Here is a 287,036-nt window from a genome sequence, read left to right on the forward strand (position 1 = left end):
CGAACCGCTTACAGCCGATCGATGTCCCATGCACTTCAAAATCGTTAACTCTCTTTTTTTTATCTCAACAATTTGTATCCTGACTTCAACATCCATATTCTTCGTATTCTTCTTTACACATTCTCTTTGGCACTAACAAAGAGAATTGGTTTAACAATCAAAGCTTCGTAGGTTGGAAATCATTTCCTATATTCTAGTGACCTAAATTAATGTTTCAGCAGTATTGTTGTAAGGATAAATTAGATGCCCGTCACTCTTAGGGTTTAAGAGTACAGCTCACACTAAAGAAAAAAAAAACAAGGGTTATTTGTTAGGATTATAACTATTGATACTACTATTATTACCAATATAATTATTGTTATATTTACTATGATTTTTATGCAAAGTAAAATTAGAATGAAATAGAGTGCTTGGTAAAGAAGATTATAAGTCCAGCCTCAACACTGTATCTACAAATGGGTGTTGATGGTAAGAAATTACCACAAGAAAGGAAAACCTGTCTTCAAGTTTAAGTATTCCTTTTAAAATGAAGTTAGCTAGTAAGCATTCTTATTTCATTTACGATAAAATACAAACAGATACTAACATAATATGCAATACAATAACATAGATCCAAAAATTAGGGTAAATCAACGAGGATAAAAACTGAAATGGGCTTTCGGTACCCGCTGGGACATTGAAAAACTACAGCACGCAAGAAAAAGAGCTTCACTGGACCATTGATTGAAAATTAGACCATTTGCCTTTATTTGTAAGTTATTTGTTGAATTAACAGTGGCAACATTACTCATTACAAGAAAGACGAAGACCTGCCTCCCACTGCATTCCATTTTTTTGTTTTGTTTTGTTTCATCTTAGAATTAAATGTGTGGGCGTAGTCAGACTTGATATCATCACCGTTATAATATTGTATTTGTGAGGTAGCACCAGCTATAGAGGAAGAGTAAAATCAGATCTGGCCCATGTATCTCTTGATCTCCTTCTTACCCAGAGCAGTGCATAAGCCTTTGTCGATTGAATACGTCGAGCGGGATTTACTATGTTCTAATGCATCACAGAATGTGCCTATGTCCACCTTATTGTGCTTAAAAAAGTAGTGCACTTAGTCACGCATGCTGATTTATAGTTAGGGTATGACGTAGATATTTGAAAAGTGTAAGACTGTTAAGCATATTTAAATGTGTAAATCTTTTATCAAGATTTTATTAGCTGTTAGGCCTCCTCTGAAGCTGTGTTGCAGACTATAACAGACTACTATAAAGTGGGGTCTTTCAAGACATATATCTCGAGTGTATTGCCAAGGTTTGTAAACATACAACATTTCAGTTATAGAACACCAAGGGACTTAGAGATGTAGCAAGAGAGAAAAACACTCGCCTCCTATCGCTGTGGCCCAGGTTTGATTCCTAAACCTAGCGGGTAACATTGTTTTTCATCTTTTGGGTTCTTTTCATTACTCCGAAGGTTTTCCTCCGAGTGCCCAAGTTTTCCTTCTACCGTCAAAACCAACACTTCGAAATGCAATTATACATGAAAATAATGAAGAAGTAGAACCTTCTAAAGAATGTCCGTGGTTAGATACAATTTATAACCATAAAAACCCTTAGACTTTTTCTCTGAAGTAATGGCAAATTGGAATTTAGTGCAAAACAATAGCAAATGTTACCATGCGGTGATTTTACAAATCATCACCTCTCATAAGGAAGAGGTGGTTGTGAGATTGTCTTCTCTAAGTCTTTTGAATCGTTGCGCAAAGTTTGTTAAACCTCACTTCGGCTGTAACTCGATATCTATCTATCTAATTATTTTTTCTATATTCCTCGTTTTACTTACTTACTCGAATAGATCGTTGGCAACCTAAGGAGTCTGCTTGATAATAGGGACCTTTAGAAAATCACGACGACGACAGCAACGAGGACGTGGCAAACAAAAATTTAATGGACAGAACATTAAATAAGCACGTGCGTTTTAAATTTTTGTACATTTCCTAGCCGTCGTCTGCAATCCAACAACGTAAAATCGCCAAAATTTGCGTCGTCTGCGAAGGGAAACCGCGACGGCAAATTAGTTTAATTTCCCTATGGAACTCAATGCTGCTTATATACGTTGGGCTGAAGTTGAGGTGTAGCGCCATTAGAGACAGTAAACATATCCAGCCATTTTCGAAACTCTAACTAAAATAGATATTCATGTTGCAATCGACGTCTTCCTTGGCGTTGCCGTCCTGACGGCTAAATGTTCCTTTATGGCCAGAATTGTGAGCCGGTAGACTAAAAGTAATTTCATAAAACGGCGCTTGCGTTCGTCTTATCGAGTCCGAGTTTAGCCATTGTGGTAGAAATCTCGACCTGCTGACAGCCATTCGTATCATATCTTGACGTGCGTGCAGCTAAATTTTGCTGCACAGTTCCCGCCGAGTTTAGACTATCGTTTAGCCGTAAGTTTCAAAACTTTCAAGATTGTTAGACTGCTACATCTCAATTAAGATGAACTTTGGGCAGCTTAAAATGAAAATTAAAACGGATATGTTTTAAAAACACGACAGTCTTGCCCCTGGCTACGCCGCGAGCAACCCTTTTCTCGTACTTTCCAATGTTCTAATTCCTTTTTTTATTATTTCTAGTTTTAATAATTTACAAACTGAAATAGATACTTGGCTATCTTGGAAGTATGCTGGATATTTGCCAGAATTCAGAGCCGGTATACTCAAAATGATAACATGAAACGGCGCTTGCGTTCGTCCCGTCTAATCCGTGTCTAGCCGTTATGGTAGAAATCTCGACCTGCCCAGAGGCATGCGCATTACATCTTGACGTGTGGCGCTAAATTTTGTTGCAAAGTTCCCTTCCAGTTTAGACCATCGTTTGGCCGAGAGTTTCAAAACTTTCAAGAAGTTAGAACTGCTCCATCCCATTTAAGATGGATTTTGTGCAACTTAAAATGAAAATTAAAGTAAATATGTTTAAAAGTCTTGCCCCTGGCTACGCCTCGAGCAACCCTTGTCTCGGGCTCTTCAAACTTCCCGTATGCCTCCTTGATAGACGCATACTTATCATTCACCAATTCATAAATTTGTCAAACTTTAAACCGATGTCTCTAATTGTCTGAGACATCACATTCATAACTTTAGACAAAGCTAGAAAATGATTATTCCTCAAAGCCTGAAAAGTTTTAGCGATTTCAAAATAAAATCTTCTTCGTTTTATGATTTTACACCATGACTATAAGTTCGTATTCAGATGTTTTTCACTTGACCATTGTCCTGGATGCTACTGCCCTACGTCATTATCCTTAACAATGCCTAATAGCCCAACACATTCTTGAGTCCTCTTACAAAAGAAACAAAATCAAAGTGTTTAAAAAAATGACCATGAACTCCTACTTATGACAGACAACCTCAGACATCTTAAAAAACAACTTCTATAAATAGTTATTTCTTGATAAACTTACTCAACAGTATTCAATATCGGAATGAAATTGACCATAAAATCGACCTTAGGGTTAAACGCCAGCTCAGACGAGAAAGAAAACTGCCACCCGGTGTTTTTATTGCTCATTTATCAACTGAAGGTCAGTTGAAAAAAAAAAAATGTTATAATTAGGCGTTACGATGAAACGAGTCTTTAAAAACCATCGCGGATGCTGCACCATTCCGCTGTGATATGTTGTGATACGAAGAGCTTTTAAAATGTCCGTCAAGTGGATTTTCATCACTTCGAGAGAAAAAATTGTTTGCTTTGTCGTCCATTCGAAAAATACTGAAGGGAAGTCCATCAACAGCATCAAAGGTTGCTAATTGTGGCAGTCAGTTGACAAAGGAATAAGGCTTTTTTTCCAGTATAAAACAAATAAAGATTGCAAAATGGAAAGAATACTTACACTTCATAATTAAAACAAATCTTATTGGCTGATTATTAATCTTCATGATGGCAAAAAGCTGATTTCCCTAAGGTCCGAAACAAAAAAATAATATACTGGCGCCCTAACAATTTATTGAGTGGCGACACCAGACAAAAGACATATTTTTGTATATGCTAGATAACACTTGTTGATGTCCTTAAAAAGATCATTGCTTATTCATCCTGTGAAATGTTAGGTTTCATAGTTCAGTTATCGTCAATACCAAGGTACCTTTGTAAATATTGACACGACATTTGGAGATTTTAACTAGAAGAGCCCTTGTCTGGTTTACCAATATCCTGAATGACAAATTTCATATTTGTCTCGAGGTTTGATACATACTTTGATATTTTTAATGAGCCCAGGCCAGGAATATCGATGGCTGGCAAGCTAAATTTAAGCACGAAGTTTGATGAGTCTTCCCATCAAGTTTTTTTTATTGGCTTCCGTTTTATGACTGTTTGTTAAGATGTTCATATCATTTTCCATCTCTCAGAAAAGGGGAACGTTTACTACACCCCTGCCTATGTGAAATTTCTCAGGGTAAGTCCACTTATAAGAATTCTGACAAACTTAACAATCACGTTGAATGAGTTGTAAAGGACGCCCTGATAATAAACTGAGGGAAACAGTGTCTGAAATATTGCCCGGGGCCGGAGACACGGTTAGTCGGCAATGTAAACTACAGATTACAAAGTGTACGTTGAATTCAAACACCAACGCGAGTGGGACTTTGATGAATACAGAAAAAATGTGTTTTCTCAGTCTTCATGATAGCAACGAAGCGAAAATCTCGGATGCCTTCCGATTGTGAGATAGAAGCTGGGTCCAAAATTTTGTTGTGTGCCACGACCTTTCGACGTTCCATTTTTGTCATTATCAAACAAGTCAATAAGCTAGAGATCAGGTATGAATTTGGAAGAAAAAAAAAGACAAGAAAAAAGGAAAGAAAATTGCAAGAGACATGAATACAACGGTGAAAAAACATATTAATGAAATAGAGAGCAGCGGGCAGAGTCACGCATCATAAATTCCATGGGTTTTTTGATAGATTACTCTCTTAATGATAGAATTCTCTCTCAAGTTATTTCAAAACGCAGTTGTTGAGTTTTTTTCACGTTATTCTTGCGGTATAAAATCCTTTGATATACAATCATTTCATATACCAAGAGAACGAGAAAAAATATCGACTTAACATCTTCTAGAATGATAGGTATGTAATCGTGACGCATCTGTATTCCCCTGGAGCGTTCAAAGTCAAGAGGAAACGATTTATTGGCCGACCAAACAGAAGTAAAGGTGCATAAGTTTACAAAAGTTTTTAATCAGAGGTTCGAGGGATAATTTGTTTGATGAAAGCATACGGTTGCGCGCCAAGGAGCCGATACAAGATTACAAGAACGAAAGTTTAAGCTGTAATACTTACTGAGGAAGGATTAGGTAGTAGGATTGAGATAAAAAAAAAACGGGGGGGAAAGGAGATGAATAGGGTGGAACGTTATAGAGTTGGAAAATGGGCAGGACTTGCTTCAGGAAGATTGACCCCTAAGGCATCTGTGTTTGCTGCAGATTCTACAGGCTCTGTGGGTGGTACAATCAAAGGAGGCGGAGCTGATACTCGAAAATAGAATCTTAAAGATATTTTTTTTCTCTTTTTCATAACTAGAACTGCAAAGTCACAGTTAGAATAAGACGATCTTTCGAGTTCGCGATCACTCTTGTAAAATTAAGTGGTGAGTCGGATTTGAAAACGTTTGTAGGCAACATGAAGTCATATTTTCGTGTTCATTTTTTCTCCTTGGTTCTAGAAAACTAATTAAAATTTTTCATGTTAAAATCTTTTAAGATTTGTGTTTTCTATGCCACCAAAAGGGAAGACCGGAAACTCGTTCAAATCAAATTCGTTAAACAAATCGATCCACAGAACTACTCAGGGAATCTGTATTTAAGGCCCGCCAATACTAGCTTTTAGTGTCGAAATCTAAGAAAACTGACCACTCAAATTCCAATCTTAGAGGAGGGAATTTTTAACATTTGTCACATTCTTCAACAATGTGTACTTTGCTTATTTCATTCCTTATTTTTTCAGGTTCTAATCCAGATCTCAAGCAGCGCACACCACCGCGATTTTCCTTTAGACTGCCTTAAATTCAAGCTAACCCAGAGGATCTTCATACTTAGTACAGAGGATTCACCCACTCACTGTAAGATGTAGTTTGTTTCTTTTTCACTTTGTCTGTAGCAGGCGTATTTTACCGTGTTCTTGCTAAAGGTCAGTTATAGGCCTGCTAGAATTTTGTCAGGATGTATTTCTTGACACAGGAGATCATTATCTAATGAGGTGTGAACGAATCTTGGGTAGACATCAACTCTGTCCAATATTTGTCGTTAAGTTAAGCCGAAACATGGTCTAAGTGCACGTCGTTACTATAGTGGCAACTATCACTTCTATACTGCATTATTTTGATCGCATGCAAGTGTTGGCGAGGAGTGCAAGTTCCTGTTGCCGCTTTTGAGCTGCTTCCCTGCTTTTATGCGCTGTAAGGACCTCATAATTTCATCCCTATCAGTTGAAATGGGACATTGTCTGAAATCTTTTAACCCCCATCTTTCTCTTTTTTAAAGTGTTTTAATCTGCTCTCATGAGAAGGCTAAAAACCGGCCTGGAAATTTTTTATTTGGATATTTTAACGCTTTCTGCATAGCAAAAACTTTGATATCTCGCCAGTTTTTCATACCTAATGGAGAGCCGGAAAAAACCTGGTGCTTTTGTGTCATGAGTGTCGCTATGGAGCAGGGCACTTGTTTACCAAACAAAGATTGATATCGCTGGTGGCAACCACAAATCAGTTTATTGCGCAACGTTTTAGTGTCACCCTCACAATTCTCAACTTCTTCATACATGCTAATTATAGAGAAATTTCAAAACTGGAATGGTGTTAAGTAGTTTAATACCGATTAGAGAGAGCAATAGCATGTAATCGCAAATGACAAATTCACAGTCTAGCGACTATTAAGCCTCGAGCAACTCTTGTGCGTTTTTTTTGTGCTCCCAATTTTTCGGCGCGCATCCTTTAATCGATGTATAAACACTAAGCGTGAACTAAATGTTAATTTTAGCCGATCACATGCGGCAAAAGCGAAGCGACAGTGCCATGAGATATTGTAGTCTTTTTTCTTAAGCAAAACTGGGACCAACTTTATAAGGATCGCGATACCGCTCAAAAATTATTCGTAACTCTTATCAACAAGAAGCCAGATTTTTCTTGCTAATCGAACCAGCTGGGTTCAGGGAGTCATCGTGAAAAGGCTTGCAATTAAGAATCGGTTTATTGCAGGATTTTGTAAAAAAAAAAAGAGAAACTAATGTAACTATAAATTACAAACTCTAAGAGCTCTCTCTCTTAAATATTTAACAAAAGTGCTCGACAATCAGCCCATATTTTTTGATCAAATGGCCCTCTGTCATGTATTCTTGGAATGCCAAAATCCAAAAGCATATGTTGCTACCAGCTGAAACTTTGAAAAATACAATAAAATGACAAGTTCTGCATCAATGTATCTTTGACTGTAAAATCATTTAACAGTTTCTCTCCATTCACAGGTCGTCTGGTAGAGTCCCAATTTCAGCGCTAACTTGATGGCTACCAACAGCAGTAAGGACATTACCTATAGTGAAACGAGCAACGTGGACGCGATACCTGTTCCTGCCTGTCATTGCATTCCCTGGCTAGTTGTATTTGGCATTCTAAGTCTGGCCATAGTCAGCCTTAATCTCATCACCATTATTATTTTTGTGAAGCTGCCCCAGCTGCAGCGCCGAAGCATATACTTCATCATCCATCTTGCAACAGTCGATCTCTTGGTCGGAGTGGTTGTAGGGCCTCTGCTCATTCTCAATAATGGAAATGGGTTCTGTCAACTATGGAAGTTAAGGTCTAACCCCAATTGGTTACTTAAATTAAGAATAATTGCAAGCCATGCATTTTATCAAGTCTCTCTCCTTAACCTCGCTGTAATTGCATTAGAACGACTACATGCAGCGGCTCGTCCTTTGAAACATCGTTTCATCAAGAAACGGGTTTATGGAGTGATTATCGCTCTCATTTGGTTGCTGCCTTTAGCCGTGAACGTGTTAGAAATAGAATTAGTCACTTTTTCTGACAACCGCGTCCCTCCATTTTTGATTCGCTGTTTATACTCTTCAATCCTTCTCTCTCTTATGTGCGTATGTTATATTTCAATTTATATCAAGGTTCGTTGTAGTCGTCATCCTCAACACCATGGTGCAGTCGGCCTGAGGGAGAGAAAATTGACGAGTACATTATTTCTCGTCACCCTCGGATCATTGTTAACTTACTTACCAAAGGTGATCTTCTGGGGTGTGTTTAATTTTCCGGAGCTATCTAATAGTCTTCCCAAACAGATAACTTTTAACATCTATATGGCAGTACTGACAATTGTGACATTCAACTCGCTAATAAATCCTATAATTTACGCCATACGGATGCCAGAATTTAGAGCAGCTATAAATCAAATGATATTTCGTAAGTCTACAAACCGCTTAAGCCCAGTCGATTTTCCCCTTTGAGAACTTTGATTTTTTTAATCTCAGGAGTACTGCACATTAAGTACTCTTATCATTTATCATGTTATCATTACTATCAGTTATTATTGACTGTTTTACCAAAGCCCAGTTAACTTGCAAAAATAAAATGCTTGAAGAGAAAAAGTTAAGGTTATACAATCTTCCCTTTTAAGTGTTAGAACAGATCGGTTCTCAGATGAGTGTTATGATGCTATTAGGAGGTTGAAAAGGAATCCCGGCTGTCTGTTAGGTAGAAGTACTAAGTAAGTAAATAAATAAGTAAATAGGTTAGTAATTAAGAAATTGAGTAATTATGTATGCATGCATGCTTGTATGCATGTATGCAAGTAAGTAAATAAGTAAGTAAGTAAGTAGGTAAGTAAGTAAATAAGTAAGTAAGTTAGTTATCTAGTAGGTAAGTAAGGAAATAAGTGAGTAAGTAAGTAAATAAGTAAGTGAGTAAGTTAGTAAGGTTAGTAAGTAAGTAAGCAAGTTGCAAATCTTTCCTTGATCTCGTTAAGATACAATCAGATACTAACAAATACACATCACAAACTCCGCTGGTATTAACGCATAGACCAGTTTTTTAATTGAACGTCGAAAAACTAAAAGCAAAATAATTACAAATACCACTCAGAGCGACGGGTAGCATCGTTATTAACCAATGAGAACTCTAAGTTAAGACAGGCAACCTTCTTGAAGCGCGGGAAAATGCGAGCGACTAAGTTTTGATTAGTTTTAGCTTTGCATTTGATTGGTTGAGATGGTGGCGCGAGTATTCTGGACCAATCACAGAGCAAAGTAAAGAAATACCAAACAACCAGGATCACTTTTAATACTCAATTAAAAACTGTTCTTATAAGTTTTAAGATTATTTGATTTTTGTTTCCATAAATGCCTCGTCTTTAATTATTAGAAAAGTAATTTTCTCTCTTGAATTAGTTCAGAGATCCTGCTTTCCTGATATTTTCAGGCAAACTATTATATTACTATTCAACTTTTTCGAAAATAATTATTTGGTGGCGATGGGATAGTTAGCACATTTATAGAAGGTAGTGTCCAACGGCGTAATGAATTTAGACCTGAATTACTCAGGAACAAGCTCCTGAGGGACTCATAAATAACTGGGCCGTTTCGAGAGAATACAAAGAGTTTAAATTCTCTCGGCCGTTTTAGTATGTATCTATGTAGATAAGTATGTATACTTAATTGACCACTCCCCAGTGGGCTTTCAAGACCAATACGTATGATTGAATAAATATACGAATGAATGAATGGTTAAATAAACTGTTTGATAATCCCAACTGGCAGGGGGCAGACCAATTGGCTATCTACAAAGCGCAGCCAATGAGCAAGGTGGACTTGACCACCACATTACAAGTCTAGCGCCCTGACCAGACTGCTAACATTCAGCCACCCTGCCTCCAAAAGTATGAGACTCTAAATACTAAGATTTTTTGTCCAATTTCGACTTTGAATAGTTATGTATCAGGGTCATAGTCAGAAAAAGGAAGGGCTTGTGCTACCCTACTTTGTAGCTTTTTAAGTTTTATAGATAGCAAGTAGAGCAACAGCAATTATTCGTTATGTTTTTCTGTTCTGAACTGATGTATCAGTTAGAGGTGATACCAATAGTGTTTGTGGTAATTTTCCACTCCTTTGAGTAAGCACCGAAAACAAAAAGGTCTCGTCTTAGTTCAGTGAGACAGCATAAAATCATTATATTTCAGTTTTCTGAATTTCATATAGATCACAAAACGTTGTGAGTAGTAATTAAGACCAATCATTATTAATTTCCATAGTGACAGTATAATTGATTCAGAAAGTAATAATAAAAAAAATAATTAAACTTCTCTGATGATATAAAAACATCTGTTGAAGTGTGGTCTCCGGAATACATATCATGAGGTAAACAAAAAGTAGGTGATATTTGAAGAGGGGATTATGGAATCACTGCTTAAGACAGGGAATGTCGACATTGTACACTTCTTCTGCGCTATTTGACTCCCTACTTGACACCCTCCAACTGTTGTAATCATTTTAGGTAGAATCTGATTGGCTACTCTTGTCGCGTGAAGCGCTTTTTTTCCCCTTGTTATTCTGACCGCTAACTCTTACGCTGCTACTCCGTTTTAACCTGTATTGCGCCCCTGATTTGGCAAAATCTGAGTAGACTGCTCTTTTTTTGAAAACTTGATTAATCACGAAGTACAGTTAAGTGAAAGCCTGGTGCCAACACGAATTTCGTCAATTTCTGTAAATGGATTATATTTGGCCGTTTGCTTCAGTCATTTCAGTCCAATGCAATCTGAGCTCTGTCTCTAAAAAAACGGTTGGGCAATTTTTTCCCAAATAATGTAACCGCATTGGCGAAGTGTTTGAAAATCTGGTTTGGATTTGACTTGCGTAATGTGTTGGGTTCGCCAAATAAACGTTTTTCAGTCATTTACTTAATTAACTCTTACTTCCGTTAACATGAATTAACTTTTCTTTCTATTGGCCCAAATTTTCCCCGACGCGGGAGGTTGTGCTTCTCTACGGCTGCTAGGAGAAGAATAATACTTGCCCTATAACATCCGAGCTAATCCATCGTGGCGCGAAAAGGACTAGTTACCTGGGTCAGATATGTTAACAATTGACATCGGCTGTTCAGCACCTTTTGAGAGCCTTGCAACTGCCAGAACCTGAAGGCTCTTGCGAGGACTGAAATTATTTCCTGGGTTCTAAATCATTTTAGAGAAGCAAAGAGCCGCATTCTAATTTCGCTCAAAAAAACCTCATTAATTTTCACGTCCCATCAATAACGAATAAAATCGCAATGTTTATTCAATATATGGTCTTGCATATGTTCAAAAAGATTCCATTGGTTTGGCTTCTTGAGTATTACGCTCCCTTTATGAAAACCAGAACTGAAAAAAAGTTTTATTATACAGTATTAAGTAAAAAAATGAAAGAAAAGGAAAAAAAATTGATTTTATTCTCAAAATTACAGGGTTTGTAATTTTAAAAGTTTCTATCGCATTTGAGCGGAAATTAAAATTAATGAAATTGAAAGCAATTCACGCTATGCTTTTAATAGAAATGTCAAAGAGCATCCGCATCATTCATCCAAATGAGGAGTGGTAATCAAATGCTGGATAACATTGAAGACAAGCAAATTACTTTTGCCATAACTGCTCATACCAAAAAATGGTGTTCGTGGTAACATTCGGAACTCCAGCAGCGTTGAAAATGATTATTTACTAAGCTATTCTTCCAAGGCTCGGAATCAAACTGGTGCATCTGAAAAAAGTCATCTTTCATTCTAATTGTGCATATGTTAATATTGTTTGCCACGATTATAACTCATATTTTTTTAATTCATACTAAGTGCATTAGAATGGTGAAGATTCTTGTAAACAGCCAAAGCCATCAACGACCCTGACTTATGAGAACGCGAGCCAGAAAGTTGAGATGATCAATTCCGAATTACATTGCAACCGGTGGATCGTTGTGCTCAGTGCTGAATCCTTGGCGATAGTCGTTCTCAACATTATCACCATTATTGTATTTGTGAAGCAGCGCCAGCTACAGAGGAAGAGTACATACTTGATCATCCATCTTGCTATAGTCGATCTCTTGGCTGGAGGTATCAGTGAGCCTCTGAGCGTTGAAAAGATTGGAAGCTCTTGTAGTCTGAGGGAGTGCGACACAACAAATAATACTTGGCTGGTCAAAATGAAGAGAGCCTTAGAGTTTATCTTTCCTTCCTCCTCACTGCTCAATCTCGCTGTTATTTCATTGGAACGGGCACATGCAACATTCTTCCCGTTCAGACATCGTTTTATCAGTCCATGGGTATATGGAGTGGTAACTTCCTTAATTTGGTTTACACCTGTAGCAGTGGAAGGAGGACGCATATTTTTCAAACTATATTTAAACAGAGATCTGCCTGATTTAATTATTTATTATTTTTCTTTTGTTTTTAGTCTTCTTTTTGCTATCTGTGTTTCTTATTTTGCCATTTTTCTCAAAGTCCGATGCAGTCGTCATCCTCAACACCATGGTGCAGCCGGTCTGAGGGAAAGAAAACTGACTAGTACATTGTTTCTTGTCACCCTAGGATCTTGGGTAACGTTTCTGCCAAGTGCGATTTGGTTCAGTTTCGACATATTCAAATACCCCTCCTCTATCAACCTTTCCCCTAAAGGAACTTTTCAAGTCGAAATGGTAGCCCTTATGTTATTCTTTGCCAATTCGCTGCTAAATCCTTTAATCTACGCCATACGGATGCCAGAATTAAGGTCGGGTATTTTGCGAATAATATTTCGCAGGCCTCCACAGCGCTTGAATCAAGTGGATCTTTCACTACAAAATATTTAGTTTTCTTTCTGATTTAAAGGTCACTGGTGATTCGTCTCACAGGAAATCAACTTGACTTCGGGGCTTTGGCTTTGTTTGGAGAATTAACAGAAGAAGGTCGCTAATAATATTTCCCTGAGAATTAGACCATCCTTTCCGATTGTCACAGATACTGTCTGAACTCAGTCTGTTTTGGAGGTGACAGAAAGGTTGGTAAATATAGCGTTTTTTAGGACCACGTGTTTGCAGTGATAGCGACAAGCGACTGAAGTGTTTGAAAAACAGGCAGGGACCAAGGAAGGCGTCTATGGCCTCTTTTAGATCCGTAGTTTAACCTTTATGTTAATAAACACGTTTTTGTAGCCTCTTAGATTTCGAGTTTTCTCAGTTGTTCAATCAATTGATAATAAATGCCTCTGCATGGTGAGAAAACTTGGCGCGTGACAGAACATTCTTCAATGCTTCGCGGTGGTTTCCCAATTCACCTTGTTGAGCAAAAAAAACACGAAAAAGTTGAAAGTCAAAATAAAAATCATAATTTTTTGTTGGACAGGAGAGCACTCTTTATGTACCATTTGGACACAAAATTAAAATAAAACAAATACATAAAGACGGACGCACTTAGAAAATCTAGAAAGTTTATTAAGAAAGTGTACTGTTGAAAATTTTTTTTCTGCTACGCTACAAATTATCTTGATCCAAGCAGACATTATCAAATGAATTATTCGGATTATCACACAAGCAGCATGGTTCTCAAAAGCAGCATTAAAAAAAAACTCATGATATCAAAACCTAGCAAGGAAAAGCTTAAAATATAGCTCTTTTATTGCGGCTTAGTAAGCGGTAAAAAAAAAAGAATGTATCTGGTCAGAAATGCGTCTACATTTTCCCTCGCTGAAGAATAAGTAAAAAAAATAATATCAAGCTATCTGCCAATATTTGAACTCATCACAGTGATAAAAATATTTTCTAGGAAGCAGTGATTTAAGAAATAGTAATCAATAGATCTTATATGTATGTACTGACTAAATGTTCCAAGACTTTTTGCAAAAGGTTTCTAACTAAGACAGCAATGTTCTTCTAGTCTCGTTTTCAGCATTTTTGACGTTTGCGTTCTTTGTTCAATATTTGTTTAGGTCTTCTTCAAGGTAAGGATCTTGATACAATGGGTTTGCCATGGACGTTGCTCCTTCCTTATCCGACTAGAAAGGAACGAGAGAGACACATTAGTAGTTTTCAAGGGGGAGAGGGGGGGGGAGGGGGAGGGGGAGGGGGAGGGCAACCTTTATAGTTCCGAGTCGGAAAAAGATGCTTTCTTAACCTTTTTAATCTTTGAAATTCTTAGCTTAGATGAAGGAACTCCTCTTTTCTGGGAACAAGCTGTAGCCAAGGGTGAAAAAAAAATCGCGTCCTATTACCAGTGAACCTGTCACCATCAGTAAAAGGACATCTCTATTCAGAAGACACTTTCTCCACTCAAAGAGGGTGTCTGCTGAAAGGAGGTTCCACTGTAGATCGAAACAGATCGAACTGTAAACGTCTCACTCGAAGGCTAAATCGTAACGATAATTGTTGGGTGTGGGGATAAGCTTTTTCTATCCTTCTGAACTATTCCTGTACGTGTTTTTACTTTTAGATCAAATGATAATTAAATAGGGAAACCCGGTACTTTGAAAACATAGATGTCATTTTTCAGTACCGTCAGTCCATACTTGAGGAGTGGAAGACATGTTTAACTAAAATACTCACCGCAATCCCAAACGCGTCATCTGAGGCAAACATGTTTGTATCCACGTCACTCATGTGAAACTGATATAAAGATCGCAAAAGAAGACCGATAAGAAAACTTTTCAGTTGCACACATTGCAAATAATCGCCGTGATTTACGAACTTAGTGAATCTTCCCTCTGAAGTAAAAACAAACCCTGTAACCCTCTCCTTCCCACATCATGCTGCTGCCAGCTCAAAAAGTTTCAAGGAAGCCTACAGGGTAAATCAGACACCTCCACCCTGGTGAAAATAAATGTGACCAAGAAGGCACCGAGGTGACACCACTTGCCTGCCACCCTAGTGGCTCAGTTTCGATTCCTAGACTTTGTGTCGAATGTGGGTTGCATTTTCTTTATTTCGTTTTGCCTTTTTTTGAGTTACACAGTTTTCCTCCCTCAAAAAAACGAAAAAGAAAAAAAAATCCAGATTTCAATAAGACATTACATCAGCGCATAGGGAGCCAGCCAGTGGATTTTCCGATACCTTAAACGTGCGTGGACTTATCCTCTTTAAAAGTCTCCATTAAGTAAAACATTCTGTCACAAGAGTCACTTACGTCTTCCAGGGGTTGTCCTTCATTGAAAGAATCATACACAGGGTTTCCAACACCCTCAGCCATTTCGATTTCTCCTTTCTCTTTCTTGCCTTTCCTGTGAGAGACAGCCATTATAAATACGTCAAATTGGCAAAAGTTTAGGAGTTAAGAGCCAACTGCCTTATATCTATCAAAGCCTAGTCCACGGAATGGCCAGGAGTTTTATCACTTCCCCGAGATGGAATTTCATTTCAGTTCATCGCAGGGTACCCTTTGTACAAATCTTTCTTCAAGTTTTCTTGACATGCGTACTCATTTAGCAACAGTAGGGCGATCAAGACTGACTTGAAGCAGTACAACGAGGGGAAAAAGGAGTTACTCTTGAAATGACATACCTTATTTGTGAGCCTTCCTTATTAGAGGGGTCATAAAACACCGAGAACAAGGTAAGTCTCTTCCTGTTAATCAAAGGAAAAATTGGTCGAAATTAATTGAAAACAAACAATTTGAACCAGAGATAACTGTAGCAACTTACAAAAAACCTCAGTTGTGAAAGGAGAAAGTGAGCTGTCTCAACTCAAGTAGCTACACAAGTAAACAAACAAAGACGGAAAAAAAAAAAACAGCGACACTTTCTACGCTTTATTCTCGTTTTCCGTTTCCTGAGACAAAGTCTGAAAGAAGGCATGAAACACGAAAAAGACAATAACAAAAAGATTAATACTTACTTTTTACTCTTCATTATATAGTAGGCCACAACGAGGACGATAAGGATTAACACAATTCCAGCAGCGACACCGACGCCAATGTAAACTAAAAGACAGAGACGGTCTCAAGATCAATTTTTTTGGTCAGGTTATTGGAGCCTATCCCAACACATGAGAAGACTTATTTAAAGAGAGGATTGACACTGTGGCTGTTAAAAACATCAGCGAAGTTTCTAAACAACCATACCTCTCTGTGTAAGAAACTATAATTCAAATCACTCCAGTTTATACATAGGTAACCCCACATAAGAATTAACGTTGTTCTTACTAGATAACAATTTACTTACTTGACGATTTATTGCCCTTTTGTTTATCTGTCCTTGTTCCAGTCTTGGGCGGTGCTAAAAGTAATGAGGAAAATTTAGTGACTTGCATACAAAATAATTAATTTATATTCAATTCAAATACAACGCTACAATGTATATAAGCTTATATAAGCTTACACATGACACCTACACAAAGGGTCTCAAAGGGTTTAACTGTTTGCCGTAAACGGCCAAAAAAATTAGCCATTTGGGGTATAAATTAACAAATTTTAATCATTCGTCGTAAAAAAAAGTTAACATTCTAGAAAAGAATTAGCCGTTAGCCGTAAAGCCATCGCCCCACTGAGACCCTCTACAAACGGTTTTGCATAGGAATGTGAAGAATTGAAGAAAGTTTTATAAAGCTCGTATAGAGCGAACTAAACCGTTTGCTTCTCTAAGTTCTCATCGCCGTCACTTGCTTACCTTTACAGTTGAATTTGATCTGATCTTCAGGGTAGTTACAAGTCTGGTTGCGAGAACAAATGACTGCTTTCTCAACGCATTTTCCAAGGCAAGGCTGAAGTGAAGGTATCTGATTTGTACAGTTGTTTGGAATCTGATTCTCACATTTTCGTCCGTTCCTATCAAATGGACATCTGTAGCACGAGAAGAAACATGGGTTAGCGAGTAAAAAATAACACGTTAAGTTTATCGTATTCAATTAAAGCTAATTAATCATAACGACCAAGTGCTAAATTGCTGTAAATGAAAGTAAGGACCTTCTGTAGGGACAAAAAAAGTTGGCCACGCCAAGGAGGAAGCTTATGTAAGCCATGAAGTAGACACAGTTAACGGGCCTTCTGCTACACAAGATATATATAGCTTGTATGTATATTTGTACTATAAAGTCACACAAAATTAGTTTAGGAAATTCATCGGTGGGGGAGGAGGAATGCACACTTTCCACTTCTGAATATCGTAAAGCTCAAGAACATAATTGACTGATGACCATTCCTTGACAAACCAAAACAAAAGACTTGCTGCACACTTGACCATGCAATACGGGTCCGCATACTTACACACAGGCCATAAACCCTTTATCGTCCGCCTTACATTCTGCTCCTTCAGGGCAGAAAGACTTCTGGTCTTCACAGCCTTTAAAAGGAACAGAAAAAATTGTTAGTTTTGATGGCGAAATGCCGCAGTTTCTTTTTTTTTTATTGCTACAATAACCTGGAAAATAGAAGTAATTTAGTACACCAAATTCACATCGAAACGAATCTGCTTGCTATCCTTTAATATATTCAAGGTTTCATACGGTAGATCAAAAGATTTCTGAACTACTAAACGGGTTTGTTTCTTTCGGCGAGCCGCTCATTTTAGTCGAGGAGGGGTCGGGTCGGTTTTTCAAAGGACACGATTGCACGATGGCTTTCCTGTTTCAAATAATAAAAAAATTACCATCAAACTACCGCTTTAATGTGCTATGGACACCTACTTCCACATAAGTTGCGGATCTCTGATTTATTTTTCGGACACGATATGCTCTGGTCACAGATCTGATCTATCTTCACACATTTGCCATTTGTTCCACAATTCACCAAGCCATTTTTTTGATTGCAAGTGTCACATCGTTGGCCGACATAGTCAGAAGTGGTGCACCTGAAATAAAATTTACAAATTTAGCATCTCATTATAACATAGTGGATATATATCAAGCGCTTATCGCTGAGGCTGAGTTTGCTTAAACCCACAAAACCAATCCTGCCGGAGCTTAAAACGATTTCATTTTCATGAAGCGACCATCAGTCTGGCTACTCTCCTCACCCCCACCCCCTTAACGAGATTTTTCTAGTTTTACTTTCTGCTAACTATTTTCCATTTACTTTGATGGGAGGAGAGGGGCATGGTGAGAGGTTAGTGTCTTTCCTAAGAAAGCAACACAGTGATCCGTGTGGTGTTTCTACTCACACTAAGCGACACATAACACCAAAGGACAGCGTCTCTCAAATAACTTCCCAAGAAATGCTGAATAAGATGCAAACTCTCGGCAAGCTTTCCGAAAAAAGGAAGATGGCATGACGCTATTCATTTTCCGATGAGGCTGATTCATCACTTACTGAAAATACCGTTAAACGTTGATCATGACTACGTTAATGTAAACAAAAAAACACAAGCCTTACTCGCAAGTCGGATTTCCATCTACCATCTTGCAATTTCCATTTACACAGTAATGTGATGTGCAAGCTGAAAAAAAAAATTATATATATATATATATATATATATATATATATATATATATATATATATATATATATAAGCACTGCGTGTAAAAATAAGATTCCATTTGTATCTGTCTTTTGAAAGCATCGGAGACAACTACAGAAGAACCCCCTCCGCCCCTCCCCCCCCCCCAAAGAAAAAAAATCAGTAAAATAAAATAAAAAGGAAATAAAACCAAGTAAAACAGAAAACCGAAATAAACCCCGTTCCACATGTGATCCCAAGTTTTACGCTGTATTAAGCCTCACCTTGGCAAAGCTTGACAAACTCAACGGGACTAAGGCCACACTGAACGCTTTTAGAACATATTTTTTCCTTGGTCGTGCAGAACCACTTGCCAATTTTGCACTGGATTTGATCTTTAGGACACTCACAACTGGTACAGTTCTGACATCTTGCACCGTTGTAATTGGCATCGCATCTTTCACAAAGAAGAAACACTAATTACTTTCGAAATAAATTAAGTTGAGTAACTGAGCACTATCAATTGGCTCACAATGCAACCACATGTGATAAAGATGGCCACGGTTCGGATGGCAACTCCAGCTTTAGATTGAATCAAAGCGACCAATGGGGCCCGAAGCTAACATTAAAACCACTGTGCTTCATCTGGCCATACCCTCGGTCATCGAATAACACAAACAAAACCAAACGAACGAACAAACAAGAAAAGGGATTGTTGGGCGAAAACTGGCGGGAGTGACTGGAAGAAAAACACAGTTTATTTAACTCTATCCGAATTGCTGTCATACCATACTACGTAATGAAGATACTTACACACAATCCGGACGCCCAAAGTTGTCTAGTTGACACTGTCCATTGATACAATAGCTTTCGGTACATGCTGGAAACAAAGCAATTGAACGTTGTAAGTTTTAATTAACTATATAAAAACCCTTGTAAAATATCCTAAAATTCCGGGTTTAATTCGTAATCTGCAGACCTTGACATCAAAGAGCAGTCCTGTCTATAACACGCAATCTCTTCTTAAAAACAATAAATCAACGCAACATCAGACAAAACTTTTACGAAGAAGTTACTGAGGAAAATGATCTTATTTCCCTAAACTCCTTTTAACGAAATACATCACGAAAATTGTTGCACATAAAAGAGATAAATACCGAAATGTTTAAGGGGAGTAAATAATTAAAATGGAAAAAAAAAGTAAATAAAGAAAAGAAAAAAAACAGATAACAAAAGTTAGAAGGATTACAAAATAATAATCTTTAACAATTAAAATCACTTTGAGCGAGCAAACTTACCACAATGTGATTCATCACTTCCATCCGTACAATCAGACTTGCCGTTACATTGCAGAGTCTTGTTTAGGCATTTTCCATCAGCTAGGCAATAAATCTGGAAATGACCACAATTACGGTTGGCTGCAAAAACAAGTAAAGCAGACTTTAGAAATCGTCATAAAAACGTAACTAAATTCTACCAAAGAATTACGCCATCATTCCTTCAATTATTACTAATTATTGACCGAAGTGGAGGTAAACACACAATACTTTCGCCGAAACTGAAGCGAATAACTGTTTTAGTATATACCGTACGGAAACCAAAAATTAGTTCATTTCTGTCAATATACAGAAAAAAGTCGGAATTCAAAATCTTGACGTGTGATTTTGTCTCTACGTTTCGGAAGTGAATAGTACTTTCTGATCACTTCCAAACAGGCGAATCAGCGCGCGCGGAAGGCATTATTCACCTGTGTGGTATATGCCAAAATATTTCCTAGTTCAAAAGAAGGTCAAAGTGAGCAAGAGAAAAACAAACAATTTAACAAACCAAAAAACAACCACAGAAATTAAAACTTGACAAAATATTACCACAGTTAGCTTCTGCTCCCTCGTCTGAGTGGTCTTTACAATCTGGGTATTGGTCACAAACGAAGGCCGACTTGATACATTCTCCACTCTTACATCGGAATTCGTCACGCTTACACTGACCTGGTGGCGCTGAAAATAATGGAATAAAAGCGGTGAGACTTTGCCAAACGGTATTTGTAAATAACAGTTGACGGTCTTGTTGTGAGATTTCAGGTTTGCTAGATATTAAGCCAGATTTAAAATGGAAATTGTGGTTCAAGTAACTATGGTCAGAAAGAGTTTCTCTTGGAAGCCCATTTTTTTCCTATCTACATGAATTTGAAAAGGGTATTGCAAATATCGCAAATATTTACGTCAAACAGCCTCACAATTTCTGTCACAGTTCCACTTCAAGCAATTGAAAAGGACTAAAAGTAGCAGAGTACGCGCATGCCCTGCTTATCGTCATGACTATACTGATAAGGTAGCGTTTTAAATGTGCAGGAGAAGTCAACGAAAGCGATTGTATGTAAAGAAATCATTGATATCCTTTTTAAGATTTATTTAAGAAAGTAGTCAAAGACGCTCAGTGGGTCCCATCAACGTAAGAGGCCCTACTTCAAGAAAGGGGCACAAGGTAGAAGTACCCCAAAACGTTCTTTAACGTACTTGTAGAGTATAGTCAGTGAAAAACAAAGAGAATGACAAGTGAGACAGTAGCAGGCTACATGGCTTGTTGTCAATTAATTTGAAGAAATCCTGCATAACCGCGTTTTTAGAATAAATCATGCAAAACATCTTTGGATTCATAACTGAATCACACTCACTATGTGTGCAGGATGAAAAGGTGATGTCATCAATCGCTATGTCACTAGCCGTGGTTGGACCACGCTCTGCCTCAAAACTGACGGTGAAAGCTGTCTTGTTCTTAATCAGTTCCGTGAAGTTGTGCACACCTCTATACCAGCCGTCACCCTGGTTTCCAGCCTTTTTCCAAACCTAAAAGGAGATATCATAGGAAGATAATGTTTATAATGGTCAGTAAAATAACCTGCTTGTTTGTACACCATTATCAACAACAAAAACAACAACAACAACATCGTTAGAAAAGGAGCTGCCCTGTTTAACTTTATTTTCGCCGTAAGGCAAAAAGCAGTTAAAACGGGCAATGATGCAAGTGATGAACCCTCTACACACTAACATTAGTATGTATAATCTCCACACTGTTCTCTAAAGAAAATTGTGAATTACCTCGGTACGTTGTCCATCTTTGGGTTCAACAAACACACGCAACACACCCATGCCAGTGCCGTACATGTGGTAGAAGAAACTCATCCGGCAGTAAGACTCTGATACACTTGTGAAGGTGTAAGAGACCCTGGCTGTGTCTTTGGGCTGCGCTTGAGATGAATCCATGTAAAGATAGTACCCTACACGGAGCAACAAATAGAAACTTAGATGGGCCCCATGACAAATCAATCAAACCTAGGATTCCGTGCCTCGATGCTCTATCACTGAGCCACAGAGACAAACAAAAATAAGCGAGCTCTTCATTGAAGCCATAGAAGTACACTAAGCTTGCCATAGCTGAATAATAACTCAAATGGGCTAAACAAACACCGTCATATAGGGAGAGTAAACAAAAACTAAATTGCTTGCCAAGCATCCACTTTTTTCATTTTCCACGGGGATTGTAAGAGGGGGATGGGGAGGGGGGGGAAGGGAGGTGAGGTGGTGGGGCGGCTGGGAGAGGCCCGAAGACGACTAACGGCAATGGCTATGAATCAGAATCATCCTCTTGTTATTTATGATCCACCACCAAGGATTCTCCTCTTCATGCCCCTCTCGTTCTTCCCGCATATCAACCACTCCCATAGTAAAAGATTACCGCTCTCGCCAGCTTTCCTCAGCTCAGCGAATTCAAGATGGCGATCATAGGTTTAACGAAAGACAATTAAGCGATATGCTTTAACTTAAGGTTGCTAATTAAAAGCATTCTGGAATCTGTAATCTTACCAGTCGCATCCTGTTTAGTGTGATCATAGCGTGGACCGGTGTTTCTGTTTTGTGTCTCTCCCTGGTTTCGTGTAAAACTTGCAGGGGCAGTTGAATCAACAATCCAATCACACATGCCTCTTTCGAAGTCACATGAACCTTTAGTTGGTGCATTCGTCGGGGGGTAGGTAGGAGTGGTACTGTCGTCTTTGCAGCACATGATGCCGCCTGCATTACTTACTGACATGAACGAACAACCCTCTAGATTGCCAGCAGCGGGCGTGTACATCGTCTGGCGTTTGAAAACACCTTATGAAGGAAATGAAAACAAGATTTTTAAGTCAAGCATTAGTTTGAAATGGACTGACATCCCGTCTTTGATGGTTTTTCACACTACCAAAAGCTCTATAAGCTCCGACAATAAAGCTTGACCTACCTGAGTCACAGGAGTCTGGACCTTTGCAACCAAAGCCGCAGCAAAGCGGTTCTGAGCACGAGTCGTGGTATTGACCACAACCATAATCTAATCCAGTTTTTACTCGCTTGCAGCCGTCGCCTCCTCCACTGTTGGTCTTACAGTGGTTAATACCGGCGCTGAAATGACCATAACCAGCTCTCTGGCAATCCACACCGTTCGTCTACACAATGAAGGGATCAGATTTTAGTAAAAACAAACTTCTGCAAACTTCTGGTTCAAATATAGTAGGAATTTCCTAGCTCTTTCATCGACTGCTCTTTGAAACTAAAACAAATGACTTAATCAAGGGCATATAACTACACTAGTTGTTCGCTTTTGAAACAAACAATTACAAAAGGATTGCCCTTGTGATCGCATCTTGATACTAGCCAGGACAAGTTAAGAACAGGTTCTATATCAAACGCATGCCCTGTGGAGTTACAATCACTAGTTAGAGAACGTCCATGAAGTGGCTCATATTCCCACAGGATTCTCACCTGTACCTTTAAATTTGCGCTGAGAAATTTTCATGCGGTTTCATAGTTGTGATTATCCTGTATTTTAACATGCATTGACGCTGTCATTTGACAGAAAAATCATTTGTAGCTTTTCTGTTTAGAAAGGAGCAACTTAAGTCTTACTCGGTTGACAATTTCGAAAACGTCTCCAAAAGTTCCACAGACATGCCAACCATGTTCGCACAAGTCAGCAGGTTGGCCACACCAACGACCCCAACGCCCGATGTCATCTCCGCACGTGGCACCAACATAGGAAGGCTTGGCTCGGAGGTTTCTACGTCCCCACCAATAACCTTTGCAGCCGGCCACAGTCGGATGCTGAAAGAAACCTTCTCGTCCACCGTCAGAACAACCCGTTTTCAGGGCTTTGTCACCGTATCTCAAGGCCTGGTCGTCTGTGAAGGAACATTGACCCTGCAAAGAATTTCAGGTACTACTTTAAAGAAGGAGTTTGTAAGACAGTGATTCGGTGACGATTTCTCCATTCACTTCAGTATAGGCAGGAGTAAGTTTAATACTTTTTTTAAGTATTTAAGGTCTCCGAGCGCTTAACTGGCGAAGCTTTGCGCCAGTCTAGGTATTTTTTTCAAGTCGCCCACCGATAAAAATCACCCAAAGATTTCCAAAACAATGCGTCATGGAGAGCAGAAATAATGAAAGAATAATAATAATAATAATAATAATAATAATAATAATAATAATAATAATAACAACAACAGCATTAATAAATGAAAAATAATAAAACTAACAATGATAACTATAATAGGAATAATAATAATAATTATTTCTATTATAGTTATAATAATCATAATTAAAATAATAGCTATAATAATAATAACAATAACAACAACAACAACAATTATAATAACAATAATAATAATAATAATAATAATAATAACAACAACAGCATTAATAAATGAAAAATAATAAAACTAACAATGATAACTATAATAGAAATAATAATAATAATTATTTTTATTATAGTTATAATAATCATAATTAAAATAATAGCTATAATAATAATAACAATAACAACAACAACAACAATTATAATAACAATAATAATAATAATAATAATAATAATAATGTGCCATGCGTCTGTACTCTGAGAAATAAGCAACGTCCAATCCCAGGGTGGGTAGTAGTAGGTTTATTGTATAAATCTATGAGGAGCACCTTACCACGGTTACTATTAATAATAATTGCTATCATTATAATAATAATAATAATACAGCGTGATTGTACCTGAAATTTAATGTCGTCTATGGCAATGTCTCCTTGGTAACTATCTCCTCGTGTGGCAGTGATGTGAATTCGGAAGGCGTAATCACTCTTCACCGTTGCTTCAGCTTTGATCCAATTGTCAGCCTGGTGGCCAGTCATGTTCAATATCACCTTCATTTCATCTCCACTGTTCACGAAGATTGTAAGTGAGCCTGTGTCAGGGCCGGACATGTGGTAGTAAAACGTCATCTTGCAGTTTGAGGTAGGCATCATGTAAGGACCCTCCAAGATGGCAACAGCGCCCTTGACATACCAACTGGCCTCAATATGCATGTAATAACCTACAAGTAGACAAAACGCGTCACTGATTCAGAGAAATGTTCTTCTTTGCCTTTCATCCTTACAATACATAACAGTGAGGGTCCACAGTGCTTCATTATAAGAGCAGTTTAGAGTCAAGGACAAAAGTAAACAATTGACTCCCTACCGCTTGATGTTCCTGTGGTGTGATCAACCGCTGGACCGGTGTTCTTACTGGAAGTTTTGCCCTCTCTAAGATACCACGGCATATCGTTGACGGCTGTGTTGTTCCAGTGGCAAGTACCGTGCTCAAAATTACAGTCACCGGATAGCGGACCTATATGAAAATATATAAAATAATATTATTATCTGAACACCAATGAAATACCAAGTGAGCTTTAGCGGGAAAACATGATATCTTCACTCACAACGATAACATCTTATCTTCACACGCGAGAAGATTCTTGTTGCTAAGGTTACATCTAAAAATCGCGCCTTTCGATGTGATTTAGTATTTCATTGATGTTTGTATAATAAATAGAATAGTACACGGTCGCGGGGCGATATGAACTTTCTCTTCACGTGTGAGCAAAGCGAACGCGTGAAATATTTTTCAACACTCAAAGAGAAGTTTCGTATCTCCGCGCGACCTTGTAATATCCTCTTTGTAACCTCCTATAGGTTTGGATCACATGTGGCTTCAGCCTGATATGCGAGCTTGGCCTTTACGTAATACGCCATGTTATTTTTACATATTTTAAAGATGGGATTGGAAAGAGGGATGAGTCTATTTTTTCCCCCCAACCTTTTCTCCTTTCTGTATAGGACAAAACGCCGCAATCTTGAGACAGACGAAACACTGGTTGTCCATCTGCCCTTCAATGTTTTAATTTCTTCAGAATGAAATAGGAGGCTTCGTGAAATACTTACCAAGCGTTGGACGGGTGAACGGGTTATCATTACACTTTGGAAAGGTTTCTGTGCATGGTGTTGTCTCATCATTAAACTTGCAGTTGTGGAACTCTATGTCATCTATTGCTATGTCTCCATTGTAGTCCCATCCTCTGACCCCACTGATCACAATTCTAACTGTCTTATTGGCCGTCTCCGGATTGTAGATACTCACCATGCCATGTTGCCACTTGTTACCACGGTTACCCCAATCATACCACAAGTTGACCTGTTTGTGATCTATGGGAAGAAATGTTTTCAATTATTCTGTCATTCAAGAGATTCAAACCACCATTTAACGTTGTAGAGCATCTTTTAAAATGATAATCAAAACCTCAAATTAACCCTTCAACTCTCATAAGTGATTTAACAATAGGAAAACAATATCAAGCAGATAAGTAAAGTGATACGAATAGAGAAAATGTAAACTAGGGGATTAGAAGTCGACTCAATACCAAATTCTCCGAACTATCGTCAAAAGAATTGTATGAAGGACAGTGAGGAGAATTGCTAATGAAACCTGGGTGTATAAGAATTAATTACAAGAGACAAGTGAAAGACAAGCATCACTCTTTCCCATTCCTTTTGCGGCTCCCCAGCTCAAAACTCCTACTACGCAGGCCTTTAGTTTGTCCGAGCGTTTCCACTTTCACGAAGCGATACTCCTACCTTGTTTTAACGGGATGAAAGGAGTTTTAAAGTCTGACCTAACAAATAAGAGTGCTCCATATCAACTACAAAATCCCAGCCACATAGAGTTTGTCACTTACCAATCAAATTTTTAGGATCGGAAAACGCATAGGCGACAATCCACAGCGAGCCCACCCCAGAGCCATACATATGATACCAGAAAGACATGTAACACTTTCGGTCAACAACAAGCAGCCTGCTTTCCAAATCGGCATGGTACCAGCCCGATGACGAGACACTGGAGGCATCAATGTAAAGATAGCGCCCTAAAATGCTTTTTTTGGTGTGGTCGTAGGAAGGACCTGTATTCTGGCTAGCAGTTTCCCCACGTCCAACAATCCAATCCATCTGGTCGTGGCCATCATTCTCATTAACCCAACAGCTGACGCATTTCTCAAAATCGTCATCCATGATGGACGGTTTGGGTTTTGGTGTTGGAGCTGGAGTCGGCCCAAGATTTCCGCACTTGACGAACTGGATATTATCCACGGCGATGTCTGATTGATAGCCGTCGCCCCGTATAGCTTCAAAGACAACTGAAAATTGCACTTTACTCGGAATATTGGCATAATCGCAACGCCATTTGTTGCCCTGGTCACCACTCTTCGACCAGATTTTCTTTTGGGTCATGTCAGGTTTGGCATCATTAGTAAAGCGCTGGTAAACATTTAGGGTTCCCATGTCTTTTCCATTCATATTGTAACAGAAGAAAACTTGGCACGTTGCAGATGGTAACAAATTTGGACCCAAAAGCTCTCCAAAGTGGCCCAAATAGTAGCCTGTGGCTTCAGCGTAAACGTAGTAACCTGTGATAACACACAACACAAATCAGCGACACATTTGTCCATTCGCTTTTAATTTAGTTTTCCTTCAGGAAATAAACACATTACACCTTGGTTTATTCGTTCCGCTTTTAGCAGCTTCAAAGCACGTTCTTGGCAAAGGCAAACAACGTTTTACTTGCAGAAACGAACACACTGAAATCACAATAATCATTCAAGGAGAATAAATGACTAAAAAAGGTTTGGACAAAGCACTTAATTTTCGCAAAAACAAAGATGCCTTCGTTACAGAAAGCAACAACAATTATGGATTTGCACTTGACTGAGCCAAGTTACATATGTGGTATGAATTTTGTTACCTGCGCCACTTTTATCAGCACTGGGGCCAGTGTTCCAGCTAGGTGTCTGGCCTTGGTTTCGCAGCCATCTCATATCAGCAAACTTTGCAGACTCCCACAAACAGTAGTCTTTATCGAAGTTGCAGTCTGCGGGATGAGATGATCCAGGTGGAGGGGTTGGTTGCGGTGAAGGTGGTGGACACTTGAGTTCATCTTCGCCATCAGTACAGTCCTGCTCTCCGTCACACTTCCAGTTAATATTGATGCACAGGTCGTCTGCACTGCAGTAAAACTGGTTACTGGTGCATTGTGCAGCACCTGTTGGTGCAGGCGGAATGCCTCCCTGAATAAAAAAATAGCACAAAACAGACTCAACGGGTGTATCTGCGCTTAAAAGATCAGTCAAGTTAAGCTCAGCTGTCGAAGAGAGATGTTTATTCATTTTTCATTCAAGAAGAATCAAACCGCAGACTTCTATGACTGAGCTATATAAAGCTTACTCTTGAGCTTAGTTAACGAATCTGAGCATGTTAAGGAGCCTTCAGAATATATCCACGACTGAGATTTTCTAGAGGACTTATTTTTACCATAAAATTGCTTGGCGAATTTGGTCTTAAACCTGACAAATCTGGTAACTCCCATTAGTGATAAACATGTAATCTCTCCCTACAATACCCAAACATTCTCTAGCAAACAGGTAGTGAGATTACTCAAACCTATCACGTAGAACTCATTTTCTTGATCTAGTACTAAGTTCTCGTATCTTATTAAAAAGATAATGTGTTGCAGCTATAGGGGAGAATTGATAATCAGACCTTGGGAGTTACGAGATCAAACAAAGCGAAAGCCAACGCAATATCTTGAAACTGCTGACTGCATGTATAACTAATGAATTATTTGAGAGAAAACAAGCAAACAAACAAACAAACAAACAAATAAATTGATATTAGAAGCTCTCCATTAAACATTTCTTTGAAGGAAGAAGCTCTTCCATAATTTAATACCTTAAAAACGTCTTTAACTACAACCCTATTCCCCTTTTACAGTTGTACGTTTTTTACGCAGTAGAAGAATACATACCTTGTAGCAGCCGGCAGAAAAGCTTATATCATCCAATGCAATATCAGTCTTGTCATCTCCGCCAACGATACCTTCAAAACCAACCCTAAACGACGAGTAGGAGTCTAGTTTGACCTCTGCACGCACCCAGTTTTGATTGGTAGGATCACCTAAGGAGCAAAAAAACGACCACGGTTTATGGTTTGTGTAAACTTGTGTACAAATTACAGGCCTTTTGTCAAACTTTTCAGCGATTGCAATAATGAAACATACTCGTTGCAGTTTGGAAAGTAATCTGGTACCTATCCAGGTCTTGAAACTAAGTTTGTTATTTTCCATACTACCCTTTTTTCAAGAATTGAAAACTGTACGGACTCTGAACAAGTTTCTCAATAAATCATTTTTTTATAAAGGGAGGATCGGGGAAGGCGCCGGCGGTGGGCCACAGGTTTAGATAAACAAAAACAGATACAATGGCATTCTAATTGGAAGACTAATTACCACGAAGCTAGCCTATAAGTCTCGTTTTCATCTTAATTTCAAGTTCATTACACACATCTCACCTCTCGTTTTCCAGACTTCCCTCCAGTTCGATAACCCATTAGTAAGCAAGTGGACCTTCAGATATCCCATGTTCTGTGATCCATACATGTTGTAGTAAAATCGTAGAGTACAAACTCCGCGGCCGGCCGGGAACAAATTACCATGTGCAAGTTTCGCTCTGTCTAAAAGCTGCCTTGGACTTGACGAGTCTATGTGCATGAACCAACCACTCCCAGTGGTGTGGTCTCCTTTTGGACCTTGGAGACAAGAACAAGAAAGATTATGACACATCTGGTTGGAGCTAGGATAATTTCCATCCTAATACTTCAAATTTCGACTATCGTTAAAATATGTTAAACGGAATTTAGACGAGAGAATTATTTTACTGTTTTAGTGCTTTGAGCTCTTTTAGCTCTCACGCAACTCCAAGTACAGGGATAATTTAGTTGGATCTGCAAAATATGGCGCTGTTTCAAACTAAAAAGCCATTAGGTTACAACGTCAAATTAGCCAAGTATCAACACACAAAGAAGCAGACATGCTAGGCCAAGATATCTCGCCAAGTAATCATAGGTTGAATTGAACCGACAGGAAGAATAGCTTATTACCAAGCCGTTGCACACAACACAATTTGTCACACGCGCATTAGAGCAATAGAGGAACTTATTTCCCTCGCGTTTCTTCTCACTATGTTCTACCCGAACGCGTGCTACGCATGCTAATGACAAAAGACCACATAAAGCTAGTGCCACGACGTTTTTATAACACTGGGGATGAACTAGCGTACGCCCAGACGAATTAAATTGAAGTGCTAACGCATTACGAAAGAAATCAAATATCACACCTGTTCCAGTCGTTCCGATCTGACTTTGACGAAGCCAATTAAAGTCGTCACTCCAGTAGTTGAACCAGTTACACCAGTTGATTTCAAAGTCGCAACTGGCTTTTCGACTGGAACACTGACTTTCATCAGTACCATCCTTACAATTTTTGACATGATCGCAAACTCTTTGTTCTGTTACACAATGACCACTGTCTTTGCATTTCACCTTTGATGAAGTAAACATGAGAAATTTACGACGTAAGTTACCTCAGGGAATTTCAGAGGCATGTTACACGACTGAAAAGATGCAATGTTGCCGTTGGCTAAAAAGGAACACTTTAGAGGCGGGTAGGGGGGCAAGGAATAAGGAGATTGGGCGTTCTCAACGGTGCCTGTTTATCTTATATCAATTTTCCCTATAGCTCAGCTTCAACATCCTGTTGTCTTTATCGGTTCATGTAAACCGAACACAATTTGTATCATCAAACAGAAACGCAGCGAAGCAGAGAGGGAAAAATAAGGAGAAAAAAAAAAACAGCTGGGTGATAAAAATGAAGTAGCTGTGTAAAAATTCATGTTAAGTCGATATCGACGCCTCTACAAGCGAACCTACCTGGTGTCCCTGTATCAAAAAGGATACGTGAAACGGTATAACTTGCAATTAATTATAAAAATTCAGCCCAAGGAAATCATAGCGAAATATTAATCCCTTAATTATTTTGATAACTAAAGACATCTTTTCAAATAAAATAACACAACCAAAGTAAACATACTTCATTCTGAGTGCAGTTCCTTGTGACATCAGAGAAGCAATTGCTGAAAGAGATGTCGTCGATGGCAATATCACCTTGCCAGCTTGATCCACGGGTGGCTTGAATAATGATCACAAAGTTCCTGTATGCACCAATATCTATGTCCGCTTTTTTCCAAGCATTTCCCTGTGGAGATCATAAAAAGTTTATTTACCACATGGTACCAAATTTATAAACATATTTCCGCAGTTAGGGCGTTAAGGCTCACTTTTGATATACAATGAGGTACCGGTACCGTGCGAAATGTATGAGGGCTCTTAGGACTCCGTGTTTGGAACCAGTTTTTTCTCTCTTTCCTGTAAGGAAATTCAATATTCTACACGAATATTGAATTTGAAACGGCCAGATTCGAAGGAACCCAGATTGGTCTAGGCGAACCGATAGCATCAGAGCACTGAAGCTTATTTGCACATCTCTTGCCCTGTTAAAGGACAAATTGCTCATAAACCCGCTTTTCGACAATTGTTACAAGCTGTATAGAGAGGAAACTCAAGTATAAAACTGACTCAAGCTAGAGTCTCTTAAATGTCTGCTTAGTACTGCTTTCACCTTATAGGCCATTAAAAAGAAAACTTTTCATGATATAAATTTAAAAAAAAAATGATTTACCTGATTTCCACTCAATGTATACTTGTAATCATACGTTCCATCGGATTTCTTGACCTTGACCTCAAACACTCCAATGCCTGATCCATACATGTGATACCATATTGTCATCTTACAGTTGGGACTTGAAGCAAAATACCTGAACGATGTCAACTCTGCTTTGTCACCGAGATTCGCGCGTGATGTTTCAATATACATGTAGTAGCCCTGAAAAGATAAAAATTGTTAGATGTCATTATCCACCTGCTACTTTAAAAAAATGACAAACAAATAAACAAACAAACCAGCCGCTAGAATTACTTGTAAAACATTCTGGGTTGAGCGCAATAGCTGGCGGTCAGGATAACAAGGAAACACCAGTTGCTTTGTTACCACGCTCACCGACTATCGCGCTGTTATACCATCGAATGTCATTCAATTGTCAATGTTCTTGACGAAAAGCTTCCCGTGAAGCTTCCGTCGCGTATTGCGAGAAAAACGTCAAGAATAATAGACACAATGGCCACCATAAGGAGCAATAAAATCAAATATTCGATCTCAGAAAATTTCATTCTATCGAAAAACTATTCACTTGGATTGTATTTTGTCCGCGAACAGATATTGGAGCAAATATCACGCCAAATGGAGCCCATTATGTGTTAACATTCCTTTTCCCTTCGCACCGAGAAACAAACATTGATCTGCTTGCCACCGAAAAATAATGATATTTTGCTCAACCACGTTCAATAATCATCTACCACAGCAGAGAATCCAAAATATTTTAACTCTTGTCGTTAATGTACCTGGGCCGTTCCCAGAGTGTGGTCATTGGTAGGGCCCGTTCCAACACTCGGTGTCTGTCCATTCTTCCGCCTCCAGTTAAAGTTGTCAGTACCGGTAGATTGTCTCCAGCCCCTCCAGCAATCATCCTCAAATGTGCAATCCGAGCCGCAGGGGATTTCATCGGAGTTGTCTCCACAGTCATTTTTGAAGTTACATATCTGAGCCTTGTCCACACATTTGAGGTTCTTACAGACATACTGCTGGGCACCGCAAGAGGTCCCAGTGGGCCGCGAGTGGAAACCAAATGGAGTCGGTGTTGGCTGACCTGAAGAAAAAAAGAAAAGAAAATGATTAATGAAAACTATATGAAAAGCCTTGGATCACTCTAACATTCGATGAAATAACCATGTATCGTGGGAGCCGATAACGACATCGGAAAATCTAGTTGGACAGCATGCAGTGCTCGGAAAGGAAACCTAGAAGCGACACTTATTCTTGAACCATGTGGGCACCTAGTTAAACTCATAATCAAATCAAACATAGCAGTTCGGCAAACTACCATGTAATGAAACTTACTTGCAATGATCAATAAGACGACAAATGGTTAACAAAGATGTAAATCGTCCAAACTATTAGATCTTACTTTCTGTGCGAAAACTCCATAATTTTTTGTTTTTTTTTGTCGCATCCTCCTTTCTACCTGATAACCTTTATTTCTTTTTACCGTAATTAAAACAAACAAACGACAGTATGCGAAAACGCAAAGTTGCCATTCTAGTGACGCATTACATCCCTGTCTAAGAATCGGGTTTCACAAAGGTACCTTTATAGTAACCAAAAGTAATCTTTCAGTTTTTTAGGCAACCAAAAAGCACTGAATAAAAAGGCTACAAGTAAAATAAACCGACCATACCTGGCATGGTGCAATCCTTGCATATCTGACAACCAGGCGTGAGGGAAACGTCATCAATCGCAATATCACCCTGGTATCCATTGCCTCTCACTCCTTCTATGACGAACTGGTAATCATTCTGACTGTAAGGTGCTTGAACCAATCCGCGGTACCAGAAGTCACCCTGTGGTCCTGTAATGTTCAATATAGGATTGGAAAGACCTCCTACGTAGTAGCTTGTGCGTGTTCTTACGAGAAGGCTGCCAATATGACTACCCTTCATATGGTAGTAGAATCGGAGGTAACAGTTGGATGAAGTACTCCTTAAGATGGGTGAGTTCAAACGGGCATTGTCTCCGGGTCTGCGAGGCCATGAAGTCTCGATGTACATGTACCGACCTGAAATGGATACCAAGCAAAATGATTCATAATTGAGATTCTGTACATTTTTTCACAGTTGTGTATGACTACAAGGAAGTTTCCTTCTTCTTATACTGAGGAACGTTTTTTCTAAGAGTCTCTTAGTTAGTCTGCAAATTATCGGAAAGTTCTAAACCGATCAGAAACACATTGAAAACTAATCGCGGCTTTAAAACTCTCCTTTTCTCTAGCTTTAAGCAGTCTGGCAGTTTAAGAGCTCAGAGTTTTCTGAGTTATTCACTGGTGTCTTGATTGAAAGTTATTATTTTATCTTCAGCTTCACGACACTGAATTATTTTTTTTCCCGTAAACAACTTCGTGCTATCAATAAAAACACAAGTTATAACTCTTGCTACAGAAAAAGCCTCTAAAGCAAACGTCTTTCAGTCCTGTCACACACCTTTATCCCTGTCACGCAACCCACTTTATCTCTAAAGAACTGTTGATAGGTCTGTTGAAGAGCGAGCAGCGAAACGAGACCAAACAAGGGGCGCATCGAGGTAGCTCCGACATTCGCTCTGATGAAGGGCTAACGTTCGAAACTTCAACTTAAGAAACCCCTTTCAGAGGCCAATTTTAAATATAAACTCGTTTGTTAATATATATATATATATATATAATATTTTATTTTCAGCTCCAACACATACCTTTGTTTGTCTGAGTTGTATGGTCAGATGAAGGGCCGGTACCGTAGGAGAATGTACCATCAGTGGATGTAGTCCAGTCAAATTTGTCATCAGAACTCTGTGAGTACAGACATAGACCATGTTCAAAATCACATTGTCCAGACTTGTAAGCAGAACAGGTGGCCTCATCTGATACATCCCCAGCCATACAGTCAGCACTGAAGTCACAAAGTGATGTCTTCGGGATGCAGCCTCCTTGTGCACACCTAAAAAGGGAACACAAAGAGATGGCATTAACTTTCTTTTGAATTTTCAATATCCGCTTGCAACGTTATGTTGGATGTTTCGATTAAAACCTGTCTTTCATCACAATTAAGCAAAATTCTGCTTAAGAAACGGAAAACTAATTCCTACGCTGTCTTTTGATCTTAAAAATACCCATATCTAATTGCTCCTTTTCCATCTGATAATTCAAAAAAGGAAAATCTGGTCTCGCACAAGATAAATTTATAATATGTCCATTTGTTCCCTGTTAACTACGTGATATGGTCGTAAAAATGATACCAGGATTTAAGGGATAGGCTGGGATAGGGCAGGGAAGCTTGGCTACTTCACACATAATCTCACAACTATTCAAATACTCTTAATTTTGAGTGATTTAGGAAGCAGGCGAGTGCAAATAATCATGTCATTTAAAAAGCTACGGAGCATTTTACACTCACTGGAATTCATCCACGGTACACTTCTTTGTGGTGTCCAGCGGTTGGCATTTCATGAATTCTATATCATCCAAAGCGATATCTCCCTGGTAACCGAAGCCCCGCTTTGCTTCAAAGATGACCTAAAAGCCACAAAAGGTCAAAAATTAAAGCTAGTCCCATGGAAGAGTTATTTTGTGGTTAAAGTAGAAAGTGAGAAGTTGCACGAGAGGGAATAAATTAAATATAAGTCATGTTTCTTAAAAGAATCAACCAATATTGTCTAAACAGGGCGAGCTTCTTTCGAGTGTCCACAATTATCTGAGATTACGGTGGTTTTGCGCTACTTTAATTTCTGATTGGTCTAAACGCTCGCGCCACTCAACCAATCAGATTCAATGCTGAAACCAACCGCAACTTGATCAATCGCATTTTTTTTTCTCCACGTCAAGCAGTTTGCTTGTTTATATTTTGAATTTTCATGGACTCTTTGAGAGACTTTCCTTCCCTCTAAGTGATTACTTTGGTTTTTGCACTCGAACCCTTTCATACCTAAGAGTGACTAGCATCTAATATCTCCTTACAATATCACCCCCCCCCCTGAATTATAAATTTAAGTCACAAGAATAAAGCAAATGATCACCAACAAAAAGCTCTTGACGGTTAAAAAAATTCTCCTTTTCAACACCTTAGGAATACTATAGAGATCAGTAAGGAGAAAATGCATACTCATGTTAGGGTGTAAAGGGTTAAAGCATTAAGGCCTTTAACAAATATGAAAGAAAATGTTATTGAAAAGGAGAGATCTTGGGGTTTTCACAGAAACCTTAACAAAACAAGAGCCTCTCTTACGAGAATATGGAATCATATGGGGATGTAAAAGAAACATCAGGAAGAAGCGCTTTAAATACATTACGCATCCACCAGATACCTTCAATAGTTGTCTTGATCCGATCACCAAGCGGCTTTGTAGCCAAGAGTTGCCCTGGTCACCAGACTTGGTCCAGATAACAGGTTGTGTTCCATCTAAGAAGGACAGCTTGACTGACAGAGTTCCTACCGATCGTCCATACATGTGGTACCAGAACGACAGAACACATTGCGGTCCAGTTTGACCGATCCGGGTTGTGGAGAGTAGTGCCCTATCACCATTAGAACCTCCAGAGCTCTCTGCGTAAATATACCATCCTGCTGTAGTACCTGTCAGAAACAAAAAAAATACATCTTTAACATCTTTTCAAGAAGGAAAAACATCCTTCCCTATTTCATTAGCGAGCTTAAAGTTTACCATCTTTCTTATTCTATTAACATACATAGAGTTTTGACAATGCTGTTCCTAACGTATGCACGAAGAGTGTCACATGTGAATCTTGTAATGGCCTAGTTCACCGTGTAGTCTGTGTCTAAGTGGCTGAGTATCTGAGCGAGGAATCCTAAGGTCTGAGGTTTGAGACCTCGTGGGAATTCATAAGATGTTCTTTCTTCCACATTCGTGACAAACCATTCTCTTGAACGTGTCCCTTATTCGACCACAAAATATCTATCCTTTAAGTTTGTCCTCGAACGAGACGCGCCAATAACACTGACCTTCGCAGAATGCAGGACGCTTGTCGCATATAAAACGAGTATTGCAGCTCAAACGGTACAGTATCGGCCCCGAAATAACTTCGATAATCAGTGTAAAAGATGTCAGTCAAATTATATGCGAATGTCCGAAACTTAAGTACCCAGTAAAAGAACACACCAGCATCAGCTTGATCACAGGAAGCCTAGCCGATACTAACGATATCAAGACTTGAAAAGCTTCTTACCTGTCGTGTGGTCTATTGTGGGTCCCGTAAGGGCCGTGCCTGTAGCACCCTGCTGAGCTAGCCAGGTGTAGGCCACATCACGCCGTTTCCGTGTAGGGTTATCCACATACCAATTACATAAGTCCCCACTGTCAAAAGTACAGCGAGTCTTTGCACAGTTGCCTTCGTCTGATCCATCCTGACAGTCGTTTTGGAAGTCGCAGACCTGAGGAGCAAGCGTTGCCATAAATTCGAAACTTATCAGTGAAGATCGAACAAAACTACCGTAAGTCCAAAATAAGGGAAAAAAATTACTTTCTGTTCGCTTCCCCTTTGCTCAAAAGAGGAGCGAAGGAGTAGGTGATAGGGATAGGAGTGTTAAAGATTGCAGCTTTGAAACCTTTAAAACTCTGTCTAAATATTAACAATAATTTATCACGCAAGTAATCAACACAATCCCCCCCTCCCCCCCCCTCCCTTCCTACTCCTATAAGAAAAGCCTAAAATAGCGTCAAGTAGAGGCACAATGTTTAACAACAATTACCTGCGTGCTTCGGATGCAAGCAGCAGGCCCCTGTTTCGCGCAATTGAACTCTGCGCTGCTACACTGATGTGACTGAGTGGGTCCTCCTGAAGGAGTTGGTGTAGGCGATGGGGCATCGGGAAGATCTCCACCAAATGGCTTGCAGTCAGTTGTGAAGGAAACATCATCCAAACCAATGTCACCAGTGTAGCTATCGCCTCGCATACCCTCAAATATCACCTGAAAAAAATAAATGCAGTCTTGTTAAACAGGCACAGTGGATTGAGAGGTTCGTTTTACTCATGGTTCATGACGACGTAAAGTTTTAGTATAGAGCTGACCCAGAATTAGATTTAATCGGATTTTGAGCCACCCAGATCTGACGAGAGGGCTACACTATGCCTACATCACAAAAGCCCTTTCCCCACCGCCCAAACTTCCAGTAAAGAGGTCACTGGGAGAAATACACGTCGACACTTTTGTTTGTAGGCAAGCAATACAAATGATATGTAACAAAATCTAAATTTTAATTGCGCGTGATTTCCCGCTAACAATCACCCACCGCATCTACCGCAAGTGACTGCCTTTGAGGTTAGCTCACCCGTCGGCTATTGCATCATTCACGGGGACTATTCATGCTTCACACGGCTTAAACCGAGCGTCATCATAACCCATAACCCGTAAAAAATTAGAAAAAAGGGTCAAAAGCAAAAACTACCAACATGGGAAATTCAAATCTCAAAGCAATATTGAGAGAAGAACTGAAAAGGAGTAAAAATTTTAATTTTTTTTTCCCTCCAAAGATCTATAAATAAATTCTCCTAAGTGTCTACCATATATTATCTAATGATTTCAGCTCTGAGAATTTTGTGTGGGAACGATCGATATCGCACAGTTAATTTTATCCTTTCTTCTCGTCATTTTACTACTAAAAAAGCTTTTGAAGAAAAATTCATTTTGGTCACTCCTGGAAGTGGAGAGATAAATATGGATGAGTGGAGTAAAGCCATACTTGAAAGTTCTTGTCTGAAGCCAGGGTCACGACAGCTCTGTTCCACACAGCTCCTTGTGAACCAACTTTGCTCCACACGTTCTGCATATTGGTTCCATTTCGAGTAGTCCTGATGTACAAGGAAAACTTCTCAGCCGAGTCCCCGTACATATGGTAGAAGAAGCGGAGCTTGCAGGGATTTGAGCCGGGAATGAGTGCTTGGAAGTTTCGGCTTACCATCCAGGCCTTGTCGCCATACTTTCGAGGCCAAGAAGTTTCGATGTACATGTAATAGCCAGTCTGTGTGGTGTGATCTGAAGGTGGGCCAGTATTCCAAGAAGCTGTGGCACCTGTCACATCAAAATAATGTGGTTGTTAGTCGCAGTCGAAGACAACGACTACTTCGTTATGCAATCAAAATACTGCCCGCTTTACTAAAATATGTGGATGATCATGATTACTTGATGCTTTGTGGTGAGTTTAAGGTAAATTTCAAATGCAAAATTTTCTTATTCCACATCTTCCTGAAAAGACCAAAACAATATCCTCCGCGAAATATCAAGAAGAAGCACGAGTGAAACATCAAGAGATCCAAAAGCAACTGCTGCGAATGTCCTGCGTAAGTTCGCGCATAAAAAGGCCCTGTACGAGTTATTTTGTTTGACCCCATCTTAATAAGACCATTACTACATTAATCATCAGCTATTCACCTCGTCTTCGTAACCAATCAAAGTCGTCCTCAGTACTTTGGGTCCAGTCGCAAGGTCCCTGACTGAAGTCGCACCGTGTTGTGTAAGTACCTGACAAAAGTAGACTGAGGTTAGGGCCAGATATACTGAAGAAAATATGAGAATCAACGGAAAAAAGATGACGGGCTAACTGGCAATGTTAAGTTTCTTGCAAAGTAATCTATTGAAAGAAAAAAATAGTATAAAGAAAATTCCAACCGCTACGAACTAAGAAGGCACTTCTGGTCAGCGGTTAATTTCTCAAGTGTAGGCTCATGTGCAATACTGCAATTAGAAAGCAGTGGTAGATGTTCTAAACAAGGGCATCGTGAACAACATGACATTACCACAAGCTTTTTCGTCTGAATTGTCACCACAGTCGTCATTGTAATCACAGACATAGTCCTGCTTGACACAGGATTTCCGTGTACAGGCGAATTCGGAACAGCTGCTGGTCACCGGAGGAAGTGCACAGTCAACAAACTGGATGTCATCAAGAGCGATGTCTCCCGAGTAACTTCTGCCTCGGGTCGCTAAAAATAGCCAAAATGAAAATATGACGCTTATGAGATACAACTAGGAATGGGAAAATTAACCACACGTTGGATTGCTAGTAAATTTCAAGGGCGACATGACTGATTCTTAAATCGAAAAAAAATGCGTGGTAATAAAGTTGCTGCAGTTTAAGAAGGATAGGAGGTTCCTGTTTGTAGTTTTTTAGCCTTTTCAATAATCGTTTAAAAACCTCTTTGGTGCTTGTCCTCACTTCATCAAAAAAGATTATAGATACGAGCATTGCCTTGGCTAAAATGCGTTTGTTTCGTTGAAAGAAACACAATACCTTTAAAATTACAAGAAAAAATAAATCGGTGTACTTTAAACGTTTTCGACAGTCACTAGCCTCCTGCATGTAAGACGATCATATGACGAGCGTAAAGGTTAATTTAGTATTGTGGGAAGCAAAATGCTGTTTTCCCTACACACACACGCCGTTCCCCTTAAGAGAAAATTACTTGACAAGTGGAGAAACGCTCAACTGGAACACAAAAACCCTCTGTCTCCACTTCCCGTTTTTTTTAAAGAAAGGTTACGTCTCCCACCTTCAAAGAGAATTTGGAAAGCCTGCATCTGCTTTCCAATTCCCACAGTTCCCTGCAGCCATTGGTTGCCTTTGTTACCAAACTTCCTCCACCAAAGAGTTAATTTGTTGCTGATATTGAGGTAAACATTCAAAGAGCCAATGGACGAACCATACATGTGGTACCAGAATGTCATCTTACAGTTAGAGTGAGCCTAGTAAGGAAAACAAACAAGAACTTTAGGATGATTCTACTCCTGAGCCGCTCTTTAACATAAATCTTCAGTATGATATACTATAGAAAGTAAACGCACGATCAAATTGTAACATGTGCTGGAAATTTCGATACAATATCTGGTTAACATATGATGAGGAAAGACAATTTGATCAGCTCATGGTGGTATCTCTGAAGACACACTTCTTCTAAACTTGGCTTAATAACAAGGAAATGTGCGTAGGCTAGATGGGAAAGCTGCAAATTAGATCTTGAGAGTTGAAAGTGGTTAAAATATTCTCTTGTCGCCAGAACACGAAATTACAAGTTACCACTAGCCGACATTCATTGGTCTTCGTTTTGAGACCCAATATCATACCTTCTTGAAAACAGGACTGAGCATTCTTGCACGGTCACGAACGGTACCATACGAAGTCTCGATGTACATGTAATATCCTTGATTTGTTCCCGTCGTGTGGTCAACGGAAGGACCGGTACCAAAGCTTGGAGTTCGGCCTTGCTTGCGCTTCCAGTCAAAGTTGTCTTTATCTGTGTTTACCCAGCCACACTGGTTGCTTTCAAAAGTACATTTGGTCGCTGCAATAACCAACAATATTATTTTTTACAAACCATTCATTACATAACCAGAGAACAAGGTAAGAAATGATAGATCCCAAGTTTATGTCATTTAAAACCACAGTGCACGTCCACAGAAAATGACTTTAAAATAAGAAATGACTCTGATTAATATTAATTATATAACTTAATAATAGTTTGAATTATTCGAAAAAAGAGTATTACGAGTCCATCTGAGAATCTAAGACAGCAGGGAAATTAGAGGCAGCATTTCTTCAAGATAACTGTAAACATCAACCACGCTTTGAATCTGGATGTACAAAGTTTATTTGTCGTCAATCTAATAGCAGACTTCATATGAAAACGGACGAGTCACTATTGTTGTACATAAGGACAAATACCCTCGGTATTATGGATTAGAATTGAGCCGATCCCGGTGACTTTTCAAAATGAACGGTAAATCACCAGCTAACATTGTATTTCATCGAAGTGTGATTAATGATTGCCAAGAGTGCAAATCCAAATGTGCTGTAGCTCTGAGGAAACTTCATCGCATGTTTTTACTATAGCTAAAAATTAGGGAAGAAGGGGAAATATTATATCACTTACGGCAATTTCTTTCATCCGAGCCATCAGCACAATCCTTGTTAAAGTCGCAGACCTGACCAAGCTGAAGACATTTGCCATCACTGACGCAGGCGAACTGATTACTCTGACAGTTGTTAGGATATGCTGTGGTGACTGGACTCACAGTTGAACCAACAGCAGGCAGTGACCCGCCGTACAACTGACAGCTAGGCTTCATGGCAATGCTAAGATCATCAATGGCTATGTCTCCCCTGTAGCCATTCCCTCTCACAGCTTAATACAACAAATCAATATAATGGTCAATTAGAGGGCTCTTCTACATGAAACACAGCAGAACTAATCCACATCTAATCTTCATGGTTTAATACCCCCTAACATAAAACAGAACAAAATGAAACAATCAAAATCACTCAACTGCACCAACCTTCAATGACAATTTGATATGGTTGATTGCCGTTACTCATTTTCAGCTCAGTTCTTATCCAGTTATCTCCTACATTGCCAGACAAATTACCAACTCTTTGGAGTGGTCCATCAGACGTATTGCGCATGTAGACTACAAGATCGTTGACGTGCACACCATACATGTGATACCACATGCGCAGAGTACACTGCCCTTTCAAATTGGGGCTGCCAAGTTTGGCGCGGTCTCCAAATTTCTTTCCTGATGTCTCGATGTACATGTAATAACCTGAAAGAAAATTTCAAACTTATTATTTAGAAGGTAAACAACTTTTAAATTTTCTTTGAACATTTTCCAGTTAGTTTTTCCTTTACACACAGGTCAACTAAGTTTGATGACGTTTCTTCCACTTTAATTTCTCTGTAAGCAATGCATGGAGTTAGGGCTGATGGAATCAGTTTTGACCAAGATCAGTTTACACTCTAACCTGCCAAAGTTCCAAAAGTATGATCTCGCGCGGGACCAGTAGAGAGAGATGGAGTTGGTCCTTTCCTCCTACTCCAGTCGAATTCATCATCAGATTGTTGTATCCAAGAACAAGTATCCTTTTCGAAGTCGCAGCGTGCCAAGTAGTTACTGCACGAAGTTTCATCGGAATTGTCCCCGCAATCGTCGGAGAAGTCACAGAGGAGATTCTTCTTAACACAAGCACCGTTTGTGCACCTTTGGTAAACAGTGAAAGGCGATGAAATGTACAAACACATTCTCTATATCAAGAATCATGTAGCATTAAAACCTTCGTAAACTTTCAATCTGCGGATTTTTAATTAATCGTTATCTGTTTTTGCATAAACGTCAAGAAAATATTTTTTTTTCCTGGCAATGAGGCAAAAATCATTTTGACCCTAAAAGCTGTATAGTTGTTAAGAAAAACAAAAATTTAGCTACTCTCGACAAAACTGTCATCATTTTGTGAGGTCTCTATGATTTAACATTTCTGAAAAAGTGCTGGAACACTTTTCGTCTATGAGATGCAAACAAATCATTCTATCTCATCACTATACCTCACCTCTGAGTATCTGAAGGAAGAGAACCTTTACATTGAGTGGGCTTTTTACAGCTTAGCAACGAAATGGAATCAATAGCAATGTCCCCATCCCAAGAAACTCCACGCATTGCCTCGAATTCAATTGTGAATGGGGTCTTACGACGTCCGATAGATACGACCGTTTGAAACCACTGGTTCCCTTGGTTGCCTATCGGGAAATAATACACGAAGTTTTGAGTGCTCCGAAAAATGATAAAATTCATAAGTAGGAAAATGATAGTTGCAAACGGATCCCGCCATACTATTATTTATTCGATCTATTGACTCCGAGAAGTGGTTAGAATACAACTTTTATCGCAATCATATGCACTACGGAAACCAGGGGATGAGAAGAAACATAAGTTGCCTTTAAAGGAGTGTTGAAAATTTCAAACCATAGTAACGGCAACAGCCAATCAAAACAAACATTTACATCATCATAAGCCAATGAGAATTTGGAGTAAAAAACCAGGCAAACTTCTTAGAGCGCGGGAAACACGGGTTACCACTGGCAATTTGAGTGGCTAGAATAACCCTTTAACCCCTACAAGTGACTAGCATCTAATTTCTCCGCACCATATTACCCCTGAATCAAACATTGAGGTCAGGCGAATAGGCTGATCACTGACTAAAGAAGCTCTTGATTGTTACACAAATTCTCCATGTCGGCATATTAGGAAATAATTAGAGAACATTTGGAGAATATGCATTCTGATTTTAGGGTGTGAAGGGATAAGCAATCGCTAAATACGTCAGTACAAGGGTGGAGAGGGCTATAACTGTTATAAACAAGTTGTTTAGAGTACAAACCAATGAGCATCATCATTCTTGTCCTGGAGGTGCCATCGTTGAGGAATACAGCCAGGCTACCGACAGTGCTTCCATACATGTGGTACGAGAATTTCAGTTTACAGTTACTGTAGGCCTGCTGGTACTGGGGACTAACAAGTACAGCCTTCGATCCAACTATACCCGTTGATGTTTCAATGTATAAGTAGTAACCTGTTAATAAATAGAGGGGAAAAAAAGGAAACTATATATATATATATATGTATTTATTTATATATACATAAAATAAAATCCCCTGATGAGTGAGCAATCGCGAAACAGGCTTGTAAGAATGAAAGTATAGTCTCTCTGTTTATTTCCCCTACCGCAACATATATCGCGCTCTACTTTTACGTATCGAGCAATGTAAAACGGAAAAATCAATACATAGACTTCCTATATATATATATATATATTTTTTTTGTTTTTTTTTGTTTTGATTTTTGTTTTTCGTGAGGAGCAAAGATCATGTACCATGTGTCATTGGCCTAAGAATCATAAGAATTATTGAACTGACCAGAAGGATTCTTGTCGGCGTCAGTACATGGACCAGTACTGATACTTGCAGTACAACCTCGATGTCGCGTCCAATCAAAGTTGTCCAAATTGGAGTTACTCCAGTTGCACATATCCTTTGTAAAATCACAAGGAGAGCCACAGATCTGATCTTTGGCACATTTGAAGACTGGCGCCGAGGTTGGAGTAGGTGACGGTGTTGGTAAACCTAAAACGTCCAAATACGTTAATGGTCTAAGTCAGGTTAACCCTTTAACCTTCAAGAGTGACTAGCATCTAATTTCTCCAAACAATATCACTCCCTGAATCAAACAATAACGTCACGAGAATACCGACAATGATCACCATTTGAAGAAGCTGTTGATTGTTAAACAAATTCTCCCTGTCAGAAACAAAGGAAATGTATACAGACGGGTATGGAGAATATAGATACTGCATTTTTTCCCTTTTTTTTTTTCCATCACGGTCTCGTTTTAGATTAATTCATCAAGGGCGTGAAGTTGAAAATGCTAGAAGTCTCCATAATAATACTGGGTTTACAAACACGATACCTCAGAGAATTGCAGGACGAGAAAATAGTCACCTGGGATTGAGCCACCAACAACGCACTGAGGTGTGAATGTTATGTCGTCTATGGCGATGTCTCCTCTATAGGATGTGCCAACCACAGCTTCAAATATAACCTGTTGAAAACCGTAAGAAGGTTAAGTGTCTGCCGAATTAATTAAATAGAAACACTAAGCAAATGGGACGATTCGATCGCAAGCAGGAATATTGAAAAAAGTGATGATGTTACATCAAGTTTAATAAAAATAAAAATAAAGAAAATTAGAGAAAAAGTTGAGACTACCCCACATCGCCAAAGTTCATGTAACTTTCCGTAACATGGAAGAATTAGAAGCACAGGAACTTTTAATGGATGGAACGTCAGCCTATCATATATTACAAAGGCATTTCAGAAAGTTTGGTGTTACTTATGTCGACTCCTGACTGTACAGAATCAAAGTGACGCGTGTTGGTGAAGGAAAACATTATAGAGACTTCTGACGTGCCTGGCAACCTCAAACCCAGCTCTTCAACATTGACCCAAACAACGCAGCTCAGTATCTGCAATATTTACTAAACATTCTTCACCTGGAAGTTTTGGTTCACATTTATGGTAGCATTTCCTCTTATCCACTGGTCACCTTGGTCTCCACTTAGTGTCCAGACTCTATTCATTGCACCGGTGGTACTCGTTCTTGTATAAATGTTAAGTGTTCCGATATGGCTGCCATACATATGGTAGAAGAACCTTACTAAGCATGCGCTTGATGTTGGCTTAAATACAGCGCTCCCGATCATGGCATTGTCACCCTTCTTGCGCGGCGAGGATGCTTCAATGTACATGTAATAGCCTGCCAAAACATAGGATATATTATGTGTTACTTTTGTGAACATGACAAACACCTTATGAAGTTAAAGATTTGTACAAAGTGTCTCTGTCCTACTAGCATTTTCGTCTTTGCCTAAGTTCCCTGGTGTTCTTTAATGCTGTCTATTTTGTTTTGTTACCATAGCACATGACCCGCATCAACACCATTTTTTTTACGTAAAGCTTCTCAGAAGTCTTTTTATAGGAACCGACCCTGGCCTCAGACAGTTACGATCTTCTAGTTAGTTCCAAAGATAACACCGCTAGAGTCAAGACAACTGCGAAATTTCTTTTCACTATAGGGGACACATTTTGCATGTCACAACGTCATTTTTTTTATGCGGCCCATGTGAGGTACATTTTCAGGTACACGCTACCGTGCAGGTAGCAACTATGCGAATTATGCTTATAGTTACTTCGGAGACTAAACATTTTCTTGCACCGTTTCCGTTGTGACATGACATACCAAGAGGAGACTTTGTAGTATGATCATAAGTTGGCCCAGTTCCGTACGAGCCTGTTCGACCCGACTGCCTCCTCCAGTTAAACGTATCGTTTGCAAGCTGCATGTAGTCACAGAGGCCTCCTTCAAAGTTACATCTGTTTTACAAAAAAAATAGTGAATCAGAAAAACACTTTTATATGGGCTGTAACTGTCAAAATTAGCCTTCCATGAGACTCCTACAGCTCAGAGTAAAGCATTCGAAATACTAATCGGAAGGCCGCAGGTCCGAACACTTTTCCTCCGAGTAGGTCTTTGTCATTCACCGAATAACAACAATTATCACTTAAATAACCAGGCTTGAAAGTTACAATTTTTAGTTGCATAATCATCGCGCAAAAGCATCACATATCGACATCCATATCCTAGCAGTATGCAAAAAGTCCGTGACCATGGATCTCGTAAAGGGAGGTCATTTTAAGATCTTAAAGCTCACAACTCTAATTGACGATAATATATGTCTTCAATGACTTGTCCAGAGTTCTACGTTGCCCTCTCCCCTATAAATCTCAGGTTAAAAACAACAACATCACTTTACCTGTTGTAGTTCACACAGGTCGAATTTTTCTCCTCAGAGCTATCGCAACAGTCCGGTTCAAAATCGCACTTGACTGACTGATCAATGCAGTGTCCACTATCGCACCGGAATGCATTGCTGCCTCTACAGCTGCTGGGTGGAAGGGGCTGAGCGCAGTTCTCAAAACTGATATCATCCAGGGCTATATCACCAAGACTGCCGCCTGAGTAGTGTTTGGCCATAAAAACCATCTGCAAAGGGAAGTGGAAAAGTTTGTTAAAAGTAGCCAGTTGTTCCATGAAAAGATACCGTTTTACACCGGCTCAAGAGACCGAACTTACAACTCAACACGCCGCGAAAATTTTATCCTTATAAGATACGTATCCACATAGAAAGGAAGCCAACCCTCTCCACCCAGGAGAACTCCATACTCGTGGGTGGTGGTGAGAGGCAATATATGATTAACTTGTGCAAGAGCACAGCACCACGATCTGGCAAGACGAGACACTAAGACTCACCTGGAAGTCATTTGCACATCTTGGAACATCCACGCTACCCTGCTTCCATTGATTGTTCTGGTTGCCATAGATACTAAACAGCCGTTGATCACGTGAATTCCTACGATAATAGACCTGCAGATATCCGATGTTTGGACCAAACATATGATACCAGAACTTGAACTTACAAGTTTTACCAGCCTGTCTAAAGAACGGACTGACCAAATGTGCATCAGCACGGAAGCCTGTGCGGTTGGTGACTTCGGTGTAGATATAGTAGCCTGAAGCACAATTTACAGCAAGTAAACCATATGAAAGCTAAATACTGAGACGGAAAATTGCGACATAAGGAAGGAATCACACCCGTCGGTTGCACTTCGCCTTACTTAAAAAATTTGCTCCGCTCTATTCAATTAATAAACCTGACCTGCTGATGTGTTGAGAGTGTGATCCGCCGAGGGTCCCGTGAGTTTAGAGGGCGTTGGACCCTTGTTACGAATCCAGTCATAATGATCTCCAGCCTGAGCGTTCGTCCATTTACAGAAGTCTTTCTGGAAGTCACATTTCGTTGGGCAGCTGACTTCATCTGACTTATCACGACAGTCTGCGCGGAAATTACAGACTTTTCTGCTACTTATGCATTGTCCATTCGAGCATCTGAAGGAAAATTGACATTTTGGGGATTGTTTAGCAGTGAAAATGACTAGAAAAAGTAGTTTAACAACAATGTCCGACTGTGTAAGAATTTGGATGGCTAAGGCACCCATCTCGCTTTGACGCGGGGCAGCAGTTTAATTAGAAGCCAAAAAGAAAAAAAGAAAAACAAGCAACATCACCTTCAGAGCATGACTCTCAAACTTCACTTCATTTTTCTCATTTTTCTCATTTTTCTCATTTTTCATTCATTTTTCTTCATTTTTCAAAGCTTCAGTCCTCCACATACCTGAATTGCCCAACGTCACAGCCGGTAGGTGGTGTTCCAGTGGGAGGGTCTGGTGAAATTGTCGCGGTGGTATCTGGGCGACAGTTTGGCGTGAATGAGATGTCATCCAGAGCGATGTCCCCTTGATAACCTGGACCGCTTGTTCCTTCAATCACCACTTGGAAATTCACTGCACTTACTAAAAGGATCTCGGCTCGCCTCCAGATGTCACCTTGTTCACCTACAAGGGAACGAACGGGAGTTAAGAAGTTTTGAGCTAATTAAAGAGCAAACCTACACTCTATAAACCCTCAATCACTAGTGTGTTTATGGCCTTCATTGTGCTATGTAACAAATCGATGTTTCCCAGGGCTCCGGCTCGGGAGTTACTGAGGTTCTCGGGAAACCAAATGAACTGTTTCTCGAAAAAACAGTCGTTGAATATTTAATACTAACGCAGAGGCGATCGTAATGCAAAGTTCTAGGCTCAGTCTCGCATGTGACACTTGCGTTTGAAAAGCATGTGAAAAATGATATTCCCTCCACATAGTAGTTTCCCATGCTTTTTAACTTGCTCTTGAAGCCTACAAGTGAAAAATTTAGATTCAAGCATGCGATTTGCGACTACAAAGTCGAGCCCCCGACAGAGAACCAAGAAAAAAATCCTAACCAGCGTCTCTTTACCTGTCAAGTTCCAGATTCCCTTCAACGGTCCTGTCACCGATGTTCTAAAATTGATGTTAAGGGAATCCACGTCTTGTCCAAACATGTGGTACCAGAAGCGCAGGTAACAACTGTCATTCGGCCCAGAGGGCCTGAACACCACACTGCTTAATCGAGCTGTCTCATTAGCTTTCCTTGGGGATGATGTCTCTATGTACACATAGAAACCCTTTGTCGTGCCTAAATGATATTCGCAGAAATAGGTTAAAAAAAAATCAAATCGACGTTAACCCTTTGCAGCTAAGAGCGCGTTTGCGACAAGGACCTCCAGTAAGTGGCACGCGTCATAGCGGTTTCATTGCTTTTTCAACTTGGTTATATTGGACTTCTCTTCCTCCACCCACCCCTACCAAACTTAAATACAGTTTTGAGTTTTCTTTGACTTACGGTGTTGTTAAAAAGCTGAAATCTATTAGAAAGAAGATGGATCACGCACGCTTAGTACAGCTAAGTTGCCATACCTGTGGTATGATCTCTGCCAGGGCCTGTCAGCCATGACGTCGTTCCACCACTTTGTCTCGTCCAGTCAAAGATGTCGTCAGTGTCTTGGGTCCAGCTACAGAGGTCTCTTTCAAAGTTGCATCTTTCCTTGTATGTTGCGCAAGTTGAGGGTAGTTCATCGCTCTCATCACCACAATCATCAGAGAAATCACAGATCTTTTAAAATCAAAAATTGGTCTTAGTAACTCCACTTTCACTTTATGGGCAGTTGACATGCACGAGATAGTTTTTAAAGGTGGCCAAAGATACTGATTTTGTCACCCACAGAAACACTGATCATACTACGGGTTTCAATTTCAGTAACTGGATTTCTTTGCCTCCATGGTGAATATTTCGACTAAAGAGCAAATTCAATGTTAACTGGCCTTGTTAATAATGACGGAAACAAAGAATTCGATATCTTAACCGGTTTCTTCATCTAACATCGCGGGATCAAAATCTTTCAACTCCACTCTATTCAGGATTTTTCATTACACCCACGTAGGTGTGAGTCCCATCCAACACACCTCAATCTTCCGACGGAATAGGCCAGTACAAAATGACAAGAACTTCACTTTTATACTTTGTCAATTGTTCATATTATTGCTATTGTCTATGCTGCCACAAGAAGATAGTCAAAATCTGTCTCTAAATAGTCAAGAGTTAGACTATTTAAAATACTGTTCTCAATAAAATCCAAACACGTTTACACCGCCTAACACCTTGAAAAGATTGAAGTACAACACCTGATTAGGCTTGACACATGATCCTCTGGTACAGCGGTATTCTCCAGAAATGCAAGCTCTAATAGGTGCCAAGGCACAGCCTGGGAATGTGATGTCATCAACAGCCATGTCAGCCGCCTGTATAAACTTGGATGCTGTAAACTGGAGGCTGAAATCTACGATACAAGTATAAAAATAAAATTGTTATGACAAAAGGCACAGCTGCGAAGTTTTTCTTCTATTTTTTCCATAGGATATTAATTTCTCACTCAGTTCCCACTATCCCCACCCTCCCTCCTCCTCCCCCCCCCCCCCCATCACTCGCTGTGGGGGGGCGCCTGGTACGCCATTTTGTCAACCCTAGATCACTGGGCCTCGAGAATGGAAAAAAAACAGAGCAGACCTCGTTTTCGAGACGCTACTTCGTGGGACAAAAAGGTCAAAACAAGCTAGAGCCCTTCCACTTATGATATATTTTCAAAGTAATAACATCTGTCGCTTATCTTCACAACATTGGTTGCACAGAAGACAAGAAAGATGTTATGTCGAATGAAATTGGCTTTCATATTTGAACAATTGCTTAGGTAACTTTGACAAGAACCCTGCCTATGGTGCGAGGGTGAAACGCTAATGACCTTTATCCAAATGACCCAATCCAACTTCTGCCATTTGCCACTTGTCACCCTTGCTACTGGATACTTCAAAGATGTTAGAGGTGGATCCCTTGTAGCTAAGCTTTAAGTACAGCGATCCAGTCCAGGCACTGCCGCTCTTGAGGTACATGTGATAGTAAAACCTCACTATACAACCTGCTCCTGTCTTGGTCATGTTAGGACTTTGAAGAATAGCATTATCGAAGAATGACCCCGCACCGGAGTGGACATAGGCGTAGTAACCTAAAATGCGAACAAATTGTGAGATTGGCAGGCCAAATTAATGCCTTTGCAACTCTCCAGTAGCATTATGCTAGAAGATTGTCACAAGATCCTTACTACGATGAGTCTCCATGACTCTAAAGAACCAATCGATACCCATAGATCGAGATCCTGTTCGAATTATCCATGTTTCTTCGTTTCTCCTTCCGAGTAAACGTTTTCATTTTTGTCTTGACACAAGCGTGGGACAAAGAAAAAATTCTGAGCCCCACAAAGGTCAAAGCCTCTGACCTTCAGCGCTCTACCTTCCAGTTAGAAAGAAATCTAAGGTAAGATAAGCGACATGCGTCCTGTATACTGTTATGCCTTAGAAGAGAGGAGGGAAAAATGAAATAACAGGCATGCCTGAGAGACTTATTACTAGCTTAGATGGGTTCAAGAAGTAACTGTAGTTAACTGTAAAAGGTAACTCACACGAAGCATTTCCGCAGGTGTGGTCAATGCTGGGTCCTGTGCCCGTTGCCACGGTTGAACCTTTGTTTCTGCTCCACTGGTACACCCCCAAACTGGTATCTTTCCAATTACACAAGCCAGATTCAAAATCACAAGGACCTTCAAAAAAGCAACAGATCATTAGCACACGTATTTAGGACAAATTTCAAATACAACCACTATGGAAGGTTAAGTCACGAAAAATGAGGAACAGTTTTGAAAGCGCTGATTGAACTTAATACATACCACAGTTAACTTCATCTGAGCCATCTCCGCAGTCATCCCTATAGTCACACACATATCCCCAGTCGATACAAGGTCCATTGGAACACTTGAATCTAAAGCCTGGGCATACTGGGGCAGTTGGGGCTGCTGTGGTTGGCGGAGGCGCTGTTGGAATTGGTCCATTATAGGAGCGACAGAACTGAGTCATTGACAGGTCATCAATGGAAATGTCACCTTGATAGCCTGTACCGCGGACACTTTCAATAACAACCTGGAAGCAACAAGCATGTTTTTAATGCTTGCACTTAAGTGCTCCGTGGGCATTTTAGTTACCTTCCTCCCAAAAAATGAAATTAATTCAGTGCAAAACAAACAAATGTATAGGAAACGCTATTACAGCTAGTAATGAAATAGCCAAGACAATACTTATACCAATGGAAAATGGCAAAGGCTATTAGACTGTGGCAGTGACAGCGGCAAAATTAAATGAACTTACAAAAGTGTGCGGGAAAAGAAACGACATTTGACCCAAATTTCAAGTGTTCCATTGAACGTTTAAAGCACTTAATAAGCAGTAACAAATTTTCCACTTTGACTCAAACAAAGCTGGGTCAACGTGTATTAGAGATAGCCTGCTTTTCGTGTTTAACCCAAAATAACGTGCAGAAAATACAGCCTACCGTCTATAAAGAATCTTGCATAAATTTTTTTCAGCTTTTAATGCTAATATCAGTCAACAAAGAATCAATTTTCATACTTGGAATGGGACAGTACTCGGGAGGGAAACCTCGGCGCGATCCCAGAAGTTGCCCACATTGCCTGATCTCGTGTACACAAGAGTCTCTGCACAACCGTTACACGGCCGGGTGTAGATATTCAGGGAACCAATGGCGGGTCCGAACATGTGGAAATAGAACCTCAACTTGCAAGAGGTGTCACCTTGGGGCAAAGCGCTTATAAAACCACTTGCCAAACGAGCTTTGTCGCCTTTTTTACGTGGCCAAGAAGCTTCCGAGTAAAGGTAAGATCCTGGACAACAAAAAAAAGTGAAAGGAAGCGGCGTTAATTCTAATTCTTATCGAGGACAATGCTTGGACATCATTTGTCGTTGATAATCTACATAAAGCTAAATTGGGATGACTTAAAAGCCATACATTTGAGAGGAAATGAAGGGAGAAATTGGCCCACTAAACTCAAAAGTAAACTCGCGTATATCAAATTTGTGTGCAAGGCATTTTGAAGATTGAAGATGTAGTTACAATTTGCATCTATTACGAAGGAGGTTTAAGACCTTAGGGTATCACATTTCAACGCTTGAAATGAACAAAATTTAGTCAATAACTTAGACAGACACTTTCTAAAAGACCCTAATCAGCTTTGGACGCGTGGCAAATGGTGGAGGAATCTTCTAATTTGGTAAACGGGTCAACAGGAACCTTTATAACTTTGCTCAAGACTAAATCAATCTCACGACTTAACAAAACAAATTGCATTGGGAGAAACACAAGTTTTTCTTTCAGCAGCTTTCTCCATTAACAATATTTGAGAGCAGCTCCTCCCCATCTTCTATCTTAACATTGTGATGAAGCCACATTACCGGCTGAGCTGCCAAGAGTGTGGTCGAACATAGGTCCCGTTCCGTAAGAACCTGTAGACCCTTGGTTTCTCGTCCAGTCAAAGTCATCATCAGACAGTTGATTCCACCGGCATAAAGATCGCTCAAAGGTACACCTATGGAGAAAAAAAAAAGCACAATTTAGTTCTGCAACTACTTTCAAAATCTCCTTGAAAGTTTAAGAAAGCTAAGCTTAAATGTTAATTGTTTATGGCGAGAAATTCAGTGCAATCTCCATTCTAAAAGGAAAGTTGCTTCTGCCGTCTAATGTCGCTACCAACCCTTCAGACGCTCTTTGCCTATCGACCAGAATTTCATTTAGGAGGACAGTATAAAAAGAACGGGGGAAAAAATTCAGTACATTCCTTAATTTGCGGCACTTTTCGACGTATAGTAGGCTAAGAAAAACTTCAGGTGTTTCTTTGGCCAAATTTAGACGCAATTTAGAAGCATCTATTTTTCCAACAATGACAAAATTACGAGGGAAAAAGTTGATAAATGCAAAACGAATTTTCATATTCAGCAATCTACAATTTTCTAAGTTTAGTCGAAGTTTTGATTTAGAGACTCGAGGGTCTGTTCGCATCTATTAAGCAAAATCATTGTACCATCTGTTTACCAAATCACCGAAAGTTTAGCTTCGAATTGACAAGTGACCTCGACACCATACCTATAGTTGTAACTGTAACAGTTGACTTCATCTGAGTTATCACCACAGTCGTCAGTATAATCACAGAGACGCCCTGGATCAATGCAGGAACCTCTGGCACATCGATGTTGACCTCTCTTACAATTGCTAACAACAGGAGGCAGGGTACAATTCTCGAAGCTAACATCATCTATAGCTATATCCCCAAAAACATTGTAGCTCCTCTCTGCCTCAAAAATGACCTTGAACGGTCCTGAGTGACGGCCAACGTACAGTTTTCCTTGGATCCACTTGTTACCTTGGGACCGAACAGAATCTTAGTTAGCCAACATTTGCACAATTGTCGCAAAAGTTACGATTAACCTCTCTTCTTTACAAGAACTTAAACAAGATGCAATTATAACAGAAATTTATGTCGGAGGTCTTATGACAGTTTTTACTCAAACAACAAATCTTTCGATGCGACACATTGCGGGTTCCCCTTTCGGATGGTAAGGTTCACTACCTTCCCATGACACTTTGTTTCCACATCAACAAAATAATGTATGAAGGATGTTATTTCTTCTTTTGTTCACCATTTCAAAACAAAATAAACTGGATTAAAAGAAATGTTGTCTTCATGAGATTATTTTGTAAAGTAATAGTCAACAACCAAAATTCAGAAGTCTAGCATCCATTTCCTGGCCTGTGACATGAAATCACTTGCTTATTTGTTAAATTGTAAGAAAGTACAATCATCACTTCAAAGAGTCTTTCTTTTCAACAGTACAATTTTGCGGCAGCATGCTACACAAATGAATCAGAGCAAAACGTGTTTTACATTCCATACCTTTGTTACCCCATTCTTCAAACAATCTCGTGTAGATCTGTCCAACTTTAATATAACCATACAGTGTACCGATTCCATTGCCATACATGTGGTACCAAAAGCTAACCACGCAAGTTGATGCAGACTGTTGCAACCAAGTGCTTTCAAAACGCGCCAGATCCCACGAATTACCGTGCGAAGCCTCTACATACATATAGTGACCGAGTGCAGTGCCTTGGGGAAGTGGAGGGAGAGAAAAAAATTCTTTAATGACAGCTCGAAACTTATCATTTTTCTTCAGTTATCTCTTCGCACAAACACACACACAGAATTTTTTACCCTCTTGATGGCTGCAGCAGGCAGGATGCTTTTCACGTATGAACCTATCATAAGGTGTTCGGCTCACTACCGAATTTTGGGCAGAGCATGGGACCACAAAATACATAATAAGGTCTCAGGATCGAGTCTTCGTTAAAAGCTTACATTTCTCCCTTGTCTAGCATTCTGTTCGCCTCATATTCAACGGTTGGGAAGCGACCATTTTCGCGCCGTTTTCGGGGTTATAACTAATAGTTTTTAACTCTTTCATAATTTCTCCTTACAACATCAATATCAATCCAGCAGATAAGTTATGAGAAAAAGAAAAAATATCAATTAGGGAAATACTAGTTGATCCAATACCAGATTGTCCCAACAACTATCAAAAGAATTTTATGCGAGACAAAGGCGATTAATAAAATCTTGGGGGTGAAAGAGTTAATTTTGGTATGAAAAATAGGATGATTTAGACCATTGCATTTTCTCTTCCAGTCAGAGACTAAGAAACCCAAATCATTTCCACAACAATCCGTCATTCATGTTGCATACGCTCGCATTATATTAGCAAGGAAGCAAATATTTTCACCACAGGTTTAGCGGTTTGAATTTTTGTCAAACATTAATGGAAGGCTATCAATTTTGTTTGGAACTTTGTACGGTGACAGCACCATCCATCAAAAGAACAGAGCAACACAATCCAGCGATCAAGTTCCCTCTGCTTTACGTCCATATAAAAGTACACGTTTCGTTACGCAAGAGATTTTGGACTACCTATCGTGTGATCCACACTTGGTCCAGTGTTTTTGGATGGTGTGCCGCCCTGATCTCTTTTCCAGTCGAATGCGCCTTTACTGGTGTCATTCCAGCCACATTGTCCTAATTTTTAAAACAAGAGCTAGTGAATTGAGGGACAACAGAAGCAATAGTACACAAATTCACACTTCAACGCTTTTATAAACCTCACGAGCTTTTGAAAAACTCATTGAGAGCCGCATTGCAAGTCACTGTTTTTCTTCTTAGTTCTCGAACAGCCTTATTACCCTTACAGTTTAAATTTTCGTTGAGATACATACAATATTTAAAACGCAAACAACTACAAGTGTACTCGTATGCGATGACTAAAATACTATCTAGCACAAGAGAATAATAATACGCTGCGGTATGCAGAGCATCTATATATCATTATCATGTTGCTTTGAGTTTTATTTGTGAGTTTTGTTTGGAAAGGATAGAGGCTTACAACAAAAAATGAAGGGAAAGGGCTTTATTACAACAATGACACTTAAGACAGTGGAAGGAGCCAATAAATCAAACATTTCTTGCCTGTTTCAAATGTACAGTCCCCACAGTTCTGCTCGTCAGTATTATCACCCACTCCACAGTCATTGATAAAGTCGCACACATTGGTTGAACTGACGCATTTGCCAGACTTGCACTTCACAGCGCATGCGTTGGGTGTGGGAGTAGGAGTTGGACCTTAAAACACAAGAGGAAAACAACCTTTTTCAATTTCCTTTTCAGTATAAACAAAAAGCAAACCTCTTTTGTATCATACTTCAACCATTGAAAGCTCCCTTAGTTAATTTGTTTGAATACATTTTCAAGCCAAACTTACTTCTTTATTTCAATGCCTACAACAGAAAGAAAGAAAAAATGTCCGGTGCGCTAGTCCACGACCTGAGCACAACGTGCATAACCAGACATATCTTAAAACGAATAGAACCATTCTTATTCCCCAGCCCAACTTAGATGGTTGTTTTATAAATCGAATATCGCAACAGAATATTGATATAATATCACTGTGCAATGAGGCACTTAGATAAAGCAACAATCTATGACAAATGAGCGTTCCTTTCTGTTCTAACAAGAGGGCGTTGTGTAATGCCAATAGTTCATCGTCATCATTTATCAGCCACTTCAGAGGTAATATTTTTATAAATTCAACAGTATGGTATGGAGAGGAAACCTCCAAGAAAGCACTAGGTTGATAGGCTTGTAGACTTATACTTACTTGGACAGTACCCCTTTGTCACGTCAATATCATCAATGGCAATATCAGCGTCGTAGGAGGCACCAACTGAAGCTTCAAATATAACCTGCAAAAGAGCAAGAAACAGAGGGTCACCTCATCGTGGATTCAAAAGTACGATTTAACTGAACAAAACATTTTACCAAATATTACAGCACTTCACAAATTACACAAAAACAAACAAACAAACACATAAAAACTTCTTAATCAAGGTCAACTTAAAAGTAACGTTAGAATTCCTGATACAGGGCCATTACCCTAACCAGACAAGTTAATACAGCGAACTCTGATTTAAAAAAAGATTGCTAAGAATTCCTTTCAAATTATCGTTACGTTAAAGTAATTAAAATAGGGGATTGCAATTTAGAAAATGAGTCGTCATCCTTTAGCATGGACCCCTCAGACAAAGTGTTCCCAAACCAATTTTCAGAGAAATTAATGTCTCAGCATACCTCAAAGTCATCGGCACTGTTAAGCTGTAATTGTTGAAACAACCAACTATCCCCGTGGTTGTACTGATCAGCCCATTTAGTGTTGTAGTAGGGCTTACTGGGGTTAAATGGATACATTTTCAGCTTCACTTTAAGAGCCCCGACACTGTTACCATACATGTGGTACCAGAACTTCAAGCACCAGTTATGGCCGTCCGCGATTTTAAATCGATCTGAGACGAGCCTGGCGGTCTCTCCTTTCACTCGTGGTGAAGACGTTTCGATGTACATGTAGTGACCTAAATAGAATAAGAGAGATGTGAAATTTTGAGCTCGGTAAATAAATAAAAATGATGTTTTTCGTCTTGTTACGAGCGTGGGGCAAAGAAAAAATTCTGAGTCCCTATGAGAAATCGAACCTCAGACCTTCGGATTCCATTCAGAAGGATTCCAAAGCATCTGGGCGCGGAATCCGTAGGTTTGCGGTTCGATTCCTCGTGGGGACTCAGAATATTTTTTTTATTTGCCCCACGCTCGTGACAAGACGAAAAACATCTTTCTCTATGTAGCGACCTGTTTGTACGGACCAAATTAAAATGTAATTCGTATATCGAACTTTTTCTTTCATGAGGCTCTTCCTTTCTACCAAGCTAAGAATACTTTGCAGGGTTTTTTATGCCATGTAACAAGTGTTGCGCGACATCTGACTATTCGCGTAGTGGACCTTATGGGACGAATGAGAAACGCAAGAAGATAGAAGACCTGATAGATAGGGAAAATTTCAAAAAGGAAAAAAAATGATACGCTAGTACGCCTTATTAGTAAGATTGGACTTCAGCATTGTCATTTGCTTATTTTCTTAATCATAAATGACAACCCAGCTGCATGACTGGTTTAAAACAACAACATCAACAACAACAACAACAACAACAAAGAACATCAAAAAGCACACAAAAAAACAATAAACAAGGCTTAAAGATTTCTTATACCAGTCTCAAACTTATTGCATCAAAAGAGGGCTTACAACTTATCGTCTTTTATACACTTTATCGCCCATATTTGTAAAACAACTAAATTACCATTAACAGAATTAGTTGTGTGATCAACAGATGGTCCAGTTCCAATGCTTCGAGTGTGGCCGGAGTTTCTCTCCCAATCAAAAACGTCATCCACCAAGTCATTCTGATACGCGCATAAACCTTTTTCGAAATCACACGAACCGGGTGGTGGGCAGGGGCCACTTTTGACATTGGTGTCGTCAATAGCAATGTCTCCTCGATAACCACGCCCTCTGATGCCTTCGAACACAGCCTAAGAAAACAAATAAACCATGAATGACTTGACTGAAACACTTTCCGTTTAATGCTAATTTTAAGAGCGAACTTAAGAACCTCATTACGGAGTAATTTCTATTCATCAAAAATAGTGCCATGAGTGAATAAAGAAAGTCTATAGAGTCAATGACAGAGGCAAACTAGCGCTTTCTTAAGAGTGGATCAAATACAGTATAACCCTCAAAAACCCTAGGGCTGATATGCATCGCATTTCTCCTTATTATATCACTCGTAAATCAAATGTTAGAGCCATGAGAGTACAAGAAACAATCAAGCTCTCTATTGTTACACAAACATTCAATGTCCTCCCCAGTACCTTGGGAAGTGTATAAGAATGTTGTGGAGAATATGCATACTGATCTCGGAAGGTTAAGGAATACATATATGATATGTGCACCTTGAAAAAATGAGCCAACAATTTCAAGTGTTAACTCCTTCTCCTTATTAAGACCTCTGCACTGCAAACTTAACTAGAGTCCTTCAAACTTAGTTGCTTACCTTCCACTGAGTGTTTGGACTTTGTACTGTTATCATTCCTCTTAGCCATCTATTCCCATGATTGCCAGATGCCGTCCAAACTCTAGTCCCAAGGGAGTTGCCACGTTTGATGTACACATTAAGTCTACCAATTCCACTTCCATACATATGGTACCAGAATACCAAACACTTTCCATTACCATCTGTTACGCTATAAGTAGGAGATTCCAGGCGGGCGTAGTCTCCAGGTTTGCGAGGTGATGACGTCTCGATGTACATGTAGCTACCTGGAGTAAATATAAACATGACAGCTTTTAACTGTTTAAAAAGTCAATTTTTTATTTAATATTCTCCGACCGAAACAGTATCTAAAATATGGTAAGATGGTAACTGCTCGTATTAAATGAAACATAAATATGCTAATAATTCATATGTTCAAAGACTGTGAAACATGTTTTTTCAATTAGTCATGGAAATCTCATGTATCTCCTCTAAATGGCCACCAATTGCGAGCACTAAGCTGTATATTTGACTCACCGAATGCAGTGCCGAAAGTATGATCAAATGATGGCCCGGTTCTGACTGAGGTCGTGTTACCACTTCCTTTCGTCCAATCAAAGATGTCTCCTTGGTCTTGGGTGAAGCCACAGATCTTAGGATCCTCAAAGTCACATAAGGCTGAAACAAGAAAAAGATAGATGAATGAGAATAGCACGATGGAAGGAACAAGTCGTGCGTATCCACCTGAAAATTTCTATACCTCCAACGTTGTAACTACTGTGCCTTAGAAGATACTTCTCCTAATTTCAAGCAATTTATAATCTCCAAAAACTAGAAGAAAACCGTAGATACAGAACAAAACACCAATTTCCAACAAAAATTCAAATCAAATTTTCATAAATATCTCTTTAATTAACGACCTCTTGACACAATACCCTTCATTTCCCTGAGCAGGGTGTCAATGTAATAGAAAAGGGGACTCTTACTTTGTGTAGAAGACACAGTACACGTCACAAAAGAATTTCATCGCAACTGGGAATAAAAAAGCAGTGAAAACAATAGTGTGACGTATACTGTGTCTTCTACACCAAGAAATAGCCGAAAAGGGGAAAGAATCGGTAAACTATTCCAAAGAATTGCTATCTCAATGACGTTGTATCAAAATTTTTGTTGTAGATTTTGGATATCAAGACAATGTTTTGGCGCCACTGCAACGCCGTCAACATGTTATCACATCTTGCAAGAGAAACGAAATATATCTTTATCACGCAAGTCAGATAATAGATACATAAATGAAATCAGTTTTGTTACAGAATTTGCTTTGTGCGCGTACACAACTTAGAGAACCGTTTGTGATTCATGCATTAAGTACTCTAAATAGAGAAAAAAAATAACAATCTAAGAATTTTAGCTTACGCAGGAGAGGGCAAGAACCATCCAAAACACGAAGATCATCCAAAGCTATATCGCCTTGGTAGCTTTCACCACGTTTCCCTTCAAAAGCAAACTGAAAATAAAAATCCATTCCGTTAGTATCAGTTATGTGTTCCTAGAACGACTATACATCTTAGGTTTTTGTGGTTGCAAGGGAAACCGTAAAAACAGTGATGGACGCAATTTCCAAACTGTTGCTCGCCTGCGAGGACCATGGCGATATTTGATTTTCAATACGCAGGTGAGATGAAATTTACTTCATTACAAATTGAATCAGATTCCCCCGAGGAAAAGAAGAACCCTCTACAATGTCCCCCACTCCCGACGTGTGGCTTCGTAGCTCAGTAAGTAGCAGCGCCCAACCAGTATTTGGAAGACACAGGTTCGAATCCCGTCGAAACTCGAATTATCTTCAAGCTTCTTTTCTGCAATTGCCATTTCCTAACTCTTGAATCTGCCTTACGGACAAACATCCCCAATTAAACCTCACCTGGAATGGTGTACTGCTCTTCACAGCTACTTGGCCAAGTTTCCAACTGTTCCCCTGGGTGCCATTTTTGGTCCACACTGGTTGAGAAGGAATTTGTTGTCCTCGTTTTATATATAAGTTCAATGTATCTACATGCTGCCCATGCATGTGATACCAAAACTGTAAGCAAACCATGTTGTTAAGTTTGCCGATTGTTGCAGGAACCATTGCACTCTCGAGAATAGCTGTGTCGTTCTGCCTTTGCCACGATGTTTCTATATACACATAGTAACCTGCAAAGAGAAAGCAAAGTACTCATGAATCAGCTAAGAAGATACTCGATTTCGAATTATAAAGAGAATGAAATCAAGTGAAAATACTTACTGTATAATTTTTAAACCAGAACACTACCAGTTTTCCTCTGTGAGTCTAAAGAAATTTTAGCGAAAGAATAGCCAATTTTATACCCACGTGTGGTTTTCTTGACCCGAACTGATGCAATTCACTACGAAACCATTCACAAACGATGAGATCAAACAAAAATTTACCCGTTTTTTTCCTGTGGCAGAACTGCACTGATCCGAGATCGGTTCACTCGGAATATTACGTAACTCCTTTCCTCAAAGCAAGAGGGCTCAAGCATCAATTTGTCCAAAATAAACTGACTCTGAGTACTGACCTTTTTTACTTCCGGTTGTGTGATCCGCTGTTGGACCGGTTCCAATAGAAGGTGAACCACCGGACTGTCTCCACCAGTTGAAGTCGTCCTCCTTAGAGTTGTTCCAGTTGCAGAAGTCTTGCTCGAAATTGCAGTCCCATTTGGATGGTGGCAGCGTTGTGGGTGGGGCTGGGGTGGTGGGGAAAGGTGTTGGCCTGCTGGGTCCGTGGAAGCACCAGGGAACGTTCGGAACAGAGCTATCCCAGCAGCAACCGCGAGACTGGCACTGAGTTGACGAGATTCCAGCGTAGCCACAGTCTTGCCTGGACAAATTTAAATTGAATTCAATAAATGTTTGAACCTTGTCCTGGCTAGCAACTGGGAGAAACATTTACGAGCGACTGCGCTTCAGCACCAGAGAGGTCATGCACGACAATTACGTTGAATTTACTGAGAATACAAGATGTTTTGCTATATTTCTTCCACGTTAATTTGGGGATAATAAAGAGAATTGAAAACCAGAATCCAATCACGCCGCTTGCCGTTAACAAGCGGCCCCATTTTTTGAATTACGCCAAAGCCGTGAATGATAATGCTTTTGAACCATTTCGTAAGCATATTTTGCCACAGTTGCTACACATAATTACATTCAAAATCGTCTTTATCATAGGGGATAGGTATCGCTACTTTTGCACAATATACCGTACCTCGTCGCCGGCTTGACACTCTTGCATGCACTGGGATGATAAAAGCAGTACGGAACGTTCGGAACAGAATCGTCCCAACAACATCTTCGCAGACCCACACAGGTTGCCTTGGTGATACCAACATAGCCACAGTCTACTCGCTGCTGAGAATTGACAGAAGAACACAGTCCTATACAGTAGCCATTGTTGAACAAAATGTCGTCTATGGCGATGTCGCTTTGGTAGTCTTTTCCCCTTACACCTTCAAAAATTATCTGATAGCTTGTCCTGCTGGTTACTGTCACCTCTGCTTTGCGCCAGACATTGCCCTGCAGAGCAGAAAAAATTGGTAATAAAAGAAAGACTAATTAATGAAGGATGAGTGTAATGTAGGCAAGGTTACAGAGAGCATGTTGGTGAAAATGTGTATACCTGTGAGCCGTTGAGGTTCCAAACCAAACTCTCTGGCTTGCCAACTTGTTTCATGTAGATATTAAGGTTGGCAACGGTTGCACCATACATGTGGAACCACCATGACATGCACTTTCCAGTAGTGGAAGCGAACATTTTACTTCTCAATCTGGCTATTTCACCTGACTTTCGAGGACTTGATGTTTCAATAAAAGCGTAAGTTCCTTTAAAGAACCAAAAACAAATACGTCAAATAGCCCAAATATAAAAACGATTAAATAAAAATTCCTGAAGAAAATCTTAACGAATTTTCGAGTGCAGTGCATCAAAGGCATCAAAAATTATATTAGTAATTATACGTCTTGGGCATTGTTACGGTGGTGAAACAGCAGTAAGTTGTTCAACATACGAAACCCACGACTCCTTTAACAAAGCCACTTTAAACCTACCGACGGCGGATCCAGTCGTGTGATCACTCGACGGTCCCGTTTGCCAACTCGGTGTGCTGCCACTTCCCAGAGTCCAATCAAAATCATCCAGACCCGAAGACCTATTACCATTAGGTACATTGAGCCATGCACAGAAACTCTTTTTCTCAAAGTCACAACTTCCTGTGTTCAAAAAACAAATCATTCAAATACAAAAAAAAAAGTTCAGTACCGTCAGGTGTAATAAGGAAACACGCTTTGCGTTAAAAAAAAAAAAATTGTTTGTGAATTTAGCATGGTCATTCAATATCTCAGTTTAAAGAAATTATTAATCAACCAGTATAATTTCCTAACTATTTAATATATATTTCAAAGCTATGCAGCAACTCAAAACATACATATCCAAAAAGGAAAGCGAACAGAAGGTATGAATAAATAAAAGAGGGTGGCTATCGAAGGTTGGAAGGTTCTTGGTTAAAACGACTGAAATGTTCGTTAGTTATGAGGTATGAATCAATAAAAGAGGGTGGCTTTCAAAACTTGAAAGGTTCTTGGTTAAAATGACTGAAATGTACGCTAGTTATGAAGCTCGAGAATCAATGTTCTGCGCTGTGAATTTGTAATTTCGCCAGTACTGCTTGTCTATTTGAAGTTAATGACTCACATTCAAGAGAACAAACCAAGACGGTAAATGACATACTGTAACATTGTGCCTTTAAGGCCCAGAGGTTTATTTTTCACGAAACTTTCAGTGTAATTGAAATCAAGCTCTTTTTGGCTTGTTTCCAGTCAAGACTTGCCCTCAGAGAACTTTGAAGGTCATCGAAAGGAGAACATCATTTGCATAGGAGACAAGGCAAAGCCATATTTTGAAATACGAATTAAAAAATTAATTCATAAAACCCTAAGTAAACACTGGATAATTAAATACGAAGAACAACCTTGTGGTGGACAGGGGCTGTCATCAATGCTTAAGTCATCAATTGCAATATCGCCCTTATAACTCTGTCCTCTGATTCCTTCAAACAAAATCTTGGAAGAAAACAGTAAAACTTATCAACATTATACTTGTCGTAAATGAAGTTTTCTTCCACCATCATGGTTTGAAAATAAATAAATGTCATTGCTACATATGCGTGATCGTCTATTTTTGAAATGAATTCATAATTCTCTAAAGAATCTTGCGAAAGGGTGGATGGTTTACTGTATCGAGGGGCACTTTAACTCAGCTTCATCATAAAATATGAGTGCAACATTGAATTCGAAATACAAAGATAATTTATTGAACGTCAAGGTTTTCGAACTAAGACTACGCAAGTTTTAGTGATTTTTCGTTTTTGTTTAACAGAGGACGTCTGGAATATGAATAAAACTTTAGAACGCACGTGCTGAGCTACTATGCTCATTAAATGTTTTGTGTCGCCATGTCCTCGTCGCCGCCACCGTTGCCGTCTCTGTCGCGGTTTGCTAAGGGTCCTTTTCCATGTTAGCCTAAGCATAAACCTTATCGCAGGCGAGGTTAAAAACTAGATATACTTCATAAAATTATGACATGGGGTACCTGGAAATCTCCACTGATCTTAACAGGTGCTCTGGCATGCAGCCAGAAATTACCCTGGTCACCAGTCTCATTCCAAACCTTTGAACCCATCGACGGGGAGCCAAATGTTTTGACATACACATTCAGTTGGCCAATATGAGGCCCAGCCATATGGTACCAGAAATTCAAGCATTTGCCATTCTGTGCTCCTGTGTACTTGGGACTGATGAGCCATGCGACGTCGCCTTGTTGGCGAGGGGAGGATGTCTCGATATACATGTAGTAACCTGGAGAGTGAACATTTTAAAAGGTTAACAAAACTGCTTGTAATTCACTTCCTACCGATCGTTTCTTAATCTGGACTGGAATTAATCTGATAAATACCAGAATAAACACAAGAACGATCCAAACCCACCATTGCTCGTTCCAGTGGTATGATCGGACGAAGGTCCTGTCCCCAAGGACGGTGTCCCCCCACTGTCACGCTGCCAATTAAAAACATCGCCCACTGTATTTTTCCACAAGCACATGTCAGTTTCAAAGTCACAAGCCTTTGGAGGTGGACAAGGCCCATCTGCAACATCCAAATCATCGAGGGCGATGTCTCCCATGTAACTACTACCACGAACCCCTTCGAAAATGACATAGAACGGCTGGTTGCTTATCAGGTTCACTTGGGCATATCTCCACTTGTTACCTTGTGTTCCTCTTCGAGTCCAAATTCTACACAATAAAACGACATTTAGCTGTCAGTTGAAGGCTCCCAGGAAGTCAAAGAAGAAATTATTATCTGATTTAACTGCAGTCTTTTCCAACTTTTCGCATCCTCGTTCTACGCAATATAATGACATTAAGTTGTCAGTTGAGAGCAAGCATTTACATCGGCTCCTAGCAAACTGAACAAAGAGTTTTTCTGGTTTTGCCCCTATAATATTTCCCATAACATAATGAGATAAATGACACAAGCAGATGATAGCTTATCATCCATATTGCAATAATTCATAGAGCAAACTTAAATTGAGTGTCCAAAGCACACTGCAGTTGCTTTATTTTTGGTTTACTCCACTAGCTCCAGAAACTCGTCTCATCCCCTCGACCTATCGGACGCAAACCAAGCTTTAGGGTTTTCATGCGCATCAATTTCCCTGTCATTAATCAGAATACTCGTTGGCTACGGATAAGATTTTCCGTTTCCCTGATTGGCCATGTTGATTGCTTGAACTCTGGTTTGGCAACAACAAAAAAACCAAAAGGCACTGAGTTCTTCCACGACAAGCTCACCTGACTTGTGAAGAGCTATCTTTACGGTAGACATTAAGGGTGTCCACGTGTTGACCCCACATATGGAACCAAAACTTCAGGCATCGTCCTGAGGTGACCGTGGTTGGCTGTATCAAGCCACTTTGGAGCTGTGCCTTGTCGTTCTGACGACGCGGAGAGGATGTCTCGATGTAAACATAGTAACCTAGCAAATGTTAAAAAAAAATCGTATGGCTCTCTGATCCCATTTCTGACAAAGCAATTGGGTTATATTAATATAAACTCAGCAAAAATTGATTTACCAAATGCACTTATTTGAGGGAGTATGGTGCTTCGACTATGAATTTGTACTTGCCTAGGGGAGGTGTTAAAATGCGTGGAGATTCTACTGTATTTTAGCACATCTCACGAATATTACATAAGTAGCCAGGCTCGTGGAGTTTTAGATAGCTGTAGACTAAGCATACGATATCCAAGGAAATCTTAATCGTTTAACTCAATTTTTGCCGTTGGAGCAATTTTTAACTGAGTATCGAAAGTAATTAGAAATTGCGTTTGTTTTGCTTCGCTGTATCATTGGTCCATAATACTCCATCAATCAGAAGCAATTGGAGCTCTCAATGGCTCCTTCTCATATTTTTTTCCATCACGCTAGGTTTCATTGGTGTAACATACGGAAAACACTTAAAATGTGTTCTCGAAAACTAATTCAGGATACCTTGAGAAGTTCCTTTCGTGTGATCAACAGTCGGTCCTGTGCTCCACGAAGCCGTTGATCCCCTGCTCCTTGTCCAATCGAAATCATCTCCATTCAGGTTTTTCCAGGAGCAGAACCCTCCTTCAAAAGTACAGTTGTTGATGATGGGAGGGGGTTTGGTGGGTGGTGGAGTGGGGGGCACCGCCAAGGAAGGCACAACAGAGCATTTTGATGAAGAGAATGTGATGTCATCGATTGCGATGTCACCACTGACGCTACTTCCTCTCACAGCCTCAAAGACCACCTGTAAGAAAATGTGGAAAAAATTGAACTTTATCGTGACAATAAAATTCACCATACGGACCGACCCTTAGCCGGTAAATAACATATTTATTGTTTTTAAACTTGACGAAATTCTTTCCGAAAGAACCCGAATGACTTATGGCCGTAAATACCGCAAGATCTTCCATAAACTGAACAATTTTTGAGTGAGTAAATGGTAGTTAAAATAGAGGTGATGCAAATTTAAGAGAGATGCCTCAGCGAAACATTTTCATTTCCGTAACGATAAAGGTGATTTAAAAGGCTTCCAAACAAACTTTGAAACATTATTTTTACAAGTATCTGTCACAATCTGACACCTGTCAATTAGAGAGCGCGCAAGAAAAAAAATCGTAGGAACATTTGAAAACCAACAGAACTAGTTTGGCAAGGACTGTCACGACAATGTTTTCTTAAAAATCAGTTAATGATCTAACGGAAAGTATTATTTACTCTCATCGACCATTCATTCATTTACGAAGATTTACCTCTGTTCATTAAGTAAACGGCGAGGAAAGTAATTGTGAGTAAACTCAATTTTTTATTTTGAAGTTGTGAGAGTTTGCTCGTTTGTTTGCTGTAATGGCGTGTTTAACTCTGATCTTTCCTTCACAAAAACTAAATTCGAACAGCACACTCCAACGAGACACAAGGGAATTTAATGCAGCCTTTTCTCAATTCCTTCAATTTCTGTTGTGCAATTTAAGGTACAAATGTCCAAATTGAACAGAATTGGAAAGACTCACCAGGAGCGTATATTTGTTGTAGAACTTAAATTAAAACTTCGCTCGCTCTTTCACTATGAACAAATTGCTCGAGAAAATTCAGATATTAAATGAATGAAAGTTCCATCGTTCAGTTTAACTGTAACCAAATACCTCACGTTTCAACTTTCTGGGTACTTTTTGTGAACGATTAAAATTAATTGCAGACGGTTTTTAGGCCGCTTGTCAACCAACGTAATGACACTATTGTTTATACAAATTCATTCTGAAACCAATATTTTTCTGTCAACCAAAGTGATTTGATAGAGAGAAAAAGGAGGATTCATAAGTTATTTATCGGCTTGAGGTAGTGACCGACGTGTTTGCTTAAAAATACTGCCCAGCCGGAAAACGAGGTATATTTATGAAAAATGACAACGAAAGTTGGGATGTACTCGGCGACTCACCAAAGCGTTACCGTGGCCCGTGGGCAGAGATAGGAAAATACTGACCGGGTAAAGAACCAATCAGATTGCAAGATTCGTTACCGTGCCCTCTAAAAAAACAATAAAAAATGTTCTTTGCATTGATTATTATTTTAAATCGAACATTTCCAACATATAACATTCCAGCAAAAATTACAAATTCTCGCCAGAAAATTATAATCAGCCTCAGTCATACATGAATTTTTCTACTGATTTGGTTATTCTGACCTGACTCCCGTCAAACTGCAGCCTTGATGGAGTCACAGCAGTCACTTCATTCAGTCACCTGTAGCAGTCACTGAATACTACACGTGCTTTCTTTTTTTTTTTAACGAATATTACCTGGTAAGGAGAACCACTTGTAATAGGGGCCTGTCCACTGTACCACTGGTCACCAAAGTTTCCACTGAGCTCCCAAATGACACTTTCTGATTTGTTTCCTGGACCAGTTTTCTCCAGAATTCTAAGCGTGCCAATTGAAGCACCATACATATGATACCAGAACTTCACACATCTTCCATGGATTGTGACTGGTGAGAAGTCCTCACTGACAAGACGAGCCTTGTCGCCTTGCCTACGAGGTGATGATGTTTCTATGTACATGTAATGACCTGCAAAACAAGAGACTCGTTCAGCCTCACAAGAGTCGAGTGGTCTATACTGTCAAAGGCTAATCCTGGTTTCTATAGTATCAAGCGACTACCATGTACGAGTATTGCGACTAACTGGATGTGATGCTAGTCCATCGCAGATTACCCTATACATCAGGTTTCCCAACAGTTAGCCAGAATATATTTACATTCCTGAATGGAGAGGATTACTGCGAGGATCATGTGCCTCGCCTAAGCACAGAACAGAACGGCCTCGTTGCAGACTGAATAAAGCTCTGAGGTCGTGGGGAGATTGGGACCAAAAAGCCATTGCATCTCCAAGCAAATAACAAGGCCAACTATAAGTAACAATATATCTTCCTTCTTATATACCGTAGTTAGGCAATTAAGCGCCACCCTGAGTTAACGCCGACAAGAGAGCAAAAAATCGATGGGCACCGCCGTCGAACAAGTGCCACTCATAAAAATGAGACATTTAATCCAGAAAATACAGTACACTTCAACTGCAGCAGTCTCACAACACAGAATACTTCACCTAAACCAGTCCCCAGAGTATGATCCACCTTTGGGCCCGTCCTCCAGCTTGGAGTTGCTCCTGCATTTCTTAGCCAGTCAAACTGATCTTCAGTCGGGGTGTTAGTATAGGTGCACATTCCACTTTCAAAATCACAGTCACCTTAAAAAGGCAAATAGTCATGTGTTTTAAATTCAGTTATTGGCTCACCCATTTCTAAATCAAACACTCTTTCCATCGTTTTAGATGTTACTGATTTACCTGGTAATGGACAAGGGCTCTTGATTAACTTCATATCGTCAACAGCAATATCCCCCTGGTAGCTCTTGCCTGCTACACCCTCTACTACAATCTGCCACAAGGGTTCAAAAGATAATGAAGAAATTTTAGGAGAGATGATTTGTTCTTTCGGTATTCAGAAACTCTTTAAATACTTGATAAAATTTTTACCCCTGCTTATTATAAATTAGCTATTAGTATCGTTAATTGTTGTAAGTATGCTAGCGTTTTATCACAAATATTGCAATCCGATTGGCTTTGCTACTTTAATTTATTTTGTGACAGAAATTGAGCAGGAAACAGTTATGCGGGACCTATTTGAATCATTATTCAACAACAGTACATTATTTACTCTCGATTTCTATGCCTGATTCGCTTTTAGCGCCGAGTTCAGAGATCTGACACTCACTTCTCCCATTTGATGTCCATAAATTTCTCTGTTTCCAAATTCTAATAATTTGATGTTATATACAAACAATAATCATTGTTTGAATAATAGTTAATGATTCATAATTGTTTCTGCAAAAAAAGCACCTACCTGAAAATTAGAGCTTGAAGTGACTGCAACCTGAGCAATCTTCCAGATATTTCCACGATCACCCGACCTAAGCCACACTGGCACGCCAGGTTTACCCGATGGTGACTTCACGTACACATTAAGTGTGCCAATGTCTTGGCCATACATGTGGTACCAGAATTGGAAGCACTGGCCTCCCTTGACAGCAGGGTAAGTGGGGCTAATAAGCCTTGCTTTGTCACCCTGTTTCCTTGGAGAAGATGTCTCGATGTACATGTAATACCCTATAGAAAAAAACAGAAAAAAAAAGAAACATATCAAGGTGATAACATGAAACCACGATTACATGCGAGGTGGGTTCATCCTAAGGACTAGACAAAATGTTCCCTGAATAGAAGTTTCTAAAAGAAACTTCCCAAACATATACAAAAGGTTGTACGAAAGAGTAATGTCTCTTTCAAGAACGTGATGACCATTTCAACATTTGATTTCGAGCCTGTTGTGAAGTTGTTACGTGTGTTTTGGGAACGCATGGAAGGGTACTTACCATAGAAATGGCGTGCGGCTGAAACATTCAACCAAGCCCTTGCTACTATCTGCTTTGTTCTGAATTTTTTTTTATATGTGACCAAAAAAAACCCAATTATGTGAGAAATTATTACCACTATTACTCTCAATAATCGCTGATGGGCCTGTAACTGTGAGAGAATAGGGGTACTTACTAGAATAGGAGAGGTTATAACTTTTGGAGAGTCAAAATCAAAGGGGTGCTTGTCATAAAAACTTACAAAAAAATCATTATTCAGCATTTCTTACCCTGGTTGGTTCCATAGGTGTGGTCAAATGCTGGCCCGGTCTGGTAACTAGCAGTGGAACCACTTGCACGGGTCCATTGAAAGTCATCAGTGGTATCTTGCGTCCAGCCGCAAGTAAGTGATGATGATCCCACAAAGGCCTCAAAGGTACACTCACCTGAAAGTCAAACACACATGAGCTAATTAAGCAACCGTGGAGGATCAATACATGTTGTCATAACTATGAATTGAAAAGCTATAATGGAATCCAACTTTCCTAACCCCTTTTGAAAACGAAATTGGTTCAAGTTATCGAAAGGTTTGAAAAATAGTTTGGGATGGAGGTAAAATGTCTTTTTCTTTATAACGAAGGGTAACTAGCTTTGGTTCAAGAAGGGTAACTAGCTTTGGTTCAAATCATGTGGAGTTTTAAGAACAAAAAAAGAAACCTTTTTAACTCATGGGCGTAGTGGCTTTTCCGTGCACTGCTGTACATTAGACTGAATAACTTTGTTGTGCCAGGAAATAACATAAAAAAAGGCAGATTGTAACTTGGCAAAACCTAAGTCCGTTCTGTTAGTGAAAGTAAACCTTAGCTGAAACTGTTGGTTAACATATCAACCTAAACAAGGGAATCGCGGAAATTAGCACAGTCCCAAAAATATATCGCAGCTCCTTATAGACAAAAAACACATGATCAGTCCTTACTTGCTGCTGGACAATTGTTGTTTTGGAAAGAAATGTCATCCAACGAGATGTCCCCTAGGTAACTAGAGCCACGTACTCCCTCAAAAGTAACCTGTATTGAGATTTAAGTACAAAATATTAGGAATCAGAATTCAACTCTAAATTAGCTGATATGGAAAATACCGTACTTGAAATGCTCTGCAAAGTTTTTTTTTTTCGACGGGTTTTGTTCCCAACTATAGTTCGTTTCTGACTTTTCATGAACATTGGCTTATAGATAAGGAAATCTTGAGGATAATCTAATTTACATGGTGAATATATTATACTGCAATGTATGAGTCATACCTGGTAGGAAGGTTGAGTTGTGTTGAATTGCACAAGTCCTTGTTTCCATTCATCAGCCTGAGAGCCAACTTTTTGCCACGTGAGAGTTTTTGGATTGTTTCCATCCTAAAAATGAACCACTAGTTACTAAATCTGAAGAATTTAAACCATCAGTTGAGAATACAACAATTTGTTGCAATAGGCTAGCATTGCAATGCTTTGCTCTTTTCATGCTCTTAATTTCTTGCGCAGACCATAAATGGTAAAAAAGGTATCACCTAAATCAACTTTGGTACAGCAGCCTATGTTGGTTTGGCTTGTCCTCTTGATCTGTCTTCCCTCGAAGCCCTTATCATAGCTTACACTAAAAAGTTACTCTTATGCCAAGAGAGGAGTCTAATAACACGAAAATACCACCGTGAATAGCTTGAAATATGAGGACACAGGTAGAACTAAGGATTTTCATTTCAAGTCTCGTATTAGCAAAACTCCGTAATCTCTTGAAAACAAAGGAAAAATTGTTTTAAAATTTAAAACAGTACGAGCATATGAACACTACCTTCACGTAGACGTTAAGAGAAGCAATGTGAGGCCCAAACATATGGTACCAGAACAGCACACAGGCAGTTGGTCCTGACGTCGGAATAATTGGACTAACCAATCCAGCCGTGTCGTTTGGTTGGCGAGGAGATGAAGTCTCGATGTACATATAGTAGCCTTGTCCTAGAAAGCGTTACAAGGTAGCAAAATATTTGAGACGAACTATTTTACACGAAGTAATCGAAGCGAAATAACACGGAAATGTTTTGTTAGACTTTCATGCATCAAGAAACTGAGTAATTCTCAACTCTTCCATGATGTGCAAAAAGAAATCTATTCAATAATTTGAAATGGACCAGATCGCTCACCTGTATTTCCTAAAGTGTGATCATATTTGGGTCCAGTACCAGAAGATGCTGTGGAGCCCTGGTGACGGGTCCAGTTAAATTTTCCATTGGAGTCAAAAGTCCAAGAGCATATCCCAACTTCGAAATTGCAGTCATTTCCTCCATTTCCTACAAAGACAAAAACAGTATGGTATATTAGGCTTGACACCTCATTTCACTTTCTAGAATGTATCAACCTACATCTCTTATATTTCTTAACTGTTGTACGAGAGTGAAGTAACCAGTGAATATATATGTTCGCCTAAACATCCTACAAGAAGGAAAGTTTCAATCAAAGCACATGAATGTAGCCCTTTTCAATTATATGTGATAACAGTAATGGCCACAACCACAATGGCCATGAAAAATTACGAGGATCCAGTAAGAACAAGAACAAATGCCAAAGATAGCATGCAAACAGGCCATCTTATTCGCACAGCAGGATGCGCGTTTCCCCACCCGCGAGAAGATATGAGACGACTGGAGGAGTCTGGCACTAATAATGAGGTACGACGCACGCTAGTGCTGAAGCGCTAAAGTGGAGGGCCTGTACTCAAGCTTAAAAAATGCGACGAAGTTACTATTCGATTATTTTGCATCTTACGGTGTAAAAGGATGGTACATACTTTCTTGACCAATCACAGGGTAAAGAAAAAGCAAGAGTAATGCAATGATTTCCTTTAATACAGTGCATTATCTCTTCAAGGGTATGGATGGACCTACCTATTGTGGTTGGGGTAATAGACGGAGATGTGGTGACAGGAGGAGCTGCAGTTGTCATGTTAACAGGCAGTGCATCATAAGGCTGCAACCTGCAGTTGGCCGCGCCAACCGTGAAGCTTACGTCATCCAGTGCTATGTCACCGGTATAACTATTTCCACGGATACCTTCAAACAGAACCTACATGAAAGAAATATAGACCATTCATGTTTTAAAATATCAAGGCTGGTTCTATGTTCTGCATCCTGTAAAAGTCAGGGTGTTCATCAAGTAGATCTCTCCATAATAATTTTCATGTCCAGCACTCTTTTTAATTCAGACGTGAAAATTGTTCTCCTGTCACTTTGCGGTATAATCCGCGAGGTACAATTTTGTAACGGAAGCTCGAAGGGAAAGATTGTGGCAAGTGGCAGATCTGGAATATTCCCAAATTAAGTATACATGCACTCTGACATCTCACCTGATACTTGACGCTGCTTCTTATGGGCGTTTGTCCAAGCAACCAGTTATCGCCCTTATTTCCTATTCTCTGCCACAGCAGAGACATTGTTGAGAAATTGCCGGTGTATATGTAGACATTCAAGGTACCAATTGAGGCTCCTTTCATGTGATGCCAAAACTGTAGACATCTACCACTACTGGAGGTCGGGTCAAAAGGTTCACTGAGGAGATATGCCTTGTCACCAGGCACTCTCGGGGATGAGGTCTCAATAAACATATACTGGCCTAGAATTGGAAAAACATTGAAAATTGCACAACAATTCATTTTTTTAGAATCAAATTTGAAACAGCTTGCAGAAAAAAACATATTTACTACCAACGACAGGCTGGTCCTTCGGCATTAGTTTTTAAGGTAGAAAAAAAGGGTGAACCATGCCAATTACAAAAAAACAAATAAAATGAAAAACCTACCAGAGCCTGTTGTATGGTCTTTGGAAGGTCCTGTCAGAAAGCTTGGTGTTCTTCCACCTCCTACAATCCAGTCAAATGTATCCCCAGTTCGGGCGTTAGTCCAAGTGCACATACCATCGTCAAACGAGCAATCTCCAGGTGATGGACAGCTGCCATTCATTATTTTGACATCATCAATGGCTATATCTCCAGTATAGCTTGCTCCCTTTACTCCTTCAAAAACAATCTTTTGAAAAATAAGTTTACTGTGAGTTAAAGAGTGGTTTAAGTGGAAGACAAAGACACGCAATATGAAGTCAAAATGTTGCGATCTTCATAAGTGACCAGGTAGTGAGACGAATGATAATACTTCATTATTACTGTATTTCACCAAAATGGATTAAAATAACCGTTCTTACAAAACCCCATACCTGATATCCAATGCGACTCTTGATGTTTACTTGTGCTACATTCCAGATATTACTGTCATTGCCTGTTTTGCTCCATACTTTAGACTTGAATATAGAGAAGGTCTCGACATATACATTCAATGTTCCAATGGTGCGGCCATACATGTGATACCAGAACTGAAGGCATGAACCCTGTGTGGCTGGATATCTTGGGCTTCGCAGGTGAGCTGTGTCACCCGCATTTAGGTTTAAGGGAGAAACCTCAGTGTACATGTAATGGCCTGAAAAGCAACAATACAACCATCAGAAACTTGATTTTACTTCTCCTCTCTTCTTGTATTCTGTATTATTATTTAAATGGCTCTAACTTCAACTCAGACATTTTCAATATAACCATTTGCCAAAAAAATAACTAAATGTTATACCATTTCAAAGCCTATAAAAAAGTTTGCAAGTTTGTGTCTTAAGCACAGGTCGCAAAACTGACTAATTTTAAAGCAAAGTTAAAGTCCAATAGTTTTCTTCTCGCCAGTCCTGGCTTGGAGTACAGTTAGTCTATAGTGATTCTTAAAATCATAAACAAAAAATTTTAGATGTATACTTCTGGTTCTGACAAGGTTGTGGAAGTAAATCTTACCATACACAGTCCCATAGGTGTGATCTGCCACTGGCCCAGTGCCAATACTAGTAGTTGGACCATTGCTTCGGAGCCAGTTAAATTTGTCCGTGGTGTCATAGCTGTTTTGATACCCGCAGATGTCAGCTGCTTCAAAACTACACATTCCTAAATAAGAAATATGATAAAGTTTAGTAACATGTTGACTGATGTATGGCACTTGTAGGTCAAGTTATCATTTAAAGCAAGAAAATAAGGAAATATCATCACGGGCAAATCTGCTATATATTCAAAAGTTTTAAGTTGGAGTACATTCTGTCACGTAAAGTATTTAAACATAAATAAACGCTAGCAAAAATATTTAATGAATTTTAAACTAGTCTATGACAAAGTAAATGACTAAGTGCTTGAGCAATCAGACCGAGCAAATCTCAAAGAGGTTTTCTCGTTTACCTGATGAGGGACAGCTGCCATCTTTCAGTGAAATATCATCAAGCGCAATATCTCCACGGTAACTTACTCCTCGAACTGCTTCGAAAACAATCTACAAGATGCAAAAATTTTAAGGGTAAGAGTAAAGGAGAAGACAGCATCAGCAACTACTACGCTCATAAGTCATACAAATAACAACATATTCTGCAAACCCATCTGTAGTCATTCACAAGGAGAGCAATGCAGATGTAATATACGCCATTCATCTTGATCAATTATGCAAAAGTTTAACCTAATTTGTGTAAGTCTACCAAAAACTGATGTCTATCTATACCACTCAAATAGAAATTCATTCGTAATGAAAAATTTTTGCACAAAATTGTTGCTCTCTTGAAACAAGAAAGGATGCCCAAATTGTTGAAGAAGATTGTGAATGGCACTACGCATAACTAAAACTTACTTGTACATCTTTGGTGTGTTCTACTGTGTACTCTCCCTGTATCCATTGATTTCCTTGATCTCCTTGCCTTACCCACTTGGGTTTCCCCAGGGTAGAACCAACCTTCTGGTACAGTCGTAACGTGTCCACATGAGGTCCATACATATGATACCAGAAGGACACACAGTGAATTGATTTTTGGGACCCATCTGCTTTAATTGTTGGACTAAGGATGCGAGCAGTATCATTAACTTGCCTCGGAAAAGATGTTTCAATGTAGACGTACCAGCCCTGACCTGTAGACATTCCAAAACAGTGTCAGCCTCAGATACCTCAAGTTAACACCTTAAATTACTTTCCTAAAAGAAAACGAATAAAACGATAATGATAATGATAATGATAAGGAATTTATATAGCGCTAAAACTGTAAACAATATTCAGAAGCGCTTTACATAAGTTAAAGTTCTCTACTAATTAAAATTAAAATGTTCAAAGGCAATAAACAAACTAAAAGCTTTCCTCAATAGAAATGTATTAAGTTGCTTTTTAAAAATGGCGAGGCTACTACTTGTTCTTTTAGTTAGTGGCAGCGAGTTCCATAAAACAGATGCAGCATGTGCAAAGGCCCGATCCCCAAGTGAAGAGCAGTTGGCTTTTGGAACGAACAGAAGAGATTGAGCAGACGAGCGAAAAGCATAGTTAGTAGCTGGTTTCAGGGACAAAAGATCTTTAATGTAGGGAGGACTTTGGTTGCGCAATGACTTGTAAACAAAGAGGAGCAATTTAAACTGAACTCTGAACGTTACTAGGAGCCAATGAAGGTCGATAAGTGCAGGTGTGATATGTGATGTAAAAGAGACCAAAAGGCTCACCAAAGGACAGCTGCTAAAAGCAAAACGAAAACTGCTCACAGTATTCATTAGATCTGTACAACAGTTCCAAAAAATTGTCAATTAACGTGAGCCATGGGGGTTTGTTATGACATTCAGAGTCTCTAAACAGTAATTTAATCCTTACGTGTGCCTGTTGTATGGTCGATGCTGGGCCCTGTCAGAACACTGCCTGTTGAACCCCTATGTCTTGTCCAATCAAAGCGATCTGTGATAGACTGGCTCCAAGAGCATATTCCATTTTCAAAGTTACAATCAAATGGAACTGCACTGACCGGACTTGTTATACATTTACCAACAGTTGTAGTAAATGTTATGTCATCGATCGCTATGTCACCTTGATAATCAACTCCACGAATGCCTTCAAAGATGATCTACAAGAATTATCATTGACGTCAGCATCTTTTTCAAGACAAGAGCTACATTTAAGGGTGATTTAACCCTTTACACCCTAACATCAGTATGCATATTCTCCATATTGATCTCTCATTTCTAAGTAGGATATGTTTTGCAATCAAGAGCCTCTTTAGTTGGTGATCATTTCCTTTACTCTCATGATCTGAATGTGAAATAAGGGGTGATATTGTAAACAAACTAGATGTTAGTCACTCTTAGGGGTCATAGAGTTAATGCGCAATCAAATACAAACACTGCTGACAAAATTCACATTCTAATAGACAGCTACTACCATCCACGCAGACACATTTGCTGTGTGACCAGGAAGACAGAATGTTCCTTGGCCCTAAAAGGATAAGCTTCAAAATGCAGAGATGGAAAAAAGGATGCAAAGCATAACAATGTAATTTTCTGCCAAAACCATGTACATTTTGCGAATGGGTTCAAAAGATCTGAGATCTGGGATTCTCTATGTCAGTTGTTTACCATAACGCAAAAAATGCCATGACTAGTTAAAGAGAAAGCCTCAAATTATGAGTTACCTGATAATGGCGACCACCACTTAGAATTTGCAGTCGAGCAGCTTTCCACGCAGTCCCTTGATCACCAGAGAGTGACCATAACTTTGTCTCTGACTGCCCATACACTCTCATGTACACATTCAAGGTGCCAATATGGCTTCCATTCATATGATACCAAAACTGCATGCATCTGCCATTGCTAGGAGTTGCAGGGAAAACTTCACTTTCCAGCCTTGCACGATCTCCACGTCTTCTGGGGAGTGAGGTCTCTATGAACAGGTAGTTTCCTTTCACAAGAAAGTAAAATAATATGTTAATATTTGCAGGGTTCAAATAAACTCTTTGTCCACTATTCCATTATAAATCTTTTTTTGACGAGAACATTAAGTACAAATGCAATTATAGCAATTGAACAGGTTGGAAGTCTACAAATATTGTAGTAAATTCTACTGACAGTTTAAGTGAGTTTTAATTATCATTTGCCCAAGGTTTGTGGAGTAAAATTTGCATCAGCGAGAATCAATTTTAACCTTAAGCAACAACTAACCATTTGTTGGGTTACTTAGAAACAACATGACGAGAACTAACCAAAAGGGAACAAAGATAAGTATGAGGAGATTATTAAAGTTTACTTGTGCAAAACTTTGTAAATCAGGCTCAATTCCATGAGATATCAAAAACCGTGCACCCACAGACCTGCATTAAAGGTTGTTAACACTCACTTTGCAAGGAAAGATAAACAGCAAAGATGCAAAAGCAGAAAAAAGATAAGAGACACTGACCTTTTGCTGAGCCCGTTGTGTGATCAATCTTTGGTCCTGTAAATTGACTTGGTGTTCCACCACTTCCTCGCGTCCAATCAAATTCATCCTCTAAGACATTTGGTGAGTTAACCCATGTGCACATACCTTTCTCGAAGTCACAGTCACCTTTGTGAAAAATTGCAATTTAACAAGGAAAAGTCAATCAAATGGGTTTCCAAATGTATCGAACTTTCATCAAAAAAGTTATTATCATACAGATATGGTGCTACAGGTAACCTTGAGTAACTGGACAAAAACAGTACAAGTTTCGCATTCTGTGTGTGTCTTTAGAGAGAAAACTAGTCACACTCTCTCACTCAGCCAAAAGAACACCAAACTAAAACCATGCAAATTAGTTATGGTCCCTTGCATCTTCCTAGTATACAAGCAGTTTGCATTTTCAATTTTGAGTAGTCATCAGTTTCGCATAATGTTTTCTCTTGTTCTTCTTATTTGACTTTGGTCAACACTTCTACACAAGAATTGAACTCATAGCCCTCTCCATCATTCTTTCACTTACAAGGTCATACTTTTTATTCAAATTACTATAAAAACAGTATCAGTCACAAGTCAAATTTCTGAATCACTTTCAAAACTATCCACCCACCAGGTAAGGGACAGGCACCATCAATGATCTCCACATCATCAATAGCAATGTCACCAGTATAGCTTGTGCCTGTGATGCCTTCAAATATTACCTAAATATACAATGATACATGTTATCTTAGTGCTATAGCTGGTAGCAAACAGAGAGAATACCACACTCATGTTTTCTTCCCTTTCCTCATTTCAAAAGAGCAAGTAAGCCAAAACTGCCAAGGACCCACAAACTTGTATCTCTCATCCAAACAGCTTTTAACACTTTCCTCAGTTTTTCCATAATTATATTCATGAGGAATGTAGGCTTAACTACTTACGTTGGACAATACTGGGTGAAGGTAAAATAACACATTTGTCTTTGGGAAAACATAATATACTTAGTGCAAATGCTAAATATTCAATTTTAAGAAACAGTCGATACATGTTACATTTAGTGCAAACAAATTATTCCTCTAAACATCTTAAAGATTTAAGGTGGATAAGAACAGCATATGGGACAAACAACATTCAAAAGTCTTTTCCTACCTCCTACTACAACAAGTTGAAGCACTTACACTAAAGTCAACAGCACTGTTGAGTGTGACTTGGGCAACTCTCCAGATGTCACCTTGGTTTGAAGACAGGCTCCAGATTGGAGAAGAGCGAGTTTTGTTTTGTAGTAGAAGAACATTTAGGGTTCCAATGGTTGAGCCATACATGTGGTACCAGAACTGGAGACATCTTCCATTGGTTGATTTAAATTGTGGACTCACAAGCCAAGCCTTATGCCCCTTTGAGCGAGGTGAAGAGGTCTCGATGTACAAATAGTAACCTGTGAATGTTTTAAGTAAAGAACTTACAGTTGAAGTGTTTCAAGTCCATGATTTCTGGTTCCCTTGGTAATGCAAATGCAAGTGTATAGCAACCTGATTATGTGTTCAGTAGTGAAAATCACACTTGTGGAATTGTAAGAAGAATATCAATGCTACTCAGGACTCCACTACTTATGATCTAAAGAAAACTGGACTATTGGAGTCATTCGCTCTCAGAGGAATTAGGAACTGGCATTTTAACCACTTGGTTTATCTCCCTCTCCTCATAAATGCCATGGTGTAGATTTGAATTAGTTATAAAGCATTCAAATCATACATGGAATCAGTAATAAGATTGTTAAAGCACTCTTAGTCCCCAGTCACCCACCATTAGCTGTTCCTGTGGTGTGGTCAAATGATGGACCCGTTCCTAAACTGGCTGTGAGGCCATTGGCTCGTGTCCAGTCAAAGTTGTCACCATGAATATTCTTCCATCCACAGAGCTTTTGATCTTCAAAGGAACACTGAGTCTGCGGTGGACACTGTCCATCTTGCATGGATATGTCATCTAGAGCAATGTCACCTGCCCAGCTGGAACCTCTGCGACCCTCAAAAACAACCTTAAGGGAGAAATATCAAAACAACGGCATGTCTTTTTTAGATAACTCAGCTTGAGCCACAAACATAATAAAAGCTTAGCTTATGGGACATAAAGTTCTCTGCACTCTACATTCCCTCACTAAATGCTGTATGAAACAAATTCTTGCAAGTATACCATGGAGATGTTCAAAAGTAACATCATTTTTGCTTACCTTAAATTTAGATGACACAGTCAAAGAAAGAGTAGCATGTTTCCATTTGTTTCCCTGAGTGCCACTTCTTGTCCACACAGGTGACCCGAGTTGCTGGTTTACTTTTGTATACACATTAAGAGTGTCAACATGAGGGCCATACATGTGATACCAGAACTGCAAGCACTTTTGTTGTGTGGCAGGGACCATTGCACTCTCAAAGCGTGCTGTGTCATTGGGCTTTCGTGGAGATGAAGTCTCAATGTACATGTAAAATCCAGTAGCACCTCCTGTGGTGTGATCTGTAGATGGTCCAGTGAACCGAGATAGTGTACTCCCTTGATGCCTTGTCCAATTGAAAGTGTCATCCAATGCTTGAGTCCATGTGCACGTATTGTTCTCAAATGTACAGTCATAGATGGAAGGTGCTGTCAAGAAAAACATTAATTTTTTACCAAGAATTGTAGCTGACTCTCAACCAGCTTAATATAAGCATAACATGATGCCTACAGAAAAGACATTTACCGAAACAAACAGTTCTCCATTTTGCCCCTTCACTCAATTCTGCTCTTTAAAAAAATCTCAATTTATATGTGCATTTGTAGGTAGCTAAATATCCTGAGGAATTACACTTCTCTGGGATTTCAGGTTGTTTTGCAAAGGCTGTAATCATTATTCTTCCAAAGGAAATAAAATCATTGTTTACCTGATGTTGGGGCTGTGATAGGTGGTGAGGTGGTCACTGCTGGGGTTGTCCAGGGGTTTAATGGCCTTGCACCAGGAGGCAGGACAACACACCAGCCAACTGTAAACTGGACATCATCGATAGCAATGTCACCTTGATGACCTTGGCCCCTGACACCTTCAAAGATAACCTGGAAACCAAAGAAAGAACACAAGTATTCTATATTTTCTTTGTCAACAGAGAGTAACTAAAGCCCACATACAGAAGACATTTTAACTAGTTAGTACTGGTATTTGTTAATTCATCCCAATTAAAACTCTGCAAAGAAAAAGTGTTTAGTTATAAAATAAGTTTTTCCAGCATTTTACTACGTGAGGAAATCTGTATTAAACCCAATTTCTCTTTGAAGCAAGGAACTCTTAAGTTCTTGTTATAATATTAGTAAATGATCAGGCTAACAGGTGATGAAAATTGGCAAACATACTGTGATCAGCTATAGGGTGTTTTCTTGACTTGTTGCTAAATTCCTTTAACTAGTTTCCTAGGAAGTCAAGCTTTTAAGAAGCTAAATGAATAGCCAGATCTCTTGAATGTCCTTAGAGAAAGACTGAGAAATCAGCTTCAAAAAGAACAACTTGCTCATTCAAGATCACAATCATTTCCTCATAAATTTCTATGATTAAACCTAAAAATTCATTAACCTTCTAGGCCTGAAAAGTGACTTTATAAAAACTCTTTCTAGAATGCAAAAAAACTTAAGTTCAGACCTGATAGACACTTTTACTGCTGACAGGAGCTTGAGCAAATTGCCACTTGTCACCTTTATTACCGGTAAGAGTCCATATCTGACCAGATGAACCATTGCTGCTGATCCAGATATTAAGTGATCCAATAGAAGCCCCATACATATGATACCAGAACTTCAAGCAACGTCCTGATGCACCTGTTGGTTGGAATTCTTCAGACTCCATCCTGGCCTTGTGATTAAGCAGACGTGGACTTGATGTTTCGATATACATATAGTACCCTACCAGGATGAAATAAACAAGCTGCATCAGCATTTCTGTTTGTAGGATGCAGCTAAAATAAACAAGCCACATCAACATTTCTGTTCATAGTATGCAGCTAAAATAAACAAGCTGCATCAGCATTTCTCTTCATAGTATGCAGCTAAACTTAACAAGCTGCATCAGCATTTCTGTTCGTAGGATGCAGCTATAAAATGGCACCTACCTGTTCATTTCATATTCAGGATAAACAGGCAACATTAACTGCCCCTGTTGTCTAGCAACAAAAAGCTAAAACAGCCAAAGCTCATAAACCCTTCCACAATTCTTCCTTCAGCAAAGATCACAAAATAATGATGAACTTAACCATTGAAAAACATACACAAAATGCAATGTTTTAAGCTCTTTCAAGGCAACCATGTGCTTTTCAATACAAAAATAAAGCAAACAAAACATTTTCACAATGACAAGTCCACAATTTAAAGTCAATTTCCATATGGGCATAGCCTTTTCCTTTTTCTTACAGATGCCAAAATGCAATATACCAAACAGAGCTTCTTTCTCTCTTTCTGCACATGAAATGCTGTAACTTCCAGAGGAGAGAGGGTTTTTCTAACCAATGCAGCATCAGAAATGTTATGTGCCAAGCCAGCACTCACACCCTAACAATCCTTCAAGGACATCTGTAATCGTCTTTCTTCACCTCCTTACCCAAAAATGTTTACTTATTGCTACATGTATGATCTTACTTTTCAGCTATTTACTCACCTCCTTTTGTCTTTGTTGTGTGATCAGTAGAAGGACCAGTGCCCAAGGTACTTGTATCACCATTATACCGCACCCAATCAAAATCATCCTTTTGTGCCACATTAACCCAGGTACACATGCCAGTCTCAAAATTACAATCACCAGGGGGTGGGCAAGCATTGTCCAGTAAAACTACATCATCAATGGCAATGTCACCCTGATAACTGCTTCCTGCTACTCCTTCAAATACTATTTGGTAATCACTTACAGATGATACAGTTACCTGAAAAGAAAAACAAATTCATGACAGTGGACTTTTTTCCCCTTTACAAACTAGAGTTTCTCAGATTCCATAATTAACAATAATTATCAAAAAATGAGACCCTTTGCAGCACAGATAATAGAAGGAACAAAAAAAACTCTTCAGCCCCCAAATATAGAAAAGGAAAGCTGATGATATTTGCATAAAGATATCCTCCAGAAACTATTAACACACTTTTGTATTGGTTTTAACAGAATTGAAAATTGTAAAAAAATAAAATGAATTGAATTATGATAGTTTTACCTGCGCAACCCTCCAGCGGTTTCCATGGTCACCTGATCTGGACCACTGTAGAAAGTAGGTGGGTTTACCTTGAACCAAACGTCTAATACGGACATTTAATGTTCCAATGCTACGTCCATACATATGGTACCAAAACTGCAAGCATTTTCCGTTTGTCGCACCATATCTGGGGCTTAACAGCTGTGCCTTGTCCCCTGCTTTTCTTGGAGAGGAGGTTTCAATAAACATGTAGAATCCCTTTGCTGTCCCCAAAGTGTGGTCAAAAGTTGGACCTGTTCCAGAGCTGGATGTGGAACCACTCTGCCTTGTCCAGTCAAAGTTATCAACACTACAATCATATGCACCAAAAAGGAATAATGAAGAAAATGGGATTCTTTTGTTAGAAGGTAAGATATATCATTTTTACCATGGTACTTCTTTACCGGCACAGATCTTTTTAGCCTACTTTATAACAGCTTTTACAGCAACTACACCCCAGTACTTTTGACTTAATATTTCAATGTGTACAAAACACCTCAACAACACAGAAAAGGGATTGCAATGATAGGGCCACTAGTAATTAACAAACTCACTACAGTCTGACAAAAGTACCTCTTTTCATCTGACCATCCACATAAGCCAGTTTCTTCAAATGCACATTCTTTCAGAGGTGGACAGAAACCATCTTTGACAGCAATATCATCCAATGAAATGTCACCCAAGTAATTCTTTCCTCGCACTGCTTCAAAAACAACCTGTTAAGGCCAATCAAGATTTCTCAATGACAAGACCATCATTTCAAAAGTGATTTCCCAGCAGCTTTGTTTATCAGCACAACAAATAAATGCAATTTGCACTGTTTGAGTGTTCATTAAGAACTGAATGTTATAGAATTCTCAGCCAACTACTTGGAATTTTCTGGCTTAATTTTAATGAAGGGGGCTATTCTTTGTTGACAAATGGGAAATATCATTTTTTTACTTTAGCCTTAAAAGAGCAAGAGAACCATTATCTCCGAAACCCTTCAGTGTAACTAGGATCCAATTTCTCCTTACAGTATCACCACTGGATCTAACATTTAGTCCTGAGAATGAAAGCAATGATTATGCACCAACTTAAAAACTGCTCATTTCCTACTTAAATTGCATTCTCATTGTCAGTACCACAGGGAATGTATAGAGAACAGTGTAATACAAATATGCCTGGTGATGTAATAATGTAAATGTTTATACAACTGTTTTGCTGGAAGGAAGATTTAACAAATTCATGGTGTAACCCTTTTGCTTATGATAGGATCATATCACTTGTTAGAACAACTTGGATATAAAAAGAAAACATAGAATACCATTCACTAACCTGGTAGTTTAGAGGCTGCCTGACAAAGACTTGGCCATATTTCCATGCATTTGCTTGATTTCCTTTCTTTTGCCAAATCGCTGTGCCAAGAGATCCTCCAACCTTCGTGTACACATTCAGGGAGTTAATGTCAGCACCATACATGTGATACCAGAAAGAGATGCATGTTCCAGGTCTTGTGTTACTTTGAAGTGTGGGACTGATCAGTCGAGCTGTGTCATTCAGTTGCCTGGGATATGAGGCTTCAGCATAGGCATAGGTGCCATTTCCTGAAAATACACAACAAATAAGCATATTTATACACTATACTAGTAGTCACATATAGCTGACCAATTTACAAAAACAAATCATTGCATCATATAGAGTAAAATTATAATTCACTGGCCACAAATTAGGCATGGATCTTATTGTACCAATTTACTGCATTGGACTCCATCTTTAAATGAGCCAGAGCATCAAAATTTAGTTCATTTCTAAGTAATAGAAGAGATGATGTAACTCCACAAACTACAAGAGCTTACCCAGTATTACCAGCATGAGCTCACTAGGGGTATTTCTTCACCCTTGGAGTGGCATACTAGTGCTATGGATAAATAACTCCAGACATTTTGTTGAGTTTTTGCTAACAGGTCAACTGAAACCATTTACAATCCTGAGTTAGGAACTGGTACAGCATGATTCAGCAACTTAAGCACTTTAGCCACTGTGTATCCCACATGAAGAGTATCAATTCCTGCCTAGACTGTACCTGTTTTAAGAGTGTGATCAGTGGTTGGCCCAGTGTCTGTTGATGATGTTCGTCCACGATGCCTGGTCCAGTTGAAACTGTCAGTTGAATCTTGTGTCCAAAGACAAAAGCCACCTTCAAAGTCACAGTCAAATTTCCCCTTGGGTGGAATTGTTGTAGGCCCAGTTGTAGCTGGCAGAGTTGGTGGAGGTGTCGGTTTAGCATTGTGTGGCAAAACAGTACAGGCTCCAACTGTAAATGCGATGTCATCAATTGCTATATCCCCTCGATAGTCACTTCCTCTGATGGCCTCAAATACAACCTGTAAGAAAAGAAAATTTGCACTAACAATGTGAACCTATCACTGGTGCATGACTCAAACTTCACACACCTTATCAAGGTAGTATGAGAGAGTCCACATATGAGCCAAAAAGTTTCTTAGCTGTAAGATAAGGTACTGCAGTTTAGGCTGATCTGCCTAAAGCCGCTCATCTCTACAAAGGACATCTTTGTATTGTTTCCCATACATTAAGCAAGCAGATCACTTCCTTACTCATGCTCTCCAGCATAATCAGTCAGAAAGCAGCCAAGGTTTCAACAACGATGACAATATTTCAAAGTCTTTTATTGCAAATTGAAATATTCTGGATGAAAAATTTTGTTCTTCTGGGAAAGAATATGCTACTCTTAAAAGAAACATCAGCTCAAGATAAGAGACAGTCCTGAATCCTAGAAACAGGAAGAACACTATTTTCATTTCCAATCAGAAACCATGGTGGACGTTAATCAAGGAAGTGCCTGAATACAAGCCATTCCAAATTCCTACCTGATATCCACTTTGCGCACTCACAACAGGGGCCTGCCCAAATTTCCATTGATCTAATTGGTTGCCGGAAAGTGTCCACACAATATCCTCAGACCGATTGCCTGCACCAGTCTTGACTAAAACATTTAGGGTACCTACTGAAGGACCATACATGTGATACCAAAACTTAATGCAAGAGCCACCTGTTGGTTGGAAGCGTTCACTGTACAGTCTGGCCTTATCTCCTGGTCTGGTTGGTGCAGATGCCTCCATAAACATGTACTTTCCAATACCATGTCCTGCAAAACAATCATAAATCTTCAATATTTATCCTGTTCAGAATAAAAATTAGAGGAGGAATCATAAAATGTACTGTTTATGCTGATACAACCTGGCTAGAAGACAGCCTTTTCAGTTGCAAATGTGTGTACATGTTTCTTCCCTGCTGTAAACAACTACACCATCTTAGTCATCAGACAATGTGCACTAAAATTGCGTACATCAAACATACTGTAATTCAAAATTGAGTGAAACATTAAATCCTTATGATGGGAAGTTTTACAAAGATACCATACTGCAATCACATTGGAACCTACTAGGGGAACAAAAATATTTTGAGATTCCAAGGAGTTTGAGATGACCTGAGAGAGAGAGAGAGATATCTCAAACAAACTTACCTAAAAATGTACTTCAAGGAAAAGGGCTTAAAGTTAAAGTGCATTAATAATAATAATAATAATTAATGGAACAAACCTGTCGTATGATCAACAGCAGGCCCAGTAAAGGCTGATGGTGTGCTGCCACTACCAACTAACCAATCAAAGTTGTCCTCTCTCTTGTCATTTGTCCATGTACACCAGTCATCTTTCTCAAAGTCACAATACCCTGCCTGATTACAAGGTCCATCCATGAGCTTAAAGTCATCAATTGCTATGTCTCCAGTGTAGCTTGTGCCACGTACACCCTCAAATAACACCTGCGAAACAGATTTAAATCACACAATTGACAATAATGTTTACTAGAATTAAATAGTGGAAGAGAGCACTTGTTCCAGTCTCCAGAACCCCTAAAAGGATACTCTTCTGGGAAGCAATCAAAAAGTTTAGATAGGGTGTCTAAAAGTTGTGCTTGCAATCCTACCAAAATATTACCATCCTCGTTATGCCAAAACATAGGATATTAGATGGTTGAATGTCTGTATCTACAAGTATAACTTTTGAACTATATACTTTCCAAAAGCACTATAATGTAGTTGAGATACAATTGAACCAAGTCTCCTAACTATTTCAAACAACTCAAATACATTGTGTCAAAATAAATTTTTTACATAATTTTTTCATATTGAATTTTACCAGAGTTTATGAAAATTACAGCATTTGAAATTTATCCAGCTACATTTCCCACATTTAGCACAATGTTGTAGTTAACATAGCTATCACAAGTGAGTCTTCAAGAAAACCAGTCAAACTTACATTAACATAGTTAGGGATTGTGATGGATACTTGAGCAATATACCACAAGTTCCCTTGATCTCTCTGTCGTGACCAAGCAGGAATAGATGGAACTGTTTTTGATGTCATGAGGTAAACATTAAGTTGACCAATACTGCTCCCATACATATGGTACCAGAACTGAAAACACTTTCCACTCTGTGGGTTAATCTTTGGACCTATCAACCAGGCTTTGGAGTTAGGGGCAACAAATGATGTCTCAATGAAAAGGTAATGTCCTGTAAATACAAAGCAACAAATACATTAAAATTTAGTTTTATTATTTGCACCTAGTACACAGAGAAGCTTTTCTCTCACTTAAAATTACAGGCATTCAGTGATGGTAGATTGATAAAAAGATGCAAGTTATTGTTATTGAAAATTTCCTACAACAACAAAAGGCCTTATTATATACATTTCAACCCACATAATATGAAAGACAATTACATATTAATAAGACATTAGCCTTGATTTAGGTGCTTAGTTCACCCCTTTCTGCCATACATGTACATCAATGCCAGTTCCTTTAGAAGGTTTATAAGTTATTCTATTGATATTTAAAGATATTTCCTTGTTACCTCTGCCATCCCTAAGGGTGTGATCACTTGCTGGTCCTGTGTTGATTGATGATGTGCTGCCTTGACCAAGACGCCAGTTGATATTAGCCCCAGGATATTGCTTCCAACCACACAATTTCAGCTGGGATACTGGACTTTCAAAGTCACAGTCCATAGTTGGAGTACACTGGCCATTGCTGAGCTGAATGTCATCCAGAGCAATATCACTTTGGTAACTTGAACCACGCACACCTTCAAACACAATTTTGTAAGGATTGTTATTTGTTAGCTCTACCTGACCATTCAACCATTTGTTGCCATGGGAGCCAGATTTGGACCAGACAGGGGAGTTAAGCTGGCCACCAGCATAGCGGTAGATGTTAAGTTGCCCTATGTGAGGTCCATACATATGATACCAAAAGGAAAGACACTTGGGCTGCGAAGGGTTAGTATTGACATAAGGAGAATGAATTCTTGCAGTGTCACTAGGCTTCCTTGGGAATGATCCCTCTATGTAAACATACCATCCACGTGCTGAAAAGATAAACAAAATGCATGGTTACAGTCTCATATCTTAATTATTTCTTTCTCATCTTATTTAGAATCATTGGCTTTCAAGAGCCCTAGAGATGATATGAATGCTGTTCATATTATCTCTTGATTGCTGTTGCATTTTTGTAAATATTAAACAAAGACAATTATTACACTTAAATTTCAAAACTAATTCAATCTGATTCTTCCTAATTCTTTGCTTAGGGTTAGTTGGAAGAAGAAGGATGAAGAGAGCTAGATCAAGAAAGAAAGCAATGCAAAGTGTTTGGTTATAGACTTTGTGCTTCTGGAAGATAGCTTCTGATCTGCATATAAATAAATTATCATGGGCTCCCACACTGAGATTCTTAACTCATACGTCTCTGAAATCACCTTTTTTCATCCAACTCTCCTATTACAACTCAGTTAAAACACTTTCTGGTAATGGCAGACTGATTGCAACTAAAAACCTTTGCAATAAAGTGAAATTTATTTTTGAAGATAAGGTGCAATATGTGCTCAAAACAAGGGAAACTTCTCTTTTTTCAAGTATATAGTATTTTCTGATAGTGAATCAGATAATCTCTGTTTTGACTTACTTGGTTGCCACCTGAACTGCTGATCCTTATTATCACAAGTTGTATTGAGGAGAAGTTTGCCATCATTTACTGCCTTACCACCATATGGAGTCCAACATTTGCTTGTTGGTAGATGCTGTATTGAACCTTTGGAGGTGAATTTCCACTTTTCACTGCACTTGTCATCTAACACAACATCATCAGCATTGACACCAGATCCCCCTCTTCGTCGCAGACACATATTGTACTTGGTATATTTAATATAACCATCAGATGTTAGCTGAAACTCCAAGCGACTCTCTCCACATCCGTCATAAGTCACTATAACAGTGCCTGGGGTTGGTTTACGAAACCCACCCAAGTAGACATGTATACACTTTGCAGATAACTTGTGTTGAAGAGACCCTGGTCCATTGGGTCCTACTACTCCTTGTTGTTTGGTGTGATCTGCCGTTGGGCCAGTCCCTCCAGAATATGTGCCACCTTGATGTCGTGTCCAGTTAAAGATGTCTGTTATGTGCTCTTGGGTGTAGTTACAAAAGCCACTTTCAAAGTCGCAGTTGTACAATGAAGGCGCAATGGTGGGTGGCAGGGTGAACTGGGTGGTAGCTGTGGGCATTGAAGTTGTTACAGGGTTAGGATCTGCATTAGCTGGGAATGTGGTACAATCTCCACTTGTTATGAGAATATCATCAATGGCAATATCTCCACGGTAACCAGTACCACGTATTCCTTCGAAGATGATCCAGAAGTCAGAGCTTGGAACCTTGCTGAGGGACACTTTTCCATTTAACCACTTATTACCCTGCTGACCTTGCAAAGTCCACAGAATGTTTTCAGACTTGCTTCCAGATGTTGTCTTTTGCACCACATTAAGGGTTCCAATATCAAGACCATACATGTGGTACCAAAACTGAAGGCATGTTCCTTTGGCAGGAACAGCACTTAATGTCTCGCTGAAAAATCTTGCCTTGTCGCCAGTTTTTCTTGGTGATGAAGCTTCAATAAACATGTAGGTTCCGTTGGCAGAGTTAGTGGTGTGGTCATTAGATGGCCCCGTGGTAGATGACAGTGTATTACCTTTGCCTTGTAACCAATCAAAGTCATCTCCCTTACGGGTGTTTCTCCAGGTGCATGTTCCCTTCTCAAAGTCACAATTTCCTACAAATGGAAAAAAAATGTTCACATCACTTCCATATGATTTAAATATGAATTCTCTGCTCGTCCTTATTCAACTGGAAGAAGTTTTGGTGTTCAATCTTTCTTTCTTCTTGTCACCCTTGAAATGGAATCATATTGAAGGGAGAAACCCCTGTTTGGTCAACTTTGAGAGGGAAGAGGATAAGACAATAGATGTAGGACAAAAGTGGTCAACAATATAACAGAAAGTGATGGATGGTTCCAAAAAAATGTACATCCTTTAGGAACTTGGAAACTATGGATTGAGGAATGATTGTTGTAAACTTCTAAACATGATTGTTATAAAATTCTCAAGTAGTGTATTAAGACTGACAATGCACACTGAGACCCTCCAATTTGTCATTTATGAGTCAGATTTTGACTGTTTGCTAACTGTACAGGAAAAAGCCTGACACAAAAGCCCATGTTTGGCTTTGAACCTAGGAATTTAAAGAGTGCAGTACCAAGCCTGTACTCACCAGGTGTTGGGCACTTGCCCGCAAATATTTCAACATCATCAATGGCAATATCTCCTGTGCTGCCAGCCACCTGACCTTCAAATGAAAGCCAAAATGGTTTTACAGGACTCCACACACTAACTTGTGCAACAAGCCACTCATCACCTTGATCCCCAGAGCGTCTCCAGATGCGAATACCCACTAAAGAACCTGTTTTCTTATACACTGCCAGAGTCCCTACCGTTGATCCATACATGTGATACCAGAACTTCAGACATTTGGCACTAACTTTGGGCATCTGAGGAGTCAGTAATCTGGCCTTTTTCCCACTTTGAGCAATTGAACTGTCGATATACATGTAAAACCCTAGATGTATTCAGACAAAATTTTAAGCTTGTGAGTATAATTATACAGAAAGCCCAACATGGGCAAATGGTGACAGGCTGGGTGTGAGATCTTGATCGAAGTTTAAAGGGGGTAAGTTTCTAAAGAATCTGTGGTGCTGCATCAGTTGGGGAGCATAACAAGATAATTGTGGCTTTATCAACTGAGATGATGATGTAAATTGGCTACCATAAAGATTGAGTCTCAAAGCTGATGTTTTAAGTGTTAGACCTTAGTCATCCACTCTGCTCAAATTGTCAGCTTTGAAACTCTCTGCAGTGGCTAATTTACATTATTAACTCAGTTGACAAAACCAAAATTATCCAATTTTCTATCACCAGTTGTTTATTAAGTATCTTGTGTTTTTTAAATAATATTGCTGTAGAGGAGAGTAAAGTTGAAGTTCCTTACAAAAATATACAACTGTTATTAACATTTTTTCTTGTAATTGTGAATAGCCTTCCAGTCTCAAAATTATTAGTGTCAGTTTTCAATAGCAGAGATAGGACTACTGGTAACATTTTCTCTGCTAGACCATAGAATACCTTCTGATGCTCAATAGCATTATTTGCAAATAATATTGATAGGCAATGAAGAGAAAGCATCTTCACCCTTTCCCTTAGAAAAGCTAAGTGTCACCACAGACATACCTGAAGCTGATCCTAATGTGTGATCAGCAGCAGGCCCAGTGTTGGGGGTAACTGTTGCTCCACTGCCACGAGCCCAATCAAAATCATCCGTTGTATCCTGTTGGTAACCACACATGTGACTTTCTTCAAATGTGCAGGTCGCTGCAATGTCCAAATAAAACAATTCGAACAGTCAATCGAAATTTAGCCAGACATGAAAACAAAACTTTTCTTACATAAAATTTCACTGACTTCCATTATACTACAATTCCCCACACGTTGACGAGTTAATTCACAGCCAATTTGCGACTTCTCATTCTTTAACTTCCAAGCTCTGATTGTTAATTCTCTCCTTAGCTGCTACATGTTTCCTTGCTATTTAGTTACAAGAATTTGGTGTAAGATTAAGATAACACCTTCTATCAAATAAGTTTGAGTATTCTTATAGGGAGAAGTTACATGTTAATCATCTCTGGAATTTAAGGGTAAAAGTAAATGGCGGTGGACAGAAGGAAAAGGTTCAATCATAATTTTTCCTACTGTTTACCTTTTTACACCCTAGCATCAGTATCTATACTCTTCATATTCTTCTCTAAACATTTCCTTTGGTACTAACAAGGACAATTGCTTAAACAAGCGAGACTTCTTAAGTTGGTGATCATTTCCTCTAGTCTCATTATCTTTGACTTCAAGGGGAAATTAGATGCTTGACACCCTTAGAGTTTTAAGGTTTTAATTCGGTTTTAGGGCTGTTTCATTATTGAGCTTATTAAGAAGCAATAAACCTCAAACAACAAATAGTATAAATGTGGCAGTCAGTTATGCTGTATTTTTGAGCCTACTCTGAGCACTTATTTTGTCCTTGGTCAAAAGGTAAATATATATTAGGGCTGTTTCATCATTGAGCTTATTAAGTAGCAATAAACCTCAAACAGCAAATAGTATAAATGTGGCAGTCAGTTATGCTGTATTTTTGAGCCTGCTCTGAGCACTTATTTTGTCATGGGCAAAGTAAATATTAGTCTCTCTATTCAAAGTTCCTTCGTTTGCCTTTCCAACCCCTTTCCAACCCCTTCAGTTTCTCACAAATATGACAGCATGAAGATTCCTAGGCAATTCTGTGCAAGGCTCATGGCTAGGTTGTGAGATATCCTGTGCAGCCATACATTGAATAGTTTAGTGTCTTAGGACATTGGAAAACCAGAAGCCCATGAACATCTCAGGCATTTTTTAAGGATGAACCAGGTGTTAATTAATTTTACATGTTGTCCAATACATACTTGAGTCATGGTTGCAAGGTCCATCTGTCATAGAAATATCATCCAAAGCAATGTCTCCTTGGTAACTTTTGCCAACTGAAGCAGACATTACAATCTGTAAAGAAATGCAGGGTTGCAGAAAATAGCTAAAGGTTTTTTCTTTTTCCTTTCTGCTTACTTATCACCCACAGTTAGTGTTTCACACCACTTTTATGTTTTTTTGTGTCGTTCACTAAAACTGTTATCTACAATACCATTATTTTGTTCCATTCCACTCCAATACATAGGCTCCTTTCATTACTAGAAATAACAGACCTCACAAAATGCCCCAAAGAATTGCACAGTTTTAAAATGAATATTTCACATCAAGTTTACCTTAAAATGATCTCTACTGGTCACAGTTGCTCGGCCTTGAATCCATTTGTCTCCCCGTGTTCCTGTCTTAGACCACAACATTGAATCATGGGCACCTGTCCTGACATAAACACTAAGGGTATTGATGTCTGCTCCATACATGTGATACCAAAATGACAAGCACTTTCCTTTGCTAGCAGTAGTTCCTGGAATAGAACTACTAATAAGCCTTGCTGTATCATTCATCTTTCTTGGCCAAGATGTTTCAATGTACACATACCAGCCATTACCTGCAAACCAGTTCACCAAAAGAATGTCAACATAACTAAGGAAAGACACAATAAGCAATCGTTATCTCTCACCAACAAGTAGACATCAGGGCAGATGTCTTGCCAATGTCAAAGTAAATTCTAAGTAACAAGTACCTGGTGGAAGTGAAACATTTCATTATTTTATTGTTTAAAAGTAGCATCACTGTTATCACATTACTAACCATTTCCTTTTGTATGGTCAGCAGAGGGGCCTGTTGATGATGATGCAGTAGAGCCCGCTCTCCTTGTCCAGTCAAACTGGTCTGTTTTGTCTTGTGTCCAGGTACAAATGTCTGATTCAAAGTCACAGTTTATGCCACCACTTGCTGCAGAGAACATTTTATACACATAAGTAAGGAACTTCAGAAAAAACTGATAATATGATTTGAGTTCAATATGCTATATGAGTTTGGTCACTAAATAGCCTACCAGGCTATTTAGCAGACAGGGACATAGTTTCAACTCTACATCCAAAAAACAAACACATATTGTGTGGGAAGGAAAGAAATGCTTCTACATTGACAACCTAAGATAATAAAAAGTTCATTGTTTACATCAAGTTCACAGCTGTGAGCAAAAAGAGTTTCTTGAAGCTCTTGTAGTCAGATCAGCATAATGCAAAATTGTTGTATATTTGAACATGATACTGCAAAGAGATTCCTACAACCTCCAAGACCCAACCTTAGGCAAATTGCCATTAACTTCCAAAGGTTGCCAAGCTTACAAGCATTACAAGACTCTTCCATTTGCATTATTTGATTTTGAGTTTTATTGCATGATAGAATGTTCCTCCACAAAAAAGGCACTTAAGAAAGTACACAAGAAGGTAACTTACGAATAGGCGTTGTTGTGGCTGATGAAGTTGTTGGAGCTGCAGTGGTAACATAGTTCGGAGCAGCCGCTGTCGGACTCAGTTGACAATTGATTCCTGGAAGGAACCTAAAGTCATCAATGGCTATATCTCCTTGATAACTAGTTCCCCTGATACCTTCAGCAATGATCTGTTGTGTGTATCAAAAAAAATTAAAGCTCATCAGTACTGGCAGGGATGTGCTAATCTATCAAAGCCTGAATGTCACAAGAAAGTGGCTCTTGTACATGTCTTTGGGTAACTTGCTAAACTTAACCTTCATGAAAGCTTCCAATTCTAAAAACTACTAGGAACTGATAAATGCTTTACTCTTCTTATTACATTATCTGATTCTTTCTCAATCAAACTAGAGAATTTAGTGAACAAATAAGAAAACTCCCTCTGGCTGATTTGCTGGTTTATTCACATCACCCACCAGTTGATACTAGTACAAAATTGAGAGCTACAGCTGTATTCACCCCAGATTTCAAACAAAAGAGCCCCTTCAGGTCTCTTATAATTAAACCAAGGGAGCTTTGACTGGCAAACAACATGCACTATAACCCTTAGCAGTAACAAATACATGTACAGCCACTTATTACAAGCAATAACACATTCTTATTAGACAAGTGAAACTCAGTAAAGCCCTAACCATTGTTCTGTTTGTTTATAGAAAATTTACCAAATCTTCTGTATTCCTTGTTTTAAATTGTGTTTTTGTCAGTCTATTCGAAAGTTGTTATCATACATTAGCAAATCAAACCTCAGAAGGAAAAAAATAAAATAAGGGAAAAAGAGACTCTTCTAGACAAAAACATTTACATGACTGACATGTTGGTTGAAACTGCCTTCTAGCAGAATCTTTTGCTTCCCAAGGCTGGTAATTATAACATTATTGCAGGCTGCTAGTAAAAGGGGGCTGACAATGTTTGGCTACCTTATATTTAGCTTGATTTCCAACTGGCACTTGTCCATTAAACCATTGTCTTCCTTTATTTCCTGAGAGGGTCCAGATGAGTGTTTCAGTATTACCAACTACTTGGTAAAGATTGAGGGAGCCAATGCTTGAACCATACATGTGATACCAGAAAGTAAAGCAGTTCTTGGAGGCCGTTCCATTAAATTGTGTGCTGACTAATCTTGCTTTGTCACCTTGTTTTCTAGGACTTGATGTCTCAATGAAGGCGTAGGCACCTAATGACAAGAAAGAAGAAAAAGCAAAGAAGAAAAAGAATTGTTTCCTTGCACAATTTTACTTTTTTTCTCACCAGATAGGTGGGAATAAATAGAAAAAGTTTAAAGGACTATGACACATTTGTATCTACTTTCTACAGTAACTATAGCCTTGTACCTTGAGAAGAACCCAGGCGATCTGTATCAGGACCTGTAAAGAAACTTGGTGTTTGTCCTGATCCCCTGATCCAATTAAAATCATCACCAGCCATGTTACTCCAAGTACAGAAGTCATTCTGGAAATTGCAGTCCCCTACAGTGAAGATCAAAGTAACTCAGGACTTTATTCTATGCTATGTATGGAGCCAAGGTTGATTGTATGAAGTTGTAGCATGTTTTAATGTTACAACCCTTGTTTTATGACATATGAAGAACTAATTTAAAGTTTTGCCTTTGTTTTTTGCCTCTTGTCTATGACTGGTAATTAAGGGAGTTAACCTTCTGTCAGAAAAATTGCAGGTTTCTGTACTGAGCAATTCCTAATCATAGACCAATCCATCTTTTAAGTATGCCATAAGCCATGATACAGGAAAAAAGAGGTACACTAACCAGGATTTGGACAGTGGCCTGAAGACATGGAAATATCATCAATAGCAATGTCACTTTTGTCACCACTTCCTCTTACTCCTTCAAAAACAACCTGTAATACCAAAAAAAAATTATCAACATGCTTAAAATTGTCTTATCTGCCACTGAAAGGGTTAAGAGGCAAGTTTTTTAACAGTGAAAAAAATGTAAGCAATCAATTAGTCAAATGAATGCGAAACCAATATTTAATAAGAAAAGAACTTCTGTCAGTAAGTCAAAAGTAAGGTTAATGACAAACTCAACTTAGTTGCAATTTTCCCACAGTTTTTGGGAGTGGAGAAGTAAATCACATATTTAACATAGCAAGTAGCAAATATCATAAGTTTTTCATAATTACATCTAGTTTGTGGTTTTGTGGTTTGCTCTTAGTAAAAAAAAATTATCTCAAATGTAATTCATCAGAATGAAACAATAATTGTTGTCAGTGCTAATCATGACAGCTTGTTCCCAAAGTATTTCAGGCATCCACAATTATTTGCAGATGATTGGAGTAAAAAGAAAAAGTACCTTTAGAGGCAAGTACCATTAACCCTTTCACTCCCAGAAGTGATGGACATAAATTTAAACCTCTCCCTACAATATCCATACTTTCTTCAGCAAACAGGTAATGAGAATATTCAAACTTATCCGGTAGAAGCTGCTATCTTGATCTAGCACCAAGTTCTCATAACTAATTTACAAGGGAATGTGTAGCAGCTACAGGGGAGAATAAACCATCAGATCTTGGGAGTTGAAAGGTTAATGATAACAATACATTTTAATTCATGGAAACAGCTGGTGACCTGACAACACTACAATCTGTGGTTCTAAAGTTTCAAACACTGTTGAGAGCTAAGATAACCAAACTTACAGTAAATTGGGCTGTACTGTTGAGTGTGACACGTCCTTTTAGCCAAGTCCTCTGAACACCCTGGTCACCTGAGACAGTCCAAATTGCATTTCCAAGACTATTTCCAACTTTCTGATAGACATTGAGTGTACCAAGGCTTGAACCATACATCATGTACCAAAACTGAAAGCAACTTTCTGTGACTGTAGCCTTCTTGTATGTTCTCATTATCCTGGCCTTATCACCATTGCTCTGTCCTGAAGCTTTAAGTAACATATAATAACCTGCAGAGAGACAAAAGGAAAGTTACCAAGTAAGCATTTTACACTTACCACGTTGACAGCATTAGAAAACATGCTGCCATATTGTTTGCAACCAAGCCCAGGCTGAATCACACTTTTAAGGCTATTGGGCAACATACTCGTACAGAAGCCATCTCCACCCTGGAACAGAATCTGAAAATTGCAACCAGCTGCTCAACAATGTGACTGAGTCACTTCACTGTTGGTAACTAAATTCTAAAAGTTGTGTCCAGCAGGTAATTTATTTGAAGTCTCATCAACCTTCTTAATGTGAACCAACACACAAGGAATGACACAACACCAATAAACAATAGTAAATGACAGGAAAACCCTCACCAAGGTGATTGAGCAATCAACTGATTCTCCCATGCAGGTTTGAAAAATCTAGTTATCATAAGGTTTCACTGAACAGAATATTTTGGGAACTTACCAAGAATAAGCCTAAGTAGGTGATAATCAAAATTACCAAGAAATCATCAATATCAACAGCAGTTTATCTTATTAGCAATCAATTAAATCATAAAAAAATAAAACCTTACCCAATCTAGATCCATATGAGTGGTCAACAGTTGGTCCTGTTCCTGGAGTGGGTGTGGAACCCTTAGTTCGTATCCAGTCAAAGTTATCTGTGTTGTCCTGTGTAAAGCTACAGCTATCATCTTGAAAGTTACATGGGTCACCTAGGAATAAAAAAAGAAACAAAAGTAGTGATCTACATCTCTACCTGCACTTTTGCTACCACTTGCACATGGTACATAAGGCCTGAATGCTTTAACATGAACAAAAATTGACTTCACTTAATATTTAATGACTGCATGCCTCTTAAAACAGTGAATAATCTCTCTCTCTCTCTTGCAGGACCTCCTCAACTTCTACCTCAGGGATCTGGTTCAAGCACTGTAGTGCCCCAAGCTCACTTCTCTAACTCTTGTTTTTTGGCCACCAAAACTTATGAAATAACCCCCAAAAAAATGTTATATTAATTGAATGCAAAAACAGCATGATACCACCACATCCCTGGTATTTGAATGGACCAACATGTTGGCATCCCAACTACCATGAACCATTCAGAGAGGCACATTAGACCACTAGGCTTAATTCTTGAGAAAGCAAGTTGGAAGACACAATATTATCAGGAAACAGACAGTACATCAAACAGTGTCCCATAACAGCCCTGTAAGCTATTATCTTATCTGAAGGAGTGAAAAGACTCATAGCCATGTTCTATACTTCTAAGAACAAGCATCTAAGATTTTCTACAAGTCGTTTTTTTTTCCAGGAAGTGTACACATTTTGTCTACAAATAACACTCACCAGAGTAATCACATGATCCAGTTGCCAACTGAATGTCATCCAAAGCAATGTCCCCTTTATCATTCCCTTCTGCTGTTCCTTCAAAAACCAGCTAGAAAAGGCAAGAAAAAACATTGATCAAATTACACTCAGCCACATGAAAATAAAGACAATATTATTATGTTCTATCTTTTTTTATAAATATGACCAGAAAATTGCCATACCCTTATTATCTGGCTAAAAACAAGATTCACAATATATGACCAGCAAAACTTTAATTTCTAACTAAATTAACTTTCTATAGTTTGTACAAAATTATACGATAAAGACTTATTGATACCTAATTCATTAGCCTATAAATGAAATCAAAGATGTTTGTTTTAAAAACTGTTGGCAAGTTATTGTGCACATCTATCCTTGCCTTAAAACTTCCTATCCTTGCCTTTTAAAATTCCTGGAAAAAGGAATTCCTTTTTTTTTTCCATGCTCAAGCATGAAAAAAAGGTCAATGTTATGAAAGCCAATGTTATGAAAGCCAATAGGAAAAAACTTACAGAATAAGACTGGCTCATTACAACATCAACTTTGGCCAGCTTCCACTTGTTTCCTTGTGTACCATTCTTTGACCAGATAGGAAATCCCAAAGATGTTGTGTTAGCATACACATTAAGTGATGCTATGTGAGGCCCATACATGTGATACCAAAACTTCAAGCACTTAGTGGTTTTTTGGGACACAGAAACCAATGGGCTTGAGATGCGGGCAATATCTCCATTCTGCTTTCCATTCACCTCAACATACATATATCGACCTGCAAGAAACATACAAGAAGGCAAATGTAATTAGTCAATTAACCTTTCAAGGCTGCTAATATGTTTGGTGAAAAGTGAATATTTGGCTGAGAAGCAAAGCCTCAGGGGCAAATGTGAAATTTTTAGGACAATCTCTCAGCCGAGGATGTTATCAGCCAACATACAAGCGAGCCAGGAGGGGGTTTATTCATTTTATAACCCTCCCAATAATTTTCATGCTATGCCTTGACAGCAGAATTTTATTGATTTTTTTCTGGAACAGTATTTGATATCAGCTTTTCAATGTCACTAACACTGAACTCTACAAAACAAGTTCATTTTGGTTTTCTTCCATGTTAAGTAATAAAGATGAAAATGAGAAGCTCTTGAGCTGGCTTCTTGAGTTGGCTTCTTCCCCTGGCTTTGACTTGTTTGTTTTTTCAATGGAAATAGTGGGAGGTTATTGTAAGATAACTGTACCATGATCTTGTGCCGTGTGATAAGTGAGTTATAATACAAAATGCCCCCCCCCCCCCCCCTCAGGTCAAGAATTCAGACCTCTCTCCTGGCATCCAATGCACTAACTGTTTGCCACTGTCTCTCATACAACCCAGCCACAATTAAATGATGCACATTTCACCTGTAAACAAGAACACAGATGTTGTATTGGTGTTCTGAGTACCAAGACCTTGTGATCCACAGTTAAGAGAAGGTCCATGTTTATTGTATCGCAGATCAGCCTCTTCATCCGCGTAGCAACGGTAATAAGAACCATAATTCCTGATACCAATGCCTTGAAGGTTTTTTTTTTTATTTTTTTTAAATCTCTTTGCTTTAGTAATGCACTGTTGGATAACATTTGTTCCCCTGACTGTACCAGGTAAGGTTACTCTAAAGATATGGTTTCCATTGTATGTTAGATAGCAGCCCAATGAATAAACACCTGAAAGAAGAAATGGAAAAATTAAAACCTGTCATATCAAATTCTTGTTAAATTCCTTTCTAGGGAATTTAGCCTGACACCCTTTCGAAATATTTCTCTTTCTAATTACTAAGCTGTCTCACATAAAGGTGAGGTACAGACACCTTTCTGAAACAGACATTTAGCATCAGTCTTGAACATCTTTTTCTAAGAGAGTTTCAAGTCATGGTCACTCACCATCCGGGACACAATTTCCCCATTTACCATCTTTGCTATAATCACTTGTGGTAGCACACCAAAGGAGAGAGTGAGCTACGGCTGTACATTGGCTATAATTTCTGGTAAGATATCTGAATGGAAACACACAATCTGCACCATTGGAGTTACCACCAATAGTTTTTACTGAAAAAATAGAGAAAGAAACATTATTTAGACATGTATATAATTATTAATAAATACATATATATCTATATTGGAAGTCTGTGTTTTGATTTTTCTGTTGTACAATGCTTGATACCTAGAAGTAGAGCACAATAAATATTGAGATAGGGAAAAAGTTTTAAGTAGTTTGAAAGTATTACTTCATTAACTCCCCAGATCTGTATCCATACTCCCCCTTTTCCCATTTGTTCCTTGGGCAATTCTGCCTCCAACAAGATACAAAATGCCCCACCCCCCTCAGGTCTAGAACACAGACCTCTCTCCTGGCATCCAGTGCACTAACTGTTTTGCCACTGTCTCTCATACAACCCAGCCCCAGTCTCCAACAAGACTATTGGAAGTTCTAGATTCTTGCATTTGCTCATTTTTTGAGCTTTATGTAGCATTGAAGTTGTTCTCATCAAATATTTTCAAACACTTTGGCCTTTTCTCAGGAGAATTTTAGGCATGCAAGTAATAAAATGACATTTGAGAAATTGTTATTTGAAGTTAAGCTACACCTCCTTACAAGCTGATACATCTTTCCACTACCCACCTGCTGTTAAAACCATTCTTACTGTCACTATAAACACAACCATTAACATAGGAAAATAAGGTTTAAAAGAAATCAGTTTATAGGTTTATTACCAACTAACAAAGTACAGTTGTGCTGAAACTGACTCAGTACTCACCTTTATTGGATTTTGGTGTATGATCTTTGGCAGGTCCTGTGCTTTTGGTATCTGTAGCACCATGATACCACCTCCAATCAAAGTTATCAGTCTTATCCTGTTTATAATTGCAAACACTGGACTCAAAGTCACAATTTTGTGCAGAGGTTCCTTTAAGGAAGAAGAAAAAAGGAAACCATTTTTAAAGGTGTTCTGAATGAGCAAAGAACTTTATTTGCATGTCTGATAATGGTGATCAAAATCAATAAACTAGACATTAGGCACAATTTTTGCACAATGATTAAAGGCTAGCTGACATATAGGTTTCTTTCTTTGCATAGGTTGGCATGATAGGTAGGCTGGTCCTCACTCAAGAGTAATCACATTGTCATCTCTCTTTCCTAACCTGAAACATCTCCACTGTTCCAACTTTTTTTGTAATTGATCTTTTCATTATTTTGTGTTTACAAACAAATAACCTAGCATTTGGATAATACACAAGCCATAATGCCTGGCTTTGTTTCACCAGATAGCAATATTTGGTTGCTAGTAGTTGATTTGAAGAGATGTTACAAAAACCTAGCAAAGGAGTTTTGCCCTAATGCTTCTTTGGAAGAAAATTCATAATATGAGCTGAGAAACTCATTTTGAGACAAGGAAGCAAGTTCACTCCAGAAATATTTTCGGAGTTTACAAGACTAATGAGCTTTTCCTGAATTTTTCTTAAGTTATTTCAAGTCAAATCATGACCTACAGATAAATTAATTCAAAATGTTTTGAACATGCATATTCTTGGAAACAATGTCAACACTTGCGGTTACATATAAATTAAGCACGTTTATTATATTGGTGCCAGCGCTCGTGGGCAAGATGAAGCAAAACTAATGTTCGCATTAGCTACGCAAGTAAGAAAATGCTTGGAGCGGACTTACAAAGTCCACAACTTTTGGTCAATGTCGGCGATGCAGTCGCAAAAAGCGGCAGAAGACAGTTAAGATAAAGAAAAAATAAACGACTCTCTGAGGGTTTATTGTGCTGCAAACACAGTAGGCTTTGTTTCCTAGCTCTGGAAATCGACCAGTCATTCTTGATTCGTATTAGAGCGAATTTGTTTGCTGTATAGTAAATCCTTTATTGACAAAGCTTGTTCGGTCAAGATGGCTAGATAGCAGCCTCATTCTTTTTCTACGGTTTTTGGACCTTGACTTCGTCTCAGTCCATAAAAACGCCAAAAAAATTCCGCCAGTATCAAGCCATCTTGACCTCACGCTTGATCAGTAACGCATATGTATTTCAGGCATTAACCCGCGTCTTGTTTCACCAATTCTTGAGGAAAGCATTCTTTATGTGTAAGCAGCACGTTAATGAAGAGGGACTTGGCTCGTTAGGAAAATGTAGCTCATTCACAAATAAACAACGAGTGCGTTCTGGAGATAACAAAAACCGCACGCACACCAGCGTTATACAGCCAATGAATTCTTGTCACGGTAACTGACTATTACTTTCAGTTCGATTTGTATCTTTCCAATTGGACGAAAAGCCACACACAAAAAAAACATGCAGGTAATCCAACCTAAGAACTCTGCGTTGTCCTAAAGCGATTTTAAACACTTATCTAGAGCCTGAACCCGATCAAAGTAACCAGAAATTACTGAACAGGAACGATTGGGTTAACTCCTAATCAAAATTTTCATCCGCTTTAGATCAGCAATGAAGCTAAATGAAAATAACAAAGCTAGTTCCACTTGACTGTGTCACACAAGACCTTCTAACTATTAAGCTTACCGTCCTACTGAAGATATTGAAATGCGAAATTACTCCCTGAATACATTTTGGATCAAAGTGAAACTCGATTTGCGATCTGTACAGCTGTTTAACAAAACTCCCTACCCTCCCCCAGTAGAGCACATTCTCAAGCTGACTTCTATAGTTTGGGCGTGTTAGAGTTTGTTTTTCAAACACAACTCAGAAACTAGGAAAAAACTAAAAGAAACTTAATAATCCCTTCCTCTTAGTGAGATAAAAGCATATACAGATAACCTTTCGAACAATTCCAATTACTTATTTTGTTAGGGACCCTTTATGTATACCATTCGTAAGTTACTCGCTCGCAAAGAAAGCCTTTTGGAGCCGCTATTAAAGAAACAGTTTACATAAACGAGATACATTTATTTAAAAATAATCTCGTCGCAATTAATTTCATCCAAATAAGCAGTATTGTTTGTTTTCCGTTTGCCGACATTGTGTCAGACTCTGTGGGCTGTTTGACCTTAGGGGAAGAGTAGCAATGTGCTCGCGTAATTTGATTACCAACTTGTGTCTTTGTCGAAGTCTTAATTGAAAAAGAAGGAAAATTTTCGCTATGTTCACCTATAAACAAAACGGGTAAAGGTGGTAGGATTATAGGCCGATAAATTTGAGCATGACAAATTCAAAGGAACATCCGACAGTATACTTGAAAACTGTGTAAGCTCGTACCATGCACGGAAAAGTTTTCAACTATCTTTGAACCGAAGAAAGCTTGTCGCGTTTCAAGATTAACTGGTTAAGCGAACGATCTGTTTTTTCCTGTCTTAACTTGTCTCTATAATACTTTCGAATTCTTGGCAATATTTTCGGCGTTATTTAAATAGATACTGATTTCAGTTAAATTGGTATTGATGTTGAAGTAGCTTGATAACGCAATAGTTTAAATGAAATTATTCCGATGATAAATTTTTAAAAAGCGCCGCGCCGACCGTTGTTCCAGTTCCTTATCGAACCATGGACATTTTACATACGTAGCTAATCGATTTTCCTATGTGTAAAATCAATTCCTCAAAATGTCCTTCCTAACTCAAAGAAAAAATAGATTTACTGTAGTTACTCACCTGATACGCACAACACAATGACCACGAGCAGAGTAGCTCGTTGCATTTTTGGAGAGCTCTAGGATGTTCGCCGATAATCCTCAACTTCCTCAAAGAATTGCGGCTTTTTCTAACAAATCAAAACGCTCAAGATTCCAGACCTACGAAAAGAATGTTCACAGTTAGCCAACATTTCCGTGGTAATGAAAGATGTGACAATATTAGCTTTATTATTCTTGAAAATATATTGAACGGAGCAAAAATAGACAACATGTGAACAACATTGGAAAACATTACATTTGTGTATGGCACATGAAGTACCGAGCTCTGAGGGGGGCATTGGATTTCACAAGTGAGTCCTGAGTTCAGTATTTCCATCAAAAAATTCCGACGTAAATATTCAGCGAGATCTGAGATAGAGAAGTTAACTAATGACTGTGTGTTTCTACAAAATATTGGAGCAAGCTTGTCTGTATTGTAATCTTGATCATTTGAAAAGGGTTTATGGGTATTACATAAGCACCTATATAGGGCCACGCGATAAGAAACCAGTATTATTTTAAATATTGCTGAGCAGAATAAAGTGAACTTAGCCAAAAATAAGCAGCTTTTTTATTTTGATGACATACACAAAGTAATATCGATATTGTTGAGCTAAGGCAATAGTGGTTCTGAGAGAAAAAGTTTAGTGGAGCGCTGCGCTGTAATACGGAGCGAGGAGCAGACCTTTATACGGTACCAGGGGCAAGCTGGCGCGAAAAAAACAGATCAGCGACACGCTTTCTTTTCGAAGTCTGACACTTAAAACGGCACCCTTTCCGAGGTATATACATATTTCTACAGTTCACTCGGCAGTTTGAATCTATTTTATGCTCGTTAGAAGGAATTATCGAAGAGCGCAGTAACTAGGTCGCATTCTCACACTTCCTCGAGATCTAATGTTGTGTTACGGATTAGCGCTGGAGCCCCAATAATATCTGCATAAACTGAACAACAGAGCAAACATATGAAACATGACAGCGACCAGTAGCCTAGCCATTCCGTAATTGAACGTGTGCGCAGAGATATACGAAAATTTTGTAAAGTTAGCACGATTGGAACGTTATTTGACGCTACCGCAACCTTCCCACCAACAGTATTATAAATTCGACCATCATCAATCGTGTCACCCAAGCGAATCACAAAGCGCGCAGTTGTTAAGCAAAGACGAATGAAAAAATGACACCTGAAAGTCCTACCTTCGTGATGTCCACAAGTCTTATTTGACTGTGCTACATGAACCACATGAAGGATTTCTTGTGTCAGCAGCAGGAGATGAGGGATATTTCAATCCCTTCCTTAGAGCAACGAGAGGCTGGTACGGAAGTCCTTAGAAACATCTCCAGACATTTAAGTGACCGCAGATTACAATAGACGCCAATCATTCAATTAGTGAAATATTGAGCCAATCATATTAAATGAGAGGAGGTGCTGAAATTTTCTGTGTAAAGGAAGATGTGTTTTCATGTCACCTACTTCGCAGTTTACAGAGCCAGAATCTTTACGATCCACTCATTTCCTCATAAACAGGTTGAACTATTATTCTGCTTCTTATGGGAGGTTACGAAACTTTTTTGTTTTTGTATATCTTGATTATTCAAAACAGACCGAATTCGATGCAGTTATGTATACACAAATATCAAATAGCCTAATTTAATTCCATGGCTTGTAAGAGGCTTGATTTCCCAGAACAAGATAAGTTAAACTGAATCGTAATTAACAAGAGGAATGAGCGCGATTCGTTAGCATACTATTGATCGAATCTGTTAAGGTTAAAAGCTCAATGTAAATACGATCCACAACTGTTTGAAAGCTTTGATAACATTAATTCACGTGGGGGCGGCGTGGGGTTAAAGAAATGTGAGAACGAGAAAATTGGGAACTCAGATGACGGCAGCAAAAATGTAGAGAAGGAGCGAGGGGTGGGGAATGCCGTACACATCGAAGACACGTTGTCCCTCCTTAGGACTATTAAAACCCTTTGCATGGGCCAGAAGCAATAAGCATATCAAATATTTGGCGGTGCTTGCTGCCAATGCGATTTTTTTCTTCATTTTCCCGGCCTTAGTTCTTAGTCAGTGCAAAGGCAAATCCTGACTGTAAAAAGGAATGTTGATTTAAGTTCTTGTTTGGGTTCTCTTTCAAATAAAGTATTTTTGTTATAAACTAATTTCTTTCAACTCTACGACTGAATTGGAAATGAGAAACATTTTTTTAGAGCCAAGAAAATCACCTATAAACAGTCAGAAAAAGTTACGGGCGCCCCCGAGAAGTTTTAGAAACGCATTTCTACTCTTACTTTCGGTGTCGACCATGAACTCGTTTCATTTTCTAACGAGCAAGCAGCGAAATAAGGCCGCGACCTGTCTCAACATGTTAACTTTTGCGGTCTTTGTTGCTGAGAGTTGAATTGAATTATGAAGTCTACTCACGTAGCTGAATCAATAAGGAAGGTCAGGGAAACTAGATAGCTCTAATTGGAACGACAAACTAAGCATTACGTGGAGAACATTCCATATTTCCGTAGCAACGCGAGAGACCCTTGGAATTCTGAAGACGCAGGCACTTTTTGAGGAGATGTCGTCATGTTTCTTCAGTGTGCGATCTCGAAGATTGTTCTGCATTTTTTTGTCAGTTTTTTTGAAGTGTGACTGTCTGCGATTGGTGAGAGGTCGCGGTTATACGGTCCTGCACATTAAATCACAATAACTGTCCACTAGATTTCACATTCTTAAATAAAAATATTTCTCAGCGACATGTAGAAAGAGAAAAGAGAGAATGAACATGTTGGTTGTGGAATCATTCTTCATTGTCACTGTTATTGTCAACGTCCTCATCGGTTGTCATTGCAACTGTCAATCGTCAATGTCATTAACGTTGTCATCGTCATTGTCACTACTGTTGTAATTGTATCTGAGAATCGTTTTATTGTTAATTCGCCATAAGTACGGAAAATTTCTCGTAAAATGGTCCAACTTTACACTAGGCCAGAATCAGTAATCATAAAAGCTGCGTTGTATGGTCAGCTGAACTTCTTCTCTGCTTTTCGAGCTATAACGTGACGAAGCACAAAGAATGAGGAAGTCATAAACTGAAAACCGATAACCCGATTTCGGGTTCATTAATTCGATGATCGGAGATCACGAAATATCAGCAAGATGATAGCCTCCGCTTCAGCCGTTAATATTGGCCTCGTCACGTGAAGCGCTACTTTCTTTGCTCTAGTCCCTCCCCAAACCAATGACAACTGACCGCAAGATGACGCAATTTGATTATTCCATTGCACTTGTGCTGAGAGATTATCAACTGTTGACATTCTCTAGCACCTGTATTAAGTAGAGCCATATTAAGCTGTCACCCTGTATAAAGCGGTCAGCTGTCAAAGTCAAGAATTTGTTTCAACTAAATCACTGTAATTTTCACCTCTATAAAGCGGTCGAGGTCAACGTGACCACTCAAATGAAACTAAGTATAATCTTCCAAGTAGTTTTTTATCTATGTTTTTCTCCCAAAATCAAAGGAACTTACATTTTGAGCGAGATTCTGTACAAGACCTGGTCAATTATGGTATAAAGTGGCGTTGTTTATCGTTTTCTCTTTAATAATACCCCCAATCTGTGGAACCTGTATTAAGTGGTCAACCTGTATGAAGCGGTAACCCGGCCATTCCCCGAGCGCATAGAGACGATGGGACATATGTCCCACCGAGAATTGAGCTATCACTAATTCAAGGTCTAAAACGGCCCTTTTTGACCATTTTGGCTTTACAGAGACATAACGATCTCAGTTTTTCGACTGCAATCTCGGTTACCGGGCTAAGAATTTCCCCAAGACCTGCACCTCAGCTTGCTTTCCAAAACAATCATGAAAATTAGGACGCTGCGACTTGTACGTCGATCTCCGTAAAGAGCTGGAATCTTCCACAAATCAAGCTAAAACTTTTTTATGTGACAAGAAGACAACAATTCTTCCCGTTTATTTAGGTAAAAGGGCCATATAACTCTCGTGACCTCACACTACTACAACGTGATATCCCTCGAAATGCGTTTACGTTTTAATGTCGAAACAGCTTTTAAAAAGCTTTTCAAATCCGTGGTTGTACGTGTGCCCGGCATCAGCTTCCTATGTCACGCAAGGAAGTGGCTAGATGAAGATGGTACATTTTCTCACGCGCTCACGAGAAAGGCCAACTAAGCCTTCCAAAACTTCTGCGCATGTGAAATTTATGGATAATGGTATTTCCTAAAGCTCATACGTCGCCAAGCATGTCGTTTACAGTAAATAAGCGTTAAGCGCTATTGACCAGTCGTGATAGCTGGATCTGGTCAATTTTAACGTCTGAGACGAATTCCTTAACAACAATACATTCATCGAAGCCACACGCAACCCGCAATTAGTAATGGCTGTTTATATACAAAAAAGGAAATATAGGAGGAAAATTGACCTGTTCCTGTATTGCTGAGAGGGGTTCATACATCCAGGAGATAATGATAGGATGACGGAAGTACTTCAGCTATTAAACCCCAAGAGCAGGGTCTGCTCCTACGTAGGTTGGATTTTGGGTAATGATATTGTCGCGCAAATGTTGTTATTTTACAAAGGTTGAAAAGAAAAAAGATGAAAATGAATAAAATCATATCGTGATCTCATTTCTGCGACAAGAGCAGTGACAAGGGAACCTGAGATGTTCTTCGTTTCTTTCCCAGACACATGACAAAAACGAGAAAAACATTTGTGATTTGAAAATCAACTTCTCAAAACTTAGCATCCTTTTTATTCAATTGACACGCTCGACGTTTTCAACATTGCAGATCATAAAAGCATCGGAGCGCGAAAGCCACAGATCTAAATATCAATTCCTCCTTGGAGACTAGAATTTTACCTTTGTCCAGTGCCCATGACAAAATCGAGAATATTTCTTATTCCTAAACCGAGCTCAAAAATTACCATTTTTCTTATTCTAGCTTAGCAAGAGATTATAATCTATTGATTTTACCTTGCAATGGACCTTCGTGAAGATCAACCAAGACAAAGTCTGAAATATAAATAGTTTCCGAGCAAAAGAACCAGAGATACGGGTAGTTTCTCCCTTCATATCCAAAATATACATTTTTTAGTGTACCGGTCGAGTCCAAATTTAACACATGAATCAGGAAGCCGGCATGAAAAGTTTTGTAATCAAGAACTCGATCGATATTAAGCCAAAGACCGCAGTTGGAAATGCGATCATCATGCATCGCACAGACAAATCGAATCAGTCGACAGATGAAGGTTGGCTCGTCGTTGGAGAGATTACGGTCTTAGAGACTTTTATGGCACAGAAGAAGATTTAGGGAACGCTTACCGCGGATTTGGTGCGACTTCCGCAATTAAAGAAGCCGAAGAGAACCGTTAAGTGTTGACTCCTGAACCATGTGGAACGTTTGATGGGCATGTCATTTCATTTAGCTTAGGAGCAGAATGTGCGATCTTTCAGACATGATTTCCTATCGGACCGAAAACCGAAAGTCAATACTTGTGTATTTGACATGCTTTCAACGACTCACAAAACGGCTTAGGTTTACATAAACACTTGAGAAGAGCTAATACAAGAACTCGAAAATGTAAATAGAATCGGAAAGATAGAAAGTTTATTTTGAATCAAGTATCCTCTCAGCTGACTACAAAAGATATCCAAGGCTGCGACTCGATTTCACTCTGGAGCGTAAACCAAAAGTCAATACTTGTGTATTTAACATGCTCTCAGCGACTTAGAAAACGACTTAGGCCTTTCGTTAATACTTGACAAGAGCTGCTTTAATTAAGAACTTGCAAATGTAAATAGAACTAGTAAGATAACAGGTTTATTTCGAATCAAGAATCTTCACAAATGACCACAAAAGACATCTAAGGTTGCGGTGATTTTGGCAAAATATGTCACAACTATTCGTGTTTGGCTCGAAATTATGCTTGTGCCTCGAGGCTTGCCCCACTTAGGGAGCAGGATGTGGTTGGCAACTTTATCAATCTTCCTATCGTAGAAAATGCCTTCTCAAAGCGGAGAGTGCCGTATGAATACTCGAAATAACGGAAACCCATGTGTTTTTCCCGTCCATTTTTTTAACTTTTGCTTTAGATTTAACAAAACGTCAACGTACTTTTCAAGCGACTAAGTTTCTTTGATGATGGTGTTCATGAGCGACCCGGAGATGCAGAAAATACAGATACTATTAACAGATCGCTGTATTAGTTTTATTATTCATCTCAAGAGATGAGATTATATCCTCTTGTTTCTATCTGACATCGAAGAATGGGCTAGCTACGATAATGTGAAAGCAGAGAAGTCAAGTCGAACATCACTGAGTTTTGTTCTTGAAAAGTTGGCTTCTTTCTACCAATCATATCCTTTAGCGGTAACACAAAAGAAATTCTATGATGTGCATCCGGTTTGACCAAATGTATCAAGTGCATTTGATATTCAAGTGTATCATTACATAATGACTTTGAGGTCCGATGTAACATCGACTGTGATAGAGCAAATGAATATCGGTATGAAAAAATAATGCCGTTTGCATTAAATTGCAAGAGACACAGTAATGTTCGAAATTCAGGAGAAACAAAACAATCAAAACTGATCTAGACTAAAAGAACCTCTTAGACTATATACCCTTGAGGTCACAAAGAAAGCTAGCGTCAGATTCACCGTAGTGTCATTGTACTAATAACAACCTATACATTCAACCTAATACGTGGCCTGACTCACAAATAAGTTCTCTGTAGGTTAACAGTCAGCGCAAAGTCTGACATTCATATCTCCTCGAAGGGAACCTTTTTCTTTGTCCGACGCCACAGACAAATAAAAACATCTTCCTTTTACATACCTGTCTGTAGTTACACCATCTGTTTATAATGCTGTCACTTGTTTACTCTCCTACTCAGTACCTTGTGCTTGCTCTAAAAAGCGTGAAAAATTACCAGTTCCTCATTGACATTGTGCCAAACGCTCATGGAAAATGAAATTACGTATGGGCGGTACATAAAAGGTGGAAATATAATCTGAGCTTTCTTGATCAGTTTCATTTCGCCATTTTGTATCATTTGTTATATTTGGTTATTCATTCTTGGCATCGTGTGATAAATTACCCTTGTCTAGATTTCTGTACCGAGAAAATGAAAAAAAAGAACCTTTTACTGATTAACTTCTCGATCCCCGGAAGAGGTAAGTATTCTTAGCACGCCTATGGTCGGTCATGTTTCAGACATAGACAATTACGCTCATGCACAATCGTGTTACAAGAATGGTTTTCTGAGTAGGACAACGTTGATGATCAGAAGCCAAGTTTGTCAAATTTGTATCACACCCACTCTGAGCAGTGTGTCGAAAAACTGTATGCTGGCGATCATTTTCACGTGTCGTGATCAGAGTCAAAGGAGCTATGTAATTTGATATTATGACTTTAAAATTAAAGGGACATCTGTTTAAGATATAAAAACTCAGGTTCCCACCGAAAAGAGAGTTGGGTCAAAATTGAATTGTTTCTAAGCATGATGTTATGGCAAGAAATGGTCTACTGTTCCGGCTTAACTTTTTACACTTATCGTCGTTTAAAGGTCACTTTGTTATTTGTAAGCTTAGGGACTCAGCTGTCGTAGCTAAGCGGAAAGCTCCTGACTGATCGGAAAATTATCGGCAGATGACAATTTACTTTCTTGGGGGGGGGGGGTTGGGAGAGAGGACAGCATAAATTTACGCTGGCAAGTCCAATGCCTTAGGAAGAATTGATTGCTGGGCAATGCGTCAGACCAATTGTAGGTCGACAATTGAAGTCATGCAGCCGTAACTTCGTCGCTCATTTTTGTTTCTATATTATTGTACTAGTGTTAAACGTAATTTATAATAAAGTTCGGATATAACGCGCGCTGTCATTGGTTGAAAGAGCGTGCTCTATGAGAGCATAGAGCATAGAACTGAGCTAAAGCTGTCACGCCATCTGCAAATTGTACTAATTTACGTTATTAAAACGTGAGCAGATACGAAAATCCTCAAAGGAAAAACAAAATAGACATTCGAGGTTTTAAAGATTTTCACGCTCAGTTAGATTGCAAGCTTACGTACGGAAATAAAAATCAAACACAGCTAACACTCATATAGTATATAAAGTTCAGTGTTCAAAAACAAAACAGAACAAAACAGAAATGATGAAAAATATAACCAAACTGGCATAACTGTTAAAATTCATTCTAATCATGACGGTGTCTGAGCGAATATGATCATGCTGAAGTCCATCGCGGCTCGCTCATCATGGCGATCTCCGGTCATCACAGCAAGCCTCAGAAACTACATCGGCCGCCCTTCGAGTGAAAAAATAAGAGCTTGCTCTGATATCCTTTCCGATGCGTTGAGTGGAAAGTCACATCTGTCACTGCAGCCGAGTTTTGCGGCGCTGTCATCCCGAGCGATCTTCATGTTCCGGTGAATTCGGCTGTCGTTCATTCAAAAAACACTCGCCCTGAACAGTTTGTTTTCTACCTTGTCATGTGAAAAAACTCGCGTGTTTTTATGAGCCATAATTCGGCTGAAGTTCACTGAACATTTCACTTCAAGATTCTGTATTAGAGACTTAAAAACTTCAGGCAAAAGTGTTAAATTCGACCTGCCGAACTATTTAGTTTGTAAACTATCGCTTAAGGTGAACTTTGATGGTTTTTTAACTTTGATGGTTTGACACTTTTGACAGCTCTAGTCTTGTACAGCCAATCAGATTATTTGAACCATTCTAACAGGGATTCTGATTGGCTTATTGTAGCGTGCTTTATGAGAGTGTAGAGCATGCTGACGACACTGTTGTTCGCTTTGGAAATAAAGTTTGTTTTGAAAATTGAAAGTAATGCTCGGGGAATTTAATGGATTCTTTATTATAAAACAAATAGAGAAGCCTTGGCTGTGCTCTGTTCTGTTATAAAGCACTTAGGAAGCGGCTAGAGCACTCAAGAAGTGGGGAGAAACACTCGACTACGTCGCGTGTTTCTCCCTACACTTCTTTCGTGCTCTAGCCGCATCCTGCGAGCTTTATAACAGAACAGAGCACAGCCAAGGCTTCTCTATTTGTTAATTAAGACTAGCCTATGAAGAGAGGAGTTGAAAAGAGAAATTTGCAGTTCATGACGATTCTGTTTACTGTCTGCGATCTGAGCTTTAATCCAAAAGATTTTGCCAATTATTAGCAGTTTTAGCATTTACCGCTCATCTTATCAGGCTTAATAAAAGCTCTAACTTAGGCAGAAGCGATAAAAACAACTTACTTGAAAAGGGAAATAACGACTCGCAGGCAGTATGGCTTAATGGCAGATAAACTTCCTTACAATGCTCGAATTGCTGTCCTCAATTTCGCTGGTCTTAGCCTGTCACAGTTCAGCGAATTTAGTTCCTTTTTATAGCAGTCAAAATTTGTTTTACCAAACGGAAAAAAGTGAAACATCTGTAACTAACCTCAACTCCGCTGAAAAATTTCCCCCAAACATCAAACTTTGTTCGCGCACGTTAGTACACTATCGCTGTGGAAGATTAATATATTCTAACCAAAGATCGCGTCTTCCTCGTCGAAACTGAGGAACTTTTCGGCCGTGGAGTAACCGAAAGTTTCAGCCTTTCCTTTCTATCTTCTAAAACTCTGAATTTTTCTTTATCTTTTCTGCGCGGGGAAGGCCTTGCTGTCCTTCTGCCGATTCTAAAGGCCATCTGAAGGGCCAATAAATTTATATTGATCCATTGTCAAATTTAAAAAAAAAACGCTCTGAAGTTTGCAATAAACACAGCTGTGGAAAGTTATTTCTAGCAGCTGCGAGGAAGAGCCGGGACATTCGAACTCATCGAATATTTCTTTTTCTAGGGTTTTCTTCTGGAAAAAAACTGTGAAAAAAACTCGGAATCTTAGGTTTTCTTATCAAATGCGGTTTCCCATTTTTGGAGATTTGGTTTTCCATGTTCAGACTAAGAACTTGGTTTCGTCCTCATTTCTACGATTACTTTTGATATTTTCGATCGAATTTCATTCTCGGTTTTTGGTTTTGAGATAGATTTTAACCAGTTTTTCGAGTTTTGATGGGCTTCTTTTGACCATCCATTTCTCTCATCGGAAAGGACACCAGTAAGGACGTAGCAAAACAAAAGAACAAACAGGAAGAACGAAAGCTCAGAATATGCGTTTTTAAGACTGAGTATATTTCTTAGACATCCCCTGCAAAACATCAACGTGAAATCACCAAAATTTGCGTCCTCTACAAACTGAAACTGCGACGGCAAATAAGTTTAATTTCCATTTGAAACTAAACGCTGAGTGACGCCGAAAGAGACGCCAACTACATGCAACTGTCTGCAAAATTCTAACTAAAAATAGAAATTCATTTTTTAATCGACGCTTTCCTCAGTGTTATCGTCCTGACTGCTTAAAATCGATGATGATTTTTCCAAATCGGTAAATATTAATTGACAGCTCAGAGCTGACTTACATTGTCGACATTCATCGATTTATGTTACTAAACTGGATTCTCTCGTTTTTATCGACTGCCCACCGTGGGAGAGTAACTAAGGAACCCTCCACTAATCTATCGCTCTGTAAACGACGTCGTTCCCTTCCCTTAACCCCGCACAACCCTAAGTAATTTCTGACGCTCTTTGCACTTCGAAAAAAAGAGAAATTTCACCGAGTTTTCCAAGCAATTAATGTGTTCGCGATACCTCGAGTCACTACGACAGCGCCCATTTTAAAAACTTGTACTGGAGCGCGCGAGAACTGGAGCGAGGTCTGAAGCGAGGTCTGGAGCGAGTTTAAGAGATAATTCAAGTCATTCGCACAGTGAGAACTCCTTCAATATTTCTTAATTTTTGCAAGTGTTACACCCAATGAAAGCCGGGAGGTGTAGAGTGCATTTATCCTAAAGTTCTTAACCGTTGTGATATTACAATATAAGTTGGTTTTATCAACCGAGTTCATAATGTAAATTTGTCACCGTAAGGATTTTCTAAAACCGACGTTTCGAGCACTAGCCTTCTGTCGCCCTGACGAAGGGCTAAAACTCGTAACATTAGCTTAAGAAACTCTCTACGAGGTGAACTCAATTGATAAAGCCAAATTAATCTTCCTTTTAATCGTTTTCAATCAACCGTGTGGAGGGACAAGACAAGATATTCTTTCTGCATACGAAACACAGATCTCGCGGAAATAACATTAAGTCACTTTATGCTGATGAAAATGGGGACTAAGCAGTAGTAGTCTAGTCGCTTTTGCCTCGAAGACTTTCCTGACAGCCCCAACTTCAACCATTTACTTTTTCGTTTTAATTCTGAGCCCGATCTTTAATCAATCTCGGAGACTGGCTGCTCATTGAGCCGTGTCTTCGATCCTTTCAAGCCTTTGGGGTGAGAGGGGAAGGGTTACTTCCCGATGAACATCTCTAATAGCCGAAGAATGTTTTCAAAAAGGACACAAGCACTTGTCTCTAGAGTTGTTATTTTTTATTTCACCGCTTGTCACAGGCGCAAATTTACAGACGTCGTCCACGGCGACCACCCTTTCTCCTTGTACTGTCTGAAGGTATTGGAGTAACATCCTCTGTTAAACATAAACATATATACTTAAGTTTTGGACAACACGAGCCTTTTTAGAATTAGAAAAGGGGATTAAAAGGAAAATGCAGTGGGAGGTTTATGTTAACAGCAGATTTTGGTAGCAAAGGGAAAAATACCTATATAAACTCTGGCAGGTTTGAGGTTTTATTACAACCCTGCTTTGGACCTCCACTCTAACATGTTATTTTTTTTTGCTGGAGAAAGGCATACACGGAAGTGTATAAGCGGAGTTTTTTTTAAAGAAGTTTGCAAAAGGGCACAGCTGAAACCACTTGGGCATATAGTAGTATGCACCAACTACAACAAAAAAAAAACCTCTTTTTTTTCTTAAATGGGTATATCACCACAGTTCAAATAGACAATTGGGTCACATCTACACATACTTGCCATTGTGTTTAGGCCAAATTTTCTAGTGTCACCACTCATGAATCAGGCATAAAAAGACAAATCTAGTCAACCCACTAGTAAGGAAATTATGGAGAACAGCAGTAAAAGTGCTTTGTATCTTACCAATACGTCCGATCTTCATTCCGGAACGAGCAAGAGCTCGCAGAGCAGACTGGGCACCGGGGCCAGGAGTCTTTGTTCTGAAATAGAACCAAGAGTCATGCATACATCATGGTTATTTATTATTTACTTATTGAGATTTACACAATGAAAAGGGGCAAAATAAATTTTTGTACAAAAGCTGGTCAAAGTAAAGCTTTCATTTAAGTGTGAGGAAAACAATATGTTTAATCAGGAGCCACATTTCATGTTTTTCATGTATGAAACATATCAAGGTGATTCTAATTCCATTTAGACTGGCATCATTTAATTTTTCAGCTGTTCAGAATATTATCAATAATCCGCTATCTGGGCTAAGATGACAAAGAATACTCTGTGGAACATAATGCAGAATACAAAGCAAGCAGAAGGAGGAAAAAAAGGCAGAAAAGGATAAAACAAAGCAGCGAGCTTTGAAACTGTTCAAATAATTTTTGCAACAGGAGAAAACTGAAAATTTAGCATATATCTCAAGAAGTTCATTTGCTTGGATCAACAAAAAGACAGAGAAGATTATGAACCCTCAAGTTGAAGATGCTTTGTTTCAAGCATAGTGAAGTATTTTGTTATTTTTCACTTCCTGTCAGTAGTGTTGCATTGTTTCTGATGAAAAGGCAATTTTTATGGTTAACATCTTTCAATTTATGAGATTTTGCCTTGAATCTGCCAAACAATAAATTGTCATTAAACAAGAATTGAATCTCTGTATGTATATAATAAATACGATACACCATGGAAAGTCTGTCTGTATGGTATTTATGTACTTATCAGTTTGTATCAGAAATCTCACTTGTTAGCTGCACTCATTCATTCAATTTCCAATACTACCAACTTGTGTGTAAATACCATATAGATAGAGTTTCCATGAAACATTCTATACATGACTTTCTTAGTTTCAAAATCCCTGAGGCATTATTTTCTTGTCCCAATGGGGACTGTTAAGAGATTTAGGTAAAGGCTAATATCAAAAGGCAAATATCAAAACTGCAAGTACCATACTGCAAAATAATAGCTTGATATAACCTGGGAAACACACAAACCTGTTGCCTCCAGTTGCCCTAAGCTTAATGTGCAGAGCAGTAATACCAATCTCTTTGCACCTAGCAGCCACATCTTGCGCAGCCAACATTGCAGCATAAGGGGAAGCCTGAAACAGATGATATACATTGAGTAAATAAATCAGCCCAGGGGACTCAATTACTTTGACTGCCATGTAAGCAACATAAAAAAAGTGTTTAGTTACATGGAATAACAGAAATGAAAATCCTAAATCTAGGACTCAAAAATTTCTGTCAGCAGTTAGTTACCCTATGGCACTATATTTAAGCATAACTATGTCACTGTTTAAATAGAATTGCTCCATTGAAAAGGGTAACTATTAATTGAAAAGGGTAACTATTAATTGAAAAGGGTAACTATTAATTGAAAAAGAAATACAATAATAACAACAATCAGGAGAAAAGACTCTCCTTAACAAGAATCTTCACACAAAAAAAAAAAATTAAAAAAATACAGCACAAAAACACTACACTTATCAGATTCTGAACAGCTGTATCATTGCAACATTTTTCAAGTGGTCTGAGTCCCAGATTTTAGATACTCACTTGTACAGAAGTACTCTTTAAGTACTCTTTTTGGCACAGATATATCGACACATGGAACAGTTTACTGTCATCAGTAGTTGAACTTGACTCAATGAATGCTTTTAAGAAAGCTCTTAAATCAACATTACTTAACAAGGCCCATAATTACAAAATTAAATTATTCTATGTATTGTACATCATTTAATTATAATTTTAAACAAAATTTTTATCTTAGATATCAAGGCTGTGCTCTAGTGGCACCCGGTCACCTCAGGTGACTAACATTTGGTCTTGGGCATTAACATTTTGGCTTGTGTGAAAACCTGAAACGAAACCAGCAAACGTATAGAAACGGAATGGAACGAAACAAAAAGAAACTCCATCGTGCTCCCCGTTAGCCCGAAAAGCAAAAGTGCTGAAAGCGCAGTGCAATCAATAGCCTGTGTGATCTGTACATTTAGGTTAAATATTAAGTTAGGTCATGGGTCTTGTTTTGCTTCGGTGGTTTCTCTTCCGGTTTATTAATATAGTACATAGCCCAGGTTTCTTGTCCATTGAACGACGCAATAAAGTGAGCCTCTGATTGTAACTAATTTGATGACATTTGCAGAACTAAAAAAATTTTGGCAGGACAACAACAAGAATTGTTCATGCTCAAAGTTGTCGCATGTGTTATGTAATATTGTTTCACATGATTTAGCACGAAAAATTCTTTTTTCATTGCCTGTGAGAAACTGCACAATTTTTGCACAAGCATGTGTTGAAGATCTTATTTTTCTATTGAAGTGGTTAATGCTTATAATTAATTTTTGTGTTTCAACAGTTTTAATAGTGGAGTGCGGGATTAATAAAACGAAACTGTCCTTTATACAAATTTGTGTTTATTTAATTAGCTTTGTCTGTGGCATGCAAGATGTTTATCAGCATCATATTTGGTGACTTACTCGCAATTGTAATCATTCGATCAAAATTTGACAAAAATAAAACTTTAATATAAGAACCCTTTTGTTTCGAAACCTATTTTAGTGGTCTTCAAAGAAATTTCCTTATCGGTTCACAAGTTCACCAAAATAGAGCACGTGACTGCTAAATATAGTAACTCGCTTTGCTGCCTGTGCCCAGTGAAGTGAATATTAAACGAGAGAGATTAAAGATGAAACTGTTTGGCAATTCTGCAGATTCCCTGGAACTGTAAGAAGTATACAACGCTACTCTTTCAAAATGTCATGGATTATTAATTAATCAATTAATTATTAATTAATTAATCAATTTGGGTGACCAACCTGGAAGGCTGGGCAACCTACTTGTCATGGTTAGGCGCCCGAAGGGCACCCTTAAATTTTACCTAGAGCACAGCCTTGGATATGTCTTCTTTATTTAGATTTTATATTTATATAGATATATGCCTGTTTGTAAAATGTTTCAGTATGTATATGTATATTGCATAGTATTAAATTTTTATCTCTGAGGTATAGTTTACAATGAGGATTAAGTTCCTTCCTTCTATAACCCTTTTTTTTAATAATAATGTTATTATTTAAATAAAGTTGTTATATATATCAGGGTTCTCAGTTGAACCCGTAACCCGTAACACCTGTCACGGGTGTCACAGGTAAGTGTTACGGCTGTCAAAGTGCTTCAACCAGTAGATCAATTCGTCTATCAAATGCAAATAAAAGAACGGCTTTTTGAGTAAATTGCTGGGTAAACTATTGACTGTTAGTTGCTTTCGCAATGTACCTTTCTTCGGTTTTTAGTTGTCAAAGTGAATAGCCTTTTTGCAGACCATAGAATAACCGAACAATCGCTTCACGTCTCCGCAACGTTGAATAGGGCCGCCATATTGAATTTGTAAATTTGAACCCAGGCCTCTCGCAGATGTCGTCTTTCCACGTGCAAAAACATGGCCGGTTCATTCATTAACAAATATTTGCGCTATCTTATACTCTTTCTCATTTAGATATATAGCAGTTACTGGGTCAGTGTGGCCTTGAGAATTAGTTTTTGTAAGTGGGTGCCCCCATTTGGAGAGGACTGGTCACCTAATAATTATTTTTGTATAAAATGAATTCCATTAACTCAGAAAGCAAAGCATTGTTATTGCAGGTTAATATTTCATTGAATATTGCAGTGTAGTTTTCAGTTTGATAAGAGATAATTTCAACTTTCCGTAGTTCAAAGCCACTGAACAGATTACAAAATGTACTTAAACTTGTTTGGAGAAAATGAGAAAATATGCCCCCAAAATGAAGGAAAAAGCATTTCTGAGCATCTTAAATAAAAAATTTCCCGGGGGAGCATGCCCCCAGACCCCCCTAGCAGCTTGGGCCCTATGGGCCCAAGTTACACGCCCAAAGGACGTGTGTATTAGGGTTACGCCTGTAACTACCAAAGCAACGGCTGTACAAAATTCTACTGAGAACCCTGTATATATACAGAACATCTAACAAAATGTAACATGAATGAAGCAAGCTCAGAGCATGTTTCTTATCACTGGACATCAGCGTATATTAAAGACATCATTGCCTGCATTCAACTCACTAAGGTCATCTTGTCCAAAGTGTAAGATCTAACCTTCACTTTCAGGAGGCAAGAATACAATGCAATACTTACCTCATCACGATCAGCCTTAACTTTCATTCCTCCTGTTACTCTAACAACTGTTTCTCTGATAAAAAACAATAACTATTTTTAACATCTACAATTTGCAAACTTAATAGAGTAAGGAGGTATATCATGATTTATTCAAAAGTATTGCCTGTGGGAAAAAAAAAACACCCTCATATAAGCTCATTTGCCGAGTCATGGAAATTAAACTTGAATGATGCTTCAGGTTTTATATTCCTCCCTAGCTAAAAGCTCAATGCTTGACCCTTTTTCTCCCAAAAGTGATTAACAAGTTATTTCTCCATATAATATCTATACATCATCCAGCAAACAGGTGATGAGAATATTCAAACTTAGTGGGTAGAAGTTGTTGTCTTGATCCAACATCACTAGTAACTAATTCACAAGGAAATATATAGCAGCTGGATGGGAGAATTAACAATCAGATCTTGGGAGTTAACCCTTTCACTCCCAAGATCTTATTAGTAATTCTCCTTACTATCTGCCATACAATTCTTATGACGTTGGTTCAGAGAATTTGGTATTGGATCAACTAGTAATCCCATGATTGACATTTTTCTCTATTCTCATCACCTACCTGCTAGATATTGTATTGATATTGTAAGGAGAAATTCTGTCTTGGTCACTTGTAGGAGTGAAAGGGTTACAGGTTAAACTAAGAAGGCCTCAAGTGAAGTCGTATTGAATTAATTTGACTGTAGCTTTATTATTCTGTTAGCTCTACTGAAATGCAAGCTTAGAGCCTTCTAATTATATCTGGTAATCACCGTACTTCATAAACATCACCACCTGCCTCTCAGGTTGAATGTGTAAAACGAAGTGCGTCGATAAAACTATTTTTATAAGTTATTACTTGCATTTCAGATATCACCGATGTTCCTTCAACAATTCAAATGGAAGAGAAAAAATAAAAACAACGATAAAATGGCAAAAAAGTCCCACAACAGGATGGAAATAAGAAACTTAATCAAACGGAAAAGACGACTCACTTTCCAGACAGATCAGTAATGTGCACGAAAGTATCGTTGAACGAAGCGAAGATGTGTGCAACAGCGAAGACATCTTCACCTTCACTGGCCTGAAATTCAAACGTTCAAAAAATTTAAGACAACAGAAATGGCTCAAAAAATTTATCCCAAACAAAATTCCAAGTGTTCTGGAACACAACATGTACCTGAGGACCAAGAGAGATGTTCTGTTCTCCACCTTGTTGTTTTTGACCCTTTCTTGGAGCCATACTATGGAAATCAAAAGAAAAATAACAGCATAGTGCTGTTCATGAATAATGAAGATATCATTTTATTATGTAATAGACACCGATGATTCAAAGTTTCGGGCGAGATTGAGAAGATTGTGACACAAATCTCCTAACACAAACCTGTGTTGATCACAGAGAAATAGAAGAGGACGAGACCATGATGCGTTGCACTGAAGCAAACATACTGCGCATACTCTTTGAAGGGAATCCGCTGCATTGTGACAAACGAGGGAGTTTGCAAAAATTCATAAGAGATTCACAGGTAGTATTGAGTTTTTACTTTCACTTTTAGTTTACTATGCCTGATAATCGAGCAAGGTACGTAGCTACAGTTATACAAGCATTTATTCTTGGTGCTGTAACGTATTATGGTGTTAAATGGTTAATGGACGCCATGGATCCCACGAAAAAAAACCGCTTAGCTGCGCAAAAGCAGGTAATGATTGTTCACTTAAATGCCGGTAAATATCAGTGTTGTTATCGATTTTTCAAAGGTTTATTCAAGGAACCCGGCGGTAGATATACTTTTGTTTTGAAGTGATGAAATGTGTGCTCGAATTAGTGTAAAATTTGTCTTTCATTTATTGATGGCAAGATTTCATGTCGATTGTATTATATTGGGAATAATTTCTAGCGAATTCATGCACGTGGGTTAGATTTCTAGCTTCTGGGAAACAGCGATCAGTTAAGTTTAGAAAATAAGTTTACAACCACGTGTACTTTAAGGCCGGTCCTGATGAGCTCAGGCTTGTAATCTGCGGTGTGCACTATCACAAAGCACCATTTCCGCTCGCAGCAGAATGCTAACTCACATGACTCAACTCTCATAGACTTCATAGCCTTGGGTGGCTTGGTTAAGGTAATAAAATTGAGTTCTGACCAGTTTTCATGCCACCTTTTTCATTGAGCCCTCTGCTTATCTTATCAGTAACCATCGTTTCAGGATCTCTGTCACAGGAATGAGACAACATACCAGAGTTTGATTCACCTACTGGTGTAAGATCCCTCTACCTGACTCACTTGAGTCTATGTGTACTTATTAGCTCTCATCAATTGCCATCTTCCAGAGTTATTTATCTTGACTTTTACTCTTAATGAGAATTTATATCATTATTGGCAGAATAATCATTTCAAGTCACCTCTTGTTGTGGCATAAAATATACTTCTGAAAGATTGAAGTGGATAACATGTGCAAAAGTTTTTTCTACTTTTTATGTGATATCTTGGAATAAAAAATTACAAAAAAATTATCCTCTCTCTATATAAGACAGTTGTTCATCACCAAGGTATACAGTCCATATTAGAATGTATCTCATATTGATGTGACATTTTGTATGGAAAGACCCTTTTCATGTGAAAAATGCAAATATGCTGCACTAAGACAAAGTACATGTACATTGTAGCTATATTTTGTAAATTTTCTCTAGACTTAAAAACTATTTTCTTTCAGGCTCAAAAGCTCTTAAAGAAAATTGGTATTGAAGGGGTAAAGGTAATGTTAATCAATATCAACCTTGTACATGTATGACAAACTTTCACCTATTTTACTACAAAATGGTAACATTGTCTGACAGGTTTGTTTCACCTTTTGTCACACATTGTCTGTTTAGATACATTTTTTGGAACTTTTATAAAAAATGAACTTATTCTACAATTTTGAATTATATATTTTTGAGAGTTGTTATTATTATTTTTAATTGATGGTTTATATTTTCATGTCACGTTAAGTTGGTGTAAGTGATACTCTTGAAATCAGTGATAGACTTGTTACTGTGACAAAAAAATGTCCTTAGTTTTATAACCAGAGGTGATAACATCATTATTGCATTTCCTATTTGCTATAGTTAAGTGAATATGAACTCACAGTAGCAGCAGATATTGTGGATCCTTTAATTCTACCAATCACGTGGAAGGACATTGGAGGTCTTCAAGAAACAATTGAAGAAATCAAGGTAAGAACAATGGTTTGGTGTTAGTGATTGGATGACCCTTTTCAGCATATTATTATTCTTGTACATGTTATCTTACTGGTTTAACCCTTTCATTTCTATTATTGGAAAGACAATGTCTTTCCTTGTCTTGCAATTCTTTTCTCTTAACTTTAGTCTAAGGATTTGGAGTGGAATTAAACAATGCTATATATTTAAGTTCACATGGCAACCAAGTGGACAATCAGAAATGGTTTGATACTACTTTGGTTTAAAGATTTAATGAATGTAACCAAGAAGTTACAATTCCTAGACCCAATGTTTCGACACTCCTGTCTAGCATCCTCATCAGGGGTGATTTAAATGCTGCAACAAGAGGTCCTTTTATACGCTCACTAATTAGCTGCCCCTTTTTCTGACAAGGTGTAAATAGGCATTGGGAAGTAAGCCACCATCATCACAATTTAAAGGAGCATGAGCAGAGTTGATATGCCAGGCTTCCAAACAAAGGCACTAGTGGTAATGCTGATTAGTGGTGATAATTTTAGACTTATTGCACCCAATTGTATGGTTGGTTAGACATGTGTGCTGCGATAAAGCTGAATTTTCTTTTTTGCAAAAGAAGACCGCTTTTTGATGCTCTTTCAAATGTGTACCAAACTGATGTTTGGTCTGTCCCATATACTCGTTATCATAGTCATTGCATGGAATAGAATATATAGTGTTGGTTCATTTTTCTTTTGTGACAGGATCCTTAGGTTTGGCAAAAATATGCCCCAAAGTCTGAAAAGTTTTTTGAGCAACTTTAAGGAGTGTTGAAACATTGGGTCTTGTTACATTCTGTCATTGTTATTCTTTCTTATCCTCACCTTCCTGACTAAAAATGTCTTTAATATATTCTAGGAAGTATATGCTTAGTAACTACAGAAGTGAAAAGTTTAAGCAACATTGTAACCATTCTAATCAGTGATGTATTGTCAAATGACTTTTGCTATTGTCTTGTCTGAAATGGTTTCTTTTTGTTTTATTGCTTTCACTGCTTTCTTACAATCTTAATTAACTAATAACAATTTATTGTGTACACTCAAAAAAAGGTTTTTTCAATCCTTCACCTGTTGTGTTATGTATCAATTTTATTTTCATACAGGAATCAGTTATTTTCCCAATACAACAAAAGGATATTTTCAAAAATTCTTCTCTTCTTAGTGCTCCTAAAGGTATGGAAAAGGCGCTGTGTTAGTATATAAAGTGTCTATGGAAAGTGATCTATTATTAGTTGTAAAATGAAAGCAATGATTTTCATGTAATTGTGTTTGCTAAGAAAAGTTTTTTCACCTTGTACTATTCAAGGTAGGAAACTGTTTTGTAGACATTACATTTATGGGAAACTCAAACTAAAGGGTGCTTTCTTCTCTCTTTGTGTAGGTGTTTTATTACATGGTCCTCCAGGATGTGGAAAAACAATGATAGCCAAGGCAACTGCAAAAGAAGCAGGTAAGACACTAAACTTTATTTCTAATTAATATATTGTGATTTAATTAAAAATGTCTGAATAACCTTGATTACAGAGTAACGTACTTGTCCATGCAGATGAGGTATTTTGAAAATGTTTTTTATCAATTAAAAGTGAATTGTTTTGTTTCAATTTAGGTTGTCGATTTATCAACCTTCAAGTGTCCTCTTTGACTGACAAATGGTATGGAGAATCACAGAAACTTGCTGCCGCTGTCTTTTCACTGGTAAGGCAATTAGGTGTTTTTCCAATAGGACCAGTCAAAAGAACAAGCTTAGTCTTGGAGAAAATTCTTGCCTCCAGTTCTTTCCTCTGTAAAAAGTGCCATCTTGGCTCACTGACCAAGCTGAAATTTACAATGCAGTAGAAGACAAAAATTTACCCTCTGATAATACTTGAGCCCAGTTGCTAGCTAAGTGAAGAGACGAGACCTCAAAGGGGTAATATTAACTTGCATAGGTTGTTGTTCAAATATTTTATTCTTGCTTTTAAGGTTTTCAAACCAGAAAAATATTATCATAAATTTCTCAACAAAAACCCCCAAAAAATTAACCTGTGATGTTCATCCCCACTGAAAAGTATACATTTAAGCAACAGCTGACCCTTTTTTGTGTATGACTTGAAGAAATTGTGTGGCATTTTTCAGTGTTCTCTCTTATTTTAAGCATGACTGGTAAGATAAATTTCAAACTGGTAGTCAAAAGGGCAATCTTTTTATCTGTTGAATTTTCAAGAATTTCGAGAAATTTTAGGTGATAATTACTGGTGGTTAGAGACTCTACCAGTCAGTAAATTTTACTGGTTACCGCCTAAAAAGGAGAACACTATTTTTATGGTCATCACATGATTATAAGGAAAATGTTTTGATTAATACGCTCCTTGGCTTTATTTGCAGGCTGTCAAACTACAACCTTGTATTATATTTATTGATGAGATAGGTATGATGTAAGAGATTTATATTAAAGAAAAGCTATGGAAGAGTACAGTCATAAGTTTCTCTTTGTATCACTAATGAAACTGAACTTCAGATTCTCTTAAGTAATAAACCCTTTCAGTCCCAAGATCTCACTAGTAATCCTCTTCACTGTCTGCTATATATTTCTTCAAATATCAGCTCTGAAAAATTAGTGTTTGATTAATGAATAAACCCCTTTGGGGAGCCAAAGAGTGGCTGCTTGGAGCAATTTCTGTTCTCTTCTTGGTGCATGGAAATTTGATTATTGCTTCTAATTTGGCCATAATTTGATTTTTTTTTTAACAGACTCTTTTCTTAGGATGCGTGACAAGAGTGATCATGAGGCCACAGCAATGATGAAGGCACAGTTTATGAGCCTGTGGGATGGTAATCTTGAGCTCACCATGTTATTCCCAATCTAATTAGAATTGTTTCTCTAAACTTTCTTTCTTCTCTACTCTCTTATCTAGCTCAAATGATTTTATTTTATGGGTTGTGGTTGTTTAAGCTGAAAATAAATTTTAGGTTAGAGTGAGTTCATCCCAGTTTGCTTAGTATTTTGTTTGTTTAGGGATTATTTGTACAAATCTCTTACAAAGGAAATACCAATGGGATTAAAGTAAGATAAATTTGACCTGAAATCAATTTTATATTACAATATAGTTGATAATAATCATGATGATATGAGTGGTTTGACGATGAAGCATTTGTAAGGTGTAAAGTAAACATTCTGATTGTGCATGTTGGCCATAATGTTTTTACTACCTGCTGCTGCTCTTAATCAGGTTATGAAGATCAGATGTAGTCACATGTGGTTAAGTATTTGTTAACACATTTTATCCCTGGTCTGAATAATTTTTGATGTATGAGGAGGTTTGATTTTAATCAAATTTGGGTGTTTTACAGGACTGATGACTGATTCAACCTCTCAAGTTATCGTCATGGGTGCAACTAACAGACCTCAAGATGTTGACAAAGCCATTTTGAGAAGGATGCCGTGTTCTTTTCGTGTTGGATTGCCAGTAAGTAGGATTAAGCTGGAGTTTTACATATGTTTCATTTTGTCTGAGTACATTTATGCATTGCTGTTCAAATTTTCATTATAAATTTATTTAAGGAGCAAATCTGTCAGTCATTCACTGTTACTGTACTTTCATAAGCAGAATTTGAATATTGTCTTTAAGTTAAAAACTTTTACTTATGACACCTGTTCTCAGGATGCAGAACAGAGGAAAGATATATTAAAGATTATTCTCAAGAAAGAAAAGGTAATCTTATCTGCTGGACTTGTATATTAAGTGCTGGTAACATCTTGTGAACAATTTGATTGGACATACTTGTAGCTTAGATCAACAGGTTTAGATCAATATCTTCCATCACTTTCTCTTCCCAAAGTTCTTCTGGGTCACTAAAGTTTTTGGTGAAGCATTTGTTGGGCTGGATGTAGCTATTGGAAGATAGAGGAATATGAAAGGAGAAAAGCTGAGTCATGGGAATTTTCTTATGCCATGTGTACAATCATGAACTTTTATTCCTATCTTATGACATATATGAAGAACTTTCTTTAGTTACATTATTCATTGTTAATTTTTCAGCTTAAGGATGATGTGGATTATGACGAATTAGCCTTACTAACGGAAGGATACTCTGGGAGTGGCTTGAAAGAAATATGTAAGTTCTACAGTTAGTATTAGAGAGGAAATTGATTGGTTTGCTTGATTCATGAGAGGTAGATATGGCCTTAGTCTGCAAGAATGAGGAGATGTTTTTAGAAACTGGAAATTTAGATAGATGTAATATTCTTCAGCTTGAGGGAGAATGGTAGGTCCTAAACATGACTGAGGGTGCGGCATTAGAGGTGGGGAGAAGAAATAAGATAGCAGTGTCGGAAGCAAAGAAGCTCTTATATGCACTATGTATATGGCTAAGACATATGGTCTCACTCAGATCTTGTCAACTGGCTCCTCTTGTAATGCTCCTAAATTAAACAATACACCTTACCTTTTCTCTGTCACCCCTGCCCTCCTCCCCAACCCCATTATAGACTTGCCCACTGGGGGATAGTCAAGTGTTTGTAGGGTTGATTTGCACTACTTTATGGTTATTTACAAAAATGACTGTCAGAAGAACTAGGTACTCCCTTTGGTCTTTTGGTGTGTTAAGATAAGTGTGTGAGCATAGAGGTGATGTTTTAGATTTATGAAAATTTTTAATAACATTTAACAAAAGCAATGGTGTGCTTTTTCTGTGTTTACATAGCCTCACTTACACACTTAGGGTTTTAGGAAAATTCTCAAAGATTATACAAGCCTGAGGCTTAGATCAAGGTTTGTGGAACTGTTTCTAATTTTTCCACCAAATCTCCCTCTTGTGTTTGAATGAGGCTATGGAAACACAGAAATAGTCCTCTATTCACTAAATATTGACAAATGAGTTAAAAATTCATTAAATTGTATTTTTTTTTTTTAGGCCGAGTTGCCGCTATGTCTTGTGTAAGAGATTATGTGAAACAAAAGAACGACCCCCAATCGTCGTAAGTCATGTGTTTTGTTTGTACATTGTATTTTCATTTTTTTTTTGCTCAGTTTTTTTTAAATGGAAAATGTCGGTATTAAAAATGGAAAGAAAATCATGAGTACCAACCTTGTCTGTGTTACCAATTGCCGACACACAAAGGCAAATAGGATTAAAAACAGGTGATTATGATATAACCACCTGTTTTTAAAATATTATTTTCTATCTCTAGAATGTTCTAATTGTGGAAGGTACAGATTGAATGATTTTTCAGTTCTAGGTACCTTTCTACTTTGGTTTACACTCAGATTTAAAATAACCCGTGATCATTCTGTTGTTGTAGTTATAATTTTTTTGTTACTATTTTTACCGCAGGGACAGCGTACAGAATGAAAATGGCCAACCACATCTTCGGCCAATCAAAATGGGTGATCTTTTAGTTGCCATTGAAAAATGCAAACCAAGTGCAACTCTGCAGAGCTGACCACAGCTTCCTTCCTCATTTAGCTGTTAGAAAAAAAATGGCCACATTGAACAAAAAGCCGGTCGTGGGGCACAGAAAAGAGGACTGTGCAAGTCTTAGCAGAGAAAATAATATTTTGTTGAGGAATATTGTCAATTCCGAATTTGGAAAGGATGCGACAAGTATCTTGAACTTACGCTGTCTATACAGCATAGATCTCTTTTTTTTTTCTTTTTTTTTTTTGCTCAACCAAAGCCAGGCATCCTGAGGAGTTTGTAAAGTTTGAGTTGAAGAATTTTGTCAATTCCTTATGCGAAAAGTGTATAAAATCTATTCTGAACTTTCGCTGTCTGTGTAACAAAGATCTCGGATTTTTTTTATAACAAAAGTCGGTTCAGGGGTTCCAACGAATTTTGCAAGTTGCAGTTGTAGAATTTTTATGCGGAAAGCATCCACAAACTATTCTGACCTTTCGCTGTCCACCTGCAAACTTATCGTTGTTGTTGGTGTTTTTCTATTTGTTTGTTGTTTTTTTTAAATGAGAACTATAAGCTCCGTCCTGTTCGTCCGTGATTAATTTTGTTCGGGCATTTCCTAGGAGACCTGAGTTTCGAATCCCCTTCAATTCTTTAAAGTGCAAACGTTAGGTTAAGTTTACCACATGTAAAGCGCAGGAACTAACTGAAAGGCCTGTAAGAACTCTGTGTGGGCGAAGGAACATTGCTCATGTGCATTGTTACGCGTGCCTTTCACGTACTTTCGAAATTTTTGTGAAATAAATGTGTTGAATCGCACGAAGATTAGATTTGTCCATTAAATGCGCTTAGATGATAATTTTCACTGAAGTAATTATAATCTAATTTTTAAACTATAGAAATACGAAATCTGCTGTTATCTAAACATTTCTACAATAAAAGACGAGGCATTGGGCTTATTTAGTTCCCTGTATTGGATGTTAAGTCAAAGCAATTTGATAACATTCAGGTGTCCAGTTGGCAACCGGGAGACACGGGAATCAGAATGATCGTAGAAGTGCAGGTGAAAAAGAAGGTTACGGAGAAACTTTTCTCGTTTCCGCTTAGCGATGGGCTGCAATTATCATCGTAAAGTTTCAAATAAATACCGTACAAGAAACTGATGACGAGAAATTTATTTTTGAGGCACAGACAAAATTAACTTGCCACTGCAAAAGTCTGAACATCACAGCAATACGGTGAAACGTGCGTGAGCAGACTTGATGTTTGTGGGCTCCCTAAGAAAAAGTGAGAGAACCCTGAGAGCGAGGTTCTTCCTCAGATCCCCGTGGGTACCCGGGGATGGGCAACAGATCTGGAAAGCACCAAGCCAGAAAGAGGATTGCTAGCTGAAATATGTCTCCTTGTTGATGGTGACTTCGGAATTAGAACCCGGTCTGCGGAGCGGGCTTTTTTAAGGCTTTCTACAAACTGACGTCGTCGATCGATCTATGGCGCTTTCCATGTCATGTAGATTCAGTGTACACTAAAATTTGAGATATTTAGTTTAGAGTATGCGCCAAAAATCAAAACATTTAGTTGAGAACAGCGAAGGCGCAAACTGTACACAAGTCAGGAGCAAGCATAGACGCGACGATGTATGATTACGTTTTCCTAATTCTTAAGTCATGTTCAAACTTGCCCCGTTTCCCACTATTCTTTGTCACCGTGCTTCCCGCGAAAAATACCCCGTGATAGATCACGTGCTATCGTGAACCAATCACTTACCAATAATTGAATTTCCCGCACTTTTTTTCATTCAAGACCTTGGCGCGTAATTCATAATTCGTCTTCGATCGTCGTGTGTTCAGGTAAGGTACATGTTATGTACTCATTTGTGTTCTCCGATAAAGAAAACTTATCAATAATGCTAACGATTACCCATGGAAAAGCTTGTTTAAGTATTCGCGATTTTTCACCGGATCATGATTGCTATAGGGTGATTTAAGTTTGCTTGATATGCGTATCGACGCTAGAGTCTGCGATAACTGCTTAAGCGGCCATGTTGTTGTCGAACTAAGAAATCGTCTTAATTTTCGATTTCATTCGCGATCATTCAATTATTTACAGCATGTGAAGATTTGGAGGATAGAGGAAACGGAATAAGTCAAAGACGATAGGTTAAGTTTGGAATTCGAACCACATTGTGTCAAACAGCGTGCATTTGCTTCTTCGAGTTTGTAGGCGATATTTTCACAAACATTCACCCAGTAGCTTTCCAAGGCAAGCTTTCGTTTGATTACAATTAAGATCAATTTAAGACATCCTCTCCAAGGTTTTGCTAACGCATCTAAAATATTTACTTCAAATCGAGCGCGGGAATAATGGCTACCTTTCCCGCCATTTTAATGGGTAGAATTCGAACCCTCGATGGGTTAAAGAATGTTAAGCATAGAACTTTCGTTTGATGGCAGAAATATCGTGAGGAGTCATCGTCGTAGCAATTTAAACTTATTTATTTATTTTTATTGTAGAGGATTTGATTTTTTTCATGGCTCAAGCATAATTAAGCTTCGAATTTGCTAAATTTTGGATCAAGTGAATGATACAACACACTTAATGCAACTTGATAGCAATGTAGATTTGCAAATAGGGTGGAAGATTTATGTGTTAAGTAAAATCGTTTAACTGGCAATCTTCAACTTGATGTATTAAAATATAACTGCCAGGGCTCATCACTGATCATAAACGTAGATAAATAATTACAGCATGCAAAATTTAAAGCTCTGTCATCACTTAAAGTTTCTATAATAACTGGATTTCCAGGGTTAGTTTACAAGATGAGGGAAACAAGAATTTGTCAGATAGTCAGTCTAATCATGCATTCTATTGTTTCAGACTTCAATCATTCTTCTACACATTCACTTCTGTCATCGTCTGTCTGCAAAATGTTTGAGGCTAAACTTAGTCAAGGAAACGTCTTCAAAAAGGTTCTTGAAGCCATCAAAGATTTGGTTCCAAATGCAAATTGGGAATGTTCAAGTAGTGGCATTAATGTTCAAGCCATGGACAGTAGTCACGTCAGTTTAGTTTCAATATCATTAGAAGCTGATGGATTTGAGCCATATAGGTGTGATAGAAATGTCATTCTTGGAATGGAAACTGCTAATCTTTCCAAAATACTGAAGTGTGCTAGTAATGATGACAGCATCACAATTAAAGCTGAAGAAGGAGGTGACATGGTGACATTTCAGTTTGATAGCCAAAGTAAGTACTATTTAAAAATTTCAATGCACTGAGCTCAATTTTATCCAAATGTGGCAATCAAAAATTTTTAAGTGGTCTTCAGAAGTAAAATATTTGTTAAATCTCCCTACCTCCCTTCCTGTAGGAAAGAAAGACACCCTTTGATTAGCAAACTTGCTCATCAAAGCTGGCAATAGTTACAAGGGTAGAAATGGAAGATGTTTACATAACAAATCAAGGCTTAACTTTTCCAGATAACTTTCACTGACCAGGAGTATTTCTCAAGAGTATAGTACCAAATGAGGTTCTTTGAGACCATCAGCAAACTGTGATTTAACACATCCTCTTCTTACTTTGTGTTTATTTCTTTTAGATGGTGAACGGCAATGCGAATATAAAATGAGACTTATGGATATTGACAGTGAGCATTTAGGAATACCAGTACGTAAGCTATGATATATCTTATTACTGGTTAGGTAAAGTGAAAAACTGTGACAAGATCTTGCAAAGGTGGATAGAGAAGCTTTCTTAAGTCTGAGATTGCTGTTTTTAACAATACTGATTAATCTGAAGTCTGTAAATAACTTATTTATCTATTTACTCTCTCTCTTGCTCTGGGATCAAATTGATAAATGTTGACCTTTTCCACTCTTGTACATCTTGCCTAGTGAAAGCAGCAAACTACAACAAGATGTATGTTTTAAAGAGGAATATTTATGCAACTTAACCTTGGGATACTGGAGGGGCTTCCTCAAATTCCATAATTCCTTTGATCAAAACTAATTGAGAAAACTTATGAACATGTTTGGATAACAGTAGCTGCATTTTAGCTTTTAACAGGATGGCAAAGGCATCATGCCTATTTTTGAACACCAAGTGGAAAGGGATAGTTGGCACCTGGTGCCTGTGTAAATGGACTGTTTGTGACATTTGTATTGATTGTCATTGAGACTACTTGGTTTAAGAAAACTTGTCATGCAGTATGTGACATTTGATAACTTTTTGTTTAGGACCAGGAATATGATGCTGTTGTGACAATGCCATCATCTGAATTCCAAAGAATATGTCGAGACCTGACACAGATTGGTGATTCAGTGACAATAAACTGTACTAAAGAAGGAGTTAGGTTCTCAGCCAAAGGGGACCTTGGTGAAGGAAAAGTTACCCTCTCACAAAACTCAACCGTTGATGTTGAAGAGGATCAGGTTGGTTACCACTTCATTCAGTGATGTGCTTCGTAATTAAAAATGTAAGAATTGGTACAGAGACAGTTATGAATTATGCTAATTTCATGCCAGCTCACTTGGTATAAGTAACTTAATGAGTTTATTTTCTATAAATACTATACTTTTTGTTGTTCCAGGTTAAAATTCAGCTCAATGAACCAGTGGAACTTACTTTTGCTCTCAGATATTTAAACTTTTTCACCAAGGTAAGAAAAGATTTTCTTGACAGAATGCATCCATGATGGTATGGCTTTTTCCAAGACTTAAGTACATTTAGCATGAAAGAAGACAAGTTCAACCAGCCAGAAAAAACTAAGATTATACATAAAAATTCTTGGTAACAAAAACTTGAGATATTTGTGGAGAATTGTGAAAGGCTATATAGGAGATCCGATGAAGCATTTAAGACATCTAATGGTGCCATTTTAAACTATGGCCAGTGATATTTGGTTTTGTTCTTGGGCAAGTCAGTCTGCTCTCACAGTTTCTCTCAACAGTTGGGAGTATTGGATAGATAACAGATTACTTGAATAAGCTGTAGTTGTCAAGCAAATCATTCTAATACATGTATGCAGGCTTAAGGGCTTTGTAATTTTATTTTGGAAGTATAAATAATGCTTCTCATCAAATATTTTTCAAAATAATATGACATGAAGATGAATGTGCCAAAACGGAATTGTTACTTTCTATGGCAGTACCAACTTTGTCCTCAACAGTTTTTCATTCTTCTTGTTCAGGCTACTCCATTATCCAGCACAGTTAAAATGTCACTGAAAGAGGATGTGCCCCTAGTCCTTGACTACAAAGTAGGAGAGTTAGGCAACCTCAAGTAAGTTTGCAAAGGAAGAATATTTCATTTGATTTAGCAAAAAGAAAGTATTATGAAGAGGCAAAGTAATACACTCCTTTCTTCATTGCTGTTAGCTTTGTCAAAATTTCACTTTTTTACTATTTTGGTAGTTGGTCCTGTTTTTTAACCAGTTTATTGTCTTCCTTTACCTGCTCAAAAGCTAATTATAATGAGATGAAATGATTTGAGGAAGAATCATTTGTTACAGGGTGGTTATTGCATGTTGTTGTCACCTTTGTTATTCCTCTTTGACCAATGTCATCTGTGTTTGCAGATATTACCTTGCTCCAAAGATTGACGAAGAAGAACCAGCAGCTACTGATGACTAAAGCAGCTCACAAGCATGCAGCCCAAATGATGGGAATCTTATATTTTTTGTGTTGGAAATTATTTTACAAGTGCTGAACTGTACATAGGGACCACTAATGAAGGAAGCTTTGGTAGTGGGCTTCAGTATGGAAGAAATTCACCAGTTGTCATTGGTTGTTGAAAACCTTTTCAAGGTGTTTCAAACTAAGTATAGTGGTAAATTGAAATATAATAAACTTGTTATTCAGCTCAAATTCTTGCTTTTGTTCTTCCTTGTTGATGCTGTTAAGTACTGTCATGATAACACACTATATCATGTCACATATCGTTTCCTTTGTTCTTATGGCCTTAGTGTTTTATTGAGGGTGATACTGTAAGGAGAAAGTAGATACTGGTCATTCCTGGGGGCTAATAAGTTAACCCGTTCTATCCTAACATCAGGAAGCAAATTCTCCATACTATTTCCTTTCAATTTCCTAGGAGGGTGGGTAAGGATAATTTGTTTAATAACAAGCAAAAGCTTCTTTAGCTGGTGATCATCTCCTTTATTCTCATGACCTTTATGTGTTATTCAGGGATGATATTGTAAAGAGAAATTAGATACTGGTCACTCTAAGGGGGTTAAAGGGTGAAGACAGCTGAACATGAATAACTTACCTTATATGGGTCATTCAAAACATGGAATGTCAGACTTCTGCTATATCGGTTACCATGCCTTGAAAGTCAAGAATTTTACATGTTCGTTTTCACTTTCATGAACTAAATTCTTGGAACTTAGTTCTTGGAAAAAATCTCAGGAGGTCATTGAGGTTCATTATCTCAGAAGAGTATGAACCTTGTTTACTCCTAACCTTGAGAATAGAAACTGACAGTGATGATATTGGGGGCATCATGAATTTTGAAAATGAAACAAGCTTCAGGTTGGCGAAAGATGTTTGTAAATCTCTGTGGGAAATGGTTGGATTGAATTTCTAGACATGAGAATAACTGGAGAAATAACCTCAAGTCCTACTTTACAAAATCACCATCATATTTCAAATCAATTTGCACAAATCACCTTTAATAATGTCATTAATAAGAACACTAGATATTCTTAAAATATCGCACATCAGGGTTTTATATTACACTAAATGAACATCATTTCATAGGTAAAGATTGTTATTAAAATAGATTGTACAAATCAGCGGCTAAATTAAATCTTACTGTTGTTCAAAAGAAGCTACATAATTTTGCTGCAATATTTCAACTTTGTTCAAGACACATGTTAATTAAGACTTCCCAACCTCCGCCATCCACAACTTCTTAGATATTTATCTATCTCATCTCTTACTTATTTTTTGTTTTTTCTCACCAGATGACACTTTTTTGAGGCACAAAAGGGCAACATAGCTAAATGTAGAGCCTTTAAAAAAAATAGCTGTTTTTCATATCACAGTAATGTTCAGAATATTTAAAACACAGGATAGAACCATCAAAATTACAGTGATAGTTTCTATTGATCTAGACATGTTTAAGTTTTATCAATTTTATTATCTTTAGATACAGTATGCATATAACATCTTTCCAAAATCAACAATTAATCCCTCCACACATAATTTAAAACAAAGTTAAAAAGCTAAAATATATATATATTAATATTATGAACAGGTGTATTAATGTTACTTTCCTCCTTTATCTATGAATGGGGATGTTTTCTTTTCATCATGTAACAGACTTCAACATTTAACTGGATCAATGGACCCTGAAGCCTGGTTTCAAAAGCTGGTGTTAGTAACTAGTGGAGAACCAAGAGCAAGCATAACAGCTTAGAGCTAGCTCACATTTAACCCTTTGACTCTTGGGATCTCATCTGGAGTTGTCCTTACTATCTGTCATACAATGCATGTGATGTTACTTCAGAGAATTTGGTATCAGATCAACTAATAATCTAATTGATTATTTTTTTTCTTCATTCCCATCATTTGTATGCTTGATATTGTATTCTTATTGTAGGGAGAAATGCTGTCTTGGTCACTCATGGGATCGAAAGAGTTAAGCTAAGATACAAGTTTAAGGATAAGTAAATGAGCAAGCACAATTTCTTTTCCTTGCTTATATCTGTGCTTCCAATGAATTGAGTTGTGTTACATCAAAACAGCTGAGCACAACATAATGAAACTCTGTTTGTATGGTAATTCACAAGACAGTACATTATAGCATCTGATGAACCAAAGTGCTTGTTCTGTGCCAGTCAACCTGTATGAGCTTCACAGACAGGAACTCATATCTCACCTTATTTCTTCTTTTCATTTTACACAACATAATTCAAATGCTTGTACTTACATTCAAAACATAATTGTGAAAAGCAAAAGCCTTAAAATACAATCAGTAATATATCTATTATACAAGGATATCTGTTATACAAGGATACCCATAGCCTATATAATTGACATGTACAGTTATCATAATCCTGATGCTTAAGTTAACATTATTACCCAGTGATTTACAAGATAAATATGGGATGGTTGTGGCAGCACTGTTGAATCCACTATAGAATGCCTCTTCTAAGCAAGCTAGACTTAAGCTCTTTATAGATGTTCAGTTGGTGTTCTGGCTTCAGAGATAAGACTTGTTGCAACACTTTGTGTGGTTGAGGTGCCCTGTATACAGAAAATCACATAGTTGCTTGAGCAATGTCAAGATAATGTTAAGTTTGTAAAGTTCCCTTTCAAAGCTTACACTGTCACAAGTCACTACTTGGCCATCAAGGTCCAGTTGTTCAAAGGTTGATTAGCCCTAACCCAAGGTGGAGTCTCAGTCCAGGTTTCTTTATCACTTTAAGCAAAAGCCTTTACAGAATAATTTTCTCTACAATTTTTGAAACATCCAATAATCAAATTCTAGACAAAAAGAATTAAACTGAATTATCTTTTAAAGCTTTCAGATCTGAGATCAGATTTCATACTAACACTGGATTATCTTAACCCAGCTTTGAACAACCCAGCCCCAAGTTAAGAAAAGTGATTGTGTTGTTGTGCAATCTGACATCAGTATGCCTTTCATAAATCTGGCAAAGTAAGAGAATCAACAAAACTTAATCAGCCTAAGTGTGAACACCACATTCTCTTAACTCATTTATAAGGAAACCTATTGCTGCTGGTGGAAAGAATTTCAACCAAAGAATACTTCAAGTGACCAAGCAGTTTATCCACCATACCTTATAAATGTGGAATGGTAAACATAAACAAAAGTTGCCATGAGGAACTGACAGTCAAAGCGATCTACTAGACCTCCGTGTCCAGGAATGGTATCACCAAAGTCCTGAAGGACAAAACAAAATTAAAACAAAACAAACCAAAAAAAAACACACACACACACCATATCTTACAAATGTAGCTTTCATCACTTCAGACATTTCTTTATGGGACAGTGTAACTGAAAATCAAATTGTCTCCACAAGCACTTTTTGAAAGTTGATCTGAAATTTATATCCCTAGCTGCTTCTTCAACAGATGACTGAAGTAATCAGTGTAATCCTGCCAAATGACATGCAGTGTTCACTGGCTCCCTGCTAAAATTCACAAACACAATCTTGGACAATAAGATGGATAACTGACATGTAACCAAACCACCAACAGGAGAGTGCTTTCTTAGTTCTTTCTGGTGAGTCACAGGATCATAGATTTTAACAATTCAAAGCAGTGCATGATGGGTGGCAGCATAAATGAAAATCAAATCACATGTAACTGAATGCAAATTTGCATTCCAATACTTGTAGACATTATCAATACAAAAGAAGGTGGACTCTCTGTATACCTTGACTTTAAAGGCCCTCTTGAATCCACTCGCAAAGAAACCACCAAATGGTGCAATCAATGAACTGAAGAGTGACAGAACAATGGAGTGGAACTGCATTGGATATAGCCACACTTCATCTTGTGTCAAACCACCCTGAAACCAATACGTGGTATTTAAAACATAACTGTAACAATGAGCTGAGTATATGATGGGCTATGCAGAGGATAGAATTATGTCATTCTAATATGAGTCCACCTCCAACTCAAGCAACCGAGTTGCATCCAAACAGCAGCATCAGAAATTAAATTTTTCCAGCACATTTGAAGACAACTTTTGAACATCAAGGTTACTCTTTGGAATCATACATACAGTACATGGTACATGTAAGTGGTAACATTCCTGTACATAAAATTCTTAATGGCAAAGATAAGAATGAGACAGTTCCTGCCACATACATGTACTTCTCCTTAAATAAGCTGTTCAGCTGACCTCACTTTGGAGAACACCAAGGAGTAAAATGTTTCACTGAACAGAGAAACTGAGAACAATCTGTTTCTGAGGTTATCAAGAATTAAAACTTACAAATCCTAGAAGATATTTGACAGGAGCAGGAATGGTAAAGGCAGTCAATTTGTAAAGTGATGAAGGTTGACAAGTTGTCTTGAAGTCTGTTATTGAGCCACTGAACTGAAAGAAAGCAAAGCTTGCTTGTTTGAGACAAAGAAAATGAAAAGACTTCAGACAACAGTTACTTCTAAGATTTAGGGCTCAACATCATCTTTGCAAATCAAAGGATACCTCCCATAATTCCAAATTGGCTGGCTAAGCCACTTCATTTGCAAATAGGATTGAAGTGATTGCACTCAATGATAGAACTATATGCTGTCACAGCAGTCAATTCCTAAACCTTTTAACTCCCAAGATCTGATTGTTAATTCTCCCCTCCTGGCAATTACTAGCAAACAAGTTAGGCAAATTTGGTATGAGATCAAGATAAGAACTTCAACCTGATAAGTTTGGGTATTCTCATTTGCCCTTTGCTGGATAATGTATGGGTATTATGGGGAGAAGTTTCATGTTCATCACTTCTGGGAGTTAAAGGGTTAAATACCTACGTTTATTATTCTGAATGAAAAATTTGAAAAACCTGGCTTACAAAAGATTATTTAAATTTAAAATTGATTGGTTTGGTCACAAAGAATGAAAGTTTTTAAACTTGTTTACCAACTTTACCAATGCAGTTATCATAAAGTTAAAGATTCATAAATCTGGACCTTTATTTTCTTAACTTACCACCACAGGGCAGATGAAATACTGATACTGACACATGAAATAAGAGATCTAAGGAGAAAATAAAACAAATGACATCCAACACTGTTTCACAATCACAGAAAATGAAGTGAAAACATTATACAGGAGCAGAGAGGGGAAAGTAAACATATTGGTAATGACACTGGTTTGCTCTTCTAGAACATTGCAATCTCAATGGCAGAGTGTCAACCAATCTACTTTGTCATGGATTGCCCTTAAACTAGCATGCAGCAAAATTACTTACAAGCCATCCATATATCACTGTTGTCACTCCTCCACCGATGAAACCTTCCCATGTTTTCTTGGGTGAAAGCTGAAAGGAAATGCGTAGTTTAAAGTTAATCACTAATGAATCACTTGAAAATGTATGATGGAGTACAGGATGTATGTACTCAGTGAAATTTAGTGCTGGGTATAGAGTGACATAAAGAGAATGTGAATCCCTAAAGATAATTGCACTCATCAAACAGCTTGCTTCCACAGCATACATATGACCAGCTCCTTACAAGAAATCATTTTTGCCAGATTAAGGCAAGAAGAAGGCCTGGTTTGTGGGGGCATACCTACACTTTGGTGATAAAAAATACTGCCATGGTGGTGTTAAGAAACCAGTCACAAGAACTATGCAAGTATATGGGCTTCTGTGCTCAAATTTTAAACCACATTGAACTAGTATATAATTATATACCAGTAAACTATAAGTAGTATATTATTGGTAATTGTACTACACAAAAGACTGGAAGAAACAACATACCTTGATAAGAGGAGTTCGGCCAAAAAAGAATCCTATTTTAATGATCGCACACATAAAAAGAAGCAATGTTACCATTATTAGGTGCACAACAAACGTTAGGGATGCTCTGGCACTTAAAACAATTTAGTGACACCCTAATTGCCAGCTGAGTGAGAATGATTCTGTTTTCAGCAACAAGGTGTCACCAAAATTATATTAAGTTCAGTGAGATTATATAAAGAAAGGAAAGTGTGAAACTAAATTAGAATAAAATGAGATGGAGTAAAACAAAAGAATGTACATAAATAAATGAACAGTTTTGCTGGAAAGGAGTCTTTTGGAATGTTCAGAGTTGGTCTCTTTCTCTTGAAACATCATGTTTTAATCTCACTACTTTTTATTATGAAAGGTTTTCCTAAATCTTTCATTATCAGATTCTGTTTTCCAGAGTCTAAAAATTTAAAGCTAATCAAATTTCGAAGTGCAAACTTGACTTAATGAAACAAAGAAACATGGCAAGGCATTCCTAAAGGATGTACAAACAGAAGGGAAAGGTAGGCAAAAGATGTTAAGCACAACCAGCAACTTACCAAAAATATATGCAAAGATGTCATTGCAAATCACCATGCTGACAGGTAAAAAGAACCTGCAAACACAGCAGAGAGAAAAATAGTAATTAACATTACCATGCCTGAGATCTGAAAGCTAATTTTCCAATTACTCATTACTAGTGCCAGTACCACACATTTTTTCTAGTCCTAATAATTTTGTGTGATGATATCTCCCAGGTGATACATTCTTTACCCTTTCATTTAACCCTTTAACTCCCAGATCAAATTTGTAATTCTCTTTACTGCCAACCATACAATTTCTATTAAGTTAGCTCAGAGAAGTTAGTACTGGATTAACTAATTATCCCTAAATTGATATTTTTCTTTATTCTCATCACTTACCTGGTTGATATTGTATTGATATTGTAAGGAGAAATTCTGTCTTGGTCACTCATGGGAGTTAAAGGGTTAACTTCCAACATGGGATTTTTAATTCTCCTCTATAGCTGCTACAAATTTCCTTGTACTTCAGATATGAGAACTTGGTGTTAGATCAAGATATTGACTTCTAATTGATAAGTTTGAGTATTCTCATAACCTTTTTGCTGGGAACATAAGGATATTATAGGGAGAAGTTACATATTCATCACTTCTGGGAGTTAAAGGGTTATAAGCAATATACATCATCCCAAGCCAATAATTTACTCACCAAATGAGTCCTTCGAACAAGGTCTGCATAATGAGGTGTGATTGGGTGACAACAATCAGCAAAGTCACATGGGTCCAGCCAAACTAAAAGCAAAGAGGACAATTCACTATTTGCATTAGAACTCAATGCATCTTTCAATCAGACTAACAGATTACACAAAAATGTTCTGTCTTCGTTGATAGAAAAAGCACTGTCTTTCTTTTGTTTCTGTTTCACCAAAACAGTTCAACATTATTCAGAATACTTCTTGTACACTCAACAATGTTTGCATGCAGTGCTTGTTTCAATCTATCTTTGGAAATCTAAGTGAAAAGGCTCTGCTGGTTTTTTTTACATATACTCTCTCAAAAAAAAAAACACACAACAAAGCCTACATGATTTTTCTTCTTGAAACTTTGGATAGAAATACTACATGTACATGTAATTTCATAGAAATCACAAAAAATAATTACAAACATAATTACCAGTGAAAATTGCACTTTGTAGTGTTCCTTTTTTAAATTTAACACAAATAAAATGAAACCTGCAAGGAAACAACACTTGATTAATAATTTTTTGGCATATTTAATGTATCAGTGACTTTATATTATTTTATGCACGAGTGTTAGATTTGAAGCACATTTGCAATCTTGACAGCACCTGAGAAATAAAGGCTGACAGTGCAAAGCAATTTATTATACCTCTCAGTTAGTACAAGCACTATGATTTGTCAATTTATCACGAAGTATTTTATTGTACAGCCTCCTAATATCAATAGTTTGTTTGAACTGAAATATTTCTCCTCTATCTGAATCCAGAGATATAATTATGGAGCCTTATGTTTTTCTCTAGGATTTATGGCACTTTCAAACCCAAGCGGAAAAACCTGGTCCATAACTTACAACTTATGGATCTCAAAATCCATTAGTAAGAGCTATGTCTGCCAGTATAGTACACAAAACTACTCTGTAACCTTATAATCATTATTGTTCAACTGCTTTACTGTGCCGTTTGACAGGAGTTCCACCAAAAGAATCAATATCTTTTGGCTCATACCTGTACATAGAGAATAATACACATGTCTGCATGGACATGGAATTTCTCTTTGAGCATTCAACTTAATATACCCAGGTGTGCTTGCAGCCAAAAAATGAGATATTGAGTTGAACATGAGGATAGAAATTCTTTATGTACAAGTATTCATAGATTATTTTGTTTATTATATAAACACCACTAGCCCCTTATGACAAGAAAGTTCAACAAATGACTTTGAATTGAGAATAGTGGATGCTTTGCCACTCATTTAGCAACCTGGCAGAGTGGTGCAAAGGGCCAGTAATGTGTCAGAAGCTGATGGGCAATAAACACACCAAAAAATATCGTTATTTTTCAAATGCATGGTTACAGCTTTTTTAGGTTTGGAATTCCTTGTTAAACACCACAGTTTACACAGAATAATGTGATAGTGTGCTATTACTTCTTTAATACTCACCAATTAAGTAAAGTGAATACGAAATCAACCTGTGATAAGTTATGTACGTTTTCACCACTTCCTGCAAAAAAAAAAAAAAAAATTCAAAAATGACCAAACAAAACAGAAAATGAGAAAAAGAAAAAGAAAAAGAAACAATAGAAAATGGTTGATGATTCATTGAGGTAAATATAACTTTTACAGGCTAAAATAAACCTAAAAATAAGTAACACTTATGGTGTACCACTTACCTCTGATGCATCATCCACTTGTGGGTCTGGATTACCATTAAAATAATCTGTTATGCTCTCGCCATAAAAGAAAAAGTTTGCACATCCAAGAAAATACCTGTAAAAAAAAATGAAAAACATGACAAAATTACTTTCAGCTCCTGAAAATTTCCATCTGGAATGGATAATGAGAGGATCAGTAGGATCAATCTGTCACTGTATACTAGTTCCTACAACACAATCTGTAAACTGCAAATCATCCTACCAACTTAGGGATCTGAACCATGGAAGGTTGTATTTTTCATATTTCTTGTGTCCAATAGAGATGATCTCATGGTAACACTTGATTTGAATACACTGGATCTGCAAAATGAAAGGAGCAGTAGAATAGTTGTCTTCTTTAAGAGAATAGTTGTCCACTTCAGGGGTTAAGTGTCATACAACTATTTGCCCCTGATGGCCAGAACTCATCTAGCTTTCATTGACAGAAAGTGTAAGGGAACATTGCTTCTCTCCCCTTCCCTACAGGGTATACTAAACAGTGGCATGTTACCACCCCCCAGCATTTTGTTATTATTTTGAGTGTCTCAAAACTTGACTCAAATGTCTTGAAACTCGAAGCCTCACTCCCTTAAGTTTTCGAGAATTGAGGACTGAGCTTTGAGGGGGTGTCAAATTACTTTTCAGTGGTACTGTTTCCATTACAGTTTGCTGCTACCTGATAAAACCCCTTGGAGGAGAGAAGCATCCTAAGTGTATTTTAAAGCATCTTGCCCAAGAACACACGACAGTAACCATGATTGGTGTAAAATGTGATCTGGTAACAGTTCTCCAAAGGACAAACAATGTTGGCCAACAGGTAAGTCACTATCCAGACAATAAAAGGTAACAAATTGCACTGCGCTGTCTGATGAATGGAGTGAATACCATTATCCACTCTTGGAAAACCAGGGACCTGGAGTGCAACATGCCAACCAATACACCACAGAATCTCCTGACATGATTGTATAAACTAAAAACCATATCCACATGATGCCTTTTCATCGTGCACATTGCAGATATCCACCCTTTCTCTCACACTTTTCTTTTTGTTTACAATGTATGTGAAAACAGAGTTCTTAAAACTTACCAACAGGATTAAAGCAAAAGGACCTAAGTAAACTATAACAGAGAAACCTCCAATCATCACCAAAGAGAACATTCCTCTGATCCACCAGTTCCTCCATCTGGAAGACAAGAAAACAATGTTAACTGCTCTTTAAGACAAAACAAAGCACCACTGTATACTTACATGTAGATAAAAAAATCTAACTGATGTTTTTCCCTTGTGGCTAACAAATCTTCTTTGGAAAGTAGGTTAGAGATTTAGATGCTATAAGCAACGTACTGAAAATTACTTCAGTTGAACAAAGCAACATGAAAATTATGTGGCTCGTGAATTCTGCCCTTATTCCCCCTCCCTTCCAAGCATTGAATGTTTTAAGGGGGAGTCCTAGTGCTGAACCTATTTTTTGGTCACAAAGGGGTATTTTCAAGGACTTTCCCTCAACTTTATCCCAAGTTTAAGAGGTCACTTTGATCTCTGGCTATGTTATCTGGTATTCAGTCTGTTTCCAACTACATAAACATTATGAAGTTTTAACTCAAGCAAAGTCACTGATGCTTGTTTTTTCCAGCTTTGACAGTTCATCTGGGTTGCCTTCTCCACAGCAGAAAGAGTTTAAGACCGAAAAAGCCAGCAAAACCTTGTAAAATAACTAGCCAAGCTTGCTGACTGCCAGTTCTTACACTAACTGCAACAAACATTTGTCTGTAAGATGTGTTCTGTATATTTCTTGATAAGCAAAACATAAATTACAGTGACATATCTATAGAGAGCACCTTACACTGCTAGTTCTTACACTCACTATAACAAACATTTGTCTGTAAGATGTGTTGTGTATACTTCTTGATAAACAATACGTAAACTACAAAGACACATACGGAGAGAGCACCTTGCAATGCTAGTTCTTACACTCACTGCAGACAAACATTCATCTGTAAGATTTGTCCTATATACTTCTCAATAATCAATACATACACTAGGAAGACATACATAGAGAGCAGCTCACCGTGGATTCAAGCTTGCTAACATGCTTGGTTGTTCTACAGGAGCTGAGTCTGAGTAAGTTTCTCTTTTATCTTCTGAGGGCGGTATTTCCTATCAAAACAAAACATAACTAAATCTTTAATTTGTCATAAAGGGAATTTTAGATCTGGTAACAGTTATGTGCAAATAGCTGCACTCCAAGCGACTCTGTATAATTTCTCCAGATAAAATTGTGGTGAAAGCCACAAATTTCACGACATTACTTTGTTACTTACTGCACTAATTTTGCATGAAAATCTTTTAAGACCTAGTTTATCATATATTACTTATCCCTTTCCATTAAGTCTCACAGAGTGCGAAGCCTTAAGACAATAAGCACAACTCATATTTGACTGTGATAGTTGGACAGCCACTTTACCAATGACAAAGCCAGTTTGCAAAGTGAAAATTTTTCCTGTGCCTCATCCATTTTCTCCTGTTTGTCATTTTCTTTTAAGAATGAATAAATAATTTTGTGTAATCACTTCATATTTTTAGTGCACCAAATGGTGAACATTAATCAAGTTGAGGCTTAGGACAGTGTGCTTACATAAGTAGAATTCTAGAAAAATACAATTATTGACCTGTTTCTCTTGATTTCTGTTTTCCTCTTTCTGCAAATAACAAAAGAAAGAGGGAAAGTTCCTTACATGTTGAATTCTAGGTCTACTGATGTTATACATGTATACATAAATTGCTATCTTGCCATTATATCATTCTCACAAGAGAAGAATTATAGAGGCTTTCTTAGTGATATAGTTCTAATATTTGTTTGTGTGAAAATGATCCTTATCTAGTTGGAATATTCTTGCCTCTGCCTTATTTTCATAGACATACCTCCAGAGGTTTCCTCCAGGAATAAAGAAGCTCAGAAAAATCGTAAGAGAATTAATTCTACATTATCTGACTGTTATTTAAATTTTCTCATAAAAGCAAAATTCATCAAAGTGAAAGTTCAAATTTTGTGTAACTCACAAAATAATTTTCAATAATTCAGGATCTTAAGTCAGAAAAAAGTCTACTGTTTATAAAAGATACTGAATGTAAAAGTCTTTGGATAGAAAACAACAGATATTTTGCATTGTTAAACAAGCTTTTCAAAACCTAACAGCTATTTCAAAGTTTTGTTTCTCATTTATGTATACCTGCATCAGAAATCACCAACAAACACTGCCATTTCTACTGTCACTGCTATCCTTTTCAGACACAAAAACTCTCCTTAACCAACTGTTTGAATATTTGCATACCATATGGTCTCTAATAAAAAAAAAATTTTCTTCTTTCTATCTCTTCCTGTGTGCACATCCTCAAGCTACATTTTTTATTTCTATTATTGTGCATATCATGGATAAAAATATATTTTGCTTGATATGATGATACAATGATAGAAAGAAAACTGAGAAGTAGAGAGGCTGATTTCATTTCCTTCACCAAAAAAAATTTTTTTTAAAGGTTGCAGGCAATTATATACTTGACTTAGTACACTTTTGCCTTGCAGTTGATTTAATTTTGCTGTATTTGTAAATCAATGAGAGCACCTGTGAAATAAGAACAGGCACATCATTTTCGTTTTTGATGCTTTTATTAACAAGAAACTATCGTCAACCACGCTCCTCTTCACGATGTAAGTAAACATCGAATATTAGCTGTCAAAAAATGAAAACTTAATATGAGATTCGGTTGAAACAAAAGACAATTCTAAGAAAACGTAAGTAAACAAAGGCGCCCGACCAATAGAAACGTTGGTTGTTTGAAAAATATGACCAATCTGCATATCATAAGATTCGCGATTATGATCAAAGTGCAGTTTTGCAGTGCCGTAAGAACGGAATCAACAATATTTTATAGAGACACTAAGAATATCCTTGCGATATGACAATGCTTTATGTAATTGACAGTTTGGCATAATAAGATTTGTAACACGGTAGCCTCGCGTGATCCGAAAAATACTGGTCGACCATTGAACGTAGCAAAACATTGTGGAGAATGCTTGAGAATCAACAACGTCTTTTGCAGTAAATTTGCATTTCTGCGGGAATGAAAAAAGCAGCAACACCGCAAGATTTTGCAAAAAAAAGCGGTGGTAGTAATTAAACACCAATGCTCGAATAAAAGTTAAAATGCTGACCACAGCACGATTTGTGCCGAATGAGAAAAAGTTTAGTATATGATTGCTGGAAACATAACATCGATCGCCTGATCTGGTGAATCTTGCAGCCCACGCAGTAATACAAAGAAGAAACTCGACCAAATAATGCTATTAAGAAAAGGTTAGGTAGAGGTAGTTTGACAGCCTCACAATCAGCTAGCAAAAAACATTGCAGAATCCAAGACACCAATCTTGACAACAACTTTACCTTCAGACCATCAAAGAGATCTTCGCTCGATCCATTCGCAGTTAAGCCTTCTTTTCCACGTCTTCTTGTCGCACCTACTTCTGTGGACATTTCCCAAGGAGATTATCTCCTGTGTGAGGTCGATTTTCACCACAAGCGCTGGAAGTTGAGCTCCATCAAAGGTGAACTTTATAGCGGCTAGGTTTTGATCAGTTGTCTTTCAATGGCGAGGTGCATGGCTCGCTAAGATCTCTGGGAGCTAGGGCTTGCCGCTGAAGGAGCCAAACTGGTGGCGAAACCGCCTCGATCTGAGGGTACTTTGTTTATAAGTAAACAATGATAAAGGTGCAACTGTAAATTAAAAGTGTTCATTTCATTTGAAAATTGAAGCTGCCTCATAGATTTGAATTAATTCAGCCAGAATTTTTTTTTCATTTGTTGTTTTTTTTTTTTTATCACAGGCTTGAATTGATTGTAATCGGCGTAAGTAATAATTCTCAGCCATTATCTACATCTATATCTATCCTATTCCCAGGTCTTCCTCTACATTTTTCTAATATCAACAGCGCTTTTGAAAAAGGCATGGAAACCCTTTTTTTTTCAAAGAAAACTTGGCATCTCCAACAGAAAGGACAATATGTCTTTGTTATTCTTTGACTGTTGCAGAAGCTTAGCATTTAGAGATGCGATTCAGAAATTTTGCCCATTTCCGGTTTTTTTTTTTTTGGTGGCCTGAAGGTCGAGTCTCTTTGCTCTGAAAAAAATATTGTGCATGTCTTTCAATTCATGCGGTCAAAATATTATGTCATACGGGCTGATGAAGAAGGGTTTTGCTCCAGATTCTGGGATGCAAGATAGCGACCTGTGAGAAAGTCCGCATTGCAGGGAGATATTGTGGAGACCGTCAATAGGCCGGTCATGGCTGTGCACGGCAACTTCTGAGCAACTTCTGGCGTTTCGAATTTTTGTATTTCTTAGCAATTTTTGCGCACAATATTGCTTTAGAGCACAAATTTAGCACGGAAAGTCAACGATTTATTCAAATTTCTCAAATTTTTATCAACCTTTTGAACACATAGCCTGTCACCCTCGACGAGCTTTGCTTAAGAAAAAAATTCTCACCAGGGAAGTGTAAAATGATCCATAGGCTTGTCAAAGTAAAGCGAGAGGACTCAATTAGCAAGTGAAAGAGATGTGTTCGCCTTCAAACGTGAAATTAATTTAAATTGACAGTTAAAATGTAAACTGGCGCGAGGATCCGCGCGGCTTGCGCTTTATGAGTGCTACGTAAATTTAGGACCCTTTCGCACATTTTTCTCTTTGGAAATAACCACGCAATCATAGCATGAATGGCAATTTCCACAAATGCGGTATCCACAAAAAGAGGTTATCGTTTTTTCTATAAGGTAAGGTTTTAACTGTGTATTACTTCGCGATAAAGAAATTCTACTCGCTGGCCTGACCAATTTGGCGTTAAGGTAAGGTTGTGTGCCTGATGATTTCTGTCTAGAGCGATACAATAACGCACGATAAATCTCGCCCATATTTGCGAGCAGTTTTCTTAACTGATGCCAGTAGTTATACTGAAAAAACGAAAAATAAAACATTTAATCAACAGTTCATATAAAAATATTAAGAAATTCGGGTCGCAACTGTTTGAATTTTTGTTAATTTTTTAGCATTTACCTGCATTTTACGGGCACAATCGGGACAGGCCTAACCGTCAAACGTCTTCGCATGTGCGGAAGTTGTTGTGGCTAGGGTCGTCACTCGGATCGTGGCCTGGTGAATGGACTGCTTTCTGGCTGCCAGAACTAACTTGTTTTACAGGAATAATAGAAAACCATGCAAGCCAGGAAGTCACGGTGTTTCAAAAGCATCTAACCTTTTTGATAGAGCTCAAACGAAATGGTAAATTGACAGGTTACAGGTAGTCGGATGGGATTTATGTTCGAGAAGACTCAAGTTTTCCTTTTACTTACTTTTGTTACTTTCAAAGATTCCTATGGACGTTTCCATTTTTTTCACACAGTCTTAATTATAACCTGCACATGAACCTATTTTCGAAAAAATGTTGTTTCAAAAATCGAAACGCCAGTACACTTCATATGTAAAAGTCATAGCCGAAAATAAAATGGCAAATATATAACATCTGTCTTTATCAGTTTGACAGCCGCACTCAAACTTGAAAAATCTCAAAAATATTTGTATAGGATGCTTTACACATTTTTCTTATTTCCGATTAACTTTCGGCCTTTTCAGACGGTCAGTCAAGTTTATTGTTATTTTTTGGCAGCACAGTACTCTATATGACACGAATACCAAAATCACCGGCAGGTGTATAACTTATGATATACACACGACTTCAAACTGATTAAATGGTTCACAGTCGATTGTCCACTTAGCAATATTTAGTTTATAACAACTGTATTGGACTGACAGCTCATATCGCAGGAAACAGGGGAGAAAAGGTTTGTTTTACTACGTAGAATTGGACACGATTTCAAAATAAATATAAATTATCGACGATTATAGCTTATAATGATCCCTCGTATGTAAAATGTTATTCTGCTCTCAGATAAGTTTCCTCGTCATCATAATATTAACCGAATCTTGATAACTCAAACCCTCGATATTTCGAACCTCGCGCTAACTCGAACCAAATTCGATTTTCCCCAGATTTCCGCCATACAATGACAGTAATTTTTTTCCTTCGTGCCCCGAACCCTCGATGCTTAGTGCTAATGAAAAATATTTTTCCTTGTAAGTTCCACAAGTTTCAGAGATTCCGCGCGTCCACAGTCAATAATTTCATAGACTGATCTTGGCCCAATTGGACTATTTTTAAGGAGTCTGTGATTGCCCTACTCAACCTAGGTTAACATATATTCGCTGTGCATTAAGGCAGTTCGGGTAAACAAAATATTCAGTTGTTTACGGTGCCTTAACTATTCTTTTAAAATCTTAAGTGACTAAATGTTGCCGGCCAAAGCTTCAGAGAATTTTACCAGTTTTTCCCAATCACTGCCCATTGTCCAATGTCCAACATCAACACATGCTCTTAAAATGAAAGTCAAACAATGTTACTATGTTTTATTGTTTGCCTGATATTGCCTATCCGCTCTCAATGAGCTGATCCCTTAAAATTTATTTCCTTTACGTCACCAACACGCATACTTTAGGTCTACCTGCGCACGAAAGCAATGAACTGTGAGAGGATAATTTTACGGAAAGAACCGAAAATCTCCGGGATTAAAATTAGAAGTTTATCGGAGTTGCTTGAGGTCTAGTTCATCCCCGGAGCCACCAACAAAAGTAAGTCACGCTTCCAGAATGAATAACTGTCAAATTTTAGGTTTTATTTCGGCTTATATACGATAAAATCGCATGATCATTTGCTAGCCATGACACATCCTAGCTCTCGTTCTTATATATGCTTCAATAGACGGGTTTGGCTTTTGTGTTTAGATATGTCTTGCCTCCCAAATCAGATTTTTCAGATAGTTAAATTGGGTCTATTCGGGCATCTTTTCGTGAACTCAGCTATGTGTGACAAATCGCACAGTTGTTACTACCAAACTGAACTATATTGGGTGGCAACGGGGATGTAAACAAGTTAGCTGACCTAGCGAACTCTAACCTGTGATCAGGCGTTCTTTCCTTCTAGCATATCTATTTCGCTTCCCAAAAATATAGAACGCCTGGTCGCCTGTTTGGCGAATCCCAGCTCACAGCACTCTTTATTAACGTGACTTGGAAAACGGCTCTGTTTAGAAAATCTTTAGATTGGAATTTACCTTGAGGACGGATTTTACACAAAATTAGTTATCGAGAATTGTGACAACTAAAATGAAACCACTGTTTTTCATAATCGCAGCGTAGAAGCAACAGACATGCCGACCATTACATCATGATATGATTCTGATCATGTATATCCTTGTCAGTAGTTTGTTACGAAAGCAAATCTCCACTTTTTTTCATTTGTATTTAGCTGTTTCTTTCTTTCACGCTCAGGTGATTTGATAAACGCGCTACAAGTCGATACAAGTATTTTAGGCAACACAATGGCTTCATTCATCAGCGACGGTACTCAAAATAAAGCCAGCGATGAGGTGTGGATGCGGGCTCCGGCGTCACAATGTATCCCTTGGCTTGTTGTAATCAGCGTCGAGTCTTTGGTCATAACCGTCCTTAATATCATCACCATTATTGTATTTGTGAAGCAGCGCCGGCTACAGCGGCGGAGTACATACTTGATCATCCATCTGGCAGTAGTCGATCTCTTAGTTGGTGTTTCGGGACCTGCTTGGATTGCCAGATTGGGAGGTACCTGGTGTGATCTGTGGGGTGACAACAGTCCGACTGATGAAGAATCATGGATGAGAATACAAAAAGTTTTCGAGTCGATATTCTTGTTAGTGTCTCTTTGTAATCTCTCCGTTATTTCTCTAGAACGAGTTAACGCCACATTTTTTCCATTCAGGCATCGCTTTGTAAAAAACTGGGTTTATGGAGTGGTAATAGCAGTAACTTGGATTGTACCCTTAGCACTAAGAGCAACACAAATAGCAAGCCGTAATTTCAGTCTTAATTTCGATTTTATCGTCATACTTTCATACTTTGCAGTTCAACTATTTGTGATTTGTCTTTCCTATCTTTCTATCTATATCAAAGTTCGTTTCAATCGTCATCCTCAACAGCATGGTGCAGCCGGTCTGAGGGAAAGAAAATTGACGAGTACATTTTTTCTTATCACTCTTGGATCATTGTTCACTATTCTGCCCACTGTAATAAGATTAAGTATCATTGTGTTTGATTTCCAGTTCTTCACGAGCCTTTCAAGGCGATCAACTATGAACTTTCTCCTCATAACCGTTACTTTCTTGTTTACGAACTCGCTAATAAATCCCATAATTTATGCCATAAGGATGCCGGAATTGAGGGAGGGAATTTTACGTATAATATTCCGCAGGAGTTCAAAGCGCTCAAGTAAAGACAAGGATGTTTTGCCTCAGCAAAATCTGTAGTTATTTACCTGCCTTGTAAATACAACACAATTTAGAATTGTTAAATAAAAAGTCTTTCCATTTCTTAAAAACAGCCTGATGATGTTGTTTTAAGTGTAGATGTAAAATTCATCTTAAAATTTCAATTTGGAGGGGAGAGAGTGGGGACGTCCATCTGAGTTAAAAAGAGGAGGTATTGTTTACGTCAATTTCTTTCATGACGAGAGTAGTATATGTACGTGGTTAATTGTACGTTTTTTGTCAGTAGAGTTTAATAACAACATGCAGTTTTGTCATGAAGGTAAAAGTAACAAATATTGCAGAAGTATTTCTAATATTGTGCGCAATTTTGCAAACTTTTAGATGATCTTTTCAATCGATAAAGAAGCCACAGGTGTGCTGTCGTGTTGCAAGACGCAAAATGGTTGGATGACGGAAGAATTTTAAGGGAGAACATGAAACACAGTATTTCTCCCTAGCTCTTCGGTGCTTTACCGCCTCCTAGTACTATAGAATAGGACAGAACACAATTTGTGTTATGATAGAATTCAGTAATTTTCCCATTCATCCGGCTCGTATCTCCAAAACAAATTTTATCAAAACAGGGAGGGAAAATTGGTTCAGCGCGAATCTTTAATTTCGTGAAGATTCCTTAATTAAGCTTATCACAATCACTGTTATAATGGTTTAATTAATTTGATAGGCCAACATTACAAAAACTGTCAATCACAAACGAGCAGTCCGAAAAAGTTTCCGGTTCTAGTAAAGAACGATTACTTCGAAATTCGAAAGGAATCTTCTGGTTGATAGCAAAGTTGCCATTCGGGAGCCATTGATCAAACAAAATTTGTTTCTTTTTCAGTACGTCTCTAAGAACTCCCTTCAATCGAGTAAAACATGCAATATTTCATCCCATCGAACTCTTGACCTCTTATAGCCTCCCGCACCAAGGGCTTGTTAGCGTCCGCTGGTAGAAACGCGTGACGAAGCTTGGGTGGGAGGCTAAACCTTCGACGAAAGTATCATTATTGATGTCATCTAGCTTATCATTTCATATTTGTTTCAAGGCCAAGTAAAAGATCACAGGCAGCCGCTGAGAACTCAAAGTAGAAACTAGCAAATTGTCTGAGGCGCGCGAATTTGCGAATGACTAAGTCGTTATTGGTTGAAGTTTGGCGCCTGCTTGGTCAAGAGGTTTGCGCGAGTTTTTTGACTGATCACAGAGCGCAGCAAGGTAAAACAGAAGGAAAACAGGACCAGTTACGCGGCGTCTGGAGCTAAAATAAAAAAAAAAAACTTTTTTCGTTTATTCGCTATACATCCCTAGACTTTGATTTTAAGTGTTTTGGACTATCTGAAAGAAAACAGAGCGCAGTCAAAATGTTTCAAGACCGATAAACAATAAAGACGAAATGACATCATTAATTCTGTAATTTTTAAATCAAGTTGTTTACGGCTTTATTTCATCTCAAAGCCCTTATATGGTCAATTGTTTTGCGCGGCGTTTCGGACCGGAAACATTCCTCTTCTATTCTTAGACATAGCTTCAATACACTGAAGTGCTGTCGCATGACTTCCCTGATGTCAACAAGTGTCACTTTCAATTCACAATATCAGTACACAATCCTCACGTGGACTTTGCTAAAGTTTACGGAATAAGAGAGATTCTTCTGTAACCCATCATTCTGTTCTTAACACAAATTTCAAATGTATATTACGCCAGCTTGTTTAAATTAACGTGCCACAATCTTTCAAATTTTTATTTTATTTACTTAGTATGCTTGGGTCTCAAATTGCCTTTTTTGGGAATGATGCCGAAAATAACATAACGTTGTTGCCTTGCAAATTTTCGGACGTCATCAAGATCAAGTTGCTGCCACCTCTTCCTGCAATTATTCTTCATAGGGATAAAAGCACTTTGAAATCCAAACAGGAAGCTGTGTTGAAAGGTCTCGGCTGGAACTGATATGAAGGAAGAGAGTAAGTGATACGGAAAAAATCACTGAAAAGGTCAAAGGTAAAAAAGATGTAGTCTGCGCTTAAGCAAATTGGCCAATCGAACACGAGCTTGTTCCGGTTTTCATAGTATGAGGCGACTATACTCCCGCTAGATAGGATGCCAGTCTGGACCTCTCTTTTAAAATTTCAGCGCGCTAACGGGTAGCCTGGGTAGAGGCAGATAGTAGGGAAAAACATAACATGTTTTGATGTGGCAAATTATCACAAACATCGAACCAAGATTAATTAAATGTAAAGAGCAAAGTTTCTGCATACTTGATTTCTTTATTGGTGTTATATGAGTTATTGAGCCGTTTCTACTCTCCTCCAATCAGTATTTACAGCGACGATTGCAGATTTGGGCTAAGTTGTTCAGAGAGCGGGGAAATCACTATCCAGCTGATAAGAGTTAATAAATGATTTTTGCGCTATCCACCTGACAAAGAATTATTCAGCGGATAGCGTTATCCAGCCTTTGAACAGGTGGGGCCAGAGGTGGGGGGTGGGGGGGAGGGGGTTTTTGAAGCAGCTAAGACGGTAGAGTACCTGCTTGATCATCAATCTAGCGATAGTCGATCTCCTTAGCTGGGGTCACGGGGATTTTTCGGAAACTCTTAGTGTGATCTGTGGGAGCTCAATAAGCCGACGAATATTATATTATGAATTAGAATACAACAGGGAGTCAGGGAGTCAGGTCAGGTACATCTTTTGCCTGCTACTGGTACCCTGTAACCCAGTACTACCTGCCGCAGAACCACCACTGCCTTGTGGTTGCTTTGGGAGAAGCAAAGGCTATGGGAGTAAACCCTGACAGAAAATCCGGAGTGGAGCCCCGTAGGCGGCTGGTGGAACAATGTGAAACCTTCCGGCAACTCCTGCAGCTGCGCTGGCACCAACCGTATCGGCTCGTCCTTTCCGTCGGACCCTACCAGCAACGCCGAGAGGGGGATCCTGGCGACTGGGCACACCAGGATTCCCATATCTTCCGCCCAGGCCTGCATCTGGAGTGGTCACTCCAGCTTCGCTGACCGGCGTAGGCACAACACGGAGAGCAGCAGTCTACCGGTTATAAGTCCAGGCTCGTTTGGCGTAGAGCCGGGCGCCAGGGGTTGCTCTCGACGGTGGGAGGGGTCTTCGAGCCCCATTGGGTAGCTAACGCCTGCCTCAAGCCGGGCAGCCCCCGGACAATTGAGTTGCTACCCCGCCACAACCTGCTTGCTCCATTGGGTGCTTGGAGCTTAGGCAAAACCGACAGGCAGGTTGTAAAGCCCCCGCACCAGGCAAACAACAAAGAAACAAGAAATCACCAGCCTTACAGCTTGCTACTTGGAACGTCAGAACAATGTGTCCTGGCCTCTCTGACGACCTCCAGCAAATCCATGATGCCAGGAAAACCGCCATCATCGACTGTGAGCTGTCCAAACTCAAGGTCGACATCGCCGCCCTTCAGGAGACACGCCTCCCCGCAAGTGGCAGTCTCAAGGAGAAGGACTACACCTTCTTCTGGCAGGGACTCGAGCCAGAAGAGCGCCGCCTCTACGGGGTCGGATTCGCAGTGCGCAACACCCTCCTGTCTTCAATGGAGCCTCCCTCTCAGGGGACCGCAAGGATCCTCTCTCTCCGCCTCTCGACCACCTCTGGACCAGCAAACATCTTCAGCGTCTACGCCCCCACACTCTGCGCTACAGCCGAGGCTAAGGATGCATTCTATGAGGAGCTTGAGGCCAAGATCAGAGAGATCCCACAGAAAGAAGACCTGTTCCTACTTGGAGACTTCAACGCCCGGGTAGGCTCAGACCACAACTCATGGCCGCGATGCATAGGACACTTCGGAGTGGGCAAGCTTAACGAGAACGGACAGCGGCTACTTGAACTCTGCACTTTCCATGGTCTGTGCATCACCAACACCTTCTTCTCCACTAAACCGCAGCACAGAGTGTCCTGGAGACACCCCAGATCCAAGCACTGGCACCAGCTGGACTTCGTCATCACCAGGAGGTCCCTGCTCAACCACGTGCTCATCACTCGCACCTACCACAGTGCCGACTGCGACACGGAACACTCCCTGGTCTGCAGCAAGGTGCGTCTCCAGCCCAAGCGCATTCATCGCTCCAAACAGCAAGGACGCCCCCGTATTGGCACAGCCAGAGTTTCACTCCCAGGACCGCGTGAGCGCTTTGCCGAGACCATGGAGAAAGCCTTAGAGGACTGCCCAACTGACAGTGCCACAGCGCGATGGAACTACATCCGAGACGCCATGTATGAGGCGGCCTCAGACGCCTTCGGAATGCGGGAGAGAAAAAGTGAAGACTGGTTCGAGGCGGGGATCAAGGAGATGGAGCCCGCCATCACTGCCAAGAGCAACGCACTCCTCGAGCACAAGAAACAGCCCTCCAAGGAAACACTGGCTGCCTACAGAGCTGCTCGCAACAAAGTCAAGAGGATTGCTCGCAAGTGTGCAAATGACTACTGGCTCGACCTGTGTCACAGCATCCAAATCGCCTCGGACTGTGGCAACATCCGCGCCATGTATGAGCGCATGAAGAAAGCCTTAGGCCCTAGCGCCATCAAGATTGCTCCCCTCAAGTCCACCACAGGCGAGATCATCACAGACCGCGGCAAACAGATGGAGAGATGGGCGGAGCATTACCAGGAGCTGTACTCTAGGGAGACCACTGTCACCCACACCGCCATCGAGAACACCACCCTACCCACCATGGAAGAGCTTGACACACCACCCACAGTCGACGAGCTGAGGAAAGCCATCAAGTCCCTTGCCAGCGGCAAAGCACCAGGCAGTGACGGCCTTCCCCCCGAGATTGTCAAGCTAGCAAGTGAGAGTTCTCTTCTCGGCCACCTGCACGATCTCCTGCTCCAATGCTGGGAGGAGGGCACGATACCCCAGGATATGCGAGACGCTAAGATTGTCACGCTCTACAAGAACAAGGGCGAGCGCAGCGATTGCAACAATTATCGTGGGATATCCCTTCTCAGCATCGTAGGAAAGGCCTTTGCCCAGAGGCGACTGCGCTGGCTCGGCCATGTATGCAGAATGGATGATGGACGCATCCCAAAGGACATCATGTACGGTAAGCTCGCCACAGGGACGCGGCCAACAGGACGACCAACTCTGCGCTACAAGGATGTCTGCAAGCGTGACTTGAAGACCTGCAACATCAGCCCTGGAAACCTTGAGTCAGCAACAGCCGACCGTACACTCTGGCGATCGACTGTCAAAGCCGGCGTCAAACAAGCCGAGTTGAAGAGGGAGAGTCAGTGGGAGGTGAAGAGGACTCGCAGGCGACAGAGGCTCCAGTCTGCCCCCATTCCACCAACCCCCACAAATGACTTTACCTGCGCAAAATGCCAGCGGGTCTGCGGCTCCCGCATTGGGCTTCACAGCCACAGCCGGCGGTGCAGCTTGACGTGATTTTACTTCTTAGGTGCAGATTTCCATTGTCTTCCGAGACAGGCGGTTGCCAACACAAAATACAACCGGAATTAGTATAACAGTTTCTTTTTCAACTAGTGTCCCTTTTTAACTCGTGAATTGTGCGCATGCGCAAGAGCGAGTTGTAGATATGACGTGAGAATGGCTCTCGCTCGCTCGCTCGGTCGCTCTATTGGTCGATTCCTGTAAACTTTTTTTCGATTTTAGGCTTTTGAGTGCATTTGATAGTTTTTGGCGAGCAAAAAACAAACGAAATGGCGAGCTTTGTTGCTAAGAATAGTGGTGGGGTGAAAAAGAAGCCAATGATAATCTTAAAAGAGTTTTTTTTTTTCGTTTTAGTTTCAACAAGCGGCGCCAGCGACCGGCAGGCATGCAAGGATTCACACTTAAATAACAGAACAACCTTCGCTTTTCATAAAATTGTAATTTACAATCCTTGAACTTGAAAACAATTCGAAGATTCATTGAAAATATCATTTCCTGCGAAGCGCTCGGAGTTAACAGATGTTCAAAAGCTTTTTCTGTTATGGCATGAGATTCAGGACAAAATCGATCATTACGTTTCGTATCGTGTGTTTTTCCTGTGTGAAGTAACAAAAGATGCCGGCGACTGACGAAATTACAAGTTATCACGAAAATCAAATAACACTTAAACAAACAATTTTAGCTACCGATTTTCAGTGAATTTTTAAAGAACAATTTTATTTTAAGTTTCAAGACAATTTGAAGATTCAAAATAAACACTATGTACTAAAATGCGAAAGTTATACACCACAAAATTGATAAATAGGCCTGAAATGAAATTCTATCTTGTTCTTGATTATACGTTGCCTAGCACGTGACTAAAATCTACCCAGGCGGAGATCCAAACTGACGGTGGCAGTCTTAGCTTAGCTATATCGCTCAAAACTCGTTCCCGTTTGTTTCATTTGATAAAGAGGGAATCGTTAATGTTTTCATTAAGACAGTATTGCCTTGGTTTTCTAATATTTACAATGATAGACAATGAATTTCACTTTTTACCCACATTTACTTCCAACCTTTTCTTTTGAACCAGAAACAATCAAAGTGCTCTGTGAGCAAACTCGTGAATTGACACATGATTTTTTAGATTATGTTTAATGTTATCTGGTTTAGGGAATTTTGTGGTTGATTGTCATATCTAGAGTACGAGCAGTAGTTCAGTGTTCGCTAATGTAGCAAAGAAACAAAGTAACGTTGGGATAAGAAGGCATTACCATTGAAATGATCATGCTATTACATTTGACAAGGTGGATGATGTCATGTGTTTTAAACGTCTATCATTTTTGTTTCTGGTTTAAGAGAAAAGGTTGGAAGTAAATGTGGGTGAAAAGTGAGATTTACTGTCTTTCGTTGTAAATATTAGAAAATCAAGGCAATTCTGTCTTAATGAAAACATTAACGATTCCCTCTTTATCAAAAGAGACAAACGGGAACGAGTTTTGAGTGATATAACTAAGCTAAGCCTGCCACCGTCATTTTGGATCTCCGCCTGGGTAGATTTAAGTCACGTGCTAGGCAACGTGTAATCAATAACAAGATAGAATTTCATTTCAGGCCTATTTACCAGTTTTGTGGTGTGTAACTTTCGCATTTTAGTACGTTGTATGAATGTTGAATCTTCAAATTGTCTTGAAACTTAAAAGAAAATTGTTCTTTTAAAATTCACTGAAAATCGGTAGCTAAAACTGTTTGTTTAGGTGTTATTTGATTTTCGTGTTAACTTGTTATTTCGTCAGTCGCCGGCATCTTTTGTTGCTTCACACAGGAAAAACACACGCGACGAAACGTAATGATCAATTTTGTCCTCAATCTCACGCTATAACAGAAAAAGCTTTTGAACATCTGTAAACTCCGAGCACTTCGCAGTAAGTGATATTTTCAATGAATCTTCGGATTGTTTTCAAGTTCAAGGATTGTAAATTACAATTTTATGAAAAATGAAGGTTGTTCTGTTATTTCAGTGTGAATCCTTGCATGCCTGCCAGTCGCTGGCGCCGCTTGTTGAAACTAAAACGTAAAAAAAAAACTCTTTAAAGATTATAATTGGCTTCTTTTTCACCCCACCACTATTCTTAGCAACAAAGGTCGCCATTTCGTCTTTTTATTGCTCGCCAAAAACTATCAAATGCTCTCAAAAGCCTAAAATCTAAAAAAAGTTTACAGGAATCGACCAATCGAGCGAGCGAGCGAGCGAGCGAGCGAATGCCATTCCCCACATCGTACCTATAACTCGCTCTTGCGCATGCGCGCAATTCACGAGTTAAAAATGATATACGTTTAAAACACATGACATCGTCCACCCTTGTCAAATGTAATAGCATGATCATTTCAGTTGTAATTCCTTCTTATCCCAGCGTTACTTTGTTTCTTTGCTACGAACACTGAACTACTGCTCGTACTCTAGATATGACAATCAACCACAAAATTCCCTGAACCAGCTAACATTAAACATAATCCAAAAAATCATGTGTCAATTCACGAGTTTGCTCACAGAGCACTTTGATCAATCTCTCGATAATTTCTTTGGAACTAGCGCACGCATCCTTTCGTCCTTCCAAGCATCGTTTTATAAAGAAATGGATGTATGGTGTGATAATAGATGTAAATTGGATATTTCCCATTGGGGTGAGGACAGCGAAACTCTAATCTACATATTCCACCCTGATTTAAATGGAAATGATATTATTGCATTGTCATACTTTGCTGTTAATCTTTTTGTGATTTTAGTTTCTTACATTTCCATTTACATCAAAGTCCTCTGTAGTCGTCATCCTCAACATCATGGTGTAGCCGATTTGAGGGAAAGAAAACTGACAATTACATTGTTTCTTGTCACCCTTGGATCACTTTTAACAATTCTGCCAACGATTATATGTACAACTGTATTCGTTTTCCATATCCAGTTACTTTTGGCTCTTTCCAGAGGAACATTTTCAACATTCTTCCGATAGCTAATTTGCTATTCCTCAAGCATGAACTCGCTGATAAACCCTATAATCTATGCCATACAAATGCTTGAGTTAAGAGCAGGATTTTAAAAATAATTTTTCGCAATCCTTCAAGCCGACGCAGTCCGCTGCTGTTGTCTCCACGTAATATGAGAATAAATTAATTGATAGTAACCTAGGTTTGAGTAAATGAAAAAGATCTGACCAACTTTTGATTAGTTTAAAACGTACGTTCGTTACCAAGTTAATCTTACTGTGAAATTTGGTATAATCATCTGAGTTGATAACATAAATTGGCCACCTTTAAGAGTTTCAAAGCCGATGTTTCGAGCGTTAGCCCTTCGTTCGGCTCTCCCACCGACATCGGTCAGAAGACTTTTATTGTTCAAAGAGATTGATAGTTTGTAATATCATGCTCTGTTAAGCGCTGAAAGATAAACAAAAATGTTCATTCGGTTACCCCTGAAATTGATGCCAAATCTGTCAAAGGAGACAGAGATATCCTAATTTTGAAATTCCTATTTGACCAGACATCTTGATGGCTTTCTTAATTCATTTCATTATTTTAGAAAATGACACCACTTAATGTGAATTTCCGTAGTTTGGACAGAGGATTATTCCTCGCCCTGTACGTCGCCATGGTTTGTGTGACAGGTGCACGTATTTCAATCCTTGATACAAAAGTGAGAAGTTTCCTTCCCTGACAGACAATTGTTGTTCACATCAGTCGTTTACCTTACTCGAGGATACCTACGATGCGATTATTGTGATATTTTTTTGGCCTCTCGTATCCTTGTTGATGTTATTAGGGTACGTTGCATGTAGAGGTTTTTTGGTCGTCAGATCCATAACGAAAAGAAGCAAGATAAACTCTCAAAGGGAAAGGCACGTCAAGAACGGCAACAATGATGTTGATAAAGCTGACTCTCTGGTGGTAAATTTAAAATCTACTCATGACTGATTCATGAAACTCTCTGGGAAGAAAGAAATTCGAATTTATTTTGGCGTATCAATTTCTTTTCGTAAGTACTTTTCATTACTTGTCATTTCGAACAGAAGCAGACTCCGTATTTTGTTTCTTTAATTTTCCTTTATTGTTGTTATCCTTGGAAGTCCTAATCCTTTTAATAAAAAATAAAAACATAAAAAAACAAGAAAAACCACCAAAATGGTCGCCTGCGCAGCTGGCGGTTTCGTTAGCGCTCAGAAACATCAAGAATCAGAACCACATCAAAGTGCTCTGTGAGCAAACTCGTGAATTGACAGACGACCTACATGATTTTTTGGATTATGTTTAATGTTATCTGGCTTAGGGAATTTTGTGGTTGATTGTCATATTTAGAGTACGAGCAGTAGTTCAGTGTTCGCTAATGTAGCAAAGAAACAAACTAACGTTGGGATAAGAAGGCATTACAATTGAAATGGTCATGCCATTTTATTTGACAAGGGTGGATGATGTCATGTGTTTTAAACATATGTCATTTTTGGTAGTAAATGTGGGTGAAAGGTGAAACTATCATTGTAAATATTGGAAAATCAAGGCAATACTGTATAAATGAAAACATGAATGATTCTCTGTTTATCTAATGAGACAAACGGAAACGAGTTTTGAGTGTATGACTAAGCCCAGACTGCCCTAGGTAGATTTTTGGTCACGTGCTAGGCAACGTATAATCAAGAACAAGATCGAATTTCATTTCAGGACCTATTTATCAATTGTTGTGGTGTATAACTTTCGCATTTGAGTACGTAATATTTATTTTGAATCTTCAAATTGTCTTGAAACTTAAAAGAAAATTGTTCGGTAAAAATTAACTGAAAATCGGTGGCAAAATTATTTGTTTAGATGTTATTTGATTTTCGTGTTTACCGTAATCTCGTCAGTTCCCGCCACATTCTGTTGCTTCACACAGAAAAAACGCACGACACGAAATGTAATGATCGATTTTGTCCCTAGTCTTAAGGCATGACAGAAAAAGCTTTTGAACACCTGTAAACTCCGAACGCTTTGGAGTAAATAATATTTGTAATGAATCTTCGGATTGTTTTCAAGTTCAGGGATTGCAATTTACAATTTTATAAAAAACGAAGGCTGTTCTCTTATTTCAGTGTGAATCCTCGCACGCCCGCTAGTCGCTGGCGCCGCTTGTTGAAACTAAAACGAAAAAAAAAAAATTGCTGTTGAGCGGTAAGCCGGTTAAAGAAAACTGGTCGATTCCATCGGAAACGTTTAACTGCCAGAAGCAAGAATTACAGACTAAACTGTATCGCGGTGCAGTTCAGTACGGTAAAAGTTTTGTTTTCATGACACGAACTGTTCATATTGCTGTCATTACACGCACTTAATAAAGATTCCAGTTGAACGACTGCGTGCAATTTTGTACAGAAAATCTGTGAATAGCTGAGCTTTCAAAATTTTCTGTACACAAAGTAAGACTGTTTTAAGAAGGTCTTACGAATTCAAGGAGCTTTAAAAAACATGGACAACAATTTAAAAATAGGTAACGTGCGTACCTCATTTGCATAAAGTTTACAGCCCATCGAGCGATCGAGCGATCGAGCGACCGCATTTTCCCACTACCCTCTATAACTCGTGTTGTGCATGCGCAATACACGAGTTAAAAACGAGTGGCAAAGAATTGAGAAGCTTAGCTCGCAACAAAATACTCAAAGTAGTCCTGCTGGTTCTCACGGCATCGTCTCTTATCAGCATTCAAACTTTTTTAACTGACACATAAAACGTAATGTTTTGATACCCAGAACTTTGCTATTACATTTTCCACATCATATCGTTTTTCTCTTCTCTTCAGGTCACTCGGTTGGTGGTGGCTGGATCGATTGAAACTCAATGGCTCCAAGTCTCAACAATAGTGTCGATAATGACACGATCCAAAAGCACTGGAAGCCGCTTTCTCCATCACATTGTGTCCCGTGGTTTGCCGTGTTCGGCACTGAATGCCTAACCGTTGTCATCCTCAATCTCCTCACCATTATTGTATTTATGAAGCAGCGCCAGCTACAGCGGCAGAGTACATACTTGATCATCCACCAGGCCATAGTTGATCTCTTGGTCGGGTTGGTGTACGGGCCTCTGATGATTGAATGGAGCGGAAGCTTAAACTGTGATCTGTGGGATTACCAGAGGCCTGATGTCACTTTGTTATTGTTACTAGAGTTAGTCCTAGGGTTACAAGTCTATCAAGTTTCCCTTCTTAACCTCGCTGTTATTTCATTAGAACGAGTACACGCTACATTTCGTCCTTTCAAGCATCGTTTCATCAAGAAATGGGTTTATGGAGTGATTATAACAATCGTTTGGTTGGTTCCTAGCGTCATTAACTTATTCACAATAACTCACTCTTACGATTTTTTTAGACTGATTTCTTTCGCATATTTTTTTACTCTTCTTTTTGTTGTCGTTGTATGTTATATTTCTATCTATCTCAAAGTCCGGTGTAGTCGTCATCCTCAACACCATGGCGCAGCCGGCCTGCGGGAAAGAAAACTGACGAATACTTCATTTGTTATCACCCTCGGGTCGTTAATAACGTTCTTACCGATGGTGGTATTCTGGGGCCTTCTGGCTTCTCATTCCAAGCTTTTCGATAACCCCTCCAATCAGTCATTATTTCACTTTGAAATGGTAAAAATAATATTTGTGGCTGCCAACTCACTAATAAATCCAATAATCTACGCTATACGGATGCCTGAACTAAGAGCAGGCATAATGCAAATAATTTTCCGCGGGGCTTTAAACCCTGTTTACCCAATCGATATCCCACTTCAGAATATTTAAACATCTATTTAAAGAGTGTTTAAAATGTTCGCAAAGAACAGAAAGTAGGGAGAATTTTTAGTCAAATTGATTTTGTCGTCAATGCCGTCCGACTTGTTTTGATTACATAGTGGGAAAAAGTTGGTCATAAAAGATAATTCAATGGTAACAATACAATATGAGAAGATGGAGAAGTGATAGGCAATTGTGGGGTTATCTGCCAAAGCAGAAGGCTAAGGCAGATGACACAGACACGTGGTTTGATAATTCATGATGTCATGCAAAAACCGAATTAAACAAATGTCTTGTTAGAAATTAAATATATATCCTCAATATCATCACTATCACCGTATTTTTCAAGTAGCGCCAATTTCAGCGCCGGAGAAGTCTATATAACTGATCATCCACCAGACCATAGTCGATCTCTTGATTGGTTTGGTGTACGGGCCTCTGATGATTGGAATGTATGGAAACTTCTACTGTGATATTTGGGAATGCCATAGACCTGATATCAAGTTGTTACACATTCTAGGAAATGCTTTAGGATTACTATCAACTTTCCCTTCCTGACCTCGCTTTCATTTTATAAGAACAAGTACACGGTGCATTTTGTCCTTTCAATCTCAGAGTCCGTTGCAATCGTCATCCTCGACATCACGGTGCAGCCGGTGTGAGGGAAAGAAAACTGACGGGTACTTTATTTCTTGTCGCTTCCGGATCTCTGATTATGTTCCTGCCAGAGATCGTTTTCTGCGGTTCTTGGGTTTCCATTCCTGAGCTTGTTTACAGCTTTTTTCAATAGGTCGTTATTTACATTCTGGTGGTAACGATAACATTCATAGTGGCCAACTCGTTGATAAATCCTATGATTTATGCTATACGAATGCCTGAAGAAAGAAAAGGCATATTAGTAATCATTTTCCTTAGGGCTCGGAATCCTATAAATCCAATCAATATCCCATTTCAAAATCTTTAAACATCTATTTAAAGAAAGAATGGAAAGTCGGGAAGATTTTAAATCAGTTTGATTTTTCCTTTAATACCGTCCGACTTACATTAATTACATCGTAATATATAAAAGCCTCGATTCAGTGAAAGGTATTTCAGTAGTAACAATTTATTTGAAAAGATTGAGAGGGAACCCTACTTGTTTTTGTTAGTGTTGTGTAAAAATGAGAACGAAGAATGCTAATGAACTTGAGCCAAAATTTGGTGTTAAATCACAAAATGTTTCCTGATATCATATTGAAAAGAAGCAAACAATGTCAGACAAGGTGAAACACTTTGACATAATTATACTGAATTGTATAATTGTATATGTTATAAGATGTCTAAGATGATGCTTGACAGCTGCATAATAATAACATAAAATGTTTGAAAGAAGACACATAAAAGAGATCTTTGCATGGTTAAAATAACATTGACTTATTGGATAGGATCTTTTGGATGTGTGATAACCTTAAGGAATTTTTGGAAAGTGATAAACATCATTGTAATTTTACATTATTCTAGAAGTGAAGGGGCATGGGCCCACTTCACTAAAACACGTTTATTCAGCATTCTATTAAACTACTCTCTAACATGTCTAATACGCACGTGAAGAAGAAGTAAACACCTAAGTAACAGAAAAACGACTTTTACAAAAAAAAAGTACTGATAGATAAGACGGGAAAAATGAATGCGAAGATACTTACCAAAAAACTAACCAAATGCCAAGGGAACATAAAAGACATAAAAAAGGTTTATATCGACGCAAAATAAGACACACTGCTAACAGGGGCATGAAACATGATATATAAAGGGCGGCGTAATTTACATAAAGTACGAAAATAATGGTGGAGAAATAATACGTGGAAAAACGAAAAGAATTAGTGTAAATGAATGGGTGCGGAGATATAAGACCTACTTGAGAGAAAAAAGAAAAGATACACATTTGCCATAACAAGAAGGAGGTATAATTTGATATGCCTGTAATGTAAAATCGATAACTTATTAAAACCTCAATTTGTAGAAATGTTGTTTGATGTGGTTTTATTTTCTCTGACCGCATCTGCATCCTTTTTGGAACCAGAGGATGGGGAAGATATTGCTAACTAACACTATTAACAAAGATAATAGAAACAGCCTGCGTTACAGGCGTTATCCGCTTTTGAGTTTGAGCCGGGTACAGAAAAGTGTGAGGAAAGCACGAGATGTGAGAAGTCCAAGAAAAGGAACTCTTCCCCAGCCCGTGTCTCGCCCAGAGTGATGGCCGATTAAACGACGGATAACTCCTTTACTTCTGATGCAAGCACGCCATGTTAAAAGAACAACTGACGATCCTTCCTAGGGAATCTTACATCACATAGAATATTTCCTTTTAAGGTATCACAGAAGGAAAATTAGCGTTTTCATTCAAACAGAGATAGCGTGAAAGTTATGCCCGCTATCCCAGTAATGGTATAGATTTTCTTAAAGCTTATAATATAATTTAATTTTGCAATTTTCAATATTAAACAGAATGGGAGCTTATTTTTTCTTTCCGAGACGTTTCAGATAACTTCATTTGACGACGCATTTTAATCAACACGTTTCTTTTCAACGTGATCTACACATGACGAAATAAAAAATGGTGTCTGGGATTTGTATTTTAAAGTTGGGTCGAGAAGGTTTAGTGCAACACGCGTGTATATGTAACCATTTGTGTCGAAGCAAAAAGAGGAGGAAAAAACGTCAGGCACAGGAAGGAAAGTTTCACTCGAAACACAACACAGCTTGCCAACGATCGGTGCTCGAAGTGTAATGCTACGCGAATGATGATAGACTCACGACGATATATTTCGCAAACTAGTGCCTTCGGTAACTTCGATAGAAATAGATTCTGGCCACTACATCTCTCAAGTCTACTAGGAACCCCTTTCTATATCAGTGAACAATATTTCCGCTCCGATGCAAACAGTGAAGAAATTTTCCTTTCGCCGCAACGGCAAAGGAGACTTGTCGCTTTTGAACACGATAACAGCTTGAAAACAACAATTTAATGAGAACAAAAATCTCTCTAGCTTTAGGAAAGAACTAGCAAATGAGCCATTTCGGAACTGTGAAAAAAACTGTACAGTGTGCTTTGAAAATCAACAGTGGTTTGAAATCGTTAATTCGGGGACGAGAAGAAGCTGATATAAAGTATCATCAATCTTGCGCCTTCCTTTCTACTCTCAAATTACTTTTTGCTTTATAACTCTTGAAGTAAAAAAAGATACCAAAATAAAATTTCAGAAGTTGATAGACCTCTATTTCTTTTATAAGATATTAAGTTTTTAGGAAATTGAAAAAAAAAATTTTTTTCTGTGAAAGCTAATGGAAAACATTACATCACCTCTCGCACTTCTATCGCGCTCTTCTCACTTATGCAGATCCGCCATTAAAACGGAGAAATTAAGCCACCTGTTGAGCAAACCGATCAACGAACTCACTGTCGGAGGTAAAATGATATTGAAAGGACGCTGATCTTCATCTTAAGACCTTCCTGCTCGCGGTGTTCGGGAGCCAATGGAAGAAAAAAAAGATTTGTCTTTTGAACAAATATTGAACAAATATTGAATATTGAACAAATATTGATTCGACGGTGAAAGGTTTTACACCATGTCAGGACATGGTACAAGATTGAAAAGATTATGGGTATTTACTTTCTGCAAGTATTGCATAAATTTTCGCTTTTCGGAAAATTTTAAAACTTTCTTATAGTGCACTTTGCTTCTTATATCATCATGTAATATTTTCGTATTTCAGTAAACAGTATTTGAGTAGATTAACCTTGAAATTTACTTAAAAAAATGTTGCTTTCTCAAAGTGCTTTATGGCAGATTGTTAATTATTTAGATTGGTCGTCCTTATTTCCTTCGCCTCCTTAAATTTTGTTACAAATTAAAGGAAGAAAAAGGGAGGAAAACACAAATTACATTTGTTGAGCCAGATGCTGCATTTAGAACTGTACTTAGCCACCTTTCATCATCAGATGTCAAATCAGGTGACTTGTTAAAGCTAAAAGCCTCATCATTTAGAAGACTTCTATTGGTCAAAGAGACCAACTATTTATTGCACCATACTCTGTTAAGTTTTGAAATATAAACAAAACTGTGCATTTCGGTTACCTCTCGAAATGATCTCAAATTTATTAGAGGAGAAAAATATGTCCCAATTTTGAGATTACTATTTAACCACACAATTTCATGGTTTTCTTAATTTACTTCGTCGTTTAAACGTAAGTAGTACAAGAATTCTATCTTCTTTTTAGATAATGTCGTCACTTGACGTGAATTTACATCTTTTGAATTGAGGATTGGTTCTCGCCCTGTACCTCGCTAGGTTTTGTGTGGCAGGTGTATGTATTTCGATCCTACATACAAAAGAAAGAACTTTCTTTCCACTACAGACAAGTGCAGTTGGCATCAGTCGTTTTTCTTAATTGAGGATATCTGTGATGCGATGTTGTGATGTTTTTTCAGTTCTCGTATCTTTGTTTTTCTGGAAAATCAATTTGAGTTCGCAAATACTCTTAATCAATCTTAATTTCGAACAGACGTTTCCTCATCATTTTGTTTGTTAAGTAGTCTTTTCTTTTAAAAATTACTTCGAACAGTAGTTCTTTGAATGGAAAAGTGCACCAAACTATTTGCTAGCGCGGTTGCTTGTTTTGTTGCGCTTAGAAGTGTCGAAAGTCAGAACCAAGAAGAACAAGGACACTCTTTTCATCGAGCACCCAAAAACTTTGCAGTTAACCGAGCAAATTAAAAAAGTTTTAACTCGAGAACCGACACATAAAAGGTAACGAGCATGATACCAAGAACTTGGTCTATACTTTTGCATTATAAACGTTTGTTTCCTGTTCAGGTTGTTCGGTTGGCTCTCCCTGGTTCCAATGTAACTCAATGTCTATCAGTCCCAACAGTAGTACCTATATTGACACGATCCACGATGTCTTCTCCATTAGATTGTATTCCATGGTTAGCTGTATTAGGCACTGAATGTTTGACCGTTGTCATCCTCAATGTCATCATCATCATTGCATTTGTGAAGCAGCGCCAGCCACAGCGCCGGAGTAAATACTTGATCATCCACCAGGCCATAGTTGATCTCTTAGTTGGGTTGGTGTACGGGCCTCTGATGATTGAAAGGTGCGGAAGTATCTGCCATCTGTGAGATCACCATAGACCTGATATCACTTGGTTACTTATTCTAGAATATGTTTTAGGTTTACGAGTCGATCAATTTTCCCTTTTAAACCTCGCTTTCATTTCATTAGAACGAGTACACGCTACATTTCGTCCTTTCAAACATCGATTCATTAAGAAATGGGTTTATGGAGTGATTATAATAGTCATTTGGTTGGTGCCTGCCGTCATGAACTCGTTTGTATTAGTGCCCTCTATTTTTTTCTTCACCTATAATGCAATAATCGTTTTTGCATTTTATTTAACCCAACTTTTTGTCATCGTTGTGTGTTATACTTGTATTTGTCTCAAAGTCCGTTACAATCGTCTTCCTCGGCACCATGGTGCAGCCGGTGTGAGAGAAAGAAAACTGACAGGTACTTTATTTCTTGTCACTTTTGGATCGTTAATAACGTTCCTGCCTAGGATTGTATTTGGGGGTCTTTGGGCTTCCATTCCATTCTCTGTTTTCAGCTTTTACGATCGGTTACCATTTAATTATTTGATGGTAATAGCGACATTTGTAGTGGCCAACTCGTTGATAAATCCTATAATCTATGCTATACGAATGCCTGAGGTAAGAACAAGCATATTAGTAATAATTTTCCGTAGGGCTCGGAACCCGATAAATCCAATCAATATCCCACTTCAAAATATTTAAACATCTATTCAAGGGTGCCGAAAAAAATTGAGAAAGAATGGAAAGTCGGGAGGATGTTTTACTGATTTGATTTTGCCGTCAGTATCGTCCGACTTTCATTAGTTGCACCGTGATATATATACATGTATATACTAAAACCATTGAAAAACGAAATTATTTTTTTAACTTTTACTTTGCTCTTGCGCTACGCGTTTCACCGCTGTTGCGGCTATTCAGGCATAGCAAAGTGTGTTTATTGACTTGTTACGTAAGTAAAAGTTAAAAGTGAATCTTTCATTTTCATTGGTTTTAGTATCTTCATTCGACACAGAAGTTTACAGTTTCTTTATATTACATGTATATATGTATATATATATATATATAACTAACTAATATATATTTATAGACTCGGCTCAACAGTAAAGGGTATTTTAATGGTAACAATTTACTTTTAAGAAGATTGTAAGCGACTGTTATTTGTTAGTGTTAGCATTGTGTCAAAATGAGAAACTTATAATTCTATTGAGCTTGAGGTAACAGTTGGTGCTAAATCACAAAATATTCCTTGTAATTACATTTAAAAGGTGCCTTCGAAAAATTTTCAGGCAAGGTGAAACATTTTGAAATTATTATAGTTATAAAGTTTATTGGATGACGATTGATAGTTTCTTATGGCTAACATAAGATGGTTTAAAGTAGACATGAAGGAGATCTTTGTCAGATTAAAATAATATTGACCCGCTCGATACGATCTTTTAGATGCGTTGAAACTATAAGTAATTTTTTGAATGTGAAGAACATCATTGTAATTTTACATTATTCTAGAGGGAAGTATTCATTTGACATGCATGTGGTGTAAAATCGATCACTTATTAAAACCTCAATTTGTGAAATTGCTGTCTGATGCAGTTTTCTTTTTTTTTCACCGCTCCAACGGGAGTTAGGCGCTTTTTAGGCGGGTATAGAAAACTGCGAGGAAAGCGCAAGGTGTACCGGTGACGTGAAAGACGAGGAGCTCTTTCTCTTGCTTGTGTCTCGCCTGGAGTGATTGCCGATTAAACGACGGATAACTCCTTTAATCCTGATCAAGCACGCCATGTACAAGACCATCTAAACATTATTCTTAGCGAATCTTAATTACTTAGAAGTATGACCAAATGTCTCTTTAAGGGAATCACTACATCATCCCTTGCAGTATCTTTGCATTCGTCTCGCGTGTGCCTTCGCCTTAAAAATGGAGAAATAAAGACACCTGCCATGCAAACCGATGTATGAACTCACTGTTGGAAGTAAACTAATATTGAAAAGACACGGATCTTTATATTCTAGACCAACCTACCCGCGGTGCTAGAGCAGCTGCATAAGAAAGGAAAAAACGATTTGTCTTTTGCACAAAAATTAATTCAATGGTGGAAGATTTTAGACCATGTCAAGGCATGGCATATGATTAAAAAAATCTATGTATTTACTTTTCTTTAACCATTGCACGATATTTTTTCTCTTCGGCAAGTTCCTCAAGTTCACTTTGCTGTGGTCCATCTCTAATATTTTCATGTCATATTTTTACGACAGTACCATCGCTTGAACAAGGGAAAGCATTTGTAAACTGAAAAGTATTTCTAAGTTCACGTTTTCTTTGCAAAAGCAGCATGGTGAAAACGTAAAACTCTTATGAGGTGACCCTTATGATTCCAAAATTATTTTTTATTAGATACGAATGAATAGTGAAGTAATGTATGGCAACAACGCTCGTTCGTCTTTTTTGTTGTATCTTTACTGTCAAGGTATTCTGTTGTTGACATATGTTATTTACGATTTTGACTGAAAATTTATGCTTCGACAAGAAGAGTAAAGAACAACAAGCAAAAAAACATCAGATGACAAGGCGTTTGAGTAAAAAAAGAAAAACCTCTTCAATCAGAAGATTTTTAGTGGTCAAAGAAGGTTATAATTTTGCACATTATACTCAGTTAAGTGAGATGTTTATTTCGGTTACCCCTCTAAGAATATGGTTGCAAAAATTTCAGCATCCTCATCGGTTGAGAACACATCAATGTAACTTAAACAGTACAAAAAGTTGAAAACGTTCTAAGATAAAAATACTCAACAAAGTCGGGTGAGTGTTAGGCTTCCCATAAAGGCCATGAAAAAAGTATTAAAACGTAGGTGTCAGCTTATACCGCAAACATAAATTAGTTAATTATTATAGAGGTTTCAACATTAATTCGGAGACGCTTATTTTACATTTCAGACTCAACACAAAACATGTGAAATGAAAATAATATTTTAATAGTAATGATCAAAATAAAAACAGCTGTTCACACTCTGTGATTCACATTTTGAGCACTATATTTACATTCTCGGATTAAAATAACTGCGAAAAATGAAGCTTCGGCCTAAACAAAAGATTGCGAGATGGTTATTTGACCGGATTTAGACGGTTTTACGGTTCTGCAGGGTACCATTTTTCAAACACCTACCCTAAATTCTGGCATGCGCAATGCACAGAGTATAGGTTTTATTAGCGAGTTGGCCAAGAATAATGTTAGTGTGGCGCAAGAAATTTACAGATGTAAGGAAAATTTTGGAACGGCAATGATATGAATATAAACCATACCTTCGTCAATAGCTATTGGTAGAAAGGTTAATAATGATGCACAAGTAACAAGACACAATGTCCTCGTCAGTTTTCTTTCCCTCAGAACGGCTGCATCATGATGTCGAAAAAGACGGTCACGATGAACTTTGATATAAATTGAAATATAACAAATACAAATGAAAACAATAAGAAAGAGAAAAGAAGAATAAACCATAATAAGATTTAACTTCCAATCAGTTATTTCTTGTATTGTACCCCTACATATTATTTTTCATAAATGGATAAAAGCTATAACTAGCCTATGAACCCATTTCTTGATGAAACGATGCTTCAAAGGGCGATATGTTGCGTGTGCGTATTCCAACGAAAATGAACGCGACATTAACAAGATGTGTTAAGAGGGAAAAAAGGACGTATTGCTAAACTTACTCTGGTATATCCCAACTCTTCTCGAAACACCAAGCCACGAATAAAATAATCTGCATCGGCCCTGATACAGCCTCGACTAACATATCAACTGTGGCCAGATGAATGATCAAGTATGTACTTCGGCGCTGGGGCTGGCGCTGTTACGTATTGTCTAAAAAGAAAAAAGAATACAAACTTGTTAGGCTTGTTTTAAGTTGCCACATGCACCGTCAAATTAACTCGTTCCTTTAATTTTCCATCATGAATTCGGCGTTAAGCAGTTGTTAAGTTATTTAGACTGTTAGCTTCACGAGGTTAACTATGGTTAGTTTTTATGTTCAATTCTTCCTTGGTGATTGTACTTGTAAACAGCGTCGAATTTTCATCCTCCGTACTGAATTTGTAACCAAACTCTTTTGTCCGAGGAGCACGACCCTCGACGATAATTTATGAAAAAGGGCGGTACCTTAGATACAACCTTCTTTTCCATCTTTTCTATTTATCCTTTTGTTATATAACAACCGTGAAGCGGCGATTTCGAGATCCTTCGATTCAGTTTGCCTATGAAATGCGTGATGGCTAAGTTGAATGAATCAATAGAACAGGTGGACAGGAAGAGGACGGTAATTAATTATATCAATACATCAAACGACTTCTTACCTTACAGCTGCAGAACATATTGTAGCCCAGTTTCCTTCAAGAAAATATCTTAAAATAGCTTCAAATCGTTCTTTTGCTTGGGGGGGAATAAGTTAATTTAAAGGTCAATCCTACAGTTACGCTATAAATTTTGTGATTCTACTTTTTATGAAATTACAAGCCATGGAAACATCAACAGAATCAGATGAAAGGAACTTTTGCAATGCTTACTTTCCAATTACCTCGCGCTTCCTTTTATGTTTTGAATTTCATTAATTTTTTTTTACCCTAGATGTCTTACATCTTTAACTATTCTTGCTGTTATTCCGCTCACAACTCGGTCTTTTTGGAAACCAAGAAGATGAAACTTATGATTTTATCTCGGAGGAACTGAACGATTTTCTGACATATAACTAAGGACAAAGCATTTTCATGTCACAGCACTCAGACACTCTCCATTAACACTGGCTTCAGTAAAGGGGGACGATAACCTTCGCTCAAACTTGATGGGCAGAGATGAATTCAAAACTAAGTCGAAATATGAAGTTAAACATGCATCTATTATGATACGCAATTTGTATAAATTGTAAAAAATGAGAATTAAAAGAGAAAAGTAAGGAAAATTTCAACGCAAATACAATTGGCCACTTTATAGCTCACCATAGTTTATCGACACCGCGGTGAATTAAGCTCCTTTAAGCCGTATACTGAAATTTTGCTGAGCTAGCGTGATCTGGAAATGATTTTAAAACAGCATAGCTTTCGTAAATAACGACAAAAAATCTGTTGCTAAATCTCTTGGAGTTTCGGCTAAACAAAAGTTTTAAGTCACCAAAGGACTCAGTTGTTATAATTAAGCCTGCGTTGTTATGGAGTTTGCCAAATACGGGTATGTTTTAGATTAATTGTGTCAATAAAAAATTGCCACTTTAGGTTAAGTTCGCTCATCATATGGTATCCGTTTTAACTGGGGTCTCCAGTTGACGCAATGTTCCAGTCTTAGAAAAAGTGTGGTTTCTTTTGTTGTTGTCGGACTGGATACCGCTTTTTCCGCCAACTTGCTGTTGATCATTTACATTGATAATAATGCACCCGATCCTTGTGGTCCCGCTCGTTGTTTGTCTCTTTGTTCTGAAATATATTTTAACTTGTGGTTTACCATTACAAGTCAGGCTAAACACAAAACATGTGTAACGACAAATAGTATTTTAATATGGATAATGAAAATTACGGCTGTACAGATTCTTTGACTAGCTAAACCATTTTTAATATTTTATTTACATTTTCTGATCAAGACTATCGCAAAAAATGAAGCGTCGGCCTGAACTAAAGATTGCGAAGTGGATATTCGACCGGATTTCGATGGTCTTGGGGCGTCCTACGGTATATCAACTTTGATATACCTACCCTAAATTCTGGCATCCGCACTGCATAAAGAATAGGATTTATTAGCGAGTTGGCCAAGAATAATGTTAGTATAGTGCCACCAATTTGCAGATGAGTGGACCAGTTTGGAATGGACATGACATGAAGGAAAATCATACTTTCCCAAATAGTAAGTGGTAGAAAAGTTAATAATGACGCAGAGGTGACAAGAAACGATGTACTCGTCAGTTTTCTTTCCCTCAGGCCGGCTGCACCATGAAGTTGATGTTGATGACTACAACGAACTTTGATATAAATGGAAATGTAACATAGGCACACGAGAACCAGAAGAATGAAATAAGAACAATAAACCCAAATTACGTTTAATGGCCAATCGGTTACTATTTCTATTGTACCTTTGCATATTGTTGATAAATATATAAAAGCTATAACTAGTCCATACACCCATTTCTTGATTAAACGATGCTTAAAAGGGCGATATGTTGCATGTACTCGTTCCAGCGAAATGAACGCAAGATTGACAAGGGATGCAAAGGGGAAAAAGGGACGTATTGCTAAACTTATTCTTGAAAACGTTATATTCCAAATCTTCCCGTAACACTCAGCCATGATTGCATAAACCTGCATCGGCCCTGATATGGCCCCGACTAACAAATCAGCTATGGCAAGGTGGATAATCAAGTATGTACTCTTCCTCTGTAGCTGGCGCTGCTTCACAAATACAATAATGGTGGTGATGTTGAGGATGATTATGGCCAGACATTCAATGCTGAGCACAGCAAACCACGGAATACAGGAAGAGGTTGAAAGCGACCTCTGGAGCTTGAGGCTCGTGATATTGTGAGAAGCTACACAAGAGTTGGAAGCCATCGACTTCCACTAAGATTGGTTTACCGCAGACCAAATAATCTAAATATGAATGAAAACATAACAGTGTACAGAAAGCAAAAAATAGTAACGATATTCCAGGACAAGGACTATTGTTGATGGTCTTTCTACTTGATGGACTATGGATGTATGTCATACTAGTAAGCGGCGAAAAGTTTTATCGATCTTAACTGATGAGTGATACTTAACAATTGCCGCAGAACTTTTACAAAGAATCAAGTTTTGTACGAATTATCAACTGGTGGAAAATAATATTTTTCAAAGACAAAGAGTTTAAATCATTTTCAAAACAATTCAGCGTCCTCTTGTTACCTAATCAAAAAAATGGGGAAAATTAAATAAATTTAGCTCAACAAATTTCCTCGAAACGCATCACCCCGGAATTTTACTTAACTTAATCTTCATTATCAACAATTTTAAACATTAAGTTCCGTCGGCTTACCTTGACTGAACAACTAGTTATTCTTGGAAAAAAGAAAACTACCACTTGTAACTTTAAATAATCACTGAGCGTGGAGTGAAACTGTAGCAGTGCCTTGCTATAACATTGAGAGATGAAAATTCCTAGTAACGAGCCGACTCGACTAAATAACATAAATAATATGTTTAAAAAGAAAAAAGAAATGCATGCAAAATACGGTCATTCATGATTTCTCAAATTGTATTACAAGAGGCATACCACAAGAAATCTTAAGGATAGAAAGTTATCATCAGCGGCAACACTCAAAGGTAAAGGAAGAGAAGACTCCGGCCAAGCTTAGCTACCTCAGCTGAAATCACCCGTCGAAATCCTTCAATTTATATAGTATTCCTACGTGATGGCTAAGTTGAATGAATCAGTAGGACAGGTAGACAGGAAGAGGAAGTAAATGAAATATGTTCATACATCAAATGACTTCATACTTTACAGCGGTAGACAACATTTAGCGCCCTTTCCTCCAATAAATTTCCTGAAATAGAAATCGCCATATCGCCATATTGCCATTTTGTCTGGAGGGAATGAGTTTTTCTTAACGCTGATCCTTAAGCTTTATGGACAAAGCATTCTCAACAAACAATGGTTAAAATTATGACCAATTTACGACTACGGTTAACCCAAGATGACAGAAAATGACACATTGTGGAAAGGAAAGATTTTTACAACTAACGTTTTTTTTGTTATGACTAACAGTTAAAAGTTGTCAATTTCTACGCCCAGCGGCTAAATGTTTTTTTGCCGGGTTTTTTGCCGTTTTACGGCTAAACGTCAACCCCATTGACACACTCCAACAACCGCCTGTAACACTGGCTACAACGAGGGTGGAAATCTACGTCTGTTCTCGAAAAACGCAGATATGGCTGGAGATAGCGTGGGCGCTATTCCCTTATACCATTTTGTAACTCGACATCCTAAATAGACATCGTGGTGCATTTGGCTCTGAACACGAACACGAACTGAACACGTACGGCCCCACGAACAGTACAGCTTTTATAAAAGACGAAAAAATTCTCATATAAAACCCCTTCAAGATTATGTTAAACAAAAGGTTTGAATCACTAAAGGACTCAGTTTTGTTGATCTGTCTGGGAATTGCCAGTTACGACTATGTTCCATATTAAGTGTGTCAAGAAAAAATGGCGACTTTGGCTTAATATGTTCGTTTAACATTGGGTGTCCGTTTGATTGGGGTCTGCTTGATATACTGTTCCAGTCTTAACACAAATTGAGGATTAAAACGGAAGTGGATATGCCAGGTGCAGTTTATCTTTGCACTATGATGATATTTCACAGTTTTTTTTACTTGCTAACAGAGGGCATTCACGGGTTCATGCGTGCAATTTACTAAGATTGACTAAAACCCTCCTAAGGGTGAATTGATTGTCACGCAAAAGAATAGATTTACAAGCGCGCACATATTCAACTGTTTTAGGAATTGAAATACACGCATAGTGTTTTTTTTGGTTCTGTTTTAAGGGTGAAATGTGAGAGTGAATGAAACGACAGAAACAGGATAGCAACGTTATCGAAAAACTGGCACATTGCCCCTAAAAAACCAGAGTCTTCACTATATAAGCGACGAAGTATGATAAACTGTGAAAAGGTATGGAATTCTTGACGTGTGATGAATGCGAAGATGAATACAACAAGGAACTATGTGAGTCTATACATTTGTAGTAAACACTAGTGTATAGACCGTTGCCTTCAATTGAAATTTTGATGGCCAAAAGAGCCAAAAAAAGTGTTGGAAATTTCCCAGGTATATTTCAGAGCCGGGTGAAAGGAATTGACGGCGGTTGTAAACTGACTGACCTCCTCTCTGATAGAGGAGGTAGCGAGGTAGCAGTATAGTACAGTATTATACCGATAAGTCGGTTTCTTGTTCAAACCTGTTATGTGACCCACGCTTCGACATTGGAAAAAAAAAGAACGAAAAAAAAAATATTTATATAACATCATCAGGTGACAAATGGGCTGAGTTATAAAAGCGAAGAACCTCATCGATCAGAGGACTTTTATTGTTCAAAGAGATTGATGGTTTGTTATATCATGCTCTGTTAAGTGTTGAAAGGTAAACAAAAATGTTCATCCGGTTACCCCTCAAATTGATGTCAAATCTGTCGAAGGAGACAGAGATGTCCTAATTTTGAAATTTATATTTGACCAGACATCTTCGTGGCTTTCTTAATTCATTTCATCGTTTTAGAAAATGACACCACTTAAAGTGGATTTGCGTCGTTTGGACCTAGGACTGATCCACGCCCTGTACGTCGCTATGGTTTGTGTGACAGGTGCACGTACCTCAATCCTTTTTCCTTCAAAAGTAAGAAGTTTCCTTCCCTGACCAACAATTGTTGTTCACATCAGTCGTTTACCTTACTCGAGGATATCCACGATGCGACTATTGTGTTAGTTTTTTGGCCTCTCGTATCCTTGTTGATGTTATTAGAGTACGTTGGATGGTGAGGTTCTTTAGTTCGTCAGATCCATAACGAAAAGAAGCAAGATAAACAGTGATGTTGATAAAGCTGACTTTCTAGTTGAAAATTTAAAATCTACTCAAGACTGATTCATGAAACTCTCTGGGAAGAAAAAATTCGAATTTATTTTGGCATATCAATTTCCTTTCGCTAGTACTTTTCATCACTCGTCATTTCGAACAGAAGCAGATTCAGTATTTTATTTGGTTAATTGTCTTTTCTTGTGGTTATCCTTGGAAGCCCTTATCCTTTTGATAAAGAAAGAAAGAAAAAAGAAAAAAAACACCATAATGGTCGCCTGCGCAACTGGTGGTTTCGCTAGCCCTTAGAAACATTAAGAATCAGAACCAAAAAATGAGTGGCGAAGATTTGAGAAGCTTAGCCCGCAATAAAACATTCAAAGGAACCATGTTGGTTCTCACGGCATCGTCTCTTGCCAGCGTTCAAACTCTTTAACTGACACACGAAACGTAATTTCTTGGTACCCAGAACTTTGCTATTATATTTTCCACATCATATCCTTTTTCTCTTCTCTTCAGGTCACTCAGTTGGTGGTGGCTGGGTCGATTGAAACTCAATGGCTTCAAGTCTCAAGAATAGTGCCTATAATGACGCGATCCAAATGTACAGGAAGCCGCTTTCTCCATCACAATGTATCCTATTGTTTGCGGTGTTTAGCACTGAGTACCTGACCGTTGTCATCCTCAATCTCCTCACCATTATTGTATTTGTTAAGCAGCACCAGCTACAGAGCCAGAGTAAATACTTGATCATCCACCAGGCCATTGTAGATCTCTTGGTCGGGTTGGTGTACGGGCCTCTGATGATTGAATGGAGCGGAAGCTTCAACTGTGATCCGTGGGAGTACAATAGAAATAATATTACCTTGTTATTTATACTAGAATTAGTCCTAGGGCTACAAGTCTATCAAGTTTCCCTTCTTAACCTCGCTGTTATTTCATTAGAACGAGTACACGCTACATTTCGTCCTTTCGAGCATCGTTTCATCAAGAAATGGGTTTATGGAGTGATGATAATAATCATTTGGTTGTTGCTTAGCGTCATGAGCACGTTCATATTAACTCACTCTTACGACATTTTTGGACTGATTTCTTTCGCATTTTTTTTATTCTTCTTTTTGTTGTCGTTGTACGTTATATTTCTATTTATCTCAAAGTCCGGTGTAGTCGTCATCCTCAACACCATGGCGCAGCCGGCCTGAGGGCAAGAAAACTGTTTTGTTTTCAAAACTCATTTGTTGCTACCCTTGGGTCGTTAATAACATTCCTATCGATGATGGTATTCTGGGGTGTTTTGGCTTCTGACTCCAAGCTTCTCTATAACTTTTGCAATCAGTCATCATTTCATTTTGACATGGCAAGAATAATATTTGTGGCTGCCGACTCACTAATAAATCTAATAAGCTACGCTATACGGATGCCTGAACTAAGAGCAGGCATATTGCAAATAATTTTCCTTAGGACTTTAAACCCTGTTTACCCAATCGATATCCCACTTCAAAATATTGAAACATCTATTTAAAGAGTGTTTAAAATGTTCGCAAAGAACAAAAAGTTGGGAGAATTTTGAATCAAATTGATTTTGCCGTCAATGCCATCCGACTTGTTTTAATTATATAGTGGAAAAAAGTGGTTAAAAAAGAAAAAAGAAAATTCCATGAAAAGATTAGCAATTGTTGTGTTGTTATTGAGGCAGATAACACAGACAAGAAAAGAGAAAATCACGATCAACGTAGTTTTGAAGTAGCAGCAATTAAAGCGTAGTAGAAGTCTACACAACTGATCATCCACCAGACCGTGGTCAATCTCTTGGTTGGGTTGGCGTACGGGCTTCTGATGACTAAATGTATTATGAATTAATCGTTTTTGCATTTTTGTTGTACCTCTATCTGTCTTAGAGTCCGTTGCAATCGTCATCCTCGAAACCATGGTGAAGCCGATGTGAAAGAAAGAAAACTGACGGGTACTTTATTTCCTGTCATTTCCGGATCTTTGATTATGTTCCTTCCAGAGATCATTTTATGGGGTTCTTGGGCTTCCAGTCTCTCTAGCTTTCGGAAAGAATTATCAAATGAGCGATTTCGGAACCGTAAAAAAACTGTGCAGTGTGCTTTGAAAATCAACAGTGGTTTGAAATCGTTAATTCGGGACGAGAAGAAGTTGACATGAAGTATCATCACCTCGCGCCTTCCTTTCTAAACTCAAATTACTTTTTGCTTTATATCTCCTGAAATAAAAAACGATACCAAAATAAAATTTCAGAAGTTGATAGACCTTTATTTCTTTTATAGGATATTATTAAGATACCTTATGAAAAACACTACATCACCTCTCGCACTTCTATCGCGCTCTTCTCACTTATGCCTCCGCCATTAAAACGGTTAAATTAGGCCACCTGTTAAGCAAACCGATCTATGAACTCACTGTTGGAGGTAAAATGTTATTGAAAGAGGCACGGATCTTCATCTTAAGATCTTCCTGTCCGCGGATTTTCGAGCTGCTGCACAATGAAAGAAAAAAAAGATTTGTCTTTTAAACAAAAATTGATTCAACGGTGAAAGGTTTTAAACCATGTCAGGACATGGTACATGATTGAAAAGATTATGGGTATTTACTTTCTGCATGAAATTTTCTCTTTTCGGCAAATTTTGAAACTTACTTGTAGTGCACTTTGCTTCTTATATCATCATGTAATATTTTCGTATTTCAGTAAATAGTGTTTGAGTAGATTAACCTTGAAATTTACTTAAAAAGGTATTTTTTTCTCAAAGTGCTTTACGACAGATTGTTAACTATTTAGATTGGTCGCCCCTTGTTTCCTTCGCTTCCTTAAATTTTGTCACAAATTAAAGGAAAAAAAAGGGAGAACACACTTACGGCAACAGCAGTCGTTTTTCTTTTTTTTGTATTTTTGTCGTCACGGGATCTTGCTGTTGGTATGTTACTAACTTTGGACTGAAAATTCATCATCAGATGTCAAATCAGGTGACTTATTAAAAGCTAAAAGCCTCATCATTTAGAAGACTTTTATTGGTCAAAGAGACCAATTATTTATTGCACCATATTCTGTTAAGTTTTGAAATACAAACAAAACTGTGCATTTCTGTTACCACTCGAAATGATCCCAAATCTATCAGAGGAGACAGATATGTGTCAATTTTGAAATTTCTATTTAACTGCACAACTTCATGGCTTTCTTAATTTACTTTATCGTTTAAACGTAAGTAGTACAAGCATTCTATCTTTTCTTGAGATGATGTCGTCACTTGACGTGAATTTGCGTCGTTTGGACTGAGGATTGTTCCTCGCCCTGTACCTCGCCAGGTTTTTTAGTAGCAGGTGCATGTATTTCGATCTTTTTTACAAAACAAAGAACTTTCTTTCTACTACAGACAGTTGTAGTTGGCATCAGTCGTTTTTCTCAATCGAGGATATCTGCAATTCGATGTTGTGATGTCTTTTAAGTTCTCGTATCTTTGTTATTCTGAAAACTCAATTTCATTTTTCAAATACTTTTAATTAATCTCCTTTTCGAAGAAAAGCTTCCTCATAATTTTGTTTGTTAAGTAGGCTTTTATTTTCAAAATTATCCGGAAAAATAGTCCTTTAGATGAAAAAATAAGCGCTAAACCATTTGCTCGCGCAGCTGCATGTTCTGTTGCGCTTAAAAGCGTTGAGAGTCAGAAAACAAGCGCACTCTCTTTTTATCGAGCACCCAAAAAACGCTGCAGTTAACTTAGCATAGTACGAAAGTTTATTACTCGCGAACCGACACATAAAACGTAACTAGCATGGTGCCAAGAACTTTGGTGGATACTTTTATATCATAGACGTTTTCCTTTCCTGTTCAGGTGGCTCGATTGGTTGTCGTTGGTTGCAGTGATACTCGATGTCTTTCAGTCCCAACAATAGTACCTATTATGACACAATCCGCAGTTATTGGAGGCCGTTTTCTTCATTACAATGTATTCCATGGTTAGCTGTGTTGGGTACTGAATGTCTGACCATTGTCATCCTCAATGTCATCATCATCATTGTATTTGTGAAGCAGCGCCAGCTTCAGCGCCATAGTAAATACTTGATCATCCACCAGGCCATAGTAGATCTCTTGGTCGGTTTGGTGTACGGGCCTCTGATGATTGAATGGTGCGGAAACATCTGTGATATGTGGGAACACCATAGAACTTTTATCACTTGGTCATTTATTCTGGAAAATGTTTTAGGTTTACAAGTTTATCAAGTTTCCCTTCTTAACCTCGCTTTCATATCATTAGAACGTGTACACGCTACATTTCGTCCTTTCAAGCATCGTTTCATCAAGAAATGGGTTTATGGAGTGATTATAACAGTCACTTGGTTGGTGCCTGCCGTCATGAACTCACTGTCAACAGGAATAGTGCCCTATATTTTTTTCTTCACCTATTATGCAATAATCGTTCTTGCATTTTATTTTACCCTTCTTTTGGTCGTCGTTGTATGTTATACTTCTATCTGTGTCAAAGTCCGTAACAATCGTCTTCCTCGACACCATGGTGCTGCCATTGTGAGAGAGAGGAAACTGACGGGTACTTTATTTCTTGTCACTTGTGGATCGTTAATTACGTTCCTGCCAGAAATTGTTTACTGGGGTTCTTGCGCTTCCAGTCCCGAGCTTGTTTTCAGCTTACTTAATCAGCCATTATTTAATTATTTTATGGTAACGAAAACATTTGTAGCGGCCAACTCGTTGATAAATCCTATAATCTATGCTATACGAATGCCTGAGGTAAAAACAAGCATGTTAGTAATCATTTTCCGTAGGGCTCGGAATCCTATAAATCCAATCGATTTCCCACTTCAAAATCTTTAAACATCTATTTAAGGGTGCAAAAAAATTTGAGAAAGAATGGAAAGTCGGGAGGATTTTTACCGATTTGATTTTGCTGAGAGTACCGTCTGACTTTCAATCATTTCACCGAATTATTTATACAGGTACACATATATTTATAAACTCGTTTCAGCAGTAAAAGGTATTTTAATGGTATCAATGTACTTTTAAGGAGATTGAAAGCGACTGTCATTTGTTAGTGTTAGCATTGTGTGAAAATGAGAAACGTATAACTCTATTGAGCTTGAGGCAACAGTTGGTGCTAAATCACAAAATATTCCCTGTAATTATATTTAAAAGGAGCATTCGGAAAATTTCAGACAAGGTGAAACATTTTGAAATGGTTATATTTATATCATTTATTAGATGACGATTGATAGTTTCATGATACCAACATAAAGTGGTTTAACATAGACACATGAAGGAGATCTTTGCCAGATTAAAATAATATTGACCCGCTCGATACGATCTTTTAGACTGCGTTTAAACCACAAGCAATTTTTGGAATGCGAAAAACATCATTCTAATTTTACATTATTCTAGAAGGAAGTATTCATTTGACATGCATGTAATGCAAAATCAATTACTTATTAAAACCTCAATCTGTGGAGTTGCTGTTTGATTCAGTTTTCTTTCTTTTTCACTGCAAAAACGGGCGGCAGGCGCTTTTTAGGCAGGTGTAGAGAAGCGCGAGGCGTGCCGGAGACTTGAAAAACGAAGAGCTCATTCTCTTTCCCATGTCTCGACTGGAGTGATGGCCGATTAAACGACGGATAACCCCTTTGATCCTGATCAAGCACGCCATGTTACAAGACCAACTAACCATCATCCTCAGCGAATCCTAATTACTCTGGAGTCTCACCGAGTGCCTCTTTAAGAGAATCACTACATCATCCCTTGAAATATCTTTGCATTCGTCTCGCGTGTGCGTCCGCCTTACAAATGCAGAAATAAAGAAACCGCTATGGAAACCGATGTATGAACTCAGGTTGGAAGTAAACTGATATCGAAAAGACGTGGATCTTTATGTTCTAGACCAACCTACCCACGGTGCTCGAGCAGCTGCATAATAAAGGAAAAAAAAGATTCGTCTTTTGCACAAAAATTGTTTCAACAGTGGAAGATTTTAGACCATGTCGAGACATGGCATATAATTTAAAAAAAGTCCATGTATTTGCTTTTCTCTAACTATTGCACGATGCTTTTTCTCTTCGGCAAGTTCCTCGAGTGCACTTTGCTTCTTGTATCATTATTATTATGTATGTCAGTAAAAAGTCTTTGATAAATTAACCTTGAAATTTACTGAAACTTATTTCTTTCTTTTAGTGCTTTGCGACGGGCTGTTTCAGTTATTTTGGTCAGTTGTCTTTGTTTCTTTTGCCTCCGTAAAAATGCTGCATTAGGAACAGAAGGTTTGGTCACCTTGTTCTACCACTAAGAATGAGCTTGAAGTAGCCGTAGTCCATCACTATTTTTATGTTATATTTTTACGACTGTACTATCGTTTAAAATAAGGGAAAGCAGCTGTAAACTGAAGGGTATTACTTAGTTCAGGTTATTTGAAAAATTAATATCGTGAAAACGTAAAACTCTTATGGGGTCACCATTATGATTCCACAATTATTTTTTTAGCTAATAAGAATGAATAGTGAAGTAATCTATGGCAACAGCGCTCGTTCGTTTCTTTTGTTGTATTTTTGCTGTCAAGGTATTTTGGCTGATGTTGATATATGTTATTTACGATTTTGACTGCAAATTTATGCTTCGACATGAAGAATAAGGAAGAACAAGAAAAAATCATCAGATGACAAGTCGTTTGGGTTATAAAAGCGAAAAACCTCATCGGCCAGTAGATTCTTATTTGTCAAAGAGAGTTATAATTTTGTGCATTATACTCAGTTAAGTTTTGACGATCAAACTAAGATGTTCATTTCGGTTACCCCTCTAATAATACCTTTGCAAAAATTTCAGCATGCTCATTGGTTGAGAACACGTCAATGTTTCTCAAACAATGCAAAAAGTTGAAAAAGTTCCAAGACAAAAATACCCAACAAAGTCGGGTGAGTGTTAGGCTTCCCATAAAATCTATGAAGAAGTATTGAAACGTAGGTGTTAGCTTATACCGCAGACATAAGTTAGATAATTATCATAAAGGCTTCTGCATCAATTCGGAGACACTTATTTTCACAAAGCCTCTCGTTGTTTGTGTCTTTTGTTCTAAAGAGTATTATAACGTAGGTTTTATCATTACAAGTCAGACTCAACACAAAACATGTGAAATGAAAAGAATATTTTAATAGTAATGATCAAAATAAAAATAGCTGTTCACACTCTGTGATTCACATTTTGAATACAATATTCACATTCTCGGATTAGAATAATTGCGAAAAATGAAGCTTCGGCCTTAACAAAAGATTGCGAGATGGTTAATGTTGTTGCTTGGTACAAGAAATTTGAAGATGTAAGGAAATTTTGGTACGGCAAAGATATGAGTGTAAACCATACCTTTGTAAATAGCTAGCGGTAGAAAGGTTAATAATGATGCACAGGTAACAAGACACAATGTCATCGTCAGTTTTCTCTCCCTCGACCAGCTGCATCATGATGTCGAAAAAGACGATCACGATGAACTTTGATGTAAATGGAAATATAATATACACAAATGAAAACACTAAGAAAGAGACGAGGAATAAACCCAAATAAGATTTAATGGCCAATAGGTTATTTCTTGTATTGTACCTCTACATATTATTTTTCATATATGAATAAAATCTATAACTAGTCTATAAACTCATTTCTTGATTAAACGATGCTTAAAAGGACGATATGTTGCGTGTGCGTGTTCCAAAGAAAATGAACGCGATCTTAACAAGAGATGCAAAGGGGAAAAAAGGACGTATTGCTAAACTTATTCTGGTGTATCCCAACTCTTCCCGAAACACCATGCAATGAAGAAAAGAATCTGCATCGGCCCTGATACAGCCCCGACTAATATATCAACTGAGGCCAGATGAATGATCAAGTATGTACTTCGGCGCTGGAGCTGGCGCTTTTTCACAAATACAATGAAAATGCAACGATATTAAATACAAACGATATTAGATACAAATACAATGATATTAAAAATAACTATGGCCAGAGATTCAGTGCTTAGCGCAAAAAGTTACGGAATACAGAGGAGGTTGGAGGTTGGAAGCGACCGCTGGTGCTGCAAGGACGCGATATCATCAGAAGCACTGCTGGAATATTGGTATTCCTGGTTGAGTTCCATTGGAATTGGTTTATTTAAATCCTATTGATCTAAACACGAATAATACAAATGAAGTAAGACAATTCTCGGGTTGCTTAACCAGACAGTTTTACGCTCAGGAGTGAGGACTAAGATGCATAAACTAATAGCAAGCGGCGAACATTTGCTTGTCCTTATCTGACAAGTAATACTGAACAATTGCCTCAACTAAAGGGCTGCTAACGGAGTAGACGCCAAATGAAGCTATCTATGTTTTCTACTGGGAAATCAGATTTCTTTTAATGTTCTTTCATTTGTATTACAGTGCACGTAATTGATTCACTTTTGCCTACTGGTAACTTTGGAATTTTTTTCAAGATCTTAACAAAAGAAAAAAAAAGAACAAGTAAAAGAAACAGAAGGCACAATTTGAAGATAGGGCGAATGTTCCAATGGGCAACCATTCGTGTGATGTTATCCAGCATTATTGAATGATGAAACAGAAATGCATTTTATGATGAGTTTTCAGTCTTTATCAAAACAGTTGAACAATATGTTATTAGCTATTAATAGATTTTAAAATAAATTCAGCCTGACCAATTTCTTTGAGACACAACACCTCGCAATTTAAGTTATCTTATTCTTCATCAACAAAACTTTTCAACATTAATTTTTATCGGTTGATATTGAAAGAAGAACAAGTTTTAAGAGGAAAGAAAACGACCTATTCTAACTTAAGTTCTCGTGTTCGGTGACTCGCTATGAAACTGATAACGAAAAATTGCAACTGACGAAAGGGAAGTATTAGATCCACATTCCACCATGTGTTGCTAATATTATTAGATCCACATTCCACCAGGTGTTGCTAATATTATTAGATCCACATTCCACCAGGTGTTGCTAATATTATTAGATCCACATTCCACCAGGTGTTACTAATATTATTTTTTTTTTATATAACAACTTTATTGGGTACGTCTACGGATAGACGGACGCCAAATGGGTTAGTGCAGCGGGACATGGAGTCCCATACGGGGCACTACCCCTCTTAAATCCACCCAACCCAACCCAGGGGAGGACATCCATCACACAGTAATCTCGTGCGTGGGAAATTAACGTCTCCTACCCCAAACCCTGCAGGAGACGGGACCTCCGGCTTAACGTCTTATCCGAGAAGACGAAGCAAGGTGAGTGAAGCGGCTTGCTTAGGGCCACAACGTAGTGCCCCGGCCAGGACTCGAACCCGGGCCGTCCGACCCAGAGTCCAGCGCTCAGACCACTGGACCACTCACGCCTCACAAAGATCCACATTAGATCCACATTCCACCAGGTGTTGCTAATATTATTAGATCCACATTCCACCATGTGTTGCTAATATTATTAGATCCACATTCCATCATGTGTTGCTAATATTACTATCCATATTAGATCCATATTAGATCCACATTCCACCAGGTGTTGCTAATATTATTAGATCCACATTCCACCATGTGTTGCTAATATTATTAGATCCACATTCCATCATGTGTTGCTAATATTACTAAGTAACAGAAAACTACATTGTTTAAAGAGAAAAAAAAATACAAAATTCTCAGCCTTATTTTAAGTTGCGACATGCTCCGTCGAATTAACTCGTTTCTTTAATTTTCCATCATGAATACGGCGTTAAGCAGCTATTGAGTTACTGCGACTGTTAGCTATATTGAGTTAACTATGTCTCGTTTTTTGTGTTCAGTTCTTCCATGGTGATTGTACTTGTATACAACATCGACTTTGAATTCTCCGCACTGAATTCGTAATTAAAATCTTTTGTTCGAGGAGCATGGCGCTCGACGATAATTTACGAAAAAGGGCGGTACCTTAGGTAGAACCTTCTTTTCCATCTTCTCTGTTTATTTTTTTGTTATATAAAAACGTAAGCGGCGATTTCTTCGGAAACCTCTTTTAACTAAAATCACATTTCGAGATCCTTCAATTCAGTATTCCTACGAAATGCGTGATGGCTAAGTTGAATGAATCAATAGAATAGATGGCCAGAAAGAGGACAGTAATGCACTATATCAATACATCAAATGACTTCATACCTTACAGCTGCAGAACATATTGTAGCGCAGTTTCCTTCACGAAAACATCTTAAAATAGCTTTAAATCGTCCTTTTGCCTGGGGGGAATGAGTTAGTTTAAAGGTCGATCCTACAGTTACACTTTAAATTTGGTGATTCTACCTTTAATGAAATTACAAGCCATGGAAACAACAACAGAATCAGATGAAAGAAACTTTTGCAATGCTTACTTTCCAATTACCTCGCGCTTCCTTCTATGTTTTGAATTTCATTTAATTTTTTCACCCTAGATGTCTCATATCTTTAACTATTCTTGCTGTTATTCCGCTTGCGACTCTGTCTTTCTGGAAACCAAGATGATTAAGTAAATATTTTATCTTAGAGGAACTGAACGATTTTCTGACATATAACAAAGGACAAAGCACTTTCATTTAACAGCACTTAGACACTCTCCATTAGCCATGGCGTCATTAAAGGGGGACGAAATCTTCGTTCAAACTTGATCGGCAGAGATGAATTCAAAACTGAGTCGAAATGAAAATGAAACATGCAGCTATCATGATACACAAGTTGTATAAATTGTAAAAAAACGAGAATTAAAAGAGAAAAGTTATAAATATAAAAGTTAATATAAAGACTTCAGAGAACGAATCCTATTTTGCAAAATAGAACCATTCTGTGCGTTAACATATAACGCTTGCCCTTTGTTGTGCGCAAACATTCGTTCAAATTGGGATGAGTAGAAGTGAGAGCAATTCCACAATTCTGGAAGGAGATATCTGGGGCTCTCATTTTATTAAACCGAAACAACACAGACATTTAATGCTATTTTGTAAGAATATTTTCTCTCTAGGTATGTAAATAGCCAAGTTAATCCCACAGATGATCGCTCCTTGTTTTCCATGATCGGAAAAGCGAATATTAAAAGAATATCACAACTCATGTAAAGAGTTTCTGTGCTTTCTTCTCAACTTGTGGGATAAAACCCGTCAAGTAAGCGGACTTTAACATCAATACAGAATTTCTGTTTGATGCGGGTTTTCGTTAACAAAGATTAACGTTTTGCTCCGTTCCATGCTTAAACTTCATGTTGCCGTGGCTACTTAATGAAAGATATCTTTTTTCTCCCCTCATTTCTCTTAAGTGCGCCTGTGATGGCGTTTTAAAAAAATTTCAAAGCAAATAGGTTGGTCACTTTGTGGCTGAACATCTTTTATCAACGCCGCGGTGATTTCGCTCTCTTAAACCGTTCACTGAAAATTTTCTAAGTGAGCGTGATCTGGAAATGATTTTAGAACAGTGCAGCTTTCGTAAATAACGACAGAAAATCTGTTGGAGTCCCTCTTGGAGTTTCGGTCAAACAAAAGTTTTTAGTCACTAAAGGACTCATTTGTGATGATTAAGTCTGCGTTATCTTAGAGTTTGCCAAATACGGGTATGTTTTAGATTAATTGTGTCATGAAAAAATTGCCACTTTGGGTTAAGTTAGCTCATCATATGGTCTCCGTTTTAAATGGGGTCTCCAGTTGACGTAATGCTCCAGTCTTAGAAAAAATTTGGTTTTTTGTTTTCGTTTACAGGGCTGGATACTGCTTTTTCCGCCAATTTGCTGTTTATCATTTATATTAATAATAATGCGCCCGATCCTTGTAGTCCTGCTCGTTGTTTGTTTCTTTGGTCTGAAATATATTTTAACTTGTGGTTTACCAGTCAGGTTTACAAGTCAGGCTAAACACAAAACATGTGTAACGACAAAGAATATTTTAATATGAATAATGAAAATTACAGCTGTACAGATTCTTTGAATCGCTAAACTATTTTGAATATTGTATTTACATTTTCCGGTCAAAAATATTGCAAAAAATATGAAGCGTCGGCCTGAACTAAAGATTGCGAAGTGGATATTCGACCGGATTTCGATGGTCTTGGGGCGTCCTGCAGAATACCAGCTTTAATATACCAACCCTAAATTCTGGCATCCGCACTGCATAGAGAATAGGATTTATTAGCGAGTTGGCCAAGAATAATGTTCGTGTAGTGCCAGCAATTTTCAGATAAGTGGACCAGTTTGGGATTGAAATGTTATGAAGGAAAATCATACTTTCCCAAATAGTAATTGGTAGAAAAGTTAATAATGATGCAAAGGTGACAAGAAACATTGTGCTCGTCAGTTTTCTTTCCCTCAGGCCGGCTGCACCATGAAGTTGATGTTGACGACTACAACGAACTTTGATATAAATTGAAATGTAACATAGGCACATAAGAACCAGAAGAATGAAATAAGAACTAAAAACCCAAATTGAGTTTAATGGCCAATCGGTTACTATTTCTATTGTACCTTTGCATATTGTTGATAAATATATAAAAGCTATAACTAGTCTATACAACCATTTCTTGATTAAACGATGTTTAAAAGGACGATATGTTGCGTGTACTCTTTCCAACGAAATGAACGCAAGATTGACAAGGGATGCAAAGAGGAAAAAGGGACGTATTGCTAAACTTATTCTTGAAAACGTTATATCCCAAACCTCCTCGTAACAGAAAGCCTTGAATGCATGAACCTGCATCGGCCCTGATATGGCCCCGACTAACAAATCAGCTATGGCAAGGTGGATAATCAAGTATGTACTCTTCCTCTGTAGCTGGCGCTGCTTCACAAATACAGTAATGGTGGTGATGTTGAGGATGACTATGGCCAGACATTCAATGCTGAGCACAGCACACCACGGGATACAAGAAGAGGTTGGAGGTGACCTCTGGTGCTTGGGGCTCGTGATATTGTGAGAAGCTAAACTAGAGTTGGAAGCCATTGACTTCCACTGTAATTGGTTTACCGCAAGCCAAATAATCTAAATATGAATGAAGCATAACAGTCTACAGAAAGCGAAAAAAGTAATAATATTCCAGGACAAGGACTACTGTTGATGATGATCTTTCTATTTGATGGACTATGGATGTATGTCATACTAGTAGGCGGCGAAGGTCTGATCGATCTTAACTGATGAGTGATACTGAACAATTGCCACAGAACTTTTATAAAGAATCACATTTTTTGTACGAATTATCAAATGGTGAAAAATAATGATATTCAAAGACAAAGAGTTTAAATTATTTCAAACCAATTCAGCGTCCTCTTGTTAACTACTCGAAAAATGGGGCAAAATTAAATAAATTCAGCTTGTCAAATCTCCTCGGAACACATCACTCTGGAATTTTGCTTAACTTGATCTTCATTGTCTACAATTTTAAACATAAAGTTCTATCGGCTTACCTTCAATGAACAGCTAGTTATTATTGGAGGAAAGAAAATTACCGCTGCTAACTTTAAATAGTTGCTGAGTGTGGAGTGAAATTGCAGCAGTGCCTCGCTGTAAAATTGAGAGATGAAAATTACTAGTGACGAGCCAACACGACTAAAAATAAACAAAAATATGTTGTTTAAAAAAAAAAAAAGGAATGCATGCAAAACACGGTCCTTCATGATTTTTTTAATTTGTACTATAAGAGGCATACCACAAGAAATCTTTAATTTAGGCCCCAAAGCTTTTAGTTATATTTATGTGAAATAAATTGGGCCATTTGCTACATGCATAAAGCGACCATCAGACATAAGTCTCTCCTGAAACGATCATTGGTGATATCTTAACGCGATTTACATGAGGTATAATATCTCGGAATCTTGTGGTTTAGTTGTACTTAAATGACATGCCTCAGGTGAGCAATGGACGATTTCCAAGTCTTTTTGTTTCTGGGTAGGACAGAAAGTTATCAACCACGGCGGCACTCTAAAAGCCTCTAAATTAGTAAAAGGAAGAGAAGACCTCGGTCAAGCTTAGCTACCTCAACTGAAAAAACCCGTCGAAATCACTCAATTTATATAGTATTCCTACGTAATGGCTAAGTTAAATGAATCAATAGCACAGGTAAACAGGAAGAGGACATGAATAAAAATTAGTAAATGTATCGCATGACCTCATACTTTACAGGTGTAGACTCTATTTTTGACCACTTTCCGGCATTTTGGTAGGAGTGACTGAACATCTTTTTAAAGTTGAGCCTATAGATTACATTATTCAGCTTTTTTTGTTAAATCGCAAGCCATGAAAACACGCATGGAATAGAACTAAAAAAAAACACGGTTCCGATCCTTTTAGACTCCATTTACCTCGCACTTTCTTCTAAGATCTGAATTTCGGTTTGTTTTTAAACTACATGGGCTAGATTGGTGATGACTCCGCCGTTTTGGAAAGCGAAATGAACAACAACAATAAAATTTATTTATTTACTTTGGCAATTTTAATTCCTATCTAACAATCCCTACCCGAAAAATAGCGAGGCTAATCGAGGTGGGAGGGAAACAAACGATCTTCAATACCAAGTTTAACTGTAAAGAGGAAATAACTAGGAGAGCATACACATACAGGAATGTTGAAAAAACAGTACGATGAATTCTAGAGGACCCAATTAGTTATTACATATTACAACCAGAGTAAAATTTCACGCGGAAAAACAAAATGGAAAACAAATGAATCTAAAAATGGTATAATTTTCTTAATTTGTCAGTTAAAGTCACGTCAACATAAGTATACTTTTGCATCAAAATGTTCAGTAGCTGTCTAGGTATACCATTTAAATTTATATCTAGGTCGATAAAGAAGACAGATGGGAATACTATTCCAGATCCTTGCATCCAGTCTTGAGAAATAATTTTTCTTATGTTTAGTTCTCGAATATTTAAGACAGAGATTGCCAGCCGCTGAGGACCTTGTATAATGGTGGTGTTTTTCTGAAGAATAACTAAATAATTCTGAAATGTCAAGTGGTGCTAAATCGTTGACAAAATCATGCATAAAAGAACAGGTTGTTTTAAAATAGGTCTGATGAAGAGGAAAAATGTTTGACAAGTTGACAAAAGGTACAGAATGAGCACGTTTTTGCATAATCAACATCTTTTCAAAATTCGATTGAGCAACTTGGCCTCAGACTGCAACCCCGTTGGACAAGTGAGCTTAAATAAAAGATCGATGTAAGTTAAGCAATACAGTTTGTGGGACAAAATTTCTCAATCTTGATAAAATGCTTAAAGACTTGCTAATCTTCTATGAAATAAATGAAATGTGTAAGTCGGAGATCATGTTGAATCGATAAAGACACCTACGCATTTTATGTATTCTTTCTTTTCCAGAGAGTCTAGGTAATTGGCACTATAGTTAAGGATATTTTGTTCACTTCCTAGTTAACACGTTTTTGATACGATCTGAATAGATCAAAGTTAGTGTTGAGATGATCAAGCATATACTTCAGCTCAGAAGAACTGGATGATTTTCTAACTTATTCTATTAATCTTTGCCCAAACTCGGTCGGTAGAAGTCGAAATAAAATTCCATCAATTTTTTTATTCTTAGCAACATAAAGAAATTAAAAAGCAAGATAATTACACAGTTTCTCTCTTCAGAGGATGAATCTAATTTCTTAATGTAGAACCATTATGTTGGTATACATAAACTGCTTGCCTTTTGTTTCGTGCAAATATTATTAATTACACAACGGGATGTGTTTATTATCTCATATGACTGAAATTCAGTTTTGGAAAATGTCTAGAACTGACGGTAAATGATATTTTTTCTTATATCAGGTGGTAAACGAAAAGTCTTCAAAGCTGCGATAATCATTAAACGACTGGTCTCTTATTGTTCGTTTAAAATGGGAAGAGTAGACGTGAAAGCAGTTTAATAATTTTGGAAGGAAATATCTGAAGCTCCCATTTTTTTCAACTGAATACGATTTAAGAAAAATGCAGCTTTCGTGAATTAGGAAAGACCATCTGTAGTTAAACCTCTTAAAGACTTTATTTCAGACCACTTTCCCGCATTTTGGCAGGAGTGACTGAATATCTTTTTAAAGTTGATCCTAAAGTGTGCTTTAAGTTCCGTTATTCTGATTTTTATTAAATCGCAAGCCATAAAAACACGCGTGGAATAGGATTAAAAAAAAAAACACTGTTCCAATGCGCTTACACTCTATTTACCTCGCGCTTTCTTCTATGATTTGAATTTCAGTTTGTCATTGTTCTAGATGGTCTGGAATAAAAACCTTTCATTATTCTTAATTCATTCTGGTGACGACTCCGCCGCTTTGGAAGCCAATATGAACAACGACAATAAAATTTATTTATTTACTTTGGCAATTTAAATTCCTAGCAATCCCTAACCGAAAAATAGCGAAGCTAATCGAGGCGGGAGGGAAGCAAACGTTCTTCAATAACAAGTTTAACTGCAAAGAGGAAATGACTGAGAGAGCATACGCCTACAGGAACGTTTTGAAAAAACAGTACGATGAATTATAGAGGAGCCAATTAGTTATTACGTATTACAACCAGAATAAAAGTACACGTGAAAAAACAAAAAGAAAACAAATGAATCTAAAAATGGTATAATTTTCTAAATTTGTCAGCCAAAGTATGGACGTCAACATAAGTATACTTTCGCATCAAAATGTTCAGCAGCTGTCTTTGTATACCATTTAAATTTACATTTAGGTAGAGAAAGAAGACAGGTGGTAATTCTATTCCAGATCCTTGCACCCTTGTTTTGTTTTCAAATGTGATAGAGATTGTCTGCCGCTGAGGATCTTGTACATTGGTGGTGTTCTTCTGAAGAATAACTAAATAATTCTGAAATTTTGGGTGGTGCTAGATCGTTGACAAAATCATGCATAAAAGAACAGATAGAAAATAGATCAGATGACGCGGAAGTATGTTTGACAAGTTGACAAAAGGTACAGGGTGAAATTTAAAGGGTTTGAAAGATATTATGCGGAGAGAACGTTTTTGCAGAATCAACACGTTTTCCAAATTCGATCGGGCAACTTGGCCGCAGACTGCAACCCCATTGGACAAGTAAACTTGAATAAAAGATCGATATAAGTTAAGCAATACACTGTATTTCTCAATCTTGATAAAATGCCTGAAGACTTGCTAATCTTAGATGAAATAAAATGCAATGTGTCAAGTCCGAGATCATTTAGAATAGATAAGGACACCAAAGTATTTTCATATTTTTTTCCTTTCCAGAGGGAGAAGGGAATTAGCGCTACAGTTAAAGACATTTATGTTCATAGTTAACACGTTTTTGATACGATCTGAATATAACAAAGTCAGAGTTGAGATGATCATGCATATACTTCAGCTCAGAAGAACTAGATTATTTTCTGACATATTCTAACTTTTTGCCCAAACTCGGTCGGCAAAAGTCGAAATATATTTCCATCCTTTTTTTTCTCATCAACTTAAAGAAATTAAAAAGGATAATTAAAAGAGACAGATAATTATGCAGTCTTCAGAGGATGAATCTAATTTCTTAATGTAGAACCATTATATTGGTATACATAAACTGCTTGCCTTTTGTTTTGTGCAAACATTATTTATTAAACAACGGGATGTGTTTACCATCCCAGATGACTGAAATTCAGTTTATGAAAATGTCTAGAAATGAAGGTAAATGACATTTTATCTTATATCAGGTGGTAAACAAAAAATCGTCAAAGCTGCGATAATCGTTAAATGACTGGTTTTAGGTCACGTAAATGACTCGCCTTTGCCTACTAGTAAGTATGGAATTTTTCTCAAGATCTTAACAAAAGAAGAAAAAACCAAATAAAAGAAACAGAACACACAATTCGAAGATAGGGCGGATGCTCCAATGGGCAACCATAAGGGAGATGTTATCCAGAATTACTGAATGATGAAACAGAAATTCATTTTAAGTTGATGAGTTTTTAGTCTTTGTCAAAACAGGTGAACGTTATGTTATTAGCCATTCATAGATTTTAAAATAAATTCAGCTGGACCAGTTTCTTTGAAACACAACACCTCGCCATTTAAATTATTATATTTTTCATCAACAAAACATTTCAATGTCGGTTTATGTTGAAAGAAGAACATGTTTTAAGAAGAAAGAAAACTACCAATTCTAACTTAATATCTCGTGTTCGGTGACTCGCTATGAAATTGATAATGAAAAATTGCGTCTAACGACAGGGAAGTATAATAGATAAATGTATTGTCTAAAAAGAAGAAAGAGTACCAAATTTTCAGCCTTATTTTAAGTTTCCACATGCACCGCCGAATTCACCCGTTTCTTTAATTTTCCATCATGAACACGGCGTTAAGCAGCTGTTAAGTTTCTGTGACTGTTAGCTTTATTGAGTTAACTATATCTCGTTTATTTGTGTTCAGTTCTTCCATGGTGATTGTACTTGTAAACAGCGTCGACTTTTGATCCTCTGCACTGAATTTTTAATTGAAATCTTCTGTTTGAGGAGCACGACGCTCGACAATGATTTATGAAAAAGGGCGGTACCTTATGTACAACCTTCTTTTCCACCTTTTCTGTTTATCCTGTTGTTATATAGCAACCGTTTAACGGCGATTTCTTCGGAAAACTCTTGTAAAATCACATATCGAGATCCTTCAATTCAGTTTTCCTACGAAATGCGTGATGGCTGAGTTAAATGAATCAATAGAACAGATGGCCAGAAAGAGGACAGTAATGAATTATATCAATACATCAAACGACTTCTTACCTTACAGCTACAGAACATATTGTAGCCCAGTTTCCTTCAAGAAAATATCTTAAAATAGCTTCAAATCGTCCTTTTGCCTAGGGGGAATGAGTTAGTTTAAAGGTCAATCCTACAGTTACGCTTTAAATTTTGTGATTCTACCTTTAATGAAATCACAAGCCATGGAAACATTAACAGAAAACAGAATCAGATGAAAGAAACTTTTGCAATGCTTACTTTCCAATTACCTCGCGCTTCCTTCTATGTTTTGAATTTCATTAATTTTTTTGGATATGTAAATAGCCAAGTTAATCCCACAGATGATCGCTCCTTGCTTTCCATGATCGGAAAAGCGAATTTTAAAAGAATATCACAACTCATGTAAAGAGTTTCGGTACTTTCTTCTCAACTTGTTGGATAAAACCCGTCAAGTAAGAGGACATTGACATAAATACAGGATTTCTGTTTGATGCGGGTTGTCGTTAACAAAGTATAACGGTTTGCTGTTACATCCTTAAAATTATTATTTCCATGGCTGCTTCATGAAATACATATTTTTCCTCCCCTCATTCCTCTTAAGCGCGCCTGTGATGGCGCATCAACTAAGGAAAATTTCAACGCAAATAGGTTGGTCTCTTTGTGGCTCACCATCTTTTATCAACGCCGCGGTGAATTTAGCTCTCTTAAGCCGTATACTGAAAATTTGCTAAGTTAGCGTGATCTGGAAATGATTTTAGAACCGTACAGCTCTCGTAAATAACGACAGAAAGTCTGTTGTTAAACCTCTTAGAGTTTCGGCTAAACAGAAGCCTCAGTTGTGATGATTAAGTCTGCGTTATTATAGAGTTTTCCAAATACGGATGTGTTTTAGATTAATTGTGTCAAGAAAAAATTGCCACTTTGAGTTAAGTTCGCTCATCATATAGTCTCCGTTTTAACTGGGGTCTCCAGATGACGTAATGTTGCATTCTGTTGTTTATAGGGCTGGATACGGCTTTTTCCACCATCTTGTTGTTCATCATTTACATTAATAATAAGCGCCCGATCCTTGTGGTCCCGCTCGTCGTTTGTCTCTTCGTTCTGAAATATATTTTAACTTGTGGTTTACCATTACAAGTCAGGCTAAACACAAAACATGTACAACGACAACGAATATTTTAATATGGGTAATGAAAATTACAGCTGTACAGATTCTTTGAATCGCTAAACCATTTTGAATATTGTATTTACATTTTCTGATCAAAACTATTGCAAAAAAATTGAGTGTCGGCCTGAACTAAAGATCGCTAAGTGGATATTCGACCGGATTTCGATGGTCTTGAGGTGTCCTGCAAAATACCATCTTTGATATACCTGCCCTAAATTCTGGCGTCCGCACTGCATAGAGAATAGGATTTATTAGCGAGTTGGCAAAGAATAATGTCATTATAGTGCCAATAATTGTAAGAGGAGTGGACCAGTTTGAAAAAGACAAGATATGAAGGAAAATTATAATGTCCACAATAACAATTGGTAGAAAAGTTAATAATGATGCTATGGTGACAAGGAACAATGTTCTCGTCAGTTTTCTCTCCCTCAGACCGGCTGCACCATTAAGTTGATGTTGACGACCACAACGAACTTTGATATAAATTGAAATGTAACATATGCACATGAGAACCAGAAGAACGAAATAAGAACTACTAACCCAAATAAAGCTAAACGGCCAATTGATTAATGCTTCTATTGTACTTTTGCATATTGCTGATAAATATATAAAAGCTATGACTAGTCCATAAACCCATTTCTTGATTAAACGGTGCTTAAAAGGGCGATATGTGGCGTGTACTCGTTCAAACGAGATGAAAGCGAGATTAACAAGATATGTGAAGGGGAAAAAATTACGTATTGCTAAACTTATTCTTAAAAACGTTATATCCCAACTCTTCCCGTAACACGAACAAACGAGTGAATGTATCAGCATCGGTCCTGATACGGCTCCGGCCAACAAATCAACTATGGCCAAATGGATGATCAAGTATGTACTTTTCCTCTGTAGCTGGCGCTGCTTCACAAATACAGTAATGGTGATGAAGTTGAGGATAACTGTGGCCAGAAATTCAACGCTGACCACAGCAAACCACGGGATACAGGAAGAGGTTGGAAGCGACCACTGGTGCTTATGGCTCGTGATATTGTGAGAAGCTGCACTAGAGTTGGTAGCCATTGACTTCCACTGAGATTGGTTTACTGCAAGCCAAATAATCTAAGTATGTATGAAAACGTAACAGTCTACAGAAAGCGAAAAAGTAACAATATCCCAGGACAAGGACTACCATTGATGATGATCTTTCTATTTGAAAGACTATGGATTTTATGTCATATTAGTAAGCGGCGAAAGGTCTGATCGATCTTAACTGATGAGTGATACTGGACAATTGCCACAGAACTTTTATAAGGAATCAAATTTTGTACTGATTATCGAATGGTGAAAAAAATGATATTCAAGGACAAAGAGTTTAGATAAATTTTTAAAACAATTCAGCGTCGTCTTATTAACTAATAAAAAAAATGGGGCCAAATTAAATAAATACTGCTTGACAAATTTCCTCGAGACGCATCACCCCGGAATTTCACTCAACTTAATCTTCATTATCAACAATTTCAGACATTAAGTTTCATCGGCTTACTTTGAATGAACAACTAGTTATTCTTGGAGGAAAGACATTTACCACTTGTAACTTAAAATATTCACTGAGTGTGGACTGAAATAGTAGCTGGGTCTCTCACTAAAATTGCGGGATGAAAATTGCTAGTGACGAGCTAACGCGACTAAGTAACATAAATAATATTTTGTTTAAAAAGAAAAAAGGAATGCATGCAAAATACGATCATTCAGGATTTGTAAATTTGTGTTTCATGAGGCATACCACAAAGAATCTTTAATTTCGATCCCAAAGCTTTTAGTCATTTTTATGTAAAATAAGTTGGGCCATTTGCTACATGCATAAAGCAACCATCAGACACGAGTCTCTCTTGAAATGGTCATTGGTGATATCATAACATGATTTACATGAGGTGTAACATCTCGGAATCTTGTGGTTTAGTTATTCTTAAATGACATACCTCAAGGGATTAATGGACGATTTCCAAGTCTTTTGTTTTTGTTTAGGACAGAAAGTTCTCATCCACGGCAGCGTTTTAAAAGCCTAAAATGTCACTTGGATTAGTAAAACAAAGAGATGACTTCGGTCATGCTTGGCTACTTTAACTGAAAACACCCGTCGAAATCCTCCAATTTATATAGTATTCCTACGTGATGGCTAAGTTGAATGTATTAGTAGGACAGTTGCATGGACAGGAAGAGGAAGTTAATAAAATTAATAAATATATCACATGACCTCATACTTTACAGATGTAGACTTTATTTCAGACCACTTTACCGTATTTTGGCGGGAGTGACTGAATATCTTTTTAAAGTTGATTCTACGGTATGCTTTAGATTCCGTTATTGTGCTTTTTATTAAAGCGCAAGCCATGAAAACACGCGTAGAATAGGATTAAAAAAAAAAAAGTTCCAATGCTTTTACACTCCATTTATCTCGCGCTTTCTTCTATGATTTGAATTTCAGTTTGTCATTATTCTAGATGGTCTGGAATAAAAACCTTTTATTCTTCTTAATTCATTGTGGTGACAACTCCACCGCTTTGGAAACCAATATGAACAACAGCAATAAAATTTATTCATTTACTTTGGCAATTAAAATACCTATCTAACAATCTCTACCCGAAAAATAACGAAGCTAATCGAGGCGGGAGGGAAACAAAAATTCTTCAATAACAAGTTTAACTGCAAAAAGGAAATGACTGAGAGGGCATGCACATACATGAACGATGAAAAAAACACAATATGATAAATCATAGAGGAGCCAATAAGGTATTGTATGTTACAACTAGAATAAAATTACACGCGAGAAAACAAAAACATACGAAAAAAACATACAATACAAAAACATACCAAAAAAAAAAAAAAAAAATGAATCGAAAAATATTATAATTTTATAAATTTATCAGTTACAGTATGGACGTCAACATAAGTATCCTCTCGCGTCAAAATGTTCAGTAGCTGTCAATATGTGCCATTTAAATTCATATTTAGGTAGAGAACGAAGACAGATGGGAATAGTATTCCAGATCCTTGCACCCAGTCTTAAGAAAGATTTTTTTTTATATCTAAGACAGAGATTGCCAGCCGCTGAGGACCTTGTATAATGGTGGTGTTTTTCTGAAGAATAACTAAATAAGTCTGATTTCATAAAAGAACAGATTGTTTTAAAATAGGTCAGATGAAGAGGAAGAATGTTTAACAAGTTGACAAAAGGTACAGTATGAGCCCGTTTTTGCATAATCAACACCTTTTCCAAACTCGATTGAGCAACTTGGCCTCAGACTGCAACCCAGTTGGACAACTAAGCTTGAATAAAAGATCGATGCAAGTTAAGCAACACAGTTTGTGGGACAAAATTTCTCAAGCTTGATAAAATGCTTAAAGACTTGCTAATCTTAGATGAAGTAAATGAAATGTGTGAGTCCGAGATCATTTTGAATCGATAAGGTCACCAAGGTATTTTATATTTTCTTTCCATTCTAGAGAGACAAGGGAATTGGCGCGATAATTAAAGATATTTACACCTTTTGCTGTTCATTTACGCAAAATGCACATTCATTTACGTCAACAGTTGTAACTATACGGCAAATAGACATTCATTTGCAGTTCCATGAACATCATGAACGCGAACGAACTTTCAATAACGCTATTTGCATATGTATTAACATTTAACAGCATTAACGGATGAACAATTGCACCTTTCGACAATCAAACATAACAAATATACTTTCAATCTCGCGCAATGGTTGATCATTAACACTAATAGAAAATCAATTGCTTGGTATGACAATCAATTGCGTATTAGAGACACGCAATAACACAATTTGCATAGAGACGCACAATCAATTGCACCTTCATACAATCGTTTATTCAAAATTATCAATAATTAACGTGAACTGACAAACATGTGTGTAGTCAACAATCAACTAGGGAAAAAGAAATTTCAAAATTGTTCTATTACAGTGTACTGTGATGTAATGTTTTGTAATTTTCCTTCAATTGCTTCATTATTTAAATATCTTGGAATGTACGTTTGCATAAATCTGTACCACTGTCCACATTCAGCAGCCGTGATAGTGCCTATATATATAGATAAGGTGTCTATTTAAAATTGGGTCTGCTCGAAGAAATATTCAGGTTTTTTCATAAGGTTGAGCTGAAAACGGAAGAAGGTCTGCTCTGTGCTTTTATCTCTGCGCTATGATAATTTTCACGGGTAATTTTTTTGTTTTTTTTTATTCCTCAACAGGGTGTATTGCTGTGTTCTTGCGTGTGAAGGACTATGGTTTACTGGAACCCGACAGAAGTAAATTAATTATCACGCAAAAGAAAAATAAATAAGTGGGTGCACATTCAGCTCAGTCTGTAATTTAAACATATGAATATATGAATTTTCTCTTCTTATCCCCTTGTTGCTCATCATTTGTGTTCATGAAACTGCGCCCGACCCGTTTGGTACTGCTAGTTGTGTGTTTCTTTGTTCTGAAATGTTATATGTAACTTGGGGTTTATCGTTACAAGCCAGACTCAACACGAAACATAAGCAACAAGAAAAGGCTGTTGACATTCGGCGAGTCGCTTAGCCATTTTTAGCATTTTATTTACATTTTCTGATTAAAATTATTGCGAAAAATGAAGCTTCAGCCTGAACTTAAGACTGCGAAGTGGATTTTCGACTGTTCGTACTTACTAGCTTCTTTGCCGAGTCAACGGAGCAGGAGAAGAGCACTGCAAAAGCAGCCTTTTACTTCAGATGTACTGTACTGTACTTCAACTGGGAAAATGGAATCCTCAAATCGTTGATGCCCGCTGTCGTGGCGGTTTCGAAATACGAGTTATCTGAACGGCAATTGCCTGTCTGAAGGAAAAAAATGTATTGATTTTCTTACTGAGGATCGAAATACGCTGATCTCCTCGGATTATATGGAGCCACATAATGGGGTGAGGATGTTAAGACCGACAATACATACAGAGTTTAAACACTGCAAATCTAATTCAAATAAAAACCTCAATAAACAGAAAAGGTAGAAAGCTTTGGCAGGAAATTACCTCTTGTCGGAAAGCTTTGTGACTTTCTTAGGGAGTGCACTTTGCCGAAATCTTCTTAATTACACGTTTTATTCTGTAGTATTAAGAAAAGATAAAGCTTGACATCTGACAATCTTAAGTTTTTAAGTATTATTCCGACGACTGTTTTATGACCAGAATAGGTTAAGACTGTTATAAATGCTTAAAAGAAGGGATAGCAATAACAATTGGAATCTGAAAGCAGTTACTTAGATTAAGTTTTGTTTGCTGAGGTAATGGAATTCGAATGCCACTCGTATAAATCCACATTTGTTCTATCGGAAAACGGTTAACAATGAAATGACGCTTAGCAGCAATGCCCGTTCGTCTTTTTCGGTGTACACTAGCTGTCAGGGTATCTTGTTTTCGATGTGTAATTCACTGTTCGGACTGAGCATGCCCCTTTTGTACGTTTTATCACAAAAAGAAAAGACAAATATTGTGCTTCATTATAAGATGGCAAACAGCTGAGAAATAAAAGCAAGAAAATACAACGACCGAAAAACCTTTTATTTGTCAAAGAGCTCAATTACTTAATACATCATACTTTTGCGCGCATCAAAAGATAAATAGTATGTTAGTTTCGCTGTCTCTCCACGTCGATGCCAATGAAGATGGAGTTGTCTCAATTTTAGGATTTCTCATTTAGCAGACAATTTGGCATTTATCCTAATTTACTCTGTTATTCAAAGTATTTCACTATAAAAAATTGCGATAAAACATTTCTTAGAATCATTTCAAGATTAAAAAAAATTGCTAAAAAGCGACGACGTTTCGACGTTGGCTGAACGTCATTATCAAGTCAAAATAAGTTAGTGATTTTTGGTCTATAAATACTAAAGAACAACAATAGCTGATTAAAAAATTGTAACGTGAGAAAATATCAAACAAAGAGTTTCGTACGTATGGAGTCCGTCTGAATATTTAAATTGGGCTTAAGTTTCTTGATGAAGAGCATTTCAAATACTAAGCAATCAAATTTGCTCTGGCACTTTCTTAAAACCGTGAATTGGCTTTCTCTCAAAAGGTTGTTGTTACCATGAGCTTCTAAGAAATGTCTACCGATTGCCGAATTTTTCTCTACCTCTAATAATCGAGTTTAAAAAGAAGTTTAAAGATATTTAAAGATTTTGAAGTGGGATATCGATTGTATTTAAAGGGTTTGAAGCACTGCGGAAAATTATTTTTGTTATGACTGTCTTTACTTCAGGCATCCGTATGGCGTGGATTATAGGATTTATCAGTGAGTTGGCAGCCACAAATGTCGTTTTTACCATTATAACATGAAAAAATGACTCGTGGGAAAAGCTGTAGGAAAGCTCGGAATTAGAAGCCTCAAAACCCCAGATGATAGGAATGATGATGGGCTAACTCCGCCCACGCTCCTTTAATAGTAGTGATGGCGGCTTACTTCCCGACGCCCATGTACACCTCGTTAGAAAAAAAGATCTATCTTTTATGCATCTTCTTTCTGCCTGCACCGCCCTTCGGAAAAAAAAAATAAGTATAAAAGAAAGAGTAATAGCTGATGTTCTTAACGGAATACTGAAGTTGCCTGTGTTTGTATCGACAGGTGATATGATGGATGACGATTCTTTTACCAGCATGAATTTGAATTTTCATAAATCAATTACGAAGCGATTTTGAATAAGGTCACTATTTTGAAAAATTGCGATAAAACATTTCTTAAAATCATTTCAAGATTAAAAAAAACTCTTTGTTTGATATTTTCTCAGGTTACAATTTTTTAATCAGCTATTGCTGTTTTTTAGTATTTATAGACCAAAAATCACTAACTTATTTTGACTTGATAATGACGTTCAGCCAACGTCGAAACGTCGTCGCTTTTTAGCAATTTTTTTTAATCTTGAAATGATTCTAAGAAATGTTTTATCGCAATTTTTTATAGTGAAATACTTTGAATAACAGAGTAAATTAGGATAAAAAAAAAAAAAGCAAAATAACGACACCTTTCTAAGGAAACCAATCTCTGAACGGATCGTCATCCCTTAGTTCTTCCCACCTACAGTGCTTGAATAACGATTCAATAAATAAAGATTCTCCTTTTAAAAAAGAATCTATTCAACGGTGAAAAAGTTTTACGCGGTGTCAGGGCCTGGCACATGATTGAAACAATTCTAAGCATTTGCTTTTTTGTATCTATTGTTCGGATTTTAACTCTTGAAGAAGTTTCACAGCTTGCGTCGAGTTCATTTTTTTTAATCAATAGTGTTTGAATAGATTTAGCTTGAAATCTACTAAAAAAGGGATTTTTTTCTTAAAGCGCTTTACGACAGATTGATAATTATTTGGATTGGTTGTCCTTGTTTCCTTCGGCTCCTTAAATTTTGTCACAAGTTAAAGGGAAAAAAGGGAGAAAAACACAAATTACATTTTTTGAGCCAGATGCTGCATTTAGAACGGTCCTTAGCCACCTTTTACTACCGCTGAAAATGAAAAGAAAGTTATTTAGTATTGGTCAATTATTTCATGTTTTTACTCCTGTGCCTGTTTTATAACCAGAAAAGTTGAGGATGGCAATGATGTTTAAAAGAGGAGGAAACGATTATAACCCGAAAGGTATTACTTTGTTCTGTTTTGTTTGCAAAGATAATGTGGTGGAAACTTTTAACTCCTTTGATGTCACCCGTACGACTACACAATTATTCTTAGCGGACATCGATGAATAGTGAAGACACTTATGACAACAGCGGTCGTTTTTCTTTTTTTTTTTTTTTTTTTTGTATTTTTGCTTCCAGGGTATCCTGCAGTGGGCATGTAACTAACAGATGTCAAATTAGCTGACTTATTAAAGCTGAAAACCTCATCATTTAGAAGACTTTTATTGGTCAAAGAGACCAATTATTAATTGAACCATACCCTGTTAAGTTTTGAAATATAAACAAAACTGTGCATTTCGGTTACCCTCGAAATGATCTCAAATCTATCAGAGGAGAAAAATATGTCTCAATATTAAGATTTCTATTTAACCACACAATTTCATGGCATTCTTAATTTACATCATCTTTTAAACGTAAGTAGCACGAATATTTTATCTCCTTTTTAGGTAATGTCATCACTTGACACGAATTTGCGTCGTTTGCACTGAGGCCTGCACCTCGCTAAGGTTTGTGTGGCAAGTGCATGTATTTCGATCCTATACACAGAACAAAGAACTTTCTTTCCACTACAGACAGTTGTAGTTGGCATCAGTTGTTTTTCTTAATTGAGGATATCTGCGATGTGATGTTGTGATGTTTTTTTTCAGTTCTCGTATGTTCGTTTTTTCTGGAAAATCAATTTCAGCGCGCAAATACTCTTAATTAATCTTCATTTCGAACAGACGCTTCCTAATCATTTTGTTTGTGAGATCGCCTTTTCTTTTAAAAATTACACTGAATAGTAGTCCTTTGGATGGAAAAGTGCACCAAACTATTTGCTCGCGCAGCCGCTTATTTTGTTGCGCTTAGGGGCGTTGGGAGTCAGAACCAAGAAAACGAGCGCACTCTCTTTTAATCGAGCACCCAAAACCCCTGCAGTTAACCAGGCAGATTACGAAAGTTCAGTTTAACTCGGGTACCGACACATATGACGTAACTAGCATGATATCAAGAACTTTGGTCCATACTTTTACATTATAGACGTTCCTTTCCTGTTCAGGTCATTTGGTTGGCTCCCACAGGTTCCAGTGTAACTCGATGTCTATCAGTACCAACAATAGTACCTATAATGACACAATCCACTATCCACCGCCTCCTCCATTACAATGTATTCCGTGGTTAGCTTTATTAGGCACTGAATGTCTGACAATTGTCATCCTCAATGCCATAATCATCATTGCATTTGTTATGCAGCGTGTAAACCACAAGACTGAATTAATTGACAACATGGCGGTTCTCTCGTGCAGTCGAGCACGTTTTTTGTCTCTGCGCATGTGCCGCACGCACACCGCAGGTTAATAAGATTGCGGTCTAGATTACTAGTCACCAGATTCCACATAAGCCACAGCGCCGGAGTAAATACTTGATCATCCACCAGACCATGGTCGATCTATTGGTCGGGTTGGTGCACGGGCCCCTGATGATTGAATGGTGTGGAAGCATTTGTGATCTGTGGGAGTACCATAGATCTTTTATCACTTGGTTACGTATGCTAGAAACTGTTTTAGGTTTTCAAGTTTATCAAGTTTCCTTTCTAAACCTTGCTATCATTTCATTAGAACGAGTACACGCTACATTTCGCCCTTTCAAGCATCGTTTCATAAAGAAATGGGTTTATGAAGTGATTATAACGGTCATTTGGTTGGTGCCCACCGTCATGAACTCGATATCATCAGGAATAGTGCCCCTTACTTTTTTCTTCGCCTATTACGCAATAATCGTTTTTGCATTTTATTTTACCGTACTTTTTGTTGTCGTCGTGTGTTATACTTCTATCTGTCTCAAAGTCCGTTGCAATCATCCTCGCCAGCATTGTGCAGCCGGTGTGAGGGAACAAAAACTGACGGGTACTTTATTTCTTGTCACTTTTGGATCGTTAATAACGTTCCTGCCAGAGATTGTTTACTGGGGTTCTTGGTCTTCCAGTCCCGAGTTTGTTGTTAGCTTATCCAATCAGTTATCATTTAATTATTTAATGGTAGTAATAACATTTGTAGTGGCCAACTCGTTGATAAATCCTATAATCTATGCTGTACGAATGCCTGAGGTTAAAACAAGCATATTAGTAATAATTTTCCGTAGGGCTCAGAACTCTATCAATCCAATCGACTTCCCACTTCAAAATCTATAAAAAGATATTTAAGGGTGCAAAAAAATTTGAGAAAGAATGGAAAGTTGGGAGGATTTTTTACCGATCTGATTATCAGTATCGTCCGACTTTCATTAGTTGCACCGTGATATATAGACATGTATATATTTATTTATAAGCTCGATTCAGCAGTAAAAGGTGTTTTAATAGTAACAATGTACTTTTAAAAAGATTGAAAGCGACTGTTATTTGTTAGTGTTAGCAATATGTGAAAATGAGAATTGCATAATTCTATTGAGCTTAAGGTAACAGTTAGTGCTAAATCACAAAATATTCCTTGTAATTACATTTAAAAGGGGTATTCGAAAAATTTCAGGCTAGGTGAAAGATTTTGAAATGGTTATAGTTATATAATTTATAAGATGACGATTGATAGTTTCATAATACCAACATAAAGTGGTTTTACGTAGACACATGAAGGAGATCTTTGCCAGATTAAAATAGTATTGACCCGTTCGATACGATCTTTTAGACTGCGTTGAAACCATAGGCAATTTTTTGAATGTGAAAAACATCATTGTAATTTTACATTATACCAGAAGGAAGTACTCATTTGACATGCATGTAGTGTAAAATCGATTGCTTATTAATATCTCAATTTGTGGAGTTGCTGTCTGGTGCAGTTTTCTTTCTTTTTCAGCCCTAAAACGGGAGTTAGGCGCTTTTTAAGCTGGTATAGAAAACTGCGAGGAAAGCGCGAGGTGTGCCGGAAACGTGAAAGACGAGGAGTTCATTCTCTTGCCCGTATCTCGCCTGGAGTGATGGCCGATTGAACGACGGATAACCTCTTTAATACTGATGAAGCACGCCATGTACAAGACCATCTAAATATCAATCTTAGCGAATCTTAATTACTTAGAAGTATCACCAAGTGTCTCTTCAAGGGAATCACTACATCATCCCCTGCAATATCTTTGCATTCGTTTCGCGTGTGCCTCCGCCTTAAAAATGAAGAAATAAAGACAACTGCTGGGCAAACCGATGTAAGAACTTATTGTTGGAAGTAAACTAACTTTAAAAAGACACAGATCTTCATATTCTAGACCAACCTACCCGCAGTGCTCGAGCAGCAGCATAATAAAGGAAAAAAAGATTCGTCTTTTGCACAAAAATTGATTCAACGGTGGAAGATTTTAGACCATGTAAAGACATGGTATATAATTGGAAAAAATCCATGTATTTGCTTTTCTGTAACTATTGCACGATATTTTTCCTCTTCGGCAAGTTTCTCGAGTACACTTTGCTTCTTATATCATAATAATTACGTACGTCAGTAAACAGTGTTTGATAGATTAACCTTGAAATTTACTGAAAATTATTTCTTTCTTTTAGTGCTTTGCGACAGGCTGTTTCAGTTATTTGGGTCAGTTGCCTTTGTTTCCTTTGCTTCCGTAAGAATGCTGCATTAAGAAGAAGAAAAAACTTGAAGAAGAAGGAGATTGAAGTAAAATAGCTGTAGCTGCAGTCCATCTCTAATATTTTCACGTTACATTCTTAAAATAGAACTATTATGTCAGTGAACATAATGCATAAACATATGCTCTTTGTTGAGCGCAAACTTTATGCATTAAACAGCGGGATATGTTTACTACCCCAAGTGTCTTGTCTGAATTTCCGTTTATGAAAAAGTCCAAAACTGAATATAAAAAATGTTTAATCTGGTATCGGGTGGTAACGTAAATTCATTCAGCCGACTGTTAAGGGACTCTTTCTTAACATTCGTTCAAATTCGGATGAGTAGACGTTAGAGCAATTCGATCATTCTTGGAGGAGATATTTGAGGCTCTCATTTTTTTTAACCGAATCAACACGGTCATTTAATGCTAATTTGTCAGAATATTTTCTCAGGGCATGTAAATAGCCAAGTCAATCTCACAGATGATCGCTTCTTGCTCTAAAAGAATATCACAACTCATGTTAAGAGTTTCGGTGCTTTCTTCTCAACCTGTTGGATAAAACCTGTCAAGTAAGCAGACATCAACATCAGGATGTCTGTTTGATGCAGGTTGTAGTTAACAAATATTAACGTTTTGCTCTGTTACATCCTTATTCTTATTATTGCCATGGCTGCTTCATGAAATTTTTTTTTTCTCCCCTCATTCCTCTTAAGCGCGCCTGTGATGGCGTAGCAACTAAGGAAAATTTCATCGCAAATACAGTTGGCCATTTTGCGGCTCACCATCGTTTATCGACGCCGCGGTGAATTTAGCTCTCTTAAGACGTATACTGGAAATTTGCTAAGGTAGCGTGGTCTGGAAATGATTTTAGAAAAGTGCAGCTTCCATTAATAACGACAGAAAAACTGTTGTTAAACCTCTTGGAGTTTCGGCTAAACAAAAGCCTCAGTTGTAATGATTAAGTCTGCGTTACTATGGAGTTTGCCAGATTAATTGTTTCAATTAAAACGTGCCACTTTGGGTTAAGTACGCTCATCATATGGTATTCGTTCTAACTGGGGTCTACGGTTAATGTAATGTTCTAGTCTTAGATAGAATTTAGGTGTTTTTATTTTATAGAACTGGATACCGCTTATTCCGCCAACTTGCTGTTCTTCATTTACATAAATGTAATGCGCCCGATCCTTGTGGTCCCGCTCGTTGTTTGTCTCTTTGAAATAAGTTTTTTCTTGTGGTTTACCATTACAAGTCAGGCTAAACAAAAAACATGTGCAATGACAAAGAATATTTTAATATGGATAACGAAAATTACAGCTGTACAGATTCTTTGAATCGCTGAACCATTTTGAATATTGTATTTGCATTTTCCGCTCAAAAATATTGCAAAAAAAAATGAAGCGTCGGCCTGAACTAAAGATTGCGAAGTGGATGTTCGACCGGATTTCGATGGTCTTGAGACGTCCTGCAGAATAGCAGTTTTGATATGCCTGCCCTAAATTCTGGCATCCGCACTGCATAAAGAATAGGATTTATTAGCGAGTTGGCCAAGAATAATGTTAGTACAATGCCAGCAATTTGACGATAAGTGGACCAGTTTGGAACGGAAATGAAATGAAGGAAAAACATACTTTCCCAAATAAGACCTGGTAGAAAGGTTAATAATGATGCAAAGGTGACAAGAAACGATGTACTCGTCAGTTTTCTTTCCCTCAGGCCGGCTACACCATGAAGTTGATGTTGACGACTACCACGAACTTTGATAAAAATGGAAATGTAACATAGGCACACGAGAACCAGAAGAATGAAATAAGAACTATAACCCAAATTAAGTTTAATGGCCGATCGGTTACTCCTTCTATTGTACCTTTGCATATTGTTGATAAATATATGAAAGCTATAACAAGTCCATACGACCATTTCTTGATTAAACGATGCTTAAAAGGGCGATATGTTGCGTGTTCTCTTTCCAACGAAATGAACGCAAGATTGACAAGGGATGCAAAGGGGAAAAAGGGACGTATTTCTAAACTTATTCTTGAAAACGTTATATCCCGAATCTCCCCGTAACAATCAGCCATGACTGCATGAACCTGCATCGGCCCTGATATGGCTCCGACTAACAAATCAGCTATGGCAAGGTGGATAATCAAGTATGTACTCTTCCTCTGCAGCTGGCGCTGCTTCACAAATACAATAATGGTGGTGATGTTGAGGATGACTATGGCCAGACGTTCAACGCTGAGCACAGCAAACCACGGGATACAGGAAGAGGTTGGAGGCGACCTCTGGTGCTTGAGGCTCGTGATATTGTGAGAAGCTAAACTAGAGTTGGAAGCCATTGACTTCCACTGTAATTGGTTTACCGCAAGCCAAATAGTCTAAATATGAATGAAACATATACTAGTGGGCGGCGAAAGGTCTGATCAATCTTGAGTGATACTGAAGAGTGATACTGAACAATTGCCACAGAACTTTTATAAAGAATCCAATTTTAGTACGAATTATCAAATGGTTATCAAAGACAAAAAGTTTAAATTATTTCAAAACAATTCAGCGTCCTCTTGTTAACTACTCGAGGTGGTAGGGAAACAAACGTTCTTCAATACAAAGTTTAACAGTTTAACTGCAAAGAGGAAATGACTAGGAGAGCATACACATACAGGAACACTGAAAAAAACAGTGCGATGAATTATAGAGGAGCCAATTAGTTATTACATATTACAAACAGAATAAAATTACACGCGAAAAAACAAAAAGAAAACAAATTAATCTAAAAATGGTTTATTTTTCTAAATTTGTCAGTTAAGGTATGGACGTCAACATAAGTATACTCTCGCATCAAAATGTTCAGTAGCTGTCTATGTATACCATTTAAATTTATATTTAGGTCGAGAAAGAAGACAGGTGGGAATACTATTCCAGAGCCTTGCACCCAATCTTGAGAAAGAATTTTTCTTATGTTTTGTTCTCGAATATTTAAAACAGAGATTGCCAGCCTCTGAGGACCTTGTATAATGGTAGTGTTTTTCTGAAGAATAACTAAATAATTCTGAAATGTTAGATGGTGCTAAATCGTTGACAAAATCATGCATAAAAGAACAGATCGTTTTGAAATAGGTCTGATGAAGAGGAAAAATGTTTGACAAGTTGACAAAAGGTACAGAATGAGCACGTTTTTGCATAATCAACACCTTTTCAAAATTCGATTGAGCAACTTGGCCTCAGACTGCAACCCCATTGGACAAGTGAGCTTAAATAAAAGATCGATGCAAGTTAAGCAACACAGTTTGTGGGACAAAATTTCTCAGTCTTAATAAAATGCTTAAAGACTTGCTAATCTTAGATGAAGTAAATGAAATGTGTGAGTCCGAGATCATTTTGAATCGATAAAGACACCTACGCATTTTATGTATTCTTTCTTTTCCAGAGAGTCTAGGTAATTGGCACTATAGTTAAGGATATTTATGTTCACTTCATAGTTAACACGTTTTTGGTACGATCTGAATAGATCAAAGTTAGTGTTGAGATGATCAAGCATATACTTCAGCTCAGAAGAAGTAGATGATTTTCAAACACGTTCTATAAATCTTTGCCCAAACTCGGTCGGTAGAAGTCGAAATAAATTTCCATCAATTTTTTTTATTCTTAGCAACTTAAAGAAATTAAAAAGGAGAATTAAAGGAGGAAGATAATTACACAGTCTTTAGAGGATGAATCTAATTTCTTAACGTAGAACCATTATGTTGGTATACATAAACTGTTTGCCTTTTGTTTTGTGCAAACATTATTTATTAAACAACGGGATGTGTTTATTATTTCAGATGACTGAAATTTAATTTATGAAAATGTCTAGAAATGAAGGTAAACGATATTTTATCTTATATCAGGTGGTAACGAAAAGTCTTCAAAGCTGCGATAATCATTAAATGACTGGTCTCTTATCGTTCGTTTAAAATGGGAAGAGTAGACGTGAAAGCAGTTTGATAATTCTGGAAGGAAATATCTGAAGCTCCCATTTTTTTCAACTGAATACGATTTAAGAAAAATACAGCTTTCGTGAATTAGGAAAGACCACCTGTAGTTAAACGTCTTAAAGTTTCTGCTAAAAAAGAAATTTTGAGTCACTAAAGGACGCAATTGCGGTGATCACTTCCGCATAATAATGGTGTTCGCCAAATACGGGTATGTTTTGAAATAAAGAAAACATATCGCGACGTTGGTCCGGTTCGCCTCCACATAAGGTGTTCATTTAAATTGGGTCTGCTCGAATAAATTCAAATTCAGCTCAGTCTGTAATCTGTAATTTAAAAATATATGAACAGGGTTTGGTAAAGTTCTGTTTGAGAATTTCCTCTTTTGATCCCCTTGTTGTTCATCATTTGTATTCATGAAACTGCGCCCGACCCGTACATAGTACCGCTAGTTGTGTGTTTCTTTGTTCTGAAATGTTATATGTAACTTGGGGTTTATCTTTACAAGCCAGACTCAACACAAAACATATGCAACAAGAAAAGGCTGTTCACAGTCGGTGAGTCGCTTAGCCATTTTTAATATTTTATTTACATTTGTGGATTAAAATTATTGCGAAAAATGAAGCTTCAGCCTGAACTAAAGAAGTGGATATTCGACTGGATTTAAACGTTTTTGTGGCGTCTTGCAGAAAACCATATTGGATATGCCTGCCCTAAGTTCTGGCATTCGGACTGCATAGAGTATAGGATTTATTAGCGAGTTGGCCAAGAATAATGTTAGTGTAGTGCCGGAAATGTGAAAATAAGGGGAAAGTTTTGGAATGGGCATGATACGTAGTGAAAACATACCTTCGTAAACAAGCGTCGGTAGAAAAGTTAATAAAGATGCACAGGTGACAAGAAACAACGTACTAGTAATGTTTCTTTCTCTCAGACTAGCTGCGCCATTATGTTGAGGTCGACGACCGAAATGGACTTTGATATAAATGGAAATGTAACATAGGCAAATGACAACGAGAAGAAATAAATAAGAAAATTCGACCCAACTGTTATTGAACCGCCAAATGCCTACCCTTTCTATTGTACCTTTGCATATTGTTAATATATATATAAAAGCTATAACTATTCCATACACCCATTTCTTAATTAAACGATGCTTGAAAGGGCGATATGTTGCGTGTGCACGTTCTAACGAAATGAAAGTGAGATTAACAAGAGATGCAAAGAGGAAAAAAGGGCGTATTGCTAAACTTATTGTGAAATAAGTCATATCCCAACTCTTCCTGAAACAACAAACCATGCGTGTATGAATCTGCATCGGCCCTGATACTGCCCCGACTAGCAAATCAACTATGGCCAGATGGATGATCAAGTATGTACTTCGGCGCTGTAGCTGGCGCTGCTTCACAAATACAACAATGGCCATGATGTTAAGGACGACAATGGCCAGGCACTCGATGGTGTGCACAACAAGCCACGGAATACAAGACGAGGGTGGGAGCGACCTTAGGTGCTCGAGGTTCGTGATGTTGTGAGAAGCTTTGCTGGAATTGGTAGCCATTGAGTTCCACTGGAATTGCCAGTTAACCGCAAGCCAAATAATCTAAACAAGAATGACAACGTAACGGTTTACATAAAGCAAATATAGCAACAACATTCTAGGTTTGTTTAACTATTTGGAACGTTTTGCTGGTTAATCAAGAAGAGAACAAAGACTACCGTTTATCTTTTTCCATTTTTCTGGACTGTGGAGCTGTTTTAGACTGACCAGTTATACTCAAGAAAAGCCACAGAGAAATAAGTTAGCAAACGAGTGTTACGTCTAATTGAACATTAGCTGTACGAATAGCTTTCTTTAAACTTTCTTGTCACTCTACAAATGTGAACGTAAGTTACTCGCCTTTGTCCACCAGTGGCTTGGTTTGTTCCGTTTGTGAACCTGCGGTGGGAATTTAAAATTTGTATCAAGATCTAAAAATGCTCCTTAACTGGCGTTGGCTCACAAATATAATAATGGTAATTATAACCAACGCACCGGCGATAAATTTAAAAGAAGTTTATAATGATTCAAATTTTGTGCGAATTATCAAATGGTGAAAAATAATGAGGTTCAAAGACAAAGAGTTTAAATCATTATATAAAACAATTCAGCGTCCTTCTGTTAACTACGAAAAAAATGGGGCAAAATTAAATGAATTCAGCTTGACAAATTTTCTCGAAACGCATCACCCCGGAATTTTACTTAACTTAATCTTCATTATCAACAATTTTAAACATTAAGTTCCACTGGCTTACCTTGACTGAACAACCAGTTATTCTTGGAGGAAAGAAATTTACCACTTGTAACTTTAAATAGTCACTAAGTGTGGAGTGAAATTGTAGCAGTGCCTTGCTGTAAAATTGAGGGATGAAAATTACTAGTGACGAGCTAAAACGACTAAATAACATAAATAATATGATGTTTAAAAGAAAAAAAGGAATGCATGCAAAATACGGTCATTCATGATTTCTAAATTTGTATTACATGAGACACACCACAGGGGATCTTTAATTTCGACCCCAAAGCTTTTAGTCATTTTTATGTGAAATAAGTTGGGCCATTTGCTACACACATAAAGCGACCATCAGACATGAGTCTGTCTTGAAACAGTCATTGGTGATATCATAAGATGATTTACATTAAGTGTAATATCTCGGAATCTCGTGGTTTAGTTCTACTTAAATGACATACCTCAAGTGACTAATGGACGATTTTCAAGTCTTTTGTTTTTGTTTAGGACAGAAAGTTCTCACCCGCAGCAGCACTTTAAAAGCCTAAAATATCACTTGGATTAGTAGAAGGAAGACATCACTTTGTCCAAGCTTGGCTACCTCAACTGGAAATACCCGTCGAAATCCTTCAATTTATATGGTATTCTTACGTGATGGCTAAGTTGAATGAATCAATAGAACAGATGAACAGGAGGAGGACGTTAATAAAATTAGTAAATATATCACATGACCTCATACGTTACAGATGTGGACCACTTTACCGCATTTTGGCAGGAGTGACTAAATATCTTTTTAAGGTTGATCCTACAGTATGCTTTAGATTCCGTTATTCTGCTTTTTATTAAATCGCAAGCCATGAAAACACGCGTGGAATAGGATTAAAAAAACACTGTTCCAATGCTTTTACACTCCATTCACCTCGCGCTTTCTTCTATGATTTGAATTTCAGTTTGTCATTGATAATTCTAGATGGTCTGAAATAAAAACCTTTCATTCTTCTTAATTTATTCTGGTGACGACTCCGTCGCTTTGGAAACCAATATGAACAACAACAATAAAATTTATTTATTCACTTTGGCAATTAAAATACCTATCTAACAATCTCTACCCGCAAAATAGCGAAGCTAATCGAGGCGGGAGGGAAGCAAACGTTCTTCAATAACAAGTTTAACTGCAAAGAGGAAATGACTGAGAGAGCATACGCATACAGGAACGTTTTGAAAAAACAGTACGATGAATTATAGAGGAGCCAATTAGGTCTTACGTATTACAAACAATAAAATTACACGTGAACAAAAAGAAAACAGATGAATCTAAAAATGGTATAATTTTCTAAATTTGTCAGCCAAAGTATGGACGTCAACATAAGTAAACTTTCGCATCAAAATGTTCAGCAGCTGTCTTTGTATACCATTTAAATTTATATTTAGGTAGAGAAAGAAGACAGGTGGGAATACTATTTCAGATCCTTGCACCCTTGTTTTAATTTCAAATGTGATAGAGATTGCCAGCCGCTGAGGACCTTGTACATTGGTGGTGTTCTTCTGAAGAATAAATAAATAATTCTGAAATTTGGGCGGTGCTACATCGTTGACAAAATCATGCATAAAAGAAAAGATTGTCTTAAAATAGATCAGATGACGAGGAAGTATGTTTGACAAGTTGACAAAAGGTACAGCGTGAAATTTAAAGGATTTGAAAGATATCATGCGGAGAGCACGTTTTTGCAGAATCAACACGTTTTCCAAATTCGATCGGGCAACTTGGCCGCAGACTGCAACCTCATTGGACAAGTAAGCTTGAATAAAAGATCGATATAGGTTAAGCAATACACTGTATTTCTCAATCTTAATAAAATGCCTGAAGACTTGCTAATCTTAGATGAAATAAAATGCAGTGTGTCGAGACCGAGATCATTTAGAATAGATAAGGACACCAAAGTATTTTACATATTTTTTCCTTTGCAGAGGGAGAAGGGAATTAGCGCTACAATTAAAGATATTTATGTTAATTAAAGATATTTATATTAAAAAGGAGACTTAGAAGAGAAAGATAATTATACAGTCTTCAGAGGATGAATCTAATTACTTAATGTAGAACCATTATATTGGTATACATAAACTGCTTGCCTTTTGTTTTGTGCAAACATTATTTATTAAACGACGGGATGTGTTTACAATTTCAGATGACTGAAATTCAGTTTATGAAAATGTCTAGAAATGAAGGTAAATGACATTTTATCTCATATCAGGTGGTAAACGAAAAGTCGTTAAAGCGACGATAATCGTTAAATGACTGCTTTCTTAAAATGGGAGGAGTAGACGTGAAAGCAGTTTGATAATTTTGGAAGGAGATATCTGAAGCTCCCATTTTTTTCAACTGAATACGATTTAAGCACAATACAGCTTTCGTGAATTAGGAAAGACCATCTGTAGTTAAAGCTCTTACAGTTTCTGCAAAAAAAAAAAAAAATTGAGTCACTAAAGGACGCAATTGCGGTGATCACGTCCACGTAATAAAGGTGTTCGACAAATACGGGTGTGTTTTGAAATAGAGAAAAAAGATCGCGACTTTGGCGGAAGTTCGCTTCAAATAAGGTGTTCATTTAAAATTGGGTCTGCCTGAAGGAATATTGAGGTTTTATCATAAGGTTGAGCTGAAAACGGAAGAAGATCTGCTCTGTGCTTTTATCTCTGCACTGTGATAATTTTCACGGGTATTTTTTTTTGTTTTGTTTTGTTTTTATTCCTCAACAGGGCGTGTTGCTGTGTTTTTGCGTGTGAAGGACTATGGTTAACTGGAACCCCACAGAAGTAAATTGATTATCACGCAAAAGAAAAATAAATAAGTAGGTGCACATTCAGCTCAGTCTGCAATATAAATATATGAATATATGAGTTTTCTCTTTTGATCCCCTTGTTGCTCATCATTTGTCTTCATGAAACTGCGCCCGACCCGTATGGTACCGCTAGTTGTGTGTTTCTTTGTTCTGAAATGTTATAAAAAACGTATGCAACAAGGGAAGGCTGTTGACATTGGGCGAGTCGCTTAGCCATTTTTAATATTTTATTTACATTTTCGGATTAAAATTATTGCGAAAAATGAAGCTTCAGCCTGAATTTAAGACTACGTACTTACTTGCTTCTTTGCCGAGTCAACGAAGCAGGAGAAGAGCACTGCAGAAGTGGCTTTCTAATTCAGATGTACCCTAAGTCTTCAACAAAAAAAATGGAATCCTCAAATCGTTGATGCCCGCTGTCGTGGCGGTTTAGAAATACGAGTTATCTGAACGGCAATTGTCTGTCTGAAGGAAAAAATGTATTGATTTTCTTACTGTTAAGACCGACAATACATACAGAGTTTAAACACTGCAAATCTAGTTCAAATAAAAACCTCAATAAACAGAAAAGGTAGAAAGCTTTGGCAGGAAATTACCTCTTGTCGGAAAGCTTTGTGACTTTCTTAGGGAGTGCACTTTGCCGAAATCTTCTTAATTACACGTTTTATTCTGTAGTATTAAGAAAAGATAAAGCTTGACATCTGACAATCTTAAGTTTTTAAGTATTATTCCGACGACTGTTTTATGACCAGAATAGGTTAAGACTGTTATAAATGCTTAAAAGAAGGGATAGCAATAACAATTGCGATCTGAAAGCAGTTACTTAGATTAAGTTTTGTTTGCTGAGGTAATGGAATTCGAATGCCACTCGTATAAATCCACATTCGTTCTATCGGAAAACGGTTAACAATGAAATGACGCTTAGCAGCAATGCCCGTTCGTCTTTTTCGGTGTACACTGGCTGTCAGGGTATCTTGTTTTCGATGTGTAATTCACAGTTCGGACTCAGCATGCCCCTTTTGTACGTTTATCACAAAAAGAAAAGACAAATATTGTGCTTCATTATAAGATGGCAAACAGCTGAGAAATAAAAGCAAGAAAATACAACGACCGAAAAACTTTTATTTGTCAAAGAGCTCAATTACTTAATACATCATAGTTTGGCACGCATCAAAAGATAAATAGCATGTTAGTTTCGCTGTCTCCCCACGTCGATGTCAATGAAGACGGAGTTGTCTCAATTTTATAATTTCTCGTTTACCAGACAATTTGGCTTTTATCCTAATTTACTCTGTTATTCAAAGTAAATACTAAAAAATGATTTTCTTAGATAATAAATGTACGGCTTTTGGGCTAATAATTGACCCTCACACATTACAACGCTTAAGTCTCCCATGATTGCTGCCCGTATTTAAGGTGAAACGTTTATTTCTTCGACAGCGCATTATTATTCACATCAGTCGTATTTCTGAATTAATGAGATACCTCCTATAGGATCCTCCGTCTCTGATATTCTCCGTGTGATGTTATAAGGGTACGTAAGATATGGCCTATTTTGTTATAGCTCGATTGTTGGTATCCTTAGATTGCAAAATTTGAGATTAGTTTGTGACGTGTTCTGTAGTTATTAGGGTAAGTTTGGTATAGCTGGGTAACAGCGAGAGGGTTGCAGGAACTTGATAAACTCTTATGGGTGGGTGATATTCAGCCTTAGGATACTTTTATCCTTGTCATAGGGAAAGCTTCTTCAAAGCGAAAGCATCTGAATTTACTTATAAACGGATAAAGGGAAACTTTCTCAGGTGGTTTAAAGTTTAATCCTATTTCCCTAAAATATATTTTCTGTTCTATGGAGTATATGATTGCTGATTGTCAGCATTATGTGATATGTTCGAATCAACCTCCTTAGTAAGGTATGTTTTCTCTCTTGGTTTCAGCTTTGAAGTAACATAGTTCCCTCTTGCATTTTTCTGCTTTAGCAAATAAATTACTTGTTATACTTTCCCACCACAACATTACCACATCACTATATATCTCAAAGTCCGCTGTGTTTGTCATCCTCAACGCCATAGTGCAACCGGTGTGAAGGAAAGAAACTGACGAGTATATTATTTTTGGTCACCTTTGGGTCTTTGATGACGTTTCTACCGATGATGGTATTCAGGGGTTTTGAAGCTTCTAATCCCAAGCTTTCTTACAGCTTTTCCAACGAGTCATTTTTTCATGTTCTAATGGTAAGAACGACATTTGTGGCTTCCAACTCACTTATAAATCCTATAATCGACGCCATACGGATGCCTGAGGTAACAACAGTCATAACAAAAATAATTTTCCGCAGTGCTTCAAACTCTTTAAATACAATCGATATCCCACTTCAAAATCTTTAATCGAATTGATTTTGCCATCGGACCCATCTTAATTACATTTTGAAAAAAAATCGGTTAATAGAGGTATGTCAGTGGTAACGGTATTGTATGGAAGAACAAGAAAGAAAAAGAAAAAGAAAAAGAGAAAGATATTTTTCGTCTTTCTCTATTTCTTTACCGAGCTCAAAACTCACCATCTCTCTTATTCTATTTACAAACATGACGCTATACACATTGCTGATCCATTGCGTGTCATATGAACTAACTACTACTTATAAAAATATATAGATTATGTGATGTCAGTTGATGAGTTAAGGTGGTTAAAAGAAGACATAAAAAGAGATCGTTGCCTATTTAAATCAAAGTGCTCTATGAGCAAACTCGTGAATTGACACATGATTTTTTGGATTATGTTTAATGTTATCTGGTTTAGGGAATTTCGTGGTTGATTGTCATATCTAGAGTACAAGCAGCAGTTCAGTGTTCGCTAATGTAGCAAAGAAACAAAGTAACATTGGGATAAGAAGGCATTACAGTTGAAATGATCACGCTATTACATTTGACAAGGGTGGATGATATCATGTGTTTTAAACGTATATCATTTTTGTTTCTGGATCAAAAGAAAAGGTTGGAAGTAAATGTGGGTGAAAAGTGAAATTTACTGTCTATCATTATAAAAATTAGAAAATCAAGGCAATACTGTCTTAATGAAAACATTAACGATTCCCTCTTTATCAAATGAGACAAACGGGAACGAGTTTTGAGTGATATAACTAAGCCAAGACTGCCACCGTCATTTTGAATCTCCGTCTGGGTAGATTTTAGTCACGTGCTAGGCAACGTATAATCAATAACAAGATAGAATTTCATTTCAGGCCTATTTATCAATTTTGTGGTGAATAACTTTCGCATTTTAGTACGTAATACGTATTTTGAATCTTCAAATTGTCTTGAAACTTAAAAGAAAATTGTTCGTTAAAAATTCACTGAAAATCGGTAGCTAAAATTGTTTGTTTAGGTGTTATTCGATTTTCGTGTTAACTTGTAATTTCGTCAGTAGCCGGCATCTTTTGTTGCTTCACACAGGAAAAACACACTATACGAAACGTAATGATCGATTTTGTCCTCAATCTCACGCCATAACAGAAAAAGCTTTTGAACATCTGTAAACTCCGTGCACTTCGCAGTAAGTGATATTTTCAATGAATCTTCGGATTTTTTTCAAGTTCAAGGATTGTGAATTACAATTTTATGAAAAACGAAGGTTGTTCTATTATTTCAGCGCTGAAACTAGAACGAAAAAAAACACCCTTTTAAGATTGTCATTGGCTTCTTTTTCACCCCACCACTATTCGTAGCAACAAAGGTCGCCATTTCGTTTGTTTATTGCTCGCCAAAAACTATCAAATGCACTCAAAAGCCTAAAATGGAAAAAAAGGTTTACAGGAATCGACCAATCAAGCAATCGAGTGAGCGAGCGAATGCTATTCCCCACATCGTATCTATAACTCGCTCTTGCGCATGCGCGCAATTCACGAGTTAAAAAGCATTGACTTAATACAGAAGCATATACCCTGGGTTGTATGACTCTACTTGCAACAGACGATTTCTTCGACTGCATGTAAACCATAAGCAGTTTTTGGAATGTAAAACACAAAGTTGTAATTTTACATTGTTCCAAAAGAAATATACATATGAAATTTTAGCTTGGTAAATAACATTACTTACTACAATCTCAGTTTGTGGAGTTGTTGTTATTATCTGTTTTTTTCACCGCATCTACATCCGTTTAGAAATCAAACAAGTAGAGGATATTTCTAACTAACTTTATTAATTCTTGTGTAACAACGGACATGATCTCAGTTGCTGGGTGTTACACAGTTCGCAGAACCACACAACGAAAAACTTGAAATCGAAAACTCAACTTATTTATTTGCAGCGATTCCAGTTATGTAAGGTAGGTTAATTACTCTTTAGCGGCGAAATCGCAATTCACATGAAATACGATAAAACTCACCGACTGTTTCGAGTTTAGGGTGTTTAACATCAACAACTTTTTCCGTCAGCAAAATATGTCCGCATAAAACACGACTAGTTTTTTCTTCGACAAAGCACATGGTCGATTTCCCGGATGTTAACATAAAAATGTAGGCACACAATGGGAGCTTCATTGGCTACAAGCGTCATTTTGTTGGTCGTTTTTAGGCGTATACAGAAACCAGAGCAAATAGAAGATTTTACGAATTAACTGTATAAAATCTATTGGATCTCAACAACCAGTGGTACAAGGGTCATTTTTGCGTTTTTTTTTGGAGGATACAGAAAAGTACCAGGAGTGAGACGTGAAAGACGAGGAGCTCTTCCTCTTGCGCTTGTCTTGCCCCCGGCGCTTTCTTCGCGCTTGACTTGCGCATGCCCTCGCCTTAAAAAAAAATTCAAAACTACGACACTTTTTAAGAAAACCAATCTCTGAACGGATCGTCATCCCCTAGATCTTCCAACCCACAGTACTAGAGCAGTTTCAAAATATAGTGAGAAGAGGTTCGCCTTTCAAAAAAGAATCTATTCAACGGTGAAAAAGTTTTACACGGTGTAAGGACCTGGCACATAATTGAAACAATTATTAGCAATTGCTTTTTTGCAGCTACTGTACGGATTTTCTCTCTTCGAGAAGTTTCACAGCTTGCGTCGAGTTAATTTTTTTGAATCAATAATGTTTGAATAGATTTAGCTTGAAATCTACTTAAAAAGGTGTTGCTTTCTTAATGTGCTTTATGAAAGATTGTTAATTATTTAGATTGGTCGTCCTTGTTTCCTTCAGCTCCTTAAATTTTGTCACAAATTAAAGGGAAAAAAGGGAGAAAAACACAAATTAAATTTTTTGAGCCAGATGCTACATTTAGAACGGTCCTTAGCCACCTTTTACTACCGCTGAAAATGAAAAGAAAGTTATTTAGTATTATTCAATTATTTTATTTTTTTACTCCTGTGCCTGTTTTATGACCAGAAAAGGTGAAGACGGCAATAATGTTTAAAAGAGGAGGAAACGATTATAACCCGAAAGGTATTACTTTGTTCTGTTTTGTTTGCAAAGATAATGTGGTGAAAACTTTTAACTCCTTTGATGTCACCCGTACGACTACACAATTATTCTTAGCGGACATCGATGAATAGCGAAGACACTTATGACAACAGCGGTGGTTTTTCTTTTTTTTTTTATTTGTATTTTTGCTTCCAGGGTATCCTGCAGTGGGCATGTAACTAACTGATGTCAAATTAGCTGACTTATTAAAGCTGAAAAACTCATCATTTAGAAGACTTTTATTGTTCAAATAGTCCAATTATTAATTGAACCATCTCTCTTTTTAGTCTTTGAACGCTATGTTATTAGCTATTCATAAATTTTAAAATAAATTCAGCTTGAAAAATTTCTTCGAAAGACAACACCTCGCAATTTAAATTATTATATTTTCATTAATAAAACTTTTAAACATTAATTTTTATCGGCTCATGTTGAAAGAAGAACAAGTTTTAGGAAGAAAACTACCAATTCTAATTTAAGTTCTTGTTCAGTGACTCGCTATGAAACTGATGACGAAAAATTGCGACTAACGACATGTGTTGCTAACATTACTAAGTGACAGATAAGTGTATTGTTTAAAAAGAAGAAAGAACGCCAAATTTTTAGTCGTATTTTAAGCTGCTACATGCACCGTCGAATTAGCTCGTTTCATTCTGCGTTAAGCAGCCGCTTAGTTACCGTGACTGTTAGCAGTATTAATCAAGCTGTGTTTAGTTTTCCACGTTCAGTTCTTTCATGGTGATTGTACTCGTGAACAGCGTCGACTTTTTATCCTCCGCACTGAATTTGTAATTAAAATATTTTGTTCGGAGCGCGCGACGCTCGGCGATCATTTATGGAAAAGGGCGGTACCTCGGTACCTTTTCCACCTTTCTGTTTATCCTGTTGTTATATAAAAACAATTAAGCGGTTATTCTTCGGAAACCTCTTTTAAGTAAAATCTAATGTCGAGATCCTTGAATTCAGTTTTCCTACGAAATGTGTGATTGCTAAGTTGAATGAATCAATAGAACAGGTGGACAGGAAGAGGACGTTTATGAATATCAGCACGTTAAATGACTTCATACGTTACAGCTGCAGAACATATTGTAGTCCAATTTCCTTCAAAAAAATATCCTAAAATAGCTTTAAATCGTCCTTTTGCCTGAGGTGAAAGGGTTAGTTTTAAGGCTAATCCTACAGTTACGCTTTAAATTTCGTGTTTCTACTTTTTATGAAATTATTAGCCATGGAAAAATCAACAGAATCATATGAAAGGAACTTCCCCAACGCTTTACTTTTCAATTACCTCGCGCTTCGTTTTATGAGTTGAACTTCAGCTATTATTTTTTTACCCAGGATGCTTTATCTTTTTTAGCTCTTCTTGATTTTACTCCGCTCACGACTCTGCGTTTTTAGAAACCAAGAGGATCAAGCATATGTTTTACCTTAGAGGAACTGAACGATTTTCTGACATATGATTAACGACAAAACATTTTTATTTAACAGCGCTCAAACGCTGTCTATTAACGCTGGCATCAGTAAAGGGGACGAAAATCTTCGCTCAAGCTTGATCGGCAGAGATGAATTCAAAACTGAGTCGAAATATGAAATTAGATATGGATCTATTTTTATAAGCAAGCTGTATAAATTGTAAAAAAAAGATAATTAAAAGAGAAGAGTAAATATAAATACTTTAGAGTAAGAATCCTATTCTTAAAATAGAACCACTATGTTAGTAAACTTATAACGCTTGCTCTTTTTGTGCGCAAACATTATGCAGTAAACAACGGGATATGTTTACTAACCCAAGTGACTTGTCTGAATTTCCGTTTATGAAAAAGTCCAAAACTGAAGATAAAAAATGTTTAATCTGATATCGGGTGGTAACGCAAATTCATTCAGCGGACTATTAAGGGACTTAATACTCTAAAAGAATATCACAACTCATGTAAAGAGTTTCGGGGCTTTCTTCTCAACCTGTTGGATAAAACCCGTCGAGTAAGCAAACATCCACATCAATACAGGATGTCTGTTTGATGCAGGTTGTAGTTAACAAATATTAACGTTTTGCTCTGTTACGTGCTTAATCTTACTATTGCCGTGGCTACTTCATGAAATATATATATTTTTTCTCCCCTCATTCCTCTTGAGTGCGCCTGTGATGGCGTATCAACTAAGGAAAATTTCAACGTAAATACAGTTGGCCATTTTGTGGCTCACCATCGTTTATCGACGCCGCGGTGAACTAAGCTCTCTTAAGCCGTTTACTGAAAATTTGCCAAGCTAGCGTGATCTGGAAATAATCTTAGAACAGTGCAGCTTTCATTAATAACGACAGAAAATCTGTTGTTAAACCTCTTTGAGTTTCGGCTAAACAAAAGCCTCAGTTGTGATCATTAAGTTATTATGGAGTTTGCCAAATACGAGTGTGTTTTAGATTAATTGTTTCATTAAAAAAATTTGCTGTTTTAGGTTGAGTACCCTCATCATATGGTATCCGTCTTAACTGGGGTCTCCAGTTGATGTAATGTTCCAGTCTTAGAAAGAATTTAGGTATTTTAATTTTATAGAACTGGATACCGCTCTTTCCGCCAACTTGCTGTTCATCATTTACATTAATAATAATGCGCCCGATTCTTGTGGTCCCGCTCGTTGTTTGTCTCTTTGTTGTGAAATATGTTTTGTCTTGGGGTTTACCATTACAAGTCAGGCTAAACACAAAACATGTTCAATGACAAAGAATATTTTAATGTGGATTATGAAAATTACAGCTGTAAAGATTTTTTGAATCGCTAAACCATTTTGAATATTGTATTTATCGCGTCAAAACTACTGGAAAAAAAAAATGAAGCGTCGGTCTGAACTAAAGATTACGAAGTGGATATTCGACCGGATTTCGATGGTCCTGGGACGTCCTGCCAAATACCAACTTTGATATACCTACCCTAAATTCTGGCATCCGCACTGCATAAAGAATAGGATTTATTAGCGAATTGGCCAAGAATAATGTTAGTATAGTGCCATCAATTTGCAGATAAGTGGACCAGTTTGGAATGGACATGATATGAAGGTGAATCATACTTTCCCAAATAGTAAGTGGTAGAAAAGTTAATAATGATGCAAAGGTGACAAGAAACAACGTACTCGTCAATGTTCTTTCCCTCAGGCCGGCTGCACCATGAAGTTGATGTTGGCGACCATAACGAACTTTGATATAAATTGAAATATAACATAGCCACATGAGAACCAGAAGAATGAAATAAGAACTATAAACCCAATTTATGTTCAATGGCCAATCGGTTACTCCTTCTATTGTACCTTTGCATATTGTTGATAAATATATAAAAGCTATAACTAGTCCATAAACCCATTTCTTGATTAAACGATGCTTAAAAGGGCGATATGTTGCGTGTACGCGTTCTAACGAAATGAAAGTTAGATTAACAATCGATGCAAAGAAGAAAAAAGGACGTATTGCTAAACTTATTCTTGAAAACGTTATACTCCAACTCTTCCCATAACACTGAAGAAAGAATAAATGTATCTGCATCGGCCCTGATACGGTCCCGACCAACAAATCAACTATGGCCAGATGGATGATCAAGTATGTACTTTTCCTCTGTAGCTGGTGCTGCTTCACAAATACAATAATGGTGATGATGTTGAGAATGACTATGGCTAGACACTCAATGCTGAGCACAGCAGACCATGGGATACAGGAAGAGGTTGGAAGCGATCTCTGGTACTTGAGGTTTGTGATATTGTGAGAAGCTACGCTAGAGTTGGAAGCCATTAACTTCCACTGAGATTGGTTTACCGCAAGCCAAATAATCTAAATATGAATGAAAACGAAACAGTCTACATAAAACCGAAAAAGGTAACAATATTCCAATACAAGGACTACTGTTGATGATGATCTTTCTATTTGATGGACTATGGATTTATGTCATAGTAGTAGGCGGCGAAGGTCTGATCGATCTTAACTGATGAGTGATACTGAACAATTGCCACAGAACTTTTATAAAGAATCAAATTTTGTACGAATTATCAAATGGTGAAAAATAATGATATTCAAAGACAAAGAGTTTAAATTATTTTCAAAACAATTCAGCGTTCTCTTGTTAACTACTCAAAACTGGGGCAAAATTAAATAAATTCAGCTCGACAAATCTCCTCGGAACACATCACTCCGGAATTTTGCTTAACTTGATCTTCATTATCAACAATTTTAAACATAAAGTTCTATCGGCTTACCTCAAATGAACAACTAGTTATTCTTGGAGAAAAGAAAACTACCTCTTGTAACTTTAAATAGTTGTTGGGTGTGGAGTGAAATTGTAGCAGTGCCTTGCTGTAAAATTGAGAGATGAAAATTGCTAGTGACGAGCCAACACAACTAAATAACAAAAATATGTTGTATAAAAAGAAAAAAGGAATGCATGCAAAACACGGTCATTCATGATTCCTCAATTTGTAATACAAGAGGTATACCACAAGAAATCTTTAATTTAGACCCCAAAGCTTTTAGGTATTTTTATGTGTAATAAGTTGGGTTATTTGCTACATGCAGAAAGCAACGATCAGACAAAAGGTTCTCTTGAAGCAGTCATTGGTGATATCTTAACACGATTTACATGAGGTATAATACCTCGGAATCTTGTGGTTTGGTTATACTTAAATAACATACCTCAGGCGAGCAATGGTCGATTTCCAAATCTTTTTGTTTCTGGTAAGGACAGAAAGTTATCATCCACGGCGGCACTCTAAAAGCCTGAAATATCACTTGGATTAGTAAAAGGAAGAGAAGACTTCGGCCAAGCTTAGCTACCTCAACTGAAAACACCCGTCGAAATCCTTCAATTTATAAAGTATTCCTACGTGATAGCTATAAGTTAAATGAATCAATAGAACAGGCAGACAGGAAGAGGACATTAATAAAAATTAGTAAATGTATCGTATGACCTCCTACTTTACAGGTGTAGACTTTATTTTAGACCGCTTACCGGCATTTTGGCAGGAGTGACTGAATATCTTTTTAAAGTTGAGCTTACAGTATGCTATAGATTCCATTATTCAGCTTTTTATTAAATCGCAAGCCATGAAAACACGCGTGGACTAGGACTAAAAAAAACACGGTTCCAATCCTTTTACACTCCATTTACCTCGCGCTTTCTTCTATGATTCGAATTTCGGTTTGTCTTTAAACTAAATGGTCTAGAATAACAACCTTTCATTCTTCTTAATTCATTCTGGCGACGACTCCACCGCTTTGGAAAGCAACATGAACAACGACAATAAAATTTATTTATTTACTTTGGCAATTTAAATTCCTAGCAATCCCTACCCGAAAAATGGCGAAGCTAATCGAGGAAACAAACGTTCTTCAAGTTTCACTGCAAAGAGGAATTAACTAGGAGAGCATACACATACAGGAACGTTTTAAAAAAATAGTACGATGAATTACAGAGGAGCCAATTAGGTATTACGTATTACAACCAGAATAAAATTACACGCGAAAAAACAAAAAGAAAGAAAATGAATCTAAAAATGGAATAATTTAGTTAATTTGTCAGCTAAAGTATGGACGTCAACATAAGTATCCTCTCGCGTCAAAATGTTTAGCAGCTGTCTGTGTATACCATTTAAATTCATATTTGGGTAGAAAAAGAAGACGGATGGGAATACTATTCCAGATCCTTGCACCCAGTCTTGAGAAAGAATGTTTCTTATGTTTTGTTCTCGAATGTTTAAGATAGAGATTACCGGCCGCTGAGGACCTTGTATAATAATGGTGTTCTTCTGAAGAATAACTAAATAATTCTGAAGTGTCGGGTGGTGTTAGATCGTTGACAAATTATGCATAAAGGAACATATTGTCTTGAAATAGATCAGATGACGAGGAAGAATAGCCACCGTAAAGGGTAAAAAAGCTGACGTTTCGAGCGTTAGCCCTTCGTCCATCGCTCTGACGAAGGGCTAACGCTCGAAACGTCAGCTTTTTTACCCTTTACGGTGGCTAATTTACGTTTTCAACCCAGTTGTTAACACTAAATTACCTGCTATACTCTCCCACCGACGCAGCACCACAGTTTCTTTAGAAACTTACCCCTTTATTCATTTGACGAGGAAGAATGTTTGACAAGTTGACAAAAGGCACAGCGTTAAATTTAAAGGGTTTGAAAAATATTATGCGGTGAGCATGTTTTTGCAGAATCAACGCGTTTTCCAAACTCGATCGGGCAACTTGGCCGCAGACTGCAACCCCATTGGACAAGTAAGCTTGAATAAAAGATCGATATAAGTTAAGCAATACACTGTAGTTGTGAGACAAAATTTCTCAATCTTGATAAAATGCCTGGAGACTTGCTTATCTTAGCTGAAATAAAATTCAATGTGTCGAGTCCGAGATCATTTTGAATTGAAAAGGACACAAAAGTATTTTACATATTCTTTCCTTTCCAGAGAGAGAAGGGAATTAGCGCTACAATAAGAGATATTTATGTTCACTTCACACTTAACACTTTTTTGATACGATCTGAATATAAAAAAGTTAGAGTTGAAATGATCAAGCATATCCTTCAGCTCAGAAGAACAGGATGATTTTCTGACATATTCTAAATTTTTGCCCAAACTCGGTCGGCAGAAGTCGAAATATATTTCCATCCTTTTTTTCTTGACAACTTAAAGAAATTAAAAAGGAGACTTAGAAGAGAAAGATAATTATACAGTCTTCACAGGATGAATCTAATTACTTAATGTAGAACCATTATATTGGTATACATAAACTGCTTGCCTTTTGTTTTGTGCAAACATTTTTTATTAAAACAACGGGACGTGTTTACCATCCCAGATGACTGAAATTCAGCTTATAAAAACGTTTAGAAATGAAGGTAAATTACATTTTATCTTATATCAGGTGGTAAACGAAAAGTCGTTGAAGCGACGATAATCGTTAAATGACTACTTTTTTAAAATGGGAAGAGTAGACGTGAAAGCAGTTTGATAATTCTGGAAGGAAATATCTGAAGCTCCCATTTTTTTCAACTGAACACGATTTAAGCGCAATACAGCTTTCGTGAATTAGGAAAGACCATCTGTTGTTAAACCTCTCAAAGCTTCTGCTAAAAAATTTTTTTGAGTCACTAAAGGATACAATTGCGGTGATGACATCCGCGTAATAAAGGTGTTCGCCAAATGCGGGTATGTTTTCAAATAAAGAAAAAAGATCGCGACTTTGGCCCAAGTGCGCGTCACATAAGGTGTCCACTTAAAATTGGGTCTGCTTGAAGGAGTATTCAGGTTTTATCATAAAGTTGAGCTGAAAACGGAAGAAGATCTGCTCTGCGTTTTTATCTCTGTGCTGTGATAATTTTCACGGGTATTTTTTTTGTTTTGTTTTGTTTTTATTCCTCAACAGAGCGTATTGCTGTGTTCTTGCGTGCAAAGGACTATGGTTGACTGGAACCCCACAGAAGTAAATTGATCATCTCGCAATAGAAAAAATAAATAAGTAGGTGCACATTCAGCTCAGTCTGTATTTCAAATATATGAATATATGAGTTTTCTCTTTTGATCCCCTTGTTGCTCATCATTTGTGTTCATGAAACTGCGCCCGACCCGTACATAGTACCGCTAGTTGTGTGTTTCTTTGTTCTGAAATGTTATATGTAACTTGGGGTTTATCGTTACAAGCCAGACTCAACACGAAACATAAGCAACAAGAAAAGGCTGTTGACATTCGGCGAGTCGCTTAGCCATTTTTAACATTTTATTTACATTTTCTGATTAAAATTATTGCGAAAAATGAAGCTTCAGCCTGAACTTAAGACTGCGAAGTGGATATTCGACTGTTCGTACTTACTGGCTTCTTTGCCGAGTCAACGAAGCATGGAATCCTCAACTCGTTGATGCCTGCTGTCGTGGCGGTTTAGAAATACGAGTTATCTGAACGGCAATTGCCTGTCTGCAGGAAAAAATGTATTGATTTTCTTACTGAGGATCGAAATACGCTGATCTCCTCAGACGATACGGAGCCACATAATGGGGTGAGGATGTTAAGACCGACAATACCTACAGAGTTTAAACACTGGAAATCTAATTCAAATAAAAACCTCAATAAACAGAAAAGGTAGAAAGCTTTGGCAGGAAATTACCTCTTGTCGGAAAGCTGTGTGACTTTCTTAGGGAGTGCACTTTGCCGAAATCTTCTTAATTACACGTTTTATTCTGTAGTATTAAGAAAAGATGAAGCTTGACATCTGACAATCTTAAGTTTTTAAGTATTATTCCGACGACTGTTTTATGACCAGAATATTTTAAGACTGTTATAAATGCTTAAAAGAAGGGATAGCAATAACAATTGGAATCTGAAAGCAGTTACTTAGATTAAGTTTTGTTTGCTGAGGTAATGGAATTCGAATGCCACCAGTATAATTCCACATCAGTTGTTCTATCGGAAAACGGTTAACAATGAAATGACGCTTAGCAGCAATGCCTGTTCGTCTTTTTCGGTGTACACTGGCTGTCAGGGTATCTTGTTTTCGATGTGTAATTCACAGCTCGGACTCAGCATGCCCCTTTTGTACGTTTATCACAAAAGGAAAAGACAAATATTGTGCTTCATTATAAGATGGCAAACAGCTGAGAAATAAAAGCAAGAAAATACAACGACCGAAAAACTTTTATTGGTCAAAGAGCTCAATTACTTAATACATCATACTTTGGCGCGCATCAAAAGATAAATAGTGTTAGTTTCGCTGTCTCCCTACGTCGATGTCAATGAAGACGGAGTTGTCTCAATTTTATAATTTCTCATTTATCAGAAAATTTGGCTTTTATCCTAATTTACTCTGTTATTCAAAGTAAATACTTAAAAAAATTATTTTCTTAGATAATAAACGTACGGCTTTTGGGCTAATAATTGACCCTCACACGTTACAACGCTAAAGTCTTCCATGATTGCTGTCTGTATTTAAGGTGAAACGTTTATTTCTTCGACAGCGCATTATTATTCACATCAGTCGTATTTCTGAATTAATGAGATACTCCTATAGGATCCTCCGTCTCTGATATTCTCCGCGTGATGTTATAGGGGTACGTAAGATATGGCCTATTTTTTTTAACTCGATTGTTGGTATCCTTAGACTGCAAAATTTGATCAGTTTGTGACGTGTTTTGTTGTTATTAGGATAAGTCTGATATGGCTAAGAACTTCTATATCAGCGGATGTAGCAACGAGAGAGTTGCAAGAACTTGATAAATTCTTTCTTTAGTGGGTGATATTCAGCCTTAGGATACTTTTTTCCTCGCTATAGCGAGGGCTTCTTCATAGCGAAAGCATCTGAATTTATCTATAAACGGATAAAGGGAAACTTTCTCGCTTGATTCATAGTTTAATCCTATTTCCCTAAAATATATTTTCTGTTCTATGGAGTATATAGTCGTTGATTGTCAGCACCATATAATTTGTTCGAATCAATCTCAATAGTGAGGTATTTTTTCTCTCTAGGTTTCAGCTTTGAAATAACATAGTTTTTTCTTGTGTTTTTCTACCTTAGCGAATGATATACCGTTAAAAACGCTGACTTCGGACATTTTTACTTTTTCATGTTGCTGATGATTTGCCCGATCTCTGCTCTTTTTTTCTTAACTTTTTCTCAAAAACTCTGAGTTCCTTGCAGATTCATGTCGAAGAAAATGGAAATAAAAAACGATGGCATTGAGTTAAATGAAACTCAAAATACTGACCCTCTTTATCAAAATCGCTTCCTATTTGAAGAATCGTTATCCACCATATTACCCGTCAATACGAACACAGGCAACTTCAATATTTCGTTAAGAACACCATCCATTACTCTTTCTTCTAGACTTATTTTTCTGAAGAGCGGTGCGGGCCGAAAGAAGATGCATGAAAGATAGACCTTATCCTTTGGTTCGAAGAAAGCACCAAACTATTTGCTTGCGCAGCTGGCGGTTTTGTTTGCGCTTTAGAGCGTTGAAAATCAGAACAAAGAAAACGGGCAACAAAGCTGGTAGAAGAATATCTCTGGATGATCCCTTGTTGGTGCTCTCGGCAGCGTCTCTCTTTTTGTTTGTTTATTCGGAAGTCGAACATCCAAAAGCTGCAGCTACAGATTACCCAAGTTGAAACTCGTGAACTGACAGACAAAACCTAATCGAGCGATACCAAGAATATTTCTTTTTTTCTCCTAGATGGTAAACATTTTTCATCCCCGTTAAGATCTTTTGGTTGGCTGTGGCTGGTTCAAGTGGAACTCAATGATCGCTGGTCCCAACAATAGTACCTACAGTGACACGATCCTCTACCCCTGGAAGCTGCTTACTGCGTCACGATGTATTCCGTGGCTTCTGGTGCATGTCATTGAATGTCTGACTATAGTCATCCTCAATATCATAATAATCATTGTATTTGGAAAGCAGCGCCAGCTACAGAGGAAGAGTACATACATGATTATTCATCTGGCCATAGTCGATCTCTTGGTGGGAGCAGTGAATGGGCCTCTGTGGATTAACTGGTCTGAGGGCTCTTATTGCGATATTTGGGAGTACAATAGGCCTGATATCAACTGGGTATTTATTCTAGAGAGACTAATTGGGTTTCAAGTCCATCAAGTCTCCCTTTTTAATCTCGCATGTATTTCATTAGAACGAGTACACGCAACATTTCGTCCTTTTAAGCATCGGTTTATTAAGAAAAGGGTTTATGGGGTGATCATGATAGTCACTTGGTTAGTGCCTCTAGTCGTAAACTCCATTATATCAGAGCTAGACAACTGTTCTTACAGCTATGTCAATTGCGAATTGATCTATCTTTCATATTATTTTGTCCTTCTTTTTGTCATGTTCTTTTGCTACATCTCTATCTATCTCAAAGTACGTTCGAGTTGTCGTATTCAAAATCATGGTGCAGCCTGCCTGAGAGAAAGAAAGTTGACTCGAACATTATTTGTTGTTACCCTTGGTTCGTTAATAACGTTTCTACCGATGATGGTATTCTGGGGCTTTACACATTTTAATCCCCGGTTGCTTTACATGTTTTTCGGTCAGTCTCGATTTCATATTGAGATGTCAGTGATAACATTTGTTTTTACCAGCTCGCTAATAAATCCTATAGTCTACGCCATACGGATGCCAGAAATACGAGCAGGAATATTACAGATAATATTTCGCAAGGCTCCAAACCCTAGAAACCCAATCGATATCCCACTTGAAAATCTTTAAAAGAGTATTTTAGAAGCAAAACACATACTTTAGGAAGGAAAGAACGACGAAATAATTTTCAATCGAGCTGATCTGAAGGAATTGATTGCGTGGACAGAGAGGAAGAGTTAGAGTCAGGCATGCTGCATGTTCGACCTTTAAAAATTTATTCTACCGTAAAAGCAACTCTGTTCACAAATATATGTCAGTTGTAACAACATGTCATAGAAATATAAAAAGAAAGACCTCTTCTTTAGGGTTTAGTTTATCTGTTAAAATGAAGAGTAGAAGAAGTTTATTGAACTTAAGTTTACACCTGGGAAAACCAACAAATATCAAAAGTGTTAAAATAATCATCAGTAGAGAAGAATATAAGCTATGCATTACACTAATTTTAGCTGATTTTACAAATCAAAGAGGTCTTTGCCAATATAAAGTGGTATTCAGTGAATTTCTCGACTGTGTATTCGCTACTGAAACAGATCATGCAATTGTAATTTTAGAATATCCCATGAAAAATATGAATATAAAAGTTTATACCGTAGAATCGATTATATTTAATAACCTCACATTTTGTTAATCTCTCATTCAAAAGGTGTAATTGGCCGTACTCTTAACGTCACCTTGTGCTAAACCCATGGTCAGTGAGTAGGACCAGGATAGAACAGTCCTCGCCATTTTCAATCTTACCAGCATCCTGATAGCTGCTTAATAGTTGCGTAACAGTGTCACTCCACTTTTCTTATCTCGAAGTGTTCTGTTTAAACAATGAAGAGCTATGAAAGGTACTCTCTGACACAAATAATACAATTTCATAAGTACATGCAATAATCAAAGTACCCGCTGTTTGCAAACTGTATGCCAAAGGTAGGAGTAGACGTTTTAAAGGAAAATAGGCCTAATAGGCTTATAGCTATGGAATCCCTCAATCCGTCTGTCAAAGTTGAATCCCCTTTTGATGCATCATTCCCTTTTACCCTTGGTTTCGCAAATACGAACCTTTAAACCGTTTATCATTGCATCGTCATTGGATTTTTTTCCATTTTACCTCTGTGCATTTGTAGTTTCAGCTACACTCCAAACTATCTTCCAATACCCACGGACAAAGATTGAAAAAAGCCCAGTCGCTCTCGAAAGCCGCGAAATTCGGCCCTCCGGAAATCATACCCGTGTAACACCCCAGTTACCTAAATTAGTTAAACGACGCTATTGTGAGGTGTTGACGTTTCTTACTAGTCAAAATCAACCGATCGGATGGTTTAACAGTGACAAGAAATCTTAACTCCATTTAGATCCCTTACCATAGACGACAGTCATCCAAAATCATCGCGTTTTTCAGACTTATTACACCTAGCTTTAATTAACACCTATCATTGGGGAAGAAGTAAAGAATAGAAACGCGTCGGTTGCGTACACCTTAAAAAGGATAATTACTCTGTTTGCGATCTCCAATTCTCTTATTGACCGGCTGAGTTAAGCTTATGAAATGCTGATTCTGAGATGAAAACGCCTTGCTCGACCCTGAACGTTATCCCTGGAAAACCATAAGGAACCCACAGACTCACCTAAAATCGTTGTTGAAGATAAGGTAGGCCATAAATATTATTTACCTAACAAATTGTTTTCAACCTTCAAATATTTCTGCAACTGATGAAGACCACCATCTCTTTTCAATGTTTAGTGGATTCACCCTAAATTCACCTGTCATCTGTAATGAAAAATGAGAAAAACGCCAATTTTGTGCATATTAGGAAAGATAATTAATCAGCTCTCGATCTACAATTTTTCTTGTTTAATGGCTGTACGATGCAAAAACTCCGTTCGATTTTCGCTTTGGAAAATTTAAATAAAAAGTTTAACCCTTTTACTCCCAAGATCTGATTGTTAATTCTCCCCTGTAGCTGCTACACATTTCCTTGTCAATTAGTTATGAGAACTTGGTGCTAGATCAAGATGGCAACTTCTATGTGATGAATTAGAATAGTCTCATTACCTGTTTGCTGAATGAGGTATGGATATTATAGGGAGAAGTTTCATTTCAATCACTTCTTAGAGTTAAAGGGTTAAAGAGGAAAATCAGTGGAGATTATTTAGCACAAAGTGAAAAAGGAACATTGAAATATGAAAGTTTAAAACTTAAACCCTTATACAGGCAATAGAAAATGCTCAAACATAAGAAAACATAGTAGTCTATTGCCGACCTTAGTGAATGCAAATAAACATGCAGATAAAACATGCAAATAAACTTCTTAAGCAAGAAAAACATTGATAAAGAAAATAGGATAAAACTGAAACGGAACGAATTGGCGTGCACAGCTAACTCTTTGTTCCAAGTTTTAGTGTGAAGTAACAACTGATGTTCAGGGGTCGTAACCAACTCTTTGAAATGACGTCTTTAAAGGGAAAAATAGTTTTCCTTAGGCCAAAATACTACGCCATTGCTACTGTAACGTTGCTACAATACATACTTAAGCCTTTTATTCGGGCAACCAACGACAGAAATGAAATATTGCACGTTGCATGCGTAGGACATGTGAAAATGACGAGAAATTACGGTTTATACGAAGAAGGGCAGAAATTATAATTTTTCTGCCGAAAAGTAATTCAATTTGAGCGCTGAAGACGCAGACTTTTCGACTAAAATGTTAATTTTCCATTGCAATAAAGAGCTTAAGCGCACGGAAAGTTGACAAGCCAAAAAAAAAAATTAGGAGCGGAAAATACTTTTCTCTTTCAGGCAGGGTGAGTAAAATTCCACACTTCTAAATAATCGCTGCATTTACTCTCGTCATATCTATTAAAATTGCATGTAACTTGAATTTCCATTTTTTCAGTTTTATGGAAACGGATTGAGAATTATCGATTTGTTCAAAGCTTAAAGTAGGTTGACAGCACGATGGGGTAGCAAGTATAGGATGTCATATTTTGACACTTCATTTTGTAATACTTGGACCAAAGGAAATGATTGATAACCTTTTTGAGTAAAATCCATTTGTTGCGTTTCCTTGTTGATGCCTATGCCAGTAAAAATTTTGTCAGAAAACATTTCTCTACGCCAACGTGCACTTATGGAGATACATTGAGAAACAAAAGAATTAAAGTGGGAAGCATGCGTGGACCGCCTAATTTTTCTGCCTTTTTCAATTAATGGACAAAAAAGGAGGAAGAAAAAGAAAGGAGACCTTCAATACAGCTTGCCAAAAGAAGCAGAAGAGAAAAAACGCAGAACATTAACAAAATTTTAATTCAAAAGTAGGAAAACGTAGAGTTCAAATAAACGCACCGGTGCCGAAAACGTTTAATTATGATAATGACAAAAAAAAGCTTTCTTAAGCGACAAAAGGTTGAAGAAAGCACATTTATTCACTGTCAGCTTTAGAGTTATAACATATGCAAACCTACTTCTTCCTTGGCCGGTTAAAATCTAAATCACTAGTAAAACAGAAATGCTTAAAGAAGCGAAAGGAGTCAGCGCGGATATCTGTTTTCTCGATTCAAGTAAAGCGTGAAAGTAAATTATTGTAAATTTCTTGCACACCAATTCTGAACTATGATAATAATAATTATAGCAACAATGAGAATGATAACAAAAAATGAGAATGATTGCAAGAATGATGATTATAATAATGGTATCCACAATTATGATCATGATAATCATGATAAGGAGAACAATGAAACGAGAAAAACAGAAAAAGAAAGAGAATTCCGCAAGGCATTATTTACGATTCCAATCCGATAACGTAAGCGATCTTCGCAGTAATGAATACTACTTATACAGTGGTGTATGAAGCGATTGGTGCACGCATAAGACCTTTAGGAGTCTGTTTCCATTTTTCTTTTATCAACCATGCATTCATTTATACAGTTGCTCCTTTTTAACTCGTGAATTGCGCGCATGCGCAAGAGCGAGTTATAGATACGATGTGGGGGAATAGCATTCGCTCGCTCGCTCGCTCGCTCGCTCGATTGGTCGATTCCTGTAAACTTTTTTTAGATTTTAGGCTTTTGAGTGCATTTGATAGTTTTTGGCGAGCAATAAACAGACGAAATGGCGACCTTTGTTGCTAAGAATAGTGGTGGGATGAAAAAGAAGCCAATGATAATCTTAAAAGCGTTTTTTTTTTTTCGTTTTAGTTTCAACAAGCGGCGCCAGCGACTGGCAAGCATTCAAGGATTCACACTGAAATAACAGAACAACCTTCGTTTTTCATAAAATTGTAATTTACAATCCTTGAACTTGAAAACAATCCGAAGATTCATTGAAAATATCACTTACTGCGAAGCGCTCGGAGTTTACAGATGTTCAAAAGCTTTTTCTGTTATAGCGTGAGATTGAGGACAAAATTGATCATTACGTTTCGTCGCGTGTGTTTTTCCTGTGTGAAGCAACAAAAGATGCCGGCGACTGACGAAATAACAAGTTAACACGAAAATCAAATAACACCTAAACAAACAATTTTAGCTACCGATTTTCAGTGAATTTTTAAAGAACAATTTTCTTTTAAGTTTCAAGACAATTTGAAGATTCAACATACATACAACGTACTAAAATGCGAAAGTTACACACCACAAAATTGATAAATAGGCCTGAAATGAAATTCTGTCTTGTTATTGATTATACGTTGCCTAGCACGTGACTTAAATCTACCCAGGCGGAGATCTAAAATGACGGTGGCAGGCTTGGCTTAGTTATATCACTCAAAACTCGTTCCCGTTTGTCTCATTTGATAAAGAGGGAATCGTTAATGTTTTCATTAAGACAGTATTGCCTTGATTTTCTAATATTTACAACGAAAGCCAGTAAATTTCACTTTTCACCCACATTTACTTCCAACCTTTTCTTTTGAACCAGAAACAAAAATGATAGACGTTTAAAACACATGACATCATCCACCTTGTCAAATGTAATAGCATGATCATTTCAATTGTAATGCCTTCTTATCCCAACGTTACTTTGTTTCTTTGCTACATTAGCGAACACTGAACTACTGCTCGTACTCTAGATATGACAATCAACCACAAAATTCCCTAAACCAGATAACATTAAACATAATCTAAAAAATCATGTGTCAATTCACGAGTTTGCTCACAGAGCACTTTGATTATTCTCTCATATACTCATTTCTCTTTTCCACTAGATGTCAAACTTAGAGCTGCCAAATCGAAGCCTGCCTGTTCTTTTAATTGAAGCAAGTATTTGCGTCGCACTAAACATTACAAGCATCACTGGAAACAGTCTGGTCTGTATGGCAGCATACAGAAACCCAAACCTGCGATCAACCACAAATCTCTATATCATTGCCTTAGCAGTCAGCGATCTGCTCTGTGCAACAATAGAAATGCCTTTGGCATCTACAACGCTTATCATCGGAAGATGGGATTTTGGTGACGCGGTATGCCAAATGCAAGGTTTTATTGACGTGTTTTCTACTTAGGCAACCCCTGCAACCCTTGGTTTGACTGCAATTAACCGATGCGTGAAATTGTAAAGACGAACCACTTCAAAAAATATTTTTCGCCCCTCAGATCCAAAATTTGGTTGTGTTGTGTTTGGATTTTCCTTTTGCTTTACTTATTGACTGGTCGAGCTACAAATTTACTCAGTTTTGAATTCGTTCCTGGCTTTGAAGTATGAGCTCTCGGTTTCGCAAATATGAGAGTTCGAATCGTTAATTTCTGCATGATGTTTGGACTGTTTTTCACTGTACCGCTATGCAGTGGTATGTTTAGCTACTACAAGGTATTATCCACTACCCATCAACATCAAGTGAACACAGCTCCATCGCTCCGTTACAGGACTAATTATGGAGGAAGCAGTTCATTGAAGGAGATACATGTTACTCGAGTCTTGTTGTACGTGGCCTCTGGATTTTTGTGTTGCTGGATACCAGTGTGGGCATTCATCCTTTGGAAGCGTTTTTCTCCAGAAACCTGTCCTTGAAAAGCAGCAAATCTCGTTACTTTTTTTCTTTTTCTAAGTGCCACAATAAATCCTTTTATTTACGCTTTTACAAATTGTGGGTTCCAAACAGAATTCCGCAAACTGTTGTGCTGCCGCCATGCATCAAACCAAGTTGCCGTGGCTGATGTCGACGAAGTCAGAGAGTGGGAAGACGAAGCGAATGTGTAAGACTTGAACAATTTTGGTGTCAAGATTATTTAATTTTCATATGCACTTCAAATAGGCCGTTTTACCTCCGATTTTGAGTTAAATCATTTGGTTTTTTAGTCGTGGATACGCGAAGCGTAGAAGCGACTATTGTCATTTTAGTCAACATCCGAGCTTTGTTTGCAAGAGCGCTGTAAAAAAATTGAAACCAGCCTAGTTAGTGCTGGGACAAATTATGGCCGTCCAAAATGGCCTAGTCTACAAGTAGTCTCTCCTTTTCGGCGAAATCCGCGCCGCGTGAGATCTTTGAGCGAGGCACACTTTTCAAGCGCCCCACTCATGTTAGGGTTTATTAAGGATAAAGGAGAGTTCCGGTTTAGCTTCCAGCTTTAAAATTATGTGTTATGTCATTTTTAACGCAAATAACAGTAGAGGAATATTTTGGATGTTGTCACTAAAGTTAGAACGGTAATAGACATTGCACCAATGTGGTCGATATTTAAAACTATTCTGATAAAGAAGACGATAGACTTCGAAATACCGACTTTACAGCGTTTTGCTTCCAGAGGATTCGTTGGTGACTCGGACAATTTCTGTAACTTCTGAAAACACTTGTGATCGTTTATACTTAATCTTACTCGGCCCATGCAATTACTTATGCAGGCTTAGTCTGAAGCGATTTTTAAAGAAGATGTTACACACAATTTAATAATTTCATTTTATTTTAAACCAAAAGGATCTTTGTTTCCAATAATTTTAGGTTTGAATCTATTGATGTACACGTAGATGATGTTTTGTTCAATTTTTGAATAGCGACTGTTGTAACAAAATCTGCAAACAGACTAAAGATTGCGAAGAGGGAAATCGACTGAGTTGGACTGGAGTGGCTTTCAGACCAGCAGAATAAAAGTTGTATTACAGTTGCTCTCACTTTGGGCATTCGGACGGCATAGATTATAGGATTTATGAGCGAGTTCGTGAAAAAAAGCAAATCCATCACCAGAAGAAAGTTAAAGGACGACTGTCTGGAAAAACTCCTAAGAAATTCGAAATGAAATACTAATAAACTTATAAATATTATTGTTGGAAGAATTGTTAATAACGATCCAAGAGTGACAAGAAACAATGTGCTGGTCACAGTTCGGCTGCGCCATGATGTTGAGGATAACAACTGAAACGAACTTTGAGGTAAATAAGAACATAGCAGACATTTCAAAATTTCTGACCACGTAGCTATCTGGATCATGTTCTATATGACACCATTGAACGGGTGGTTTTGTATGAATTTTTGTGTCCCTAATATTGGTGATGAATGAGTTGTTCCTGAAAGTAAAGGGGTGAAATCGAGAAAACATATTTCTCTGAGTATGACAGAGCAGAGGACAATATAATAGGGTACTGTCGAGTAAATTTATCTCCAGTTAGACGAAAAAGAAAAAAGAAAAAATTGTAATAACGATTCTATAATAAACCCGAGGAACTTTTGAAACTTAAAACATTATATTTTTAATGTCAAACCCTCTGAGAACTTGGCCTCATGGTTTCTTCCTCAATTTTGACCAGGAAAGGATAATCTCTTGATTTATACCATGTTTACAGAACTAATTTTTATGAATAATGGTAAAAGGACTAAGTGGAGTTCAATTCGGTCTGTAAGCGTACGAGTGATTAACAAAATTGGACGAACGTTTTACCAATTATTCATAAAACATATCCGGTAAACAAAATATCGATGGGAAAAAAATCCTCCATTGTGGATATTCCTCAGTTACTTTTTCAGGATAAGTGGTTGTTGCTATGGTTATTGTGATCAAGTCTGTTATTGGTGGACTTAGCTGAATAGACTTAGTATGATTGGCTGCTTCAACTGTCCGATTACAGGTGTCTAATTACAACCAACTGTCCAATTGCACTGTCTGATTTCAACTGTGCAGAATGATCAGTGAAATATTCCTCATACAGTTGAGGAAATCGTAATGGTTATTATTAATTTCGAAACAATCAATATCATAGTCTGTGAGAACCTTCTTTTTTCTTTCAAGATTTTGTTGACCCTGAAATTTCCAGCTGAACGTGTTAAAGTATACAATATAATGGGATCTGTAAGATGCGTTCCCTTTCCACTCGAAAAAGAAAAAGAGAGATAAAAAAAATGGGCCGTTTACTAAATGCGACGTGTCTTCGATTGGCGTTCATGAAAATAACTGAAATATGAAAAAACAGGACATCATAATATTTACAGTTTCTTGACCAAAGTTTGGGGTTCTTCTCCTTCCACATTTTCACCTAATTTTTTACGCAAAACTCTCATCCTCGTCAGCTCCGAGTGATTGGCCGCAACAAACCCCATCCGCCTCATGCGAATACCACTCGCTTCTCCTTTGACTGTGCTGGAAATATTATCCATTGGCTTGTTTGTTTCCTTTTTCAATTCCGCTTTGGAACTTCCACCACTTGAAAAACCAGTGGGCTTGTTATCTTCTGTTTGGTCAGTAAAAACAATCTGCACGCCATCAAGACTAAGTGGTCGTTGAGTATCACTTGAAACAGCACCGAACTCTGTTCTGTTCTTGCACTTCGTAAGATTATCCAGTTGGTGTTCAGAATTCATAGCGTATGTATCCCCATAGTTATGTATAGGTTGATCAGTAAGTCATGTAAAGATACTGCTGAAGGTATCATATCATTCGGCAATGTGGAAAATACCGACAACCAAAAAAGAATTATTAGCGCATCTTCTTAAACTGACATCCGGTTAATTAAAATCTAAGCATGTAGATAGTGAAGAAAAAGGACGTAGAATTTAAAATAGTATAACAGTGTTACTGCTTTGTCCTAATCTTAACATTTTGGTATTCATATCTCACTTCATTCTCTATTTTGTTATTATCCGTTGTTGATTTTAATTAAAAAAAAACGCTGGAGAAGGAGAAGCTAAGAAAATTGAAATCAACATTGGATGATAACAAAATGAGTTAATTTATTCCAAATGGCCGCTCCCAAATGTCGTAGTAACAGTCGAAACAATATCTACGTACTTTTTGTTTGTTTTCCTGCCTGTAGATGGTGAAAATGAATAACATCCGGCAATGTGTTAAATACCGACAACATGAAAAATATTATTAGCGTCTCTTCTTAACCTAACACTCGGTGAATTAAAATCTAAGTATGTCCGGACAGTAAAGAAAAAAGACGTAGAATGTAGAATAGAATAGAAATGTAACTGTATTGTCCTAATAATTACACTTTGACATTCATATCTCACTTAACAGATGAAAAAAAACATTTATTTACCGACCTTAACTAAAAGTATCTATTTTGTCCACGAGTCGGACAGTTTGCGCAGAAAGGTGGAAAACGTTTTTGTAAGTCACTTGAAGAAAGTTTTGTGGATCGACATTGTAGAAAGACAAAGGGTGTTGTAAAATTTATGAATTTCATGATCTCATCTTGGTGGTGTATTAGTAATTCATTATCTACAACAGTATAACGAGGCATGAGAACTGTAAACCTTTATTTTTGTTTGATTAGGTAATTTGATGTAAATTGGCCGCCGTAAAGAGTTTCCATAGCTGATGTTTCGGGCGTTAGCCCTTCGTCAGAGCGAATTGTTTTGTATTTTTTTTTTGTTATTGTCTTTTGGTTAGTTTGTTTAGCTTTTTCGCGTTTCCATCCCGATAATCATCAAAAACACATTCTGTTCACCACTCGAGGAAAAAGGTAGGGATAACACTAATGATTTACTTGAATACAATTATTCGCAAACAGTGACCGCTGACCAACACAATATACATTTCAATATGGAGGACTTTAGCGTAATTACTCTCAAACACCCAGAATTAAGGAAAATTTGGTGAACCGATAGCGGGAAAACGAATCGTTTGTGCAAACATAACAGCAGTGATGTCTGGTAAAGATGGCAACGCTGATAAAGAGGTACCAAGTAGCTCAAGAAAAACTCCACTCTTGGGAGCAAGAGGTTTGTATATAAAATCAGGTTGTAAAGTTGCTTCACTTTGCAAATTGATGCGTGTAGGAGTGTTTCCCGTTCATCAAAGACGCTCCAATTGGGTGTTGTAAAACCACAGCCAAAGTAATCACAACAAACCTAAAGGAAGACATTACATGGAGCCTAAAGGAATGCAAAGAAAATCAGGGAAACTGCCTGATGGGTAGTACAAAGCAAATGGCGATTTGCGAGTTTTCTGAATTAATCACGTAGCAAATTAAAGCAAAACTAAGCAATCCTAGATTACTCTCGCCTCTCCATTTAAAATTTCTCCGTAGTAGAGATTGGTTTGTGGTGATTTCACTTTACATTGCAAAATGCATACATGTACATGTATACAAAAATCATCAGCTCCCCTTATGTTACATTTTTTTCAGCATTGTTATCAAGACAACTCAATAATACATCCCCAAGGTAGGGCTAATTGGATATTGCGGTAAAATGTGATTTATCATGCAATAATTAACTCAATAGTGATTGTTCACTGCTATATATAAAAACATGTATGCAAGAATACTCAATCACTTTTTAGTACAACTACAGTGATCCAGCTGTTTTGGGGTTATAATTAATAATACCAGTAATATAATAATGATGATGATAATAATAATAATAATAATAATAATAATAATAATAATAATAATAATAATAATAATAATAATATTTATAATACTTTATTGTTTTATAGCCCTGGTAGACTACCATCGCTCAGACCAGCTAGAGATTTGACCCTTGGAGCTACACCTACCGGTAAACTTTCTTTCAGTTCAACGCCAAAGGTGAATCTCAGTTATTTTGAAATAAATTTTTAAATGACAGTCTTGTCTACCAGTAATTAGGTTGAAAATGCAAATTCAAAATTGCTTGAAGAATAAACTAATAATCATTATGTAAGAGATGTGGAGATTTATGTTTTCTTGGCTTATTTTCTCCCATACATTTGTTAGTAAAAGTTTCCAAGTACACATCCTTGACTCATAGCAGCATTATCCTTTTGTTTTTATTACTGTGCATATTAAAATTTTGAGTGAGTGTATCCTATTCTGCACTGAGAGTGGGACTATATTTTTTCATAGAAAAAAAATCTGCATTTGTTTTGGAAATCATAAAATGACAGGTTGTCAACATTAGGAGAGTTGTTTTTCATGTGTAACTGCTGTTATTGCAAGTGTATTTCCCTTAAAAAAGGCTGTAAAATTCAGTGCTAAGGATATTTAAATAAGCAAATTTATCAAAAAATAATGAACTTTGTTGTTGTTGTTTAATATGGCTTTCATTTAAAATTTCAGAGGACATTCACTCCAAATATACCCACCAGGAGGATTAAACAGGAGTAAGACACTAAAATTATAAATGTTAAGATGATTGATTGGAGTTAAATTTGGACTGATCATAAATGTAGCCTGTCTTATGCAAAATTAAACAGTCTGACTTGTTAACTGAGGAATGTGATTACAGAGAAATACTTTCACTAGCACGCACAATAAAATAGTTGTTTTGTTTTCTTTGAAGCCAGGAAGTATGAGCTAAGCATACATGTACAGTAGTTGGCTGAGGGCACAAGGCAAAGATATCTTTTTACCAAGCTTGCAGGCCATGTTATGAGTTAATCCATTGAATGTCTAGTTTTACGTTTTCCTAAATAATTTAAATTTAAATGTTAATAAAACACAGAGCAAGAGAATGTGCAAATGACACACACTGCCTAGTTAAAGCATGACATATAAAGTATCCATTAAGAGCTTAAACTGAACAGTTGATATTACCAACTCAGACTGATCAGATGGTTATATGAGCATCTCTAACTTACCTTGTCTAGCCAAGCAAACACAACCAAAAATGTTCAAACCTCAATGACACTATTTTTTTCTGGCTGCTTAATTCACTGTCCTTTCTCTATTGTTCCCATTTAGACCAAAAGAGGAATCTGCCAAATCACCAGGGGTAAGGTTAAAGAAAGCTGTTGCTTTTTCTTCTGGGTAGTTTGGAGCAAGTTCTTAATTTTTATTTAGTTTAGTTTCAATTGCTGTAAACCTCGAAATATTGTAAGTTCCGGTTTTTTGTAGCATGTGATGAAAAAAAATTATTTAAATTACAAAATTGTTTGAGGTGCATAGCTTAAGATAAACAAGGGAGATCTTTTAAATGTTTGCATTTTTTGTTAGAGGTCAGAAGAGAGAGGACGACAAGATGGAGGAAGGGGAAGAGGCCGTGGGGAGGGTAGAGGACGAGGCAGAGGGCATCGAGGCAAACCAAACATTATCCAGGCATCTTCAGTTTTTTCAATGGGAGTGGGCCCTGTTGAGAAACAGAGAATTGGTGAGCTGGAAAGCTTACTTGATTAAGTGAGACCTTTGGGATGATTATGTTACAGTATATTTTTCTACATGTACATGTCAATGGAAATCAATATTTGTGGTAAATTGTAATTTCTACGGTGATATTTTGATTTATATCTTGAATCAAGGGCAAGGAAGTTCTATTCCAGATTATGGAGCATCTGGAACAAGGGACAGTCATCCTGGTGTGAAAATTAAGAAAGAAGGGTACAACATGTAAGTTGTTTTTCTTCTAGGTATTAAACCAAAGAAGGGTATATTAAACCTTGTGTCTTATCTGTAGTGGCCAAAGCAAATTTGTATTTTTATTATGCCATGTCTCATTTATGCAATACATCTGGCCTTGGTTGTTCGGCATCATCTGTTATGCCCTATACATTCACAATTAGGCCCCTGGAGCAAGTAACCAGTTCACTACATCATTCTCAAAGAAATGATTTTATTATGTACATGGTGCTACTACTTATCCCAAAAGGTGGAAGGTATAGCTCAAGCCAGAAACTCTGTGCGGGTGGAGCAAAGTCGTTTGTCTTAAGTAGCTCATTACATGAACATATGTCTCACTTGGATTTTTCAAGGTACCATCTCTTTAAACAAGAGAGTGTCATGTAAACACAAAATTAATGTTGCAGGGGTAATGATGATGAAGAAGAATCAAGAAGGGTTCTCAAGATGCTAGAAACAAGTGTAAGACTCAGAATGATATCATTTCATGACCACTATTTACCAACTTAATCATGTAGTTTTAATATTTGTGTACAATTTCCTAGTAATATTATAACTGTAACAGTCAGTTGAAAGTGATTTGACCTATAATGAAGCTGACTTGCAAAGCAACATGTGATCTCAGTGATCATGATTACTCAATATTATAACAATATGGATGCATGTAAATGTTGATTCAGGGCTTTTAGCCTAACCTTAATGCAAAGAGTTTTAACAGCACAATAGATCCAAAAGGGATAATTATTTAGTTTTAAAAGAGTATCTGATTGGTTTGGAGGGTGGCACAAATTTTTAAATCAATCATGAAGGGAAGTGAAGCAAAACAGTCCTAGGTTACCTTCCAAACTCAGTTGGAAATTGCTCTGACTTTATCATGCAGACAGTTCACCAGTGAGCCTGGTCTTGAGGTGTGTGAGCGAGTTTTTCTGACCTGGGTCAAAACATAGTTTTACAGAACATGGGCACACATACATGACGATTTTTGGCAAAAATCTGATTGTGTGAAATCATTTGACATTATACAATGTAGTAGACGTTGAAAGATACCCATAGGTCTGATCAGTTACATGCATTCACTCATGACTATTTTTTGATTAATGATAATTAGGGCGATATCAATGATGATATGGACAGTGAATCTGGCATCATGCCCGTTCAGTTGCCACTGTCCTTTCATGCAGTGAGGATGAATGAAAAGCAAACTGAGTGTGCCACAATGCAGGATGACATGAAAGGTGCAGTATATACATTTGTTTATTTTCAACTTGGCTCTGCCTGTGGTTAAGTTCACAGCAATTACTATTGGGTGACGTGAAGCATGCTATGATTCGGGATTCATAGAATAAGGAAGACTATATTGAATGTTCGCTTACCGTGGAGTTTCTGTGGTCAGTGGTTAGAGCGCGGAATCCGAAGGTCAGAGGTTCGATTCCTCATGGGGACTCAGAATTTTTTCTTTGTCTGGCACGCTCGTGACAAGACGGAAAAAAATCTTTCTCTAGTTTTTATATGTATTCACACAATGCCTGGGATATTTCTGATCATAGCAGTATGCAGGATGCTTGTCTCATATGAACCTATTTCCCAGCCTATTTTCAGCTTTCAGGTGTTTGCATTTTGTTTTCTTTAATGGAAAAATTCAAAAGAATTATGTCATTGACGTCGGCTGAAGTATTTTATTTTCAGTTTCCATTAACCCACCCATTTATTTTCGCGCGACTCTATTTGTTACTTTATGTCACTTGGTATTAAATCGCCGGATAGTTATCACGTAATAACCCTCGTTTACGTCGATATTTGTCCTCATAAATAAACAAAGCCAGCGCGAAAAAAACGAACTCAGGAGTTCACTTTTTTATATTTTTCAATGCTGCTCCGGAAAGCACAAAAAAGTCAACAAATTTACTGTCAACTCTCGATACGAAAAGTAATGGTGGAATTTTACATTTACCCTGAAAGCTTCGCTTCTCGGCCAAATATTCATTTTTCAGACAATATCTCGACCGCGGAAATTATCAGCCGACATACCAGCCGTTTGAAGGGATTTATTTACTAAGTATTCTTTTGCAAATTAGTGAAAAGTGAGCTCATGGATGTGGACAGTGTTGATTCAGGAAAAGCCCCTCCTTTGGAAACAATGAAGAAACCAGTGAAACAAGTAGCAGTGAAGAAAGAAACACAGGATGAAGCGAATCTTTCCAGTCTCTTGTCAGCAACATCGATGGTACGGATGAAACTGATAAAAGGATAATTTTAGATTACTTCCCTGACCACAAGCAAGCACTTTACTAAAGTCCCTCTGTTATTTTAGTAATTTCGTTTAGTGTATTTCTACATGTAAATGATATCTCCATGCAGTATTTGTACTTGCATTTCGCTCTATTTCTTTTTCACATTTTACTGTAGGCACACACACTGTATATATTTTTATCAGTTGTATTATGCAAGACAGTAACCAGGATGATCAAAATGTCTTTTTTTCAGGGAGAGCATAAGTTACTATTTTTTCAATTTCCTGATGTGATGCCCATCAGACCACCCCCCAATAACCAAGATGAGCCTATGACTACAGAGGGAACATCCAGTGAACAAGCAGCTACATCAGAAAAGGTTGGATTTTACTTTGAATGTGGTGTGGCTGATCATACTAAGTGATCCTTAGATTTAGGGACGAGTTTTACCGCAAGGTTTTTCCAATTGTAAAGTTGATCCTTGTGAAACAGTATCGGCTTGGCATACGATGAAATTTGGAAAAGTATATTTAACGTTCTTTGGGTAACTCTCAAAGCTTTACTCAGCCACGGTTACTGTTTATCGTTTAACTTATATATACCAAGATTCATCGCATTCTCTAGAAAAATATTTATAAGAACTCGGTCATGTTACATTTTCTCACAGTTTTGTCCAGAACTTGGATAACAATGTAGTTATTGCTTTCTTGCCATAAACATTTGAAATATCTCGGTCATTCAACATTTCCAGACGAGTTTCGCAGAACGCAATATAACTAATCTGAGTGACTTCTTTCCCGCTTAAAACTCTTGAAAGAACTCTGGGATGTAGCATTTGCAGACACATTTGTCAGAGGGCGTGGCTAGACTAGAACTTAACCTCATCTGCTGAAAGCAGCTATTTAGATCAACTGGCTAGAATCAAACGATGCGGCTTTATACTAAACTGGTTGTCAAAATTGATAAAATTACTCAGCAAATAACCTTATAATCAACGGAATTAACCTTGAACTATAAATTAAATTTCCTCAATGGATAATAATTATTGTAATGTGATTTTGATGTTCATGTATATAATATTTTCTTACTTTGAAGTCTAAAGAACCTCAAAGGCTGTCACTCAAGAATGCATCCGAGGGTTATATTGGTAAACTTCAGCTGTTGAGATCTGGCAAAGCCAGGTATGAAGAAAGAAAATGTACCATTTCGTCTCTGTATCATTTATGCCTTTCATATACACCATTCATCTCCTAAATCTTTTGCGCACCGTCATTGAGGAAAAGTAAGCGGGCGCCGATGACATGCCTATACAAAGTTATGGTCGAACAATATCACTCCTAAAAAGAGTCTCTTGTGGCCAAGCTTAGAAGCATCAGCAGACATATGACCAACCTTCCAACCCCTCCTTTTAAGAAAACAAAGCAAACTCAACAGAACTAAAGAAATCGAGTCTAGAGATATGATAAGTTGGTAAGGTTAAATCAATTAAACATGATGAGCTGGGAAAGCTGATCAAAGTAGTGTAACGGATAAATGAGAGAAACATAAACATCCCTGGTGTGCACTGCCTGAATGGGAGCTGTAACTGTAACGCAACAAATGTTTAAAAGAATCGAAAAACATTCAACAGTAAAAATTTGCCGTTGTAGATTGCTTTTGGGGGATGTGGCTCTCGATGTAACCATGGGAACACCATGTGGATTTTTACAGGTCTGCTCTTTACTTTCTCTACTAAACAAACTTTGCATATTGTGACGTTTAAGTGCATGTAGTGTTTTGGAGAAAAATGCACAGGAGTGAAACCACCTTAGAATTAAATTAGAGTGATCACAAAAGACCTCTTGTTAAATCGTTATATGAGACTTTGTCGTGAGGTATAGAAACAGGTTTTACAGGTCAAGTACCAATTGGGATATTATTTGTAAGGAGAGGTGAACCCCTATAGAGATTGGTCAACATTCTAAGGGCTCCATATCAATTTCCATCACAAAAGAAAGATCAAAAACAGACCAAAAGAAGAAAGAAACCAACAAACCCATGATTCATCAACCAAACAAATCTGACTGTATTTTTGACTTAGGACGTTGTCGCTGTTCACACGGAAGACGACAGGTCAGAGATGGTGTGCCTAGGACATACAAATCATCGCCTGATATGCACTCCAGACTTTGAGCATCTTTTGTCAGCATCCTGACTGTGCCCCATGGGCAATGAGAATGTCTACCCAAGTGTTAAGTTTCCTGTCGGCGATGGATTTATTATATCCACCGTCGGATAGAAGAAAAGACGTTTTTTCTCCTGATGGGGAGAATTTTTGTGAAATTAGACGTCTTTTTGAACCACTCTCTTATGGGGAATGGCTCTGGTCTTGGTCCGGCCCACCCAATACCATTTTTTTGCTAAATACGCCCACGTATCTTAAAATACATTGTACCAATTCAATAGTAAAGAAAAAAGGCGACAACCGCAGCAACAACAACAGCGGATTAAAAGAATAAAGAAAGGATAATTGTGGTTTATGAATTGTCTTTTTATATTATAAGTGGAGTGCTCTTAACGGGATTTACTAATACAATCCAATCACTTGACAAAAAATAACTCGACGTAAGTTTTTTTTTTTTTCCGAATAGTTTTTGTCTAAGCTGCTCATTATATGTCTTCTATGTTCCTCCTCTATAGTTTCAAGACTCGTCATTTGATACGCAATGTGAGAGGAATGCAACATTACACGAACAAACAGGAAGTGTTTTGGGCCATTTTCATGCTTAACTTGACAGCTTTTTAATCTTCTTTAGAAATACCATTAAAACTGTAACAGCCATTTTCGGTCTTCTCAAAAGAGCGCTAATTTCTTTGAAGTGATTGTGTTCAAACCTCTTTTTATAGCTTTAAGGGGACTTAATCAGTGATACAGAGATCGCAGAGGAAGTGAGTCACAAATATATCTCGTACGTGTACGTGTTCGTGATGTTACGCAATTTCCTTTTGTTTGCATTTGTGCAAAATATCACCAGACTTTCATTAATGACAACAATTAATCGGCGTGATACGATGTTGTGCCCCCGAGGCATGAAACAATGAGCCAGGTGCTACATTAATATTATGTTTTTCGTGCTGTTGTCTGTGACTCAGCAGCCAGTCTGTATCTCCTGTTTCAGTGGGTTTTTCTAACGCAAACTTGATCATCTCTAGTATTTGGGGGCATACGTGACCGGAATTGAAAAAATCGATACGTAAACCCAAAACAGAAAGGTACAAGACGGAAACAAATTGGCCTGTGCCAAGTTCGCAATGGAAATGAGCGAGAAGAAAATTGGAAGTGCCGCAAGTAAGACGGCAGGGTCAGGCAGCGAAAAAAAAAAAAACCGTTTCCTTGCCAACGGCATATTTTTCGCCCACCCTCTTGATCGCTCGCTCCCACTGATCGAGGGTCTGGAAAAGTGTAGAAACTATGTAATAAGCCCCTGATGCAACATACCAAAGATTTTAACTCTCATACATCAAATCGAAAAAAAGGGAATAAATTTAAAAAGTGGGTATCGGCACGAGTGACATAAAAAGTAACTTTCTCAAATACGCTTTCCAATGCAGACTGAGTGTCAGGCTAGAATATTCGAAGGAGCAACAGCCATCCCTATGACATAATGTCTGTTATAACCATTCATCTGTTTACTCTTATCCACCAAATCGAAAGGAATTATCGAAAAAAGTAAGCTTTCTCAATTGCACTTTCTAATGGAAACTGAGGGCTGGGTTGGCAAAGTGTTCGGGTACGTTGCTTGGAGACTTTCATGTGACATGTTGCATTCCATCTTTGAGAGTGAATAGTAAAATAGCATATATACCGGGATAAGAGCCACCCATTTTTCTCTAAATCTTGCTGTTATTTAACTTAAGAACCTTAGTTCAAAATATGTTTAACATTCTTAGTCGCTCACGAACTCTCAATCATTTTAACTACAAGTGGTGATACTGACAGGTCTGGAAAATTCTTTTCTTAATGCAGCTTTATTCTTCTGAATTGTTTATTTATTTATCATTTTGTTCAGGGACCGTGTTCGGGAATTGCTGAACATAGATAAATTGCGATTCTTGCTGAATCGAACCTCTATGACCGAGTTGGATAAATCCTATTTACACCTCTCAAGAAAGCTTTCAAATTCTTCCAATATGATGCACTCCTTAAGAGATCAATGGTTACTACAGACATTGTGTCATAGGGCTGCCTGTAGAACCTTCGAATTTGTGACCTTGGCTTCTGGCCCGCACTCAAGATGTCAATCTTGAGTGGTGCAGGAGTGTACGGGTTGTTTTTGTACGTGACTAAAAATACTAATTATCTCCAGGTGTGATGTAAACAAACAAATGAACTTCAATAACTCTTACACAATAGTTTCCGTCATGTAAATACAAGGTCACAAAATGTTGAAGAGGTTTCCGTTCTTTTGTTCTATGGACGGAGGTGGAGACTAAGAGGTCGATTCAGGTATTATGTGGTTATACTTGTAAGCGGAGTTAATATGGCAGCGTAAACTGGTCGGTTTTGTTTGTGTTTATGAATTCTATGAACAATAATCTAGACATCTATGGACGATACAATACTTTTATTTCACATTCTTTCTCATATCAGTCACCTCTGACTGATTGTAGGCTGTTAATCAAAGGAGTTACGTCATCGGTTTCGTACCACAAATAATCGGCTTACACTTTTGAAGTTCTTTATTACCTAATCATCGATAATCTTGTCCATCCGTTACCATCTACTTTTACGTGTAGGAAGTAAATTACCTCTTTTGCGTTCTTGTTCATTAAATTCGTAGTTCGTGGAGGTATCCGTTTTTCAACATGATTTGTACAGCCCAAATATTATCTAGGCACAAAGTAATCGAAGCAGCATTTCAATTGATCCTTGTGCTTATTTCTGAGATAAAATGGCGATCGTGAAAGGAATGGAAACCTCATTTTATTAATGTTTTTATTGTGTATGCCTTTCTTTTTCTTGTTCTACTTGCTACTGATTGCTACGTTATTTTTTGCTTCGGGAATTAGGTAAATATCGATCAGCTATTACCAATAGAACGCAGTTTAGGCTCTCGTATTCAAAGATATTCAGCTTCAAGTACGACTGCGCATCCGTTTGTAGCCACACCTCACCGTGGTTGTTGGAAGACTGGCAGGAGCATTTACATCTGCCACTCATAGAATAGATCTTGTCCAGTGTTAGCAAAGTACTTAACCCGGCGTTACATAGCGATTTATCCCGAGTCTATCACGCCCCTGCAACTGAGTTTTTTTTTGCAATATTGAGATGGATAGCAGAGACCATGATTTTGGAAATCCATGCATATCTCATTAAACGATGCAAATCAGTCGGCGATGCAGGTGCAATGTTGATGGACTTTTTTTCTCACGCTTACAGTAGCTAACGGTATGGACACTTAATCAGAAGTATTTTATGACATCAAGTACATATGTTCTGTGACATGCACGAACTAATAACAGATACATTAGCTCCAAAAATTTCAGTCATTGCAATTAATGTAACATTATTTGCAAGACAGTCCTATACTTCCACTATCCGTTATGAAAAGGATACTAACATAACTTAAGCACGCCTTTTTCCTTTACATGGCGTAGTGCTTGTACACTTTGATATCGCAATTCTCGAAACCACCAAGTAAATAAGGAAACGAATATAGAAGGTATTCATTTTCAACTCAGCAAACAGAAAAAAAAATTGTAAAATGAAAGCTAAAACAAAAAAAAAAAGAGAGAGCGGAAACTGTATTACTGGATTATAATAATCAGATAGAAGAATGTGCAAAGAGAGAAAAAAGGACACCACGGTAAAAGGTTACCAAAACAGAGCCGTTTAGTTACTTTTCTATATTTTTTTCACCTCTAATTATAATACGTAAAATCATTACTCGTAATATCGAACATTGCATTAACTTAAGCGAATTCATAACGCAATGTGATGCCTTCTTTCCTTGAAATCCAGGGGGGTAAGATATGGACTCAGATTTCCCCTGGTTTATATCACATCAGCAAAAGATAACATAATTAAGGGGTGAAGGTATTTCGGTGAACGTGTCAAACTGAACTGGCTTTCTCGTTTACGACGAGACTTGTAGTTCGTAACCAACTCAGTATGTACTCATTACCTGCCAATTATCGGTCACATTAAGAGCTTTCTCGCTTGCTTTAGTGTCTTGTGAAATCTCTTAGCCCCCTCTTCAACGTTTATTTCGGTTGACTCCCCTCAAGCAAAAGTTCACTGATTTTCGTGCAATATTCTCAGAGCTTAGCTCGCCTCTCTAACTATATATTGTACCGGTGATAATCGTCGAACGGGTCATGAATACTGACGCACACGAGGATGAGCTGATTTACCGTTCAGTGGAGCGAATGTGAGTGAGAGCGTTCATGTGAAGAGGTGTGCAGCGGGTCAGAGGAGCCCACAACCAGCTAATGTTGTATAAATATTCATTTGTTAACTGAACTAAGCGATCTGGAATGTAGAGAACGCGTAAGGGTGCTTGTTTGCTTTAAACGGGTCGTTTCGCGATCATTGAGAATCTCTGTAAAAGAAACAATGGCACCGGCTGTCTTCAATGCTTCAATGAATTTATCAACTTACTCTACCTTGCCTGCGGTCAATGGTTTCCGTGCAGTGTGTAGTTAGCAATTTGTGGTTGATGAAAGCGAAATTAAAGTTTAAACCGCTATTGTCGCTTAAGATCTTAGATGTCTACTGGACTTTTATTCGGAAATTAGCAACAGCTCGTTAGTTCTGTTTAATTGCAGTTGCTAAGGAAATCTGATACAATCCTCTAGATCCGATTGATGAAAAAAATTTCACATTTGTCTGTTTGAGAATTATTCATTTTTATGCCATTGGGAGAATGAACGACTCTGGAATGTACTCAAAGTTTTGGCGAAGAAGAGTTTGAAAAAGCTAAATTTGTTTTTACCATGAAGAAATTAAACGTTAAACGAGCTCTGACGAAGGTAGACGCAGTTAAACGCTCCAAATGGCCTCAGTTAGGGGTCAGTAGATATTAAGAGCTTCAGCGCCATGAAGTTTTCAGTATAGGGGTTTGTAGAAAAAAAAAATCTTAGTCGATTAATTTGCAGACTAATCTGTTTGTTAAAATACATATCTTTTATGACGATATATGATATATTTCCTGACAAGTCTACATACATATTCAGTTGCACAAATTGGGAGGAGACAGAATAATATGTTGCTAACTAGCTTATTTATCTATTTTTGTACCTCCTTGATTGAAAAAATACCGGGGATATTTTTAGCAGGAAAAGTTGATGATATCTGCCATTTATAGAACTAAAAGTTAACGTTTGAATATTCACTAGAGTGCATTTATTGAGTACTGTTCACTGACCCATTTACTTTCCTTTCAGATGAGCACCGAATTGAGTATCATTATTAAGGGACTTTTAAATATCTTGCGTTGTTTAGCTACTTTGTTTTTCAACGGACTCAATGATTTCCGCGCGTGATCGACCAAGCGGGAGTTCATCGAACGATCTGCAACTAATAAATATTTTACGATAGGCAAAATCAAAGCGAAACAAAAGCATATCGCGCGCATAATATTCGGCGAATTTGAGACTGTCGGTGCAGTTGGAATGACCAAAAGGAAGAGAGTTACTTCGGAATATCTTGTACCTCACATATTGATCGTCCTTGATCACTAATTATGCCAATTAACGAGCCAAAGCAACCTATTGAGACACCAATCAAACATCAATTTTTTCATTACGAGGCGTTACGATTGGCTGGTTTAGCCTCTTTCCTAATTGATACTTTGGTGTTAAATAGGGCGTGTCTGACGTCACCTCTAACCACGTGATTGGCCTAAGACGATACCGTACACCGCAATACGATGCAGAGTGAAATTTGTCCTGCTCACTCACTCTGGCCTGACAGGCCTTGATCAACGATGAAGATGGCGACAGGCCTCGAGTTCAGTGAAGAAGAAGATTTGCTCACTGATGAGACCATTGAGGAGCGGGATCCTAATTTCGTGGAGGAGAGATTTCGCGTAGACCGGCGTAAACTGGAGCAAATGCTTCAAGGTCAGGCTCAGTAATTGGAGGAACTCGTGATTTTTATTTACTCTCGACTCTATTTTGCTTAAATTATTAGCTGAATTTTGTCTTAATGTTTGCGATTTTTAGCTGCGGTAGCAGGATGTGGACAAACAGGCGAAGAGTTCTTCCAGAAGGTTAGAGGAGGTTAAATTATCGTTTCTAACTCGCTAGATAATTGCAGCTGTGTTTTAAATCGTTTTGTGGTGGTATGTGTCATAGATTATGGAAGAAACGGCAACCACGATAACATGGCCCTCGAAACTCAAGATCGGAGCGAAATCAAAGAAAGGTTAGTCAGTAAACAGCTCTTACGTTCGTCAAGGATAGCTTGGTTTGATTAAATTTCACTGGCTCGGAACAACTTATTTCAAACGAGAAGGGTGAAATGGCTCTTGCGCTTCGTTGACATGGTAGTGTGCTTTTAGCATGGGTCACATACTCAAACTATTGCAAACTGAAGTGGAAATCGTGATTGTTTTGATTCGTTTGAATAGCTGGCCCGTATTCCGTCGCAAACATTTAATAACATTTTTTAATTTGTTAATACTAATTGTCACAAATAGAAAATTCACCAAAATGAATCATTTGCTTTTATTAGTTCCTCGTGTCTCGAAGGACCTTGTTTTACCACTAATGATACCAGAAACAGCTTTTGTGTGGATTGAAAAAAAAATTATTTTCTTTTGTGGCTAATTTCCTTTGTATCAAGCTTTTCTTTCGAAAGATAAGCATAATAATTGCAGTTATTTTGTTATAAATAACTGTTTCTTCAGGCGGTCTCTGAGTTCGATGGTGCGAGACGAAAATCGCGTTTCTCTTTTCGATTGTTTTCTGACCCTTGCGTTTCCGGAAGGTGTGAAGTAAACTAAGAAATTTAGTGAGTCCTTCGAAAACTATGAAATCTATTGTTTCGTAGAGATAAACTGTAACTTTGAGGAGAAGGAGAACAATACTCTGCTGGCTCTATTTCTAGCTTGGCCTGTTTTGCATTCTCTTCTCAAGAGATACAGCTATTAAAACTCGAATCGACGGCGTAATATTAAATTGTATTTGGTTATCTTCCAGCATTGTTTGTTCCCTCGACCTATGCTGCTACATGTTTTGTATTCAGCTTTAGCGCTAGAAAGTTTAGTTGCATGTTAATTTTTTCGAAATTAGTTCTTTCTAATATCTTGCGTTCGCCTGAGCGCAGTATTGATCGGAAGGGCCCGTTATGGCACGCTCTGTGAAATTTCTTTTTTGACTGATTGTTGAGTGTCTAAACTCTATTCTGTTCTGGCCCGAGCGACTCACTCTTGTTTACATTGATAGTAAAAACATGTCCCGTTTTCTTCGGTGGGATTTTACCACGACAGCCCTTAAACGGTATTTTATTCGCGAAATCAATTAGGTTACGGATGTGGAAAGGATTGTCCTCTTCTGTTTTGTCGGTACCTCGAGTCATTCATGCATGTACGATCCTACTGGGAATATTCATTTCGGCGACACGCTTGCTGAAGCGAGTCACGCATGGTAACTGACCTCGTGCCCTTTGATTTATCTACCTTTTGTTGCTTACATTTCCCAGCACGAACGTAATAAACTCATGTCTCGACGGGAAGGATAAGCAAACACAATTATCGCAGAAAATATGTTCCTTCGCGTGTCTCTACATCGTACGACGCTTTACAATATCGTGATTGCTTTTGAATTCGTGTGGGATAGAAGGCGCGAGGTGAAAATGATTTTGTTGTCGATATGTTTGTAGTTTCTTTGGGAAGATCGCGAGTCGCATGGGTTATTTGATAATGTTCTCTAAGTATTTACGACTTTAGTGAAGTAAACAATTGACTTAATTTGCATCGTATGACGTGAGTTCAAAGCAAGGAGCCGTGTTTACGAACTTACTCGGTACGTGTCTGATGATAAATTTCAAGTCGCGATTGAAATGACCTCTCATTTGTGTTTGATTTGTATATTTTGATTTGAAAACCACTGGTAATTGTCATTGCAAAATACAGAGTTTCTTTGTTTTGTGAATATCGAGGTATTGTGATGGCTAGCCATAATTATCGTGTAGTAACTTATGTAAACACCAGCTGAAAAGGACTTATGTTCCGCCTGAGGTGTGCAGTACATGCAGAAACTGGGTTAAGGCTTATCAGATCTAAATTTTTTAAAGTATCTAGTGATAAAGCTCAACCAGTGAGGAAGCCTTCATCATTGCTGTTGATAGTTTTATGGTATGGTTTGATTTCATATCAACCAATCTTTCCTTTTGTTGTATCTTTTTATGTGATTTTAAACTTTTGTTTTCTTTGAAAAATTAATAATTTGTTTTTACTGTTTAAATCTGAGGGATGGATAATTGGGTTTTTTGGGGCATGAGATATAAGCAGGATACTTAATGCTATCCAAGGCAGCATTTGAAAATTATCAAATCACAACACGTTGATAACACGGTGACAAATTTTATGGTAATTTTCATGGCAGTGGTACAGGGGAGACGGAGTCTGCAAAGTCTATGCAGATGCCTTTTTGCTTTTGAGTAAACAAGTAGTGTTGTTGACCTGACCCTGACACCTGAGCAACAAAGCCTAGCTGTGGAACTAATTCAAAGAATTCCTGCTTTATGTTTTTTTTAATCTATTTATATACCATTCAACAAGTTATAGAGCATGAAAGTTTATAGTACAATTTTAATTACAAAAATCCAAAGCATTATTTTTTAACTGTATCTTAGCATGAGCCAATGCTGCCAAATGATAATCTAATTAGTTATCAATTCCATTGTTGTCTAGAATACTTGTTTGCAAAACATAACAGTATACATAGCTGTCTCTCTGTCTGGATATTTTCTGTTCCAAGAAACAAAATTTCAAATATGATAAGGTCAAACAAACAGTAACTGTGTAGTTCTGTACATTTATGTGTTGATTTAATTTACATTAAAAACTTGTAAGAACAACAACATTGACAAACAGGATTTATTCTAATGTATTATCCTAGTTGGTTTAACTACCTAGAGAAAAAGGAAAGAATAGCTTTCATTTAAAAAAAAAAAAAAAAAAAAAAAAGAAAGGAATTTTTGGATCCCTTTATAGATACTATTTCCCAAGCAGTTTGGTTCAAGATTTGAACCCTCACCTGTACAGGAAAACACTCCTACAGTTAAATACATGGCTGTGGACTACAGATAGTACTGAGTGTAAAATCTGGATTGATGCAAAACAAAGAATAGACCTGTTACAGTATAATTATCCATTAGTTAATAACTCTCAAAAAAAGGAGAATAATTCGGTCCTTTCAGTAGGTATGAAATCAAGATTTAGTTCTCCAGAAGAATGTTCCCCAAGTACTTTGTTATTGACTTTTGAAAGGACCGTCACTGATAACCAAAGGACAGGTGTATGACATTTCTTTTTGATGAAGTGCTCAACAATACAATTTTGACATGAAGCTTACACCAATGAGGTTTATTTGGTAACAAAAACTAGCAGGGCTGGCTATAAGTTTGAAAGTAGAGGACAATAATGGTAGGCAGCCAGGTTCTTGTGGAGACCATATAGTTTTTTCAGAATACGTGTAAAGTGGGGAACCAAATTAAGTCAAAATACCCCACATGTTCTATTTGCAAAAATTTTCTACCATGGAATTGATTCACCCTCGTAAATCTGTCACTTCTACTTGTAAATTATGGACTTGTTTCCCTTAAAAACTGGCAAATGGCAGCTGTACATAGATGGTATTTCCATAATTGTATATATTTTTTTAATAAGCATATCATTAAGCTTGTATTAGAATAAAGTAGCTGGTTTAAACTGACAGACTAAGTTGTTGTTTGGGTTGCTACTGGATTTTATTGGTAGCTCTGTAATTAGTCTGATAACGCAAATTAATTGTGAATGATGCTAATCAGTATACTTGTAATTCTGCTGTATTTTTTTATTCTGAATGAGAAATTAGCCTTAACTCCTCTGTAGTGGAATATGGTTTACCAGTAGAATGTAAACTGTTATCTGAGTAGTGTGCAGCGATACAGCTCTTCAAAACAATTATAGGTACACTCTGGTAATTAACCCTTTAACTCCCAAGATCTGATTGTTAATTCTCCCCTCCAGCTGCTACACATCTTCTTTTAAATTAGTTATGAGAATTTGGTGCTAGATCAAGATAGCAGCTTCTATCTAAGAAGTTTGAATATTCTCAACACCTGTTTGCTGAATAATGTATGGATATTATTGGGAGAAGTTTCATGTTAATCACTTCTGGGAGTTAAAGGGTCAAAGCAAATGAACTTTGAAAATCTATAATTTGCACTTAAAATGAGAAGTTCCATTCTTTCTGTGCAAGGTATGTTAGCTCTATCAGTCAATGAGTATTTTATCATTAAATTGATGTATTTTGAAATTATGTATGTTTAAATCTAAATAGGATGTGATGTTGTAGACAAGATTAAGAGCACTGAACAACTATAAGAAAAGATTTCATGATGAAAGCATTTCCCTTCTTCCTTGAATTCAGAATAAGAAACACACAATTTGTTAAAAAAATGCACCTTACATGTAATTTCACATATCTGCTTTTAGGTTTAAATCCTCAAGGAGAATTCATTTTTGAAACATTGCAACCACCCTGTGGTTGTACTGAGTCAGACAGCTTAATCCAGACCCTCTATTGTTAACCTGTTGGACCCTACACATGTTATTATTTGTTTCTTACCAATTTGCCCTTCAATCCAGTACACCTATGATTTTACATTTTTATTTATCATCCTCACTGAAAAGCCTTATTTACAGAAGCTTCCATAAACTGTGTGTATGTATTTATGTTTTATCTTAACAACATTGTCCTTTCAAAAAATGTGGGGTGCAAGTGTATGAATACAATGCGAATATAGTCTTGGTGAATATAGTCTCTTATCTTTGCAGAGGTATCTTTAGAGTATTGATTCAATATCAGCCAAAATATCATTTGGAGATTGTCACAAGTTATATGTTTATTTTTTGGTTGGTACAAAGAATGAACAGATCCCCTAGAACAAGTTGAACAGGTCCTCAGATATCATTTTTTTACTAAACGTACATGAAGTTTTGAGTGGTTTTGCAGACCAGTTCCCATTTTGTTCCTGACCCTTCCCCACTTTATCTGTAGGTTCAGAAACCTTCTTATTTCCAAGTAAGGTTTGCTTTTTTGCTTGCAGCACTTTCTTTACTGTAAAGTTTTCTGGGCTGTCTTGTGAAGATCCTGGTAATTATTTGCTTTGTCCATGCAGCCCATTCCTTACCACTTAATCAGTGTCTCTGTCCAAACAAATTACATCTGCAGTACAGAAAGAAAGAGTTAACACAAGTATATGAAAAAAACTGAAATTTACATCAAATACAGGGGCAAATTAAAATAAACTTACCCTCATTGATCTCCACCTGTGCGGCATGAGACTAATCTCCATTTGCCAGACAAACTTGAGCCTGTGATTTCATCCAAATTGTTGCAAGGTAACGTGAGCATTAAAAGACTCATAGAATTATGTCATGTGGTGTCCAAAAATTTGAAACTGTTCCAATGTTACCAAAATAGTATGAAAAAGGTGTACAAACCTTATTCATATGCAAATCAGAGTTAGAAAAAAAAGCAAACAAAAAAATTGCTTGGTCTGCATGATCTGTAGTATGCTTTTTAACATGACTGTGTCACCTTTCAGTTTGGTTTTCTATAGCAAAGTGTGAACAGGACTGGACGGGTCATTTGATGATAATTATTATTTGAATAGTTGAAAATTTGCAATTGAGTTTTTTTTTAATTTCAGTATTAGACTTTCTTGTGTGCATATTAAGTGCATGTGCTGCATTTACCTCTATTTAAGGCTATTAGATGAGCCAGATTAGTTGTTATCAGTGGTTTAATTTTTTTGTTTTGTTGTATTTAAAATAATATTGATCAAGAGGAATTTGGGAAGAGGGAAAGTGATATGTAATCAATTTTTTCAGATCCTCATATCAAAGTAGCAGGCTCACTAGACTCTGTGCGACAAGCAAAAGAGAAAGTCATGGCAGTCTTAGATACAAAGGTAGAATGTTTCCTTGTAATTGCTTTGTTCAGTTTCAATTTTGGTATTTTGGTCTTCACTAAAGGGTTGTTGGCAGACTGTTGATTTTGATGTTTACTTTCAACATTTAGTCAAACAGGGTGACTCTTAAAATGGATGTGTCTCACACTGATCACTCCCATATCATTGGGAAAGGAGGAGGGAATATTAAGCGAGGTAAGCCAAGTCCTTACTTAATATTCCACTGATTTCAATACTTTCCTTTGAAGCATTCATCAGATGTACACCACAAAAAAGAGTATCAAATGCAATCAGGGTAACATGCAATTTACATGAAAGTAATGACTCACCTTGGATTAAAATAGCCAAATTTAGTTTTACACTAACTTTTTGTCAAGCAGCTCTAGATATGATTAGTTAAACAAAGGAGGAGTTAGGCTGGCTTGTACAAGTTTGGAAGGGGAAATCCAAAGGGAAATGTGTACAGTATATAACATGTACATGTCTCATGACTATCATGGAGTACATTTCTGACCTTCATATGCACTAATCTTTGACCCTTTATTGTCCCAATCTGCTGTAATATGGGATGTTGTAATCATCAAAACACCAGATCACAATGTGATTGTTGGCCTCTGAAGAAAGATCAAATCATGCCAATTTGCTCCCAAATGATTTCTTGTTTAGTCCTTGGAAATCCCAAGATCTGATTCTTAAGCATACTGTCATAGAGTGTTACTGTGAGTAGATTTTCATCCAAACTGTGAGATGTTATGGAAGAAACACATTAGCTTATTAATTACTCTCCTGTTTTTGTCCTTGTAGTTATGCAAGACACTGGATGTCACATTCATTTCCCTGACTCAAATAGAGGAGCTACCAATGAAAAGAGTAATCAAGTATGTTTTAAGTATGATTATGAGTTTCACTTAAACTGTAAGAGACACATTCAATTGATGTTAGATATACAGTAGAGTGACAACCTTTTCATAAGTTGAAAATGCATTTCTGAGCTGAGGTATGTGCCGATATTAGGTTTAAGTCTTTTGGAACAACAAGTGAAGCTACATATATTCTTGTTCTTGTGCTTGTCATGTCAGCCTATATGATTTACTAAATATTTTCATGAATGATTTGGAGTATTTTAATGTGGTAATGGTTATTTTTATATATTGATAAATTTTTAATTAAGGAAATTCTGTAATTGCAGGTGTCTATTGCTGGCCAACCTTTAGGTGTTGAAAGTGCAAGACAGCAAATCCGGGTAATTAAGATTATGACTAAATGTTACTATGCAATCTTTGATCAAGAGCTAAAATAATTGTTTAATTTTTCTTCTCTCAGGATTTACTGCCTTTGGTTCTGACATTTGATTTACCCTTGAGTGGTAGACTACCTACAGATGCCAATTCACCAACTATTCAGCATATAGCCCAAACCTGCAACGTCTCTATTTCTTTCAAACAGGTGAGCAAAGGAAAATATTGGAAAGGTAATGAATGCAAAAATCTCTAATTTGCTCACAATTTTTCTCAACCTTTGCTCAGAAAACTGGGTTGTGTCCTCGTGTACCGGTTCACAAAGGAAGGAAACATTAGCGAACTGCGTCATAACTCCATGTATGGTTATGAAAACAAAAGGAATTCCCTCGTGTACCGGTACACCAGGACAGCCCCGAAAACTGTCTGCTTCCTAAATTGATTATTTGTCCATTGACAGTTGTCAAAGGAGGGGGTCGGTATCACAATTTATTCATTTGTTTTGTTCTTTTTCAGAGACCTAGAGCAGGAAATCAAACGGCAGTTATAAGAGGATCACAGCAGCATATAAGTGGCATAAAGGTTTATATGAATTAACAGCATTTGTGCAAAAACAGTATTTGCAGTGTTTTCTTTTGCATAACATAGTTTGTTTAAACATTTTTGGTGGAGGACTATCTGCAAAATATTCATGTTCAGGCATAACAAATGAAGAGCATCTAGTAATGGTCACTAGCACTGTGTAGGTTCATTGTAATTATCATTATTATGACAGTGAGGATAATTAGAAATGATATTGTTATATTATTATAATTATTATAATCTTTGTCTTTAAGAACAAAGGACATGTAGATATTTAAGGACATAAAGTGCATGTGTGAACCCTCAGTCCATCCTTTTTTCAACCCTCCCCCTTAAAAAGACACCTTAGCAATGAAGTGTATCCTTCCTTATAGACTGGGTATTAATTACCAGAAGCATTTTGTTCCTTCAACATGTAGTGTTGCTCTTGCTTGATTTAATCATATTCACTGTGCATACAATTTTTAGCCTATGGTTGCCAATAACTGGAAAGTCTAAGTCAATCTTTTTATGGTAAGGTGATTAAAATATTTTATTAGAGCCGGTACATGTGGTTTTTTATGTTTTTTCTCTATGTTCTCAGGATGCCATTGCCCATCTTGTTGGACACTTGACAGCAAAAATAGCTGTAAGTATGACATTGTGTACAAAATTGATAAATTATAATAAATATACGTTGTAAGAAGCTGTGTCCAAAAATTTTTGTTACATCTAATCAATTTGCTCTATGGTAGTCAAGTTGAAAACAGGAAATGTCACTATGAATTTTACCTGTTAACTCTGATATGATGGTGCAAATTTAAGGATGCTATTAACATTATTATGTATACATGTATGTTCAGTCTTCAGTTCCAGTGAACATGCAGATAGATATTGCACCCCAGCATCACTTATTTATAATTGGAAGAAATGGTATTAACATCAAGCAAATCATGCAAAGGACAGGAGCAAAGTGAGTTTTGTGTGTAATGCACAAAAAACTAACTTAAGCTCTGCATTTTACTGTGTTGTGACTTTGATTTGTTTATATTCACTCCTCGATATTTTTATGTCTGAAGTTCTTTATTGTTTATTTTTTTAAAAGATTGAATGTTTGTGATATGTTGATCTGGTGCTTACTTTACAAATCATTTTCAATTTTTTTTGTTTCAATTTATTCAGTTATTTCTGTAGTTTGTGAAAAAAGCTCAATGCATGTGCCCCTCTTCCCATCTTTTCAGTCATGAGACACAAGTAAGCCATACCCCCCAAGCAGCCATATAATAAACTATATTTCCACTTTCAAAGAAGTTATTTCATAAGGAGTGCCAATACAATGTTGCTAGAAAATTCTGAGCTTGAAAAGTTACAGAATTTTATATCCCTGCTTCTCATCTCTTTGCAGTATTTTATTTCCTGATCCTAATGGCACACAAAGGAAAGGCACAGTATTTATTACTGGAACAGTTGATGCAGTCATTGAAGCAAGATCACAGCTTATTGTAAGAAGAACGCCTTAAAGTGGTTTATTATTTTAATTGAATGACAATACATGTATATTCTTCAAAATAGATGGAATTTGTCCTTTTATTACCTTTGTCCAATCCTGGATAATTGAGTAAGGCATAAAATTTGTATGAAATCCTGAATTGATTTTTATTCTATGATCCAATATTTTTTTAAGGATTGTCTTCCCCTGATATTGATGTTTGATCTAAGAGAGGAAGATGGAGATCCAGATATACGTGAGAGTCTTTCTTACTGAAAATAGATTTGACATTGACTGACAAAACTTTTTCTTTCAAAAGTGGGGTTTGCATGTACAAATCTCTTACTTGTTCTGACTGGACACAAATGTTGTTAACACTAATATTTCTTACATAATTGCACTTACACATTGTCTGGTATTTTTGAATTAGAAACAATGCTCTTTTAATGAATTTGTAGGAATAAAGCTAACGATCCTATGTTCTGTTTGCTCCAGCAAATTTGAATAAAATAATGGAGGCATATGATGTGTTTGTCAGTGTAAAACCAAAACCCAAGCAGCCAAGCAAGGTAAGCAAATGAGGCTTAGTATTGCATGGATTATTGATGTGGAGAGAGGGTGGAGTTTGGTCTACTGGCTGCTACTGTACATAAATGTTCAAGTCAAATCATTGCACAAATAATGTTATGTAACTTATACACATGCACACAGATGGAATGGTCTTAAAGTGCTTTGAAACAGTATTTAGCATATGATCCTAAAATTTCTATTTCCCACTTTTTCTTTGTTTGACCCAAAGTGAACCATGTCATAAATTTTTGTAAACTGTAAATGTTTATTTGCAGTCTGTGATTGTGAAGAGTGCAGAAAAAAATGTTGCAAGGATGTATCTTGCGAGACAAGAAATTCTAGGACTGGATGGAAATGAAAATCTTGCTCTATCATCAACAATCTCATCAAGCTCAGTTGATCATGGCATTCCATCCCCAGACAATATGTCAAGAAATTACCTCAGTAAGCTCAGCCTCAGTTCGTCACCACCGGGTTACCTATATGACCACATGAATGGACACACAAGTCCCATGTTGAGTCCTATTGATCCAGCATCCAACAATCCACATCCATGGTTTGCCTCAACCATGGCTCCATCATCACCCACAATCTCGAACATGATTGGTGGTTTAGTGACCCCACCAATGAATCCTCTTATGAACCGCTCAACAACTTATCCAAGCAATCCACCACCTCCCCCTGGCCTTGGTCCACCAGTTACAATGTCTTCTATGCATAATAATGTTCCGGGTGGTTATGTTATAAATTATTCTGGATCTCTGCCTAGTTCAGATGGATACGTTGGCGGCATGAGTATAGGTAATAGTACCATTAACTTACCATATGGGGTCATCTGCCATTGTTGTTAGAAATAAATTTGCTGGTTATGAACATTTTCCTGGCCTGTGAATTATAACTGAAAATGATTTTCAGAGTAAAAAGCAAGAAATACAATTAAATTTGAACATGTGTAAACCTTATATAGGAAGACTAAGATATTTTTATGTCCCTCTAATGGAGGTAATTGTAGTGGAAATAAGGGTTGATTGCAGTCTAAAGTTATATCAGTTATTTCCAGCATTGAAATTACGCATCTTGCTGAACTGAGCATTGAGATTATTGTTGCAGGTGATATACCTCTGACATCAGTTATAAAATTAATATTAAAGTTCAATTTTGCGGTGATATTGATTAGAGGTTTGTTTCAAAGTTACCAAAACTAGTGCAGTTGTCGACCTCTCATGGCGATATTTGATTTGTTTACAATTAGGAGCAGAGCAAAGTCATAAATCACAGAATCACTTGAGTCGAAGAACCACTAGTCCTCAAGGACAAAGAACACCAAGCCCTGATGACAGACAGAGTTTGAATGGCAGTCCTATGAGACGAAGCTCTTCTGGAAGTTTGAGTCCAAGAAGTCCTAAGTGTATAAGCCCAATGACTGTTGAGGATGATGGTAAGTCTATTTTATCTGTATAAAATAACTTTCTCTCCGCGCGAGGTACATTTTCTTTTCGTCAGATATCGGTTGCTTAGCAAGTCGGTTTTTTTCTCCATTCTCCATTTTGACTTTTTGGGTAAAAAGTTGCATGTCTGACGCAACTTGGTAACCTTCAACGGCATAAATACCAAGAGCCAAATACTGAACCAAACTCTAGTAGAATTTTGGCTTTAATTAAGCATGCTTGCATGCGTATTTAACCTTCAGGATTTGTAATTAAGCGCTTCTTTTGACTTAATGAGAATTATTCACAAAGTAGCCTTATAGAGAATAGTCTGCAAGCTTTAAATTTATTCGACGAGTGTTATTTCGATATCTCAACTATCGCCAGCAACTGACCGTGAAGTGACCGATAGTTTTCGTGGTTCATTAGTATCTCATCGTTTTTCAAAGTTTGCGAGTTGTCTTAGGAAACACCAGAGGAAATATTTTTAAGAATGAGGAGATAACAAAAACTTACCAGTAAAATAGTGCTTGGAAAACTGCGCCACAATTTTGTTTTGGTGTTGTTCTAGCCGGTTGTTAGGGAAGTGTGCTCGCGTCACTTTCCCGCCGAAATAGGAGTCGCTGATTGGCCCGTTTTTTCGGGCCCAGTCTTGCGTTGCCACAGGTTTCCTTGGTATAGCGGAGGGTACATACAAAGCTCAGTTAGTCCTAACTATTGGCTAACGTTGGAACAAGTCTAGAAAATAGACAATGAGAGCCAGGATAAAGTTTGTAGTTGTTATGACAATAAGCAAACGTTTAATTACAGACGGAAATGACTTTCTATGTGTTTCGCTGAATTTTTAGCCCCTTCTTTAACATAACCCGCGAAATTGCTAATGCATGATTTCTACTGCGGCTACTGCGTGTTAGCATGGCATCGTGGTTTTATTTTGAGTCTGGAAATAGAAGTTATTTGTATGGGAAAAGCAGCGAACTTTGAAACCAATACTTTGTTCAAACGCAGAGAGCAAATTGAGGACTTTTGTAGAGTGAAACTTCTTGACATCAGATTGACCGATGTATTGATTTGTTCCTTCACAGCAAATCATAACAGCGTGGCCAGCGGAAATGACCTGACTGACTCTATCGTAAGTAACAAAGACTTACTGAACACGCAGTTAACGCACTGAGAACCGAGATACACACACCAGTCAACGTAGACTTCTGAAGAACCCTTAAACTCACTACTTTTAAGCTTACTCTTGTCATACTTAAAGTATACTTAGGAAACTGATTCATGAGAACCATAAACAAAGTTGTACGCTTTACTGCTTTCTATTTCGATTCATAAACTTAACAACACTTTAGCAGTGTAACTGAAATACGGTCAAACGGTCAGAGAAATAAAAACGCAAAGATAGACGGCCCACAGTACTGCTGTTGATGAAGCCAGATTTCTTCTTTAACAAGAACAGACAGACTAAACTGACTGTAAACTTTAGAATGCACGAATGACATTTGCGGAGACGACCATTACGAAAAAAAAAAACAAAAAACGAAACGACACACATTTTGGAAGACGGACAGACAGACAGACAGGACGACATACGTATTGGTAGTGGCTACAGCTCTGGGTAAATACTTATACTGGCATCCTGACATAATTCAACATCTGTAGAACTGGTAAAAACTGAAATACTCACAACATTCACTGGAATGTCATGTCAATAAGACTACGGAGACGATGAGAGTAGAATGAAGACAGACAAACGGAAACGTACTAAAGAATGGATAGAAGAACGGTCGGACCGACAGACAGTATAGTCAGACAGAAGATAACGGCACATTGGTACGGACGGACAGCCACAGGCAACCTTACAGAGAGACAAAAAGACAAAACATTTAGCAGGAATGTGGCAATACCAAGGTGATATGATTTTGCAAATATTGGTAAGTAAGGTATTACAGGATAAGCAGGTCAAAGGAGCTCTTTCGGTTTAGTAATAAAAACTCAGGCAGACGGACAAACAAACTACAGACGGACATTTAGATGCGGACAGATAGACGTAAAGGCAAAGCCACCTGAAAAAGTTTTGCTCCTGGCAATTTAAACTCATGCATGGCACATGGATATCGCGGCCAGCTATGAAAGTTTTGAATAAGATTTAAGCTTAGTAATCTCACGTCTTTTTCCAGCCGTATCACGACGCTAAGACGCACGGCAGTAATGATGGAGCCCTAAACCCAGTTGGTATGTAATAAACTCCACAGTGTTCTAGGTCAAATGCACATGAAGTCTCCTAGAAAAAGCGAAAAATAAAACGAAACAAAACGTTACAGAATAAGGAGAAGTTTGCCGCAAATAACAGGGAAACAAAAACTTCGTCCGTTCATTTGAAGGGAAATTTGCGTCAAAGTATGATCATTAGATGTTGGTTATCCTTTTTCTATAGGCGATAGGGAGATTCATTGTGTACCATGTAAACTTTACAGTATTTTTGTGTCATTTATTTCAGGATCCTCAGTCACTCATGGTTCTAAAAGACAAACTGTTCAAATATTTTCTGGTGCAAAAAATGTTAGTCTTCGGTGAGTAACCTGGTTTTATAATTTCTTTCCTGGTTTTTCTTTTACTGATTCAGCTGTGTCTCTTTTTTTGGCAGTAATAGTACGTCAAGTCTTAACTCAGATCCCAGTGAATCAGATGACAGCCTTAGTTCGTCTTTATCGCTGTAAGTTCAAATACTTATCCTTTGTTGAATGAAATTCTTAAGTGTTGCATTCTGAATTCCTACCGCGCAGAGTTACATATGATATTGTTTCGCGCATGGTGGCTTAGCTTATGCTATAATCTCGGAATTCACCAGAGTGTTAAATTGTTATTTTCTGGAATAAGAGATAAGTGAACCATCACTCAGGGCGTGAAATTAACTTTTTTTTCTGATAGCCACTTGGCTCCTAAATTCTTCAAAGTGGTAGCCAATTCAAAAGAAGTTGGTCGCCATTTTCAAAGACAAACAAAATCTTTCTTTACGCTGTCAGCGTTCTAGATAGACCCTCCAAAATTAAGTTAGGGAAAAGATCTTTAACGTGCTACAAAGTGGACACTAGGATGGATGATATACAACGTTCGGGCTCATCTAAATCCAAGATGGCGTCTAGTTAACGATCGAGATGCATGTGCTACGTTTTGGAAACAAACTTAACGAGGAAGTTTGCCGCGGATTTATCTTTGCAAATCTTTTTAATTCACTATATCTCTTGGTAAGGTCTGATGAAACGTTCTAGTCGCCAATTTGGCGACTAACTTTCAGGATTTGGTCGCCAAAGTGAAAAATTTAGGCGCATTGGCGCCTGTATTAGGCGCAATTTCACGCCCTGTCACTTTGTTTGCAGCAATAAAAAAAGTTATTGTTGTTATCAACGTAACCATGATCATATTTGAAAGGACTTATTGCTGCTCCAAGATATTGTATACTCGAATGTGGTAACCTACCCCCCCTTCCCCCCTTCCCCCCAACCCCCTTTTTTGTATTTTATTGTTTATAAAGTCGAGTAGCGCAAAAATATCCTTGCGGGTTGACTTCAACCACATAATATTTATAATTTCACCGAGAAACAAAGGACTACAGTTTTTTTTCTTCATTTAGTGCAAGTGGTTCTCTAATATTATGAAATATTTTATTCTTCAGCCTGCAGCAGCTCCTACCAAATACCCCCATTCAGCCGGTAAGATACCTGTTACAGGTTCTCAGGGACTGCTTGAAAATTTGTTTTCAATTACTTGTAGCTTCCCAGATGTTTCTGTGTTTTTCTATGGTTTGTTTCTTATTTTTGAAGTTTGTTTTCCTTCCTTTTGTTTTTGTTGATGCTTTCTTTTTCAGTACAGTGCGATAATTTGCATATTTCTCCTAACACTCAGCTTTTACTGATCAACAGGCTGCTCGTTACGACTATTTGAAGTCCAAGGCGACCGTAGGTAATGCTACTTAACTTTGATTAGATTTATCTTTGAATATTTACTAGGCGCTAAACTGTTACTTGTAACTTAACAAAACAAAAACATTCACAACATTTATATTATAACTAAATTACAAGACTTATGAAACAACTGCAGTTGATTATCCAGATGAAAATCTACGACTAAGCCAGTATGTCAAAAACAGAGATGCAACGCTTGCTTGAAAAATCGTTTTTTCAAAGTCTTCCTTAAAACTAGGCACATTTTATATGGTATCCAGTCAGTGTTTCATTGTTGTAAGGCAAAACAGGTCTCCCATCTAGTACATAGTCAGTTTTAAAGCGTCTTAAATCCAAAACTAAATTAATCCAATGAAACTCAAAGCAAAAAAGACAAAAAAACAAAAAATGCTCGGGGAAACGCTAGTTACCAAGTCGAGATTAGTTACAGCTTTACGTCTGTTTAGAAGAGAGATAAGCGCGAGTTTTTGAGACCAATCACAAAGTGAAGGAAGCGAAACCGAAACAATCCTGGATTTCTCTACATGGAAACAGAAGTCAAAGTTACTTCATTTTTATACGAGGTAAGATGTACTGAATTAATGACTCCAGTCTTTCTTTATCAGCCATGCAGAAGAAAGTTGTTATGAACGAAGTGAGAACGCCTACAAGCCATTGGAGTGGTCTTGGATTCTCGAAATCAATGCCGGAATCAGCAATTAAAGAATTAGTAAGTAATAGCACTTACACTGATAGCATCAACCTTTTTAGCTTTAAAAATGAATTAGGTTATTTTGACCAATATTCACTCATTTTATTCACGGTTGTATGGTGATCGAGGAACATACAGACTTTCGCGCATTTACAGCGCCGACCTTAATACAAATTTTCATAGTCAGTAGGCGTTCCGTTCCGTTTGCAAGAGTTGAGGTGAAATTTCGAGCGTGCAACCGTTTCCATGCGTGCTTCATATTGGAATAAGTAATGTTTCATCATGGAAAGTGTGGTTCCTTCGATAGCTCAGTTGGTAGAGCGGAGGACTGTAGACTTTGCTATGATATCCTTAGGTCGCTGGTTCAAATCCGGCTCGAAGGAGGTTTTTTCCAATACTATTTTCTTCTTTACTTTCTTTATAATAATTTTGGTCATTAATAAGAAAACCTAAAACACTAGCTTGAGTTAGCTTTCAAAAGAAACTATTCCGCAACTGGAAATGTCAAAATTATCACTTGTTACCATTTTTGTTCTTTTTCAGCTTGATTTCAAGGCCCATACCAAAGGGAATCTATTGCCGTACAATGGATCGATTAATGGAAGTTTTGAAGTGAGTTTTTATGGCCCTTTTTTTTTTTTCGTGATTCTGCAACTTGATAACTTTATCAACCCGGCAACCTTAAATCTCTCCTTAGATAAGCGATTCGTGGAGACACTCCCTATTAGACAGACACTAATACACAGAGTAGACACTCCATGTCAGAAAGAAGATTCCACTGTGACGAAGAAACTTTCCGCCTCTCGTGCAAAAACATGTGTCATGAAATGTTCGATTTCCCTATTTTGTTTGAAGTCTTTGATGAATATGTTTTTCTATTATTTATTAGGCTACCGATACATCTTCGCTGTTCAGCTCTGGTCCAAGAGAATCGCGGAGCAGAAGTGGATTTGAGGTTTGTATCATTGTTTGCCGGCTCCCACTTCATGTTCATCTACAGTGAACTTTCATAGATTCAGGCTGCAAGTCGGGCTGGTTTTCGTGTACTTTCAGACGAATGCAAGTCACGTAAGCGGATGGAGGTGTGACTCCTTTGGCTCGGGTTCTAACCACATGCACTGATGCGTTTTCAGAACTGTCCGTTCTCATCTAAAACAAAACGAAGCCGAACATTTTCACCCACACTAGCGTTTTGCTAATTTGCTGTAAACTGTCCCCAATACAACGTTTTCAATTACAAAATGTATACACTTCTGATGATGTACGCTTTCGATGTTTACGACATATCAGCAGCATTGCTGTTTTTAGTTGGGGTGCTGGACGTTGAATCTGCCTCTGTTCTTATTTCAATTTGTTTTGTCATTCTCTTGCAGTCTACGCTAAGACCAGAACGCCTTGACGAAGAAGAATTGCCTGGTGAGTTAGTTTCTTTGGTAGCTTGAGGAGAGCAAGTGTAGCCCGTTGTCAGACGTTTTTGAAACTAAAAAAAAAAAGTTGATATCCGTGAAAAATTTGCGCGCTTATGATGGGTTGAAAACGAGTGCATGTAGTACGATTGTAAAGCTGTAACACGAGTGCAAATTGCAAATAGCGCGCGCACGCTTTTAAAATTTCGTTCGTCTTGACTTGTTGTGTTGTTTTTTCATGTATATTGTTAACAAGTAATAGCATGATTTCACTTGCATTTTGGTGTTATAAGCACTTGTAAATTGTTCAAAGACTACAAATTGCCCCCGCCCTGCGGGCAATTTTTTTGTCGTTGAAATATTTACTCGTGCTTATTAACACCAAATTGCACTCGAAATCATGTTGTTACCTGTGTAAAATACATCGCTTATCCTTTACCGAGTTTGATATTAATTGCATTTTTCCTTTCTGTAGCTGAATGTAGCAGACCAGGAACCATTGGCTCAAGGAGGAACAGCTGTTCATCCACATCCTCTTCAACTTGTTCAGGTGCGACCTGAAATTGCTTGTGACAAAGTTCTTTGTTTGAATTTTTTTTTCTTTTCTGGTTCTCAAAGTCTCTCTATTAAGTGTCGTTTTACCTGGAGGAAATTACGCGAATTCAGCTGCCATAATGCGCTAAAAGAGTATCTTACGATTGGCAGCACTCCAGCTATAGTATACTTAAATTGCCGAAAAAAATTACACGAAAATCGATTCAAATGCTCTTCGCCGTTGAACTGATGCAAAATTGAGGTTGCTCTACCCAATGTTGTATTCTTTTCCGCGTACTCCTTTGCTCAGATAAAGTATGCACGAAACAGCACGAAAGTACATTTATTCACTCAGAAATGCATATCTGAAGCTTGAATATCTTCTCATCTGCCCTTAAATACATTCCTGAATAGGTCATCGCCGATAAGTTATTTTTCTCTCGTAATTATTTATTATGATTCTGTGACCCTCAGATCTTCGGGACCTGTTTGAGAAAGTTGGTCTTGAAAAGTACCTGAGGACCTTCCAAGAACAAGAGGTAGGTTCCACCACAAGCAAGTAAGTTACATTTACTTGCTTTCTCACGTAAGAACAGCAAAAACCTTAGTATTTTCCAGATGTTTCGCAAAAGTTTCTTTTCCTTCAAGTAACCTTACTATACTGTAAATCCTCAGCTTTGGAATTTTTCCCTTTTATTTTCATAGCTTCCTTTACTCTAATTGTGTAATTCTATTCCTCGGAATATGCAAACGGAAGAGATTTTTGGCCTATCGTGCAAAATTCCACCAGCGCGTGATATTTGAGGCCCGGTATATTAGATCATTCAGTGAAAAAGGAAAGAGAGAGAAGCTGATTTTTTTTTTTAAGTATAGCGAATACTATGAAGGCTTTATCTCAAAGACAAATTTTGTGTTCGCTAAGGTTGACTTGCCAACGTTCCTGACTTTGACGGACGACGATCTTAAGGAACTTGGAATAGCTGCTTTTGGCGCGCGGAGGAAAATGCTTCTGACAATTCAGGGTGAGTTATTGGTACTGTCACTGAACAGGAAGTGATACTTTCTTTTTATCAAGTTTAGTCGCTACTTTAACCAGAAGATATGTGCCTGACCTACGCTTTTAGCGGACAACGTATGAAATTTATTCTCCTGAAAGCTTCATTTGCAAAGTTATTTTAAGTTATTCAAAGGCAGCTAGGATATTTCTTGCTTAACTTGTTTCTCAACTTCGGTACTCGGTATTTAGTGGGAGCTCGTAGAATCACGACAGTTATCGTGTTTACCTCTAGCTAATTTTTCAACCCTAGCAAAAAGGTGCGTTCAATGCGTCAGTTAAACACCTACTACAAGTCGCTCTCGTGCTAAAAAGTGAACGTTTCTAGATTCTAATGCGATTGCCATCCGCTTTTCGTGTCCTGCCTTTGAGTTCATATAAGTTTTATAATCACCAAATAGTTATCGGGCCTGAAAAGTTCTTCTTTTACTGAGTTACTTCAATATCATTGGAAGTAAGTGCAAAAAAACTGCATGATATCTTCCGAAGTTTTTCTCTCTTGTGGTCTTCTGTATATCCTATCCTCAGGATGTCAAGTTACTCTATTCTCCCTCAGGAGAGCTTCACATCTCTAAGAATGGCTGGGAAATAGACTCCAGCGCACGTTTAAAGGCTTTGGGTAAATTTCTATACGCACATTTCTACATTTTTCGCGAAGACAAATGCTTGTCAGTATATACTAGTGAGATCCTCCGCTCCTATTTGCAATCCGAGGAACAAACGATTTGTTTCCTTTGCTAATCGTCTTTGATTAACTTTCGTCTCGCAGACCTGAAAATGAAACCCAGCCATGAAATAAAACAACCGAGTTCCGACTCCACGGACCGTACTGGACCCTCGGGAAGCCTTTTTTCGGACAATGATTTTGGCCCTCTCCCATTCTGCAGACGACATCAGATTGGAATTGCAAGTAAAAGTGGGAAATGGTGACTTCCTTGAAAGCTTACCTTACTTAAAATATGTACTGTAAGTATGTTGGAAGAGAGTTGACATGACTTACTTATTTCCCTGTGTTTTTAAAGCAATTTTTGTGACTCGTAAAGGAAGTTACTTAAAATTCGCTCTTAGAGAAGACTTAAGAACCATTGTGCTATTTTGTAAGGGTGTTCTTAGAACTAGCATTTGCTAGGGTAAATTAGTCAAGGGCCGCCTTAAATATAAGAGTGCGCTCGATCTGACTGAATGGGAGAAATTATAATGGGATTGCCGTTTATCAACCCTATGTGCGCAGATAAATTATACCAGAGAAAACCAAGTAAATTATCTAAAGCAACGAACAATTTTGGTTGGGCTGCTAACATCCAACCGGTGCAGAGGTTGTAAATAATACACGTTATTGCAGAAAACGGATTTAGCATTATATAATTATCTAATTTATAGTTTGTGTGCACGTTAAGTTAATTATACAGGAGAGTGAACTACACACTTTTCTCTCAATTCGTTTGTGTTGTGAATGTAACTGATTTTTGCCATTTTCGCGTAAAACAACTTTCCTGCAGCATACGAGAGATTTAGCAGTTGGCAAGATGTTAAGCAAGTTTGTTTCCAAGCTTCGCCGGCAAAGAATTTCGAAAAGTTGAGTGGTAAATTAGGCTTTTTCAATGGTTAGGAAGGGGTGGGGTGGTCAACAATTGGTTAGGGGACGGGGGCAAGAGACGTTTAGCAAAAAATTAAATTTAAGGTATGGTGGACCCCCCCCCCTCCCCCCAAAGCAAAATTAGTGTTCTTCCTGTGCTGATTTCTAAGTTCACTCTTCTGTTTAAGGTTACTTAATTAATATTATTCGAAGTTTGGTAGATATACATAAAAGAAAGGAGAGGTTTTAAATTTATTGGGAACAAGATTTAAATTAAGGAGCTTCAGACTTCCGTCAGATGCATATTAATTTTATAGAAATTTGTGAGACTTTTTATACTCATGAGGAGCGAATTCCTTGGGTTTTTAAACATCCTTATCTCGAAAGTACTGCGATTTGAACACGTACTTACACATGTGTTTTAACATGTTTTCCAAATTTTGAAACACTCAATTCATGAATTTGACGAGGACAGGGAAACTGTTGCTAGTACACAGCTATTGAAATTCATTTGTCAACTGCGTGACACATTATACACTTACCATGCATCGCGTGACACATAACATGTGCAACCTTTGAAAGTCGCGGAGCATTACATTTTCATGGCAGTTTACATTAACTAAGAGAGTACCAGTCTTTAACCGGCTGTAACTGTTAAATTTCTCTTTTATTTTTCAAGTCAAAACTACTATCGATAGAAGTAACTAAGTTTCTCTATTGCGGGCTAAGAATTGGTTGAAATCGTCAGCGGTACTTGCCGTAAGATCCCCACTCTGGTATTGCATAAACAGACTTGTTTTAACGGTCCAAAATATAGACAAGAACCGTTTTCGTGTGCTTATTCCCCGGAAATGTCTATATTGTGTATTTTATGTTCTGGCGTCGTACACAACGGTTGTGAATTGACTTTAATTCTTATTTATTTTTTTTTTAACAAGAGGCAGATCGTTTTGTGACATTTCTGACTAGTGTGACAGATGAAAGAAACGCAAGTCTAAAAAAAATTGGCCTTGTTTTCTATATGCGATTTCAACTCTTCTGAGCCCTCTAAGAATTTGTTTCCGAAGCAATGGCTCGAGTTCTCAACGCTTGAGGCGTGGTCTTAGTTAGCAGAGATACCAGTATCCCACTATTTACAAATTACACTTCACGAGAAGCCCATTTTAGTCTTCATTTAAACAAACAACCGTGAAAAAATTCAAAAAGAGAAAATGATAAAAATTTATATAAAACATATTTAGAGACAAGGTGGAAATTACTGGAGGCAGAAATTTTGCTGCAGTCACACAAAAAAACAAAAGTAATTTTAATTGTTTAGTAAAGATTGTCAACTTTTTAACGTATTGGACTGATTTAAAGACTTGCATGTTTAAGCTAGTGCATGTAAATGAATGGTATTTAACAGTAGTGGTGAAGCAAAGCTTTTCTTCTCATAGAATGGTGGAAGTTTGCTCAATAACGCCTTGCTGTGTGTTTAATACTTCAAAATATTGAACGAGATCATTCTCAAAAAAAAAACAAAAAAAAACGAAAGAATCAGACAATGACCGGAAATTTGAAGAAGCGGGCGTTTATTAACAATAGCGTTTATTGGTAGTCATCGGACGTTTCCGACAACTGATCCAAAATTTCCGGAGAGGATTTTCAATGCCTGTCACCAATAAGGAGCCTAAGCATAGACGTTTTTGAGACGAGAATAGCTGCAGAAGTTGAGAATTATTTTCCTTAGCTGGAGCTTACAACAGATGTTTTTTTTTAACTGTATGCATTGAGATGCTAAAACTGTTTAAAGCTTTGCAGTCGGTTCCTTGATGTCGAAGCGCATTTGATCGGAAGTCGTTACTTCCTGGCGGCGTACCTGTCTCAGAAACGTCCGCGCTCGGTCTTTTGTAACAATATCAAATAATTACCGACCAGAATCGAGTTTGATTTACCGCAGAGTACTCAGGACAAGCTTTCTATCTGGCCATTGTAGAATATACTAGCTGCGTAACAGAAGCTGTGCATAGAAAGTATTACATTCTAAATTGTTTTGTTTTTTTTTATCCAGGCAAGGCGCCTTCAGATTATTTTTGAAAAACATTTTATGTTAATTATTCTTTTGCACACAAATCATTGTGAAGTGTAAGAATTACACACGCGGTTGACTTTCACTTTTTGGTTGATTGCACAAGTTTGAACAATTAACCCGTTCAGCCCTTTCTTTTATAGTAGCTTCGTTTCATTACTCGTAAAGTTTGATGAGATTTTAAAGATGATTAGCTTCGTAATTCTCAAAATTATTATTGAAAATTGATGATGATCAACGAACGGGGCTGATAGGGTTAAGAACTGGAATTGTTCACATTACGCCCTGTTGTAGAGAGCAAACTATTTGTACTTCACGGCAGAACCATTTCAATGAACGTGCAGAGGTAATTTGAAAGCTATACGTTTGATGGTGCGTGACAGCGTAGCCCTGTAACAGAATAAATATTTTTGAAACGTAAACAATTGTCTCCCTGTCCGTGTCTGTTTACCGCACAAGCCATTGCAAGAAACTTTGCATTTACTGTCCTAGAAAGTGGAAGAAAACGCTTTGTCTTCGACGGAAAACTTGTGTGAAGACGATGTTTTGTTACTGGAAAACACCAGTAAACAACGAAATACAAACCGTTTTCTGGTCTATTAACCGCGCTCTTAACACTAAGGAAACAATCGTTTTCCTAGAGTTAACTGTAAAAGGAAAACTGCTGGATAATGGAACGAATACTCCAATTCGCTGACTCGAAAACAACGGAAAAACTTTGGATTTTCTTTTCGGAAAATGTCAGAAAATACGTGAATAATGCCGCGTTTTCAAATATTTACAACTTGTTTTCCGAACGGGTGAACACCATATTTTTTTTGCAGTGTTTTTTGTGTATAGTCAAGCCTATTGATGTAACCATCTCCTTACGTCCTGGAAGCGATCACTTCTTAAATACCCAACTTTTCCGTCTAGGATGTAAGAGGCTGTAGTTTGAACCTGTAGTTTGAACCCTCTCCTAAACAACCAGGGCACACTTTGATGGTGGCAGGTTTGTTTCTCCGGTAAGGTGCCATTCTGACCAAGTAACTAGCGAGATTCGATACAAGACTTAGCGTGAAGATGTTGCTTTTTGCGAGGGACCTCTGGTTTATCAGTTAGAGTTTTTGTTCTTGCTATTTGGTGTCTTAGGGGTGCATGCTTATGAGGAAATGATAGGACTCGCCTTAATTTTGCGTTCTTGCCGCGTTTAATTGATTCGGTCCCTCTTTTTTAATATTCTGGGTCCACTAGCACACTAACTGAGATTTCAACAAGGACAGGATGGCTTTCTACGCGTGCTTTTCTCTAGCGACATGACTATGTTCATGCGTAGGGTTATGAATATTATTACCGCGAAGCTGTGTTGCTAAACTATTTCGATTGGATTCCATGGTCAATGAAAATCTGCTCGATAGCTGGTTTCTAAAAAAAATTAATTGATTAATAAACTTAAATACCTAGCTATAGACAGATCTGTTGGCCATCAGCTCAACGTGATTTGACTGTATCGCCTGGGAGATTGTTGGAATGTTAGAATGCAAGTCGTTTCCAGTTTTCACTTGACCGTGGACGATCTGGGGCTAGTTACTTATACTTCCCAGAAAGCCAGAAGGTTTCAACGAAGGAGACGCCACTCCGACGTAGTAATGGCAACTCGTCGGTTACAGTCTACACGATTAAACAACGCATACTTGGAAAATTTATACAAAGAGGCAAAGTTCGATGGGAAACACGAAGAGGTAAAGGAAATCGAAGAAAGGATTACCAACTTGGTGGACGAAATCTCCACATATATCGGTCACAAAGATCCGCTCTTCAAGAATAAAGTTATTCCTACTGGTAGCTACTTTGAAAATCTCAAGGCTGAGGGCCCTGATGAATTCGACTTCATGATTTGCCTGGACGACTTGTCTAAACCGGGAGTTTGTATTATAAAAGACATTCCACTCCAACCGGTTCTCGATCCAGGATACGTCTATGTTCAAATCGATAGCGAAGAAGTTCGGCAGCGATGGCGGCGTTACAATTTACGACGAGGATGAAATCTGGACCCAGAAGCCCTCTTGAACAGGTTTAGAGACCTCATACAGGAAGCTGTAAGGAATATAAAGCGTCGATTAATTGAAAAAATTGATAAACGTGTTGAAGTAAATCTCAGAAAGATTCCTGTTACTATTAATTTGAGATGGAAAGGAACGAAATACCCTAACTATGAAATATCCTTTGACTTAACATTGTGTATCAAGAGGAGAGGATGGCCAAATGCGTCGGATATAGGAAGAAGAGTCCGTAAAGAACATCCAGGGTACGACTTTTTCAAGGAAGCTCGTCGCGCGGGTTATCATCTCGTCGCTTCACAGATTGGAGAGTCGGGAAGACCCAGGCCTTGCTGGCGTTTATCGTTTTCAGTTGCTGAGGGAATTGTTTTGGAGAAGATCTGTCAGAATCCAAGACTAATTCACACAAAGACGCTGAAGGTCCTAAAAGTTCTTCGAAAGAAATATGCGCACGCGTTATGCCTCTATGAGTTCGAAATTTTCGACAACGGCTCGTATGGCAAAAATTGGGCTTTTCAGTCGTATACACTGAAGACAATGTTCCTTCACGAATGGTGTGAATTTCCAGAAGATTCGTTTTGGGGTCGAGATCAGCTTCGCAGTCGAGTCAGAGGCATCCTAACTACGATTCATCGTAGTCTTAAAAATCGAGACATTCGCAGTTTCTGGGTTCCAGATCACAAACGTTTTAATTTTCTTGCCAGAAAACAGACCGCGACAGAATCTTGCGAAAAATTCCTTGCACTCCTTATCGAAGAACTGGCAATCACTTAGCCATAAAAGCCAACTTAATTGTTAACTGAATATTTCCTGTTTCTTTGTGGCTTTCTTTGCCAACGATGATAACCTTGTATTCAGTGAAGTCTGAATTGTTCAAGGAAGTCACAAGCATTCAAATAACATAGCTGATCTTTTGCCCTACATAGATTCAGAACCCATATATTGCCTTTTCGTAGCGATTTTATCATAAATGGATAAAGGTAATGTTAATTAATATTCAAGGAGGAGTGAGTTTTTGGCTTTCGCGAAGAAAAATACATGGCTCATGATCGTTTCCGTGGCAGAATCCCAACCAAGTAAGAACCAATCGCTCGGATATAAGCTCAGGACTGCCTTGACATCAGGAGCCGGGGATGGGCTCCTGCTTGACATTTAATAATTCCTTCTATTCAAACAAAGCGTTCCCGACAAGCGTCTTAC

The 287,036-nt window shown here is 37.7% G+C and overlaps 20 protein-coding genes, 4 long non-coding RNA genes, 1 other non-coding gene and 5 pseudogenes across 32 annotated transcripts in view; 17 read left to right on the forward strand and 13 right to left on the reverse strand.

The window, feature by feature from the left end:
* The first annotated feature begins 11,845 nt into the window (after window positions 1-11,845).
* Window positions 11,846-12,850, forward strand: LOC113681927 (histamine H2 receptor-like). The gene has a single exon (XM_027199064.2). The coding sequence runs from the start codon at window positions 11,942-11,944 to the stop codon at window positions 12,848-12,850; it is 909 nt and encodes a 302-aa protein (XP_027054865.2). The 5' UTR covers window positions 11,846-11,941.
* Window positions 12,851-13,447: 597 nt separating this feature from the next.
* LOC113681928 (MAM and LDL-receptor class A domain-containing protein 2) lies at window positions 13,448-112,457 on the reverse strand. 2 transcript variants are annotated; one of them, XM_089199248.1, is made up of 135 exons: window positions 112,389-112,457; window positions 105,511-105,650; window positions 102,662-102,811; window positions 101,787-101,951; window positions 101,268-101,570; window positions 100,391-100,647; window positions 99,858-99,948; window positions 99,083-99,223; window positions 98,263-98,525; window positions 97,374-97,464; window positions 96,943-97,077; window positions 96,529-96,785; window positions 95,577-95,742; window positions 94,924-95,067; window positions 94,452-94,720; window positions 94,098-94,191; window positions 92,839-92,979; window positions 91,826-92,170; window positions 90,189-91,328; window positions 89,080-89,592; window positions 88,484-88,740; window positions 87,765-87,987; window positions 87,033-87,310; window positions 86,228-86,528; window positions 85,480-85,748; window positions 84,736-84,878; window positions 84,145-84,472; window positions 83,601-83,862; window positions 82,593-82,852; window positions 81,847-82,015; window positions 81,162-81,568; window positions 80,738-80,969; window positions 80,113-80,369; window positions 79,566-79,656; window positions 78,938-79,084; window positions 78,177-78,442; window positions 77,366-77,612; window positions 76,370-76,644; window positions 75,931-76,021; window positions 75,499-75,645; window positions 74,883-75,142; window positions 74,473-74,698; window positions 74,021-74,286; window positions 73,563-73,740; window positions 72,822-72,968; window positions 72,473-72,636; window positions 71,935-72,039; window positions 71,611-71,701; window positions 70,925-71,080; window positions 70,130-70,392; window positions 69,574-69,664; window positions 69,334-69,474; window positions 68,530-68,798; window positions 66,699-66,981; window positions 66,002-66,185; window positions 65,136-65,443; window positions 64,742-65,007; window positions 64,122-64,212; window positions 63,202-63,363; window positions 62,774-62,976; window positions 62,363-62,670; window positions 61,677-61,978; window positions 61,019-61,290; window positions 60,511-60,601; window positions 59,632-59,772; window positions 59,116-59,381; window positions 58,363-58,594; window positions 57,305-57,582; window positions 56,835-56,919; window positions 56,147-56,299; window positions 55,595-55,699; window positions 54,527-54,739; window positions 53,719-53,995; window positions 53,031-53,164; window positions 52,191-52,462; window positions 51,455-51,704; window positions 51,191-51,328; window positions 50,477-50,737; window positions 49,863-50,017; window positions 49,098-49,293; window positions 48,598-48,816; window positions 47,935-48,154; window positions 47,419-47,648; window positions 47,013-47,272; window positions 46,516-46,745; window positions 45,942-46,075; window positions 45,196-45,458; window positions 44,645-44,744; window positions 44,063-44,269; window positions 43,528-43,719; window positions 42,700-42,886; window positions 42,118-42,353; window positions 41,652-41,918; window positions 41,249-41,500; window positions 40,443-40,660; window positions 39,872-40,064; window positions 39,119-39,304; window positions 38,754-38,843; window positions 38,065-38,393; window positions 37,074-37,292; window positions 36,551-36,755; window positions 35,671-35,939; window positions 34,764-34,882; window positions 34,063-34,307; window positions 33,017-33,394; window positions 32,124-32,428; window positions 31,345-31,548; window positions 30,697-30,861; window positions 29,945-30,149; window positions 29,121-29,357; window positions 28,579-28,727; window positions 27,520-27,841; window positions 26,459-27,184; window positions 25,668-25,928; window positions 24,925-25,074; window positions 24,459-24,778; window positions 23,337-23,627; window positions 22,675-22,876; window positions 22,260-22,547; window positions 21,495-21,673; window positions 21,071-21,242; window positions 20,265-20,393; window positions 19,695-19,814; window positions 19,210-19,276; window positions 18,681-18,853; window positions 18,333-18,396; window positions 17,648-17,811; window positions 17,229-17,304; window positions 16,633-16,805; window positions 16,189-16,242; window positions 15,863-15,947; window positions 15,530-15,592; window positions 15,156-15,249; window positions 14,579-14,638; window positions 13,448-14,031 (listed from the first exon to the last, which is right to left on the reverse strand). In XM_089199248.1, exons 2-135 carry the CDS (start codon window positions 105,554-105,556, stop codon window positions 13,951-13,953), a joined length of 28,371 nt encoding a protein of 9,456 aa, XP_089055374.1. In that variant the 5' UTR covers window positions 105,557-105,650; window positions 112,389-112,457; the 3' UTR covers window positions 13,448-13,950. The 2 variants fall into 2 exon arrangements, with proteins under 2 accessions (XP_089055374.1, XP_089055373.1); XM_089199247.1 differs by lacking the exon at window positions 112,389-112,457 and adding an exon at window positions 106,728-106,888.
* A 4,543-nt stretch (window positions 112,458-117,000) lies between these two features.
* On the reverse strand, window positions 117,001-123,299 carry LOC113681859 (small ribosomal subunit protein uS11). The gene is made up of 7 exons (XM_027198986.2): window positions 123,272-123,299; window positions 123,068-123,131; window positions 122,883-122,971; window positions 121,879-121,933; window positions 118,723-118,829; window positions 117,647-117,723; window positions 117,001-117,119 (listed from the first exon to the last, which is right to left on the reverse strand). The coding sequence occupies exons 2-7, from the start codon at window positions 123,128-123,130 to the stop codon at window positions 117,052-117,054; spliced, it is 459 nt and encodes a 152-aa protein (XP_027054787.1). The 5' UTR covers window position 123,131; window positions 123,272-123,299; the 3' UTR covers window positions 117,001-117,051.
* A 55-nt stretch (window positions 123,300-123,354) lies between these two features.
* Window positions 123,355-131,318, forward strand: LOC113681858 (outer mitochondrial transmembrane helix translocase). 2 transcript variants are annotated; one of them, XR_016184672.1, is made up of 13 exons: window positions 123,355-123,587; window positions 124,602-124,643; window positions 124,996-125,103; window positions 126,227-126,296; window positions 126,505-126,573; window positions 126,730-126,818; window positions 127,488-127,530; window positions 127,854-127,934; window positions 128,454-128,569; window positions 128,765-128,815; window positions 128,943-129,218; window positions 130,017-130,080; window positions 130,437-131,318. XR_016184672.1 is itself a non-coding variant. In XM_027198983.2 (13 exons), exons 1-13 carry the CDS (start codon window positions 123,450-123,452, stop codon window positions 130,543-130,545), a joined length of 1,056 nt encoding a protein of 351 aa, XP_027054784.2. In that variant the 5' UTR covers window positions 123,356-123,449; the 3' UTR covers window positions 130,546-131,318. The 2 variants fall into 2 exon arrangements, 1 of the variants encoding a protein (XP_027054784.2); XM_027198983.2 differs by having other exon boundaries at window positions 123,356-123,587; window positions 129,143-129,218.
* Window positions 131,319-132,300: 982 nt separating this feature from the next.
* LOC113681913 (DNA sliding clamp PCNA) lies at window positions 132,301-136,363 on the forward strand. Its single transcript, XM_027199047.2, has 7 exons — window positions 132,301-132,349; window positions 133,377-133,745; window positions 134,098-134,165; window positions 134,735-134,929; window positions 135,088-135,156; window positions 135,688-135,779; window positions 136,075-136,363. Exons 2-7 carry the CDS (start codon window positions 133,427-133,429, stop codon window positions 136,127-136,129), a joined length of 798 nt encoding a protein of 265 aa, XP_027054848.2. The 5' UTR covers window positions 132,301-132,349; window positions 133,377-133,426; the 3' UTR covers window positions 136,130-136,363.
* A 785-nt stretch (window positions 136,364-137,148) lies between these two features.
* On the reverse strand, window positions 137,149-149,634 carry LOC113681879 (phosphatidate cytidylyltransferase 1). The gene is made up of 17 exons (XM_027199007.2): window positions 149,356-149,634; window positions 147,583-147,612; window positions 146,982-147,070; window positions 146,000-146,096; window positions 145,136-145,233; window positions 144,892-144,988; window positions 144,662-144,722; window positions 143,655-143,713; window positions 143,191-143,273; window positions 142,521-142,576; window positions 141,952-141,983; window positions 141,442-141,510; window positions 141,180-141,227; window positions 140,469-140,573; window positions 139,905-140,039; window positions 139,306-139,409; window positions 137,149-138,748 (listed from the first exon to the last, which is right to left on the reverse strand). Exons 1-17 carry the CDS (start codon window positions 149,443-149,445, stop codon window positions 138,637-138,639), a joined length of 1,365 nt encoding a protein of 454 aa, XP_027054808.2. The 5' UTR covers window positions 149,446-149,634; the 3' UTR covers window positions 137,149-138,636.
* Window positions 149,635-152,511: 2,877 nt separating this feature from the next.
* LOC113681889 (melanocortin receptor 5) lies at window positions 152,512-154,432 on the forward strand. Its single transcript, XM_027199021.2, has 2 exons — window positions 152,512-152,649; window positions 153,349-154,432. Exon 2 carries the CDS (start codon window positions 153,399-153,401, stop codon window positions 154,359-154,361), a length of 963 nt encoding a protein of 320 aa, XP_027054822.2. The 5' UTR covers window positions 152,512-152,649; window positions 153,349-153,398; the 3' UTR covers window positions 154,362-154,432.
* Window positions 154,433-163,644: 9,212 nt separating this feature from the next.
* On the forward strand, window positions 163,645-166,851 carry LOC113681911 (melanocortin receptor 4-like). Its single transcript, XM_089201291.1, has 2 exons — window positions 163,645-163,783; window positions 165,572-166,851. The coding sequence occupies exon 2, from the start codon at window positions 165,610-165,612 to the stop codon at window positions 166,555-166,557; it is 948 nt and encodes a 315-aa protein (XP_089057417.1). The 5' UTR covers window positions 163,645-163,783; window positions 165,572-165,609; the 3' UTR covers window positions 166,558-166,851.
* Window positions 166,852-171,451: 4,600 nt separating this feature from the next.
* LOC113681872 (uncharacterized) lies at window positions 171,452-173,252 on the forward strand (annotated as a pseudogene).
* A 1,509-nt stretch (window positions 173,253-174,761) lies between these two features.
* LOC113681929 (uncharacterized) lies at window positions 174,762-175,862 on the reverse strand (annotated as a pseudogene).
* Window positions 175,863-177,327: 1,465 nt separating this feature from the next.
* LOC149049251 (trace amine-associated receptor 9-like) lies at window positions 177,328-178,276 on the reverse strand. Its single transcript, XM_089200685.1, has one exon. It carries the CDS (start codon window positions 178,265-178,267, stop codon window positions 177,338-177,340), a length of 930 nt encoding a protein of 309 aa, XP_089056811.1. The 5' UTR covers window positions 178,268-178,276; the 3' UTR covers window positions 177,328-177,337.
* Window positions 178,277-181,820: 3,544 nt separating this feature from the next.
* Window positions 181,821-182,785, forward strand: LOC149049252 (uncharacterized; annotated as a pseudogene).
* Window positions 182,786-185,152: 2,367 nt separating this feature from the next.
* Window positions 185,153-186,442, forward strand: LOC113681857 (uncharacterized). The gene has a single exon (XM_027198982.2). It carries the CDS (start codon window positions 185,153-185,155, stop codon window positions 186,110-186,112), a length of 960 nt encoding a protein of 319 aa, XP_027054783.2. The 3' UTR covers window positions 186,113-186,442.
* A 6,811-nt stretch (window positions 186,443-193,253) lies between these two features.
* LOC149049253 (trace amine-associated receptor 9-like) lies at window positions 193,254-194,402 on the reverse strand. Its single transcript, XM_089200473.1, has one exon. It carries the CDS (start codon window positions 194,233-194,235, stop codon window positions 193,306-193,308), a length of 930 nt encoding a protein of 309 aa, XP_089056599.1. The 5' UTR covers window positions 194,236-194,402; the 3' UTR covers window positions 193,254-193,305.
* Window positions 194,403-201,127: 6,725 nt separating this feature from the next.
* Window positions 201,128-203,225, reverse strand: LOC113681930 (histamine H2 receptor-like). Its single transcript, XM_089199146.1, has 2 exons — window positions 203,093-203,225; window positions 201,128-202,216 (listed from the first exon to the last, which is right to left on the reverse strand). The coding sequence occupies exon 2, from the start codon at window positions 202,191-202,193 to the stop codon at window positions 201,264-201,266; it is 930 nt and encodes a 309-aa protein (XP_089055272.1). The 5' UTR covers window positions 202,194-202,216; window positions 203,093-203,225; the 3' UTR covers window positions 201,128-201,263.
* Window positions 203,226-209,837: 6,612 nt separating this feature from the next.
* Window positions 209,838-211,264, forward strand: LOC149049254 (uncharacterized). Its single transcript, XM_089202318.1, has 2 exons — window positions 209,838-210,058; window positions 210,204-211,264. Exons 1-2 carry the CDS (start codon window positions 209,900-209,902, stop codon window positions 210,990-210,992), a joined length of 948 nt encoding a protein of 315 aa, XP_089058444.1. The 5' UTR covers window positions 209,838-209,899; the 3' UTR covers window positions 210,993-211,264.
* Window positions 211,265-213,817: 2,553 nt separating this feature from the next.
* On the reverse strand, window positions 213,818-214,750 carry LOC149049255 (histamine H2 receptor-like; annotated as a pseudogene).
* A 2,194-nt stretch (window positions 214,751-216,944) lies between these two features.
* LOC113681931 (histamine H2 receptor-like) lies at window positions 216,945-218,159 on the reverse strand. The gene has a single exon (XM_089199147.1). It carries the CDS (start codon window positions 217,937-217,939, stop codon window positions 217,016-217,018), a length of 924 nt encoding a protein of 307 aa, XP_089055273.1. The 5' UTR covers window positions 217,940-218,159; the 3' UTR covers window positions 216,945-217,015.
* Window positions 218,160-218,251: 92 nt separating this feature from the next.
* Window positions 218,252-220,475, reverse strand: LOC149049256 (uncharacterized). The gene is made up of 3 exons (XR_016184655.1): window positions 219,110-220,475; window positions 218,674-218,770; window positions 218,252-218,317 (listed from the first exon to the last, which is right to left on the reverse strand). It is a non-coding gene; the product is annotated as an uncharacterized LOC149049256 (long non-coding RNA).
* Window positions 220,476-222,876: 2,401 nt separating this feature from the next.
* LOC113681914 (substance-K receptor) lies at window positions 222,877-238,681 on the forward strand. 3 transcript variants are annotated; one of them, XM_089199150.1, is made up of 3 exons: window positions 222,877-223,022; window positions 230,544-230,669; window positions 237,131-238,681. In XM_089199150.1, exon 3 carries the CDS (start codon window positions 237,197-237,199, stop codon window positions 238,157-238,159), a length of 963 nt encoding a protein of 320 aa, XP_089055276.1. In that variant the 5' UTR covers window positions 222,877-223,022; window positions 230,544-230,669; window positions 237,131-237,196; the 3' UTR covers window positions 238,160-238,681. The 3 variants fall into 3 exon arrangements, with proteins under 3 accessions (XP_089055276.1, XP_089055275.1, XP_027054849.2); XM_089199149.1 differs by lacking the exons at window positions 222,877-223,022; window positions 230,544-230,669 and adding exons at window positions 233,684-233,808; window positions 234,336-234,428; XM_027199048.2 differs by lacking the exons at window positions 222,877-223,022; window positions 230,544-230,669 and adding an exon at window positions 235,679-236,011.
* On the reverse strand, window positions 229,605-232,665 carry LOC149049257 (trace amine-associated receptor 9-like). 2 transcript variants are annotated; one of them, XM_089199152.1, is made up of 4 exons: window positions 232,263-232,665; window positions 231,606-231,689; window positions 231,173-231,269; window positions 229,605-230,750 (listed from the first exon to the last, which is right to left on the reverse strand). In XM_089199152.1, the coding sequence occupies exon 4, from the start codon at window positions 230,709-230,711 to the stop codon at window positions 229,782-229,784; it is 930 nt and encodes a 309-aa protein (XP_089055278.1). In that variant the 5' UTR covers window positions 230,712-230,750; window positions 231,173-231,269; window positions 231,606-231,689; window positions 232,263-232,665; the 3' UTR covers window positions 229,605-229,781. The 2 variants fall into 2 exon arrangements, with proteins under 2 accessions (XP_089055278.1, XP_089055277.1); XM_089199151.1 differs by lacking the exon at window positions 232,263-232,665 and having other exon boundaries at window positions 231,606-231,827.
* A 4,473-nt stretch (window positions 238,682-243,154) lies between the features above and the next one.
* Window positions 243,155-244,349, forward strand: LOC113681846 (histamine H2 receptor). Its single transcript, XM_027198967.2, is given in 2 exon segments — window positions 243,155-243,619; window positions 243,622-244,349. Coding segments are annotated over 2 exon segments (990 nt in total). The 5' UTR covers window positions 243,155-243,276; the 3' UTR covers window positions 244,269-244,349.
* A 3,664-nt stretch (window positions 244,350-248,013) lies between these two features.
* On the forward strand, window positions 248,014-255,570 carry LOC113681901 (DNA-directed RNA polymerase III subunit RPC4). The gene is made up of 14 exons (XM_027199031.2): window positions 248,014-248,226; window positions 248,634-248,670; window positions 248,945-249,035; window positions 249,546-249,589; window positions 250,170-250,200; window positions 250,422-250,575; window positions 250,724-250,811; window positions 251,228-251,282; window positions 251,929-252,055; window positions 252,896-253,044; window positions 253,305-253,430; window positions 254,147-254,232; window positions 254,701-254,761; window positions 255,132-255,570. The coding sequence occupies exons 1-14, from the start codon at window positions 248,151-248,153 to the stop codon at window positions 255,243-255,245; spliced, it is 1,239 nt and encodes a 412-aa protein (XP_027054832.2). The 5' UTR covers window positions 248,014-248,150; the 3' UTR covers window positions 255,246-255,570.
* A 1,886-nt stretch (window positions 255,571-257,456) lies between these two features.
* LOC113681873 (protein bicaudal C homolog 1) lies at window positions 257,457-284,219 on the forward strand. Of its 3 annotated transcripts, none has more exons than XM_089201293.1 (31): window positions 257,457-257,537; window positions 260,898-261,154; window positions 261,257-261,303; window positions 261,389-261,458; window positions 267,139-267,218; window positions 267,329-267,413; window positions 268,023-268,096; window positions 268,408-268,461; window positions 268,542-268,664; window positions 268,973-269,038; window positions 269,622-269,666; window positions 269,881-269,990; window positions 270,423-270,519; window positions 270,702-270,762; window positions 271,002-271,075; window positions 271,352-271,877; window positions 272,329-272,514; window positions 273,589-273,635; window positions 274,684-274,738; window positions 275,004-275,076; window positions 275,151-275,219; window positions 276,180-276,216; window positions 276,427-276,466; window positions 277,074-277,177; window positions 277,703-277,771; window positions 278,049-278,114; window positions 278,533-278,575; window positions 279,041-279,115; window positions 279,574-279,638; window positions 280,022-280,121; window positions 280,923-284,219. In XM_089201293.1, the coding sequence occupies exons 2-31, from the start codon at window positions 261,019-261,021 to the stop codon at window positions 281,081-281,083; spliced, it is 2,838 nt and encodes a 945-aa protein (XP_089057419.1). In that variant the 5' UTR covers window positions 257,457-257,537; window positions 260,898-261,018; the 3' UTR covers window positions 281,084-284,219. The 3 variants fall into 3 exon arrangements, with proteins under 3 accessions (XP_089057419.1, XP_089057418.1, XP_027054800.2); XM_089201292.1 differs by lacking the exon at window positions 257,457-257,537 and adding an exon at window positions 258,340-258,479; XM_027198999.2 differs by lacking the exon at window positions 257,457-257,537 and having other exon boundaries at window positions 260,100-261,154.
* Window positions 263,408-266,473, forward strand: LOC149049258 (uncharacterized). The gene is made up of 3 exons (XR_016185143.1): window positions 263,408-263,431; window positions 265,132-265,209; window positions 266,352-266,473. It is a non-coding gene; the product is annotated as an uncharacterized LOC149049258 (long non-coding RNA).
* On the reverse strand, window positions 266,132-267,679 carry LOC149049259 (uncharacterized). Its single transcript, XR_016185144.1, has 3 exons — window positions 267,548-267,679; window positions 266,559-266,619; window positions 266,132-266,470 (listed from the first exon to the last, which is right to left on the reverse strand). It is a non-coding gene; the product is annotated as an uncharacterized LOC149049259 (long non-coding RNA).
* Window positions 270,299-273,072, reverse strand: LOC149049260 (uncharacterized). Its single transcript, XR_016185142.1, has 2 exons — window positions 273,020-273,072; window positions 270,299-271,974 (listed from the first exon to the last, which is right to left on the reverse strand). It is a non-coding gene; the product is annotated as an uncharacterized LOC149049260 (long non-coding RNA).
* Window positions 277,457-277,542, forward strand: Trnay-gua (transfer RNA tyrosine (anticodon GUA)). Its single transcript is given in 2 exon segments — window positions 277,457-277,493; window positions 277,507-277,542. It is a non-coding gene; the product is annotated as a tRNA-Tyr (tRNA).
* Window positions 284,220-285,425: 1,206 nt separating the features above from the next.
* LOC113681904 (cyclic GMP-AMP synthase-like receptor) lies at window positions 285,426-286,610 on the forward strand (annotated as a pseudogene).
* A 108-nt stretch (window positions 286,611-286,718) lies between these two features.
* Window positions 286,719-287,036, forward strand: part of LOC113681894 (cyclic GMP-AMP synthase-like receptor 1) — a 2,073-nt gene continuing 1,755 nt past the window's right edge. The window contains exon 1 of the mRNA XM_027199025.2: window positions 286,719-287,036. This exon is cut by the window's right edge and continues 1,755 nt beyond it. The gene's annotated coding sequence lies outside the window, so the exon portion shown is untranslated.

The sequence above is a fragment of the Pocillopora damicornis genome, chromosome 3 (genome assembly GCF_964200805.1).
Source record: "Pocillopora damicornis chromosome 3, jaPocDami1.2, whole genome shotgun sequence".
Classification (NCBI taxonomy): domain Eukaryota; kingdom Metazoa; phylum Cnidaria; class Anthozoa; order Scleractinia; family Pocilloporidae; genus Pocillopora; species Pocillopora damicornis.

Excerpts from the sequence above, each read along its gene's own strand:
- LOC113681927 (XM_027199064.2), top strand. The coding sequence starts at position 11,942 with ATGATCAATTCCGAATTACATTGCAACCGGTGGATCGTTGTGCTCAGT.
- LOC113681928 (XM_089199248.1), bottom strand. The coding sequence starts at position 105,556 with ATGCAACGAGCTACTCTGCTCGTGGTCATTGTGTTGTGCGTATCAG. Across the intron at positions 95,743-96,528 it reads GAAATCAAGCTAAATATAAG|ATCATTGCTGAAGGTATCAG; the intron begins GTAGCCAAACAT and ends TACACACAACAG. Across the intron at positions 50,738-51,190 it reads CACCTGCGGAAATGCTTCGT|GTTACTACGCCTATGTCCAC; the intron begins GTGAGTTACCTT and ends TTCGCATTTTAG.
- LOC113681859 (XM_027198986.2), bottom strand. The coding sequence starts at position 123,130 with ATGGCTCCAAGAAAGGGTCAAAAACAACAAGGTGGAGAACAGAACATC. Across the intron at positions 118,830-121,878 it reads TTAAGGCTGATCGTGATGAG|GCTTCCCCTTATGCTGCAAT; the intron begins GTAAGTATTGCA and ends CATCTGTTTCAG. Across the intron at positions 117,120-117,646 it reads AATGAAGATCGGACGTATTG|AGGATGTTACTCCAATACCT; the intron begins GTAAGATACAAA and ends TATGTTTAACAG.
- LOC113681858 (XM_027198983.2), top strand. The coding sequence starts at position 123,450 with ATGCCTGATAATCGAGCAAGGTACGTAGCTACAGTTATACAAGCATTT. Across the intron at positions 124,644-124,995 it reads TTGGTATTGAAGGGGTAAAG|TTAAGTGAATATGAACTCAC; the intron begins GTAATGTTAATC and ends TATTTGCTATAG. Across the intron at positions 128,570-128,764 it reads CTTTTCGTGTTGGATTGCCA|GATGCAGAACAGAGGAAAGA; the intron begins GTAAGTAGGATT and ends ACCTGTTCTCAG.
- LOC113681913 (XM_027199047.2), top strand. The coding sequence starts at position 133,427 with ATGTTTGAGGCTAAACTTAGTCAAGGAAACGTCTTCAAAAAGGTTCTT. Across the intron at positions 135,157-135,687 it reads ATTTAAACTTTTTCACCAAG|GCTACTCCATTATCCAGCAC; the intron begins GTAAGAAAAGAT and ends CTTCTTGTTCAG. Across the intron at positions 135,780-136,074 it reads GGAGAGTTAGGCAACCTCAA|ATATTACCTTGCTCCAAAGA; the intron begins GTAAGTTTGCAA and ends CTGTGTTTGCAG.
- LOC113681879 (XM_027199007.2), bottom strand. The coding sequence starts at position 149,445 with ATGTCCACAGAAGTAGGTGCGACAAGAAGACGTGGAAAAGAAGGCTTA. Across the intron at positions 147,071-147,582 it reads ACAGAAATCAAGAGAAACAG|GAAATACCGCCCTCAGAAGA; the intron begins GTCAATAATTGT and ends TTGTTTTGATAG. Across the intron at positions 138,749-139,305 it reads TACCATTCCACATTTATAAG|GGCACCTCAACCACACAAAG; the intron begins GTATGGTGGATA and ends TTCTGTATACAG.
- LOC113681889 (XM_027199021.2), top strand. The coding sequence starts at position 153,399 with ATGGCTTCATTCATCAGCGACGGTACTCAAAATAAAGCCAGCGATGAG.
- LOC113681911 (XM_089201291.1), top strand. The coding sequence starts at position 165,610 with ATGGCTCCAAGTCTCAACAATAGTGTCGATAATGACACGATCCAAAAG.
- LOC149049251 (XM_089200685.1), bottom strand. The coding sequence starts at position 178,267 with ATGGCTTCCAACTCTTGTGTAGCTTCTCACAATATCACGAGCCTCAAG.
- LOC113681857 (XM_027198982.2), top strand. The coding sequence starts at position 185,153 with ATGTCTTTCAGTCCCAACAATAGTACCTATTATGACACAATCCGCAGT.
- LOC149049253 (XM_089200473.1), bottom strand. The coding sequence starts at position 194,235 with ATGGCTTCCAACTCTAGTTTAGCTTCTCACAATATCACGAGCCCCAAG.
- LOC113681930 (XM_089199146.1), bottom strand. The coding sequence starts at position 202,193 with ATGGCTACCAACTCTAGTGCAGCTTCTCACAATATCACGAGCCATAAG.
- LOC149049254 (XM_089202318.1), top strand. The coding sequence starts at position 209,900 with ATGTCTATCAGTACCAACAATAGTACCTATAATGACACAATCCACTAT. Across the intron at positions 210,059-210,203 it reads TTGCATTTGTTATGCAGCGT|CCACAGCGCCGGAGTAAATA; the intron begins GTAAACCACAAG and ends ATTCCACATAAG.
- LOC113681931 (XM_089199147.1), bottom strand. The coding sequence starts at position 217,939 with ATGGCTACCAATTCCAGCAAAGCTTCTCACAACATCACGAACCTCGAG.
- LOC149049257 (XM_089199152.1), bottom strand. The coding sequence starts at position 230,711 with ATGGCTTCCAACTCTAGCGTAGCTTCTCACAATATCACAAACCTCAAG.
- LOC113681914 (XM_089199150.1), top strand. The coding sequence starts at position 237,197 with ATGATCGCTGGTCCCAACAATAGTACCTACAGTGACACGATCCTCTAC.
- LOC113681901 (XM_027199031.2), top strand. The coding sequence starts at position 248,151 with ATGTCTGGTAAAGATGGCAACGCTGATAAAGAGGTACCAAGTAGCTCA. Across the intron at positions 249,036-249,545 it reads CTTTCAGTTCAACGCCAAAG|AGGACATTCACTCCAAATAT; the intron begins GTGAATCTCAGT and ends TTAAAATTTCAG. Across the intron at positions 252,056-252,895 it reads AATGCAGGATGACATGAAAG|TGAAAAGTGAGCTCATGGAT; the intron begins GTGCAGTATATA and ends TTTGCAAATTAG.
- LOC113681873 (XM_089201293.1), top strand. The coding sequence starts at position 261,019 with ATGAAGATGGCGACAGGCCTCGAGTTCAGTGAAGAAGAAGATTTGCTC. Across the intron at positions 261,304-261,388 it reads GCGAAGAGTTCTTCCAGAAG|ATTATGGAAGAAACGGCAAC; the intron begins GTTAGAGGAGGT and ends TATGTGTCATAG. Across the intron at positions 268,462-268,541 it reads GTGCAAGACAGCAAATCCGG|GATTTACTGCCTTTGGTTCT; the intron begins GTAATTAAGATT and ends TTCTTCTCTCAG.